The sequence below is a fragment of the Pithys albifrons genome, chromosome Z (assembly GCF_047495875.1).
Source record: "Pithys albifrons albifrons isolate INPA30051 chromosome Z, PitAlb_v1, whole genome shotgun sequence".
In the NCBI taxonomy this organism is placed as follows: Eukaryota; Metazoa; Chordata; class Aves; order Passeriformes; family Thamnophilidae; genus Pithys; species Pithys albifrons.
This window is the reverse complement of record NC_092497.1, coordinates 25,713,639-26,001,996: the sequence shown is the minus strand read 5'-3', so window position 1 is coordinate 26,001,996 and position 288,358 is coordinate 25,713,639. Positions and strand designations below refer to the sequence as shown.

General features: G+C 41.3%; 7 protein-coding genes and 1 non-coding gene across 12 annotated transcripts in view; 3 read left to right on the top strand and 5 right to left on the bottom strand.

Annotated features, from left to right (window-relative positions):
* CRHBP (corticotropin releasing hormone binding protein) overlaps positions 1-4,356 on the top strand; it is an 8,830-nt gene extending 4,474 nt beyond the window's left edge. Inside the window, exons 5-7 of the mRNA XM_071580609.1 lie at positions 677-825; positions 2,128-2,245; positions 3,627-4,356. Of these exons, the coding sequence (XP_071436710.1) occupies positions 677-825; positions 2,128-2,245; positions 3,627-3,784 (425 nt within the window). The 3' untranslated portion in view covers positions 3,785-4,356. The remainder of the gene's footprint in view (positions 1-676; positions 826-2,127; positions 2,246-3,626) is intronic.
* Positions 4,357-42,438: 38,082 nt separating this feature from the next.
* AGGF1 (angiogenic factor with G-patch and FHA domains 1) lies at positions 42,439-66,082 on the top strand. The gene is made up of 14 exons (XM_071579923.1): positions 42,439-42,809; positions 43,765-43,857; positions 44,277-44,482; positions 45,195-45,341; positions 46,259-46,447; positions 55,256-55,607; positions 57,179-57,290; positions 58,538-58,589; positions 60,569-60,670; positions 61,014-61,179; positions 61,423-61,505; positions 62,496-62,623; positions 64,046-64,145; positions 64,909-66,082. The coding sequence occupies exons 1-14, from the start codon at positions 42,629-42,631 to the stop codon at positions 65,107-65,109; spliced, it is 2,112 nt and encodes a 703-aa protein (XP_071436024.1). The 5' UTR covers positions 42,439-42,628; the 3' UTR covers positions 65,110-66,082.
* On the bottom strand, positions 65,911-68,367 carry LOC139685013 (uncharacterized). Its single transcript, XM_071581533.1, has 3 exons — positions 67,902-68,367; positions 67,596-67,695; positions 65,911-66,894 (listed from the first exon to the last, which is right to left on the bottom strand). Exons 1-3 carry the CDS (start codon positions 68,365-68,367, stop codon positions 66,843-66,845), a joined length of 618 nt encoding a protein of 205 aa, XP_071437634.1. The 3' UTR covers positions 65,911-66,842.
* On the bottom strand, positions 67,116-67,244 carry LOC139685143 (small nucleolar RNA SNORA47). Its single transcript, XR_011700050.1, has one exon. It is a non-coding gene; the product is annotated as a small nucleolar RNA SNORA47 (small nucleolar RNA).
* Positions 68,368-95,425: 27,058 nt separating the features above from the next.
* PDE8B (phosphodiesterase 8B) lies at positions 95,426-178,007 on the top strand. Of its 5 annotated transcripts, XM_071580969.1 has the most exons (23): positions 95,426-95,446; positions 101,527-101,775; positions 131,574-131,633; positions 140,280-140,470; positions 141,753-141,812; positions 143,737-143,794; positions 148,077-148,165; positions 151,640-151,718; positions 152,187-152,327; positions 153,348-153,436; positions 153,851-153,911; positions 160,223-160,274; positions 163,133-163,210; positions 164,085-164,161; positions 165,354-165,518; positions 166,203-166,248; positions 166,677-166,812; positions 168,037-168,235; positions 169,167-169,384; positions 170,327-170,462; positions 172,628-172,795; positions 174,341-174,470; positions 175,347-178,007. In XM_071580969.1, exons 1-23 carry the CDS (start codon positions 95,426-95,428, stop codon positions 175,460-175,462), a joined length of 2,619 nt encoding a protein of 872 aa, XP_071437070.1. In that variant the 3' UTR covers positions 175,463-178,007. The 5 variants fall into 5 exon arrangements, with proteins under 5 accessions (XP_071437070.1, XP_071437068.1, XP_071437069.1 ...); XM_071580967.1 differs by lacking the exon at positions 95,426-95,446 and having other exon boundaries at positions 101,355-101,775; XM_071580968.1 differs by lacking the exon at positions 95,426-95,446 and having other exon boundaries at positions 101,456-101,775; positions 131,577-131,633.
* A 1,950-nt stretch (positions 178,008-179,957) lies between these two features.
* Positions 179,958-206,511, bottom strand: WDR41 (WD repeat domain 41). The gene is made up of 13 exons (XM_071580973.1): positions 206,430-206,511; positions 201,720-201,835; positions 198,483-198,531; positions 196,545-196,676; positions 196,127-196,189; positions 195,549-195,660; positions 194,135-194,197; positions 191,944-192,054; positions 190,643-190,827; positions 187,719-187,840; positions 185,633-185,721; positions 182,150-182,283; positions 179,958-180,364 (listed from the first exon to the last, which is right to left on the bottom strand). The coding sequence occupies exons 1-13, from the start codon at positions 206,478-206,480 to the stop codon at positions 180,212-180,214; spliced, it is 1,380 nt and encodes a 459-aa protein (XP_071437074.1). The 5' UTR covers positions 206,481-206,511; the 3' UTR covers positions 179,958-180,211.
* Positions 206,512-260,567: 54,056 nt separating this feature from the next.
* OTP (orthopedia homeobox) lies at positions 260,568-266,237 on the bottom strand. The gene is made up of 3 exons (XM_071581293.1): positions 266,201-266,237; positions 264,844-265,253; positions 260,568-261,098 (listed from the first exon to the last, which is right to left on the bottom strand). Exons 1-3 carry the CDS (start codon positions 266,235-266,237, stop codon positions 260,568-260,570), a joined length of 978 nt encoding a protein of 325 aa, XP_071437394.1.
* Positions 266,238-284,502: 18,265 nt separating this feature from the next.
* TBCA (tubulin folding cofactor A) overlaps positions 284,503-288,358 on the bottom strand; it is a 26,187-nt gene continuing 22,331 nt past the window's right edge. The window contains exons 3-4 of the mRNA XM_071580907.1: positions 287,681-287,767; positions 284,503-285,636 (exon numbers count right to left, since the gene is read on the bottom strand). Coding sequence (XP_071437008.1) covers positions 285,556-285,636; positions 287,681-287,767 — 168 coding nt within the window. The 3' untranslated portion in view covers positions 284,503-285,555. The remainder of the gene's footprint in view (positions 285,637-287,680; positions 287,768-288,358) is intronic.

Sequence of the window (288,358 nt, the reverse complement as noted above, 5' to 3'; positions counted from 1 at the left end):
GCCCTGTCCTTAATCCAGTTTATTCAGACATGAGCCTACAAACTGGGTCCCCACTCTGGTGTGGCTTCAGGACCATGAATGTGACAATTGTGAAGTGGCTGATGTCCTTGACTGTCCTGCTGAAGCAGCTGCAGGCCCCCAGGGCTCTGTCAAGAATCCCTTGGGCTGCATATGTAGATGATAAGTTACCCCCTTACCAGAACTCTTCAGTTTGAACCTAAAATAAAATTATGCTTTCATTTCGACGAGATATTTTTCAGGGCAAGGAACTCCAGGTAGAGGAGCAGAATTGAAGTTAGGGGTTTGCAGTATTAGGCAACAAAATGTCAAAGCTAAGTAAAAGTCCTACATCCATGTTTAGCCTCCTTTAAACTGGTAAACTGTATGAACGCTTGACAGGATGAACCCCTGGTGTATGGAGTGCGGATGTGAGCTCTCCTTTTGATAGCTTCGCCCTCAAGTTCTGCCAGACTTCATGCTACACAGTAAACCATGGGGAGGGAATTTTTAATTAACAAATGCTATGCAAGAAAATGCCATATGCATATTTTTCAACATTTGGCTGTAATTCTCAGTAATTAAATAATACCTGCTTTTTTGGTAGTGTAAGTACATAATTTGGCCACGTGCAGTGATGACTGCACAAGTAACTCTTGTACCTTCTCCTGCATACCAGCTTGCAATGTCATCTCTCAGACCCCCTCAGGGAGGTTTACCATGGTCATTCCTCACCAGCACAGAAACTGCAGCTTCTCCATAATCTACCCAGTGGTGATAAAAATATCTGATCTTATCCTGGGACATTTAAATGGCCTCTTTTTAAAGGTGAGTTCTTTATTTCCTAATAACCTACTACCAGGTGTAGTCTTCCTGGGCACAGGAGAGGGAAGGGGTAAAGCAGGGATATCCTGTCACACTGCCTGCTAAGGCATATGTGTTCCAGACCACTTGCATGCACACTGAGGACTCTGGTTTCCCCCAGAGATGATAACTGGATCTGTCTTTGTCACTATTGTCTCAGTAATGTCTCAATGGCAATAATATCATGCAAAGTACCACTAATGCATGTAACTATTGCTTATCTAGCAAAGGGTAAGAATTTCATTATAAAGAAAAGAGTGTATCTGAATTTAAACTAATGAAAGCAGCAACCACCTTAAAGAGAGAAAGTAGACACAAATTAAATAGTAAGGTTTTAGCATGGAGAAAATACAAATGTGCTCAGAACTGCTTGTCTGCTCAGCATGCTGAGCATCCCCTGCCCCATCTGTTCTTATCTGGGGTTTGGCCACAGCACTTAGTTCTTGTGGAAGAACAGAAAGGAGAGGGCAAGAGCTGTTGTTGACACCTTGTGCCTGGGAGGTCTAAGAATGTGCCAATTCCAAAATATCCAAAAGAAAAGAGCAAGAAAGTTTGTTTTCTCCTATCAGTGAGTCTGGCAGCCTAGGTCATTCATGGGAATGAACAAACCAGATTCTGACATAAGTGAATTAGTTCACTTATTCAGGCATCAGCAGAAATAGAGCAACAGCAAAGGAAGGTAAAGAAATCAGGCACCTAAATAGCAGCATAAGGATAACAGTCCAAAGGTGCTCAAGGTGTCCATGCAACATGATTTTAATAAACAGTATTAATTTCAAGAAAAGAGTACTTGGGTGTTCAATATACATTAAGCCCCTGTTTTCATACAAACTCCCCTTTTGGTTAATTTCTATTTTAGTTAAACTTTGCCACAATAGTGCATTTTAGCAGCACTTATTGCTTAGGCATAAGTATAGCATAGTGGAACTGAAGTTCCTGTCTGCCAGCTGAGTGTAGGCACATGTGCAGCCCATACCTGCATTAATTTAGATACCTGAATTAGATTGCTTGTCTGCACTAAAAACAGTTGAGCTAAACTACTCATCAGTATTTTTGAGAGCCTATTTAGGTCTTTCTTTGGAATCTTTTAAGGAAATTATCTTACTAACATCAAATCAAAATAGTATTGCTCAGGATGAGAAACTGACTTCCCAGAGGTTTGAGCAAAGGGGATTTCTAAAACCCACTGTTGGCTGCAATGATATCTAGGGAACTGCTACATTTTAAAGACAAATGATAAATAACTTTTGACCTCTGCCTTTTTAGAAACCATCAGCAGGCTGTGCAGGAGTGGGAGATTTTGTAGAGCTTCTGGGAGGAGCTGGCTTAGACCCATCCAAGATGTTTCCACTAGCTGATCTCTGTCACTCCTTTCATGGGTCTGGTAAGAACTCCTTCCTCCAATTACCTCCACATGATAAAATAATTAACCAGAAAAAGACATACAGAGGCACCCCCCTCCCCACCCTCCACCTGGATAAACTGATGAACTCCTCTTCCAGCAGAACATGAGAGCTAAAGCTATTCAATCCATGGTTTGACTGTGTGTTACCATGACCACCTTGTCTCTGCAGCAATCATTATAAGGTTAAATTATACATATTTTTAAAATGCTTGCCTATGACAATTTTATTATTAGAACGATAGCAATTAAATGAGTCTGGAAATTCACAACAAATGAAGGCAGAGTGCTTACATTCTCATCTAAGGAGCTTTTCTTTTGCTTATTTAGTATTTGCAAAGACTCCTTTTCTGCTGCCATTCTCTGCTTTGAACCCTGGTGGGCTCTGAACCTGTTTCTCTTTAATGACAGGTTAGCGACTTCTTTCTCCCCATAAAAATAAAAATTCCCAGTTTCCCTAATATTCAATAGCAGACTACAAAACATGGCAGTCATGTGACAGACTACCTGTGGTATACACATGGTACTTCAGGAATATAAACAGGGGCACCAGTAAAGTGGCATTTCCACAGACTTGGAGAGCAGGAACATGCCTGGTACTTGGCTCCTGTGATCTTGCTTGCCTTTCATCACACCACAATTAACTGTCCAGGCACTATTCAAGGATTTAACTGGCAAGTGTTAGTGCTGAGCAAATGCTGAACACTAGGATGAGATTAAAATTTGTTTTCCTGATGGTGTGAAGGAAAAGAAATTCCACCTCAGTAGACCCTGCTCTCCCAATTGTACACCAAATTTTTCCCCAGTGAGGAAGCTGTCCCAAGTTTCCCAAGTGAAACAGGCCAAGCGCCACGCAAATGGCTCATCTGAATCAGTGGTTAAGGAATATATTTGATTTCCCTCAGAGTCCGTATGTTGGGTACTGTCATTTGAGTTTGTCTTGATGGGACACTCACATGCCTTTGTTACTGTGAGGAATGCCTTTATGCACAAACCCACTCATGCCTCTAACAGGAAATATTTCAATGCTGCTAATTTTGGTTATTTCTGGGATACAGTGCCTTCATCCTTACCTATCATTCATGGTATTTAACAGTAGCACATAAATGTGGAGTGGCATTTGCACGAATCACAGTTACAATGCTTGTTTAAATACCCAAGCATTATAAAGCAAAATGGACAAATAAAAAAATTAATCTGCAACATCATGACTGGCAGGTCATTATTACAAACAAATTTGTTGAATTTCCAAAATTGCATGTATTGGTGCTTTATAATTCCCAACTAATTTATCTCTTTTCCCTCTCTCTCTCCCATATAAGTGTATCTTTATATCGCCTTTATATCTCTCTTTCCCAATTAGCCCAAATGAAGATTGGTTGTGACAACACTGTGCTGCGAATGGTCTCCAGTGGCAAACACATCAACCGTGTGACATTTGAATACCATCAACTTGATCTGCAGGAAACAGAAATGAGAAAGGAGAACAGCATTGAGGAATTCTGCTTTCCTAGCATCTGAGAAACCAGGCCACACATTTTCACATAGCTAATGAAAATAAGGCTATGGGGAATTAAAATAATGTACTTTTTCCTTTAATCAGGTGGTATTATTGATTCTTTCTATAAGCATTTCTTTTTTTCATAAAAATCAGTCATTCCCATAAGCAAGCAGGAAAAAGAAACAAATATATTAATCTTTGTTATTACCATTATGTTCTTTCTGCAGCATTTAAGCTCACTTACCACATCCAAAATCAATGCTAAGAATAGAAGTGTATGTTTCCCATATAAATATTATTAGGAAGATAGGCTTAAACCCTAGTCTGAGGACATATCAAACCCACAATAAGTATAAACTTCATGCAGCAACTTCATCCTTTTGTATTGGTTATAAATAAAAAACATTAGATGGTGAAATACACTTCCAGTTTGGAAAGAGGAAGCTTAGCATTAGTGTGCGTAAAAACTACTGGTTTATTTATGAGTATAAATGTACTATTTATTTCTAATGGCGTGTTTTTAATAAAAAATTATAGCATGAGACTTCCTTACACAAATCTAAACAGAAATAAATACATTCAAAGAGTTGGCAAAGAATTATTATGTTGTATTTTTTCTGAAGAGATCTTTTAACATTCTTGTTAAACTTCCTAAGTCATGTGTAGTTTTCTGGAAATTAAAATTTTGAACACATGTTACTGTAAAAACCATAGACTATTACAGGCAGAAATTCAGTTTTCCAAGGTTGCTTACATGTCCATATGGAATAAGTTCCAGCAGTACACTTATTGGCACCTTGCTTTTTGTAGATTTTTTGGTCAGGTGTTCTGCTGACCCATGAAGGAAGTAATACACAAATATACGTTAAACTTCTCCAGGCCTTTGGTGAACCAGAAGAGGAATATTAGCCTGAAGACCTCTAGGAAGCACAAGCACAGCAGAGGACCAAAGTTGTGTCCTAACTCAGAGAGAGGCACAAGGACTGATTGGTGTTTTCTGGGAGTGATACCTGGCAGTAATGGGAGCAAACTGTTCCTCCTCTGGTGCTCAGTTAGTGTTCAAACTAATTAATCCAGCTGCATTCCTGAAATATCCTACTTTAATTGATGGCTTTCAATCTTACAGTCATTCTCCCCAAATCAAGTGTCTTGATTATTCAGCAGCTCTGAAGTTAATCTCCCTGAGTGAAGTGTGTGAAAATTACAGAATGCTTCAGACTCTCCATCTTTTGGGTTTTGGGAACCCAATTTTTGTGACTGACTCATGAATGCAGGGGTATGATTGGCAGACTGGTCAGATTCATGTGCACATACCCACACTGCAGGGCTGTTTTTATGAAAAAAAAAATGGGGATTGTGAGAATGTTTCACTTTGTTCCAAAGAAATCAGACAAAACTGCTGCTGGCTGCCCTGAGACAGGGAACAGCCATGACTCAGATCTTGAGTGGGGCGTGCTTGGCCACTGCATCCCAGCTCCCCTCTCCATGCAACTCACTGTGGGCTTTCTGGGCCCTGCTGGCAATGCTGGTGTGACCATCTAGTACTAGAGTCATTGAATCCTAGAATCCTAGAATTATAGAATGGCTTGAGTTGGAAGGGATGTTGAAAGTCATCTAGTTCCAAACTCCCTGCCAGGCATGGGGACAGTTTTCACTAAACCAGGTTTCTCAGAGCTCCACCAAGCCTGGCCTTGAACATTTCCAGGGATAGAGCATCCACAGCTCCTCTGGACAATTCTACTTCCAGTCTCTTACCACCCTTAGAGTAAAGAATTTTTTCCTGACATCTAATCTAAACCCAACCGTTTGAAGCCATTACCCCTTGTTCTATCACTACATGCTCTTGTAAAGTCTCTCTTCATCTTTCTTGTAGGCTCCCTTCAGGTACTGGAAGGCCACAATCTGGCCACTACAAAGCCCTTTCTTCTCCAGGCTGGACAAACCCAATTCTCTCAGCCTTTCCTCATAGGAGAGGTGCATCAGCCTTCTAATCATTTTAGCCTGCTTCCTCTGGACTTGCTCCAACAAGTTGATGTCTCCTGTGCTGAGGACTGGGGACCACAGGGATAGGGTGCAGCACTCCAGGCGGGGTCTCACCACATCAGATTATAGGGGCAGAATCCCTTCCCTCGCGCTGCTGGTCATACTGCTTTTGATTTGGTTTCTGGGCTGTGAGTGCACATTGCTGGATCATGTCCAGCCTCTCATCCACCAGCACCCCCAAGTCATTCTCGGCAGGGCTGCTCTTGATCTGTTCATCCCCCAGCCTGGACTGATACCAGGGCTACTCTGACCCAGGTGCAGCATCTTGCACTTGGTCTTGTTGAACCTCATGGGATTCCCATAGGCCCTCTCCTAGAGCTTGTCCAGGTCCCTCTAGATTGCATCCTGCTCTTCAGGTATTTCAACCACACCACTCAGCTTAGTGTCACCTGCCAATCTGCTGAGAGTGCACTCAAGCCCTTCATCTATGTCATTAATGAAGATAATAACACCATTCCCAGTACAGACCCCTGAGGGACACCACTCATTACTGATTTCCATCGAGACTCTGAGCTATTGCATACTCTGTGGATATGATCATCCAACCAATTCCTTATCCACCTAAGTCCACCCACCAAATGTGATTTAGAGAGAAGGGTATTGTGAGGGACTCTGTCAAAGCCTTTACAGAGGTTCAGGTAAAAGACATTTGTAACCATTGTCTTGTCCTCTGATGTAGTCACTCCATCATAGAAGGCCACTAAGTTAGTCAATCAGGGAGACAAAAATCAGGGCTCAATGAAATAGCTTTTTTCCTGAGAAAACTTGCAGTGAGAGAGCATCTCTGTCCACAAATATCTAACTCAGCTTATCCTTTCTGGTGCCTATCACTGTCAGGGAGGCCCTAACTGCAATCAACCCCACCAGCCTTTACTGTGCACCCTTCAGTGAACAGGGCAGGTTGCATCATTTGGGAACAAGACCATGTCAGACTGTTCCAATTCACAGGCCTACCTTTAAAATGGGGAGAGGTAGAGGGCTTTAAAATCTTACTCCTTTGTCACTAAGAAGTGCAGAGGCGTTTAAACATCAACAACAGATCTCGGGTCCAAGACCTCAGGACTAGGTCACCAGTGAAGACAAACTCCCAGTCTTTTGCTTCATGCAGTTTAATAGGTAGAATTTCCCACCTTTCAGCTTTATGTGGTACTTTTATTTTAAATAGTAACATGGTTTAAATACTCCAAAACACCAAGGCCTTATAAAAAAGACAATGCTCAGAGGGTTGAGATTTCACAATCCATAGTATACAGAAGTGGACTCTATTACTGAGAAACTTTACTATGATAGATGAAGAAAAATGAAAAACAACACTGCACAGGGCAGCACCATCTATTGTTTCATGCATAATACACAACTATAAAGTGGTTTTCTCAGACCTCGTTGTCACTTCACTCCTTTTAATCAACATAAATCTAGGCAGCGCCATCAGTGATATCACACCTCTCTGATGGCTGTCTTGGAGAAACTTGGCATTGGTCTGTGCTTTCAGTTCTATATCATACAGAAAAAAGTCACTTAAATCTGTGCACCTGTATTTATGGAGGCCCTCATCATTGGAGTTACAGAACTTTAGTCACAAGAAGTCAGCACTTACATGTCAAATGTAAATCCTCCAGGGTTTAGTATTGAAGATGTAAGGAAATAAGTATCCTCCTAAGTGGAGGAAAAAAAAATAAAAAGAGGAAAGCTAAGAAATATAAGCTCTGCAAAGAGAAAAATAAAAAAGTGACTGGAAGTTTGTAAAAGGGGAAAAAAACAGGATAAGAAATACATGGATAACATGAATATCTGTTGAGAGAAGAAAGAAGAGAATTTATCAATTAGCAAGGTTGTAGCCTGGGGGCTAACAGGAGTTCGAAAAATTCCTAAGAATTAAAATAAAATCAAGCCTTTAATAAATAAAAATAAAAATGTAATAAAGGTCTTTGAAGACACAGTGTTTAGAAACTTTGGCTTTGAAAGGAATTGTATGTCCAGGATTTAGACACCCTGACATCTGTCACTGTAGGCAAAGTCATCAAAACTCATAGTTTATATTAAAACCCACAAAATCATCAGGATAAGGTGTGAGTGACAAACTTGGTGTAGACTCTGACATCTGAGAATAAACAACTTTTCTTTGTCTCTTTTATTTGGCATAACTAGTGACTTTACCTTAGAGAAGTGGTATAAAAGGTGTCATGATACCACAACAGCACTACATGGCACAAAAGCACTGTGCTAGATTTAGAAAGAAAACCACAGAACTGATGGGTTAGCCAACATTCAAGTAACAACTCTTCAGCACCACAAAATCTAGAAGGGATCCTATGGTTAAAAATTATTTGCAGTGAAAGGGAGAAATCAACAGTTCTTGCTGCAAAAAACTCATGGAAGACAAAAGGATACAGGACATGAATCAACTCCTGCACTGCTGTACTACCATGACATCCAGGATGGCTGTACAGAACAAATAATACAGGTAGTTGCCAGGACAGAAGCTGGATTTCCCACTTAATTAAGATTTCACAATGAAAAGTCCTCAGCTTAAATGTTGATGGGGGGAGGGGGAGTTCCATCTATACCAGGTAAAATAAAATAAAATAAAATAAAATAAAATAAAATAATAAAAATAAAATAATATCTGCAGAGATTTATTAGAGACTGCTATCTAGGACTTTGCTGTTAAAATTTTTCAAAAGAGAAGATAGAAATACTCTGGAGGTAGTTGGGCAAAAAAAGTCTGGCTCATCTGTCACTACAGAAGTGACCCCAGACACCTGCAACAATCAGTCATCTGAAAAATGTTTGTCCAGAGTTTTCTCGCAATGGGAAGGAGAACATTGTTATAGGACCCATCAACACAGAGCATGTGCCAGGAGCCTTGTAAAATGGGACTTGGTACAGGGACAGACATAGACTTGTTCAAACTCTTTGGCATATTTTAGAGGCAAAAAAATGCTCAGAATTTAAGAGTCACTTTCAATAAATAAAGGTGCACTAGACATCTTTTATCAAAGTTGTTGGACCTGTGAGGCTGAATTAGAAGGAGTTGTTCACTCCCTTGAGGGCAGAGAGCCCTACGAAGAGACCTCCACAAAAGTAAGAAATAGGCAATCACTAATTGTGTGAAGTTTAACAAAGACAAGTGCTGGATTCTACATCTGGGACAGGGCAACCCTGGATGTATGTACAGACTGGGCAATGAGAGGCTGGAGAACAGCCTCACAGAAAGAGCCCTGGGGTCCTGCTCCATAGCAAGCTGAAAGTGAGACAGCAGTGCCCTGGCATCCAGGAGGGTCAAAGTGTCCCGGGGAGTGCCAGGCACAACATCACCAGCTGGTCAAGGGAGAGGATTGTCCCACTCTGCTCTGCACAGGGGTGGCCTCACCTTGGATAGTGTGTGGAGTTTTCAGCATAACAATGTAAGAAAGACATGAAACTATTAGACTGTCCAAAGCAGGGCCACAAGGATGATGAGGGGCCTTGAGGGGAAGCTGTATGAGGAGTGGCTGAGTTCACTGAGTTTGTTCAGCCTGGAGAAGAGGAGGCTGAGGGGAGACCTCATTGCAGTTACAACTTCCTCATGAGGGAAAGTGGAGGGACAGACACTGATCTCTTCACTCTGGTGACCAGTGACAGGATTTGAGTTAACAGCATGAAGCTGTGTCAGGGGAGGTTGAGGTTGGATATCAGGAAAAGGTTTTTCACCCAGATTTGGGCACTGAACAGGCTCCCCAGGGAAGTGGTCACAGCACCAAGCCTGACAGAGTTCAATAAGTGTTTGACTGTACTCTTAGGGACATGGTGTGACTCTTGGGGATGGTTCTCTGCAGGACCAGGACATAGGCTTTGATCCTTGTGGGTCCCTCCCAACTCAGAATATTCTATAATTCTTTGCTTCTCTCAATTTCTGTCTTTGGAGGTAAAAACTCAGCAGAATAGTTGTAACTTAGAATGGCAGGTGGTAGTAAGATCTTACAGTGATTTCTTGCTGTATGAAGTAACCACCTGTTCCCAAAATGAGATTATTTCTTTGTAAAGCAGTGACAGAAAAATCATAGATTTATTGGAAGTAATGTGCAACTCTTCATTATAATACACAATAATGTTTTGAAAAAGTTTCTCTGCCAATGCTATGTCTATTTTTATCCTTTTTTTATCTGTGAAATGACAATGAGAATAAGCACTCAGAACAAGACAAGTCTGGTATTTCTGAATGGCAGTACAAACAACTTATAAACCATCTCCTAAACATCTGCCCTGATAGCACTGAGCCTATGAAATCATGTTCTCCTTTCTTTGTGGTCAAGTTTTGATCATTATATAGAAAGGGGTTGCCTGGAAGCTGAATAGTAAGGAAACGAGATTTGCAGAACACGTTAGGTGCTTGATTGTATAACCTGCTTCCAACTTAATGTCTACTCCTGCTTATTTAAAGTACATCTTCAGTGCCATCACACTGCACTGGCTTCACATGCCAAGTAGATTTTATGCTACCTGCAGGAACTACGTTATTTTTTCTATATAGGGTAGGTACAAAAGGGACTGAACTCCACTGTTCAGCACCAGAATATATGCAGTACCAATTCTGTTGCAGAGACCAAACAAATTTTTAATGGCTGTAAGAAATTTGACTTGCCTTCATGAACATTTCTTGGGACCTCAAAGCTGTACTTACTCAGTTCTAAACACAGCTAAATTATACTTCAAGGAAGTGATTCATTATAGTCATTTTTATTCAGAGATTCATTACTTCTGCTATCTGAGTAACTTTCTTGTTGATAAATTGACACAGTTTTCACTTTTTTCCCCACTTTCCTTCTTATCTTTAAAGATCAGCAACAACTAATCATAGCAACTATGGATTTTGTACACACATCATTTCCTATTAAAGGAAATGCAGTGTATTACACGTGAGTCACTACAAAATGAAAAGTTTTCATTATCTCTTCTTTTGAATAGAATTGATATTCATGGTACCGTGCTGCTGCAAATTACCATCAAACCATCAATTACAGTGTTGACTAATAGTTGGGGTTTTTATAACTTTGCCCCTCAACAGGAAAGCAAGCAGAATTATAACCTAATTTTGTTTTTATCTATACACTGGTACTCAGTGTTCCTCATCAGGACTCACACAGCATTTTGTAGCCCCCAAGTATGTCCTTCAGGTCAAACACATGATGCTTGTTTCATAATGGGCACAGTGCTCACTGAGGTCCCACCACTGTGGCACCACTGTGCCCTGGCAGCCAGGAGGGCCAACCGTGTCTTGGGGGGCATCATACAAAGTATTGCCAGCTGGTTGAGGGAAGGGATTGTCCCCCTCTGCTCTGCGCTGGGGCAGTCTCACCTTCAATATTGTGTGCAGTTTTGAGCACTGGAATACAAGAAAGATATAAGGCTGTTAGAGAGTGTCCAAAGGAGGGACAATAGGATGGTGAAGGGCCTTGAGGTGAAGGCACACGAGAAGTGGCTGATTGCTGACAGGTCCCCCTTCCCCAAAGCTGGAAGAAAAACATCTGAATTTTAAGCTCACAGGCAGAGCACCACCCCAGCTTCTCTTCTGCCCTGTGGTCCCATTCCTGGCTCTGCCTTGATAGGGCTCCTGAATCCCCATGGAGGAGGATCACAGCATTACAGACTCCTCCTCCACACTGCTCCCAAGAGTCTGAGCAAACTGTTGTCAAGTGAGGATGGACTTGGTTCTTCTACATCAGATGTCCAGGTTGAGCCTTCTTCTGCCCAGGTATGCTTCCCACTGCTGGCGGGAAGGTGCCTAGGAAGGGCTCTTCTTTGTGGAGGAAAGCAGCAGAAGCTGCTCTGTCATTCAATCTGGCCATTAGGACCCAGTGGCCACTGCACACACCTTGGACACAGACACTGGCATGTGTTTAAATAAAACATTTATAAATCTCAGTTGCTAAAAAAAAATCTGAGGCAATAGTAGAGGGGATGACTGAGTACTTATCACAAAACAAAAGCAAAAATTACAGAATCATCATAATGGTAGATGGTAAAAACTCATAATAATTTGTCTGAAGAACAATTACTTTGTCTTCGCAAAACTCCTCTTTAATTAACTGACAGATACTGGCAAATACCTACAGTACAATAGAACTGGATGAACTCAGACACAAAAGCTAGGTGGTGATGACTCTTTCTGGTATCTTGTTCAGTTGTCAGAGCTGATCAGAGAGTCTCATTTGATACTACCTGGCTGCCCTAAGCCCAAAACTTCTTCTAGTGGTGCGAAGCCACATGAAGTGCCTGGTCCAGCAGCAGCTGGAGATGTGCAGCTCTCCAGTGTGCAGCTGCCACCTACTGCAAACCAAACCTGGCACCTCCTGATATCAGAAGTAGCTGCATATGGATTCTGTAGATCCCAAAAAGCCCTTCAATATGGAGCTGGGTACAGGGGATAGAATTTAAACGTAGACTATCTGGAAAGGTTTCAGAGGTTTTGAGTTAGGAGATCTGTATTTACAAGATACTCTTCAGATGAGTTTTGTTGGCCCAAGCAGATAGCACAACAAGTGGATTCTAAGCACTTTGTTTTAATTTCTGTGAAAATACTACATGACAAAATTAGCAACATCTCTCATCAGCTCTTGGTTTCAATTCCCCTAAAATTCAGATGCTGTAATAAACTAACTGATCACCTTTTGGAGGAAGTCCAAACACAGAGAAAAGTTTCTAATTTCTTTCAAAAATACTTTGATTTGGAAATCTGGCCTTTTTGCAAGGCAAATGAAAATGATAATATATACTTCTTACTCCGCCATAATTTAATTTCAGTTCAAGTAAACACTCCTTCAGTCCTGCTAGATATAACAATTAATTGGAAGCCAAAATGAAGTGTCCCAAATGGAGTGATAACCAAATGGGGTCTCTGACATTTAATCAGTCAAGCTCCAGCCTTACCTTTGGGAATGTGTAGGCAGTTTCTTATTGTATAAAAGATCCTTTATCTTCATGCTGCTGCAAGCTTCTGGCTTGAGCTGAAGCTTCTGGAAGAAGCCGCATTCCTGGCATTACTGGTGAAAAAACGACTCCTGTTAAAGTACATTGGGTTCCTTTAAGATGAGGAGATGACAAAAAATAGAAAAGACATACTTAGAGGCAGGAAGACTTGAATCCTCAAAATAAGAGGCAGAAAAGAAGTAAATCTGGAAAGCTTTACAAAGCCACCCCTGCATAATAAGGTCCATTCTTAATGCAGCTGACACTCACATTTATCATCTCATTACATCAAAATGTAGCTATCTTTGGAAGGAGATTGTTTTTGGCTGATCCATTTGTCACTACAGCAGTATCAGCCCTACCTGTCCAAATATATTTTTAATGTTACAAATAGATTCTTCACAAAACACGGAAATTGCTTTGTGTGTGTTATTATAATTTGGTTGGGATTGAACACAGATAATGGGGATTATGAAATAAGAAAGTTGCTCACTCTCAGCCCATCTGAGCTGTCAATCTCTAGAGGCAGTGGATGGTACAATTTTCCTGGGGAGCTGAGGATTCAGTGGAAATGCTCTTTAGATGATCTAATTTAAAATAAAGAATGAGCTAGACTGAATCCTGAGGAATTTATCCCAGCACTTGAAACCTGTTTTTATGCAAAGCCATCTTAACTGAGGAACAGGATCTACCAACCGGAGTGTTCCCATCTCTTGGTTGTTCTGCACAGTTGTTCTTACTGTCCTAGTAAGGAAAACTGGAGCAGGAGGAGAAAGGTCTGAGAAGTGTGTATTTGCATATTCTACATGGGACACATCAAAGTCAAGTAGACTTTGGAGCCTGAATTGCATCAAATGCAAAAGGAAACTCAATTGGAAAAGGCCAAGCTGATTCATCTTAACCCAGGTGTATGATTGTGTTACTACACAGATGCAGGACACCCCATCACTGAAAAGCCATCAGTTCTGCCAGTGACTTTAAAACAACTGTCACAAAAACTGAAGCACAACTTAACTCTGAATAATAGGATCACACAAATAGATCCCACATATGTTCATGTTTCTTGTAGAATTGATTAATTGCCGTGCATAATTAGTTATTGATTACTAGTGGGTTAACTACTAATTCCTATACAACTTACTATTACTACTAATTACTGCTATTTTTCATACTGGGATATGGTTTATTTGATGTTTTCTAATTTACAGAGGTATAGTATTGTATTCTGTAAGCTTGTAAATCTCAAAAACTGAGTAAAACTAAATGGGTTCAAATGACAGTTAGCTGTGTACTTACTGCTGTCCCCAGCTTCTTGGAAACATTCTGTCTGGAGAGAACCTCAGCAGATCATCTGGATGCCTGCTCCATAGTTGCCTCAAGTTGCTCAGGGCCTTAGCCAGTGAAGAGTGGAGACAGAAGGGCTACTCAGCACTAAATGGTCCATTCAATTGTTTCCTAAGTCTAAAACACCCTCTCCATCACAAGGGAATTGGAGGAGCAGTGATAAGGTAGGCACCCTGTCCAATACCACAGCTCCCACTAGACAGCTGCCATTCTGTCATCAGTGTAACATCAGAGTCTGAAAGCATGCGTGCAGCAATGATGCCCTTGGGAGAGGCATTTTGCCCACCTTCACTGCAAAGGGAGAGGCAGCCTGCCAGACGAGTTGGAGGAGGTTCTGCTGCAAACCTGATAACCATTTCAGTGGCATCTCAACACTGACTTTCTGATATAGGATGGGAACTGAATGCAAACAGCAATACCATTACACCAGGTGCTGAGCAGAGGTTGTGGGAAGGGGTAGTGACCCATCTGCAGTGACCACTGAAATAATGATGGGGCTGGGAAGGTGTGCTCTGAGCCAAGACCTTCTCAAGATCAGTCTCATTAAAAGATCTGCATAAATGGAGTCTCCTGCTGTGGCAGGCCACTCTTGTCAGTCAGCAGAAAACATGCCTGAGAGCTGCAGTTCAAGTATCCATGAAGGAGGCATCCAAAATGGACTGGTGCTAAAGACCTGTTTGTTTGGCTCTGCTGACCAGGGGACCCAGGACTTCCACTTGAGTTGCAATCATCCCAGTTTCTCCACGTGCTCTGCACATGATACTTGGTTAAGCGACGGAGATGTTTCAAATTCAGGCAGCAGCTGACAAGCTTGTTTCTGCACAGCCATAAAAGAGACAAAGATTTATTTGTAATGTTTACTGTACAAACAGTCACTTTCGTCATGTGAGGAAAAAAGATTCCAGATTGAGATTTTTTGAGTCAAACCCTATTGAAATCTTTGAAAAAGTGAGAGGAAGTTCTGCCCAATCTTGACTGGTATAGCATCTACAGGAATGGAGGGTTTTGGAATGGAATACAGTTTTTTGAGAAGAGAAACTTAAAGAAAGGGCACTACTCATATGTAGAACAAGAGAAATTGCCTAAATTCAAAACGATGTTCTATTTTTGCTGCTGTTCAGTAAATGTTATCTTGTGTGCTTCATGTTTACAAATAACTTCAGCTATTGTTAGATCTCAAGTAGCTTCCCTTCAATTCTCCTTCTTCAATGAAACAAATTTGAAAGTCTCTTTCAGCAGTTTGCTTTTAATTGGAAAGAACTCCCAAATGCAAGACTGAACAATATGGACACTGATATGCATTGATATTGATAGAGCATTATTTGTCAAGCCTGTGTTTAGAAGGGAACCTCTGACTGCAATCTGTAGCATGGTTTATTTTCACCCTTTTGCTCTTTCCCTGAGATCAGAAAAATCTCAGGAGCAGTGCAGTGTGAAGGTAGGAGAGGGCCAGGACTCTACCAGAGAGTGCACATACCCCAAACCACCTGAGGTGAGATGCTGGGAGCCTACACAAACACACCAGCAAATGAAGTCAGCAGATAAGTTGTGTTCATTTCATCATCATTCCCTCAGGATGACAGAGGGAGGAGGAAGGGCCTAAAGCTGTTTACTTTCCTTCCAAAAACAAAATAAGCCAGGAAAAAAAGAAGTTTTTTCTGCTCTGCTGAGATGTCAGAGCATGCTAGTGACTGAGGCTGGAGTCACACCGCTCATGTCCTCCTCTTCCCCTTCTGGCTTCTCCAGTATGACTGACCCTCTTCTGTGCCAGTGAGCTGGTGAACCTGTCCCATCAGTCCCCAAGCCACAGAGACAGTTCAGTTTTGCAAAGGACTCAGTGAGTCACTGCAAATCAGGGCCAGGCAGAAGTAGCTGAAGTTGCAAGAGGGTGGAAACAAAAAGTCCTTTTTGGCAGTGACAAGTTGCTGGAATAGTCTGGGCCCTTCCCAGTTTATTGGGAATAACAAGGAACAAAAGCTACTTAAGGATCTGATAGTGCTTTGGATCACATCTTTGCTTTCCAGGGAAAAACCCTGAGACAGAAGATTGTAAATGGAATATGTTCAGGGAGACAATTTCCGTTTGCAGCCTTCAGAGCACTCTGGGCCCCAGCTATCTGTTTTATTTTCTTTGTATTAATACCTAGGAAAAAGACTCAGAATCAATATCCATCTCATTCCCTATGTGGCCTTCTCAGGAAAACTGGGGAAACAAGAATCAGCTTGAACTTGCAAGCTGCAGATAATATAAGGCAAATGGCTCACCTCAGAAATGGCATAGTAAACTCTGTCCTGATGTTGTACACCTTTAACAAGAAGCATCTTTGCTGTTAAAGTTGTGTACCATTGGATTCCAGGTCCTACATACATGATTGAAAATATGTCTCTTTTTCTAGATAGTGCTGTTTCTTGGTTAATAGGACTCTTGAATAGGTTATCTGATCTTTTTAAAGAAATGCACATAATAATTGTTCTTTTGGGGTTTTTTGGAGCTTTTTTTTTTTGCAGGAGTGATATGGAGTATTTTTAACCCCAGTAACACATTGCTCAGTGATAATTCTCTTTACACAGATAGTTAAAAAGTCTGTTGGCCAGGTTTCTTTAGAAATTCAAGCAGTTCTCTCACTTGTCTTCTCCAAACTGTTCTGGAAACAAAGGATTCTCTGCTCATGAGGGCCTGCCTTGCCTGCAGTGACCACTGTCATGGGAGTAGGAATGCTCAACTCCTCACGTACACACTCAGCACCCAGTGAAAACTTCCTCTGTCTGACTCAGCTGCTATTATTCGCTCCTCTCTGTTAAGGGATTAGTTCCACCTTTGGTTTACCACAATGTTTTCCCACTGCTACTTACATAAACCAATTTTTATCCCACTGGTATTTGTGTTTTCAACATTGTCTGTTAAATAATGAAAAATAAATTGGTCTTTAATAAGGACCCTGACAAGGGTCCAAAATCTCCCACTCTTCTTCATTCCATGCTGACTTAAAAAAAGTCATCCCAGAAGTATAAAATGGGATCATCTTTTAGCTGTAACAGTTTTGGGGTTTTCAGTCTGTTTATTTTGGCTGATACTTGAATAAAGTCAAAGAAGACAGTCCTTTAAGATGTATGTAGGACATGGACTCCAATGGTACACAACATTAACAGCACAGATACTTCAGGTAGAAAATACAGAATCATTCTAAATCAAAGTCTTCCCCAAATAATGTAATTGCAAGATGGGAAGATCTATGGGCCAAAACTCCATCCTAAAATACAGCTATGTTTTGCTGGGGAAAACAGAGATAAGTAATTTCCCCTTTTTTAGCAATTCAGTTAAGTTCATGAAGCAGGAGGGTATGTGAATAGAATAGTATAGATTTGTTATCCTGGAAGATGACTCTTTGCTGCAAATGTAATCTAATAAGAGGGTGCCAGGGACCAAACAGGTCAGTTCTGGACCAGATCTCTTCAGTACAAGCCAGGGCACGTTTCAGGAAACAGTTTCTTCCAAGGCTCCATCCTCGCTGGTAGCATGGACTAGCCTGCATGGGACTAGCTTACTCTGCCAAAAATCAGGCTCCAGTGGGATCTGTACCTTCAGACATTCCTCAGACGTAAGGGACACAGAGCTGTAAAAACACGTTATGACTGCAGGTCAAACTAATATTTCCAGTAGTAAAACAGAAAGCAAACATGGCTGAAAGACCTCACCCAGCTGAGGTCAATAAGAAGTGCTACCTCTCTGATGTCCCACCCCTGCTGTTCCCTTTATACCAGCCTTGCTGAGAATGCTGCAAAAGCTGATGTGACATGCTGAGGCAAGTATGTAAAATATAGTGGGGGGTATCTGGTACGCTCTGGAGAAGTCAATCAGCCTCAAGATCTGGAGACCCAGGCAGCCTTGGGGCTCCCAAACTGGAGTGGCTTCACTGACCACACAAAACCTCTCAGAACTGGCCACTTGTGATCAGCAAGATGCTGTCAGGTCCTATAGAGACAGCTGTGTCCTCAACTGAGTGGGAGATCTGACTGCCCTCTCTCATCTCAGATCTTTTTTCTTTATCATGTTAGTTGGTTTTCTTCTTCTTCTAAGTATGCATTACTCTATATCTTTTGCCAATGAGCTGGGAGCCTGTGACCCAGAAACCTGTAAAATAGGTGACTTGTGAGAACACAGAAAGTCTAACAGGTTTAACTGTTTTGCACCTGAATTTTGCTTGCAATGAAGCTGAGAATAAGACACTTGTCACCAGAAATGGAGCTGGGGTTTCTGTCTTTGCTGTTGTTTCCTCTTATGCTCTCTGCATATGTGCCTTGTCTCAGACTTCACAGTTAAAAGGATACATCAGCTGCCCCTCTCACCTGTCCTCCAAAGACCGCTGCTTGCTAAATCTCTCAACAGATGAATAAGTATTTATGCTGATTGAATGAAACCAGTTCTTCATATTTCAGATGCTTTTTACTGCACTGACAGACTAGGCAATGGGAATGTGAAGTGTTTTGCGTGTTTCATAAGAAAGCTGTTCATTAGTAGTGATTGTTTTCAAATTACAAAGCTGGTAAAGGTCTCCACTCAACCCCTTACATCTTACTTAACTTTCAAAGGAGGAGATAATGTCAGACTCATTAATCTTACTGGAAGACTTGATTATGTCATGTCTGTTATGTGGGGAAGACCAGGACTGGGATACAAGAACAGAAAGAGCTGACAGCAGTACTAATGTTTTGAGTTCCTGACTGCAATTACTACTACTCCTTTATGATTAGACCTAGGACCAAAGTGGGTTTTTACCAGCTGTGAATGTGTTTTTACTCTAATGAACAAGAAATTCTCAGGCTAGTACCTAAACACTTTGTATTTCTTTTTCTGGCTGCTTGTGAGTCATGGAAATAACTGTTTATTTTCTTGATTGGCATGAATGAGCTCCGAGGCTGTACAAGGAGAAGGATAAACAATTAAGAACATTTTAAACTCATATTTACTTCTAAACTCAGTGGGTTTCTTAACAAATGTGTTTGAAAGGCACATTCATGACATTTTGATCTTTAAAAAAGCAACAAATACTTTTTGTGCTTGGTAGAGGGAGGGGGTTGGTATTCAGTGCATCTGAACTGTTACTTCAAATTGCTTAAAACATGTCATGTTCAATTAGCTCTAATTTTTTTTTCAATTTAAAATACTTTACTTTTAAATTGGCTGTTCATGATATTTCAGTGCCCCTTTACTGTAATAATTATTTGAGTCAGAGACAATGTTAAAAAGTCAGCACAATTCAGGTCTCAAAACATTTTCAATTAGATAGTAGTATAGCATCAGTATAGTTAAAAGTCCCATTTTAAAGACACTGAATCACTAGTCAAGTAACAGAAATCACCATTAAAATAGTTCTAAATCAGACAGAAAAGAAACAGAACTTGAATATGCCATATGCCTGTAAAAGGAAATGTTAGCCCTGACCTTGTCATTAGTGATGATAAAACAGCTGTTTTTCTCCTTTCTGACCAACATCTCATCTTCCTTGTCGCAAATCAAATTTTGTATGTATCAGGAAGCCATGGGTGATGGAGAGGAGCTAGCTTTTCTGTATCAGAAACATGCTTCCCCAGATGAGGCAACTTCGCAACCTGCTACCTTCTGCACATGAAACAGATCTTAATGTTATTTACACTTTAAGGCTAAATAAAATTGGTTTAATGAACAGTCGAGGCTTAAGAAATTAGGGGTGATATTTGGAGGCAGCTGCTGAGAGCTGAAAATCACTGCACTTAACAGTTTCTTCCCAGCCTCACGAGGTCCATAGGAGTTTTTTGCCTACTCCTGGCAAGCCAGGCAGGCCCCTGGCTCCAGTCCCATCACAATCAGCGTGGTCCTCTGAGTTAAGAGCCACTGCACCTGCTCCTCCTTTCTATTTGACTATGGATGTAAATCCAAATTCCTTCCTGGGGAACATGGGCATATGCAGGGACTTCCTGCAACTCTGGTCTCTGGTGACTGATCCAGCCACCTTTCTAAGCTCCTACCTGGCTGCATTATAGCAGCAGCAGCTGTTTGAAAAAAACATTTTGAAATCCATTTTTTCTGCTGAGGGAGGGCTTGGCTGAGTTTATCCCCTGTGATGGGATACTGGACATCTCATCTGGTTACTCCCCACCATGCAGATGCACAGACACAGGTTTTAATGGGATGACACTGTACAGCAGAACAGGAAAATGGAGCAGGATAAAAGCAACTATTTTCTTTTTTTCCCCCTCTAGCTATTGCCAGAAAATTCTGGACAGATTCAAACAGGAGGTTCACAATGTTATGGTAATATGTGGCTTCATGTAGAAAGTGGAAGAAATGCTTCATGCTGGCATTGCAGAAGAGGTGTCATTGAAAGTTAAGACTCAGCCAAAATGTCCTTCCAAAATTCAAATTAATCACTTAGCTGTAGGTATGACAAAGCCCTCAGATCCCAGATGATGTCTTTGCATTCTCTGAAGAATCAAGAACAGATGAGGACTGAATCAACATTCTGCAAATATAATATAGGCCCACTTCTCCGATATCCTCTCTTGAATGCACCCAAATGTTCATGAGTTCATAGTGTCTGAGTTTTTATATAACTGCCTCTTTTCTCAGGTGTTAAGACAAAAAAACTAAATCAGAACAGTATTAACTGCATTATCAGTCATCAAGCTATCCTTGAAATTTGTTATTCAGTTTTAGTTCCCTAAAGAGCCAAACACAAACAAATGTGTTCAGGCAGCACATATAGCAGTGAACCTTTCCCCAAGAGAAATCATGGGAAGATTTTGGTAAGTTGTGTGTAAGTCTCCCTTGAAAAGATCATTCAAAAGGAAAAATGCAAATTCCAAACAGTCATTATTCTCCTGGTGAACATTTCCTGAAGCTTTTTATTGTTAGGTAACTAAAGAAAAAAGAAACAAACGTCCTCAGTTCCATGAAAAAATCCAGAGGAAAGTCCTTAAAAATTGTGGGTTTGCCAAATAATTAGCTAAGGCTGTAACTTCACATAATTAAATGTATCACATCAGTTCTATAGCTAAAGACATAATTTACTTATCTTTTGCCTTGTGAAGCCTTTGGGTTTAACAACTTGTACCTTAAGAAGAAAGAGCATGTAAAAAGTATGAAACGTGATCAGTCAGAATCCAAAGGAAAAGGACTAGAGCTCACATCTGGAAGGTAGAGTTTTCCTCTAATTTCCCTTTTATGACCCTCACACCAACTTCTACCAAGAGCTACTGAATACATCTTTCATGTTTGCTCTTCTGTGCCAGAGTCCTTTCCATTCTACAGAACAAATTGGAAAACTGCTACAATAAGCTCATCAGCTTGTCTGGCAATAAAGCCTGGTTTTGACAGGTTTAGATAGAATCTTGCACAGAAACTTTCAACTTCCATATTAGAGAAGCTTTTAGAAAAATGTACTGTATTTCTTGGAATATAGATGTCACTTTAATATGAATGTCTCTAAAGAAATCTTTAATATTAATATCTCCAGTATAAACGTATTTTTTTCATAGTACCTGTTTTCCAATTCCTTGCACGTATTTTCTGCAGTGCTACCTCCTCTGCTGGCTAGGTGATAACTTTGTGATGGCATTGGTGAAGCAGATAACAGAGGGGAGGGGAAAATAAGTATCTACCATTTACAGGTTTAAAAAATGATTAGTTATGTTTCTCTTATCATATGTTTTATGTATGGGCTCCTTCTGGAAACAACTATCTTAGTCACCAGAATGAGATTTCAGCATGAATACTTTGTGATTTATATTTCTTTTTTAGCTCAATGCATGGAATAATGCAGATTGTTCTCACTTTGAATAGTTATTTAGTTATTTAATAGTTATTAAATTTTGCTTTATTATAAATATTTAGAATGATAGAATCATAGAATTATTTAGGTTGAAAAGAATCCTTAATATCATGAAATCTTAAGCACTGACAAGCCCACCACTATACCACATCCCAAGTGCCACATTTACATGTCTTTTAAATACTTCCAGGGTTGGTGACTACACTTCTCTGGGAATTTTCAATATTTCACAACCCTTTCCATGAAGAAACTTTTCTTAATATCCTGGTGCAACCTGAGGCCATTTCCTCTCATCTTAGTGCTTGTTACTTGGGAGAAGAAGCCAACCCCACCTTGCAACAACCTCCTTTTGTGCAGTTGCAGAAAGTGATAAGGCTTCCCCTGAGCCTCCTTTTCTCCAGGGTAAACAACCCTTTTAGGCTTCTATACTTAGAAGCTGGAATTAATGTAAGGATTTCTCTTACGACTAATTAGTCTCTGAGGTATTCATAAAATACTTAATTTATAGTTTTTTGATTTCTTACTAACAGAGACAAAATCCTCTTTTTTATCTTTGATTAGAGAAAAATGTCATCCTTTCGTTACTCTGTTATTGAATGCAATTCCTGCAGAAGAATAGTTTCAGCAATTGTTCCCTTTCTCTTGGATGGTGTTTCTACATTTCCAGACTTGAAGGGAATGATGACAAAAGCAATCTTTATTTGCTTAATAACAAACCTATCACACCTCTCCATACCGACCTGGACCATGGTGCAGCAAAGTTATGCAAAAATCACCAACACAGCTCAGCTCAGCCATGGTTGTCCAAAGTGGTTTTGTTGGACCTGTAGATAGATATTAAAGGTAGTTCAAGCATTTAAAGACATTTCCTCATAAGCACAGAGGAAAAAGGATTGCTTATTAAAAGTACTGTGCAAAAGAGTGGCAACAATAGCTCTGAATGTTTGTGGCCTGCAGAATGGTAATTGTTTCACAGAAGTTGTCTTGTTATCACTTTTTCTTCTTGTGATAACTCATTGAAGGTACATTTTGGTCTTGTCAAGACCATACTTGCATTCAGATACTGAAATACTGCATAGCCCATTTTGGTATCTGTCATGGCATGACAGAAAAGTTTTACCACATCACAGAGTATTAGGCATGTGACTGCTTTTTAAGGATTATTTTAAGAAAGGAAGACACCTACATCTGGAATCCTCTTTGTACAATATCCTAAAGTAACTTGCAATTAACGTATGGGGATTTAACTAGAATCATTATAAGCTACTGTGGTGGCCTACCTGTCACCCACAGCCTTGAATTCACTTGTGATGGGAAGAAAGACTTCCCTGCTGTTCTTTGATTTAAAAAGACAAAGCACAAATCATTTCCTTTGGTCTTCCTAAGAGAAGGCAGTTCCTAACGTGAGCAGGTGGGGTTGGCTTTAAGCCCAAAAAAGGCTGAATGGATGGATTTAGGGACAGAGTAATAAAATGACTAATCAAACCAGCAGTGCCTAACCCTCCCAACAGCCACATGCTGTGCTGACATTTTCAGGCAGGTCAGATCCAGATGGCCCAGTTACTCTGTGGCATTCAAATCAAACCTTACAATGTGGCCCTATTAGGCACAATCATTAATACCCATTTTTGCCAGTGCTAAAACACTTAAAGGAGACTACAGGTGACTCTGCAAGCTCCTGAGACAAGAACCAGTAATGAATGTATGACCTGCTGAGTAATGAGGCCATTTCTAGGTAGAGATTAATGTTTACTTGGTACCAATCTTATGGTTCACTTCACCTGAAAACCTTCTCAGAAAAATGCAAATGCTGCCTTACTGGGTTCCAAGGGGAAAGATCATATAAAGGAACATCCAAGCCTCTAAATTTTATTTTTTTTAATTTCAAGGGATTTCACTGAGAGACCTCTGGGAGGAAAGACTTTGTAGATGTCTACTTCATCAGGATTTTCCAGGATATCTATGAAACATTTCATTAGCAAAGTTACTAAAGTCCTATTCTCATGTATAGAAAAGAACGTGTAACTTGTGGGACAATACCATGACTCATTTTCATGGTGGATGAAAAGATGAGTTACAGGCACTGATAGCAACTGCATGGAGCACTGAACATTGAAGATTTGCATTTTCTTATAGCTAATATGGACTTAAAGTTGCCCTGCATTTTTGTCTTGAAAAAAACATCCCAAATCTGGAGCTGAAATCTTATATAACAAACTTTTCAGTGAAGTTAGTACGTACAGAACTGTTTCCATTGGTTTGTGTGGTCTTGTACAAACCGTGCAGTGACTGGTCATGCCCTACATGTGCAGAGCATGACTTTCATTAACAATTTATATAGTGGTTGCTAGCAAGCAGATTTATTAACAAAGCACATTGCTAGTACTGGTGGCTTCTGTTACTAGTTTTAGGAGTAGTTCAGCTGTGCTGCTGTGATACCTGCCCAAGTTAGATTACATTTCTGTGCTTGGACCAGATCTAAGTATATTACTGGTAGCAGCAAGACCTAGCTCTATCTTAAATCTGCCACTAAAGGATTCAAAATCCAGCTAACGGTAATTTTTTGGTTTTCCCTTAATGAAACCTGGGGTTAGAAACAGATTAAGGATAAAGCTGAGAGATCAGATACTTCTCGAGTCCAAACACACAACCGTGCTGTGCTCAAATCTTAGCAGTGATACTTCATAGCTACCAGTTCCTTCACATCACTCTAACAGTAAGGTCTTGAAGCTTTAAGGAGCAATATACTTCCCTCTGAAAGACAGAGCATCTCAGCAGCCCATTTGAGTACTCAAATACTCCCCTTTACAAATTTTATTAGAAATCACAGAAAAAAAATCTCATTCATCTCAAAATTTTACCACAATGTCTCAAGACAGCAGGTCTCAAGAAGAGAGAGTTACAAGAGTCTTGAAGAGTGCCCTCATATACCTTCAGTATTTGCATACAGATATGCAAGGAGAGGGAAGGAGTAGGCTTGCTTGTATAACTCCAGAAGCTGAGGACAAGCTGTAAGGGGCTGAAGTATGATACAGCACAGTTGCATCGACACTAATAAATGCAAGCACACCCAAGGAAAGTCCTGAGCACAGTTCCCCAGGACAGCACCCTTGCACATCACACTGACAATGTGGCCTGTGGCCCCGCTGCTCCTATGCAGGAGGGAAGGACCCTACCAGTCACCCTTGTTCTGGGGTGGTGGGCAAGTGGCAGAGGAGCTGGTGCCTCTTGGCTCTGGTCGTGGCAGAGGGGCACAGAACCACCACGGCCCTGTTTTTCACTTTCCCATTTAATTTCTGCATATGCAAGAGGCAGTCACAGAACTGTGCAGAGACTGAGGGCTGGGAACATGCAGGCTGTGGCCACTGCTGCAGCTGTGGCCTTTGTTTGCTCTGTCAGTTCTCCATTCCTGCTGTGAGAGGGACTGACCTTTCTTTCAGTTTTTATTCACCAAATCCAGGCCTGAGAGCTCAGATTCCTAGTTGCTGACAATGGCATTTGAAAGAACTAGCCCTTAATCCCCGGTGTCAGCTCTGAGCATTTCAGAGATCTCTTCCTTTAGTAAGAAGCACCTGTAGTCAGATCTGGCAGTCCGTCTCCCAGCTCCTTCACATAACCCTGCTGGGTATCAGAAAACAAGAAGAGAGAGGAAGAATCAAAGTGGTGAGGGGAAAACTTTACTACCCCAAGGCACAAAGTAGTCTGAAATGCTTGATTATAAGGATGAGTTTTTGCATTGTGAAATTTCCCAGTTTTCTCTGAAGAGCCATTAAACAAGGGTGCATGTGTTAAAGTCACAGACCTTTGCCACTGGCAGCCATCTCACCCCTCTGAGAGTTTTATTGGCTTGAGAATACATTTATTTCTCAATACACTATGGGTGTTGAAATAAGTTCCTAATTCTTGCCCTGTTTCACATTCAAATTTATCCAGGTTGGAGAAGAATTCTCGTATCTCTGTTCCTCCTGCCTATGCTGGTAAAATATAAATTATTTATTAAAATGTCAGTACAGGGCATATTTTTTCCTCTTATCTGAAAAGTTAGTTGTATGTTCCTCAGGGTAGAGGTGATCAGTTTATATTGGCAATGTAGTGAAAAATTCTCTCCTTAACTCTCTCATTATGCAGAGAAAAAATCCAGACGTTTGCCCCAGAATCATGATGCTGGGGCTAATTAATGACCAAGAAATCATTTGAACAGAGGCATGACAGTGAGAAGAATTACACTTTCATATTACAGCATTCCTGACATGAGTAGTTGGGTTCTGAGCATCATTATGGGCATGAACAGCAACTTTTGTAAGTGTTTCTGCTCCATCTGCTCCCTCCAACCCTAACTTGATTTTCTGCCCTCCACTTTCTTCTGCCTTTCATCATCACAGGCCTCATATTCATCCACTTAACTTTTCTACAAGAAACCAGCTCAAACAACCCTTTAGGCATCTCATCAAACTGTGACAAAATCCCATTCCACCCTTCTCCCCAAAAGACATCCCAGGCGTCATGGCCATGTCACTCCCCCTTATATCCCTTGCCATATTCTCACCTAACCTTTTAGGTGACACAGAAAACTTCACATCTGCAAACCCAGTAGTGACTCCCCCACATACTAAACCCAAATGATACTTCTCATTTGCGTATGCCACCCCATGATCAATCCCCAGCAAACTAGGAGGAGTCTTAGCCCTCACTGCCTCTGTCCTAATCTTATTTCTAATCCCTTTTCTACACAAATCAAAACAACGGGCAATAACCTTCTGACCCTTATCCCAACTCATATTCTGAATCTTAGTATCTAACCCCCTTATCCTCACATGAGTAGGCAGTCAGCCAGTGAAAAAGAGGGCTGCTGAATGACTTGGCAGCAGGGAACAGGAGAGAAAGAGGCAGCTTCATGTATAATTTTTGCTATTACTTCAAAGTAGTTTTGTCATCACTAATTCAGTGACGGATCAGGTATCAAACACCACAGTAACAGTTTCTGAACAACAGAGGTTTCTGTTGTTCTCACTTGAAGTCAGTCGCACACTCTTCAAAAACTGTGGGTGCAAACTAGCATTCTGGAATCAGAACAGGAAGGCCAAATAGTAAGGTTTGGTGTAGTTAATAACAAAAAGCAGCTGTAATGCGCTGCATCTGGTGGTGATCTACACAGAAATTTTGTGGTGACTTGTGTGTGTATATGCAGATGTAAATCTCAACAGAAATTTAAGTGAATAGTATAGTAGCAAAAAAGCAATATAGGTTATTCAATATCAAGATAATTCTAACAAAGGAATTTAGTGTATCTGTGTTGGAAAAAAGAGAAAACTGGCCATTACCACCAGGGGAACAACTTTGTCCAACATGTTCATTCTCACTCTGAGTTGGCACCTAAAGAGAAGGGCCTGGTTAACCCAAGGGTTTCAAAGCAGCTGGTTTGCAAGAAGAATGTTCATATGGACAGAAACCACTGTAATAGCTTCTGATGAAGACAAAAAACATTTGAATTGAGAGCTGCTTTGGAACCATGGTCTTGGTTGAATTTCGTCTGCTAACCTTCCCACTTTCAAAACACAGATGCATTCCTGCTGCACTTTGCTAACATACAGCAATAAAAGAACTTTCTTGGGGCTCTATGCATATTAAAGAAACACTGATTTTTTTGATTTATTGATGTTTGGGAAGTCAACCAAGCAGAATGGTGTGAAAAGAAAGACACTGCAATTTTTGCTACAATGGTGAGTGAACCCTCTGAAACACCTGCTATACCTCCTTTCTCTGGCTTTTCAGCAGCATTTTTAGAGTTGAGCTGAACTATAGGTATTGACACAAAGTATAAAGTGTCAATACCCTTCAAGAGTACAGCCTTCCTAGTCATATTGTATGTCCCCCTTGCAATTAATATCCTTCCTGATCTGTTTTAGCACATGATGGAATATATTGGAAGGATGATATGAATATTACTAATGAGGATTCTGTGGGGGAAATAAGGTATGTCCCTTTAACTACTGTGACTCCAGAAATTGCATTTTACATAACAAAACCTCTAAACACTCTTCAATTCATATGTGTAACATGAAAACACAAGTCAAATGAAGATACAAATTCCTACACTATATTCACAAATATATTTTTAAAGTTTATACTGTCTGTTTCAGACAGAAAACTGAAAATACTGCAGCCTGAATGTTCTCTTCCAGTACACATCAGCCACCAGAAGAAGAAACCATGGGAAAATCATAGGGGCATAATTGGGAACAGGATATCACATTGAACATTGCTTATCTGACACAACTTTTGTTCTGCTCCAAAGAGACGGAGGTTCTTCTGGATGTGAGGAATGAATCAGACTTGAGAGACTGCTGAGAATGAAAAAAGAGCTAAAACATCACAATCTTAAACGTTATTTTATCACAAGATAGAAAAGACAGTAATTTTTTCAGAAAAAAAAATTATATACTAAATAAAAATCAGATGTATTTCCTATGTCTGAGCCCAAAGAAATGTAAAATTTAAACATTTGACTTCATATCAGAACTGCTGATAGCCTGCACATTGAGTTGCATTTGGTTCTTATTTAATTTTCTAATAATTGATATTAAAACTTGAAAAATATTTTTGTTTTAACTAGATTAAATTCCATTTGGCTCTGATTCAGATAATAAAGCTACTGAAATCATTTAAACTCATCAGACTTCCAGTGGAATGTTGGGTAATTCATACGGCATACTTCTTAAAACAGGTCACACCTGATTTGCTCTTAATTAGTCTCAATGTAATGCATCACAATATGAAAAGTTACATGTATCTGTCCATGGCTATAAATGACTATAGCAGTTTTGTTATCACTGCTCCTGCTACTTTTTAACCTATAGAATTTCTCATGAAATATGAGTCAGGTGAACAAAGCTGCCAGTTTAATTAAGCTGGTGATGAGGTTGCTTCCTATTTTCCTTCACAAAACCATCTCTTTTGCTTTTTCTATTTTTTTCCCCCAACAATGACCCAGATAGAAACAGACTGCATTTGCAAGAAAAATTCCTTTAAAGAGAGCCTTTTAGCTGCCAGTAATCTGTTTACAATGTGTTGCAAATCCACACTTGTACATAATCCAATATTTTTTGTCCCTTTTGATTCTTTATTAAAACTAGAACTTAAAAATTATGCAACTTGTGCCATGGTCATGATGAAAAGATGTGGGAAGACTGTAACTTGCCACTGGAAAAAAAAAAGTTGAATAGCCTTTATAAAACATAGAAGCAAAGTTAGCTTTAAAGCCAAAGAGTTCAGGTTGATGCTGTCTTTGAGACCTGTCTCTGCTGGCAGGTGGATGGTGACTCACAGCAAAAGCTCTGTGTGAGCATGTGCTGTTTGAGATGAGCTGCTCAGGGGGTAATGATAAAATGCAGGCAATGCTATCTCTTGCACAGCCAGAAAGGGGCATCCATATTTAATCTTCTGCATCAATAACAAGTTCAGAGAAGAACATTCCAACTTTGGAGCAACTTGGGTGTCTGTGTTAAGGTGTCTGTTCACTTCAGAGCAATAAGGACACAGGTATCTCCTGGCAGCAGTGATTCATAAGGAGGGCAAAAGAATCTGACTATCTCTTAAAAGCAGGTGACTCACTCTCTTTAAGTTACCAACAGGCACATGCCTTGCTCTTTCACTGTGCTGGCAGCCCTTAGAACAGCCACGAGCCATTGTCAGTGTCTGCCTCCAGCGGCAGAAGAGAGGAAGAAAACTAGGTTAGCAGTCCCTTTTTCCTAGTTAGGCAATATTCTGTATTGTGTTTCAGGACATTAAAAAAAAACCAAAACACACACCCAATACTTAAATGCCATCTAGTGGTAAAAGCTACTTTTTTAACATTTCTGCTATTTACAGAGAAACACAAGTGGAAAAAGACCACTATGAGAAGTTGTGGTTAGAACTGTTAGGATTTTCTGAATTCACATTCTCACTTATTTAAAATCCCTGTGCTATCTCAAAAACAGTCAACATCAGCTGAAGCGGTCTACACTGCAAATTCCAACTAAAACTACTGACCTTTTGCTGGTACCTTGCAGCTTTTCACAAATGCTTCCTGGTCCTACTTGACAAAATCCCGGTGCCACAATGCCCTCAGTACCTACCAGAAGAGAGATCACTGATCAGTTGTTTTCTGTTTGGATACACAGAATTTTGGATTGCTTTTCTGCAGAAATACTCCTCATAGCTTCTGCTGAGACTCCTGGTCAACTCAAGACCAGAGCAAGGCTGAGCCAGTGATCTGCCCAAACTCTGAGGAACTGCAGGGAGTTCTCTGGCATGACGCAGACATTCTGCTCTCCTGTAATTTCAACTCTGCATTCCAGCAGAGGAGCCTTCCATTCATTCACAGGCAACTTGTCTCCTCCAAAGCAGTAGCATGGCAAAAGTTAGACAATGTGATCCCAGTGGATGTACTAAGGTCAAGAACTTGTTCTCTGAGAAGTGCCATTCTAGACAATGCTTCCACACTTAGAAAAGCTTAGGACAACACCCTAGAGCCTAGATCAAGTTCATCTATTTTTCAAGCAATGAACATCCACACAAAAAGGAAAGTGCTGACAAGGCAGAAAAAGCCAGTGTCTGGATTCCCTGCTGAAAAAAACCCCTGTGACTTGATCTACTGCAACTGCTTTTCTTTGTCATTTCACACCCCTGTAGCTGACTTCTCTTTGAAATACACAAGTAGGTTGTGGCATGTCCGGTGTGCTGGTTTAAAGGTGAACCAGCAGGGGAAATGAACTCACCACGAGACAGATTATAAGTCAGAGCTAAAATTTAATAATAATATTACAATAACAACACTGACACACAAGGGAAATTGCTTTCAACTCACAAAACCCCAGCAGTATAACCCAGTGTCCTGGGGCACAAACCCAAGGCTGTTTGTTTGCCCTTGTGCTGAGACCCCTGTGGTTCCCCCAAGTCCAGAGCAAAAGGAAAAGAAAAACCTGTTGGTGCAGGCGAGGGCTGTGGTCTGGGCGAGAGCGGTGATCTCCTCCTGTCAAGGTCCTGCTGCTGCTCTGGATCTGACGAGAAGTTCCCAAGGTCTTCTTACCCACCACTTATGTACCCTCAGGGAGCACCCAGTCCCTCCCCCTGGGCAGGGACTCACACAATGAGTGATTAACTCTGGGAGCCAGGGGGTGTTGAACTGTTGATGGCCCATTAGCAGCTCCGCCCCCCTCAGGCTGGGTGTGAAGGTGATAATGGCTCCCTGGGCAGCTGCTGCTAATGGCCCATTAACCTTGGGGAATGAATAGAGGTGGTAGAATACACAGCTTTGATCACCCCCACACAGGGTTAGCTGGTCCCTCCTGCTGAACTAGGACATTATCCACCCCTTATTCTACTCCATCTAGTCATTCCCAAATTAATCCCCTTTTTACCTATATATATATATATATATATATATATATATATATATATATATATATATACACAAATATACAATGAAACATTACAAACTCTTCTCGCTCAAAATCAGGTCCCCTTGTGGTACACAACGTGTTTCTCCATCTTTTTGCATTACCCACCAAGTGCAACCAGGTCCTTGAGCAAAAACAATCCCTCGGATGGGTTTGCCTTTGTTTGAGGTGGGACTAACCCAAACAGTCTTTCCTAACATACCTCTCATATGGACCACAGGGACTTTATCTCCATCTACAGTATTCAAGAGTTGTGATTGGGCAGAGCCAGCTCGATTGATGGAGGCCTGGGTGTTGACCAACCAGGTGGCCTTTGTCAAATGCAGCTCCCAGTGTTTGAAAGTTCCCCCACCCAACGCCTTCAAGGTTGTTTTCAGCAGTCCATTACATCGCTCAACCTTCCCGGCAGCTGGAGCATGGTAGGGGATATGATACACCCACTCAATGCCATGCTCTCTGGCCCAGGTGTCTATGAGGCTGTTCTTGAAGTGGGTGCCATTGTCAGACTCTATTCTCTCTGGGGTGCCGTGTCTCCACAGGACTTGTTTTTCAAGGCCCAGGATGGTATTCCGGGCAGTGGCGTGAGATACGGGGTATGTCTCCAGCCATCCAGTGGTTGCCTCTACCATGGTCAGCACGTAGTGCTTGCCTTGGCGTGTTTGGGGAAGTGTGATGTAGTCAACTTGCCAGGCTTCCCCATACCTGTATTTCGACCACCGTCCACCATACCATAGAGGCTTCACCCGCTTGGCCTGCTTGATGGCAGCACATGTGTCACAGTCATGGATAACCTGTGAGACACTGTCCATGGTTAGATCCACCCCTCGGTCACGAGCCCATCTGTATGTCGCATCTCTGCCCTGATGACCAGAGGCATCATGGGCCCATCGGGCTAGAAACAATTCACCTTTATGCTGCCAATCCAGATCTACCTGAGAGACTTTAATCCTGGCAGCTCAATCCACCTGCTCGTTGTTACGATGCTCCTCATTAGCCCGGCTCTTGGGTACATGAGCATCTACGTGACGGACCTTCACACTCAGCTTCTCTACCCGGGCAGCGATGTCCTGCCACATCTCAGCCACCCAGATGGGTTTCCCTTTGCGCTGCCAGCCAGCCTTTCTCCAACGCTCCAGCCATCCCCACAGAGCATTGGCCACCATCCACAAGTCAGTGTAAAGGTAGAGTCTTGGCCACTTCTCTCGTTCAGCAATATCCAAAGCCAGCTGAACAGCTTTCAGCTCTGCAACCTGACTTGATCCACCCTGTCCTTCAGTCGCTTCTGCGACTCGATGTGTAGGACTCCATACAGCTGCTTTCCATTTTCGGCTTGTCCCTACAATGCGGCAAGAGCCATCTGTGAAGAGAGCATATTGCTTCTCCTCTTCTGGTAGCTGGTTATATGGTGGGGCCTCCTCAGCTCGTGTCACCTGCTCCTCTTCTTCTTCAGAGGACAATCCGAAACTCTCACCTTCCTGCCAGTTGGTGATGATTTCCAAAATCCCAGGGCGATTAGGATTCCCTATCCGGGTTCGCTGCGTGATCAGAGCGATCCACTTACTCCATGTGGCATCAGTGGCGTGATGGGTAGAAGGAGCTTTTCCTTTGAACATCCAGCCCAACACGTAGTCGGGGTGCCAGGATGAGCTGTGCCTCAGTGCCAATCACTTCTGAGGCGGCTCGAACTCCTTCATAAGCTGACAGGATCTCTTTCTCAGTTGGGGTATAGCTGGCCTCAGATCCTTTGTATCCCCGACTCCAGAATCCCAGTGGTCGTCCTCGAGTCTCCCCAGGTACTTTCTGCCAGAGGCTCCAGGATGGGCCATTCTCCCCAGCTGCAGTGTAGAGCACATTCTTCACATCCTGTCCTGTCCTAACTGGCCCAAGGGCTACTGCATGGGTAATCTCCTGTTTAATCTGCTCAAAGGCTTGTTGTTGTTCAGGGCCCCACTGGAAATCATTTTTCTTCCGTGTCACAAGGTAGAGAGGGCTTACAATCTGACTATACTCAGGGATATGCATCCTCCAAAAGCCCACGGTTCCTAGGAAAGCCTGAGTTTCCTTCTTGCTGGTCGGTGGGGACATAGCTGCTATTTTGTTGATCACCTCTGTTGGAATCTGGCGACGCCGGTCTTGCCACTTCACTCCTAGGAACTGAATTTCCTGAGCAGGTCCCTTGACCTTACTTCGTTTAATGGCAAAACCAGCTCTTAGGAGAATCTGGATTATCTTCTTTCCTTTCTCAAAAACCTCCCCTGCTGTGTTCCCCCATACAATGATGTCATCGATGTACTGTAGATGTTCTGGAGCCTCACCCTTTTCCAATGCAGTCTGGATCAGTCCATGGCAAATGGTGGGACTGTGTTTCCACCCCTGGGGCAGTCGATTCCAGGTGTACTGCACCCCCTTCCGGTGAAAGCGAACTGCGGCCTGCACTCTGCTGCCAACGAAATGGAGAAAAAGGCATTGGCAATGTCGATGGTGGCATACCACTTGGCTGCCTTGGACTCCAGCTCATACTGAAGCTCCAGCATGTCCAGCACAGCGGCACTCAGGGGGGGTGTGACCTTATTGAGGCCACGGTAATCCACCGTCAGCCTCCACTCTCCATTGGACTTTCGTACTGGCCATATGGGGCTATTAAAGGGTGAGTGAGTCTTGCTGACCACCCCTTGGCTCTCCAGTTCACGAATCATCTTGTGTATGGGGGTCACAGAGTCTTGGTCGGTGCGGTATTGCCGACGGTGCACTGTGGCTGTGGCCAGCGGTACCAATTGTTCTTCAACTTTCAGCAGTCCCACAGCAGAAGAGTCCTCTGAGAGGCCAGGCAAGGTGCTCAGCTGTCTGATTTCCTCTGTCTCCACAGCAGCTATGCCAAAGGCCCAACGCAGTCCCTTTGGGTCTTTGAAATATCCATTCCTCAGGTAGTCTATGCCAAGGATACATGGGGCTTCTGGACCAGTCACAATGGGGTGTCTATGCCATTCCTTCCCAGTCAAGCTGACTTCAGCTTCCAGTACAGTCAGCTGTTGGGATCCCCCTGTTACCCCAGAAATAGAGATGGATTCTGCCCCGACGTATCCTGATGGCATCAACGTGCATTGTGCACCAGTGTCCACTAGAGCTTTGTATTTCTGTGGGTCTGATGTGCCAGGCCACTGAATCCACACAGTCCAATAAACCCGATTGTCCCTCTCCTCTACCTGGCTAGAGGCAGGGCCCCCCTAGTTCTGGTCATGGTACTCACTGCGCTCTCCCTGTGAATATGACCGGGAGGTTCCTTCAAGAGGATCGGGCACAACATCATCATTCCTATACTGTCTGGAGCCTTGCCCACGAGAGACCGGGGCAGCCTTCAACCTTGAAGAATTCCCTGTGTTAGTTGTGCCTCTTTGCAATTCACATACCGAGCTGCTAAGGAAGAGGTGGGTTTCCCATCCCACTTCCTCATATCTTCTCCATGCTCATGGAGGTAAAACCACAGATTGCCGCGTGGAGTGTACCCTTTCTCCTTAGCTGGAAGACGCCTGCTTCTGATGGCAGAGACTCTCGTTTGTTCTGGAGAGATATGGAAGAGTCCTTCCTTAATCTTCTCTTCCAGTTCAGCCAGTTTTGTTTCTACAGCTGAGACGTGGGCTCGTAATGGAGCAGTAACAGTGTCTTCATAAATCCTGAGTTTGCTGACCAGTGCGCCCACCTTGTCTTCTCCCTCTCTCCACTGCAATGTTGCAAGGTAGCGAGAATACATTTCTGGCCCAAGTCGTGCAAATTTTAACCACATCTGGGATGTGCACTGGACACTATCTGGACTTTTAGGGAATCTCTCATCCTCTGAAAAGATTATCTCCAGTACGGCTAATTCCCTTAAGCACCGGATACCTTGTTCCATTGTGTTCCACTGTCCTTGCTGTAAGTGAAGGTCCTCCTTACAAAGATATCTCTCCCTCACGCTTGACAACAGTCGCCGCCAGAGGCTGAGAGTTTCCTGTCTCTTTCCAATGCCCTGATCAATGACAACATCTCGAGAAAGGGATCCCAGCTGCCTTGCCTCACTCCCATCTAGAATTGTATCATTGGCTGCAGCATCCCAGATTCGAAGTAGCCAGGTCAAGATGGACTCATTTGCCTGTCGTGTGAACTCTCTCCAGAGCTCACGCAGCTCTCCCAGGGATAGGGACCGGGTGATTATTTCTGGCTCCATTTCTTCTGCTTGAGGTGAAGGTCCTGACTCTTCCTCGTCATGCACTATACAAACTGATTTGGTCTTTGATTTTCTTTTCTGGACAGGGGCAACTGCTACCGGTTTCTGTTGTCCTTCTGGCTCCTCCATGGTTTGTGTGGACATGGTGCTGGTTGATTTGTTTCCCTTTCTCTCTGGCTCAGCTGTGGTTTGTGTGAGCATGGTGCTGGTTGATTTATCTCTTCTCCTCTCTGACTCAGCCATGCTTTGTGTGAGCATGGTGCTGGTTGATTTATCTCTTCTCCTCTCTGACTCAGCCATGCTTTGGGTGAGCATGGTGCTGGTTGATTTATCTCTTCTCCTCTCTGACTCAGCCATGCTTTGGGTGAGCATGGTGCTGGTTGATTTATCTCTTCTCCTCTCTGACTCAGCCATGCTTTGGGTGAGCATGGTGCTGGTTGATTTATCTCTTCTCCTCTCTGACTCAGCCATGCTTTGGGTGAGCATGGTGCTGGTTGATTTATCTCTTCTCCTCTCTGACTCAGCCATGCTTTGGGTGAGCATGGTGTTGGTTGATTTATCTCTTCTCCTCTCTGACTCAGCCATGCTTTGGGTGAGCATGGTGCTGGTTGATTTATCTCTTCTCCTCTCTGACTCAGCCATGCTTTGGGTGGACATGGTGCTGGTTGATGTATCTCTCTTCCTCTCTGACTCAGCCATGGTTTGGGTGGACATGGTGCTGGTTGATGTATCTCTCTTCCTCTCTGACTCAGCCATGGTTTGGGTGGACATGGTGCTGATTGATGTATCTCTCTTCCTCTCTGGCTCAGTCATGGTCTGGGTGGACATGGTGCTGGTTGATGTATCTCTCTTCCCCGCTGGCTCAGCCGTGGTTTGGGTGGACATGGTCCCTGTGGATTTGCTCCTTTTCTCCTCCTCCTGATGATGCTGTACCACACCAAGCAGTGTGCGGTAGGCAGTGGCCAGGGCCCAGCAGGTTGCTGTGAGCTGCACATCTCTGGGACTACCAGAGCATCTTCCTTTCACATAGCTTAGCATTTTGGCAGGGTCCTGCAGTTGTTCTGGGGTGAATTTCCAGATCATTTGAGGAGAGAAGGTCTCCAAATACTGGCCCATATCTTCCCACTTCCCGTGCCACTCAACATCATCAGCTCCCAGGGCAGGCCTCCAGCAAGTCTCCTTAGAAGGCCCAGTTCTGACCCTAAACATGGTGTATACAATACAGAGGAGACAAAGCAACACTAACAGCACGAACAGTAAGATTATGCTGTCCCTGACATCAAAAGGAAGCTCAATATTTTCAATGATTGTTGTAGCAGAGGTGAAAAGGTGGAAGTAACCATCTCCGCCTGTTTTCCCCACAGTCTGGGTGCTATTTTTAATGAGACCCCAGAGGTAACAACCCAAACCAGGACAGGCACACCAGACTGAATATACATTCACAATGAAATTCATTGCTTCTGATGTTATGACAACATAAACATAGTATATTAATAAAACAATTTTGATCCTTCTACCTGGTATTAAAGAGAGCATCAAAATAGGCACATGGTTCCCCATGTGTCGAAATATGAACAGGCCCAGATACACCATCCACATGAATACATCAAGCAACATGGTAGTCAGGGAGTTTCTGTATCCAAATACACAAAATCAAATTGTAATTCTGACTTCTCTCTTGGGGCCCCACGTTGGGTGCCAAAAGATGTGCTGGTTTAAAGGTGAACCAGCAGGGGAAATGAACTCACCATGAGACAGATTATAAGTCAGAGCTAAAATTTAATAATAATATTACAATAACAACACTGACACACAAGGGAAATTGCTTTCAACTCACAAAACCCCAGCAGTATAACCCAGTGTCCTGGGGCACAAACCCAAGGCTGTTTGTTTGCCCTTGTGCTGAGACCCCTGTGGTTCCCCCAAGTCCAGAGCAAAAGGAAAAGAAAAACCTGTTGGTGCAGGCGAGGGCTGTGGTCTGGGCGAGAGCGGTGATCTCCTCCTGTCAAGGTCCTGCTGCTGCTCTGGATCTGACGAGAAGTTCCCAAGGTCTTCTTACCCACCACTTATGTACCCTCAGGGAGCACCCAGTCCCTCCCCCTGGGCAGGGACTCACACAATGAGTGATTAACTCTGGGAGCCAGGGGGTGTTGAACTGTTGATGGCCCATTAGCAGCTCCGCCCCCCTCAGGCTGGGTGTGAAGGTGATAATGGCTCCCTGGGCAGCTGCTGCTAATGGCCCATTAACCTTGGGGAATGAATAGAGGTGGTAGAATACACAGCTTTGATCACCCCCACACAGGGTTAGCTGGTCCCTCCTGCTGAACTAGGACATTCGGTAATGCTACAATTACTTAAAATAGGTTATTAGGGCACTGAACTTGGCATATGACATTGCCTGATGAAATGTGATATGCTGATAAAAGAATCATTAAGCTCCAGGAGAACTTTGAGGATTTCCCTGTGCAAATCCATAGCTCAAGGTATGCTATCGCCACCTGAACAACATTTTGGAGAAACTCCAAAACTCCATGTCATTGCTGGAAACAAGTATCTGTCAAGTCCATAATCACTACTTCCTAAGAAACTCCAAACCAGAAGAGAGCAGAGAGAGATCTACCTCAAAACCTGCAATGCAGTGGAACTAGCACCAGCAACACACTTGGAGCAACAGATGCACAACGATAGAGGATTATGAGCATCAAGCTTACCAATCACAAGGAACTTGAGATCATGTCATAGTCACAGCAGACAAAGGGCACAGGGTCACAGGTGTCACACATAAAGCTAATCTATAAATCTACAGGTCACACAAAACCCACACACACAAAGCCCCCCCTATTAATCTACAAGTTACTCCATTTAAAACTTAATTCCCCCCACAGTCATTTCTCATAGGTCCACAGCTGTGCTCAAGGGCTCCACCCCAGTTTCTAATTGGTTATCACAAGCTTTCCATATGCAGGTTTATTCTCATGAGAAATTATCAAAACATGTCCTGTTCCCACAGTCCGCTGCTTCTCTCAGCCTCTTCCTTATCTCTTGTTGTTTTAACTGTTCGACCTGCCATTTCAATCCCTACAAGATCACTGTGTAAGCTCACATTTACACACATGGAATCACACTTGCAGAAGCTTTTAATATCTCAGAGGTGGATGAAGCAATTTTAACAAGACCACGACTGGGATGGCAAAGATGGCTTTGAGCACTCCTCCACCTCTTTGCATTGCCTCTCAGAAGAAGCAGGAACCTGGAAAAGGTCACAGTGACAACCACATCCTCCACTGGGGCAGAGGAATGAGGGAACACAGGAAGAGCAACTCTGAAGACAGGCATACTGGGCCAGCATATATCCCTTCAACTCTTCGTTGTTCCTACATGGCATCACCCTGGGGAAAGAACAGACAGTAACAGAGCTCTGTGTCCTCACCCTTGCTACACCTACAGGTCCTCCCTGACAGCATTGGGTTCCTGAATTCTGCTTGTGCAGGCAGCATGCAGTGGCATTTTCTTTCATGCAAGTTTGGGCTTATGATACCTGTGTGGTGAGGATATCTCTCCTGGACATAATGCCCTTAGCCAGACAGTCTGTGTTTCAGCAGCCTTGCCTTCGTACAAGTCATTTCATCTTCCTTCCCTGATGCTCTGTCCTTTGGTGACAAATGCCCGTGTGACCAAAGTCCTACTGTCCTTATAGTACTGAAGGTGCAGGAGCTAGGCATCTGTTTTCTGTCTAGCTGGATGTCAGAGACTGAAACGGTTAATGATTTATGCATTCTAAGAGACTTTGCAGGCTTTTGACTTTTGCATTATACCCCTGATGGGCAGCTGGGCCCATCCCTTCCTCCAGTGATGAAGGTGTCTAGCCCTGAAGAGGCAAGAAGAGCCGTTGCCCTGCCCTATGGGGGTTCACAGCGTGGCTAGTGATCCTGCTGCATGGAAAACAACCCCCTGCCTCAGGGGAGGTGCAAAAGGCATGCTGAGGGTATAAAAATGGACTGGTAACTTTGGGAATTTGTGTTCTGTTCCCTGTCCCCGCCGCCTGCAGGACTGCTGAGATGCAATGCTGGATCACTAAGGCGGTGACTATGTAACCTTTTCATTCTCATCTTTTCTCATCTCTTCTTTTCCTTGCTGTCCTGGACTCTTCTCCTGTCTTTCTTCCCCCTATGCATCTTCCTCCCCCATCCCCCAAGGTTATTTTCTATGTCACACTATACGGAACTGTTAAATAAACAGATTATATAGTGTTGTTTCACTTTAATTCACTCCAAAGGGAATGATTAATAACAACCTAGGTTAGCCCCGTCCTCTTCCCAGGAGCGGTCGTGACACTGGACTGGGATACCACCTATACTTGCAAGTGTAACTACCCCATGCCACAGGATCAAGAAGGATATGGACAGTGTGGCTGCAACAGCAGCTTATCAGTCCACGTCAAGGGCCCACCAAGAACACAGTCAAGAAAGGGGCTTATTCAGAGGCACTGACAGATTGGTGGCAGAGATACACCTCACCTCCACTCTGTTCATTTTCATCTGCTGCAAATCTTTAGGAACATGCACTGTTCGAAGCGCTGGCATAATTTTCTATCCTTTTCACTGCTTAAGCTTTTAAATCTATTATTTTTACAGTTGAAAATTAAACTTGCTGATCAAAGGTCTGAGATAAGCCCAGTCTTTTAAAAAGCAGATAGTGCGCTTCCTGACCTTAATGCAATTTAATATAAGGCCATGGATGAAATCTCTGCTCTTTCAGAAAGTATCTTCCTCCATCTCCGGTCCTTGTTTACTTATATACATTAAGTGAAACCATCTTCACACAAACTAAAGCATTACCCAAAATGAAACACTTCTTGATACAGACGAATGCAATATATTTCAACTGATGAGACATACCTTTCCAATGATAAACTACAGAGGAGCAAAACTGAGATCTGAAACTATTAATTGGTTGGAGTATCTCTTATGACCTCCAATCCATGCTACAGCTTTACTCTATTTTACAAAATGCTTTACAGACAAACTGCATGTATTTTTTGTCCATTTCCTTTCAGTTAGAATATTAATAGATGTAGATTTGCCTCTTGCCTGCTCACGTAGGCCCTCCTCCAGCGTTCAGGCATTTGATTCTGGTGGTTTCCAGTCAGAACAGTACTCAATGAGCAGCCATGACTGCATGACCTGATTGCCTTTGGAGTAAACAGTAGCATTCCTGCTAAATTAACACTGCAACTTACTGTGATTTTCAAATTCACTTGTCTTTGGACTTACTATTTATTGGAAATGGGTCATTATTTCAGAGGCTACAAGTAAGAGAATAAAGACAGCACTACCCCAGCTTCTAATTCATAAAGTGTTGTACTATCAGTTCTCCGCAACAGCTACACACAAGGTTCAAGCTTGCATGTGCTGACTGAGATCTAATCCAAACTCTATTTGTATTTCCATGTTGCTACCAAGCTTTAGTAAGCAACAGCAAGAAGCCAAACTGAAAACATTTTGAAGTGCCTAGACAGATTGCAGTGACAAACATAATAATTAATTTGATGCTGAGACTAAAGTTTGGAAGGCAATAAGCTGATCCTTTGTAATCAGCAGCCAAAATTTAGGGCACAGAAGTACAACTTTGCATCTGCACTATGACACAGTGCACACTTTAAAGCCCTCATGCCTTTGGAGATTCTTTCAGCATAGCAAGCAACAGTAGTCAAGTAAAAATAATAAAAGCTGTATTTCATATATATATGTGAAATATATTAAAAATATACACATATATGAAGTATATGAAACATATACATCAGGCAATCTGGTGAAAACCTCTAAAGGTAGTGCATCATTCAGGACATACCTGCTAGCAAAAGCAGATATTAATGTATGCAATACATTCACTATTGTCAGATCTCAAAACTATTATGCTATGACCTACTATGATGTATTTCCCACTTCTGAAGCCAGGCACAAAACTGACAAAGCATATCCTAGTCACAGTTCTTTAACAACTGAAAAGCATTGTGGTCATCAGAGACAAAGCACACTTCAGAATGAGAAACCTGAGAGGTGAAGGTTTGAAAACTATCACACTGAGATGGGGCTGTGCAGAAAAACACAAAAAAATTCTGCAGCTTCCTCTAGAAATCCCAGCAACAGTGTGCAGGGCTGCAGTTCTTGGCACCGACAGTAGTCTTGAAGGCTGCTTAAATGTTTCCGACGTCAATACTCCCGGCAATTTCCAGCCAGGGTATAATGTGGTTTGCCACATCACAGACAGAATTGTCAAGCCTGCCCCTGCCCTACCCCCTTTCCCCACCCAAAAAAAAAGCACCAACCAAACCAAACCAAACCCTGAGGTACTTTTTACTTTTGTGTAAATTTACATGCTACAATTACTTTTCACTGTCATATGCTACAGGTGAAGCCTCGAGGCCCACCACCTGCAGCAAACTCTGGAGCGCTTCGGTCCCGAGATCGCGCCGAGCTCTCCACTCGCCTCTTCCTGGGGTCTCGGTCTCCCGTTCCTGTTCCCACTCCCGCTCCTCCCCCGTGGCAGCCCGGACGCCTATCCCGGGCCGCGGGGCCGCTCCCGCTCCCTCCTTGGCCCTCCAGCCCCGGACGCCCACCCCGGGCCGCGGGGCCGCTCTCGCTCCCGCTCCGTCCTCGGTCCTGCAGCCCCGGACGCCCACCCCGGGCCGTGGGGCCGCTCCCGCTTCCTCCTTGGCCCTCCAGTCCCGGACGCCCATCCCGGGCCGCGGGGCCGCTCCCGCTCCCGCTCCCGCTCCCTCCTCGGCCCTGCAGCCCCGGACGTCCATCCCGAGCCACGGGGCCGCTCCCGCCATGCCGCGCGCAAGCGCACTGCCCGCGCCGCGGGCCGCTTCCGGCGGCTGCGGTTGTGGTTCCGGGTTGCGCGCCCCCGCCCCGGGGCTGGTCCGGGGCACGCGCTCGGCGCGGGTGCGGGTTTGGCGCGCGCCCCCCGACCTTTCCTGGCCGCCATGGCCGGGGCCGGCGGGCAGCGCCGCCACAGCGCGGGCGCCGCGGGGCGGGTGCGGAGCGGCGGGCGCTGAGCAGCGGACGGGCGGGCGGTCATGGCCTCTCCACCGGGCGGCGACCGGCGGGCGGACCCGGGCGAGCAGGCGGTGGCGGCGCTGCAGGCGGAGCTGGGCGAGTGCCGGGCACAGCTGGAGCGGGCGCGCCGCCGGCTGCGCCGCACCCAACGCCTATACCGCCGTGCGCGAGAGGACAGCGAGGCCCTCCGGAGACAGGTAGGTCCCCCCTGCCCCGGGAACGGCGTCCCCCGCCCTGCCTCCCCTGCCCCTCGGGACCCTCTCCGCCTGCCCCTTCTCCCGGGCCCACCGGGCTCTCCCGGTATGCGGGCGGCCAGAGCCGCTGTGAGGTCCCGAGGACGGTGGGGAGAACGGTGGTGCCTTTTGTGCCCCGGAGTAAGTTTCATAGTCAGACAAACTACATTTAACAGAAGACAAGATGTTTATTAAAGAAGGTGTGAGGTAAAGAAATTATAGAAAAAATACCCCACGAATGCTTATGGCAAAGTAGACAAGTTTAGGAGGAGCTCATTGCAGCCTATAGCTTCCTTCTGAGGGGAAGCAAAGAGGTAGACGCCAGTCTCTTCACTCTGGAGACCAGTGACAGGACCCGAGGGAACAGCATGAAGTTGTGTCAGGGGAGGTGTAAGTTGGATATCAGAAAACGGTTCTTCACCCAGAGGGTGGCTGGGCACTGAACAGGCTCCCCAGGGAAGTGCTCACAGCACTAAGACTGACAGTTCAAGAAGCATTTGGATGAATTACTCTCAGACACATGGTGTGACTCCTGGCGATGGTCCTGTGCAGGGCCAAGAGTTTTTCTCGGTGATCCTTGTGAGTCCCTTCCAGCTCAGAATATTCTGTGAGTCTGTGATTTGCAAAGGCCACAGCACACCACCGCAGAACAGTGGCTATTGCTTGAAATCCAAGTTGACGGGATGGGCATTTTAGGAATAACCTTGGTTTAAGTTTCTCTGCTCCCTTCATGAGCAGAAATTAAGTTTTCCATTAAGCCAGCCATTCAAGTACAAAATCATCTCCTGCCAAGCAAAATCAGTTGAAATGCCATTGATGCTGTTATGTTTTGAATTATGGAATGCAAAATAGGCTAGCACTCTTTTCTGATGCTCTAAAACGCAGTATTAGGTTCTGTAACATGCTGTTTTTCTTTCAGGTAGAAGACCTCACTGAGGAAATCCATAATAAGAAGGAGAAAGATATGTCTAGTGTAGAAGTACAGACAGAGGACTATGCTGCGTGGTCACAAGCAGGTAGAGAGGCTGGTGACTGTTTAAACAGGGATCTGGAACAGCATCTTAATACATTTCTAGTCTGTATCCTCTGCTGAATTACACTCAGTAACCTGCATTATCTTTCAGACCATTTCCTATTTATTCAAGCCATTCATTCAGGATAAAATGTAACAGAATTCATGCCATAGTAATGTTAAAAGTAATCTTACGTGTTACAAACATGCATGTCTCACTGATTTTTGAGATACATTAAGACAGAATTTGTTCACTAGGAGTAGAATAAATTCAAAGCAGAGCCACCACCTAATATTTGATTTTCATTACACTACTTACTTGCATAAATTTCCAGTTTAAGATTTCGCATCCTTAAACTGCATTAGTAAAACATCATTTTGCTAGTTCATGCAGCTTCAACTTTTCTTTCTTCTCCCCTGCAGATTATTACTATTATGAAAATTATTACAATCACGCCGATACTCAAAATTATGCATCTGAACTACCAGCGCAGCACAATCATGGGACTGAAGGGAGTGAGCATAATTCCACAGAAGAATCGGAGACAGGTGTTCATATTCCTCTAGGAATGGATAGCAGTGAAGTTACTGAAGATAGAAAAGAGGAAAATTTCATCCAGAATTTACAGGTTTTTGAACTGTCTAGGGTTTTACAAGTTTTATAGTCAGTACTATTCAATCTGAAAGTTGTGCTTTTGGTCCTGATGTGTTTATATGAAATGATTTTCTGTGATGGTCTGATGCTGGTGATAGCAGACAAACATAGTTATTTTTGAAGTATGTTCCAAGTGTGGCATACTCGTAGATTTGGGGTTTGGGGTTTGGAGTTTTTTTTCAAAGGTACATGTCTCCTACATAGCCTGGAAGTAGGACCTTTATTTATGACCAGAGTATGTTCAATATGGCCATGCTGACTTTCTTAAATAGTACTTCTTATTTTTTCTGCTATTGACATAAGGAGTAAACATATAAAGAGAAGAAAGTTGTTGGCAAGGTTTATTTGTTTATTTTGTTGTGGATTGGTTTCATTCTCTGCTATCCAGCCTTCTCTTAGGTCACTAACTTAACTGAGTTAGTGCCTTAGCATCTAACAATGGAACAGAAAGCAGAAATCTGTTTTAGGAGTACACTGAAAGATACTCACTGTCTGTATTGGTGGCGTGACTGCTTCTGAATAAAGATTGGGGAAAACGAAAGACACAAGATGAAGTCTTGGCCCTGTTGAAGTCAGTAGGAGTTTATCAGTAAACTGCAGCCAAATTTTTGCCTTCTGACACAGTCCAAGTTCTCAGAGCACTTTCTTTCTGAAAGACTATTTAATTTCTTACTTTCTGGTATCAGGAGGCAGAAGATACTTCAGTTCCAGGGGGTTCTTTGGCAGAGAGCTTGAGAGCTGCTGCAGAGGCTGCTGTTTCACAAACCGGATTTATTTATGATGAAAACACAGGATTGTATTACGACCACAGCACTGGATTCTACTATAATTCAGTAAGGATCATTTCCAAAATCCTTGGCATTTTTTCTGTATTGCAAAAGTTTTATTAGTAAAATTGATATGAGCAAAGAACTAAGATCCAAAGTGATTTTATGTTTTGAAAAACAGGTTATTGAAGATGAATAGTACTAGCAGTTAGTTAATTAGGTTTTTAATTATTTTTGTCAAATTAAAGATAATCAAGCTAAGTTATAAATTTAGATTTTAATTCAGTTCTTTTTGATGTGTTCTAGATCTTTAAGTTACTTGGCATTAGAAAAATTTCATTATAAAGCTGATCTGTAACTCTTTGAAACTTAAAAGCTTGAGCTAAAAGATGACTTGTTTAGAAAAAGACAGATTGCTGAACTAAGTCAATGGCGTAGTTCCGGCTCCTCCACAGTAAAAAGCATGTTGACAGAAAATACACAAAATGCTTGTACTTTTACTTGCAGCAGTTCTTGAAGGTTTGATGCTGGGCTGGGAGGACTTTTATGAACTGATCTCAGCCCCCTACTCCTCATTTCCCTGCACCACTCATGGGGGAAGAAAGGTAGAGTAGTTGGGAATGAAGGGGTGTGTAGAAGTTGTGAAAAAAAGAGGAAGAGGCATTTGTTCTTTGGTCCTCATCTTCCTGCTCTGTTTTAACTGGCAGTAAATAATCTGTTTTCTCCATGCTAGATCTGGCTTACCTATGATAGTGATCTCTGTCTTGACTTGTGAGTTTTCATCTTACTTTCGCAGTGTTGTTGAGGAGGTGGATAGACAGAGTGGTTGGATGGGCGTCTGGTAGCCAGCCAAAATTAAGCCACCACAGTTCTTTAGTACATTTGATTACATTTTATTAAACTTCGAATGAGGTGCTTTATTAATGAGATGCTTCTTTGAACTTTGTATTTACTGAAGGGATTGTTCTTCATTTCTTATAAAGGAAAATCAACTGTATTATGACCCAACAACTGGAATTTATTACTACTGTGATGTGGAAAGTGGCCGATACCAGTTTCATTCACGAGTGGATCTGCAGTCTTACCAGACCTCTGGTACTAGACACACCAAGGATAAAAAAGGGAAAAAGAAGAGAAAAGAACCAGAGCGGACAGCTGCAGATGAATATAAGGTAACTTCAGAATGGACAGAGAGAAAATGCAAAACCTGTTGGGTTTTTTTCCATGATGTAATTTATATGTTGAGGGGCTTGGTTTTTTGCTGAGGATGTGTGTTTATTTTTGAACTATTAAAATATCTTTAAACTATGTACAGCAGGTTGCTAACATGTAGTGATTGTTCAAATAATTTCCCCTTGAGTGATTAACAATGAAACTTTTAACTTGGATCCCCTCACCTTTGCAGTATTATCTTACTGCAATGCAACTCTAAAGAAGTCTAAAACTGAATGTCAGTGAAGTTTGCTGATAAGCTCTGTGGACTGAATTTACGTAAAAAATTCAGTGTTAAACTTATTGTCTTCGTTTTAGTATTTTTGCTTGTGGTTTGTTCTTTTTTTGTTTGGTTGCGGTGTTTTTTCAGGTTCCTGTGACAAATCAAAAAAGTAAATCTTGAAAGTTCACTGACATACACAAGACTTTTTCTGTGACTGTATTCCAAAGCTCATTCCATTGGCATTTTACTGTATTTCTACCATCATTTGGGATTGAGGAAATGTCTTTGAATTTCTAATTTGTTGCGTATTACACTTTCGTATTGATACTTTGCTTGGTCAATACATTTTCATTGTCCTTAGTATGTGGATAAGATGTATATCTTAATAAATGCCCATTGTAATTAATTTTAAGTTATAAAAAGCATAACTCCTTTTCTGTTTTTCTGAGTGCTAACAAGGCATACAATATGTACAGTGACATCAGATCTCGGAAGCTGAGCAGGGTCAGGCCCGGTTAGTACTTGGATGGGAGACCTCCAGGTTCTAGTCCTGAGGACTTCACTGTCACCGTCCAAGCTCACTCGGCTGTGGCAGATGGACCTGAGGAGTTAAAGGGTGGGGCCAGTTCTGCGCACGCTGTGCCTCACCTAAAACATCCACTGTGCAGGCTGGAAGGGCACACCCATGTGGGGAGAGCCCTGCCCAAGTCTGCGTTCGTGAAGCCCAGCCATGATAATGGTGATAATGATGATACATATATAGTATATATATATATATGACATATATAGTGACTGCCTTGAAAACCATTTCTCAGTCTTAGACACCAAGAAGTTTCATTAGAACACAGGTATTAACCTCTAGAAGTATTTCCTTCATGAACACTTACTGATGTTGAGTCCTATTCTGCAAATTTGTTTTATTATTTAAGAAATAATTGAATATATTGATTTCTCTAGTTTGCAGTGCTCCTTGGTTTACATTCTTTAAAGCTATTCTTTTAATCATGGCATAGTTTCATTATGTAGGCCTCAGACAAGCAGATTGGTTGAAATCTGAAATAATTACATTATTGTACAGGTACTCTTATGTAAGAGTTACACAGTGTCAGTGCACAGTGAAAAAATTTAAATCAGGAGTGAGGTCTTCTGAAAGATTGGAAAATTGGAAACTAACATTAAGAACAAGTGTAGTCATGTTAAATGGATAATGTTCATTGACGGATTGCGCGTTTTATAATCAGTTTGGGGATAATACAGGAATTTCTACTCCTTGAGAAAACTTCACATGAACCATTCCATTCTGAAGCTTGAGCTGGACACTTAGCAACACTAAGTATAACAATCTATCTTTAGACTTAAGAGAAAGGGAATTAATGCCATGGAAGTGCATTTTTACCAGCATCCATGTTCTGGGCATGCTGTGTGCAAATGCTGAATTCTGCCCCTCTCAAAAGGCATTGTTAATACAGAACTTTAATTCATCATGTGCCAGTCAGGGATCATGAAAAGCGTGTAGAAATAAGTCTTCATTATAACTAATTAATAAGTCTCTTAAATTTAGTTCTGTGATGAACAGTTAGATATTGACTGTTACATATTGACAGGTGTATTTATAAGAGTTCTGAGGCATATATAGCTCTGACATAGCAAATAATGTTGATTACTTTTTGGGTTCCCGTCACAGGCTACTTCTGTGGTCTGATTATACTAGAAATAGTGGTTTGTCTTTAGCTTATTTTATATCAAATATTTTTATTTGGATGACCTTGTTAACAAATCTTTTGTGTGAGACTTTCACAGTGACAAGGTAGGAGGTAAACATCCGTTTTTGCTCATGTGTTTTATTGATCGTAAACCGAGTACTCTGCTTTATTTGTGAATTAATTTGTTTGACAAACAAGATAATAGGGAAAACATGTAAAATGTTCTGTAGTGCACAGATCTTTGCATCTGTGAACAGGAAATGACGGTTAATATCATAGGAGGAAACAAGGCCTATATTAAGTTTCTAAACAAAGAGAGAATACAAGGCGAAACATCAAACACTTGAAAAATAAAACAGTGCCTTTTTGTCAGTACACTTACTTGTACGTGCAGTGTTAGATTTCTTAAAAACAAAGTACCTTACTGTCATACTTTACATAGTTGAGTTAAAATACTTTATTCTTGTAGTGTGGTTGTTAATCACATAAGGAATTCATTATTATAATATTCTACATTACATTAGTATAAAAGATGAAAATTTGCTAGAATAAAAGACTGTATTTTTCTGCTATAAAACTGGAAAAATAGTTTATAAGCTGCACAGTCAAGTGCATAGATGCATGGTATTTTTCTTGCAATATAATTCTTGTCTGTTTTAGTCTGATATTGGCAAAGGCACTCATTAGTTTGTACTAAAACAAAACTAAAAATGTCTGGTTTTAAGTGGCACTTTGTAGCTGCAGCATTGTCAGAAATACTTTTCTCCACACTTGTGCCCAGCCCCTCCTCCCTTTTCTTTCCCTGAATATCATTTAAATTATTAAAGTTGTGACCATTCTTTTGAAGACTAATACTTAATAATTTCTTTTCCCAGTTGGTTATTAAATTGTACTGCTAGCATGAAAAATGCTTCCAAACTTTGCCTCGTTTCTTGACCAAAGTAGGTTTTACTGGACTTTCTTTTTCTACAGCTGGTACAGGTAGGAGAATGGTTTGGTTTAGTACCTGGTCTATGTAACACTAGTAGTGTTAAAAAAGCAATACCAGGTCTAGTTCTGGGAATATGTCATACACCCACTGAACTTTATTATTCTTGAATGAAGATGAGGTGACTTATAAGAATATGCATGTGAAGCAAGGGAAGACAGTGAGCAGTCGTTACAGATTCTCAAGTACATAAAACACTTCTTTCTTTTTCAGTTAAAGGTTTAAATGGTAACATCACAGGAGAGTTTTCTTAGTTGTGGCTTAGTTTCTAGCTATTATGAAGCATTCCATGTGCTTGGTTATCTTACATGTACTATCTACTTACGCATAGTAAGTTGGGATGCTTAGCACTACAGAAATGGCAAGGGAATTGTCCGCAAATATTGTAGCATCCTTGAAAAAAACATCAATTTTGAGAATGTAAAGGGTAAAACTAATCTGTTAAAAATATTATTGATTTTTTAAGAGCCTAAATTACCAAACAAGAAAATAGTCATAAGTATTTGCTAAGATGAATGTACTTCTAATTGGAAAAAAAAACAACAAAAAACCAAACCAGTGGATGGGAGTTTACATGTTTACGAGCACTTGGGGAAAGTTCCTAATTTCTACAAGAACTTTCTTTATAGAGATCCTTTCTTTTCTGTCACCACCAAACTTCTGTATTACAAATAGTTTTCTTTTAACTTGTGAAACGAAGTATGCTATCTGCTTGCTTGCTTGCTTTTAAGACAGAAATCTTTTTGCCAAGAAGAAATATATAGCCTCTGTGCCGCTATGTCAAAGGATTGGTGGAATACTTTGAAACTTTCATGCATATAGTTCCATTCTGCTACCTTTTTCTAGTAGAAGGCCAAAAAAACCTGGCGCAAGAAGCAGCATCTTTTCTTCTGTATGAGAAAAACCTGTGAATAAGTAAATTTGGAAAAGTTAAACAAAATAAAAAGTGCATAAATGGTAATGTGATCTCTGGCCCAGTATCTAGATCCAGTTCTTCCATACAAATTGGAGAATAGACTGCAGCACTGATTATGCAATTCTACTTGCTGCATTGTGACGTTAGATATACATAGCAAAATTTAGAGGCAGGGTCTTATACATGCCATTTTTTCCATAAATTGTTTTTAAATTTAAAAATGGTTTCTTTCTAAATTACCACCTAGTAAATTTTGTTTCAGTGTGGTGCTGAAAATTAACTTTTGCCATATTTTTTTTTATTATAGATGCATCCTAGCTATTTCTGTAGGAGGGACTAAACTTTTTTGGTAATATTTCCCATAAAACTCTTGAAGCAGTGGTTTTTACCTTTTTTATCACATGTAGTTTACTTTCTGCTGATATTCATCCCATCTTTAGGTACGTCAGTTGACAGAAACCATGGCTAATCTGAAGATTTCTTCTTTTGAATTGGCAGCTTCTGGTAAAGGTAGAGTTGAGACAACAAACACATTAGTCCATGGATGTTTACCTTTAACCTTGATATTTTTATTAAAGAAAAAATAATATCTAGAAATTGATGTTGAGATACCTTTTTTCCTAAAGAAATTAGTATTTTTTGAAACTATTTGATCAAAATCCATTTATCTGCAAAGTCACTTTGAAATAAATTTTAAATACTGTGTAAGTAAAACATCTGAAGAAAACTTTGATGTCATTCTAGAATATTTGTGAAGAGAAATATTTAGGCATCACTGTATAACTAAAAGCACCTGGACTAAAAAAACTACACATGCTTTAAGTAAGACAGATTTCTGTTTTCTGTATTTTAGAGCTGTATAAAATTGCTTCTATATGATGTAGGAAGAGCTTTACATGTTTTTTTTTCTGGCATTTAGTTAGATTTTTTGTGTTGAAAAATCTACCATTGTATAGGATGGAAGAAAGTAACTGAAGTACTACTGGAATGGTGGTAGCAAGTGAAAGCTTCATCACCTGTGTGAAAGAGCTACTTTTAACTGTTGGAAAATGTTTCTTTGGTTAAATACTGAACATCAGATTAATATTTCAAATTGAGAGAGTCAATGGTAAACATCTCCTATTCAGCCCAGAAGATGAGTGTTGAGTACCAATGAATCTGTTAAGTCAGCTACTGAACTTCTAGCAAACCAAGGAACAACAGACTACACATTTATGAGAAGTTGTATTTGTACATAGTTCTGTTTTGTATAAAACATTTTTTTTTAAATATCAACAGTTTAAACAGTACCATTCTTAGAATTGAGCTAATTATGCTCACAGTAATAAGTTCTAATTTGTAGGCATGCTGAAGAATTAAACAAATGTGGATGTTATTCAGGCATAATACAGAGAAATTGAACTTTCGAAAGACAAAATGTTTTCCTCTGTCACAGTAAAGCAAAAATATAGTTAGATGCTTAAAATATTTTGAGTTTTTCATTAAAAACACTTCAATGACATTGATAATATATATTCTTTAAGTAGGACAGTCTGCATTTCAAAAGGTCATTGTAATCAGTAGGTTGTGGCCTATTCTTCATAAAGCATAACCATCAATTTCACTTACATAAGCATGATTTGTTAATCTTGTAGGACCACTCCTTATGGGATATGCAAAAATCCTGATTTCACTCATACCTTTGTCTGACTTTGCCAGGGATGCAGAAATATGAACCAACTCAACTCTGTAGTTAAGATATAGTTTATTATTGATCAGACTGATCATACCCCTCAACTTGTCTCAAGCTTTGTGAGAAAAATCCAAGAGATCGTGTGTTAATTCCCATTAAATAAAAAGTTTTTGAAATTTGGACCACATAGTCAGTCCATGTCCAACATGTGACTACTGGTGTTAGTCTACTATTTAGATATATTAGGCAAAGCAACATGCAAAGTAATGCATGTTCCTGATATCATGGTGTAACAAACATGGCTATAACGAACATGCACTTGCATCCTTTGTGTCTTGTGTAAGGAGTTTGGGATGAAGAGTTAGAGTAATTGAGAAATTAAGTGCATTGCTAGAATTTATTGGGTTGTTCAGTGTTTACTGCCAGTTCCTGGTTTTTAGGCAGTGACTATATGGAGGCAGGGTATTAGGGGCGGTGTCCATAGTTTGCTTAATTACATGCTACATTGTGTTCTGTGGTGGTACTAAACTCTGTCATAGTTTGATCCCAGCCAGCTGCTCGCTCAGTCCACCTCCAACAGGACTGCAGAGAGAACTGGAAGGACAGATGTAAGAAAATTTGCGTGTTGAGATATAGCAAAATCTGTGCACGCAAGCAAAGGAAAATAAATCAATTCACTGCTTCTCTTGGGTAGGTGGATGTTCAGAATCCCCAGAAAAGCTGGGCTCCAGCGAGGGTAACAGTTACAGGGGAAGACAAAGGCTGTAATTCCCAAAATCCTCCCACTTCCTTCTTCCTCTGTCATTTATTGCTGAGCATGATGCCATATGGCATGGAATATCCCTGCAGACATTTGGAGTCAGCTATCCCAGCTGTGTCTCCTCCCAGCTCTTTGTGTACTTTCAGCCTTCTTACCGGTGGAGTGGTACAAGAAGCAGAAAAAGCCCTGGCTCTGTGAAAGCACTGCTCAGCAATAATCAAAACATCTCTATATTGTCAGTGCTGTTGCCTGTACAAATCCAAAACACAGTCCAACACTAGCTGCTGTGAAGAAAATTAGCTCTACCCTAGCCAAAAACTGTACATAGTCATACATAATGGAAAGGGATTTGTTCACCGCAACTAAAGACACTCTCAAGTGGTTTAAGATACATTCAATATAAGTTTATAAAATTCATCGAGGTGTGTATCTTAATACAGACCTGTGAAATCATGAAGTGCTCAAAATCCATGTTCTTTCAGAGTGCAATTTTAAAATCCTCAGTTTTGTACAAGGATTTCTAAATTTGAAGACTGCATTTTTATCAACACTTAACTATTTAGTTTATTTGCTTTCTTAGCAATTGGATGTAGCAGTTGTGGAAAAATACAGAAACTGCTGAGAATAGGCTTAATGGTCATATTGGCAAAATCATAGAATGAATGTATGTACAGAATCCTCAGTCTGTTTATAAGAGTATTTTTAGAAGTTACTGTTTTCAACACAGAACCAAGAGTCTTAGTAGTCAGGATCTGAAACTCCACATTTTTACTTTCCAATTTAAAATACCTGAAGTGATTCCAAAAATTAGTATCACTGGATTTACTATGGAGAAGGAGCTTAGTGGTTGGAGCACTGTACTTGGTCAGTGCATTGCAGTCATCTGTTGTTTTGCCTCAGTTTTGATTTGAGCAGACCATTCAGTTTCTCTGTTTTCAGAAAAGAATAGATTAGAATACTGTAAGATACTTCATTAGCTTACAGTATTACAGAAGAAATATATTTAGGATTGCCGAACACCTTGGTGTGTTTCGCATCAATCTAATATCCATACCAAACATAAGCACAGACAAAGATAAATACACTGAAAAATATAATTCTTAAAAGGAAAAAATAGATTTTCCAAAAATATTTCTAATGGAACTAGTGTGTTTCACATGTTTGAACTATGTAGTCTTACTTTTGGCAGAATTACTACATCTTTTATTTAAAATAGAAAACATCACACAGAGGCATTGCAATCCTCTTCCTTCCCATTACAGGACCTAGAGGATTCAGGGAAAGGGCTTGTGCATTATACAGAAATCCAAAACAAACAGGTAGTCTTTCACTTAAAGCATGAAATATTTTAAAAATTGCTGATTTTTCCTGAGAATCTGCTGTCTTACTGAACATGTTTCAAAAATACACTGTCCTATCACACAGTTCAGAAGAATTCTTGTGTTTGTCTTACATCTGTACCACTGATGCATTTTTACAGTTCTGAAAATGAAAGTGCGTTAACTTCCATGATGTTAGCATTCACATAATTTCAGTATCTTGAAATGAAAAATGCTCTAATATGGAAATGCATGGAAAAAAGTCAAGGATGTACTTTTCAGCTGCTATGTTGTAATATTTGGTACAATTCAGGGCAATTGAACACATTAATTCTGAACTCAAAACATCACATTTATCTTTGAAAGCCGTTTGTGTTAATTTTTTCTCTTTTTTCCCTTTTTTCTTTTTTTTCTTTTTTAAAATAGTTGTACTAGATTGAGAATTACATTTTCAAGGCACTGGCACTGACAAAATTAATATGAAACTTTTAGGTTAAAAAATGGTGGTTTTTTCTTTCTGCTGATGAACCTGTGATGATCCAATCTGTCTAATACTCAGTAGAGAAACAGAGATTTTTGGCAGAAGAAGGTGGAATTTCAGTAGAATTGTTCCACGTATGATAAATTAAGCTTATACTCTCTATCTGCTATCTTGCTTAATGGATTTGTTAAAGGTGCGGTTTTGGAAGGACAGGGCATTAGGCAAGCATAAATGGGTGTTCCAGATAATCTGGACCTTGCTAGGAAAAAAATGCAAAGACAAAAACAGGAGTAAGATACAATGAAAATTAATTAAAGAACTTGTAAGTAAGTTGCAAGAATTGAGTAGGAGAGAAACAGAAGTGAGTGTCATAAAAGGAAAATAAGAAAATATTCAACGTGGTGTTGCACAGGTTTGAAAGTGAGTACAAGATTCTTAAGTTTTGTGTGAGAAAGGAGGAACTAAAAAGTATAGTTTAGAAGAGGAGGGCAGTCACGCTTTTCCAAGTAGAAGATGATGTTATGTCTAATAGAACGTGAAAATATTTTTACTGCTGACTGCATGTGCAAAATTTTCTGGAAATTTAAACGATTCTTAATAATTGTAGAAAGAATTCTTCCTAGTGAAGAATTTACTTTCAGGCTGATATCATTCTTTATAAAAACTCAATTTGTAAAGACTGTAACAGTGTATAACTCCCCTCCAGGATTTGGACACAGAAGAGCAGAAATCATCTAATAGTCTGAACTGCTTTTCCACTACTGAGCAAGTAAGTTCCACTGAAGAAGATGAGTCTCCAAATATAAGAAAGAAGACTAAAATGGACACAAAGTCACGAAACAGTCTAACAGCCAAAGAATCCATTTCTACAGACAGTATAAATTCACATTCATGCAAAAGTACACCAGACACTGCAGTGTATACAGACGACAGTAGAACGGCGGACACAGAGAGTGAGCCAGAAGAAGGTGAAATTACAGATTCTGAGTGTGAAACCTACAGTGAGGAGGAATTAACAAGTGAAGAAACTGATGATTCAGAAGACTCAGAAAATGAAGGTGAATTATTGTGGATTATATATGGTATTACTGTATTTTTGAAGCCTGTTAAGAACAAGTGACAGTTTGGATAATATTAAAAAATACATAAAAGCATGTGACTTGAGATTCCTTCCATTAAAAGTGTTGTATGTTACCAGTATTTGTTTCCTTCTCTTCACTTGCACAGTAGTCAGACATAGGTAGTAGTGTTTTTATAAAAGCTCTTTCCAAATGCAACATCCTGTGCTTGTGTAGAAACCACACTGGTTGAATAAAATTTAGTTTGATTAGGACAGTGAAGGAAGAAAAGGAAGTCTGCTTCTAAAAGAGGTTGTAGAATAGAATTCACAATAATTCTGTATATTAACTCTCTTAAATTAATATATAGTATTTCTGATAGTGTTTGTGAACCATCATGTATAATTCAATGGAAGATGAGTTTACCGTGGTGGAAAGGAATGTGCAGTAGTCAGTACTAGCTGAAGTCCTATTTTGTGTGTATTCCAGTGGCAATGTATAAGAAATGGTTATAGAGAGGAAACCTGTATGCTGCTTTTTACCAAAGAAGTCTCCTAGGTTCTTAAAAACTCCTCAAGAGCAGAATGGTCTCTTGCCAACAAAAAAAAAAAAAATAAAGGTAACCTGTGAAAAGCTTAATACAACCAATCAGAACTATGTATATGCAAAGAAGATTCCAAATCCCAGAAAGAAATTGAACTTGAATGAAAACTGTATGCAGCCTGTGCCCTGCTCTCAATTAAATAGTTTGGGTTTTATGCTTTCGTTACTTTACTTATCTACTTGGATTCTATGTGATTAATGCCAGTCAAAATGTCCTTGCTACATTCAGGTTTTCAGATTAAATTTACTTCACTTGCTATCTACTTCTGCAGTAATGCTGGAGTAATAAAAACTGGAGACAGTTTCTCTTTCCCTAATACCTTTTAAGGTAGTGGTGTCCTCATCTTATTTTGTCTATTCCTAGATGAGATTATTGGAGACTGTTTCTGCAAATGTACATCCAGGTACAGAATTCATACAGATTATAATAACAGATAATGAGATAAAAAAGCACATGCATCTGTAGGCTCTATTACGTTTTCTTATCCTTGTTGATGCATAGTGCTAATAACAGTAAAAACTAGTAAAAATATATTTGATAAGAAATTGTCAAATGCAAAGTTCTATATGCATCAGGTCTCTGATGTGATGAACAAAAAGCTGTTGTCTTTTCTCAAAGTAAAATAGTATTTAATCTGTTATGGTTAATGATCCCTAAATTTAGAATATCCTAGTAAATTCTGTGAATGTATTTATATTTTATTCCTGTAACTAAAGAGTAGTGCATATGTAAACAACCAGAATTAGGAAAACATTTGTAATACTTCTGTGCAGTCAGAAAGCTTTTGAAACAGTAATGTCATCAAAGTTTTCTCTCGGATGTGATTATTCATTTCTTTTTACGAAGGTTGCATATTCAGCCAGGTAATGGCTAAATGTGTATCAGTTTTTTGAAAACTGTGGGCTATGGGGGTAAAACTGTAATTTTTTGGTAATAATGGTTGTGGTTTTTCTCTATATAATTTTAGATGAAGAAAAGATCTGGCCTCCTTGTATCAGAGTAATTGTAATAAGATCACCAGTTCTACAGACTGGATCACTTTATATTATCACAGCTGTGAAACCTGCTACAATTGGAAGGTAAAACCAGAGGAAATCTTTTAAATATGTCTAAACCTACCTTGTCTTGAAAGCTGTGGAAAGCACTTAGGATTGCTTCTCCCTGCTTTTCATGCTTGTCCTCCTAGCCTGCAGCAGTTGTGAGGTGCTCTTGAGTTAGGATAGTACACAGTAAGATATTCAAGTCAGGTCATGTAACAACATGCACAGTTATTGTAGCTCAGCAGTCCTCAACATTTGTAGTGATAACTCAGTCTTACATCTGAGCCCTAACAGCAGCATAGCTGCAAGTCAATCTTTCAAAACTCGTATTTTAGAAAGAAAGTAAACTTTGTTCTGGGCAACTAAAGTAGCATTTTCAGAAATGGAAGAACACCCTCCAGAAATTCAAGATCACAAGGAAGCACATTCTGGACTTCCTCACACATTCAGCTTTTAATAGGGTCTGTTCATTATTTTTAGATTAAAAGTTGAGTTTCATGCTAGATGGTTATGCATTCCTACAGTTCTAAACCTGGTTTGTCCGTTGTGGATGATGAATTTAATGATGACTTAAGGCTTTCCTGCATGCTTACTGAAAACTTCACCCCCGAAAAGCTGTTTCTATCTAATGCTGATAGATATGTTTTGATTTGCTAGTGGAGGTGGGCTTTTCTACTTACATTTATGTGAAGATCAGCAGAAGACAATTCTACTTGAAATTTGCTTACAGGTCCTTTGCTAGCTGCATTGCTTCTTCATCCCTTAAGTATAAATCTAATGCACAAATCCCTTCCTTCTACTGCAATGTTTTTTCACAAAAAAAGACCCAAACAAACCAAAAAACATGTACAGATTACTCTTTTTTTCCCCTTGAATTACCTGCCTAATGATACTGATAATTTAACTTCCGCAATGAAGACTGATGCCAAGATGCACTGAAGAGCCTGAAGGATGTGGAGTCCTAGAATGTTATTTACAGGCGTTGCATGAATATGAAAGTTCAGAAAGAAATGTCAGGTTTATAAATAAGAATTTAATGGTACTGGGTTTTTTTAATGGTACATTTATGCATTGTCTATTTTGCATAGTGTATACAAATGAAAGAAGGGACCTGAAACATATTCTTATATTGTGTATATAGCAACACAATGCTTTCTACCTGTAACAATTCCTAATAGCTTAGAAGAGAAATACAGTATTAAGGTTCAACTGAAATACCTTTTGTAAGCCACTTATTAGAGCTATTTCTACTTTGTTGGGATTTATATATCCACTTACTTTTACAGAGAAAAAGATGTTGGACATACACTTCAGATTCCCGAAGCTGGAGTCAGTAAGGTAACTCTTGTTTGCCTCCTAAAAGGGAGATCAGCAGACGTAAATGTATGAATGAAGCTTTAGGTTTTTCGGCTTTATTTTGGAAAATTGTGTTAATTTTTTTAAAGAACTTTCAGAATCAGATGGGTTTAGCCACATTTGAATTGAAAAGAACACAATACTTTACTGAGTGGGAACATAACACAAACAGTATGTTTTCAAAGTCTAGAAAAGCTAGGTATTTTTTTAAATTGGAGTTTTACTACTTTACAGTGTAATGAACAGTAAAAATGTTGCATTTTGAATCTTGAATTTCATAGTTATTGTACTTGAGGAAAGCTGTTAAGTACTAATGATATATAAAATACAGGTCAGCTAGTAAGAATCTTGTTAAAAGTAATGCAATCTTGCTGTTATGCTCAGAGCAAAAGAATTTATTTTCTTTTTCTTCAAGGCAACTCTATAAATGTGATGTACAGGGAGTTTGAAACATTAACAGCATTCCTTTCAATGGTAGATTGAATGGAAATTTTTTGTTCTGATTTAGAAATATTAAGGATAAATTCTGTGCTCTATTTTGCTAAATACTTTAATGTAGATCCTAAAGGCAGCAGACTTAATAAGTAGATTGACAAGGATGTGTCATCCAAACAAAAAGTTTGCTGAAAACATCTGTAAATGCAAGTATCTCATGAAACACGCTTTACTATGTTTCAGATGACAATTCTGATTAATCAGCCAGGTACTGTATTTCATACTGAGTCATTTCCAGAGTAAATATTTCCCCTTTACTAATGACTTTTTCAGGCATGTATTTGAAACTTAGTGATTAAAGAAGCCAAAAGCTTTTATTTTTCCGTAATGTTACCATTTTAGCACTTCACAGATACTGACAGTTTATGGAAGAAGTTATTTGACTTTTCAGATAGGAATTCAAAGGTAGAAAGATAAATTACATGTCTTCAGAAACAAAAAATCATATACCAGTTTGTTTACCTTGGTGTTTATAGTTTACAGCTGTGGACAACTTTGGCATTTGCTTTTATCAAGTGGAAAGCGAGATTTAAAAGAATGCTGAACCCTGCAGAATTAGCCTTATTATAAGTTTGGGTTAGTTCTATTCAATAAAACAGGTAGAAATTAAATTATCTATTGAATGAGCTAGTCAGTCTCCATCATAATAGGAGTATTCCTGTTGGAAGTACTGGCCAGTCTTCAAAATCTTTTTTTTTTTTTACTGAATGTAGCAACTGCTGTTGCTTAAAGGTAAGAATAGATTTGGCTTTGAGTTAATATTTTATTCTCAGATTGACTTTTGTGACTTTTTTATTCCACTACTGCTAAAGGGATCTTCAGTTGTCAAATTTGAAACAGTCACTTTTTTAGATTTACTGCTTTTACTGGAAGCCTTAATAGGCCAGAGAAGTCAGTACTTTGGTTTCTTCAGAAGCCTTTTTTGGAGATAGTGTATATGCTTGTGAGTTTGGCCAGGAGTTGTGTTTCTTCTGTTCTGTTTGGGCTTGGGAGCAATACCCATATAGAAGTGAATTATGTGAAAGTTACAAAAGCATGGCATTTAGGGAGGTATTTTAAGTATGAAAGACCAAGTAACCTAAAGCAGTAGAATGAGACCAGATTTTTTTTTGAGAGTGCTGTAACGTATCTTAAAAGCAATAAGCCTGTTATTTATACAGAGTTAAAAATCTTAGACTTCTTTAAGTAAAGCATACTTACCACATTGGAAGTATATAGTCTTCCTGTACTGAATTAATTTATGGTCAAAAAACTTAGATTATTAATAGTATACTTTAGCTCATTCCTTTGTGGCCCAATCAGTTAATTTCTCCTGGATGAAATCTTAAGGTGTGGAATACTTAGAGTACCAGAGCCCCTCGTTTTAGAGGTCTCAAAATATATTCTGAAATCTTACCTTAAAACAGATGTTAAATTGTGAAGTACTTGCTTAACGAGGACATTTAACCTACGCTTCTATTTATCAGTTTCATGCAGAAGTATATTTTGACCACGATTTGCAAAATTATGTTCTTGTGGATCAAGGCAGTCAAAATGGAACAATTGTTAATGGAAATCAGATTCTCCAGGTGAGTACCTATTGTTTTAATGTTCTGTATGCTGCAGAAAACTATCTTGTCATTTTAAATGTGCTGCAGCAAATCACTGACAATGCCTTTGTATGGCTTCTTTCATACATTAATGTGTACCTTGGTTCCCTCCTGGTTTTAGGCCCACTTGCAGTACTTAGGTTATACTAGGAAAAATCCACTATGTTTGCAGTTACTGGAGTGAAATACCTACTGTAGTTAAATACTTGCCTGCATTTGTGAGACCAAACTGAATGACTGAACTGTAAGCAGTATACATGAAATAGAGTTTGTGTCTTCCATGAGTAACTAACATGGCTGCCAAAACTTTCTTTTGTTGTAGCCTAAAACAAAATGTGATCCCTACATCTTGGAACATGGAGATGAAGTAAAGATTGGTGAAACTGTGCTTTCTTTTCATATACATCCTGGCAGTGATACTTGTGATGGATGTGAACCAGGACAAGTCAGAGCACATCTTCGCCTGGACAGGAAAAAGGAATCTTCTGGTTAGTCATGTTATTTCAGGACATGTTTATTATTATGGCTGTTTATAATATAAACATAGTAATTACTTCCATTTTCTTACAATTTTCTTGTCAGCTGGTAATAGTTATACATAATGATGCATTTTCTTCTTGGTATGTGTGTTTATATAATACAGTTAGAACAAAGATTCTCACACTTGTCTTATGTTTCAAAACATTGTTTCGTTAGTAATTAGAAATTCAGTCCTGTGTTCTTCCTTTTAGTTTGCCCAGCACTGAGCAAAGAAGAGAGAGAGTTAGTCAGAAGAAAAGCATTGAAACAAATACGGGTAAAATATGGTTTACAGGTGAGTTTACAGTAAAAGTTGATTAAGGTTTTATAGTCATCTGGTTTCTGGTTTATTTACTGCTTTGTGATTCCTATTTTAAGCCATAGACTTCAACTGAATAAGGGAAGTTTTCAAATGCACTCAATCTTGAGCCTGGTAGTTTAACTGAAACTTATCCTTTGTATCCTACATAATAATTCTTAACAAACCTGTACTGAGAGAGATGATGGTAAGAGGGCATGAAAGTTTTGTTAGAAGTGTAAGAAAAGATATTTCCAATGTGTATGAAATTCCTAATCCTTTTGAGGTTAAGATTTTGCAAGACATTTTTATTTCTGTAGAATAAGTTTTCACTGAATTGCAGTGCTGTCTTTTATTTGGAAAGGAAAGATAAAGAGCAACTGAAAAAAAAAAGGAGGAAGTAAATTTTTTCAAGTTTTTAAGCCCGTAGAAGAATACCAGCATGAACATACATGCAGTGTAGTATTTATGTATTCAAGTTACTTCTGTTTCAGAGATTATTTCAACTGTGGGCTTACATCCAGCATTTGTAGTAAGTATTCATGTAGAAAACAGAATACCATTGTTTTTTTCAGATTTTTCTGCTACCAAAATAATACTGATAGAGAATCTGTAGACATGCTTGTTCTGTCATCTATTCTGAAAAAGTAATTGCTGAGGAAGAGGCTAAGTATACAAAGACACTGCCATGGCCACATGCTTTTCTGCTTGATATGAAGAGATGATTCTTCACATCAATAGATGATTTTAGAGAATCTAGTTATTGAAATTGGTAATATTACATTATTATATGATGATGATAGTAATATGTCTTACAAGGTATGGCTGTAAGCTAAGAGAAGACTATAGTTTTTTGTTAATAAGATTTAGAATTAATGAAATAGGCTAAAGCTGCCTTGTTTTTGGAGGGAAGAAGTGCAGTTCTAAAAAATAAAGAATTTAAAGCCCACTTTCTTTGTCTTGCTGGAATTTAATCTGCCTGTAAAGAATACAGAGTATGAAGACAACAAAGCAGTGAAGAATCCAAAGTACAAGGACAGAGCAGGAAAACGCAGAGAGACTGTTGGAAGTGAAGGAACCTTCCAGAGAGAAGATAGTTCAGCTTCTGTTCATATGTAAGTTGGAGGGACAGTGGGAGGTATCACCCCATGTCCTTCTCTTGCAAATCTTTGAAAAGTGATGATAAAGTAATTTTCCATTTGTTACTAGCATATGGTTTTTTAGATTACAAACTACCTGTATGTAATGTGGTAGGAGAACTAGAAAATTGTAACTTATTCATACTTCCCATTTCACATGCTCTTTTTCTTAACTCGTCACTTTCATGCAGAATTCAGCTTGGCAGTAAGGATGCTTAGATCACTTCCTTACCAACTCAAAAAATCAAAGAACTGCCCACTTGCACTACAGACATCTTTAATAGTGTCCATTTTTCAAGTGGCTCAATTTTTTTTTCCTATTGACTCCCAGTAATAGTACATTTGCAGATTTTTCACCTGCAGTTTCTTTCACTATCAATATCCAGCCTGTCATAGGACGTGTATTTACATACTTCTTAAATGATACTTAATCTAATGTTCCTCTTTAATTACTAATTTGCTTCTGTAGTTGCAGTTGGGGTGGTTTTCTTAAGGAACATGAATTTGTAGGTGCTGGTAAATTAGTAAAAGGAAGTGTGAGACAATGAAATAGATGTGTTATGATGACTTGGCAGAGATTTGGCCTTTCCCCTAGTCCAGCCCATTCCCATCCACCCATGATGTAGCTTTTAACTCCTTGATAGCAAAAAATGCCTCAAAATAAGTAACTGCTAAGAAGCTTTTTATCTTTGTAGCAGCAAAGGTATTTATTGACAACGTTGGAGGCAAGCCAGTTCATACTGGGCAAAAACTTGCCTGACTTTTTTGTGAAAAATAAGCCATTTATATAGTCTTGAGTTCATAGTTACACCTTCTGATTTCCCTATTAGTGACTGTTGGATTTCTGCCTTTTCTTTGTTCGATGACATGAGCTGTCAAACTTGTAAAATACTAGCTTTAACTCTACAAAATCTTGGCTCTGGGCTCTATTTCAAATGTCCAAGTGTACCTAATTTATGACTTCTAATACATGGTACACTGGTTTCTAATAATTGCTAGACAGGTTGTACCAGACCAAAGCGGCTTCATCACTTCATGCTGCGTTTCATGATTTAAGCAGCCTTGCTATGCAAACAACATTTTGCAAGGCAGAATTAGAAATTTCACAAAACTAGAGGTATTGGTCTCTTTTCCCTTTCACTCCTAAAGCAAGGAAGTAGTTTAGAAGCAGTCTTAAGAAGGTTGACAGTGACCAGAGGCTTGGAATAGCATTGTTAACCAAAGATCCTCATGGAGAAACCTGTAAAAGGTAGCTCTTGATGGAAGTAGGAGCAGCATAATAATGGATTCCTGGTTTCCAGAGCAGCTATTTGCACACACCTTTCTGTTGTTCATTTTTTGAGAGCATACTCTTTATATTAACTCTTGCTTATCTGTTATCTTAAACTTTCTTCAAAGTGAAATCAGCAACAGCAACAAAGGACATAAAATGTTGGAGAAGATGGGATGGAAGAAGGGGGAAGGTCTGGGAAAGGATGGTGGTGGTATGAAGAATCCGGTAGGTCTTTCTTGTTGTCACCTGAAACAAAAGTAATGCATTTGCAGTGAAAAATACCTAATTGTATGCCACTATTCACTTAAAATATTTAAAAATCCTGGTTAGGAAGGAATCTCAGTCAGACTAATACCAAGTAATTTTTATCTTGACTAATGAGGTATTGAAATTCTTTCCATAGTGTTGTCCCTTCAGTATAATGTCTGTTAGGAAGCTAAGCAGAGGAACACAGACAGCTTCTAGCCATTGAATTAATAACATCGTATTTCAATAAAAAGTCTGGAGGAAGACTGAAGTCATTTCAGTGATGTGAATTCTAGATGAGCTTAGGGTGGAATTCTTCACTTTCTCTGAGCCTGGAAAAGCTATCTGAAGTCACTGTAGCCACCAAGTTGTGGGCCTCTGTGGCAGGATTGTTAGCCCTGTTTTCGTCCCAGAGACAGGTTGTCTTTTGGCAGTAGTGCTGCTCAGAGCCACACTATTCCCTGTGCTGTCAAACTTGCCAGCAACAGGGATCATATATTGCTCATTCAGGTGTGTTTCACAGTAATGAAGGTGGCAGATGACAGCACTCTAGATCATAGTTTTAGAGGTGGTGATTTGACACATGATTTCCGTTGTACTGTTTGTGTATGATACAGGTGTATTAGAACCTGAAAGAGAAGTGCTTGGGAGTGGGGGGTGGAATTTTGTATTAGAAAAATATGATTAGAAATATTTAGAATACCTAACTTGCAGTTACAATGATATTTGATGTATTTGACAGATCCAACTTGAGTTACATCAGAAGCATGCAGGTTTGGGTACTAGGAGACCAATCTCAATTGAAGATGTTCAACTTGTCCAGAGCAAGAATAAAAAGAACTGGGACAAAGCAAGAGAGAGGTTTGCTGAAAACTTCCAAGATCCTAAATCACAAGGGGATAAACCTAAGAATACACCTTGGGTTAGAGGGACTGTAGAGTAAAGTATCTAGTCCCTCAGCAAGGTAATTCCTGAGTGTAAATAGTAGAAAGAGAATTTATTTTTATTCCTTTTGCTTTTGCTAAAGCAGGAGTTTGGCTATATGTAAAATACAGTTGTGGAAAAACTTATTCAAGATTAACTCTGTTATGTTAATTGGTTTTCTGTAGTCTTCATGCTTTTATAAAAACACATTTTTAATAAGTGAATGGAGTTTAGAGGGATATTCAAATTTAAGTACTTGAAAGTGATTCTCATCACAATGGGAATCTTCGATCACATTTTTAAATTTCACAGAAAATTAGGCAAAACATCTGTTAAATTTAAATATGGTATGTTTTAACATTTGAACAAGTAGTTTGAAAGCAAGGAGAAACAAATGAAAAAAATCCCCCAGGTCTGTACTCTAGCAAAGCCTCATATTGCCATTTCTTCGTGATTGCCATGAAATGCTCAGCAAAGAGGTACACCACTCTTAAATGCATTACCTTAAGCTGAGGAAAAGGTGGGGGCAAAAGCTTGGTTTTAAATGATTCAAGAGTACTGTTCAAAAATACTGTACTCCATGAAATAAACAACCAGCATTAGTGAAAACAATGTTCAGAGATAGCTTGTTTGTAGCAAAATTTTCTTCTGTGAAGAACTTGTTTGACATTTGTTTAGTAAATCTGTATCATGCCTTTAAAAGAGGAGTTATAAGAACTGCTGTCTGTTTGTATTTAACATCTTTTTCTGATACATCCATTGCTGGCAATGGAGTTTATGCCAGAAAATAAAAACCAACACAACTGATCTTTGGTGGGGAAGGACTGCCAAACTGAAGATAAAAGACCAGTATTTATTGAATGTTCCTAAACACAATAAATCATTGTCAATTTAAACAATGTGCTTCTGAATACTCTCTTGTGCATATGTTGGATAGGAGTGCTCTTCCAACATGAGTAACATTAATCCCACTTTGGTCAAGTTATGGTTCTGATACTTGTCCACATAAAGGAAACTTGGTAGTCCCACCATCCTACTGGATCATGCCAGCAACTCTCAAGCACTATGGAGTAAACCCAGGACAAGTTACCAGCCATTTATCTTTAATCTAGACACAAAGAATATGAACCAAAAGGTCCAATGTGTTACTTAAATCATTAAAGCATCCAGGTTTACAACCTGAACTTTGGTTGTACAAAGCTGAAAACAGTTATCCATGCTCAATGCCTTCAGCAGTATTGTTTAATTAATATTAGGTCACTGTTTGCCTTTGTCAGCAGTTACTTTTCTACTACTTTAGTGACATGTATTGCAATAATATAGAAGTATTGCTCTACTATGTACTTCATGTTTTTAGAGGCTACCTTTTTCTAGCAGTGAAAAAATGTTGTTCTGTATGTTTTGTTCTGTAATTGTTAAGTTTTAGTTCACCATGTATCTAGAAAGGCACTCCACTAGTAGGAGGAAAAAAGACCTATGCTGAAAGGAAAGGTTTTGCCTTTTTTTTGCCTTTTTTTTTTATTTGACCTCTGTTAGTCTTCAGAGCAAATCAAACTATAAATCTTAATTTGAAGGAAGTAGGAACCACAACTTTTCCCAGTTATTCAAGTGTAACAGCTCTAAGAAAAGGGAATCATTGAGTTTGCATTTCAGTTTGCCCTCTGTGAGAGGCATGGTCTCATGCAGTCATGGACTGAATGCTTTCAGTACTGCAGGTTCCTCTTTGAGCAGTTCCATATAACGGGCTGAAACTTAGTCTTGGTTCAGAGCTGCTGTGACAAACCCCATTCTCTCTTGATGCTGCCTAGGAAAGCAGAAAAAGCAGTGTCATTAATACATGGATTGTTATCAAAACAACTGAAAATTTTACCAACCCTCATCAAGCAATTTTGTACCTTTATTAAGTAGGAACACATGTATTGAGCTAAATACGGCTTTTTATCCCTTACTTTAGTGAACTCTTAGAAAGTTTTTAATTATGAATGAGTGAGGTGAAAGCCACCAACATTGTATAAGCCTTATGTGCAAATGCAGTACAGCTTTCCCTCATGTCAGGAGGGGAACATGAGTTGCCATTGCACTATTATAATTTTGGAGGGCATAACCAGTAAGATACAGCATGAAGTTTAACTGTCTTACCTTCTCAGTCCTCCAACCATGCTGCTGTCTTTTCCAACTTGTGATACTTAAGAGTTGCTTTAGCAGTTTTCCTTAGGTAAATATTGCTAAGGAATATATATAATCTCAAAGTTCTTAAGGATAAAATTAATCATTTATATAAACAGACTGTTTTCTGTAGTCCTAACAGTGAATTTTGCCAACTTACCTAATATATTTCCGAAATTTAACTAAGAAGAGTAGGTACATTTTTATCTTGAGTGCTGAACAATCCAGCTGGCACATAACATGAGAGCGGTCACTGTTGTATGAAAGCCATTGGACGAAGCACGTAGGCCAGTGGGGGCGCTGAACTATGTACGTGTGCACTACTTTTACAAAACGTACCGTGGATGAAACTGGAGTTTCTGTTTGAGTTTCTGTTTCTTTGCTGCTGTTGTATGAAGGGCACCCGCCTGGGCCGTTCTGCCAGCTGGTAACAAATCCACTGCAGCAGGAAGAAAAGACAAAACCAGCATCCTGTTACGAACCTGTGGTACTGCGAGGTGCTTATCAACACACTTTCTTCTGTTATTCTAAGTGCTGTGACACTCAATACGGGATTTTATTCTCACCGAGTTTCAGCATTATAAACGGGTTTCATCTGCATCCTACTTTATTAATCCAGCAGTGCCTCTCTATTGACGAACATACCTGCGTGTCGGTTTCCGTAGCAGAGATCCTGGTACAGCCCTTCAGTATACCAGAGCATCATCCGCTCTCTGTTCGCCCCCAGTGTCTCGGTGTCACTGCAGCGCTGCTGCAAACAGGGCGCATGCTGCCCCTTCTGCAGCTCGGCGACCTCCCTAATACGACACTGACAGGCGAGTGTCGCGGCCGGGCACTCCCAGCACTCCCGGCATTCCTGGCACTCCCGGCGCCGGCGCCGCAGCCGCTCCCGCCGCGGCCCCGCGCTCGCCCCGCGCCGCCGCCATCTTGTGCCACCGCCCGGCGCGGGGGCGCTGCGGGAGGGGCTGCGGGGCCCGGCCCAGCCCTGCCCCGGGGGCTCCGGGAAGGCAGAGCCTCTCCCACCTGTGACCCGCGCGGCGCGGCGATGGGTGCACTGTGCACCGCAGGAGGAGTGGAAGGAGTAAGGGAATCCATCACAGGAGGACAACATGACCAGAGGCTATGCAGGCACAAAAGAAAACGAGAGCCATAGATACTAATTTAAAACATACACCTGCATCCATTTCTTTTTTTTTTTTCATTAAGGAGGGGCCGGTCCCGTGGTGTAATGGAGAGCACTACGGACTCCGAATCCCAAGGTTCTGAGTTCAAGTCTCAGTGGGGACCCTCCCCTGACAGTTCAATGCCTCCCTGCCATCCCATCCCGTCACATCTCGGATGCTCAGCAGGGTCAGCCCCGTTTAGTACTGGGTGCTGTGACAGTCCCGAGGACTTCCCTGTCACTGTCCAAGCTCGCTCGGCCGTGGCAGATGGACCTGAGGACTTAAACGGTGGGGCCAGTTCTGCACACGCTGTGCCTCACCTAAAACATCCACTGTGCAGGCTGGAAGGGCACACCCACGTGGGGAGAGCCCTGCCCAAATCTGCATTCGCGAAGTTTGGCCATGCATACAAACATTGAGGATCAGAAATGATCTAAGAATGAATGAGTGGAGTCCTGAGAAAGCCCTGCCAGTGCAGCAGTAACCTCAGAGTTACCTCATCCCACCAAGAACTGACTCCTACCCATGTTCTGGAAATGCCTTATAGCGCCCACTCCTCAGCGAACCCCTGCTCTCCCTTCCTCTTCCTTTTCTGTCCAAGGGCAATGATGGACTGGCAGTCTTCAGTCAAGCCTGGTTGCTGCTGTAGACGCTGTGCTTTGCCCAAGCCTCCCTCAGCTGCTGCACTTTGTGAGATAAGAAATCTGCACAGGTCATCAAGCTAGATTTTGTAGCACCTTGGGTCTTTCGTGCATTAACATCTGTTCATCTTCAGCATTTTCCCCATTCAGCCTTTCACTTTATTCATGCTGTTGTGTTTTCACAGGCTAAATTTTTTTCTTCTAGATCATCAGGGCTTTTTTTTCATTTACCTACTTTCTATCAATCAAAACACAAGGTGCTAATTAAGAAGAAATTATATGTATTTGAGTCACCACCATCACACTGCATACTGGGGTTTTTTCAGCCTTCTATCCTTTTTATTATACCACTACTAGGAAGGAATAGTTTAAAGTGACCCAGTGATGATGAGTAAGGCTTGTTGTGAATCAGTTATATTTCAGTTCCATAACTTCCCTGGCAAATCCTTAAGCTTTCTGCTTTATTTTTTAGCTACACAATGGAAGGAATACTGTCTGTTTTTCCTCCCTCTTTAGAGATACTCAAAAAGCAACCAGTTCTATGTGGCCCTGCTTGAGCAGGGAGTTGGATGACCTCCAGAGGTTCTTTACAACCTCAGCTGCTCTGCAACTTTGTTGTGAGAAAAATCTCAGGTCTTTAATTAATATTCAAAGACGAAATTAAATTAACAAAGCAAACATTTTATTAACTGCACATGTAGGGTGCCTCACCCAGCAATAATCAGAAAACACACCCAAGAGGACGTGGCTTGCTACATTTATACCCTCTTGACTCCACCCTGTACGTCCCCCTGGGTAGCCCAGCCTTTTTCTTTTGGTCTTCAGTTGCTGGGATTGGGTGTTGCCATCTCGGGTTCTTGACACACTATTGGTCTTCTTTTTATGATGAATTTCTTACTCCATAATCATTTCTGATTGGTCAGCTCCCTCACCCAGCTGGTCCCTATCACTGTCCAAAAGTTCCCTGGCGGCAGTCCCTGATTGATTCTGCCACCTTATGGCCTTTCCAATTCGCCTTGCCCACTTAACACCCCACAGGAAAAATCCCTAAAATCCTGTAACTTTAGTAGAAATTTATTACCTTGAATATTAATTAAGAAATGTTCCACAGTTAATGATACAATAACCAATTAGCAAAATTAACATCTTATTTCCCTTGCTTGTAACAAATCCCTCTCTCAAATTTTTTCCTACACTGTGATTACCACGGAAGGTGTCGTGAGGAACTGTCTGGCATTTGGATGTTACAGATGGAGGCCATAGACATATTAGGCAGGCAGAAAGTCTTTAACTCACAGTAACAAGAAAACCAACCAGAAGCCCAAGGAGATTGGGCAGTTTAAGACTTGCTAACAAGGAAAAATGTGCTGTCCTCTCTACCCCACACCTTGAGGCTGGGATTCATGACCCAACAGAGATTAAGTGTGAGAAGAATAGAAAGCACATAATGAGTCTGAATGAAAATACTGAACAGGAGCTTTGGAACCTTGGCATGGCACTGGTCTTGCAAGTCCAGCATTCCTCTGTGGATCATAACAAAGAAACAATAGGTTAAATGAAAAAGTGATACAATCAGTAAGTGGTACATCAATGGGCCATTTTTGCTTTTTGAAATGTCATGTGCTTTTTAAAGAGGTATTTTTTGTTGTGTAGTGTTGTGAAAACTCCTGATATTCCCAAACTCTTTCTCAGAGGCAGGTCTGCATGCAACTGTCTATTCATAGATGTTTGCTCAGTGTGATGTAGGTGCACTGATCCTCCACAAAGGCAGCAGCAGGAAAAACCTTACTGAGGCATATCTGAGGTATGTTTTCTGTATGGAGGTGTCTTGTGTTGAGCTGACAAAATGCCAACTGCCCAATACAGAGTGTCAGAGCTCCTTCCCCCTGACGAGAAAAGGGAAAAAAACCCCCCTGGAAACTCAAACTAAGTTTATACTTAAACTAATAATATGCATTTATACAGAAAAGAGAGAATTAAAACTGCAATATAACACACACTTACACAAGTTAGAAATAACAAAAAATAACTCCGCACTCCCCATTGAGCACAAATCCCACCATTCTAACTACAAATCACTCTGGAGAACTCAATTCCCTAGAGACAAATCCAAGAAGAGAGAAAGACTAAGAACAAACATTTTACTTCCCTAAGATAACATGGTGGTAAGCCAGTGCTGGGCCTGGGCCTCCCGTCCCTCCTGGGACAGCACGGTGTGTCCTTCAGGGACTAAGGCAAAGATGAAAAGAGGCAGAAGCTCTACCTCTCTTTTTATATCTCTTGATGCTTCTTGATGATGTCAGATGATATGAAATACCTCTTTGGCTGCTTAATCAGGTGATGCTTGTCCCCTCTAATCTATGTCACATCCTTTGGGCCTGCTGAATTTGGCCTAGCTAAGGCCTAGCTGAAACTAAAGCCAAAACTACCACAGGAGGTTTTTCTGAGAGATTTTATGATCTGTGTTGATCAAGAGGCTTGGGGGCTTTTGGTTGTGATTGCTGTGGGAGAGCAGAGGTTCTGGCCGGGTGGGTTATTTGACCATGAGCAGCTGTTAAGCTTTTAACCAAGGAAGCCAGTGTGACATGGACATGATAACCAGAGGGCACTAGAAATGGGCTTCCTGTGTTTGTCTAGGTTAAGCACAAGATAATTGGGTGGACAAGGCCCCCATCCAGCATTTTAGAGCTTTTTTAAACACTTGACTAGAAGGAGGAGTATGGTTACGATGTTCTTGGAAAGAATGATGGTGCTATCGTCAAAATTTTGGGTTTTTTGATCATGGGGCAAACTCCGTGTTGCCCAGTCTCGTCAAAGCAGATGGGCTCCATTTATCTAGGGAGGGCAAAAGAACTGTAGCCCATAAGTTGGCAAGGTTGGTTAGGAGGGCTTTAAACTAGGTTTGAAGGGGGAAGGGACGGCAACTGGGCTCTCCAGAGAAAAGCCTAAGGGCATAAGAGCCCGAGTTGAGAATGAAATCAGTGGCCGAGCTGAAGTGCATGTACACCAATGCACGCAGTATGGGAAACAAACAAGAGGAGCTGGAAGCCATAGTGCAGCAGGAAAACTATGACATAGTTGCTGTCACAGAAATGTGGTGGGATGACTCACATGACTGGGGTGCTGCTATGGAGGGCTACAAGCTCTTCAGAAAGGACAGGCAGGGAAGGAGAGGTGGAGGGGTGGCTTTATATGTTAGAGAGTCTCTTGACTCTGTTGAAGTTGAGGTCAGCAGTGACAAGGTTGAGTGCCTGTGGGCCAGAATCAGGGGCAAGGCCAACAAGGCTGACACCCTTGTGGGAGTCTGTTACAGACCGCCTAACCAGGATGATGAAGGGGATGAATTATTCTACAAGCAGCTGGCGGGTGTCTCAAAATCTCCAGCCCTTGTTCTTGTGGGTGACTTTAACCTGCCAGATATCTGCTGGGAGCTTCATACTGCAGAGAAGAGGCAGTCAAGGAGGTTCCTGGAGTGTATAGAGGACAGTTTCCTTCATCAACTGGTAAATGAGCCTACCAGGGGTAAGGGCCCCCTAGACCTACTGTTTACAAATAGAGAGGGGCTGGTAGATGATGTAGTGGTTGGAGGCCGCCTGGGGCATAGTGACCATGAAATAATAGAATTTTCAGTCCTCAGGGATGTAAGGAGAGCCACCATTAAAACCTCTACTTTGGACTTTCGGAGAGCACATTTTGGCCTATTCAAAAAACTGATTCAGAGCACACCCTGGGAAACAACCCTTAAAGGCAAGGGGGTTCAGGAGGATTGGACATGTATTAAGAAGGAAATTTTGAGTGCACAGCAACAGGCTATACCAGTGTGCCGAAAGGCCAGCCAGAGGGGAAGACGGCCAGCTTGGTTAAATAGGGAGATTCTGAAAGAAATCAGGGATAAAAAGAAAGTTTACAGACTATGGAAAAAAAGGCTGGCTACTTATGAAGAATTTACAGATAGAGCTAGGTCATGCAGGAAAAAAATTAGGGAAAGAAAAGTGGAATTTGAAGTAAATTTGGCTATTTCAGTTAGGGATAACAAAAAGTCCTTTTATAAATACATTAATAACAAAAGGAGGGGCAAGGAAAACCTCCATTCTCTGTTGGACTTGGAGGGAAATATAGTTAAAGAAGATGAGAAGAAGGCTGAGGTACTTAACACCTACTTTGCCTCAGTTTTCACCAGTGAGACAGGTGGCCCTCAAGACAACTGGCCTCTGGAGCTGGTAGACAGGGAGAGGGAGCTGAATAGCCCTCCTGTATTCCAGGAGGATATATTAGTGACTTACTGAGCCAGCTGGATCCTAACAAGTCTATGGGACCAGATGGGATCCACCCCAGGGTGATGAGGAAGCTGGCAGAAGAGCTTGCCAAACCTCTCTCCATCATCTTCCAACAGTCCTGGCTCTCTGGGGAGGTCCCAGATGATTGGAGGTTGGCCAATGTCACCCCAATCCACAAAAAGGGCTGCAAGCAGGACCCTGGCAACTACAGCCCTGTCAGCCTGACCTCCGTGCCTGGCAGGGTTATGGAACAGTTCATCCTGAGTGCAATCCCACAGCACCTTCAGGGTGGACAAGGGATTAGACCCAGCCAGCATGGGTTTAGGAGGGGCAGGTCCTGTCTGACCAACCTGATCTCTTTTTACGATCAGGTGACCCACCTGGTGGATGAGGGGAAGGCTGTGGATGTGGTCTATCTGGACTTCAGCAAGGCCTTTGACACTGTCTCCCATAATATACTCCTGGAAAGGCTGGTAGCCCATGGCTTGGACAAGTGTACCCTCTCCTGGATTAAGAGCTGGCTGGAGGGCCAGGTCCAGAGAGTGCTGGTGAATGGAGCTGCATCCAGCTGGTGGCCAGTCACCAGTGGTGTTCCCCAGGGGTCTGTGTTGGGTCCAGTCCTGTTTAACATCTTTATTGATGATTTAGATGAGGGGATTGAGTCCATCATCAGCAAATTTGCTGATGACACCAAGCTGGGAGGGAGTGTCGATCTACTGGAAGGCAGGAGGGCTCTGCAGAGGGATCTGGATAGACTTGAGAGATGGGCTGATTCCAATGGGATGAAGTTCAATAAGGCCAAGTGCCGGGTCCTGCACTTTGGCCACAACAACCCCCTGCAGCCCCACAGGCTGGGCACAGAGTGGCTGGAGAGCAGCCAGGCAGAAAGGGACCTTGGAGTACCAATTGACAGGAAGCTCAACATGAGCCAACAGTGTGCCCAGGTGGCCAAGAAGGCCAATGGGATCCTGTCCTGTATCAAAAATAGTGTGGCCAGCGGGACCAGGGAAGTGATCCTTCCCCTGTACTCTGCATTGGTGAGGCCACACCTTGAGTACTGTGTTCAGTTCTGGGCCCTTCAGTTCAGAAAGGATATTGAGGTGCTGGAGCAAGTCCAGAGAAAAGCAACAAGGCTGGTGAAGGGACTGGAGCACAAGTCCTATGGGGAGAGGCTGAGGGAGCTGGGGTTGTTTAGCCTGGAGAACAGGAGGCTCAGAGGTGACCTCGTCACTGTCTAGAACTACCTGAAGGGAAGTTCTAGTCAGGTGGGGGCTGGTCTCTTCTCCCAGGCACTCAGCAATAGGACAAGGGGGCATGGGCTCAAGCTCTGCCAGGGGCAATTTAAGTTGGATATCAGAAAAAAATTCTTTCCAGAGAGAGTAATCAGGCATTGGAATGAGCTGCCCAGAGAGGTGATGGATTCACCATCCCTAGAGATTTTTAAACTGAGATTGCACGTGGCGCTGAGTGCCATGATCTAGTAAATGGACTAGAGTTGGACCAAGGGTTGGACTCAATGATCTTGGAGGTCTTTTCCAACCCAATTGGTTCTATGAATGATTTTTCTTTTTATGCAGTAGCTCCTTTTTCATTATACCATATAAATGCTTCATTTGAGACTTGTGTCTTTTTACAGTAAAGACTCAGCTTGGAAATTGCTCACAGTACATGTGAGGAGGAGAGTCACTAGTTCCTTAAAACAGTTTTTCGTACTGCATGTCTTTAGTGTCAAATTTGAAAGGTATTTAAAGAAAGATATATTTTCTGATGAATTTGCATTATGTGGGGCTTTTTTACAAACTGAGATATTCTCTGTATGTTTTGACTTGATGGAGAAATACATGTGAAAGAAGACTGTGAGTTTCAGCTTTATCTGTTTTCCCGCATGTCTGTACATGTGGCACCCTGCAGAGACACTACTGGGATGATGGTTGAAATCTGTACCCTGCTTGTTCGAATGTCCATTTACTGAAGTTTGCCACAGCCGGAGTTGAGGGAAAACTGAATGTGGTTTTAAGCATGTAATCCTCTCATTTTGGAAGTGTGAACAAGCCACTACTTGTTCTTCCTCAGGCCTCCTGCAAAAACAAAGGTTAGCTGGTTCTTCCAAGGCTATTTATTTGAAGTTATTCAAGTGGTGGTGGAATATTGCAAGAATGTTTCAACAACTGTCTACAGTATGTGACATGATCCTCATCTCTTTCTTCACTGTCCTGTGACTTGTATTTTCTTTCCCCCAGACACTGCTGGCACCTGGCTATGGTAATATGCCAATTCCCAGTATCCCCCATTAAAACTAATGAACTGTTGAAGCCTAGATAAATCACTTTAGTCATTACAAATAAAGATTAAGAAGGATTAACTGAGTGTAAGGCTCATTTCTAAAATGTTGCAGTGGATTTATTATCAGGAGACCTTTAAGTTGAGATCTCAGTACACTTACAAGACCTCCTGTAACAGCTGGAAGGATTATTAATAGCTGCCACAACTGGTTTAGGTAGAGTGTGTTGTCTTGGGGGATTTTAACTAATGAGACTTCTCATTTGATTTACTATAGTTTTTGTTTTGCTTTGAAAGAAGTTTTTGTTACCAAGACATGAATACAGATAGTGTGCCTTAGTTTGACAGCTCAAAGGAGCAGCCTACAAATTCCAGAATGTAAGGATGGGAGTCTCAGCTGGGATGTCACTGTGACTTCAGTGAGTGCAGGCTAACCTCCATCAGCTGATGATCTGGCCCCTGACACTCAAAGGCCAGTGTTACTAAATGATGGCATGGCTGTTGGTACAGAAGTGTACACACATACACACATGCCCTAAATCTTCAAGCTGGAGGAGAAAACAAAATCTTTAAGTCAGACTTTGTCAGAACAAAGTAGTGGGTTGACACTGTCTAGTTATCAGGCACCCACCAAAGCTGCTCCATCCCTCTCCTTCACAAACAGACAGGGAAGAGAAAATATAACAAAAAGTCTGTGAGTTGAGATAAAGACTGGGAGAAGTTGCTTACCAAATACCACCATAGGTAAAAGAGACTGAACTTGAGGATATTAATTGAATTTATTATTAACAACATCAGAGCAGGATAATGAGAAGTAATATAAAATCTTGAAATCACCTTCCCCCCACCTCTCCCTTCCTCCCAGGTTCTATTTCCTCCCTCCCAGTGGTGCAGGGAGACAGGGAATGGGAGTTACAGTCTGTTCATCACATGTTCCTGCTGTTGCTCAGGGAGAAGAGTCCTTCGCCTACTCCAGCATGGGATCATTCTCACAGAAGGCAGCTCTCCACAAGCTTCTCCATTTTGAGTGCCTCCCACAGGCAACAGTTCTCCATGAACTACTCAAACATGGGACTCTTTCCACAGGGTGCAGACGTTCAGGCACATCCTGCTCCAGTATGAGCTTCCACAGAGTCATAGGTCCTGCCAGGAAACCTGCTCTAGAATGAGCTCCTCCCTGGGTCTTCAGGTCCTTGCCAGGAGCCTACTCCAACACGTTTCCCATGCATTCACAACCTCCTTTCAGGCATCCACCTGCTCTAGCATGAGCCTTTGCTTGGGCTGAGGAGTATTACATTGCAGGAAATGAATCATCGGACAAGGAAGACCTGAGCTAAGATGCTGCCAGTGCCCATTGATTGACTGCTTCTCCTGCTCAAAGTATCCATCCTGAGAGAATAAAGCCTACAATTCTGAGGAGCGGATGATGGCCCAGAAACATAAGAACTGTTCAAGATGAGGAATAGATGGGTATGGGATATGAGTTTGACATAATATGGTATGAAATAAGGGGTGGAGATTGTGGTAGTTAGGCACAGACCAGGCTTTTTTTTTTTTTTTTTAATAGTGGCCCTAACAGGCTGTCAGCTGACTTTGGACATGAGTTGTTGCAGCTCTGATGTCAGAAAAGTAAGAGTCAGCACACTTCTGGGATCTTTGGAAAAAATGGCATTTTATTGAAATGGCTGCTCCCTTATATAGGATAAGGCAAGAACTTGCTGGAAAAAGGGGTGGAACTTGGGTGGAAATAGGGCAGAACATGCACAACAGAGAGTTGGATTAACCATATAGGGAAAACTACTGCAATGCAGCTAAAACCAGTCATAGGGCAAGGTTCAGGGCCATGAGGAGCAGGGTTATTTTCCAGAAATCAACTGAGGGAACAACATGAAACTCATCAAACCTTATGCAAACTTGGGATTAGAACAGTAAAACAGTCCATAACAATAAAACAGTTCATTCATTTTCAGCTGTTTGCTTTCTCATCTTCAAGGGTCCATGGTCTGATGTCATCTTACCATTCCTCATATTTCTGCACTCCTACAGTTTGTCAGCTGGCTTGGGAACACACGTTGTCAGCTTACCTTTAAATAACCAAAGAACTGTTTCATTCCATATGACATAAACCCAAATGTAAAAGGAATGGGGAGTAAATGTTTGGTCTTTTATCATGGCTGTTCTCCTGGGGACATACCGTGACTCTGTTCTGGAGTGTTGGGTCTCATTGCTGTCTCACCGCTGTGAGCTTTCCCTCTGCTTGGGTGTCTCTCGGGAAGTGGGCTCTTGGGGTAGCCACTTATGGGTTTGGAGTTGTGAAATTTATTACTTAGTGGGGAGTGAAGAATTGTTATCTTTTACTTTTGTGCTGATGTGTATGTTGCTTTTTGGTTTTAATTTCTTCTTTTCTGTGCGAATATATAAACTATCTTGCTTTAAAATTGCATTCAGTTTGTGATTTGGGGTTTGTTTTTTTTTCCTTCCCTCTCTGAGATATGGGGGCTGCATCACCTGGATGAAATCACAACAATTTTGTTGTAGATCTGTGCCTCCCCCTGCTCCTCCATGGGCTGGAGGGGCACAGCTACCTCACCGTGGTCTTCATGGGCAGCAGGGGACCCTCATCTCCGGTGCCTGGAGCACATTCTCCCATCCTTCTCTGCTGACCTTGATGTCTGCATAGTTGTTCCTCTCACATATTTTCACTCCTCTTTTCTTTGTTTGCAATTACTTCTGCACCATAGATTTTTTTGTTTTTAAATATGTGATCACGGAGGCATTGGTATTGTTCTTGACTGGCTCAGCCTTGGCCAGTGGTGGTCTATCCCGGCCCCACCTGCTATTGTCTCTGTCAGATACAGGGGAAGCTTCTGGCAGCTTCTTATAAAGCCACCCTGCAGCCCCCCTGCTGCCAAAACCTGACCATGCAAACTCAATACAGTGTTGGTACAGAAGTCTACAGACATATACACATGCCCTAACTTCAAGCTGGAGGAGAAATTAAAATGGTTATGTCAGACTTTACAGGAACCCAAACTGAGAAACGTGTTCCTCTTTCACAGCACCATCCTCCTGCCAAACTGTAAGTAAGGCACAGCAGCAATTAGCCAATGAAGATCTTTCTATTGTCATTGATTTAGAAGCCTCACCATATTTGCTCACCTCAACTAAGCAGTTACCTGCTGTTTATATTCAGCTGTTCATATTTGGGTGACAGCTGCACTTATACTTGGCATAATCATAGCGCCAGCCAAATTGCACCAATGTTACAGGTGTCAGGATACTTGCTTATTTTCAAAACACTGCATATTTCAGATTGTACACCTTTCATTTGAATAATTACATGTTTTATATTGTTTTGCACATTGTTAAAAACAGTCTGGAGCCTTTAAATCCCTAACTCTTGTCATCAGCTGCAGTGCCATGATTTTTTCTGCTGGTTTCAGCTGGAATGACTCAATCATCTGACAGTTAGCAAAGATTTTATAAGGTATATTTTGGAATCCACTAGGCTCATTTAGAATAAAAAATCCTTTTCTTCAAAATGAAGACAGAAGTCTTCACTTTAGGCTTTCACAGAATTACTTTTAACCAGCTACTTGCCACTTGTAAGTTTCTGCTGATTTTATAAGATTAGGATGTTATTTCATTGATGCTTGTATCTGTTTGGGGGATTGAGGGCTTATTTATAATGATACCTCTGTGAATGTAATGTAGTTACTTGGAATTTATGCTAGTATTAATAAGAAGATAAATAGGTCTCTAGCTCTAGATTCTCAGAATGGGAGACAGTAACCAAGACCAAACATGACCAAGCACACTGCTACATCACATACATCAACGTGAAGAGTATGTTATAAACATTACAGTAAGGCCCTTGAGTGTTCCAGAAATGCAGGAACTATAGTTTCCAGTTGTTGAATGCTTAACTGCATGATGCTAACAGTGTTGTTTCAATGAAGTTTTTTTCCTTCATGATTTAATGCATAAATATATTCTCATGCCCTCTTTACTTCTAGAGTCCCTAGCTTTTCCCTCCCTTCACAGGAGGGAGTGTACTCAGCTAGCAAGCAACTGGATCAGATTTTTTGTCTTCACTTTCCCTTTCCCCACTCAATCCCTATTCACATCTTCCAGACTGCACCAAAACTTGCATGCTGTTCCTTGGACCAACCCTTTTCATCACTGAGATTCCCTTGCTATGTGCACTGCACCAGCCTTGCTACAGCAATGCAGTTACAACTAGTGCATGAATATGAGGCTGAAAAAGCTGCAGCAAGTGGTGACCACAGTTGAATAAATGACTCTTTTATTATTTCAAAAAAAAAGCACATCAGCTACCTACTATTTTCAAGTCAGACAATCATAGGTTCATAGAATGGTTTAGGTTGGAAGAAATGTTAAAGATCACCTAGTTCCAGTGCCTCTACCACTAGACAAGTTTGCTCAAAGCCCTATTGAACCTGGGCTTGAATAATTCCAGGGAGGGGGCAGCCGCAGCTTTCCTGGGCAATCTGTGCCAGTGCCTCACCACTCTCACAGTAAAGAATTTTTCTGATATCTAATCTAAACTACCCTCTTTCAGTTTAAAGCCATTCCTCCTTGTCCTGTCACTACACTCCTTGATGAAGAAACCTTCCCACCTTTCCTGGAGACTCCCCCTTAAGCACTGGAAAGTCTCCTCACAGCCTTCTCTTTTCCAGGCTGAACAACCCCAAATCTCTCATCCTTTCCACAGGAGAGTGCTGCAGCCCTCTGGTCATCTCTGTGGCCCTCCTCTGGATCTGCTTCACTCAACATGATCATGTCTTTTTTGTGCTGGGGGCTCCTCCAGTATGTAACCAGCCCACAGAGCTTGGTGTCATCAGCAAACTTGCTGATGGTGCACCTGATCCTACTGTCCATGCCCCTGACAAAGATGTTAATTAAAGCTGGTCCTAATATTGACCCCTGAGAGGCACCACTCATCACTCCTCTCCACCAGGAAACTGAGCCATTGACTAGAACTCTTTGAGTGGGACCATTCAGTCAATTCCTTATCCACTGGAGGGTCCACCTCCATTTTAAACCAAATCCAGATTCCTCCATTTTAAACCCAAGGATATGCATGGAAGTATCAAATGCTTTGTACAAGCCCAATTAAATGATGTTCCCTTATCCACCAATGCTGTAACCCCATCAGAGGAGGCCACTAAGTATTCCAGGTATAATATGCCCTTGGTGAAGCTATGTTGACCATCCTGTTGGTTATTCACATATCTAAAATCAATGAACAAGCTTTAGTGCTTTCATGTACAAAACCAGTCTTTAAACTCTGATCAATAATACATGCTACATTCTTTCCAGAAGATATGAAAATCCAAGATCTTAATTTCTTAAAGTTTGCATAAGGATTTGAGCACACCTGGCAGTATTTTGACCAAATTCCAGCACCGACAACTACAATTCCTGTTGGATAAATTTCCCCTATACTGAATTTTCTCTGTAGTTTTTCTTGTTTCTTCATGTTAAAAGTGATCATGCAGCAGTTACACACTGGCATACAATTGCCTCGTTCCTGTAGGGCACCAGCACTATCACCAGGAGTGCAAACGGTGGAGACCACTTTATTTCCAGCAGGGCCACATCAGTGGGGAATATGATCCAAGTAATGGCATGGAGGAGCACACCCACACAGTATCTCCCACCTGCAGAAAAGATTTCTGCACTGGCCTGACATGGGCTATTATGGGGACCTGAGGCAGAGGAAGACTGAAGGTGTGCAGGGAGTCTGTTACTATTGATCTGGTGGCTTCAACACCTTTGTAATTGAAGTCACAGCTGAAAATTCAGTTGCCTGTCTGGCTGATGGTCAGAAGGACCAAGAGACCTTGGGTTTCCTCATGTTGGAGGAGTGATTTACTCATCTCTGCCCTCTTGTTTTTGCAGAATGGAAGCCCTTGGTCTGCATGTAGGAAGAGTGCTAGAAATTCTGCAGAGACTGATTTCACCAAGTGAATGGCAGTGGTTTTCCTGATTACTTATAGCTTCATCTGAACAGCCTGATCATTCATTTGGCCTTCAGAAACCTCTTTTTCTGTGCATCCCCACCAGCCAACTTGTACTATGCCAGAAGTTGGAAGTAGTCTGGAGGACCATAGCAAGGATTGGAAAGGATTGGAAAGGATTGGAAAATATGGTTGGGATGTCAAGCTAAATCATTTGGTTGAGTTGTCATTAAAAAAAAAAGAAGAGTGCATGGGCAGATTTTCCAGGCATGGTGTTGAAGAGCATGGTAAACTGTTATCTGTCACATCTATGAGGGAAGAAACAAGTACAAATGAGCCTAATGTGCAGCATAAGATGACTGGATTTGGAAAACTTTTCCCCTCCATGGGTCAGTGTCATGAAATCTCCAGCCAGAGTGCATATTTGTAACAACTAGTGGGGCAGCTGTCCCCAGTGAGTTTTTGTATTGTACAAGGTCCTGCGTCATAGAAGGCCGCCAAGGCAGATGTCCATGAGCTTCTTCCAGCCCTGTTCTAACTGCTGTTGTGTGCTGTAGGGAGCATGTACAGGACCAGCCTAGCAACCTCAACACTTAGCTAGGAATCAGCTTGTCAGTCAGGTCAGGTTGGTGTCAGATCAGTTTGCCTCTTGGAGTGCTCTCTGCCTTCAACTCTGTTTTAGAACACTTGTGTTTGGGTGTGCATTTTTTACCATACACCTGCCACAGTTTAAAATAAAACTAAGATGTCTATCTGGACTAGGAAGGGGGCCTTGTCCCAAAACCCACCATGACCTTTGAAATTAAGAGACTTTAATCAGAAAATGTATAGAAAAAGAATAGTTCATTACTACAAATACATATATATGTATATAACCAAAAATATAATAGAACAAACAGCAACAGTGTAATCAAAACTTCAAACAAATCAAGTCCTATCTCTGCCCCTTTGGTGCAGTTGTATTTACAGACAGTGGTAGGCGATGCTGCGCCTTGGGGGGCAGCGGCCACGAAAGTCACTCACGGGCTCTGGCAAGGCAAAGACGGAGGGTAGGGAGAGGCGCTGGTTCCGAAAACTCACTTGGGAATGGTGGCCACAGGGACAGGATGAAACCTTTCCCGTGGGCAGTGCGAAGACCCTCTCCTATCGTCCTTTATCTGAAAAAAGCGTTGTGGGGGGCGAGGGAAAAGGGGGAACAACTCCTCTGCAGATAGTGTTGGCCCCTCAAGGAGTCTTCAGTGAATCCAGGAAGCATCAACTTCCCTCTCTGGAGAACGGCACAGGGTGCACAGAGTTGGGGGGCCAAGCCAGGGGCGCTCCCTCCAAGTGCTTCCACCAGTGCAGCAACTGGTGGCTGGCACACCAAGCAGCCAGAGGAGAGAAGTGTGGCAAAAAACCAAATAGAACCTCTGTCCCTCCACCCCATCTCCCCCAGTCTTCTCCCCATCCATTAAGCTGGAATGCAAAGCTATCTGCCATCCCTTTGTTAGCTGGTTCTGGGAGTAGGCATTGGGGGGCTGGGCTTCAGCTCCCAAACCTCTGTGTTGGTAAGGGAGAGAAAAAATTCCATTAATGATTTTGAAACTATAACACCTCATCCCGTTAGTGGTACATCTCTCAGACTCAGCTGTTACAGACAAGACATTTGCAAAAGCAACAGAAACCTTTACTTTTCCGAGCTTACTTTTGTGAATACTTTTTCAAAATTAAATGAATTCATATGATGCCACTGATCTCCATACTGTGCAACCTTTGTATCTTGATGAAATTGGACTCCTTGTTTTGCATTTCACTTCAGTGTGTTCTGTAAGACTAAGTAGAACTTACTAGAAAATTGATTTTTTCTAAATTATTTTTCTAATTTATGTCTCTTGTTCATATTTTCCATTTCTTCTCTGATTTTGTGTATTTCTGTGTCTTGGTCTTAGGTTTTCCTGCTGAGAAGTCCTGAATGCTGTGCAGCATATGTTTTTCTTGTATAAACACAGCTAGAACAGTGAAAAAAGAAAGAAAAAAGAAAAATACTATCTTCTTATTAATCAGGAGAGAACGTGTCCCCAGCAGCCTCTGTTCAATCTGAACCTGACATGGAGGTTGATATAGCAACTTGCAGTACTGATTTAAGTGTCACATCTGTTGCTGAGAAATAAAAACCTAGTAAGTGAGCATCTCTACATGAAATGTTAACCCTTTTGTAAAGATCTGTTTATACATCTGAATCTCAAAGGCATCTTTAGTGTGTAGATGTAGATTTAGATGTAAATCAGCATAGACCCAACTATGCAGTTTTACAGCAGCTATTGTGTTTTGCACTAAACATTGTTCATACTGGCAATCTTACCTATGACTATGTAGAACTATAATCCATAGATCTGTGAATTGGTACAAGTGGATATGGCTAAGTAATCCTCAGCCCAGGAGCATGAGTTTCTTTTAAGCAGGCCTCATTCTCCAGATCCACATTGTTCAGTTTTGATGATTTATCCTCCCAACATCATTCAGTGTGAACAAATTGAACAAATGTATCTTCTGATAAAATTGCCAGGACTCGTTACTGATGTCCTCCGAGGGCCTAATAATGCTTCTTCAGGCTGCTTACAGAAAATGCAGAAGAAGTGAATTACAAGCAGGGAATTTGCACCTATGGTAGCCTGATGTCTGTTTCATCTATGAGGCATGAGAGGAGGTTCTGTCTTCACGAAATTGAGGTGGGTTAGATAAGAGTACTGTCAGCCTAGATGCCCACAATGGGCTGAATGGCATATTTCAGCCCAAGTCTGCGTATGATTCTCTGACCCAAACCTAATGAAAATGAGTGTAAATTAAGGGAGGACTGACTTTTGCTGGCTTTTGCACTGAATCAACTACATCAGGTTTCAAAACAACTTTGAAAGAAGACCAACTCTGCATGCAGGAAAATCTTCAATTTGTTTGTGTGATGTACAGACCAGAGAGAACAAAGGGCATCACTGTTCTCCTACCAGCTCTGATGCACACATGTCTTTCTTCACTTGTTATTCTCTTCTGAACTCATGAGGTCATCTCAGTTTGACTGTTCATTTGTGACTGCAATAATAGTTTTTTAGAAGATGCCACATGTGGTGAAAATACGTGTCTTAATAGCATGGTGAAAGACAGGCTGGCCACCTTGTCAGGGTGGAAAGTAGATGCTGCAAGCTCTGTTTTACTTTACTGGGGCTGATTTCAGTCTCATATCTATTTGCTATCATAATGTGACATCAGATTTTCAAAACACATGGAGGAAGGATTTGCATTGACAGCTGCACACAGATGAGTGCCCCTTCTGATTCCCCTCCCCCAGCTCATTAATATGCATGCCTTCCCTTATTAGTGTTCATTATTATGTGAACAGCTGGTAACTGTTCTGTTTTTCTTCTCATCAAAAAGAGGGCTTCACAGCCATGAGGAAAATTAGTATTAGGTACAAGCAATTTTTAATACTGACTCCAGGTCCATTAATTTTTTCATTATCCTTATCATCATCATCATGGCAAGGGTGGGCAGGTAGGCTGGTAACCTGATTCTCATCCCACTGGGAGGAATATAAAAGAAGAGGAAGTCTTTCAAAGTCAACAGACTTACACCTATGCCAGCTGGGGTAACTGCAAATGAGGGTCTGACTCTCATTACATTTTTCATGGTTGCCTTTAAAATATGAGTAGTTTCTCTTCCAAATCCATTTTAACTGTAATTAACTGTAATGAAGATTTTTTTTTCTACTTGTATTCCTCAAATACGTGCTCCCCCAAAGACTTTAAATTACTCCTCTGACTGCATATCTTATGATCAAGGTAGAAATTATTTCTGTCACGTAGGTAAGAAGATGAAAAAGTAAAAGATAATTGGTAACTGAACATATTTGCTGGGGTTCTGACTTTGATTTTTTTTTCTTCAGTAGATGGCTGGTTAAGATGCAATATGCATTTTTAGTGGAGCATCATGATTGTATTCAGGACTTTGAGCAAGGACTGGTCAAAAGATGTGAACTGTCTGAAGTAATCTGGAATTTAGGTCTCCACCTTCCAGGCTGAAGACCATTTTGGAGTGCTATTTTGTCCTGAATTTTTTAATTATTTAGAAGAGTTGTTATCGTCCATGCTTCTCATCCAGCACATATTTTCCATTTACTGTTCTCAATCCATAAGCCTGAGAACATACTTATTTTCCATAGGAACCAACAACAATGTACTCATGAACAATTCTTTTTCCTGGTGTGGGAAGCTCAGTTAGGTAAGCTTCAGTAGAGATAAGAGAATATAAGAGCTGAACTTTTGTCTGGCAGCAACAGTTCAACTCTTCCTAACTACAAATGCCTTTACTTTGGTGAAGTCTTCAGGAGTACTGTCCGGTGGAGATTTCCATATGAATAAGAGGTCATGTGCTGCCTGGGATGAATTTTATTTTTTTTTAAGTAGGAAGAATTAAAAATTGTGTCTATATTCTTAGACATATACGCTTCTTGTATGTTGAACACAACTGATACAAAAAATTGTGGAAAAGAACAAACATGAAGCATATTCTGTGCATATGTAAAATTAAGATTATATGTTTCCTGAAAACTATGGAACTATAAAGCTGTGATGTATGATCACTACCGATTAGACCAGCCCCAGCTCTTCCTACAGGTTGAACACAAGTGTAAAATAGTGAATAGCCTTATCTTCCAATCAAAAAAATCGGTATGTATCTGCAATTAAGTTAAACTATACCTTGATGCCACAGGTATAGGAAATCAGTTCAGAATTTACTTCTCTTCCCTCCATATCTTTCTTCATATCATTCTACTGTCCTAGTATTTTTCATTTGATTCTAATCTCCCGTTCTGAAGAAAAGTAATTTAAAACAAATTGGTAACATGGGTTCAAATTAACAGAAGTTTTTAACCAGTCAGATGACATGAAAATTAAGGAAATACTGGGAACACAGTGCCAAAAGATAAATAAAGAAATTGCGTTTGAGTCTTGATTTATTTCCCTGTCTTCTGAATGAAAACATGCATACAGTGATTAATTGTCTGAACAAAGTCGACGAGGCACTACCGTTTTCTGCTTAGTTTTCCCCCTTAGGATCACATTTTCTTCTCTGGAGCTGTTTATTCTCAGCCACTAGAGGGTGCTCAGATAGCAGTATTACTGGGAATTTATAAATCATCGTTTCAGGAATTTTTGGCTTCTACGCAGCTAGCCGTGACTTTAATTCTCATGTTCCTACTTGTTGTGGCTGGTTTGTCTGTTTGCTTGTTTGTTTTTCCCCTGTCTCTTTATTTAGAGCTTCTGCAAGGTGAGAGGTTCTTGCTGAACGAGTTAGCACTTCATCATCTTCATGTGATTTTAGTGACATTCGTCAGCACAACACAAATAGTCTCACTGCGTCGCTCCTCACGTCATGGCCAAACTTGACTTACTACTCCACAAACGTGGATCCAGCATTAAACAACAGCTCTCAGGGAATTAAAATAGATATAGTAAAATCCAGGAATCCAGGACCATTTCAGGGTAAGAACACCCATAGTACTTGGTTGATGCCCTCCTCTGTCACCTGCCAAACATAAGCATATTTGCCTTCTCCAAACGTACCAACTTCCATTTCCCATGCAAGGAGACATTCTATGTCCTACTAATATTCACTTTGTCTCCCACACTGAAATGCCTAAGCAAATACACAGAATTTGCATAAGCCTCATGCATGGTGAGTGTTGCCACTCTTCCTGTAAGTACATTTCGCTGTGCTATGTAATGTCACCAGTCTGTGTCAAAAACCTCGAACAGGTCAGAGCCTTTGTGGTGACTTTATGAACTTTGTGTGTGGACTCTTTTATACTCTCCAGGGACAAAGAGGAAATTTTACATAAACAGGAGAGCTGAACAGCTAGCAACCAGCCTCACAGATGAACTAAGCATTACCAGTAATTGAGTAATCTGTGGAATACCATATACCTACACAACACAACTCAAACAGCATTACAATTTTTTTTCATTTCTACTTCAGTCTACAAGATAGGTTGAGAAAGTGTAAAGAACAGTTATTTAATTAAAAGTATGTTTGGCAGATTATAGCTGAAAAAATAAGCTCACCTTTTAGGGGTTTCCTGGAATGAATGGGAAGAAAAGAGAAGACCCAATGGACAAGAGGGAAAACATGTATTACTATATGCCATTGGCAATTTTAAGAGATGGGTGAGGAAAAAGAGATAAAGTCTCTGTAAACAAAGAGTTCAGGAAAAGTGCTTGACTGCCATGTGAATATAGAACTGAGTGCCTTTGGTGTGTACAGCTCTGCAGGTATGTTTTGGATGAAATGGCTCCAGAGTGAGCCAAGTTTTTACTTACTTGGGTTAAGAATGTAATTTTCCAGGGACAAAAATGAGGAGTTTTCTTAGAATTTCAATGAAGTCACTCTCTTTGATGACAGACTGTACCTCTGATTCTTTTCTCCATTGCCCTGTGCAGAACTGAGTATTGCCAATTTCTTCAGGGATGTTTTATTGACCTTCTGCTGAAGCAAATGTATCTGCATAGTGGTGGTTGTAGAAAGTACTAGCTGATGCTAAACTACTCCTTGTATAAAGGAGGATGACAAAATAATCCATCTACCGTCAGTATTTCCTATCACCCTTATACCAGAGCCATGTGAATTAAATAGCAGCAGTAGCTATTGATGATGACCATCCTGCAGTGGACAGGAGTATCATATGTATGCAGTTAGATTAGCTTCATTTTGGTCATCCCTCTACTCTTGGTCATGAGACAGGATGAACATGTGATGGTGATCACAGATAGGAGAAGGCAGAACTGCTTTGGGATAATTTTTCTCCCTTGGTTTTATTTGATCATTCCTCCTTTCCAAATGATCTTTTCTGTATTTAGAATCATACTTGTGATTGTGCTTAGTCAACTGAGCAATCGTGATTGCCCTGTGAGTGAAAGGTCACTGTCACTATTTACTCTTCCAGCAGTATGGGGGACTTAAATAAATGGAATATAATCAGCCTTTAAAAAAACTCTTTAATGGAATAGGGAGAAGGCATAAAGCAGAAACCTGATTAAAGGGGTCACCACTTAATTACAGGAAAATTAGTTAGTGAAAGCAAAGTCTATAATCTCGGAGGTGGGAGAAGGATGGTGAAAAAACACAGTAGTCTGAAAAACTGTTACTGCTCAGGAAAAGGTTATTTGGAATAGAAAGCCAAGGTATGTCCCTGTTGACAGGTGGAACAATAGGCATAAACTGTAGGAGAGAAAATGCTCAAGGAGAGAAGAGGAAAAAGGTGCAGGGAGAAGTAATGGGATGAATTTGGAAGTTTGAAGAGAAACTGAGGCAGAACAGTCTCTGCAAAAGCACATTTTAATGAAAATTAATAGGTATTGTCATAAGTCCATGGCAGCATGATTTTTTTTTTCTGGAATTTGTTTCTTTCTTTAGCTGAAGTTGTGGTATTTGTTATTATCTGAAATTACCTACTATGGAAAAATAATCATTCTCATACAATGCACTGAGAAACCCATTATGTCATTTTAAAGGTCAGATTTGAAAATGGATTTGAACTTGGTTTATTGATGTGAGCCTGAAAATATAGTACATGGCGATTTCTGTCCGCAAATAAAGAGTATTTTATCTACCTGAGTTGGAGGTGAAAATGACCTGGATCAGCAAACAAGTTGCAAATAGTTGTATATTGTTGCAAATGCTCTTGCACCCTAGATTTTTGTAGAAGGTGTTGTCCAGAAATAGGTAGAACTGCCCTCTGACCTGTGATTTCGTGGGCTCATTCTGGTACCAGAAGGAGTTGAGAAAGAGTGGCTGCTTTCATACCCTTTGTCCTTGCATCAGAAGTTGATACTCAGCTGAGTAATGCCATTGCTTTGTCTGTGACTCTTGCAAGGAGTGCTTTGCTTTTCAAGACCTCACTGTCTGTATTTTCCAACCTTGGGGGCCTGTGATCAAATCAGTCAGTCTGTGTCTCCTAGAGGGGGGGGAGTACATTCAGCTGCTGTAAGCACAGCAGCTGATAGAGCCCAGGTTTCTCAGCCATCTTCCCAAGAAGGAAGCAGATACATAGCCCCTACTACACAGACATGCTATGCATTTACAGCAACCCAACACCATTGCAAGGGAGGTAGCAAGATACGCAGGAGCTGGATAGCACCACCCCCGCAATTCATCCATACCTCTGCAGAGTCTACAGGTTGGATGAGCTGCAATCTGCAACCAGACTGGGAGTCCTTGGCTTGAAAGATAATCATGTTGCCACTTTGTGAGTAAAACTGTTGGTATGCAGCAAGCAGTTGAATGGCTCATGTTCCCCAGTTTTATCAGTTTTCAGGCTGTTTACAGAACAGAGGCACCAAGGTACTGTGTATGCGTTTACTGTGCCTCTTTATTGCTGCCCTTCCAGCATTATGCCTTGAACCTACTACAACCTTTCATACCCTCATTTACCATATGCAAATGACTTCTCTTCCCTTTGTGCAGGTATAATTTTAACACACATACTACCACATCTGGAAAGGGAGACTAAGCTGTAGTGAAGACTCTTGGATGCTTTTTGGAGGGCAACAGCAGCTTCATTCCTTGTGGAAATAAGCAGTTTGCAGCTGTTGTACTAAAGATAGGACTGTGCAGCTCAGAAAAAAATGTATAGTTCTGCCACCAGATCCTTCAAAAACTGGTATGTTTTATTATGCTCCTTGTGATTTCTTGAAATGTTGCTGCTTTTCAATTCCTCTGCTTTGGAAATTGTTTTTCTCCAAGCATGACATAACTACAGATAACTTTATACCATTGAGACAAGTTTATATAAAGGATATACAATTTTAATGTGACATGAAGTAGAATGGTTCAATGACTTTGTTTTCTGCCAACTGCTGGACCTAGAAAATCTTCCCTCTGTTTCTAAATTTAATTCACTTTAGCCATTCCTAGAATAACTCTTTCTTGTATTTAGACTAATTCATTCATATGTATAATAGAAAGCAAAATGCCAATAAGAGGGTCAAAATTCCTAAACTGAGTCTGCAGATAGCCATGACTTGCACATCTGAATACTACTTTTTTGTGCAAATGCAATGGGTTAGACACTCTAACATGCAAGGGAAAGGATTCTTCTGCTGCATCTGTCTCATTAGTTGTTTAGAAATGATTGTGTAAATTCATTGCATTATTGCAAAGAGATGAAAAAATCAGATTATTTCCGTACAATGGGCTGGGTAGTTGTTTCTTAGAGTAATAACACTGGAGAGATTTTAAATGCACCTGTTAAAATATTTGTATTGTAGCAGGTGCAGAAGCATTCCTTTGTAAACATCGTATTAACACATTTTGCACAGGCATATTGTCTTTTGTCCCAGAACTAATGAGTTTTAAAACTGTCAATGACTCAAGTGAAGTTTGTGTTCATCATAGTTACCTTGGCATAAGCCCTGTGCCTGTCGATCCATGCATGAGTGTCACACAAGCACAGTCTGTGATGTAATCATCATCTTTGACAAAGGATTGCTTACAACACGGTCCTGCTGTGGAGTGTTCTAAAATAGTGGAATTCATGTTTGTGTGTTTGAAGTGTTATCCTGAGAGATTACAGGCACAGAACGATTCATGCCTCTTTCTTTTTTTTTTTTTTTGTGCCCTAGCCAACTAACAGGAAGGATTCTGCCAAGTATTTGTAGCTCTTGAAAGCCACGCTTGTGTCTTTTCAGGATGGAAGGTATCTTCAGTAAGTACACAACCTGCCAAAATGAGAAGAAGAATTTCCCTACAATAACTAAGATTAGTACTCCTATTTTATAGCAAAATTTATGTCAGTGAATACTCAACAGCAAATTCCCAAAGTTATTTGTTACTGTTTGTTTGTGACAGAGAGTAAAAAGGGTGGAGAACTTTGCCTGAGCTAGAGAAAATTTTTATTTTACACTAATTTTAATATGAGCTTGCTCTGCAATACCTTATTTTTTTGAAGAACAGAGCAGTGCAAGTCAGGAATTACTGGGTTTCTTTGAACTGTTTCCAAATTAGGGAATGTCTCCTTCCTCTGATTCTATTAGTGGTATGGTTTATTACAGAATCAGAAGTGGACCATATAGTCCACGAAAGCCTTGGGCTGGGTAATGATAGAGCAAAACATTGCCTTGATGTGAGCCTCACTCACAAAGGGACCTGTCCTTAGGTATTGTAAATACATTCGAGAGAGAGTAAATCTCGCCTGAAATACATAGTAAAGTGTATATTAACTATTCTAGACAAAAATAGCCTAGAATGCTCAATTCTGCTAGACTCGCTCCTTGATTTGGGTGTTTCAGTATTTGTAGCTTTTCTTCACAGTGTTGTGTAGTGTTTTCTTCTGATTTGCAGTAAGTCTAGAGAGAAGTGATAGCCCTTGTGAGTATGTGATGTTTGTGGCTTTCTGGCTTGTAGTTTACAAATTTTGTTGTGCTGTTTTTATGCTATTTTCATATTTAATTACTTTATTTTTTCTTCGTAAGAACAAAAAATAGTCCCATCAGATCATCAGTTCTGGACACATTAACAATAAATGGATTGTCTGTCAACCAACAAACCACTCCAAGGCAAGAAAAGAAGCTACTGTACATATCAACTGATGCAATTTATAACGTCAGCTGCTATGTACTTAAAATATTATGGCATTGACTGCATACAAAGATTACACTGTAAAAGATTAACTAGGGTAAATTAAATAATTGATACACTCTGAAGCCTACAGATAACAAGAGGATTAATGAAGGCTCCTGCTGCCTTTTACTCATGCTAGCAATCTCATCAAAGTCAAATGCTATTGGCACTATCTGAAGTCTGCTGGACACTCTTTGAACTGAGACCCCCTCACTCTTAAGTGTGGCCATTCCACCCCATCCCCTTGTTTCTGCAGGCCAGGCTCAAGAATTGAGACTGGAAGTGATTCAACAATTTTGTGTGCTTCTTTTTTTTGTTTGTTTGGTTTTGGTCAAAAAGTCTATGGAGATGTGTGGCATTGTGGGATTGAATCAGCCCTTCATTTCCTCTGAAAGATTTTGAGACAGCACTAAGCAGGGCAAAGCTTAGTATCCAAGCACCTGAAATGCAGCATAAAGTCAGCTTTATCTTTTATATAAAATGGCAGTAAATTGTTCAGGAATGAAAATCTATTACCATAGTTACTACTCTTTGTTAACATTGTTAGTATTACTATTATAGAATGGTACTTCCTCTCTGAAAAATGGTTCTTCCTTAGCCAGTGCCACAAGCAATACTTTTTTGAGTACATATCACATGACAAATCTCTATCATGCAGTGTCCTGTTCATCCAGCTGTGCTCCACCAGAGACGATTTGTTGATCTATTTGGCTCAGCTTCAACATGAATCTTTCATGACTTTTTTCAGTTTGTCCTTGTGATGATATGAAAACTTGAGGAGAGATTTAATCCAAGCGAGCATATAAGGACTGAATTAAAAAAATAACAGAGAAATGGAAGGAAAGGACCTTGTGGAAACTAGAGAAAGTCTGTCCTGTCTTGCTGTATCCAAAACTTGGTGCTGTGGGCACTTTGGAGCCCCTGTGTCCAGATGAGCACCCTTCCCTGATTGTGACGCTATGTCAGGATAAGACCTGTGGGGGTGACATTGTGTGCGTCTGGATCTCTTAAGGTCTGAGGTGATTAATGAATGCATTCTTAAGGACCAGAGAGCCACCTGTAGAATGTGGATGCCTTGTAACCAGTAGAATCTTTCCATGTATGTTAGGTGAACTACTGACCAATAGTGTGCTAGCATGTTATATACAGGAGTAGATAAGAGTGAAGCTGTTACTAAAGTCCTTTGTCTTTGGTGAGATTTCTGATCACACTGCAGCCTGAGTTGTCTCTGCCTCCTCTGACTACCACAAAGCTAATCTACATTACCCCAACAAAGGGTGACCCCAATAAAGACCCTTCTTCCCTCTGTTGCAAAGGCAGCATGGCTGCACAGAATGGCAGGAGTAACTAATAAGTACCTAATTTGTCTGCCTGGGGAAAGCAGGGTCCCAGGACAGACTGTGATGCTTGCTTCTCTGACAATTATTTGAAAGTTGATTTTGAGGTTTCCAGATGGCTGGTTGACACCTGGCGCAATGTGCAGAGGTGGTGAAGAAGAAAGGTTATACCTCCTCTGAGACCGTATCAGGGCTGCAGTCCTACATATCCAAGAACATGGCTGTGTGCAGCTGGGACTGTAGCAAACCTCCCATCCACCTCATCTGTGGAGGACCAGGACCTTTGAGAGAAGGTCAAGGATGTGAGCTCCCTGACGATAGCAGATGTACAGCCACAAAATGGAGGGTTGTTCTGACCTGCTTTTGATGACATTTCAATATGTGCACTGTTTAGGGTCTCTGGGGAGCTCAAGGATTGTACTTGCTGACTGTGTGTCTTCTCGTAGAAGAAGGGCAGCTCTTCACCATCCCTAGCCTCAATCTGACATAACTTGCTGACCCACACTGGTTCTACTTCTCCTCTCTAGAACTAATTTTCTGCACAGGTTCAGTGCATTGGGTTGGTATTGTGTTGTGGTCAGTGGGTTTTTTTGTAGGTTTGGCTGCACAGTTGCTATGATTTGATCATGCTTGTCCCATAGCTCCCAGTCATCTTTAATGTTGCTCTGCTTTTGTGACAATCACATTGTCTCCACTGCCTTATGTGCAAGCCTTTGACTTTTTTTGAGTAGGAATTGGTTTTTACGGTGTTGTCTGAATATCTTGTGGAATTCCCTCACTGAGGCTTTGTATATCACTACAGAGCATTGACAATATTAATAAAGTCAGCAGAAATAGCAATACACCAAATGGAGGGACAGCCATTAATTGTTTTTAAGGCTTAAAGGAAAGAGTACCAAAGTGGGAGAGTCAATACCAAAGATGTCATTCCCAAGATAATGTTTTCCACCTACTTGGTACTTGCTGTAAACTAAAACATCTCAAAGATGAAAATAAGCTGTTCAAAGTATGTTTCTGGTCCCACCTCTGGTACTGAGATTTGCTCCAGGTCATGGTCATGGCTGCTCTCTCTCAGTTCCAGGCAGTTTGTCTCCTCTCTCCTCTCCTGTGAGGCTGGATTTTACCAGAGGATCCTGAAAAGTTACCAGCTCTCAGAGTGGATTTATAACTCTTTCCCAAAGGCTGTGTAACTGTTAGCATACAGAACTATGCCAGGCCCAGAACACTTGGTTCGTGTACTTTCACTAAGCGCTTTCGCTCGTTACTAAATGTTCCCGATCAGGACCAACAATGATCTGTACAGGGCACCGGCAAGGAGGTACACCGGGTCCAGGATAACCCCAGGAAGCCCCTTTTGTGCTCCTTCACCACTGGAGCCTCGGAGGCGAAACTCGTCTTCTTGGGGCGCTTCCGGCACAGCAGGGCCGGGCACGGGACGGCGCGGGAGCTCAACGGGGCGGGCGGGGGAGGCGGTGGCGCGGGAGCTCCAGAGGGCGGGCGGGGGAGGCGGTGGCGCGGAAGCTCCGCGAAGCGGGCGGGGGAGGCGGTGGTGCGGGAGCTCCACGGGGCGGGTGGGGAAGGCGGTGGTGCGGGAGCTCCGCGGGGCAGGCGGTGGCGCGGGAGCTCCGGAGCGCGGGCGGGCCCCGGGGAAGGCGGTGGTGTGGGAGCTCCGGGGAGGGCGGGGGAGGCGGTGGTGCGGGAGCTCCGGGGAGCGTGCGGGGGAGGCGGTGGCGCGGGAGCTCGCGGGGCGGGCGGGCCCCGGGGGAGGCGGTGATGGCGTCTGGCCCGCTCACCTGGGCACCCACGCCAGAGCTCCGGCTCCACTCCCTCTTCTCGGACAATGAACGGGACGGGCAGGAAGGTAAGGGGAAGCCAGGCGGGTAAGGGGGCGGCGAGGAGATGTCAGGGTCTGACTTCTGCTCCGGGGCGCCCGAAGCTGGGACATGGCGGCGTCGAGTGCTAACATGCCCCGGGCGGCGCGACGAGGCTGGAGGCGATGTGTCTGACCGCCTGTGCCGCCGGGTCGCCTGCCTGGCCCCGCTCAGCAGGTTTCGGTTCGGTTCGGTTCGGCTCGGCTACAGCTGTGCGCGGCAGTTCCCGGAGGCTCAGAGCCAAAGAGGGACAACCTCTTCGTTGAAGCGTTGACCGCCTGAGAGGCATTTGCTGTGTAGATATTCAAATATTCCCGGAGAAGAGTAATTCAAGGAAGAAAAGTTGTGTTGTTACTGTAATAACGAGTGAAGGGCAAGCTTCTTGTGAGGAAACGACCACTGAAGTGCTGCTGGGTGGATTGTTCAGCGCTGGCAGGAGAGCTGCAGTTGCTTTTCTTGAGAGCTGTAAAGTACTTGATTCCATCGAACCCCAAGGCAAACCAAAGGGTTTGCTGGTGAGCAGCAGCCTCAGCATTTTAAATGTGTTTTCTATTGTCCTAGAAAATTTGCTGGTAACTAGAAATATCTGGCCAATGTCCTGCCAGAAGTTAAGCTCCTTGAGAGTAATAATGCCAACACCTATTGCAACTGCTGGTGGCTGAAGACTGTTGTTGCTATGCATTTCTGTATATTACTCTTCTCTTCAAATCAGACATAGTAAAGGTTTGCTGTGTCTCTCAATCTAACACTGATACTAAAAACTATACCAGCTTGGCCCATTCTAAGGAAAATGACTGCAGGTGTCCAATCCCCTGGAGGGAAACTGCATTCTGGGACAGCTCATGACCTGGAGCAAAAGTCCAGGACTGCATCTTCTTCTGCCCATAGAGAGGGAGAAACAGCTGTGGACAGAGGAGGGAACCAATGGTCTTCCTTGCTTACACATAGAGGGAGGAAGGAGGATTTAGAGAGTGAAGGCAGGCCCCCTGCCCCTCTGGCCTGTCAGCACAATTTGTGCCTCCTGGCATTTACAGTGGCAAGGGCTGCCAATGGAAAGGGAACTAGACTGAGTTTCCTCTTCAGCTTTGCTCCTTTGAAACAGTCTTCTCCGTGACTCAGTTTCCCCACTTGAAAAATAGTGTATTTTATGAACTTCTAGGGGAAACTGATATAACTGGCATTGTCCAAGCCAGTCAAAATTTTACTGTTAAAAGAAGGCCAAAGTCAAGTTCTATGTGAGGTTAACAAGCAATCCCAGCAAACTCATTCTTCCAAACAGTACATATTTGACAGTATCTTGTTGTAGGATGTTGCTAATGCAGACTGTTATTTGTAGCATCCACAGACACAGTATAACTAACCCATGGTAAATGAAAACACAGTTTTGCTGCAACAAGGGATTTTTCAAGGTTATGAAGTAACAGCAGTTTGGGGCAAAAATTGAAAAGAAAAATAGGATGGTTTTGGTTGAGTTGGAGAAAGGTCATTGCTTTCAGTGATGTTGCTCATTATTTCATTCTTGAGAGAGTCATTGGATTTGTGGACTGAAAAACACATTTTGCTCTTTCTCAGGCAAAAGAAATAACATTCACCTCCTTTTTGTTTTCCAAGTGCCATCATTTATTATATTGTTGATGAGGAAAAGCATGAGGTTAACATTTGATAATATATATTATCAAGTACTGTAGAGATGAGGGGTTTTTAACAAAACAGAGGTATACAGGGAAGAGTTTTATTCTAGCTGTTATTATTGTCATTATTTTTCTCATATCTAGTTTAAGGTGAAAACACTGGACGTAGTCTGGATAATTTAAATAATTTTTAGGTATTTACATTGTTTTAATCTGGATATGCAGCATCTTAGTGTTTATGGTAGTTAAGAAATCTGTTGGACCAATATCAAAGGACTGAGAAGGTATTGAGCCTCCTAAGAGCCTGCTTTTTGGGGGGGTTGGTTTGGTGGGGTTTTTCAGACATTTGTTTTTTGTTTGTTTTGGTTTGTTGGTTTGGTTTTTGGGGGGAGGTTGGTTTTGTTTGTTTGTTTAGGGTTTTTTTATAGGCTTATTTATACATTCTTAAAATGGTTTTACAGTAAATGAACCATGAATAGAGGTAATTGTCCTTATTAGCTGGTTGTTGAGTACCAGATTTTCATGTCTCTGTAAAATGTGACCTCTGAAGTAGCACATTCTTACTGCAATGGACTGGGATTTAGAGATGTTACTTCCAGTAATGCCAGCATAAACTTAGCAATCTACTTGTACCATAAAGTCTTAATATTGAGATCAGAGTGAAGCCTATGACTGACTTTGAAAGGGATATAAAGTTTGAAGGAGTATATTTTTCTCATTTTGGAGGGATTTGCAGGTGTAAACACTATACAGAAGGTATATCCACTGTGTTCTACCGGGAGGAAAAAAAAAACAAAACCAAAAACCAGACAAGGTGCTTCACAGTTCCACTGCCAGCTTCCATAATCACTTCAATGCTTAAATTCATGATGCTGAAATTAGTCATGTGTAGGAAATTGGTTTCCTGTGAGCATAAAATTTGTTAGGATTTCTAAAGTTGCAGTTTAAGTCAGTGAACACTCTTTAACAGCAGAAAAACTGATACATGTGAGTATTTTCCAGTGGTTGGATGCACTGACTTTGTTCTAGGGCCATACTAAACATGCATTTCTGAAGCCAGAGTCTGCTCCAGTACATCAGCTGTTCTTCCTCTAAGTTACTGGTTGAATTAGCACATGCTGCTCACAGTAAAGCCTTCTGTTTTAGTGGGCATCCATCAGGACATACTGCAGCAAGGTTACTGAGGGAGTATGGCTTCAGTGTGCTGAAAGCGGTGGTGCAAGTGTTCCTGCATATGTTTTAAATATTCCCTCCTTCTCCTTGTTCAATAAATCCATGGTTGCCTTCTCAGACAAGGTGCAGGAGGAGTACTGATGTTAGGAAAGAGTCCTTTAACTTTGCATTTCTTCAGTTCCTACTTAAGCGACAGACAGTCATCCTTATCCTCTGCACTCAGCTCCATTCGTTTCCACTCACACTAATTAATCATTACTTGCTTGTTCTGTTTCTCTAAGTTCCTTCTGAGCTGCATGTTTATGGAGAGAGGCTGAAAGAGTTTGGACTGCTCAGCCTGGAGAAGAGAAGACTCAGGGCAGATGTTGTCAATGTGTAAGTGGAGTGAGGGTGCAAAGAGGACAGTCAGGCTCTTTTTTAGTGCTGCTGAGTGACAAGTCCAGAGGCAATGGACATGGAACAAACCAGAACATGGAAAGTTTTCTCTGAACATCATGAGGGAACTGTGAGGTGACTGAGCACTAGAACAGTTAGTCCAGATGGGTGGTCTTCATCCTTGGAGACAATAAAAACATCCAAATATGCCCATCCTTAGCAATGAGATTGAGGTGGCGCTTCTTGTGTGGTAGGTGTTGAGCCAGATGACCTTTCTAAACTCAGCCATCCTATGATTCTGTGATTCCTATGTCAGACAAAGCTATTACTCTCCCCACTTTTCTGTTGCTTTTCAGCAGTTCACATGGTTCCCCATCCTGCAGCCTTCACTCCTCTCACACAGTGTGGCACTTTGCACAGGCAGGCTCCTCTGATTTAGAAATGCCCATTACCTAACATTAACAGGATAGGAAGAGCTACTTGAGGGCCACATTTATCAAAACTTCTCCAGAGCTATGACTTCTTATTCTTACAATTTATTTTCTGACATCAACTCAAATGTTATACCTAAGCAAGGGAAATCCATATGAGAATTGGCAGATACTTGGAATGCTGTCTGAAATCAATAGCAATGTTGTCACAGAATTCAGTAGAAACAGGGCAGAAACTGGAATACTAGGATGTTAAGGAGACCTGGATATTGACTGACTGATGAAGTAACTAATCTGATAACTGTCATCAGTTCAGGAAAATGGACTGTGAATACCTACTAACACATTTTAGTGTGTGACAACATTTTCAGCAAGCTCGGTTGGCAAAGTCAAAGTATGTTTGATGTTCACATCCTTTATTAAAATTCTAAATGCTGTTAATACCAGGGGTAAGTAATTTACCCATGAACAAAGTCTCAAACTAAATAGTCAAAAACTCTTATATACATTTGAGGAACATCATTTACACAGTATATGGGTTTTAAGTAGCATTCCCAAGCTCCTGGCTCTATTCCAAATCTCGGGTGTGGTCTAGGGCAGGTAACTCAAATTCCTGAGTTTAATTTCTCAACCAATAAGAGAAAATAAGAGAGACTTGAAAATATTGCAAGGAATACATGTAACTGCCTGCTCTTTTGTTATTAAATGAGCTTTTAGGACACTCATCTGCAACTGAGTGCATTATCCTCTGGGAGACTGTGAGATGTCATTCAGAACTGCAGCCTGAGCAGCAAGAAAGGCTGCGTGGTTGGATGATGAAGTACAGTCTGGTTCATTTTACTTACGCTGAGCCTGTCTTCAATGTAGTCCTCAAAGACACATCAGGCAAACGTGCAAACATATGCAGGATTGAACCACAGCTTGATTTGTGAACATTGTTAGCTAGTGGGGAAAACAATTACCTAAAGAAATTTGATTACCAGGACCAACATAGGCTCTCTGTGGTAACTGGAAAACTGAAAATACTTTGTCAAACAGGTTGGTGATCTCAGTCTAGTTTCTTGATGTCTGAGTGCCTGCCTATATTACCATAATTGCACCAACTCATGAACTGGATCAGCAGAGACAGAGGCTAAAGGCTTAAAGTCTTTCTAAACTGAGGGATTTTAGCTGTGGAACCATCACTTCTAAATAAACTGATAGGTAACCCATGAAAGCGCTTCAGGAGCATTAGGACCCAAAATAACACAATCATACTGCTTTGTCATTCAACATTACAAACCTTGCACTAACCATGCTTCACATTTCTAGTATTTTTACATCACTCACTAAAAATTAGGTGGAGGAACAGTGACCAAACACCAGGTAACACTCCAAGAGGAAGAAAACATACACAAGTGTTTATTGGTAACTGGGTGTCAGTTAAATGCTTTCTTCGCAGACAGCATACTGCTGGGATGACATTACCAAATCCTGAAGGACTTATTATGTGCCATTGAAAACAGAGATTTAAACTAAAATCTTCCAAAGACTTCAAATCCACATATTTTAGCTTTACACCTCCTACATAGTTTCACTGAGTTCAATGAAACTATTCACTGTGGAAAGCTAAGAAGGTGTGTAAATCTCTGCAGCATTAAACATTTTGCTTCATTATCTCCCCGGGGACTGAAAACAGGGCTGTTGACACCTATCAGACATCTGGGGTAAAATGGCAACTTGTGTCATTGAATATTGACCTAATTGAAAAACAGCATTAAGGACTGTGAACAATTTTGGCCTTTTTTCCTAACTTGCAGTCGGTGCTCCCTGGTTCCAAACTGCTCCCTGCAGTATCCTCAACCAACTGACATTTGCTCACATATGACTAAGGCACATTTGGACTCTCAAAATAACTATTTTGAACTTTTTATTATTATTATTATTTTCCAAGTATGTGGCATAGCTGGTGGGGCAGAGCATGTGTGTGTGTGAAATGTTGTACACACGGAAGGCCTGAAAACAGACCCTCTGCCTGAGTCTCGAAGGGGCTGCACCAGCGCTAGTGATGCTTCTCCTTCTCCTCCTCCTTCTCCTCGTCCTCCTCCCCTTCCTCCTGCTCCTCGGCTGGGTGCAGACCCGGTGGCCGCAGGCGCTTCGTAAGACGCTGCCTCGGAGAGGAAAGGGCTTAGCGGGTCTGGGGTCCCTGGAGGCGGAGCGGGGGGGACGGGCGGGGTGCCGGAGAGGTGCCGCAGGGGCGGGAGAGTCGGAGCAGCGCCGGCGGCAGTGGGTGGCGCCGGTGCCGCCGGCGCAGGGTGCGCGGCGCATGGGCGGCGGCCCCGCAGCCCCGGCGGGCGGCAGGTGCGAGCGGAGCGGGCCGGCGGTGTAGTGGGGCGGGGTGGGTGGGGAAGGGAAGGGATGGGCTGCGCCCCCAGCATCCACGTCTCCCATAGCGGTGTTATTTACTGCCGGGACTCGGAGGAGTCTAACTCCCCCCACCAGACCACCACCATCTCGCAGGGCACCGCCACCCTGCACGGCCTCTTCGTCAAGACAGACGCGGCCGACTCCATCCCCTCCGTCCTCGCTTACCAGAGCCGGCAACCACCGCCCTCCGCCGGTCCCTGCAGCAAGGAGCTCAGGGAGTCCGGCGGCGCCTCAGCCCGGTCCAGGACACCCCACTGCTGCAGCGTCGAGTCGGAGACCCAGACCAGCAGCTCAAGCGTCAAGGTAAGCGGTGGCCGCGCTGGAGGGGTCTCGGGTGGGGCCGGTGCGGGTCCCTGACGGCCGCGGCAGAGGGAGGATAGTGCGCGGAGCCAGCGCCTCCCCCGCCGGAGCATGCTCGGCGGCCGGGATGCAGTTGCCAGGAGCGGTGCCCAAATGCCCACTGACTCACCGCAGCTGTGGCGGCCGGGCCGGGCCGGGCTGGCACTGCTGCGGGGGGGCCCCCTCGCCTGGAGCTCTTCTGTTGGGGAGTAGCGGCCACCGAACCCCTCGGGCTCCCTCCGCCTCTCTCCGCCCTTCAGAGCTTTGGCATGGTGCGGCTCCGGGGCACCCGATGCTGGGATCGGTCCTCGACACCAACGAGCGGGGAAAGAGCTTGCTGCGAGCTGTGGTAGCGGGGAGTGGGCACCTCTGGGAGAGGCGAAATCTGCCTCGCATAATTCTCAACTGCAATAAGCCCGTATGTGCTGTTGGGTTTACTTCATCCCTTTTTTCTTCCCCGCGTGTCTGGCTGAAATGAGCTGTTGCTGCTAGGTGTAGATGCTGGGCTGAGAACCGAACCACCGTGCTCTACACACGTATGCAAGTGCACCTGTTTGGTGTAGGGCTGTGGGGATGCTCCCGGAGGGACGACAGAGGCTGTGTCTGTAGGGTATCTGGAAGGCTTGGGTCCGCCTCTCAGTGCCTAACGCAGGCACTGCTGCGACCTGCTTGTCAACGTCTTCACTTTAAGTTCAGCACTTAAAAAGAGATGATTGCACTGGATTTTCTCTTTTCTTTTCTTTTTCTTTTCTTTTTCTTTTTCTTTTTCTTTTTCTTTTTCTTTTTCTTTTTCTTTTTCTTTTTCTTTTCTTTTTCTTTTCTTTTTCTTTTCTTTTTTCTTTTCTTTTCCTTTTCTTTTCTTTTCTTTTTTCTTTTCTTTTCTTTTTTCTTTTTTTTTTCTTTTCTTCTTTTCTTTTTTTTTATTTTTTGGTATGATCAGAGTAGGTTTTTTAGTAACTTCCCTGAAAGGTTTCTAGGAATTAAATTTTGCTTTGTTGCCCTCTTCCAAAGCTTATGATTAAAGAACATGGTGTCATGATCCCAGCTGCGCCATAGCTTACTTAGCTGTTATAAAGCAGGGTATCATGTCACAAATTAATTCCATGGGCTTTACTGGATCCTAGTATTTTGGTAGAAAATAATGAGAAAAATAAAAAGTATGGGATATTCCTCTATAATTTAAAAAATCCAGAAATCATCTTTAGGAAAACATACGTGAGAGAGATCACAGAAAAAAACGCCAAACAAACACGCTCACAAATCCATTATCAGTTTGTTTGTGCAAATGTTGAGAAACTTGGAGAATTGTCTGCAGTCACATTGGCTGGTTTACTCATTCAGAAGAGCCTGCATCATCAGTGATAGGGAGTAAGTTCAAGCACAACTGCAATAAAACAATTGTTATATTTCTTGGATTTGGGGATTTTTACTCTTTTCTATATTTCAAAGTGAAATACTCAAGACAAAATAAAATTTTTTTTTTAATGTAAGGGGAGCAGAATAAAAATACTTTCACAATTGTTTAAGTTGGGAATTGAAGAAAAAAATTTTTAAGGTAATTCCATTCTTAATAGTTTTTTATGATTTGCTATGTCATGCTCTTATAAGCAAATATATTTGTCAACTTTTCAATTATGAAAACTGAAAATATTTCAGATGTTTTTGATCTTTGTCATTGACACCGTAATGTTATTGATTCAACAAGGCCACGTACTGGGTCCTGCCCTTGGATCACAACTCCAGGCACTGCTACAGGCTGGGGCAAAGTGTCCAGAATTTTGCCACAGGACAAAGAACTGGAGATGGGGAGTGGGGGTAGCAGGAGAGTGCCAGTTGACAGTATCTGAACGTCAGCAGCAGTGTGCCCAGGTGGCCAAGAAAGTCAGTGACATTCTGGCCTGTATCAGCAGCAGCGTGGCAAGCAGGACCAGGGCAGTGATTGTCCCTCTATATTTGGCATTGGTGAGGACATACCTCGAATCCAGCTCTGTCCAGCTCTGGGCTCCTCTGTTGGAGAAAGACATTGAGGTACTGGAGTGTGTCCAGAGAAGGGCAACAAATCTGAGGAAAAGTCTGGAACACAAGTCCTATGAGGGAAGCCTGAGGAACCTGGGGGTATATAGCCTGGAGAAAAGGAAGCTCAGTGGGGACCTTATCGCTCACTGTCTCTTCGTGAAAGGAGATTGTAGCCAGGTGGGCGTTGGTCTCTTCTCCCAGGCAATGAGTAACAGGGTGAGAGGAAATGGCTTCAAGCTGCACCAGGTGTGGTTCAGGTTGGACATCAGGAAAAATTTCTTCACAAAAAGTGTCAAGCATTGGAAAAGGCTGTGCAGGGAGGTGGTGGAGTCATCACCCCTGGTGGTGTTCACGTAATGAGTGGATGTGGCACTTTAGTACCATGGTGTAGTTGACATGATGGTGATTGGTCAAAGGTTGGACTCAATGATTATGGATATCTTTTCCAACCTAAAGGATTCCGTAATTATTTTTGATAGTGTCAGTTCTTTTTACAAATCATGGGTTTGTTAGTATTTTGTTGATGGTTTTTGTGTTTTTTTTTAAGTTATTAAAAATTGTTTCAATTATATAGTAGAAATACTTCCATTGTTATAGGAACAAAGATCTCTAAAAATTTTTATACAATTTTTTAAATTGAGTTAGAGCCTCTCTTCTGCCAATCCTGGCACGATTTCATACAGGTTAATAGTAAATTTAAGTATTTGTCTCACTCAAGCAAGGTTGACCTATTACAGAAATAGCACAAAGATATAATAGTACATGATACTTTATGGGCTATAAGAAATGGAAAAGTGTGGAATTATATTTCTTCAGTAGTACATAATAGCAATATTTATTCCCATGGAAATTCAAAAATATGTATTTTGGTACAGAAAGAGTTTCTAGCAATACCACATGGTTTTAACTGCTGTAGTGCTTAGTTGCATTTATTAGCTGCATTTGATATTCCATACCATATGGTATCATGCTTCAGCATGTAAAGTGGGGGGAAGAAGGAGGAAGGGAAGAATGTTTGAAGTGATGGCTTTTGTCCTCCCACATCACCATTATGTGTGATGGGGCCCTTCTCTCCTGTAGATGACTGAACACCTGGCTGCCCATGGGAAGAAGTGAATTAATTCCTGTTTTGCTTTGCTCGCGTGTGTGTCTTTTGCTTTACCTGTTAAAGTGTCTATATATCAATTCAAACCACCACAATTCAAGAACTCTATTCACAGGACAAAACAAATATAGTGGCCAAATGGCTGTTAACACTTATGTATTGATATAATGTTCAAGTTTTGTAGTTGGTTAACCCACTTAAACCATATTGTGTTCCAAAGTGATCTTCAGTTGTTTACACAGTCAAGTACTGCATTATTTACATTTGACCCTGTCAAATTGAAACAGGCATTAAAGAAATCAATCAGTAATAATTTCAACCGTATTCAACTTAATTGAAGAGAAACAAGCAAAAAAATCCACAAACAAAATAAAAACCCCAAACAAACAGAACCCCCCTGCACACACAAAATGATCCCATGTCACTTGGAATATATGGCTTATCTGAACCTTACTTTTAAAGTCTATCTGATCTATATTCATATGGGGTAAAGTCAGTATTACAAAGACTTTTTTTCTTGTTTTCTTCTCCTTTCTTCATGAAAAATTCTGAACTCTTCAGAGCCTTGAGATGTGTTGGTCCCATCCTTCTCACAATGATTATGAGTAACCATTCAGCAGTTCTGGTGTGTGTGTTTGTGGGTCTTTAAGGTTTGGTAACTAATATCTACAAGTTGCCTGACAAAGATCTCAAGTGGACTTGCTAAGTATTAGAAGAGGCATCAGCACCCTGATTTGGAAAAGGACCCAAAGTTTCTGGTGCCCAGCCATATGCTGTGTTACTAAGGTACTTGGGCAGAAGCACTGAATTATAAAACAGACATTCCTTGCCCGTGTTCCATCATTAATAAGACCAAACAGTATTAAAAGATATTAATACATCAAACCCTACACTAGCTTTAAATAAAGATACAAGGCATTTAGCTTACATCACTGAAGCATTGAGCATGAAAATATGGTGAATGTATAAAGGCTGATTGAACCTTTGCTTAACTATTGCTGATTCTGAAGTGCAACAGAACCAGTTGTTTAGCAAGAAGTAAGCAGTGGACACTTCCTTGGGGATTCAAAAAGGTAAAAAAGTTTACCCTATTTATGTTTACAGATATGTCTTTTAATTAGTGCCAAATCTTAAGCAGAAGTGTGTGAATAGATCTGCTTTTCTTGAATGTCTTGAGACTACAGCATCAGCCAAACTCAAAAGACTGACAGCAGACAGGTTTCAAAACTCTTGTTGCTTGCATGTAAGCTAGATGGAAGAAATCTCATAACCATTTGCAGTGTTCTATTCATTACTTTATTGTATTTTCCTTCTTGAAATTACAAGAACAGCAGGGTCATTGTTTGATTCTTCTTATGCTGTGTTCTTTGTGGAAGAGAAAAACCTGATTGTGAATCTCTCTTGGTCGGTGACAAGAGGAGCAGGTTTTGTCAGTTTTCAGACTTTTCTATAGGAAAATAATTGTTAGAAGCAAAGCTCAGAAATGGGAAATATACATGGGACAGTATCTCTTACTAGCATTGTTCTGTGTTAAGTTCCAAGTGGAAGTACTGGGGTGAGTGTATCCTCCTCAAAATGTCAAGAACCTATATTTTAATTTTTTTTTCCTGAATCTGGGAGTACATGTAAATTAATGCAGCTGCCAAATACAAAGTGGTGAGCATTAAGAACTCCAGTTACTAAGAGAGTCTCATCGGGTCCATGGGTCGTGATGTCATAAGGACATATGCATCTGTAAGTATTGCCTTGATTTCAAATACAGTTCTTCTCTTCAAAGCAGGATCATGTTTAAGGAAGATCACTGTACTTCCTCTTTTGTTTGAAGTGTACTACTGTTTGACTGTTTGCTAGTAAGTTCTGTAGCTTGTAAAACATACCACACAAGACATCTCTGCTTAGTTCAAGAGATTCTGCAGGCCAAAAAGTGTTGAAGTATGTTACAGTGTGGAGCCTTGTTAATTTAGTCTAGCTGTTCTCTAAGAAGTGCTAGTCTGAATAACTCTTACCATAAAGCAAATTGCTAGTATAGAAGTACTTTTCTATGGCTAAGCCCAGACGTCTTAAATGAATATACTCAAAGGACTTCGACAAAGATTTGCTGCTCTTTATCTGACCTTTCCATTCCTCCTTCAAATGATGCAGGTAAACTTCAACAAGCTCTGTAGTTATGCTTTTAGGCAGAGCTAGACAGAAGTGTTACAGAACAGATAAAACCCTTTCTTCAGAAAATATGAAAGCACTTGGCAAATAGAAGCTTGATGGATTAAAACTACTTCACATTGAGTCACACAGCATTCTGGACTTTCCAAGCTGTTCTGGATGATGCATATTTATATTGTTAAATATAAAATGTGCACATATATATAGGGAAAATGTTGAAAGCTTGTAAGCAGACAATAAGCCTCAACCATTTCATTACTGGAAGTCAACAGTGTCCCAGGGCCCCTCCAAGTCCCCCAGTAAAAAGTTATTTTGAAACATTTGCTTTCAGTGCCCAAAATGCCAAGTGGTTTTAAGTAAACTGACCATTATTAGCATCTGTTTTTCAGTTTTTTGTGTTTGCTATGCACAAAATGAGACTGAGGTTTTACCTTCTGATGAGCTTGATGTGGATCTTTTGGCAGTTTCTAATACTCTATAATTGTGCTGGATGCAGAGGAAAGGGATTTAAAAGAAAACCACACAGCTGAAAGACATAATGCAAGCTGAGAAGTTGTGCCATATACCCTGGGCAATAGTGCATGCTCTTGGCATGCAGAATAGGTTTGAATGCCTGCAGCTGAGAATGTTTAATGATCATTAGGGTGTGAGACAGAAACTGTGCACATAGTTTCCCATTCTTGTCCTTCAGATAAGAAATTCTCTAGTCTTCTATCATATTTTAAGTAGTGGTTTTAAGCAACAGAGTAATTGAGCAGGTCGTATCTGCATAATCTGCAGGAAGACTGAAAGATGGAAGGTTACCAAACACCTCCTGCAGAAATTTCCTTTCAGCTGTTTGAGTTTCCCCTCTGTACTCTGGACATCTATCACATTGACAGGATAAGCTTGCCCTTCTTGCTGTAATAAGCTTTTAAATACCTGACTATTAAAAATGTTTCCTTTTTCTGTGGGGGTCCTTCACATTCTTCAGGAGTTTGTTATTTTGGACAGGTTGCTATACTTCTTTTACATCCATAAATTCCTAGATCAGGTAGTTGTACCAGGCTGGATCCTACAGCATAGGCACTCCTGAAGTAAGGAGTAATGCAAGTCTGTGTTTTCAATAATTTTGCAATAATTTGGCAGTGCTCTGTGAAATAGTCTTCAATTTGCTAGGAAATCTCAGTGTGCTTTACTACCAATGTAGATCATTCTCTGCCTGTATTTCCTCTCCTCATGTTTTTCATTCCTCTTGATGTTTTTGAAAGATTGAACTGTGTCTCAACTCTAACTCAAGTCTGTGGACAAGGTTTTTCAGTGTAGCTCAAAGGGTATGTAAAATTTATAGAATTGTCTGTAGTGTACATGTAACTTTTCTGTAATTACCTTCAGCAAAGACTGTAGCTGTGTGGCTCCTAGAAAACAGCAAGTGAGATATTTTTTGGTGTAGCAGAGTTTAACTATCTGAAGTGAGTCTAGTCATGGTAACCAAACCCAGGATTATGGCTTCAGAAAATCAATAATCACATTTACCACTGTAAAGATGAAAGAGCATTGTGAAAGGCAGCCTGTGTGTTTGAAGTGGTTGAGGGCATGAGCTTACAGTAACAACTGCTACCTAATGATCTCTTGTGTGGTTCTGTCTCCCTTTGGCCCACTAAGTTAGCCGTCTGGCAGGGCAGTAACACAACACAACTCTTGCTTCTTCTCTGGGGCAACTTCACAGGCCATAATGTACAATGAGCTCATTCTACAGCAACTTCCACAACTCCCCGCAAAAACTGATGCTTTTGACTTGTGAAGCTTGAGTCACCTTTCCTTCTATGCAAGAAAAAGTGCTGTTGAAAGATATATTATTAATTCTGAGTAAGGTGACATGCTCTACAGTTTTTTGGAGACAGTGTCTAGTGCAGGTAGTGTTCTTCAGTTGAGAGGACCTTTAGTCCATTTGCTCATGAACTTTCTTTTTCCCTTTCAGGTCAGCCATTTGTGTCAACCACAACTTCAACCTTCAGCATCCAATTATTTATAAAAGTCTTTCTCACCCATGTTGTCAGCTATAAAAGAACAAGATGTATTAGAGACATGCTGTTCCTTTGGATTAACTCTGACTCTGTGAATAGAGAGATACTCTGGAGAACAGTAAAAAAAAAGAAAAATCCCTGTATATCTCTATACACTGATTTGTCTATCCAGTGACAGATATTTCATACGTTGACTATAGAAAGGGTAGACTGTAGATTTATTCTCAGAAACCCCTCAGCTAAATTGTGCTACTTTAGAATCAGTCTCAATATTGAACTCTTAATAATGTGAATTACTCGCTTTGAAAATGCAGAACTAATTCTGATGCAGACTTACGATTCATTGACCTCTTGCCCTGGATTCATACTGCTTCTGAAGAGGCTGCTTTCTTTCTAACAGAATGGGAAAACTGGACCAGCATCTGGGCCAGATCATTGCAAAGATCTGGGCCACCTGGACTCCAGGACATGGAATTCACAGAGAATGCAGACAAGTGTGAGCATGTGTGCAGATATTATAAAACTGTGTTTAAATAAGAATTCCAAAGAAACAGCAGTTACCTGAGAACCTCTACATTAGTAGGGTCAGCAATGGCCACCACTGAAATGGGCAGAATACAGTAGTGAAGCAATGTAGCTATTAGAAATCAAGGTATTCAACATCTGTTTGTAAGGCTAGGACAAACTGCTCACAACCAGTTTTCATATAGAGCTGTAACCTGATAGATTTAATTAAAATTTGTTTGTTTATATTTGGAGGGGTGAGGTCTGATTTCTATCTCATTATATGCATGTTTTAATCAAGTAGTGATATACTTACCAATGGCATATCTTTCAGTGCTTCTAAAAATCAGTTTACTTGAATGTGGAATTGGTTTTGAGGTCTCTAATGTTAGCTTTGGAGCTGCTTCCAGCTGTCAATTTTCCCATTGCTGTTAAGTCATCCATTTTGCCAAAGGGACCTTGAGAGGGGTTTTCCTCTTCCTCTGCTGCAGTTTTAGAAGGCTGTCTGAAGGCACTATGAACTTGAGTGTTGTCAATGGTCATTGCTCTCCTGAAGTTATGTGTAATAATAATTGTGTCCATCATGAAATTAAATTTATCCAGCCATTGTGCTAGACAGAAAGCCAAGAAATCTCTTTTACAAAAGGAGAGGGAAAATGAGACTTTCACTTTTTGTGTGTTCTTTTCCAAAATTAATTAGATTTCTTTTCAGACCCCAGGGTAGGTGGTAATGTGATTGCTAGTGTTTTCTGGAGATGAGACAGTCAAGCTCAAGTCTCTGTTTTGAAAGAGTCTAAAGAGGTTCTCCCATGTGAGTACCCTGCACTGTTGGCTATTGTGGGTTTCTCTTCCTCTTGTGTCTGAGACCGCTTCCCTGAAATCTGTGCATTCCACAGAGTCGTGTCTGATGAATCAATACTTCCTCCTTGTTGCAAAGACAAGTGTTTCTTAAACAGCTGTTTAATTACATTGTGAAATAACACAAGCTTTCAGGAAAATGTGGTTATATTCCATTTCAGAACAAAGCTATTCTCATGTGTTAAATGGTTAGGGCTGTGTTGATGTTCCAAGTAGCATGGTGAGTTGTGGAAGAAGTGAGTAACTGCCTTGTTGAACACCTTGCCATGGCGTCATTTCAGGCTGCTTCATTTTGCCTCAGATTCCAAAGTGAGAGAGGCCAGGATAGCAAGACATCTGAAAAATTGAGAATCCTTGTGCTCTCATGGACATGTTGCAGTGGGCTGCAGCTGCTGGACAGCCCTCTGTCCCCACCGAGCTTTGGATGGCAGCGGCAGTGTGTTGGTGGAAACCTGGAAAATTTTTGGCTACCTTTGTTCCAAAGATTTGTGCAGACATAAAAAAGGTCAGCTATGTACTATGATGGTGCGGTGAATGGTTAGAGAAGAGATGAATGGAGTGAAGATCTGAGATGGGCTAAACAGAGAGACATCATTGTTCAAATAGGAAAGAAGTGATCAACACAGCCTGAGCTGGGCTGGTTGTGGAAGAGTCATCTATTATGGGCTGGAGGAGGTCAGAGAGTTGTGCCAAAGGGAGTGAGGATGAAGGGGCAAGTGGGTAGAGAGGTATTTTTTTGGGGAAAAAAAGGTTTATTTTGGTGGAACAGGATGCCTTTGACACTTGTAAGTCTTGAGGAGTTGTGACATCTGAATCTAGTGATTTCTGTCCAGATCTTATAATATCTGCACGACAAAAATGTATCTTACCTCTCAGTGCCGAGTGCTAAACATCAGATTCACAGATGCAATAGGAAATGCCTAGATGGTGTTTTGTGTACAAAGTTGTAGTAATGTATCCTCTTCTGCCTAAAGTAATTTAATAATCTCTGCTTTTCTCTGTTTTATTAACGACCCTATAACAATAGCAGAGGACTACGTCTGTCTTGCAATAAAACAGAAGATTCACATGGTGTATTAACTCTGTGGGTCTGGTGCATGGGAATGAATTTAATCTTAATGGTAGATTTTTATTTCAAATGTGGTTTTGTATAAATATTGCCACTTTATTTGATGTAACTGTTTCTTAGATACATTCTGGCATTTTTCTCATTTCAGTGTGACAGAGCTTTTACTCTTCTGTCCTTTAGGTAGGCTTGGACTGAGCAACATTACTTTTTTTTTATCACACCACTAGTGGGCTAATAAAAGTTGTTTATAGATATTACTTAAGACTCACACTCAAGAGCTCTGCAAGTCTTAAAAATAATATATTTAAAATTTCATCATTTTAAATTAGAATCAGTGTAAATTGTTGGTGTTAGAGATATCAGGCTTTTTCTTTCAGACTTATGGAAGTGAAATATAAAATTATTAATAAGAGAAGAATTAGTGGAACTGATCAGTCCCACTGAACCAGAAAGGGTGTCTGTTTACAGATACACATGAACTAGAACAGCTGATGCACATACAGATCTCTTTTGGCACTTTGGCGTTTTAGTGGCTTAGCGGCTATCCATACAGTTCAAAGAGTTCAGTAATAAACTGTCTTCAAAGAGGGAAATCTTTTTCTTGGGTTCCACGAGATTTATACAAGAGGCTATTTTTAGATCAAGAATTTTTTTGCCCCCTTATAGCTATAGGACATCTGTGGCCTTGCCTTAGGTTTGAAAATTCTACTGTGCTAAAAGTGGAAAGTCCATCCTTTCATGTTTGCTTTATTTTTATTTTTTGTTTGATTACAAGTATCTGCAAATCTGCAGATCATTTAAAACTGAAAAGGGCTCTGTATTTCTGTAGCTCACATGTAGAATCTTGGCAGAGAACACTCTTTTCCTGCATAGTTGATGCAGAGGGTTGCCTGTCAAAAGATGGCCCTTAATCACCATTCTCTCGGCTTATTCTCTGATGTCAATACATAATGCAGTTCACCTATCCACATGGATGTTTACAAATTTGTGTATTAGGATACGTATATGGATTTTGGTCTATAGCATGTTAGATGGCAAATGAGTAAAGAATGTCTTCAACACACCCTTTGTTTTATTTGGGAACATGCATAGTATAGCTGCACAAGATCCACTGGAATAAAACAAATGAAAATGGAGGCAGCTTGCTCGCAGTTGCAAGGTGTTTCTCTTTGCGTTGCTGATGTTGTAAAATGGATACTAGATATATATGGTCATTTTTGAGTTTGGGCTGGAGAGCTACTCCTACAAGATACTACAGGCAGATTTAGGAATATCTCAGTGGGAAAGAGCAACCATAAACTTTTTTTGCACTTCAGAAATTTTTAGGAGAGAGATCAGGTTAACCCTGATTGTGTGCACACATTTTAAGAATATTTAGCAGAGCTAACTTTCTAACCAAACAGAACTAACCTCACAGATCATGAAGGAGATGAATGTGATTACTTTTTAATGTGTTTACCAATTAGTACTCTGGAATTTTTATGTATTACTTCTTGTCATTGAAGGAAGAGGAGCATTTTCTTTCAAAATCTCATTCTAAACTTAGAATAAAAATACTCAAAACTTGGTTTAATTTTGTATTTCCAGCTGCAGTGGAGAAATGTGGAATTCATACATGTAGTCCAGTAGTCTAAATTCAGAAGTCACCATTCCATATGTAAGATGCAATCTGGCTTCCGGAAAGAATCCACTGACATCAGTGAGGTGCAGATCTGCCCTTTTTCAGATAGGCAATTGGGAAAAGGCTTTTCAAATTCTTTGAGGTCTTCCCCACATCTTATTTTTAATTTAACAAAAATAAGTGGTTGGGCCCTGATACAACCCTGTTCTGGTTAAGGGGCTATCAAGGACCAAAAAACCTGGCATTATATCTCCCACACAGCCTATAGTTATTTTAGCTTTAGTTGGGCTGGGCAGTGCTGCTCCTCTGAATGGCTTGTTCCTAACTCTGCCTGGTAAGTGTTCAACATTTCTTGATGTGTGAAGGAGGTAGTAGCAGGGCATAGGTGCATCATACAAGATTTGCATCACTTGGAGATGTCAGCAGTGCTTCTTGCCACCATTCCATTTGGTTGCTCTGCCACTCTCTTACAGGATGTTTATTTTTCACCTGTTCTTTCAGCACAGGATCACTGAGGAAGTGATCACATAGGAAGAGGATAGTTTGCCTTCTTTGAACAATGGCAGGTCATTTTGTATGTTTGTACATACACCTGCAGTGTGCTTATCTGCAGGTTGGGTGAGCCATCTGCTGCCATTTCTCCTCCAGTTTTGGTTGGTTTTATCTGCCTGCCCCTTTGACCAGTTGCAGAGGTGTTGCCGCTGCTGAGAACAGAAGCAAAGCAAGATACATTTAAATGTGTGAACTTCTTGGTTCTTTTTCATTACAGTTCACATCCCGTGTCTACCAGCTGCCAAGTGTCTTCAATCATTTGTTCTCATTCTGAAGGAGAGCTATTCTCTATCTATTCCAAGTATTATCTAAACTGATTAGTATCTGACCATGTAGGCATCTCCTTTTCTGCTATCAGTATACATGCCATGAACAGGAAAAAATCATGGCACAAACGTATGACACAGAATAGTACCTTCATGCTGCCTATCACAGGATTAAGTGTGACTCAGGAAAGAGCCTTCTGTGCATCCTCTCTAACCTCCTTCCAAACTTTTGCTGCTTACCTGTTCAAAAATTCACTTGGCAACTGACTTACATGCCAATGGGACATTAGCGAGAATTGGAATTCATGTTTATTTGAAAATTTCAGTTCAGCAAGAGAAATATATGAAGGACAAGATTCTGGGAAAATATTTCAAGTAAATCAGAATTTACTACAGTCTATCTGAAATTCTGTTTATATTTTGATAAAAATGTTCACCTGATTTAGTACTTCTTCAGAGGACTTTATTTTTAATAAATGAATATTTTGTGGTGGATGATCCAGCTAGAAAATTTCTCACTGTCTGGCACTGCTAGCTTCACTTGATGCTGCAGTGCAGAGGTCCACGTTACCATAGAGATATCCACAGTGGTTTTAAACCAACTTTAGCTTACTAAAATTTGAGTGCTAATGATTCACTGCAACCTCAGCTGTAGAACACACACTCTAACACTTGATATACACTTCAGCAGCTGCCTGTGCTGACTACATCTAACCATAGCCCAATGATGTTCCCTTGTGAGGTTGGAAGCAAAGGACTGAGATCTTCCTGAGATCTTGGTGAGATACAGCCATTCTTCTAATAATGGACCTGACCAGACGCATAAAAACCTCAGTTGTGGTGCTGCTATAAAAGAGAAGTGACCTTGAACAACTAGGTCAGATCTATTAAGGCCCAGTGGCTCCCCAAATGAGATTGCAGTGCTTGCTGCTGCTCTTGCTCCTTACTTGGTAACTGACATGGGGTTTTTTACTTTTTGCTATGATGTGGTTTACATCTTGGGTACAGGTTCAGGGATCAGCGTTCAGGATGAAAATTAAAATGAGTGATTATTTATTACCTCACCATCAACCTTAATATCATTTGTGTTTTCACAGTTTTGGCTTCACTGTGTGTGTTTAATGCTTGCAGAAGTGTTCAGTGAGCACATACAGCAATCAAAATTCATTCCATTTTGAAGGAAAAGATGAAGTGGAACACGAAGATGAAGAATTTGGGAATCAGTCTTTGAATTCTGATTCGATTAGCTTCTGACCCTGAATCAATCAAAGCAGCTAAGCAAGGTGGATGAGTAGGCTGGTAATAGTTCTGTTATCATTATATTTCTTTATGATCATAGAGAACCCAGTCATATGAGGAAGCATATGAAAGAAGTGCTTACCTGATATTGCTGTCAGGAACAGAAGGGTAAAGTGAATGACAATCAGTTGTGTGTGTTCTGCTGTAAATACGAATTCATGAAGACCTCTGTACTATTTTGTGCTGTACACATTTCAGCAATAAGTAATAATCTCAGGAAGAAATGTCTGCAGTTTACTTGCCAAGAGGAACATAGAAAATCATTAAACCAAGCCTTCTTAAATAAGATAGGCATTCTTGCAGCTGGTTCATTTTTTCAGAATCAGTCTTTACAGTAGAGCTCACTTGTAAATCCTTTCCAAGTAGAGCGTATTTATTTTATTTGTACAGTCACAGTGTCTGCACTAGTCTTCCAGGGACAATAAAATAATTTATAATGGGTACCAGTAAAATTACTGTGTTCATAGCAAAATCTAGTTACTTTGAACCTGTATTAATTTTCACTGCAATTTTTAGTAACAGTCTTATGCAACAAAGAGAACTCGATTAAAGTAATTGACATGCTTGAGAAATGGAGGAATAGTTTTTATTTGCTGTGAACATAGGTAAGATTTCTTCATTTTCTTAATGTGACAACATGATCAACAACTACAAAATCATTAGGTTTTATTACTTGGAGGTAAACTTTTTTAATGATCTAGTACAGGAAAAGTTTGAAATTTTGTGTCCCAAGTTCTGAAATGACCCAATGCCTTTAATAGTGTGGCTTTTGCCCCACCCTGAGATAACTGGCTGCATAGAGACTTTCTGCTTTGTGATGAGGATTCCTGCACCGTCACAGAGGTTGTATTGGTGTTGCAGAGTGGGAGCTAACTCCAAGCTGATGCTTCCTTGGCTGGAATGATAGTTCCAAATCCAGAGATGAAGATCTCACCCTGGAGGAAAATCGAAACTGTGCCTAGATTTGCTTTTAGTTATCCTTTGTAGACTTCTGGATATATATTTCTTAGCTTATTCATGGTATTCTGAGGCACTTATTTTAGTGTGGTAAAAGTGATCAATAATTTAAAAACATCTCTGCATGCATCATGATTGCAATTAAAATACCAGATTAGGGAATGACTTTTCTTGATTTTTACTTTTAATGGGAAAGGATATGTCTTGGAGTTGTTTCAGTTAAGTGAAATATATAAAAAAGTCAGTTGATTCAAATGGATTTCATTGGAACTTTTACAGGAAAATCTGTGTCTGTAAATATATGTACCTCTCTACTGAAAGCTGCAAGAGGAATTTAAACACAAGAAAATTCTAAAACATGAAATCCTAAGCATAACCCAGCACTTAGACTTCTATGGGGAAATGATATTTTTTCAGCATTTCATATGTATTCAGGACTCAATTTTTAAAAATTGATGCTGAAATGGATCAACAGTGCATGCTTCTCTAAGCTCCCTGTAGTTTTCATTACTAGCAAAATGACTTCCCACCTTCTTTCTCATCTTGCAGCTAACTTTTTTGGTGTGTCCTTTCCTGAGGTCTCTTTCAAATCAAATTATCTTAATTTGGATCTGAGAAGCAGCAGTCTCAGTTTCTACAGGGAAAAAAATGACTGGACAAGATGCACATGAGTGGTGTCCACTTGTCTTTTAGAGCACACAAGGTAAATTCCCATTTCAGAACAGATATCTCTGCATGGGAAGTCCATCATGCTGACTGTAAAATTGTCTTGAAGTCTGTCAGAGCTGTTGTCTCTGACCTACTGCAGATTTACATCTACTGCAGTGGTGTGTCACAGCTACCTGTATTTTAGAATACAGAAGTCAAATTCCCATTTCAGAACAGATCTCTGCAAGGTAAGTCCACCCTTCTTGGTGTAAAATTGCCTTCAAGACTAGCAGAGCTGTTGTCTCAAACCTACTGCAGAATCAGGAATATGTTAATTCACACTAACTTTGAAAATATGACTTTATCTACCTTGAGGACTTGAAAATGGCTTTGCTTGATTTTTTAATAAAGATTTTCTGTGTAATCTGTACCAGCTATAGGGCAGTTTCTGTGAAAACATGGCTGCAAATTACAGAATGTGTCAGACTGTGCTGTGTTTCACAGCTGTATATAAAAAAAGGAGGCAATGTTCCATGGACCACATAACATGAGTTCACAGCAACTCTGCAGCAATAAGTAAAAGAGGGATTTTGGGGTGAATATTAAGTAAAAAAATAAATTCTATATATTTTGGAAATCTCGGTGGGGTATGGATGTAGGAGGTTTTACACTTGCTTATTCTAGTCTGGTACATCTTATCCTGAGTTGACGATTTTCAGAGACATGATGTTAGTTTGGTGGCTTAATCTGTTGTTCTGTGTTTGCAATCCTGGCCTTCACTGAAGCCTGACTTAGCAAAATGTTTAAGCACACAAGTAGAACCATCCAGCTTGACTGGAAAAACCAGAGCACCAGTTTGACTTTACATTTCCACAGGGTCATTGCACTCAGAAGAAGTCTAGAAAAGCCTTAGGGTGGTTATAACCTGTGTCTGGCAGCTAAATATAGAGCAATTGGTTAGTTCCATGTCACTACAAAGGTCTAAAAAGGAAAAGTAGTATTTCTCCAAGAAAAGTGGCATATGTGAAAATTCATTGTTTTATTAATATGTGGATTTGAAGACTTGAGGTCTAAATTCTGTAAGGAGGAGTAATAATATATTTGTAATGCTATAACTGAAACAATCAGCAATGCTCTTTTGTTACTCCGTGTGAGGATCCAGAGATCTGCATTACCATTGTCATCACAGGGTTTCTGCAGGTGGGACCAGTGACCTAGTCAGACTGTTGTATGTGTGCCCAGAAATGAACTATTTATGTTCATCAGCTGTAACAATTACAGACACTTTATTACAGATGAGGAGGCCTTCCAGCCCAACGTCTCTTACTTACTTTCAGTAAAGCATTTTAACTTTAACAGTAACTTGCTATGTGAAGTAAAATTAAATTTCTGTACTGTGCAATTGTAGGAAGCCAATTTCTGCATCTCTTTTGGTTTCATCACAGCCTTGAAAAAGTAACTTCAGGTTTTCTCTGACTTTACTGATGGGAGTTCTAAGCTGTCATCTCTACCTTCTCTGTTGTGTTCAGATAAGAAACTTCTAGTGGATAACAACATATATAACTAATAGTGTGGCTCTTTGTGTTGTTTGAATTTCAGCTCATTTCTAGGACTCCTGCAGTCAAGGCTCTCCACTACCCCACCTACCTTGCAGTTGGGTTTTTTCCCTACAGTATTTTTAGTACTGTTTCCAGTGGCATTCCAACAAATCCCCTCCAGCAGTCCTGAACAGGACTGGGAAATTTCCTTTCTCTAGAAAATAACTTGTATTATTTTATATGTTCATATATTTTATATGTTTGTATATATATATTCAATGTAGTTTTTATCTGTGCTCATATTAGGGTGACCCCGTACATTTTGTAAAATACGGCTTTGCAGCTTCTGTTCTTTATAACTCAATGTCTTTGTTCTTCCATACAGACTTTCATCATGAGGGTCTTGAATGCCCAGATAACTTTCCTTGCTGTGCTGGCAGCTCATTTCCCCCAGTTTATGCCAATCAAATAGTTCGTAATTGCTGTGAAAACTGAATGTGACTCAACAGGAAATTTACAGAAGTTCCTTTTTCCTGTGTTGTCATACACGCTTGTGAATAAGTACAAGATTAACAGGAAATGCTACATATTTCCCTTCAGAGTCTATCCAAAGACAGTTGGAAAATAAAGATATATATGAGAGATACATAACAGAAAACTTCAGGAATATGTTTTTCTCTTGTAATCCCCTGGACTCCAGTGTAAAAGTGTGAATAATTTATGCATAAGCAGTTATTCATTGGAGTTGTACAATGATAGTGTCTAATCCACTAAAATGAAGATAAGTCTTATAAAATCTCTGTTGGTGAAAATGTTTATCTGTGAATTGAAACTAAAATATTTTATGGCTTTAGGAGATAGTATTTCTCAATAAAGCTAGTTGGAAAATGTCAGCTTTTAACTGTACATGTGATCTCTTGTAGAGGAGATGAATACTTTTCTATGGATTGTGACATGTTCCTGTTGCTTTATAAGGGCTTAATTCTGTGAAATGCTGAGCATTTGGGCCATTCTACCTTTAGCTGTATGAGAAGCCCATTTTGCCTTCAGCGATATTGGGCATAAAATAAAATTAAATGATTGTTGAGCTGAACTCAGCTTTTTCAATATTAGGTGCATTGAAAATAGGTAACGGTATCTGTTTTGCGGGGAGAGAAAGTTTGCCAGTCAACACTGCACTCAGGAGCCAGAACTTCTGCTTTTAAGTGTGGATGTTGATACTGTGCATGTGCAGGAGCTGTGGAAGAAGGTTGGTTGCCAAGACATTTTTGAGAGGGTTGAACGTCACCATCTGTGGATAATATAACAGTGCATTTTTTTTATCTTCTCAGTAATGTGTTGGTAATAAGTTGCATGCTAACCCTAATAATGGACAGTCCTAATGGTGGACTAAAATGACCATACTGTTTTAAAATAGATGTCAGTACATAAAGACTGGGGCAGCAGTAAGAGCTCTCTGTAGAACAGTGTCGTGAGTCTTAGAATGCAGGGTCTGAAAGGTGACAGTTTGGTGGCACTTCTCTTTTTTAAGACTGGAACAAAATGTCCAAAAGAAGTCTTTCCCAGAAAGCTTCTAATTTCATACACATACGCTGTGTAAATAGTGATGAGTAATACCAAAATCATTATTTCTTATTGCATAAGTAATAATTTTCTCTAGTGCAGCATTAACAGGTGAAGGGCTATGCTATGCCTTCCATGCTTTCATAGAGCTTATTTGGATTGTAACTATATACAAAAGTTAAACACTGAAATTAGACACTGATCCTACCAGCATTTTCATGAATAGAGTAACAGCAGTGAAATTATCACAACTGCATTAAAGTTTGTAAGACTGAATAATTAAATTTCTAGATTTTTCAGGACTTTTCTTACTTCTGTGAGGTATGAATTCTTCAGGTACATCTAACACCTTCTACTCCATTCCTCTGGATCAGAGTTTCCCTTCCTCTGACTACTTCATGTATGTCACTTATACCTACCTTCTACTCTTCCTCACTTTTCATCTGTATTTGAGTAGAGCTTGTAGGATCAGTCAGCCTGTGTGCCCTACTATGTGACATACAAAAGTGAGAGGTGATCTTTGTCTCTGGGAATTATAAACTAAAATAGGTGATAAAAGCTTTGTGAACACCTTTATCTTGAAGGACAAAATACAGAGAGTGAACATTCTGAGTTTGGGTAATATCTGTGAGGCTTAGTTAGATGACTTATCGGTGAGCAAGGCACTGCACATCCCAGGTGATATCTGGGTGTCAGCTTTGGAGTGTTTGAGATGTGCCTGCTGCCGTCTGGATTAGCTGCAGTGGCTTTGTCAAAACTAGAGTAGAAACTTAAACTGAAATAAATGTCAGCATGAATTATTCATTAGAACCTCAGAGCTGTTTATTTTTATGAGAATTTGGATTTGATTTTTGTTGTCTTCACAATTTTTGGTGTGAAACATGCAGAGGCTTTCATGCTGATAATTTGTAGTTGCACAATAACAGATAGTAGAGCATCACTTGTGATACTCGAGATGGTAGCGTCTACTCTGGGAATAATTGTATTTGTGAGTTTCTAACTAAAGGACCAACAGCAAAATAGTTAATTTTGACATATATTTAAATGCTATTTTTGGGTTTCACAGTCAGTGTTAGGTGGTAATGGGAAAAGTGCCCATATGTATCTGTTATTCTGAAAACTTGGGAAGATTTAATTTTTGGTTTATTGGTATTTGTACTCTGTATTTTCAATTGGGAGTTGTTGGGTTCTGTATTTTTGGTTTTGTATGTTTGTTTGGTTTAGTATAGTTTCTAGATGTAATTTTAAGACGTATCTTGTGGATGCTAATGTGTTAATTAAAAGGCAAAACTATTTTTTTCAGCTGCGTGTTCCCAAACTCAAACAGTCAGAACAGAAGTGCTGTAAAAAAATCCTGACTGTGAAGGAGCAGTGAAGAGGCAACGTTATATCTTCAAAGGACATATACGTTTTCTTTTGTTACAATACTCTGTTCTTTACTGGAGCTTATTTTGGTATTTTTGTGAAATATAGATGAAAGTTCAATGCTGATGTTTTTTTTCTAAGTGATAGACAATTCATAAAAATTCAATAAACAGCTCACTCTCATCAGACCATATTCGTTCTGCTTTTTGTTTGGGGTTATTTTTTCCCTTTATGTTCCATCAAGAGGAATATAGTGTTTTATAGAAATTTTAGGCTAAGACAGTATGCAGATGCATTCCTGTAGCTGGCAAAAAATATAGGAGAAGACCCCTTAGAGCATGAAAAAATTCCTTCCAGCTATGTCCACCTGAGAGAAGAAATAAGAGGAGATGATGCTAAGCCAAAGTTCTGTTGGTGATGTACATCATGCATCTCTGAAGAAGCAGCCTGCTACCCACTCCAGCCTGAGGTTGATACTGATAGCTAGTGGTATGTACAGTGAATAGTGCTGGAGAAATGTTAGATAAAAAACACAGCACATACCTTGTGTCAAAAAGGTTTTTTTGCTTTCAATTCTTGGAGTACAGTGCATAATACCTATATGTGCACTTGCACGCCAGTATTTCAGGTGCTGCTTCTGGCTGCTCTCAGACTGTTAAGGTGCATAACTTTGGTGATTTTGTTCACTTTCAGTAAAATCCTGTATAGTTAAACAGTGGAAGCCAAGACAACTACATTTTTCTCCTTCACTAAGCAACTAGGTAGATTGTCTACTACTGTAACAGTATCATTAAATCAATTGAGAACACAATTTCTTGTCTGTCTTGGTGTAGGCATGTCATTCTCCCGTTTAGTACTTTTTCTAAAATCATGTGCCTCTTCCCCTCCCGTCCCTCCAGTTGGAGGCACCAAAAGCAAAGATCATGGATTGAGATAAGAACAATTTACTGGAAACAGCAATGAGATAAGAAAATGAACAGCAACAATATTAATAAAAAAAGATATAAAAAAAACAGTGGAAAACCCCTGACAATAAACAATACTGGACAGCTCCATCTGCCATGTTTTCTTGCCCAGAAGAGACCCCTTCTCCAGGGAATAGAGAAAGAGTCCCTGCCCCCCACCCCCATCAGTGAATTGAGGTAGTATAGAGTAAACAACTGGGCCCTGGCCATGCCTCTTCCCAGCTACTGCAAAAAATGAACCCTGTCCTGGCCAAAACCAGGTCATTGTAAAAATCTCTCTGAACTAAAACAGTTTTTCAACAAGGAGCAACCAAAGTCAGCAGTAAATTGATGAAGAGAAAGAAGACAGACTGCCCTTTCCTAGTAGAAATAGATGTGTGGAAAACTCCTGAATTTTCACATATTAAAATACTTAGCTTCTTCCTTTGTTAATTTTCATGAGGAATTTCAAATGTGGTAATTGTCTTCTAGCAAGCTCTTGCTGACATCACAGAGCCCTGGAGGTATGCCTCCCACAACCCACCACAGAAGTAAACCTTAAGATTTATTTTGGCAAAGTCAAGGGAACTGAAGTCTCTAGAGGAAATGCCGAGCTGGCAGAAGCTCAGGTGTGTGCTGACAACTTCCAGATGTTTTTCTTAGTCAGTGTTTGGAAGGCAAAATTAATTCTAGGTTTTTAAATTATTGTTTGATTGCAGACTAACGGTATGCTTTGTAAGTTATTAGTATTTACCTAGACCAAGAGGTGATGGAAGATCATGATTATTTAGTTAACATCTTGTGGCAAATTTATGCTCTAGCAGTTTCCATTCATATATCTATGATCATATTACCTGAAATTTCCAGCATTGAAACTCTCTTCGTATTTTTTTGTTATCAATTAAAATAGCCATGCCCAAGGACTAATCTACTGTATTTAACCATAGGTCTGTCAGCCTGTTAATCTAGTCTTGGGCAAGGGCAAGGAGCCTTACACAACAGACAGAGAAGAGGGCAGATGGAGAGGGTTTGTTCCCTGGGCTTCTTTTAACCTGTTAACTGAGAGGCTTGTGAATTGAGGTTATGTTCCTACTAGTGCGTTTTGCAGTAATAGAGGATGTTTGAATCTTTGTGCCTATCCTCACATTGGTTACTTTTTGACTAGCTCAACATACAAAGATAGAAATAAGATCAAATTTTAAATCTTTCAATATCAATAAGTTTGGATTTTGCTCTCTCCTAAACACCAGTGCATGTATTTCTGATAGTTCAGGCTTAGTTGCTGTGTATTTTGCTAAGGTTGGTGTAAGGAGATTTGATTGGATTCCCCAGTAATGTGTGTGACTCATGCCCCTGCAAAGTCAAGAATGGACAGTAATTACAAGTGCACTTACAGAAAGAGTCCTCACTGTGCCAAGACCCACAGGTCTTGGGCAGATTCTGTTTACTTTGATAGATGTTTGGTGCAGTTTGTTTTCCCCTTATATCTTCACACTGCAAGGACATTAATATGACTTATCTGCCATGCATAAATAGTGGAGTGAAATGTGTGTACTAACAAAATAAATGATCTTTCACAGAAAATTCTTTTGACAAAGCTAGCATTCAAAATAAACCTGATTTCATTGTTGACTGCATTCTGTAGTTTATTTTCTTTCAACACATCTAAGAACACAGGCATTTATCCTGTAAATGTATTTTAATTCGTTTCTTATCTGTTCACATTGGGATGTGACTGTCTGAGCAGCAGCCATGATGAAAAGGGGTAGACAAAGCTGTAGCTGACCTGATCAAGTCTTGTGATAGGACCACTCGGAGGGACTAGATGACCTTCAGGGGTCCTGTTAAACCAAAAGGTTTGTGATTTTTTTTCATTGGTGTTTCACTGAGCATCTCAAGCCATTAGACAGGGTCTTCTTTTTCAGGTTCTGAATACCTGGGGAAGGGGAGGAAGTATCCTACTGTTGTAGATTTTGAGGCACTGTACATGATCAGTGAAGAAGGGTATGATCTTAATTTACATGTCCTGCTGTTTCGTGAGCAGGAAAGCATAAGCTGAAATGAGCTATAAGCACCAAGCTTAGGTGTATAAGGGACGTGGATTGAGGAGGTTTGAGCCTTTTGTACATCTGAAAGGTCTCAAAGTAGCTGCTGCGGAGAGCAGAATTGAGGGCTGCCCAACAGTGGTAGTTTGTATGCCAACTGTGCCACCATAATGGCAGAACTATTGTCTTTTCTACCTGACTGTTCTGTTGTCCTGTTATGATAAAGTAATCACAAGGAAGCTGCTACCAAACTGTGAAGAGAATGTAAAAAGTCCTAAAAGAGTGTTCTTTCCTAGGTTATAATTTTTATATCAGATACACATTATTTTGTTAGAGCTCATAGGATTATTTTACAATTATCAACTTGCTTTTTTCAAGAGGTCAACTAAAATCTCTAGCAACTTGCCACAGGTTGTTCCCCTTAGGATGATCATTTAATTGTGACTTGCCTGTGCTAGCTGCCCTTTGTTCCCTTTCCTCTTCCCCATGTATTTCAGAGGTTTGCCTGCATCCCACTGGTTTGCTTTTCTTCCCTTACCGTTGATTTTAAATTGAAATAGGAAGATTTATAAGCACTACTGCCTGTAGTTGCTTAAAACTGGATGAATTATGTTGAAGGGGGAGAAAAGGAGTAAGAAATAGAAAAGAAACAGATCTGTAGTTTTGAATACTTACTTTTCTAATTTCTTACTTGAAACACAATTCAGGAAACCATGAAAAGAGGAATGAGAATGAAGGAAGAAAGACAGAAATCTTAACATCTGTTCCTGAAGCTGATTCTGATCGGACAGATCTTTTCAGCTTTGTGCAGAAGCAGTTGTAGGAGCTGACTCTGAGAACCAAACATAAAAACACTCAATATGTTATCAACTGTGTAATTCACAGAAATTAAACTTCGAACACTTGGTCCTTACTTTGAAGTTTTTATGGGGACTTCTGCACATCTCCAGAACTGCTGCCAATCTTAGCTCTACTAAGATATGAAATCTTGACACATGGGTCACACTGACAAATAAATAGGTGGAGTTCACAGCCAGAGATGTCTCTATGGCAGGTTCCCTGAAGGCCCTAGTTAGGATGGTATTCTCAGAGTGTAGTGGAAATGCAGGGGTGACAGTGGGCTCGTACATCTAGAATACAATAGCCTATGCCTAGCTATGCTGCATTTCAAATGCACCCAGATGGCTGGTAGGGAGAAGGAGGTGGGAAAGAAAGTTCAGGCTTCTTTTCAGACACAGGTCCCCACAAGAAAAGGAGTTCAAGGGTCATGGCTGAGAGTATGCAAGAGGAGCCTGATTTCATCACCCCGAGGTGAAAATAGTCATGGCTCTACTTACACTTGACTTTGTTCCTCTCCCTTGTAAATTTTCAATTCTCTTGTGTTGCAGTGACATAGCTTTAACTGGAGGCATCAAGATGGTCTCGTTGCAACAAGGTTTGCCTTTGAGTAGTGAAAGGACCAGATGCAGGTTTGTGAGTGCTATCCTTTAGCTACATGCATGTACAAACACAAAGTGCAGTAGAGCCTGCCAAACCTACTTGTCTTTGTGGATTTGGGGTCCAGTTTATTGCCTGTGTATGTAGTGTTTTTATGCTGCATGCCTCAGTGTGCGTTGTGACACATGTTGTGAACAGGCTATCTCTTCAAAATGCATATGCATATATTTTAGCCGGTTCTTATGTATCTGATGGGTCAGGCTTCTGTTACAGGTGATTGCAGAGGTTGTAGTGTCTGAGTCAACAGGCACTAAATGGTGTGCTTGTTTGATCATTATTTTCAGAAAATAAAATAGCGTGACCTTGCGTAAACCTCAGAGTTGAGCTGTCCTGCTATGTGATGCTCTTTGGACTCCTTGGAAAGGTGGCAGCTGGCTGGTGTGATGGCAGCAGCGTGTGGAGCAGAGTTGGCAGCCCTCTAGTGGGAGCCAAGAAAACGAAGGACAGGCACAGCTGGGGAAGCAGATGCAAAAGTTAACTGGAAACTACAGCAAGGAGAATTTGACAGAAGGTAAAAAAAGAGAGAATCAACAGATTTTGGCAACAGAGATGCCAGAGAGCAGTGCTTTGGCGCTTTCCGAAAGCGAGTAGCTGTACTGGTGGGTGGAGAGGATAAACAGATGCAGCCATTCAAATGAATGAGGCAGGCAAAGGTGGTGTCTGAAAAAAACAGAGGTCAGGCCAAAAGCCGTATAGCTCAGGACTAATTCCAGCAGTATGAGCGTGTAGTGATTCATGCTACTGTCTCCCAGCCTTTGGCAACTTATCATTTAATGGCTTTTGGACCTAGAGGTGAACAGAGCTCATCAGTTTTCTCCTGTAAAACTGTCCAGTCTTTAATACACACAAATTTCTAAAGAGATCAGATGATATTCTCTGTAACAGTTGAAGCTGGAAAAGAAATATGAGAAAACTCCAAAGAGAAAGAGTAGCCAAGTGTTAAACTATACAAAAATACCAGTGGATTAGAGTTGAAAGTATTAGAAGTGATAAAAAAGTAAAAGAGGGGAAAGATTGAGAAGCAGTTCTGCTAAGGAAGACAAGACAAAGAAAAGAAGGGGAAGAACAGAGAGGTGTAACTTTGCTGAACAGTGGAAGAGTAGCTGGGCATCCTGGTCTGTGTGCTGTAGCAGTCAGAGGAGCAGGACACCAGTTCCAGCACAGGAGTGCTGGGGAACACCTCTGTGTCCTGTGTCTCACTAGGGATTTCAGGCAAGGCTAAGGCCAGTGTAGAGGTCACACGTGGTAGTAATTCTTTTCAGGACTGTAGTTTTGCCAGACAGAAAAAAAAAAAAAAAAAGGGGTGTTGAGGTTGAAAATAGGGCCACAATCAAATATGGAAATGGTAATAGTCAAACGACAGGATGAGGTGTCAGCTCTCACCAGCAGTGTGGGTTGGGTAAACTGGAGAGAAGTGCAAATGAGCCCTAGTAAAGAAAGGGAGATGTAGCCAGAGGAACACAGGACTGTGGTGAAAGCTAGGTCAAAAAGTGAACCCCACTTGCTAATCCAAAGGGACAGAGGTCTGAAAATATAATACAAAGGTGAAGGAAGGGGTGCACCGGTCTGAGAGTGACTCAAGAGAAAAAAGATACAGAGGGCAAGAGAAAAGAGCCTTCAGGTCAAAAGGGTGTCCAAAGAGACCTTGGCATCTGTGTGATGCTTCTCGACTGGCACATCCATCCTGAGCCTTTTCAGGAGCCTGAACTCACCAACACCTTTGCTTCTCCACTTGGTTGGTTCTAGCTACAGTTGTTGCTCTGGAGAACCACAGCATTATGCAACATTTTGCTGTGGTAATTAGTCAACACTAATTACAATGGTGTGTTGGTAATTACTGATTCCTAAACTGCAGGGGCTGTAAGTCTGCAGATTTTTGTACTGATAATGTAGAAATGTGGAAATGTAATGAAGTTGATGCCGAAAGGGTTTTTGTTCTGATTTTTACATTTTGTAGATTTTAGGAACACAGTAGTTGTAGATTTTTAGAGGGTTAATATGTCTAACAGTTTAAGTTTAATGCCTTTCTATCACTACCCCTGTCCCAGAACAGGGAGCTCAAATTCCTTTAGTTAATTAATCTTGTTTAGACTCCTTTCCAAGGTAAAGAGCTGAAGGATATCAGAAGGCCTACAGAATGAAACATAAACATAGGTCAGAGTGACCCAAAAGCCAAAACTGGATGAGCTCCAAGAGACCTTTGTGTGCCTGAGGAAGAAGAGCTGATGAAGACAGAGGGTCCTGACGACCCCAGACCCAATTCCCGGGGGCTGGACCAGGGGTGGGACTGGGGCTGGACTGAGAAATGTGTAAAGCAATGATTGGAGGGATCTTATTATAAAAGCCATGGAAACAAGAACTGGGACACATGCATGTCATCCTGTATTCCTGTGGGCTGTAAGCCCTGTGTTATTAAAGGACCTTTACTTTTTATCTTACCCTACACTAACGTGGCTCGAAGTCCTGTTTTTGGGGGGAAGGGTCATTCACAGCATCAAAGTAGTAAGTGCATTTTGCTTAATAACACTGCTATGATAGTAAGGTAACTGATGATCACTGAGTTACACATAAGTATGAGTTAAGAAAGTGCCATTGACTTTGTGTAATTATTTGATTAGTAGCTGATTCCTGTGGAGATTTCTTCGGCTATTATAATGATGCTGGAAATCATATTGAGCAGTTTAAAATGTTAAAACAAAATTTTTTTCACTGTTCTAAAGTTTTTATTATTTCCAAGTGGTTAGTTTAATTTTAAATTTCTTTGCTTCCAACACCATGTCTGTTCCTCTGCTTATTGAAATGAGGGATCTTCTCACTGACCTCTTTTGAATCAGGTTTGTCTCTGCATATTTTACCAGAAAAGCCTGTTGTGAGCTACTACGCTAATTGATTTAGGTTGCAGATCTATTAACAGTCCTTCCTGGCAGTCAGTCAAATAATGAAAGCTTTATTTAAATTGGAAATCATAAACAATGTGATACTCACTTAAGTGGGGAAATGAACAGAGGTATGGTCTTGGTATCACTAATAATATGCGAATGCCACATGGTCAGATTCTTCTGGGAGTTCAGAAGATGTGGAATTTGTTCCTTCAGGTCAGTGAGAGATCTGTAGGACATTTGCGAAGACCAGGCACATGTCATTATTCTTGCTGCCTCCTGTAGCTGAGTTTTGAAAGTGTCAGTCACATACCCACAGTTATTCCGGCTTATAAATCCAAGGGTCTGATTCAGCTTGTAAAACAAGACTCAGAACAGGAAGGAGGATTTCAGACATACTTTTTGCCATATGTGATGAGAAGGTTTATTTATCCTTCCCATACACACATTCATTTCCAGTCTTAATTTGACAGTTCCATCTGTTTCCATGCATTGTATAAGTAATGAAGTTAGGCATTTTAGAGACTTAAAGGCTATACATGGCAATATTTCATAACTAACAGCACCTATTCTGCCATCCTATGTGGTTCTGACCCTATCATGTCTGCACAGAGCAGGACAGGGACAAGTTCACCTATATCAGTGTTCTCAGATTTTCTAATTTTCATCAAATTTTGCTGCTGTTAACAAAGACAGGAACATCCTCAAGCTGGAAGGAAGGGAGGAAGAGAGAGAAGGACCTTCATTTTTATGTTACTCTATTCTAGTATTTCTTCTTCATGAGACTGTCACGGAAGCAGCAGGGAGAAAAACTTTGAGTTAAAGTTGAGTGAATTATTTTGTTGTTGTTGTTTTAAAATAAACAGGATAAGAAGAGTGGCTAATCTATAATGTAATCTCTGTAAAGGATTTGATAGACTTGCCTACATCATTCTATGTCTTTGAGACAGATACTCCATTTTTGGGGTGACTAAGGCCAGATGTCTTGTGAAGTGGTAGAAAGTGAAAGCATTCATTTACAATGTCAGTTTCCTAGTGTTTCCCTAGCATTGATAAATGGATAATAAAATAAATATCTGTGTCCTAACATACATGGATGCGTCTGTGTTCTTCTCTGGTTGAAAAGTCCCAGGCTCTTGGTCCACACATTCTGTGACAGTCTGAGGTGTGCATTGTCAAAAAAAGAAGCTTTTGCTCTGACACTGACCCAGGTCTGTTGTGTAGTCCTACAGATTTGCCTAAATAATATTTTTTTAATCAAAGTAAATGATGCTAGAAAATCTATTGAAGAGTTTCCTATATGGTACCATTGGAATGTGAATGTGCTGTTTTTATTTTTTGGTTGTTGGGTTAGAGGGGTTAGGAGCTTTCAGGGAACTCTTTCTGTAACCTCACTCTAAACTCATGTTTGATGATGGATGCTAACTTGCGTTTCTGTTCAGATAGGCTTACTGGCACTAAGCTACAGCAGGAGCTCAAGTGGGAAGTGAATGTTTTCTGTGAGAGGGGTTAATACACATATTGGGGGTAGTTTTTACTTTGGAAAACAGTGGCAGGCTTTGTAGTTTAATCTTTTGGAGTACTGCCCATTGCCACCTTCTGACGTATGCTGTTGGTCTGAGAAGAATCGATGCTCAGTGGTGCATGGAAGTCCAACGTGTCATTTGTAGCTATACATCATACCACTGTCTCACATGCAGGCAAGGCTGTTAATACTTAACACAGGATTGTATTCTCTAAATACTGGTAATTTCATCAATTTTGAATGTTTATACATATTCCTTTGACAAATACAATTGTGTTTAAAAGGCTCAAACTAACGAGCATCACAGAGCAAAATGCCACAGAAATAAGGCTCCAGCATTCTTGTGCAACAGGGAATGGCTCTGGGAATCTGTCTACAATTAGGGTTTTGGTCAAATTACATATCTTGCAGGGTGAATGCTTTAACTCGCCTACTGCAGGCACCCAGAGTAATTGCTAACCAGGAAGGTAAGAATCTGTCCTTTTGGAGATCAGTAACTTGCAATTCATTCTCCACATGCATGAGGGGAACAACGTCTTAAAGGTTCAAAGACTCTTTTCCTTAAGTATGTGCATCTGTGGGAGGATATATGTATTGTTCGGTTGCTTAACAACCTTCTGTAGCTAATGATCTGAAGTGAAACAAATCAGTAGTGTACAGGAGAAGTGTATTGAAATGTATCAAGACACAAAAAGTATTAAGGTAGTCCAACTCCTAGGAAATAGAACAAACAAAGCAGGCACAACCTACATCTACTGGCTTTCTTGCCAGTTTAAATTCTGATATGCTCTCATGCCTTCTGAAAATGTCATGCCTCACATGGTAGTGATGTTTTTACCTGAAAACTAAAGGCTATGGTTCTTGGAAACAACTTTAAATCTGCAAACCAAACAAGTTCTGAAAAGTAACTTTTTTCCTAATTAAACCCATTAAAACTTTATTGTGTAGCATATGCCACAAGATCTTTAATGTAAGTTCTGTATTACATTCAAATGAAGGGGGTAATTTTTGACTAGAAATAAATGTCTTCCTGTAGTCTTAAGTAACATACAAATCCTTCTATGTAACAAATCCTTCTATTGGGGAGAGAGGTGAAAGGAAGTGGTGTTTCCTTGTTTAAAAACCTATGATTTCTAACTTAGAAGAAAATAAAGCAAAATTAGGAGTTTGGTAAATATGATGATTTATGATACGCTTCAAAGCAACTAAATTAAGGCTGCTAGTCATATGCCAGCCTGCCTTTGGGCATCTTTCACAGTTCTGTTTGATCTTTCCTTCTTGCATGTAAAATGCCAACTAGTTAAGAACAAGACTGAAAAAAGATATCTGCATTTCTCTTTGTTAGCAGGCTTCAACCACAGAACTACAAGTTGGACCCATGAGACTGACACAATACCCAATTCAGGTAAGGTGATTTTTCAGCTTCTTGATGCAACCAATTCAGTGTTAATAGTTATAGTTAAGTATCATGTTTTCATTCCACTTATGCAAGAACTGTGAGATGGGTAATGGGTGTTTTGCTCTATCTGATTGCTTGAGAAGAGATCTACAAGTAAATTAACTTGGTAAACAAGATACTTAGATTTCCATTAGCATCCCATCATACCTTTCATATGTAAGACTGTGTGTGTGTATATGTGCATTAACAGGGGAAAGAACTTCCTTTATGATATCAAAAACTGTTCCATTCTAATATACCAAAGGAGAGAGCTTCATGGAGTTTAGATACACGTCCATTTTTTCTGGGTTTTGCACAACAGAACAGAGAACTGTAAACCTGTGCTTCTACAGATCACCAATACAAGAAATCACATCACCTTCAACAAAATAGGTTGAACTTCAGCTTAAGGAGCAACAGCTCTCTCCCATGCTTGTTTCTTTTTCTGTAGGTTTTACTCTCGTGACAGTAAAAAGACTCCTAGTTGTCTTGGGGTTTTTTTTAGCTTATTGTGGGTGTTGGAATTCTCGGTTATGGGTAATTAAATATTGTTAGCCTTTAATGTTGCTCTTGTGATACATAATTCATTTGTATTACCTTTGAGGTTACTTAATGCTGTAAAATATAGACATTTACTTATCAGTCACCTTCTCTGTGAAAAACCTATGTGTGGAAAAAATGCGTTCTCGGGGAAACTGAATCATGTTTATATGCATTTTAAAGCTCTACATTTTTATGTCTTCATTAAGCATCTTAATTATGACTCAATCTGATGAAACTATTGATACTGTAATAAGACTGTGGAGCTGTGACTTCAGCAATAGAACTGTCTTTGGTTTTGCAAGGAATTTCAGTGTAGAATTATGGAACTCTTCACAGAAGAACTTTCTTTTCTTCATTATCATTTTCGGAAAAATGCTCAAACAGATCTTTAGCAACTTCAAATACTCTCAGTGCTTTTGTCAGGATATTGGTTTGTAGAAATTGGAAGTATCATCATATCAGCGTTAGCAGTTACAAGTGAAAAGTTTTCATGTAAGAAGGGAAAGTGGGGTTTGTTTCATGTGAAAACTGACACTTGTCTTGGTATCTTGCCAGTGGAAATGTTATTTTGTCCCTACATTACACAAGCGAGAATCTTAGTAAAAATCTGTCTAACAGCAGAAAGATTCTTTAATTAAAATTATTAACTGAAGAATTTTCCACAAAAACGTTGCCATTAGGTCACTTATTTACAGTAAAGGTAATAATACTTTATGTAAACCCACCTCCATTGTTTGTGGAACAAGACATATTGCTTCAGATAATTTGGCAAATATTGCACACATCCACACATTTTAGAATTGTGTGCCAATCTTTTATTCCATCTTACAATTACGTGTTTCTCTTTGCAGTGCAAACAGCTACTGAATATTGTATTTTAAATGTCTATTTGTCGGTGATTCATAATGTTTACAATTATCTGAGAAGTAGGTTCAGTTTGTTAAAACAATTGCCACCAGGGATTTTCTTAGCAGTTTTATTTTATTTTGGTATGTTTTGTACTGTTACAGAGCACCTGCGCCAACCTTGAAATGGATCACATTTTTTGCCTGAGAGGTGGCCTTACTTGTGACTGTGATCTGCCATAAACCATTTAATAGATTCCTTGCTGGACTTTATGACCATATATGTTCGAAGAAAAACCTGCTTTGGTTTGTACTGGATCATGACCCAGGTGCTGCTGGCCTTAAGAGGCCAGGGAAAGAATTCAAAACAAACCAACCATCTCCAACCCTCCAAACATCCCACATGCAGCTTGAACATCTACCCCGATTTTGTACTAAGACTTGCAAATAGGAATGGTTGGATTCCGAGATCTTAGAAGTGACCATGGTAAAAGTACATGTAAATGTGCTTTCTCCAGAGGACAGAGGAGATAGGTAATTTTTATTAACATTTAGTGCCTATAAAAAAGGTGTATCCTAATGCAGAAGTGTTTACCAGGATTGATAAATATTTGGATGTGTCCCTATGCAAATGCTACATTTTCTCACCTTTTTGGACATTCATTTGTCATAATCTCTTCCACAGTATTAACATCAAACTGCATTTCTGTTCTGATGATTGTGATATTCCCTGATGAGCTGCAAATAAAACATGTTGGTGCACAGCATTTTACTGTTCTCTCAGGCCACGTTTCAGTGTAGAAGAGCCCCTCCATAATTTAATTTAGGGATACTATGTCTTTTCCACCTTAAAAATCTGTTGCTGTGATATGATGATGTGAAAATAATTAAGTAACTTCTGAAGTTGCTGTAATTTTCTGATTCCTTCTGGTACCCTATGTATCCTCAGCTGGTGTCCTTTGTTTTATTTCAAGCTATTTAGAGCAAGTTTCTGTCCATTTTCTATATTTATATCATCATCATTGCTAGGCTTCGTGAACAAAGATTTGGGAAGGGCACTGCCCACGCTTGCTGCAAGCGTGCTGGTGGCTAGGAAGGCCGATACGGGATAGGCAGATCTGGTCACAAAAGGCACAGCGGAACGTCTCTTTCGGTGATATTGGTGCAGAACGGTTCTTTCTGCGTTGTCTTTTCTCCTCAAGACTGACTCTCCGTGCATACTCAAAAGAAGCAGCAGCATCACGAATGGTGTGTCTCCATGAATCCCGATTGGAGGCCAGAGTGAACCATTGGTGGCAGTCAATATGGCCAAGGCTGAGGTGTTGTTTCAGGGAGTCCTTGTATCTCTTCTTCAGGGCTCCTCTCTTGTGGCAGCCAGTGGCAAGTTCACTATAGAGCACAATCTTCAGGAGGCGGTGATCCTCCATCCTGGAGACGTACCCTGCCCAGCGTAGCTGCGTTCTCATCAGCATGGCCTCAATACTGCTGACCCCTGCCTGTTCAAGAACAGACACATTGGTCATGTAATCAGACCAGTGGATGTTTAGGATTGAACGGAGGCAGCGCTGATGGAAGCGTTCGAGAAGCCGCAGGTGGTGGCGGTAGATGAACCAGGATTCAGACCCATATAAAAGAGTAGACAGTACAATGGCTCTGTAGACACTGATCTTTGTACTTTTCTTCAGGTGTTTATTGGACCAGACTCTTTTATGGAGTTTTCCGAAGGCTTTGTATGCCTTTGCTAGTCTGTTGTCTATCTCTTTGTCAATCTTACCGTCTGAGGAAATGATACTTCCCAGATAGGTGAACTGCTGGACTGACTTAAGCTCTGAATTGCTTATGGTGATGTGAGGATGATGGAAGACTTCCTGAGGTGCAGGTTGGTAGAGAACTTCTGTCTTCTTCAAGCTGACTTCAGCCCAAAAAGCTCAGCAGCCTCTGCAAAGCAAGATGTTAGGCATTGCAGAGCTGCTTCTGTGTGAGCAATGAGGGCAGCATCGTCAGCAAAAAGCAGCTCATGGACAAGGTGATTCAGGGTCTTGGTGTGGGCCTTCAGTCGCCTTAGGTTGAATAGGCTTCCATCGGTACGATAGCAGATGTAGATGCCATTTTCTTCATCGAGGTCTGCCGTGGCTCTTTGGAGCATCATGCTGAAGAAGATTGTCAATAGAGTTGGTGCAAAATGCAACCTTGTTTCACCCCGTTGGTTATTGGAATGGGCTCAGAGAGTGCATCACCATATCTGACTTGTCCACGCTAATCCTCATGTAGGAGGATGATCATTTTGAGGAACTTGGGGGGACATCCTAAACGTTCCAGGATCTGCCACATGCCTTTTCTGCTCACAGTGTCGAAAGCTTTGGTGAGGTCAGTGAAGGTTACATAGAGACCTTTGTTCTGTTCCCTACACTTCTCTTGCAGTTGTCTGAGAACAAACACCATGTCTGTGGTGCTCCTATTGGCTCTGAAACCACACTGGCTTTCAGGAAGAAGTTCTTCTGCAATCGTGGGTACTAATCTGTTCAGAAATATTCTTGCAAGGATTTTACCAGCAATGGAGAGCAAAGTAATACCTTGGTAATTTGAGCAGTCTGATTTTTCTCCTTTCTTCTTGTACAGGGTGATAATGACTGCGTCACGGAGATCTGATGGTAGTTCCCCTTGTTCCCAGCAATGCACAACAAGCTCGTGGAATTTGGCATGGAGTGCTTGACCTCCGTGCTTCCAGATTTCAGGTGGAATTCCATCAACCCCAGCTGCCTTGCCAGTTTTCACCTGTTGTATGGCCCTAAGTGTCTCTCCCGTAGTAGGGGCTGCATGCAATTCATTTTTCACCAGTTGTTGTGTAATGTGCTGAATTGCTGAGCCTTGGACTACACGGTTGGCACTGAAGAGAGTCTGAAAGTGCTCAGACCATCGGTTCAGGATGGAGGTTTTATCTGTTGAAGCATTTGACCATATGCACTGAGTAGTGGGCTTTGAACCTGGTGTGTGGGTCCGTACACTGCTTTCAGGGCCTCATAGAATCCCCTTTGGTCACCCAAATCTGTGCATAGTTGTGTCTTTTCTGCTAGGCTGAGCCACCATTTGTTCTGGATGTCTCGAAGTTTCTGTTGGAGCTTGCTGCATGCAAGACAAAAGGCGGCTTTTCTTACATGACAAGATGGCTGAGCAAGGTGTGCTTGGTGAGCAGTTCTCTTCTTCTTCAACAATTCCTGAATCTCTTGATTGTTTTCATCAAACCAGTCTTTGTTTTTCCTGGAGGAGAACCCTAGGGACTCTTCAGAGGACTGCAGGATGCAATTTTTAATATTTTGCCAAAGCGCTTCAGGAGAGGGATCTATGGGATTATCTTTAAGTCTAGTTTGAAAGTTTACCTGAAAGCTGTCTCTCACTGTGGCTGTTTGAAGATTGCTGACTTGGAGCCTCCTCCTTGGAATGCCGCCTCTCTTAGGTTTGGGCTTGAAGTGGAGGTTAAGTTTGTAGCGCACAAGGCGGTGGTCTGTTTGACATTCTGCACTCGGCATCACTCGAGTATGACGGACATCACTGACATTTCTCTGTTGTACTAAGATATAGTCAATGAGGTGCCAGTGCTTGAATCGAGGATGCATCCAGGTTGTCTTCAGGCTGTCTTTCTGTTGAAAGACAGTGTTGGTGATGGTGAGCTGCCGTTCTGCACAAAACTCTAGCAGGAGGCGTCCGTTGTCGTTGCAGTTTCCAACACCATACTTGCACAGGACTCCTTTCCAGGCTTCAGAATTCTTACCTACTCTGGCACTGAAGTCACCAAGGATTATGATCTTATCATCTACAGGAACCTTTTGGGTGAGGCGGCGCAAGTCGGTGTAGAATTTGTCTTTTTCTGCTGGGTCAGCTTGGAGAGTTGAGGCATATACGCTAAAAAGAACAACATGTTGCTTGTTGTATAGAGGGAGGCGTAAGGACATAATGTGATCAGAGTTACCTGTCGGCAGATTTTCAAGTTTAGAGGCAATGGAGTTTTTAATCAGGAAGCCAACTCCTGAAAGGTGTCTTTCAGTTTTGGGTTTGCCTGACCAGTAGAGTGTGTAGCCAGCACCATATTCTTTAAGGCTGCCTTCCTCATGAAGACGAACTTCACTGAAAGCAGCAATGTCAATGTTGAGCCGTGACAGTTCATGGGCAATTAGAGCAGAACAACGCTCAGGACGTCCACTATCCCCAGTATCAAGCATGGTTCTGATGTTCCAACATGTGAGTGTTAGTTTGAGCACACCTTTGCAGGCAGGTGTATGCCTTTGAAATCTCTTTGTTCTTGTTTGACCGCATGGAAGATGCCGGTTGGCTGTGGTTATCCAAACGGATGTGGAAATGAGCTTTGTTTAGGCCACCTTTTCCAGACCCCTCTCCATGTGGAGCAAGCAGTGCTGTCCTTAGAAAAGGCTGCTTGGTCGTTCAGGATGCAACCCAATAAGACTGTCATCTCCGGGGTCAAGTCTCTAATGACCCATATCCTGAACCGCCTGCATGCAGGGTTGGGTCTGCGGCTTCCAGCTGCTTCCTATCACCTGCTCTTTTGACCCTCCCCTGTCGCTACAGGGCTTTGCAATGTGGGTGAACCCTTCGAGCCTGTGCAATGGATTTTTTTAGGTGAGGCACAGCGTGCACAGAACTGGCCCCATCCTTTACTCCTAAGGTTCATCTGCCACGGCACAGCGAGCTTCGGCAGTGACAGCGAATACCTCAGGACATAGGTTTGGTTAGAGTATCCTTCTCTTAGATGGATGGCCTTACAGGGCTAAGTGAGCTCCATCTGCCCGGGTTTGGGTTTGGAGATGTCCTTCTTCTCGAATGGTTGCCAGAGGGCTAGCGAGCCCATCCCGCCCATGGACACACTTTGTCTGACCCTTCAGCTGAGACCTGTCTGGCATGGGAGACCCTACCAGCAGCACAAACCACTGCCAGCATAGCTTGTAACCTCATGAGGGCACGCAAGCTTCTCCACCGCGACAAGGGGGTGTCCCCGGAGAAGTATATTTATATGATAAACTGGAAACAGGATGTGCAATAGTTGTGTGAAGCAAATACATAGAAAGAGGGTAAAAAATGTATCACCAAAATTGCAAAGGTCTCCACAGAGAAAGTTCATGGTGCTTCTAAACTGGAGCAGCACTGATTTTTACAGCAACATTGGCAAATTATACAGCAAAACGTAACTACATATGGGGGTTTTGCCAAGGAACACAGATCAAATTCAAGCATTTCCTTGATTTTGTTGTTTATAAGGGTTGTTATATTTTTATCTTGACTTCGAGAGAGTACCTTACAATATGCTTCTGGTTACATTATACTTTGGTAATTTATAGTAAGCTTCATACAATTGTTAATGAACAAGCATAGTAGTAGCACTTTAAAGCAACTTTTAAAATTCATATTCTCAGACGGATTTGCACACTGATGATTAGCTACCACTGAGAGATTGGGTGGTTTAATTAAGTTGCATTACTTTACAGCTGGTAAACGATGCATTTTGCAATCCTTTATATCCAAACTGGGAGAACTGAGAGGAGAAGATATCCAAAAATGCACGCACTCCCACCCTCAATTTTGCTGAACCATATTATTTCAAAGTAGGAACAAAATAAAATTAATGGCAGTTGGAACCAAACAAAAGGTACTCTGAAGCATCTGAGTAAGGACACAAAGTCTGCAGCTCGACCTCATCACTGCTTTCCAACACTTTGATGACTGGGGAAAAAACCAGGGATGAATGACAACAGTTTCCTTGGATATTTGTGTCACTAAACCAAATCTGCTTATGGTTAGCTGCAATCAAAACTCTTTCTAATAAATGGAAATTTCTTAAGTAATTTCTTAATATTTTTGCAAATTCTGAGCATATAGTTTTCTTCCACTCTTTAATGAAACTTCGAGTGGTTATCCTGTCACAGTAACATTGATTGGTTTGATTTTTTTATTATTTAGAATTCGACAATCCAAATGGCTCAGGGTAAGAGCAAAGCTGTGGTCATCTTTTCTAACTTCTAGACTGATGGTATTGAAATTCATGTGCTGACACCACAGCTGCATAAAGCAGTGCAGACAAAAGTTTATTGACTTTTCTTACAGGGATTTAGAGGAAAAATTTTGCATGTTTTTCACAGACAAGTTGTTTGAGGAAAGTCAGGGGATGACTTATTTATGAAATGAACACGATTTTGCTTTATATATGATTACTTTTTGTCTGCTGCCTTTCTGTGCAATTTGAATAGCTGTAGATAAACCTTTGACTTTTTGAGGTCTTCTTTTCCATACTTGCACTAAATTAGCCCTTTTCTTCATCTGACACACAGGGTAGCATGGTTCATTATCAGTTGCTATGGTAAATATATGCAAATTATAATGGGGAATGTCTGTGTGACTTGTGTTCTGATAATTGTATGCTGATAATATATGTATGATAGGGCAAGGATGAATAATTTATTCTCTCCTAAAAACTCTTTCACATAAGAAGCACAGAAATATGGCTGCTTTCAGCCTCTCTTCTCTGTGTCAGTTAGCAAACAGGCCTGCTACAGCATCTCTTTGGTTTTCAGAATGGCTCCTCTGTACACATCCTACCCATTTTCGTATGAGCAGTTCCCTAAATGTTTAGCTGAAACTGTCAGAACTGTCCAGGGACAATTTAGGGACAATTTGAGACAATGTATTGGGTAAAAAATGGTTATGTTTGAATATTTTTCCCCCTATCCAATCTTGTCCATACCCACTTGGCTGTTGTTCTAAGTTTTGAAATAATATTGGTTATTAATAAAACTGTGTTATGTTTAGTGTTTGCCCCTGTCTTCAGGGAAACGTGAGATTAGTTTCATTTCAGACAGTTCATTACAATCAAAAGTGTGTGTAGCAGGGATGGCCTGGTGGGAGTAGCACTGAGCTTTGAACATTCTGGGTGGCTGCAAATGAATTGGAACAGAAGGCAGGAAAGAAGCATCATCTGGCAAGCTGATTTTGTCCTAAAAATCAAACCTACACATTTAACTATTGATTAGCTATCGGTGACCACTCTATCCATTCAGAAAGTTGTACTACTGCCTCAGCTGCTTTACAACCTGCAGTACAAGCTACCCACTTTCAAAGCAGACTCAGTCTTTCATAGAGCAGGAGTGTTTGTTAAGATTTGCACCATGCAGAGACTGCTTTGTGTGTTTAATGTGGTGCCACTGTTTTGCATACTTTGCAGGTTTTGCTGGTCTTTGCAAAAGAGGACAACCAAAGCAATGGCTTCTGGTGGGCTTGTGACAGAGCTGGATACAGGTGCAACATTGCCTGGACTCCAGAGTCAGCGCTTGAATGTTTTCTTGATAAGCACCAGGAAATAATTGTTATAGATCACAGGAACTCCAGATATTTTGATGCAGAAGACATCTGCAGGTAACCTAAAGGACCTTATGCTTCTCTTGAGCTTCAGAATATATGGTACAAAAGCAAACCTCTTGATTTTAAAACAAAACAGAAGAAAATTAAAAAACAATAAACAAAAAATGAACACCCAAAACTATAAAAAAATGGAAGTTTGGGGACTGAGGCCAGGAGGTGGTTTGCATATATGTAGGAGAATAAAAATACGAGAACTACACTTTTGGCAAAGCTGAATTGTAGAATTGTCTCTAGGTTATGAGCTTGTATCAGACCATAAGCCAGAGCTGTGAAGTTATTCCCCACTGCCTATGTCTGCTTCTTCCCTGGCTTACTGCTGCAGCAAAGTCTGAAGCTGAAGACTTCAAAGGCACGTGTTTGTTTGTCCCTAGGTCAGACCCTGCCAGTTCTTTGCAAAAGTTTGCATCACTCTTCTGGTCCATGTGATTCTATCGAAGTAGCATTAAGATTGCAAGTGCTTAGTATTGGGATTCGTTGCTAAAATACACTGAAGCATACATTGTGCATCATACTATGCTTGTAGTCTACCATGACCTGAAATCTGCAGTGTTTATGACAAGGTGCCTTTTAATACTCAGATACTTGTGGTGATGCAAGTGTTTCTAAAAGACCTACAAATAAATATAAAGACTGTTTATTCCAGACAGTGTGATATGAATGAAAAAACTTATCTTTCACCAGGAAAAAGTGAATGGAGTGTTCTCTTGATAGTTGGTTATATTTTTTCAGTTTCCCAATGTTACACAAGATGGTAATTTTTTTTAATTCAGCATTTAATAAATGATTGTATAACATGATTTTCTATACCTATTTTCTTACTTGCAAGCCTCAAAAGCACATCCTACCCTCTAAGGAAAATTTTACGATGTCTAGTAGGACAATGATAAATATGAGAAGTATTAGAGATTCTTGTTTAAGCTGGGTAATGGGTATTGAAAATGTGTTGTTTTTCTTAACTCGTGCATTTAGAGCAGTCTGCCCCAAATAAGTTGAGTATATGGGGCAAACATTTCTAAGAATGGGTTTGAAAACCTGCTGTTTGTGCTCTGTGTTTTTGGAGCTCTTGCCTTCTTCATTGCATAGAGCAAAATGAGGAATCAGTGGCAAAATGAAAATAGTTTGTCCAAGTGGGGATGTGTAGGTTTGGTAGTGTGATACCCTAATTTCTAGCCTCAGTGGTGTCTTTCACCTGGCTTTTATTTATACTTTCAGTGAAGGTACTCAGAGTAACATTGAGAAAGCACTGAGTGTAACTGAGAAATTTTTGTTTGTTCAGGTCTATTCGTGCTGCAGAGTCATCAGAACATACTGTAATACTTGCTGTAGTTCCATGCACGTAAGTACTACTGGTTTGTGAAAGATTATTATTTTACTTTAAAAGAATGTTATGCAAAATAGTTATCTAATAACAGAAAGTATCTTACAAGCAAGGCTTACAGAATAATTTGAGTATTTTTCACATAAAATGGGTTAGTTATATTTTATGTTTGATTTGAGCGTTTGATAACTTTCCTTTAATGCAGACTGGTATTGCCCTTATCACCTTCAGAATAGTTTCTATACTAAGAAAAATAGAAAGATATGTGTTAGTTTCTAAAAGAAAAAAAAACACTTCACCAAACCAAAACTATAAAGCTGTATATTACTTTCTAAAGGAAACAACTAGGTCAAATAACACACTGTGGTTTTAAGGGAACCGGGTAATGAAGCAAAATTCCATCGTGGTAATGCTAAACTCACCAGTGTTGTCCTGAAATCCTTACTTAGTAATTCATACCCCACATGTTCCGGAAGAATTCTTACTGACTTAAATATATCTTTATCAAACACCTTCAAATACCCAGTTAGAGCTCTACACACTACTGAATCCATTGTTATTTTATGAATTTCCTAGCTCCATTAAAATAATAGGAAATAGAATGGCAATGGAACTATTCCTGCCAAGATTTGAAAATAGACTAAATTTGCTGCTGAGCAAGATTTTACAAATTGCTTCACCTTCTTAAAAACACTTTTTAAAGATTATTTCTCATAGGATATCACAGGATGTCTTTTATCCTCTTTGTCATCTCCAGTCTGTGAAGAGACACAGGACTTCTGTAGAGAATCTGTCAGGTTTGCGGTAGGAATAACCATCAGACTGTAATAATAGCTGCAAATACCTATAGAAGAAAACTGTAGCATCAATTTCCACAGTAGTATGATTTTATGTATGTATTTTATGCAAAACTGTTCTTACTGCATTCATTATGTTTAGATAACTATGCCAAATTTATACCAATTCTTAAATGTTGTGTGACCATACAATATACCAGTCATGTTTCATATTTGTATTGATGATCTGGATGAGGGAATCACATGCAGCCTCAGTTAGTTTGCAGATGGCACCAACTTGGGTGGGAGTGTTTATCTGCTGCAGGGAAGGAAGGCCCTGCAGGCTGGATTGATGGGGTGAGGCCAGTGGTAGGAGGTTCAGCAAAGCCAAGTGCTGGGTCCTGCCCTTCAGTCACAGCAAGCCCAGGCAGTGCTACAGGCTGAGGAAAGAGTGGCTGGAAAACTGCCTGGCAGAAAAAGATACCCCCTTGGGTGCTGGTCAACAATGACTGAACATGAGCCAGCCTGGTGCCCAGGTGGCCAAGAAAGCCACTGGCATCCTGGCTTGTGTCAGAAATAGTGTGCCCAGCAGAACCAGGGTACTGTTCATTCCCTTGTATTTGTCATTGGTGAGGTTACACCTCAAATCCTGTGTCTGGTTTTGGACCCCTCACTACAAGAAAGATTTTGAGATGCTTGAATTCGTCAAGAGAAGGGCAGAGCTGGGGAAGGTGCTGAGTACAAGTCCTATGAGAAGTGGCTGAAGGAGTGGGACTTTTTAGCCTGGAGAAAAGGAGACTGGGGGAAGACCTTATTGTTTCCTATAACTGCCTGAAAGGAAGTTGTAGTGGGATGAGTCTGGGTCTTTCCTCCCAAGAAGCAAGGCATCTGACAAAAGGAAATGCCCTCAAGTTGTGCCAAGGGAAGTTTAGGTTGGATATTAGGAAAAATTTCTTCACTGAAAGTGTTGCAAAGCATTGGACCAGGCTGCCCAGCGTAGAGTGGTGAAATCACCAACCCTGGAGGTATTTAGAAGACATGTAGATGTGGCACTTGGGATGTGGTTTGGTGGTGGGCTTGGCAGTGCTGCATTATAGGTTGGATTCTGATCTTAATGGTCTTTTCTAGCCTGACTGATTCTATGCTTCTGTGATTTTGTTTTGTAGATCTGCTGACCAAGAAGAGACTTCAGTTCTTCCCCTTCTTCATGCAGGCTTTGATAGGGTATGTGTAACTTGCCCATGCAATATAGAAACCATATTGTAACTTCATAAATTACAGACACTTTTACTTGCTCAAACTGAAAAACATACATCCTCTTCTGTCAAAAATTTATTGTTAAGAAACCAGTGGTGGCTGATTTGGTACTTTTTTTTCTTTTCAACAGTGTACTCCAGAAGTGCATGAAATAAGAGACTCCGATCTAGCTAATCCTTTCAGAATAGCAAGAGTACTGAGGTTAACTCCTTATGGTCTGACTGGGAGGTAGATGGGCTTTATTTATGATTGCACTTAAAAACAGTGATGACAGACTCTGATTAATATGTACTGCATATTGTAGCATGCTGACTAGTCACCCTGACCTCTCTGCATGTCTCAGACTACTGGGATTCCTCTTCCAAAGGACTACAAACCTGGTGAAGAAGAATTTAATTTTTTTTTTTGAGGTCTTCTGTGTTGGTTTGGCCAAGTTCTTCTCATGACAGAGCTAGAGGGTCTCCTGTACAGGCAGCAGAAGTGAAGATAACTGTTTAAGCTGTTTCTCAAAACAAATTTGTTGGGGGAGAACAGAAAGGCAGGAGTTCTCAGCTCTGAAAATCTAGGTTGCTTGCCCTCTTGCAGCATTTATGTGAATGGCTTTGGATGGACATAAATGTTATGTTACTGTAATATAAATCAGCCGTATTATTTAAGTTAGCCATTCATAAGGAGGGTTATGTGCTTAAGCAATAGAAGCACATCAGTGGACACTGTAGTTAGAAAGAACTAACTATATATATTGCCTTGAATATATATATTTAGGACAGTGAATCATAGTAAGAAAAATGAGGAAAGGAATGGAATTAACCCAGGTAGAATCTCATGCTTATATGCTTATACTGTTTCCAGTATCTGAGCTAACTCACATTCAGCCCAAGTTTATTTATGTAGCAGAACATGCACCAGAATTATCTTTTTCAGATCATCTCCAAGAAAAAGAGGTACTAGATCTTGCCTCTTCTGTGAGGGTATTGTGGAGGCAAATGATTTGAAGGCCAAAGCATTTCTAAAGCATGTAGATGCTCTGAAATTTGGAAAAGCTGTGTCTAAGAGAAAAGCTCAAGAATGCCAGTGCTTTCTTAGTGTAATTTCTTTCTCTCTTTCTCCCTTTCTCTATCAGGAAAAAAAAGAAAAGAAAAAAAAAGAAAAAAGACTTTAATATTTTTCAAAGAAAACTTTATTACTTCTCAGATCTAGTGTTTCATTTAAAAATGATGCAGGGCAATATGTTTTGTGAGCTAGATTATAACTGTAAGTGTAGTACTGAGTAAAGCCAGAGGAGACACTGCAGCTCTGAGACACCTTTCAGTGGCACATTATCTGCCTAGGAAAATAAAATCTTTTTGCACCTGACAGCTGTTCTAATCATTCCCTCTTGCTGTCCCAAATTTATCAGAGAGCATGAATAATATAATAATTCCCTATTGGAATTATTTAAAGACTTTAAAACACACCTGATGTCAAAGATTCTGGTTTTGCAGTGGTATGGACATAGGAATTATTTCTGCTTTGATGGGGATCAGTAGGGACAAAGTCTATTAACACACAAAACCACCCCACACGAAGATTTAAAAATACCTTCTTCAAATAGAGGTTGGTGTTTGCATGGAATCTCTTCCTCAGGAGCAAAAATGAAATTTATTTTTGGAAAATCATCTTGTTTACCTGTTTCTGTTTTTTCTGCTACCTTCTCAAGAAAGTCTATTTTATTATATCTTCTGATTTCCCCTCTATATCATTAAGAGCTTTTGTGATTGCATATTAATGCTAGTATTAATCCAGTACATAAACTACAATGATTTTTGTTCCTCTCAACCTCATAAATTTAATAGTGATGGCCGACTTAGAATGGACTAATTCGAATAATTGATTTGGCCTCCTGAATGATTTTTAGCTATGATTTAAATCAGCAAACAGGGGATCTTAATGTTCACAGTTATTGAATTACCATTTTGTCTTGTATTTTGAACCTCTTTTCCTAAACAAATGTTCATTCTTGTTGACCAGATACTATTAAAACTTTCCAGATTGGAATAAAAGAAGTCTTTGATATTGAACCCAGCATTTATTGCTAGTCAAGAAGAATAATGCATTCCTACTAGCTGATGATTCTAGTCAATGGAATCCAACTATAATTAAAAAATAATTTAAGGGTATAAGTTAAATCAAAATATACTGTATAAATAAAAAACCTTTTTAAAAGAAAGTGCTGTTGTCTGCTTTCTAATACTTAAGAGTTAATTTATCTTCCTCTTCTTGTGTTTCTTTAGATGCAGATTAGAGAAATTAAATGTTTCCTGCTATTTTCAAGTCCCAATTGATTTCTCAGCTTTAAGTCAGCCAGCAAATGAATGGCATCAGCATTATAAACTTAAATAAAGTGATTCTGTACATCTGTAGAAGACTACAACAGTTAAGAGCAGGTTTAGCACTTCAATAAGCTGCAGTTCTTTGTTGTTAGCCAATGATTTGTGCCAAGAGTTTTGTCAGTAAACAGCAGTGGTTAAATCTTGCCAGTAAACTGCACTACTTTAAAATGCAGTTTATAAAGAGATTCAGTATATTCTAGTAAGTCTAGTTTATAAAAGAAGATTGATATATTTTATACTATTGATAGATTTGCTGTAATATTGTCTTTAAATTTAGCACTAACATATTTCAATATTTAAAAGAGCATCCTAGAACTGAAAATCTAAATTTACAGTGCAGTAGAAGAGAAGTTCATTTCCAGGCTGTTTGTTGTGCAAAAGCACAACACTATTTGCACCTTTGCTTCTGCCAACTTGATACTGTGCTTTGTGTTTCCCCATGCATTCATTTAGTCTGTGAAGTGAGAGTTACAGAAATACTTTCAGATCTTTACATTAAGTAGTGAAACAGATCCATGCCAAGAGTTATTTTTAATTTTACGTTTTTTATGTTTTGCTCACAACTTGGAATTAAGCCCAATTAAGTCCCACAGTCTTTATACAGAAGATTTCTTAAAAGCTATTCTTTGTTCCTCGGAGGTTTGCATGCTACTTGGCTCTGCCTGTGGCTGTGCTTTGAGAACTAGTGACAACACGGGGTATTTCCTGTAATAAATAAAGTCAGTGTGTGTGATTGATCAACAAACTTTAACTAAAGTCAGAGAATCTATTTCTTCTGTAGCAACATAAGATTTCTGATTTCAGCAGGACCAAGCACAAGACCTTTCAGACTACTACCTGTGCCTGACAAAGAGAGGACATTCTCTCCTGTCTGGAGTAAAAGTTTGTTCACTGTTGTCAGCATATTCCTTACATTACATGCTTTTCTGCACTTCTGAATTCACAGTGACAGCTCAGTGAGATTACTTGTGAAGAAAAGTTACTTCACTTTCTGAGCTTGAGCTGTAATATTTGCTTGGAAACAAATGCCAAATATAATTTTTTTCTCTCTTTTTTTAACATGAATGTTTTATGTCTCTAAGGTTTTCCATTTCCATTCTGAATTGAGGATAGATGTTCAAAATGAAACACCAAGGCAATACTGGTTTTGCATAAGACTCTGTTTGGGGTTTTTTAGATTATCTGTTTCTAACTGGGTTGCTAAGACCAAATAGGAAAATCCACACTTGAAATTGTAGCATATTTTTATACCTGTTTTGTACTTAGATAGCCATGTTGTCTTAAAAACTAGGAATGAACTCACTTCTGAGGAGCAGATGAGTGTTCAGCACAAAAGATACAATGAAATCTTCTTATTTCTGCAGAATCACAGGATGGTTGATGTTGGAAGGGACCTGTGGAGGTCATCCTGCCTAACCTCCCTGCTAAAGTAGAGCCAGCTAAAGCAGGTTGCCCAGGAGTATGCCACACCTCCCTGGGCAACCTGTGCCAGTAAAAAACAAAACAAAACAAAACAAAACAAACAAAACCAAAAACCAAAGTATTGCCTGATGTTCACAGGAATGTTCTGTGCTTCTGTTTGTGCCCATTGCCTCTGATCCTGTCACTGGGCAGCATTGGAAAAGGACTGTCTCTGTCTTCTTGCAATCTGTCTTCGTATATTTATGTACCTCAGTGAGTTCCCCACTTCAGCCTTCTCTTCTCCAGGCTGAACTGTCCCAGCTCTCCCAGCCTTTCCTCATAGGAGAGGTGCTTTTGTGGCCCTTTACTGGCTTCATGAGGCTCTCTCTGCAAGGTTACAATTTTAGATGCAGAAAGAGAAATTACAGTTTAAAACCATTCCAGCCTATTTCATGCACTCTTAATTTGTCTTCCAGCAATTCATGGAGAACAGCAGCATAACTGCTTGTTACAATGAACTGGTTCAAATAGAACATGGGGAAGTGCGATCTCAGTTCAAATTACGGTATGTAGAAGTGTAAGAAACTACAAACATCAACCTCTTGGTCTAAATAATTGTATCAGGTTGCTTCCTGCTTCTTCCCAGCTATGCATGTGTGCTTTGCATCTATATGTTTAGTAATACACTATAATTTTATATTTTCTCCTTCTCTCATTTTGTAAGGGACAAACTTAAGTGCCTTTGTAACTGGTATCCTGAGAAAGACTGGTCTGAAAACTGCAAGTTTTAAATGACAGTAGAACTTCACAAAGTCATTCTTGATCCCATGTATCTGAGATTTCATATCTGATAGCTTGAGCTGAATGCAATCTTGATTGAGCTTCGAATTCTTACTTTTTTGCTTGGGCAAGACTTGTCAGGCCAAGTTTTTTATCCTAATGGGAAATTAAATTATTTTCATTCCCTTATCAATTCTTCTTTAATGTGACTAATTTTATATTTATTGTAGGTGCATGCATGTAGGTATTTTGGCAATGCAACTATATGAAAGAAAAAGCCCTTGAAGTTGAGTGTAATGCAGAGAACAGATCACTCTCTGTGTGTCTTCAATTCCATCACCAGAAAATACTATCCCTTTTCCAGATTTCAGTGTCTCTGCTTAAGAAGTAGATTTTCTTTGCAAACTGATCCCTAAGAGACTTCACATTTTAAGTGGTTTTGTGTTCATGCATGCAGAATGCTATTACAATAAAATTTTCATGAAAAAAAATGTAATTTGGGCTTACACAATTTTAATAGTTGTTTTCCAAAACTCGGCAGGAAAATAAAGCAGATATGACATTTTAAAAGTTAAATTTTAGAAGTTAATTATTAGTTGTGGTGGCCCCGATTTGGTTCATTGTTAGTTGTAAATGCAAGGTTAAATAACTGTCTTCTGAATGAAGTCAGCAAAGATCAGAAACATCCATTTTATATGGAAAGATTAAGCTGTCATTCATATGCACAGCACTTGTATTCTATGTTTCAAGAACATGATCAAATATGTTTTGTGCATCTCTACGTAAAGTAGCATCAATTATGAGTGCAAATAATTAGAACTCCAACACAGGAGCATGATTCATATTGGCAATCATATTTTTTTGAAAGTTCATTTATAGCCATCAAAAAAAAATCTTGACGTTCATTAAAATTGGAAGGAAAAAATGTCAGTTCCCAATTGCATTTCATTTACTGACAGTTTTTTCATCTGTATTGTTTATGGAAACAGCAATAGTTCTGCTCTTTTGAATGGAGTTACATAAACTGTAAGCCTACTTAATTTTAATTTATGTAAATAATAAAATTAAATAAAATTCATCCCATGTTATCATGTCTTTTTTATATTGATAATGTTTATTATATATAGTTCTGTGTATCCACGTCACCTCTTAACATAACTGTTTTGGGAACCTCTGGCAGCAGTGCTAAATATTACAAAAAGAGAAGGGTGCTGTGTTTGGGTTTGCTACTGCCACTATCAGATGCAGTTCCAGAATAATTAAGTGAGGAGTTTAATAGATACAGGTCCAAGATAGCTAGGCAGCTAAACCTTGTCATCTAACAAGCACAAGTAACTCTTACAAGCAACTTTTGTACTAAAAGCAGGAGGTATAAGGTAATCTTTTTAAATATAAACTTTCTGAAAAGCTGTATTTGTAACCTGGAGTAGTTGATGTCTGCCCACTAACTCTGCCTTATTTGTCAGGTGCCATTGAAAGTTAAGTAGAACCAGTAACACTATTCACTTACAATTTTTTTTCATTGGTGTGGTTTAATTAAGTGGGTAAAAAAAGTGTTGTACTGTACATCTGTCCCACTGCATTTGTCTGTAGGTCTTCTGTACAGCTTTGTAAAAGTGAAAGGGAAGAGAATGAAGAAAGCTAGTTGATGGGATTAACCCAGGATATTTCAGGGGCTCAGACACAAGGGAAACAAGAGCAGAAGCAGCCCAAGAAAGCAGTGTATAAGGTCATGTTTGTAGTCAGAACTGTCCCTCTATTCCTAGCAGGGGCTCTACTTCTCCACATAGGTGATTCTGGTTTGAAACTTGATTGGATAACTGTGTGCTAATTAAAGAGGGTATGGGCTTGTTATTTTGCTGGTTTACTTGCCAGATGAAATGAAAAATACAAGCCTTGAATAATGCAAACATATCCGTGTGTTCTCTTACAGAAAGTTTACATTTGTAAGGGCATTTATTAGCAGCTGGTGTACCGGACAGGCACCTGTCACTGAGATACCTTAGTTACTTCACACAGCATAAAATCACACTTGGGAACCAGCTTGGACTGCTAGGAAATCTCTTGTAAAATTACATTGGGAGCTCCTTTAATTTTATGAGCTGAAATACTTCTGTTGCCTTCTGGATACAAGACTTTTCTCCTCTAAATCTTCATTCAAGTGGCTTCATGTCTGTGTTTCTGTTATATCTCTTTATGTATCCTATTTGGTTTTGAGTTTACTTCCATGATAAGCAGAAGTAGCAATGTCCTGTATTTCTTAATTTCCTAGTCATTGGTACTGATTCAAACCCTACTATGCAGCCTTGGAGCAAGATGTTCCTTTTAGGTAATAACTGGATACAAGAATGTTTATGTGGTTTTGCTCCCTGTAGTGAGAGGCATATAGGAGATAGTTAGTTTGTCCAATTCAAAGATGAAGTACTGACATCTATCAAAGCAAGTATGTCTGGGTTGTTTCTTTTAGTATGCACTCTCCCTGCCCATAACAAGGGGATTGGAACTAAAAGATCTTTAAGGTCCCTTCCAACCCAAACCATCCTATGATTCCATGAGATACACCATTTTTTCCCTAGCATTGGGAGCTTATATAAATGTGAATGCTATTCTGTGTAAATCATTATAAGCAATTTAAATTTTGTAGCAAGAAATAAGACTTTTGTTTTCAGGTATTAGTTCGAGGACCGCCCTGAAAAAATGGGGAAGACCATTTTGGCCCTTAAAAATCAGGATGTATGAAAGTAAAGTCACTGCATTATTATTTGGGAGAAGGAAATTTTTTGTTGGACCAGAACTTTGAGATGGCTTAGATTGTTTCCTCTATGTTGTATTACACCTTCTTTGATAGTGCCAATCTATTTGCTTGTTGAAAATTTTGTATATATCTGCAGTGATGAATTTTGTATTCCCAATCTTTATTGATCACAAAACTTTCTGATGTAACAGTAATGTTTTGTTTTTCCTGCTGATTCTTAGTTCCTGCTGTCCAGACATGTGTGTAGATAAAAATATACTATTAAGATGCTACAGTGCCTATGAGCACTTTTATAATGTGATCTGCAGTAAAAGCACGTTAACAACAGGGATGTGTGAGGCTGGATGTTCTGAGAAAAGTCATAATGAAGATAGTGATATGGTTTAGTCAAAACAACTGCTACTTTGTGATTCATCTACCAATAAGTATAATTTCATAATGTATTTATTGTGAACAAAATATTCTAGCAATAAAACTAATGTGCTAATCATTTGCTAATTTCAGGGCTTGTAATGCAGTGTTTACAGCATTAGACCATTGTCAGGAAGCTGTAGAAATAACCAACGAAGATCATGTCATTCAGGTAAGGGGGAAAATGTTAACTATTTTATAGAATTTGAAAATAAGAACCCCAGAGAGATCTTTACACAGTAGTTCCTGTTCTATTTCAGTATTTTAGTTTTGTTGCCCATTAGAAAACCTTGTGCAATTAAATGCCCAGTTTTGGATGATGCACACTGATGCCTGCTGAATAAGACTTTTCCTTCAGTAACTGTATTTAGATGATAATTTTCAGTAATGTTGTTTGTGGTGACACCTGCATTAGTTCTCTTTCTCCACCTTTTGATAGGAGCTTACATATAGCTTTCTGTGTCTTGAATAAAATGTTTCACCATTGCATAGTATTTTCATATGAGAGACACTGAATTGTAGGGATGTGTGGTTATGGGTTTAGCCATATACATTTTCACACTTTGATAGTTATATGTGAGTAATTATTCTTTAAGAATGTTCCTTTTGGTACTGTCCTAAGGTACTTTTGTCTTGGCAGTATGTTAACCCAGCCTTTGAACGGATGATGGGATACCGCAAGGGAGAGCTTATTGGCAAGGAACTTACTGAATTACCTAGAAGTGATAAAAACTGTGCAGAACTTTTAGACAATATAAACACATTTATTAAAAAAGGAAAAGTAAGTAATTAAAACCAACTCATTGCTATAGATTCTGCTTTATTTTTATTTATGTATTCTGCTTTATTTCTTGTTGCTCTAGGTTTAAGAACACAAGGCATGTTCTTTATGAGTCCACATATAAACAGAATTCTGCTCCTCAGATGTCTAAAGAGCACAACAACCTGTATCACAGCCAAGCACCAAAATGTATTCACACCCAGTGGGGCTTGTTTTTCTAACTACAGTTAGAATTCTATCTGCAGGGCACTGTCAATTCCTGTTGTTGCAATGATGGGCCTGGCAATACATTCCCGTAATGCATGCAAGAGTCTCTTATCCCATCTGCCATGGGTTGCAGAAGTACCCCTCACCTTTCCCTGTCTCACGTTTTGTTTCAAGAACTTTGGGGAGTTCTTGAACCTCTGAGTCACTTCCAGCAATGATCTGAGCTTTGTGAGTCACTGTCTGGAGCTGTTTGCTGTTCACCTTGATTCATTAGCAGTACCTGCAGGCCACTCCTGCAGTGCTCCTCCTCATTTATATGAGCTGCCCAACAGCTTGCAACTGACTGCTCAAAGGTATCTTCCACCCATTTTGCAGCTTTGAGGTTCGTTGAAGGACATCTTTAGGTCAAGGACTTCTGAAATTTTACATATTACTTGACAACTTCAAAGCTGAATCGTGCTCAGTACACAGTTTGTTTCTGCCAGTCCTAAGGAAGATATTCGCTGGATGTGTAGCAGCCACTGCTGCTTATGGTCATACCTAGCAAGAATGATTGTAACTCCTCTGAGTAGACAATTCCTGAAGTTCTGTGTAAAAATTATATACTTTCACATAAGAGAAACATACTCTGCCCTTATGTTAGCAAATGCTGCTTAAAAGTGCTGTTCTCTATTAATATATTTTATACTATTTAAAAAAGACAGCAATTAAATAAAATGTAATAATTTACTATGTAAGGACTATGCAATAATAAATGAAGATTTGATTGCAAGCTCTATATTCTTAGATGCTCTGTTGTATGTGTTTCCCTAGGAATGGCAAGGTGTTTACTATGCAAGAAGAAAATCAGGAGACAGTATCCAGCAGCATGTGAAGATAACACCTGTGATAGGTCAAGGAGGGTAACTAACTTGTCCAGAACATAATTGCTTTCTGGTTTTCTGGGCCTTCTCTCTGTTTTCTCTATCTTTAAATTTGGCATGAAGCTCCATGTATACAACAGCTGGGAAGTCCCCTGGTTGGTGTCTGTGCTTGTACGTGCTCCCACCTTTGCAGTTTAGAATGGGCATGTTGCCAAATTCAGCTCCCAGATCTACAGGAGAATTCCTGTAGTAGCAAAGGGATCAGGTGTCCTGGAACAAAAAAGTCACTGTAGTGCTGAAGGAGTGCTTGTCACCCAATTATCTCGCTGGTGTTGGGTTTAGTATCTGGTTTCCTGAAGGCATGGAGACCTCTGCTTTAGAAAATAACAGTGTATCACTTCACTTCTCTCTTTACTCTTTCATATGATAACAAGTGATTATTTCTGTTGCTAGGAAAATAAGACACTTTGTGTCCCTCAAAAGGCTGCATTGTACCAATGAAAACAACAATCAGGTATTGTATTTTTTTCATGTGATAATTTTCATAGCTTTTAGTAGAATCATATTTTTTGGCTTATCAGTTTTTCTAAGCAGATGTGATCTGTATTCTCGATGAGATTCTCACTGATTGTTGGCATAAACAAGAAAACTTCAGCATTTGCATGGGCTATTCTCCTTTTGTAGGACTGCTGAGCAGAAGAAGAATGGCTTTAATTTTCTGGAACATGGATATGACGGTTGAGTCCATGATACTGTGGAGCAACACAGACCATACATAATTCAAAGGAGGTTCAGGGCCTTTATTCTAGAGCTGCTATTGACAGTCAGATCTGGTCTACTTAGGCCTAATAATGACCTATGCTCAGCAATCACAAGGTTTGCAAATGTGTCATTCTTAAATAAAGTGTAGACTTCATGCAGGACCTGAGAGTTCACACACTCATCAGAACAGGTGTTCTAGAGGGGTGTCATTCAAGCCATAACCCAAGTAAAAAAGCAGTTGCAGCGGACTTGAACCTCTGCAGTCCAGACACATCCACACCAGCTGGTCCTGCAGCAAAGCTGGTGGTCTGGGGAGCTGTTTTCTATCATCCGCTCTTGGTTTCCACCCACTGATAGTATCTGAGGCAAATGATCATATCACATGTTTTGCCCCAAAATTATTCTAGTATGTGCCCTGTAAAGAAGTCTGGAATTCTATGAGCAAAGGAGTGAAATTTGTCTTTAGCCTGTGGTCTGTAAGGGTGAGATACAAAGGGGAAAGCATACGAAGTACCTATCAACATTTAAGACTGAGGCTATGCTTGGGAAACATCATACATTGCCATGTTTAGGGGAGGGGTTATGTATCTTATTTAGACTTCTATGTGCTTTTATCCATGATGTGGGTACAGACACTCAGGCAGAAAAAGTATTTAGAAAGTCATTGCTATAACTAGTTGCCACTTCTTCAGTAGAACAATACTGAATATTAACACATCACTGGAAAACCATTACTGCTGGAAGAATTTCATAAGTGATGTTCTGTAAAATTTGTTGAAACCATCCTCCTTGCACAAGTTTTTGTGAAAGCAGGTAGTAGTCAAGGAAGAAATCTGCATAGCTTTTAGAACTCTTCAGGTCAATCACGGAAAAATAACACTCAAAAACCTGACCTCATCTTTGAACTAAACCATGGATTTCAGTGTTGGCAGCAAAGTATCATTTACAGTGACAGGATTTTTTTAAATATGCAAGCTAGAGTGCAACAGTTTTGTAATAAAAACAGAGATAAAATTACATGTATTATTTTTAATTCATTGTTTAAGCCTCATCATAGTTTTATTTATAGCTGCTTTAAGGTTGATTTGAAAGTGAGATGCAATCTAATGTTTTGCATTTTTTCTATAAAAAACCACAGCCAAAAGACTGGTACAAGGAAGGGTAGATATGGTAATACATTGCTATTGGAAGATAATGAGTATAACACAATTACAAACCTGCACCCATCTGTGAAAAACAGCAGTAGAAAAAAAGATCTTTTCTGTTTTATTTTGTCCCATTCATTGGTCTGCCTAAGCCAGTAAGAATGGTAGAATCATAGAGTGATTTGGCTTGAAAGGGACCTTAAAGATCACTTACTTCCAACCCCCCTGCTATGGGCAGGGACACCTTCCACTAGACCAAGCTGGTCAAAGCCCCATCCAACCTGACCTTGAACACTTTCAGGGATGGAGCATCCACAACTTCCCTGGGCAACCTGTTCCAGTGTATCACCACCCTCACAGTAATGAACTTCTTCCTGATACCTAATCTAAACCCGTTGTCTTTCCATTTGAAGCCATTGCCCTGTGTCCTATCACTACACACTCCTGTAAAAGTCCCTCTCCAATTCTCTTGTAGGCCCCTTTAAGTACTGAAAGGTGCTATAAGGCCTCCTTAGAGTCTTTTTCAGGCTGAACAACCCCAAATCTCTCATCCTTTCCACACAGGAGAGGTGCTGCAGTTGTCTAGTCATATCTGTGTCTCTCCTCTGGATCTACTCCAACAGCTTGGTATCATCAGCCAACTTGCTGATGGTGCACCTGATCCCACTGTCCATGCCCCTGACAAAGATGTTAATTAAAACTGGTCCTAATACTGACCCCTGAGAGGCACCACTCATCACTCCTCTCTACCAGGAAACTGAGCCATTGACTAGGACTTTTTGAGTGGGACCATTCAGTCAATTCCTTATCCACTGAGTGGTCCACCAGTCAGATCCTGGTCTCTCCATTTTAGAGTCAAGGATATGTGGGAAAGTATCAAAAGCTTTGCACAAACCCAGGTGGATGAATGACATTCCCTTATCCATTAATGCTGTAACCCCATTAGAGGAGGCCACCAGATTTGTCAGTCATGATTTGCTCTTAGTGAAGCTTTGCTGGCTGCCACCAATCACCTGTGTGCTTTAGCAATCACCAGTCTCTGTGACCACCAAGCCTTGGAGCAGATTCTCCTGGAAACTATGCTAAAGCCCAATGACCTGGCCAGCACAGAGATGAGACTGACTGGTCTGTAGTTCCCTGGTCTTCCTTTTTTTTTTAACTTTTAGAAATGAGAGTTAAGTTTCCCCATTTCCAGTCACTGGGAACTTTATTGGACTGCCATGATTTCTCAAATATGATGGATAATGGCTTAGCGACTTCCTCTGCTAGCTACCTCAGGACCTGTAGATGCCCATTAGGTCTCGTGCACTTGTGCACCTTCAGGTTCCTTAAATGTTCTTAAACATGTTCTTCTACAGTGTGTGGTTCTTCATTCTTCCAGTCCCTGCTTTAGGTCCTGTGACTCAGATAGTCTGGCTGGAGCACTTGCCAGTGAAGGCAAAAATGTCATTGAGTACCTCAGCTCCTTCAAATACTGGGTAATCAGGTGTCCTGTTTCCTTCCAGAGGGCCCACATTTCCCCTAGTCCTTGTTTTATTCACCAATATACCTATAACAGCTTTTTCTATTACTCTTGATGTCTCTGTCCAGATTTAATTCTGTCAGGGATCTAGCTTTTCTCACTTGTCCCCTGGTTGCTCAGACTTTCTCTATTCCTCCCAGGCTACCTGTCCTTGCTTTCACCTTCTGTAGGCTCCCCTCTTTGAGTTTGTCCATGAGTACTTCGTTCATCCATACAGACCTCCTGGTGCTTCTGTCCAACTTTTGTTGTGACACAACACTCCTAAGCTTAGAAGAAGTGATCTTTGAATATTAACCAACTTTCTTGAGCCCCTCTTCTTTCCAGGGCTTTATCCCGTGGTAGTCTACCAAGCAGATCCCTGAAGAGGCTGAAACCTGCTCTCTAGGGCAGTGAGCTTGCTGTATGCCCTTCTTACTGCCCTGAGGATCTTGAACTTCTCCCTTTCATGGTTGCTGCTGCCCAGGCTGCCCTTGAACCTCACATGCCCCATCAACCCCTCTGTGTTGGTGAGAACTAAGAAACAAATTTTTGTTAAGGACTTGTATCCAAGGCAAGATTCATATTCTCTGTATTGACACTGATGGAAAACACCACCCATTCATGTCTTTTTAGTATTGTTTCATGAGCAGTTAGTAGTAAATTGAGCATGAATATTATGAGCTGTAGTCTGGGGAGCTTTACATATTTGATGATCCCATGGAATATGGCCTTTGTAATGTTCTCCACAGAGGTCTGCCACAAAAGTTAAAGAGAACAGCCTAACAGAAAGCATCGTGTGTGGAGATGTAAGGTTAAAAAACAGGAGCATCCAACAGAGCATGTAATTATTCTGTTTCATTTCTGTGGTGGAAATATCTCCTGCCTGTAGGAGATAGGGGACACTGCAGTTTTCCTAAAATTCATGCCTGAACACTTGTAGTATTAGAATGTTCCTTTCCCCTAAAAAAATTAGGTTCCTTTTCAAGCCACAGATAAATCTTTATAGAAGGATAAAAGGATATCAAACAAACAATTGATTTGGTTACAGAGCAGTAAAAGCTGTCATGATTCAAATTTTGATGCAAATGTATAACATTCCATGGCATCATTATAATTTTAAATGGTTTGATTTCAGCATTCAGACAATGTATCTGACTTAGAAACATCCCTACATTATTACAGTTTCACCTTAAAAAAATGTAAATTAGTTATCTGCCATAACCGACAGCCTCTGTAAGGGTATCACAGTATGATTAGAGATCCCTGTCCAGGAAACTTCATGTATTTCTATGCCAGATTTATCACATACAAAAATTTAGCATGTGAGATTTATGCATGGAAAAAAAATTATGTAAGAGAGTATTAGGCATTCTTACAGTGAAGATTTATGAATGAGGATTGACTTTCATGTGACTATTTCCATGGCCTGAAGCCTAGGTAATTATTAAAGCTGCTGTTGTCAATTTGAGACCTGGCAGGATAGAGGCCAGTATTTGCACATTCATAAATTTACAACAGAGGTGTTGTTTCTCCTCTTAAGAACATATTGACCCAAGATTAACTGTGTGACTGCCCTCATAACTTACCTTACATGGCTCTTTCAGGACATGCCTGCAGAAGGGGAAGAGAAATATTCAGAACAGAAATGCGGTTTATTTTTTTAGTAGAGCACTTGGAGGACTGTGCCAATGCTTCTGCCAGTTTTGCAATAGACAGAGGCACATATCCATTGGCTCTGAGAGAAGCTCCAAGTTGAGACCAGAATGAGTAGTTCAGATGCCTTGTGTCACTGTACCTTATCTGATTAGATTCCTTAATCTTACTCTCTTTGGACAAGGTCATTTCTTCGGGAGTTTCTGCAGGGTTACAAGAAAGGTGTTTAAATTGGTGGGGGTTTTGAGTTTGGGGATTTGGTGGTTTGTTTTTTTTTTTTTTGGAGGAAGAGTCACTTCTTACACTCCCTGGAACAAAATTTACATGGAACATGAGCACAGGATTTCCCTGTCCTTTTTTTGTTCATTAAAGAAAGCCATGCCTGAATTTTGTGGGCTTTTTCATTTCCATTTTCTTCTCTTTCCCTTTCACCCTTTTTACCTGCTGCCCCCACTGCAAAAAGGAAAAAAAGATAGGTGTGCAAGAATGACAGAAAAGAGAATTCATGTCATTCCTTTCCTTTCTTTTATGAATAATACCCATGAGGACCTTGCAGCATCCACTGTCACAGACTGACACGGATGCTAAAAGCACACAGGTTCAACCTTGTCAGACTTTTAACTCATTAGTTGCAACCATGGATTTCCTGCTTCCACACAATCTAGTGCACTGGTGTAGGCAGGTGATGAATCTGGTCAGAGGAGCCAGTCACCACATGACAGTAATGGACTCCTCAATAAGATGTGTACTGAATAATATGTAATTACAGTGTCAAGCACTGATGATGATTCATCTGATTTAAGAGAGTACGTGTATCTTCTTCATTGACTGCAGTAAAAAAATGTATGCATTATTTTTAGTCCTTCCCAGTGTCTCTGTTAGCTATAATTAAATACATCATGTACTGATTTTAGAGGCAACACTTGAGGAATTGACATTTCCACTCCATTTTCTTATTAACAGCAAAATACTTTCTTGTAACCACGTAACAAAGGAAAGGGGTGAAGTGGTTAGCAGGTATTAAATTGGTATGAATTGGACAGTGCTTTTGTTTCTGAGCATAATGGAAAAGCAGAAGAGCTTTCAGTCTGTGCTATTGTAGTCCAAGCAGTATGTACAAATTTTAAGACAATGAAAATATCCTATGTAATTCTAAGAAAGCTTGAAATAGCTGTTGTTGGAGCTACCCAAGAGGTTACAGAAGCACAAAGAATTAAGATTTTGTGTTTAACATTTTTATTCATGAGAATGAATAAAAATTAATTGAAAATAAAATTCTGATGAATGACACCTACCTCTACCCCTCCTTTGCTGGAGAGTTGTTTTTATAATTGAGTTTTTTGAAGTCCAGTTAATAGTGACCCATGAAAGGATGCGTGCAAAATTAGCTTGAATAGTTCTAAGAAAATGTTTTTTAAAATGCAAAAATTAAGAGTTTGGATTTTTTTATTTTTGCATTTTATTCTTTCAGGTTCATATGCAATTTGCACTTAAAACACTAAAGTGAACGTCAGTTCTCTTGCAAACACAAGGCATTAAACAGGAACTTAGTACAAAAAAGCGCTATTGTACCTGTGATTTTCTGCATGACATATCTGTTTATTTTCATATTATTTCTCTACATCTAATTGCACCTAAAGAGTCTTTGCTAAACACTTTTTTTTAATAAGTGAATGGAAAATTCTAGATAAGTGTTGAATGTAGCCTGTTTAAAGTCTTCTTGTATTCTTTTTCTTTACATATATATTTTACTCTGATCTTCAGCTCCACAAGAGTTACCATGAGGAGAAGTACACAGGAGACAATTCTCAGTCAGGTTAGAAAACTATCATTTACCTCTCTATACCACTGTGCTGCAAGTCGTGGCAGGGTTCTTTGGTGTATGACTTGTCCCTTCCCTCCGTCTGGTCAGTAGTCAGAGCTGATGGCCAGTGATGGATGCCGGCTCCCACTATGTTGCACTATGAATTGGATTTCTAATCATCACTAAGAATTCAGTCTCCTGTGTAGAGCTCTTTCTGTGCTTTTGAAGTTAAGATGCATTGCTCTTCATTGTATTAAAACACCATGTCTGATCCTGATGTACCTTGGCACCCCTTTGTGTTTGAAAAATGCAATGTGCTGATCTGCACCAGCACACCTGCCCTAGTGTTTCCAAGTGTGGGACTTGTCAGCAGGCCATAGGTTTGGCCCCACACAGAGCTGACAGTTGTCTGAAGTGCTGAGGCCTGAACTAGTCAGTTCCAATCAGCATCAAGTTGTTGCAGGACACCTTGCCATGTATCTTGGGACTCCTGTGTCACAGACAGCACATTCCAGCCCTCATTGACTTCTGCAGATAGCTTTTGACTAAAAGTGTGGAGCCTAAGGTGATAATCCCTTCCTCCAGTGCTTTGTAGTGTTTGGAATAATGCTTTTCCCTGAAGAAGGAAGTACCAAAGGCCAATTTTAAGCTTGTGATTCTAGTAATCTCAGCCAGACACAGCACTGATGTCTTACTACAAATGAACAGGTTCTTGTGCCCAATTACCTCCTGACACCTGAGGCCCTTCCTGCCATGAAAGATGGAGAACATTACTGTGCAATCTCAGGCAGCTTCTGATTTTCACATGGGAGGAGGATATAACATACTAAGAGCATGGGACATCACTACTTGACATCCACTGCTTTTTCACGTAGCCTAGGAACACAGACACATCAGAGAGCTTTGTGATGCCAAATAGCAGTGGGCAGGGGGAAGAAGAGACCATATACAACTGTCTGCACTCATTCCCAGTGCTGATCCACACTATATTAAACTGCTTACTCCTGTGTCCTTGTAATAAAAGCAGATTTTCTTCTCACTGTTTTCCTGCAAACAGGAAGGTGAGAAAGCCCATGAATTAAGCTGAAGGACACTTGTTACTAGTTAACACATTTTTACTAGCTTACAAATGTTTTAGATTTGCTAATTTCTGTGATAGATTTACACAAGAAGGGGAAGTCCCTCACATGGTGCCATGTTGATGACTATGGTGCAGTGGAAGTGGGCAAACTTACAATGATGTAGGTTATCCTTCCCTCCAGTCCATGGCTGTGCTCCAAGAATAAATTTCCAGAGCATATCCATGGACATATACCAGTATGTGAAGACGGTAGAAAAGTAATTCATATGTATTGTGCTGTTTGCAATGGTGTGATTTCTAACAAATCTGGATGACAAGATACTCTGCCTGCCAGGTGAAAAAAAATTTTTTATTTAGGCTTTTAAATATTTAAAGATGAAACTGTAGTACAGGAGAGTAGCTTTTAGGCACCTGTGTCTCTCTGGGTGGCACTAGCAAAGTTCCTGACTTGCTAGTTGATATTTAACACAGGAGTTGTCTCGTCAGCTATAGCCACTCACAGCTGTGTTTATGTGTAAATGCTTGCTCCCACTCAAGTGCCTTATGATAAACTAATCCAAATGTTAACATAGGAATGGGGTTTGTAAGAGGAGTACTATGGAATAAAAAAAAATACTTGACATGCATTCGTTACACCCTGCTCTTAGGTGTCAACATTGGAAAAGGCTTTCAGTTTCTTCAATTTGGACTACAACAAAATAGGAAGATCCAAGCTGTCTTACAAATCTGTAGCAGAAAAAGATAATTAAGACAGAAACTGTGTTTCAAGTAATTTTTAAGATCGATAAACTTTTAATTCTGTAGAAATATGTATTAATATACTTCATATATCCTGTCTTGTGACATGGTCTTTATGTTAAGAATATCAATGTTACGGTATTTCTGATTCTTCAGATGGTTTTATCTGCTTTTGAAAGCTTAGTGGGGTCTCTGATCCTTGAGTGACATTACAGACACTCTGGGAGTAGGTACTGTAAACACTCTTGCAAAGAGGTGAACAGATGCATGGTTGCTGTTTTTAAACAGAAGGGAGAGTAAAAGACTGTAATGTTTTGGAGGAAAGTGAAATTCTACCCTACATTTTTCCCTTTCCCCTCCTGCCCCACCCCACCATTTCATCCAGCTTTTGAATTTGGCTGGATGTAACAATTTTTTTTTTTGCTTTAGCAAACAGCAGTTTTAAGAATAACAGTTTTTTGCATGGTTAATTTTCACAACAATCAAATTGATTGCTTATAATCATTCTCAGTATGCCAAATTTTTCTTAAACACAGGATACAAGAAATTATTGCAAATAAAAGCAAAAGTTGTCTGAGTCTGAATTATGCTTGGGCTGGAAGAGTGAAGACTGAGACAAGACTTTTCTGACTTGGCTACAGTTTTAGGCTGTTAAACTCAGGCTTGTTCAGTGGTTGGTGGAGAGCAAAAGGGACTTGCAGGGGCCTGAGACACTTCACCTGAAGCAAGATCTCCAATAACTACCTTAGACAACTACAGCCTGCAAGACTGCTGCTCTTAGGGACCTATAGTTAGGTGAAGCAAGTCCCCCATTTCATAAGGCATATTCATAACAGGCATCTTGAGTTCCCATTTCCAAGTGACTTCAGACAAGTTGCTTTAAGTTGATGCAGACACAAAGTTCTTTGTTGTGATATGCAGATTACAATATTTCCTCTGCTTACATGGTATTGTTAAGATCATTTAATTAAATTTTTGTAATTTTACATGGAAGAGACTTTGTAGATATTTCACTTGAAATATTTTTAAAGTTTTTGTTTTGTATTTACAGAATCCAGTTTCTATAAATGCAAGAACAGAAGGAAAGACTCAGTTGATGTTAAGTCAATAACATCTCAAAGCAGTGATGGTAAGAAAGTAAAGAATTATTAAATATATTTTTAATATATATATTATCTATATTACATATAGATACATAATATACTTCACTGAGGTAACAAAACTGCAGAAGAGGAATCAGATTCACATCTGATTAGAGATACTACTCCAGTTTTTTATAACTGGTATAGAATTTCTTTGTTCTGATTTGCAAAACAGTGCCCCAGCATGAGTACCAGCATCACTCTATGATGCTTGGCAGTGCTTTCATATAGAGACTGTGCCAAGGGGTGGGTGCAGCCTGCTAAGAGTGTGTGGTTAAGCATTAGTGCCACCCCTCTTAGAAAGCTTCAGCTTGTGCTCCTAAACCAGTACTTTTATTAGTGTTGAACATGACAGGATTTACTGCTGCTGGTTCTGTGAAAGCAGTACTTCTAGTTCTGATCCTGTTTGTTACTGGCTGCTGGGGCTGGGATGGTTGTGGCAGAGATTTCTTCCTGCCTCTCTGTGTAGTGAGGGAAGCACAGCTTATAGGGAGCAGGAATGGGTTTCATTAGACCAGTTTTATCACCAAGATGAGGGACATACACACACTAACAGGAGCCACATCTGGCAGAGACCTACTGCAGCCAAATAGTGACTGGCAGGTACTGGGCCTGAAGTGCAGTAAGTACAGCTTAATTCCAAAGTGAAGGCTGGATGGAAAATCTGACGGCAAACGTGATGGGTGGCTGACAGGCAGGTAGACAATAGAACAAGAAATGAAACAGTAAAGTAAGTTCTTGCAAGAGGAGAGATACAGGAGCAGTGGGAGATAAGGCTGGATTCTGTTGTACTGTTCCCCAACCTTCTGCTCTTTAAATGCAGTCATCTGATTTACACTCTGTGGCTCTCTTGAACGGCAGCTCCAAGTTTACAGACCCGACGGTACTCTTCAATGGCAAGGATTCACTCAATGACAATAGAAGCTCCTATCACAAAGGTGAGTCCTGAGCACTGACTTTTCCACAAACTCAGAGTCTGGAGTTGCTCTCATAGGGAATTACGTACTTGGTGGACAGACAACCAGAGGCTTCCTGCACTTTGTACTTAACAGAATAATATAAATAACTTTTTTTTAATACTTACTACTTTCTATATCTTATCATCATATTCCAAATCCTAATCATAAGGAAGAACATTAAAAAGGGAAAAAAGTGTCCTTGCTAGATGTACTGTTTCTGGCAGGGATGCTTTTATTGGGCTGTGTATGTGTAGGTGGGTGCGCTTCCAGTTTCACCTTTGCTCAGTTAATAAGTTAGTAACCAGAGGAGGGAGCACCTACAGCATGTTCTGCCTCCCTCCCCTTTCCTGCAGTCTTCTTCACTATCTGTGTTATACAAACTCTGCTGTTGAAAAACAGTTGCAACCACTTGAAACACAGACCAGGGTGCCCGGTATCTTCACCCTCAAACCATTTTTCTCTCTCTTCCCATCTTTTCTTGCTGTCATCAAGCTCTTAATTCCCAGCACCAGTGACTGCAAGAGCTTTTGCTTATCCTCAGTCACACCCACAGAGGTCTGTAGTGCCCCTGCAGCAGCCTCTCATAGCAGGAAAAGACAGCACTGGGGCTTTGTCCCTCAGTCCCAGCAGAGTGAGGAGCAGTCCCTACTGCTGCTGTGTCATTGCTGCATTCCCAGATTGTGGTTGAGGCACAAGGTGGATTGCAAAGAGCCACGATGTTCTTCCACAGCCCAGCTCCTTCTGCTCTCTGCCCTTCATTTTTACATGGCGAAAACTAGGGCTTAACATCCAATGTCAGGATATGTGAGTCTCCCCCAGGAATTTATTTGCTTGGGTTTTCTTCTAGGGATTGAATGATTGCTTCACAGCAGAACTGGATATGCTGAAGGACAGGGACTTCGCTAGTTTTGGTGCACCCACCTGCAACTATTTCAGATACATCACGCCATTCTGCTTTTGTTTTCCAGGAGTCTGTCAGTTAAAAATAGTAGATCAATACCTGGACAACTGAGCACAAATTTACATTTTCCAAATTGTACTTCAAGGGTTGGGGGGAATTACACTGCATTTCCTAAATGAGAATTAGCATAATCAAGTCAAGAATAAAGAGTTTGTAATAAGAAAAAAGTGGCACTCATTTTCTCTGCCTGCCTCCTTTATCTGTTTTCAGGTTATTAACATAATTAATGCTGCCCAGGAAAACAGCCCCATCACAGTAGCAGAGGCCTTGGACAGAGTTCTGGAAATCCTGCGGACAACGGAGCTCTACTCCCCTCAGCTCGGCACCAAAGATGAAGATCCTCATACGAGTGATCTTGTTGGAGGTCTGATGACTGTGAGTACAATTAGTAAAGATGAAATTACTGCTAGTAGTATCCCACACCACAGTTCAGTGCTCTGCTATGCTCAAATTTCCCAAGCAATGGGAAGGGGACTCATAATTCATCACCATTTCGCTTCAGGATTTTGGCCTCTTTACCAGCAGTAGACATGAAGATGTAGTAAGTTATGGCCACATCTCAGTCCGCTGGGTGCATTCATCCTCACATGTAAGTGAACACTTACATGTAAGCTAGTCCAGCGTATGAGTGAGGTTGCTTTCATCAGGTTATGACTTTAGTGCTGTACCAGCAGCAAGAGACCGTCTATATGTTGTCATAGATTTACTAATTTTTTTAAATGTACACTGAGCAAATTCCTGCCAAAATAATATAAAGAAAATGAAAAATAAATTATAGTGGCTAATTTGAGTGATGAAATCCTGCAGGTGCCAATGAAAGGGTCTAGGAGGTCAATACACTTCACAGATAATAACACCCTTTCTGGAGATCTCATACCAGTCTTCCTTGGATTCTTCATGTTTGTTTTGAAAGACCTTAAAACAAGGATGGTGCTTACAGAGTAAGAGCAGTGCTTTTAGTACCCACAAATACTAGCTCAGTTGTATGTAGTGTTTGTACAACTAGTGATGCATGGCCACTCTGCCTAAAACTTACAGTAAACTTCGGGTTTTTTTCAGGATGGCTTGAGAAGACTGTCAGGAAATGAGTATGTGTTTTCTAAGAGTAAGTCACCATTTTAAACTTCCTTTGCATGTGTGACTTCTTTTGTAGATGCTACTAACAGAGCTTCAGGCTAATTTGCAGTGGGATACATGTCTTGGGAAATGGGTGGCTAAATGACTGCACACCAAGTGCTAGTCTCCATTGACCTCCAGGTCAAACAGGCTCAAATAATAAAATAATGCATTTCAAAATGCTAGCCAAAAAACTGAATTGTCAAGGAAATATTTACTGATCTTTTGGGCTTATGTTTAAATAGTATGTAATAAATCTTTTATATTATAGCAGTTTACAGACTTTTTCATGTAAGGGAAAAGAGTCGGGATTTTTTGAAAAAGAGTTGTTTCCCAAATGGAATTCTGCAGGGCGGTTGCAGTAGTGTAGGGGGAATAATCCAGAAATGTGCTAATTCCCAAAGTCTATTTCAACAGATCCAAACATGAGCCACAGTCACCTTCCAGTGCCAAACACCATCAGTGATGTTCCACCCTGTATTGCACAGCTCCTAGATAACGAGGAAAGCTGGGACTTCAATATTTTTGAGTTGGAGGCTGTTACAAATAAAAGGTACTGGACTCCTTTCCCTGGGTGCCCACAGAAAGGCTCTTGAGAAGCTGTAGCACAAAGTGCTTTGTTCTGGAAAAACTGAAGCAAGACACAGCAAAACTGTGAGAGCTGTTTTGCTTGACTCCTATCTGCTCTGTCCAGGTGACACTGTTTGGCATAGTCTGATGTTGCTACATGCTGTGTATCCTGCAGATGCCCTTTTCCTGCTCATGTGCAAATGGTCATGCTGGAAAAAGGCAGCCTCTCTCCTCCCTCACCTAAATCCCTGTGTGATTCAGGAAGGTCTGAGGCAACAGTAGCTTTTGACTACAGGGATAAAAAAATGGGATGGAGGATAAACCAGTGATATGATCAAGAGACTGAGATTTTTAAGCTTATAATAAAAACAGACATCACTAGTTTTGAGGTCATGGAGACAGCAAAAATAAGCACATCATACACAGAGAAAAGTGGTTTTCTTCCCAAGACAAAGAATCAAAGAGACTACCCAGTCTTTTGTACTGCCTTTGCAGAAAATGGTCAGTTCAGCAATTTGCATTTGTCGTTTTAATCTGCAGACGCTGGGTTTTGACTATGGCTTTCTCTGCTCAGAGGCTCTGTAGATCATCTTGCAGGAGTGAGAAATATGGCTGATGAACTCTCTCACAGGCAACGCAGTGTAAATTACAATCCAGAGTGCATCTGGATTTAAGAACCAAAAAGATTAAAGGTTTTATACCTACTGTTTCATACATGGGCTGGGCTGCCCAGCACTAGAACAGACACACACATACACACACAGCAGTTTATGTTTGACATTTGACCTTCTCTTAGTCTCAGGGCTTCTTAGCCTTTGGGATGTGCCCATTTAATGCTCAAAGACTGCTTCTTCTCCTTAAGAAAAAAATAAATGTATGTTTGTTTGATTGACAGACACTAAACTCACAAAAGTCCTGGGCTTGTAAAATCTTTTTTCTGAAGCCACAGGAATTGTTGAAACTCTAATGGAACTGCACCATTTCTACAAACATATTAAAGCAATGTCTGAAAGGATGCTAGATGGTAGATGCAATAATTTGTAATTTTGGCCAGGTTTTTGAGAGGCTATAGATGCACAATTTAAAAATGTTTAACATTCCCTACCCCTTTTTAAGGTCTTGTTGGTTTCTTCATAGAATATATTGCTTTTAGAACATGACAAGTTCCTATTTTACAGCAGTGCCTTTTTCTTCTATTGTCTTCCAGGCCATTAGTGTATTTGGGCTTAAAAGTTTTTGCACGGTTTGGGGTCTCCGAGTTTTTAAACTGCTCAGAAGTAACGCTGCGGGCGTGGCTGCAGGTCATTGAAGCCAACTACCACTCCTCCAACTCCTACCACAATTCCACACATGCGGCAGATGTCCTGCATGCCACCGCCTTCTTTCTCGGGAAGGAGAGAGTTAAGGTAGAATCATCACCTTAGGAGTCCTCTGGGCTAGGATTTCAGTGTGTTTACCATTTTATGTGTGTCATCCAAAAGTCAGATGTTTAAATAATGGTCCTGGCTTCATAAACTCTTTCTGCCCATGAAGTCTGCCTGTGATGTCAGCAGGCTCACACAGTTTCTCTAAAGTCTGTTTATAAAAATTTACATTTTTAAGTAGCTATAATGTGGGGGTAGGGAGGAAACCTGTCTCTTTTCTGTCTCATGGTAACTGGTAGTTAGTAACAGTTCTTAATAAAGTTTTGCAAAAGTTTTGTAGAGGGAGGTGTGAACTACTCTCCCTGCTACCCAGTGATAGGATGCATGGGAATGGCTCAAAGGTGTTGCAGGGGAGGTTCAGACTGGACATTAGGGCATTTCTTTGTTGAGTTGGTCACACACGAGAACAGTCTTCATAGAGGGATGGTCAATGCTCTGAGCCTGTCAGTGTTTAAGGGGCATTTGGACAATAACATGCTTTAACTTTTGGTCAGCCCCGAAGTGGTCAGGCAGTTGGGATAATGATTGCTGTTAGGTCACATTTCCAACTGAAATAGTCTATCCTACCCTATTCTAAGACATACAAGGTGTGCAGGAACCGAGTCAGTACAGATGCATTCAGGCAAGCACACAAAGAAGGAAACTCCAGATGTTCTATTCATTAGAGAATTTTATGCAAAGACATTGCTTAGGTGATAGCATATTAAAAAGCTTCATTACAGTATTTGAGTAAGGGTGGTAGTGGGAATTTTGCAGTAGTTAATCTGTGGGCACCGTGAGTGGAAAGTGATTGCAAGGAGGTTAAGATACCTACGCTGAGGCTTACATCTACGTAATTGTGGGTACCTGGAAACGATTAGAAAATATTTACTGCAATTTTGTGCCACATCATAATTTTTCTCTCTTTCTGTAGGGAAGCCTGGACCATTTAGATGAGGTAGCTGCATTAATAGCTGCCACCATCCATGATGTAGACCACCCTGGACGGACCAACTCTTTCCTCTGCAATGCAGGCAGTGAATTAGCTGTCCTTTACAATGATACAGCTGTATTAGAGAGTCATCACACAGCACTGGCATTTCAGCTTACAACTAAAGACAGCAAATGCAACATTTTCAAGAATATTGATAGGTGTGTCTGCTGGAAAAGGGCAAGTGTGCCAGTGTGGATTTCTTGTTTGGCAGTTTCAGTTTGGGGCAGATTGAAAACCTACCTTCTAAACAAGAATATATAGTGTAAATACAAGTAACATATAACATCTTCCAGAATCCTACGTAGACATGATTTTAAAAAAGGTTTTCATTCTCCTCTCACCACCCCACATCTTCCAATTGATAGTTTCTGGGAGTTTATAGAGATGTTTAATGATATTTCATGGATTACCTTAATATGGTTGACAGCCTCAAGACTGCATCTTGGCTCCACGGCCTTTTGGTTGCAGGATACTGGAAACAGGGTTTTTGTGTTGTTTTTCCACCCCAGCAGCTAGATGCTGCATGCTGTGTCTACACAAGGTGCTATGCTTCCAAGCAATACCGCATTCACATAGGGCAGAACAGGTGGTGGCAAAGGGATGTGAACCTCTGGGAGACCTGGAGGCTCCCTGTGGCGTGCCCATAGCCTGCGAGCTGCCACTGCATGAGCCTAGCTTTTGCAGGGACAAGGTGAGAAAGAAAGAGATCTGAAAGGGAAAGGGCCAGACCGCAAAGAGGTAATTAATTTATCCACCTCCCATAACAAGTATTGTTTTTGAAGAACCTGCGCTTTGAGTTCCAAGCTAGCATAGAGTGCCTTTTCTTAGAGAAGTTATCTTAGTGTTGCAGCATTATGAAAATGAGTTGTCAATTTTTATTGACCTCAGGGGATTGATTTTCATTAGGTAAAAATAACAGAGCTGGAGGAACTCAGAGAGGCATTATCTAGTCCATTCCTAGACTGTTCCTAACTCTGAAGGTCCCAGCTCATGTGGGTGAGCCCTTGAGCAGTGTTTTGCAGAACTGTCTGGATGGGGATGAAGAAAGGACAGAGCTCTATCTGGCAGACCTGTGAACAGGAACTCTTTTTCCTTCCTAGAAATCGCTACCGGACATTGCGCCAGGCCATTATTGATATGGTTTTGGCAACAGAGATGACGAAGCACTTTGAGCATGTGAACAAATTTGTGAACAGTATCAACAAGCCTCTGGCATCTGAGGAGACCAGCCCACATGTAAGTGCTTGGGGGACTTTACACCCTCAGGCATTTCAGTGAGGTTCTTCCAAGAGAACTTTTAAGTATCATTTTCATTCACCTTGTATTAATTTACATTGTGGTAAGGCCCAAATGACACAATTACATTTGAGACCTCACACATCCGAGTATGAAAAAATACTTTTACTTGTTTTCTATGTCTGGCTCTGCCCTGAACTTAAACACTTAATTCATAAGCCTTGTCCTCAAAGCCATCTTGTATTCAGAAAATATGTAGGTGGGTGTTGTTTCACATGGGAAATTCTGGGCATGGTGTCAGGTTGGCACTTATGCCTATGGTGCTGTATCCAAATAATGGGATTTGCCTGAATCTAAGTTTGTAACTGAGGAACCTGCCTTGATGGTTTTATGTCTGTGGAATCTGGAGCTTTCAGGTCCTGAGGAATAACTTCCTGAGACCTCTCCACTCCTGATTGTACGAGGACATGTCAACACCCTAATGCTCCCTAACCAGGCAGGGTACATTTCATAAGCTGCCTCTGAGCTTTCCATCCCCCTCCTACCTTCTCTTGTTACCTTTCAAGGCAGAGCATTAAGGACCTGACAGGCTCCTCCAGGACAGTGTTACCTGAGGAACGACTACCTTAACTCACCTTAGTGAAAACAGTGCTTTGTTGGAAACAGAGAAAAAAAAAAAGACAAAACTGAAGGTCAACAATACTAAATACATAGAAGGAGCTTCTGTTAGTAACCTGTAACTGGACTTTTTGCACTGTAGGCTGTCATGGATGCAGAAATCCCTCAGGACTGGTGGGGTTTTTATAACTTTAGAGACGGCATTATGCCAGTTGAACTGAACTGCTTCTAGGAACTGGTGAGCTCCACTCTCCCAATATTTTGAGCTGGAAATCACAAATGCTGCTATACTTATCTCACAATAAATGTGGAGCAGTGAACCACTTGTACTAGAGATCAGTTGTTTTCCCCCAATATTAGGTTGTTCTGTTCTTTACTGTTAACTATAGCTCTTCCTATTTTTGATCTTGAACAGCAGTTAAGGTGCAGAGTTAATTTTGTAGCTCTTTGCTGGGCGACCCATGCTGAAAAAGAATTATCTGCTAAACATAAAGTTAGGGGATTAATGCCTGAACTGGCAAAAGTCACTGCAAAGTATCTCCCCATAAACTATGACATGAATTTTGGTTGTGGTGGTAAAAAGTACTCAAGTTCAGTTTTTGACTCAAGAGTTGAATTTAGCAGTGAAGGGAGGTCATAATCACAAAATATTTTGAGAATAGCCTTAATGCCATGATGAGCTGAGGTGTAGGCTTTTTAGTACTCCATAAGAAACATAATATACCTGTGCCTTTCTAAACTGTTCGAGACTCAGAATATGATGCCACAGCAGACTTGTAACAGCTACCTTGTTATCTCCACCTGCTCCCCAGGGCAGTCAGTAAGCACTTCAGTATTCTACTGTCTAGCAAGTAGAGACTTTCTACAGTCAGTGTGCTGCTTCTGTGTTTTCCTACTCTTAATCTCATATGTTATCTAAGACTTCACCTTTGCTTATAACTAAAGCCAGAGATTAATCCAGGCTGAGGGTTCAAAGTCTGGCACAAAGAAGGCAGTTTTATGTCTAAACATGCTGGAACTGAATGTGAGAGATCTGCTTTTGTGCATGTAAGAGTCAGTTGTGCAAGTCAGTCAACCCCTGTGCCTGCCTCAGTTTTCTCACTTAAAAATGAAAAATCCCTAAGTGAAGCAGTCCCCTACCATCACCACCCCCAAATTTAAATATACAGCATTGAGGATCATTTATGAGCTTGCAGTTGGTGGATGCATCCCCTATCACGGTCCAAGGGGACAAGGCTGGGATGCAGAGAAGGTGACATCCAATGTGATCTGATAAAGAGCCTGTGGCTCTTTATTTTACAAACTTAGCTATTAGTTCTGAGAATCTTCATAACTGTAGCATGTATTGGGGTTACAATTAGTTACTTAGCAAGGCTGCAGTTCTCAGACATTACTTTCTTCTCCAAACTCCTGGTGATCTGAATGAAATTAGAAGGTGGCAGACTGGGTGCCTGCTTACTTAAGTGCAGTAGAGCTGATAATGACGCCCTCACTCCTGCCAAGAGGCAATGCAGCCCCTCATCCCTGTAATCAACTCTCCTTTACAGAGCGAAGGCAGTGGCACTGAATGTACAGCCAATATAAAGAATTTCCCAGACAACCCGACGCTGATCAAGCGCATGATGATTAAATGTGCAGATGTAGCAAACCCATGTCGCCCCCTAGAGCTATGTATTGAATGGGCGGGGAGGATTTCAGAAGAGTACTTCACACAGGTACGTCTATTTTGATGATTCGACATTATGTAAGAAAATGCACATCATCTGGTCTGCTGGTCCATACAGGGCCTGCCTGGTGTCACCACAGAGTCCACACATACTGTTTTTTCTTCCCAGCTGGAACTGGCCCCTCAATTTCATGCAGAAGAATTTACTCCAGGCAGTTAGCTAGTTTGCTTACCATGAAGCTCACTGGGCAATTGTACAGAATGGTGGAAGGGAGGTTTTACATTTTCAAGTTTCTTCATCTGGCTAAAAAAAAATTATTAGCCCTACTCAATTTAATTGGCTGAAAATCAAGACCGTCACCATTCTAGATTCTAGTCCAAATACTTTTCCTGAAGAGAGCATGAATCCATGCCTGATGCAGCCCCTCAGGTGAAGCATTGGGATGGCTCTTTCTCTTCTAAGGTAGGATCTAAACTATTCTCATTGTAGGCAGACAAGCAGTGCAGGCATGTGGCCCATGTAAATACTTATGACATGGGATCTCTCCAGACAGAACTGAAAGCTCAACTTTCTTTCTTCACATTTGTTTTTTTCTAACATAAATGCACCAGCTTCCTGAAAGTGAAATACTCTTTTATTTCTTTATTTGAACAACTGATAAAATCTTACCTTTTGTTTGCCACTAATGATGCAAAAATCAGCAGTTATGAGTGGAGAAACAGAAAGGTGGGCATACCTATCATGCAAGTTCAGATCATACATGCGATAGCTATTACTGAAAGAAAATTGTAGCTAGTACCTGTGACATGTCTGACTTTCATTTTAATCAGTGAATAAATTCTGTAATGTCCTAAGTAAGATCAAGGATCACTTAGGCTATATAAGCTATATCTCCCTAGCAGTCAAGTTATTAAATTGCCCAGCTTAGTCACTAGCCTACTTGCCTAAATGTGAGGTGTTGAGTCTGCTAATTTGGGGGACTGCTCTATTCCTAATTCCAGCACTAGGTGCTGTCTGTACTGCTTAAAATGGGACTTGGGACTTTTTTTTTTGTAATTCAGTTCGAAGAAACCGTTGAGGTGATACTGAGTGCAACAAAACCAGCCCTGTTCCAGTTGTACACACAGAGTTAAAAGGGCATACCTTCACCTCTGTTCATCTTATAACTTGACACCGGCAGAGAAACTAGCCTCAGCAACAGCCTCTTCTTCCTTACAACACAAATGGTTTGCAACAGTCACTAGAGATATGGGAAAACGGACAGACCAAACCCATCCTCTGACAACGCACTCTGCAACCCCATTTTCCATTTTTTAGCTGGTGTACCCTCATCACCAGATTAGAGCATTCTGTCTTGCTGAAGCTAAATGCAATCACAGAACTACAGTAATAAGAGTACTTGTGAAAGGGAAGACACGTTGATTTCAGTCCCTGTTCCAGATGAAATAATGCACATGAAATTGAGGCAGTTCACCTCAGAGGTTCTAAGGTTTGTCTAAAATCTACTGCAATTCATCTAATCCCCTGACCTTTGCTACTCCATTGTGAAAGTCAGCAAAGCTTTAGTGGCTAACTAAAGTTTTGTCTTCTTAGACTGATGAAGAGAAGAGACAGGGTTTGCCTGTTGTAATGCCAGTATTTGACAGAAACACCTGCAGCATCCCCAAGTCTCAGATTTCCTTCATAGATTATTTTATAACAGATATGTTTGATGCATGGGATGGTAAGTATTTCTGCTTATTTTATTCCTTGTTCTGAAGCAAAGATTCCTGCAGGACTAAAATGACTAATCATAGAATCAACTAGGTTGGAAATCTGAGATCAGAAGAGTCCAACCTCTGACCTAACAGTACCCTGCCTACTAGACAGTGGCACTAAGTGCCACATCCACTCTCTTCTTAAATACCACCAGGGATGGTGACTTGACAACCTCCCTGGGCAGCCTATTCCAATGCCCTGTCACTCTTTCTGTAAAGAACTTCTAATGTCTAACCTAAACATCCCTGGCGCAGCTTAGGACTGTGCCCTCTTGCTCTACTGCTGGTTGCCTGTAAGAAGAGACTAACCTCCACCTGACTACAACTTCCTTTCAGGTACTTGTAGAGAGCGATAAAGTCTCCCCTGAGCCTCCTCTTGTCCAGGCTCAAACTGGTCTTGAGTTCACTTTTCTCAGGGCCAGTACCTGTATATACAGTACAGCACAGGATATTGTGCAGTGATAACTGCTGAAGCCCATTTCACTGCACAACACACACTTTATAATGTTGAGCACACACCAGGCAATTTATGTAAAGGAATAGTAATGGCTTAAAAATAAGCTTTTTTATCTACATCTTTTTTCCTTTAGCAATGTATTTCTTCTGAGCAGCAGAAACTAAGACCACTTTGGTTGCATGTTAGCATAATTTAATAAAATCATCACGCTTTAAGAAATTTATTTTCTTCAGCAACACACTAAAAAAAAATCTTTCCGCTTTTAAGTATTAATTTAAGGAGCTGAGGGAACAAAAGAGAGTAGAATGACAATTTCAGATGAGGTTGGGTTGTTCTTCTGCCCACTCTATATGCACAGTAACAACTGTTTCTCCTGTTCTTTCAGCATTTGCACATCTGCCTGTTTTGATGCAACACTTGGCCAATAACTACAAACACTGGAAAACACTGGATGATTTAAAGTGCAAGAGTCTCAGGCTTCCATCGGAAAACAACAACTGACACTAAATGAAACAAAAAGACCTCTTCCTCTATCAGTTTCACTGTGAATCACTTACAGACTCTTGGCTACAAAGGGGATGATACTGCCTTTCCAGTGAAATTAAGAGTACGTGACAAGAACGAAATATTTTACTCATCATTTTTAAGCTTTTCTGAATTCTACAGAAAAATGTTTTTCAAAGAGTCTTTATAATCCACAGATGACTAAGTGCTCTTTTGAAGTATTTTGTGGCAGAAAAGGTACTTCTGAAACTAATTTCTAGTACTGAATTATGTACTTGTTGAATCTTGTAGTTGATACAACTGCATTCACTAACACTTCACACAACTATTTCTCAGTAGTCACTAGCAGAGTAAGAATAGCCTGCCAAATAAGCATAAAAACTTCCCACTTATCTAGCATATTTTTTTTCCAATTCTATCAAAGTTCTTCAGCTCTCTGAACAAACTTCTAAAGAGAGCATGCACAGTAGAACAGTAAACCTCAATAAACTGGATACAGTAAAAAAATCCTCCAAACCTGGCACCTTTTAAAACAACTTTCTTATTACCAACTGTTCTTTCTTATCCATATAAAATCTTGGTAGGAGTCAATGTTCCCCCAAATGGTAATATAATGAAGGAAAATAAGCATTTTCCATACAGCTGGTGCCATCCACATGATTCTCTGCCATCTGACAGATATTATCATGCATTCATCACAATTTACACAAAAACTATTGTGGCATTTGATCACCATCGTTTTTTTTATAAAGTGGAGTTTGTACACATGGTTATCACTTTTATTAAACTGATCTAAATTTTATGATATGTTCATATATTGTGCTACTTACTTCTAGGATGAACCGGTCGCTTTTTAAGACAAGTTTCCAGGTTATAATTTATAACAGCATTACAATTTGTAGTGCTTTATCCTTCTAGTAAACTGCTGGTTTGTTTTGTGATGTAAAAAGTACTTCAAAATATGTAAATAAGTTAGAAATTGAACATAGTTTTTCATTACTTTTAAAATATGAAGTTTATGCTACGGCTTTCAAAGCACAAATGCATATTTTTGTACATCTCATTTTAATCACATGCAGAACATGAGTTCAAATTTTAGACTCTTCTCAGATTATTCAGTTAATAAATACTACCAGAACTGCTGATTTTTAATACTGTGCACTTCAGGCTGCAAGCAAGACTTTCAAAGCTGTGGCTGAAGTTGAAGAAGCAGTCCATCTCCCCTATACTGTATCAAGAATCAGACTGGGTAAAGGAAAAAAAAAACAAAAAGGCAAACAGCATTTAGATTGCTGTGGAAGAATAGTGACAATACTGTTACTGCAGGTAGCTTACACAATGTGCCAACCTTTTTTGTATGTTTTGTACCAAGTTCTCAAACAAAAGGAAACATTAATAAAGTGTATGTGCAGAGAAATGTATATAAGCTATATTTTTGTTAGAATTGTAACAGATCCTTTTGTCACAGCTAAGGCAGGTTGCTATGTATTAAAATGCTGCGTTGTGTACATTTCGAGAATTGTGTTTCTGGTGAAGCATGTTTATTCATTCTTTCCTATTATCTATGGCAACATAATGTTCTAGTTGAGCAGGAGGGACCAGCTGACACTGTGTGGGGGTGATCACAGCTGTGTATTCTACCCCCTCTATTCATTCCCATTAGCAGCAGCTGCCCAGGGAGTCATTATCACCTTCACACTCAGCCTGAGGGGGCGGAGCTGCTAATGGGCCATCAACAGTTCAACACCCCCTGGCTCCCAGAGTTAATCACCCATTGTGTGAGTCCCCGCCCAGGGGGAGGGACTGGGTGCTCCCTGAGGGTACATAAGTGGTGGGTAAGAAGACTTTGGTAACTTCTTGTTGGATCCAGGGGAGCAGCAGGACCTCGACAGGAGGAGATCACCGCTCTCGCCCAGACCACAGCCCTCGCCTGCACCAACAGGTTTTTCATTTCCTTTTGCTTTGGACTTGGGGGAGCCACAGGGGTCTCAGCACAGGGGCAAACAAACCCCCTTGGGTTTGTGCCCCAGGACACTGGGTTATACTGCTGGGGTTTTGTGAGTTGAAAGCAATTTCCCTTTTTGTGCCAGTGTTTTTATTGTAATATTATTATTAAGTTTTATGTCTGACTTATAATCTCTCTCATGGTGAGTTCATTTCCCCTGCTGGTTCGCCTTTAAACCAGCACACATACTTCAATGGATTTTTATTCAGACAAGTTGAACCTCTGTTTTCTAATACTGTAAACTATTTGTTTTTACCATTCCTTTTTTCAGAACTAGTGCTCTCAGTGGTTGTACCTAAACTATTCTGGTAACGGAATGCTCACTGCATCGTCCATTAGAGAAAAGAATTTCCCAAAATTCAAAGCCTTATCCTAATTTGTTAAATACAGCAAAATGCTGTAAGACCACATTTCAATTCATCATTTTTGTCACACTTCCCTCAAAAGGAAAAAAATGTGAACAGTGGAAGGAATCTAAAAAATAAAGTTCAACTTGTGAACAAAAACTGAAACCAAGGTGTTAATGTGGAATCCATGTATTTGTTTCTTCCCACAGCCAGACTAAGCTAAAAAAGAGCAATCTGGGTGGAAATAGGTCCTCTTTAGGAGCAAAATAAATCAGCACAGATCAGTTGTCATGTGCTAGTTGTGTCAGATCTCCTAGACTAGTGCAGTGGCTAACAGATGTTTGTTTGATGCTATTGTCAGTGTACAGAACTATAAAACATCCACCTCAGCGCTCTAAAAATAGTAAGGGTGGGTCTGATAATACTTGATTTTACTGAGTGAACATACTGCAAAGTGGAAAAAATTTAAAAGAACACAAGTAAAAATTCTCATCTGGTCACTATAATTCTGATCACTACACCTCCCAAGAGCAAGTGACAAACTCTCATTTAACAGAGGAGTAGGACAGCATATTCTTACTATGTTCACTGTTAAGGTGGAAGTTCATTTGTAAAACAAAGAACTCAATTTAATACTTTGAACTCAACCATCTTTAAAGGAAGAGACCCTTGGGAGATCTTTTGCAAATGGAGTGTATCTGAGAACAATGGCACTTGATAGATACAAATATTTGTACATTGCATGCAGGACTATTTAAGGATGAATTACATCCCAGTAAAATGCACAGTGAGTTTTGTGACTAGAACCATTCAGCTGAATAGGTCTGCTTCTATACCAGTACTCCCTTAAAAGCAGTCACATAAAAAGGAAATAGCATTCTCACAGTGTAAGACATAATAAAAACATGAGCTCTCTTCTCTCTAGCTACAACTGATGATAGCAGTATTCTCTCAAAAAAACCCTAGGTTTTATAAACGTCCACTGTAAAGGTTTAGTAACAATGTGTAAACACACACTTTATATACAACTAAAGAGTTCTCAACAAGCTAAACAAGCTAAAAGAAGCCGAAGAGAAACTTTATGTCCTCAGCTTGTCCCAAGGAAGCCAAAATTGGAGCACTTGCTGAGGAAGACAAGCTGAAATGATGAAGACTTAAAATGCCTTTCACTCTCCGATTTATTATCATAAAGCCAGAATCATGTTATCCTCAGGTGTAATTCAAATGCCTTTCCTAGGCTGGTTGACAGAAGAGCCAATCTGAGCAAAGAACACGCAGCTCAAGTTTTAGCCTGATTTAACCTTCTTGAATTGAAAGGAGAGGGTAGTTTAACAATTTCTCCATCTGTTTCATATTTTTGAAATATTTTATTTTGAACTCTGTACTCAAAATAAAACTACCTATACAAGTTGACTAAGATAGGGAAAAAGCACAGCTCAAAGTCTTACTGTTTCTCTTCCCTGCCTTGCAGAGAATGTTACAGACTCAAGAGGCAAAGGTTGGCTTCTGGGTAGTAGGAAGAAGGCAAGTGCCCACAGCTGCTGTAGGAAGGAAGCCTAAAAGGCTCCTTGGTTTCTTCTGGGAAGCTAGGAGCTTCCTCCTTTTGCTTCTCCTCTTGCCGTGATCTGTTTAACCCTTCAATGTAATTGCACTTAGTGCAACCACTGTATCTTAAATCTAGAATTACAGCGTTGTAGTCTCCTGTAATGAAACCAGTTCTCACGGATTCAAAGGGAAGAGATGGCACTCAAAAGCTGCACATGATTTAAACCATTAAAGTACTGGATCTTCTAAGTAGACTTGAGGACAGCAGCATCCTCTTCTGTATGGTTTGCAATGACTAAGTTCCCAAACTCCCCCTTTGCCTAGCTCTTCTCTGTTCAAATGGTAACTTACCACTCATTATCTCATTCTCATTCACACTTTCTTTGTATCAGTTCTGGGTTTAAATTTGCTTTTTTTTTTTTCTGTTTTTGCTTTTATCTTTCTGTCACTGTGTTTTGGAGTTTATGCCGCAGATTTTTTGTCAAGTCTCTTTTCTGCACAGAGAACCATGAATGCCCCCAATTGCTTTAGTTTTGATCCGTGTGAGGATTTTCACAAATCTTGACATCCACCCATTATCATTTTAAACACTGGGAACATTAGAAAGTATTTAATGAGTCACCATTATCTTCAGTCTTTCAATAGAACACCATTTCTGCTGACAAAATAAGCTAACATGCAGAATTCTCCTTTGAGAAGAGTAATAGCAACTAATAAAATTTCCAATATAATACATGACATCAAGTGTAAGCGTTACTGGTAGTCATATTCCCAGCAGCTCACACATTCCTTTACATTCACATTTAACACATATCCTGTTTATATATATGTAGCCTGCATTCAAGCAAGTTAAAGTTTGAGCTGCAAATCACCATTTTGTGCCAATTTTTGAAACAGTGTTAAACTGCGGAGGCTAGACTCTCGGTCACCATCCTTCCACAAAATAATGAGGTGGTCAGCAGAGCACGTAGCCAATCCCAGTTCACCAAAGTACAGGAACATCTGCAAGGAAACAATTATTAATACCAAGATGCTTGCACGAGCTCGTCAGCTTGCTTAACTACTTAGTGTACAGCTGGATTAAACAAATACACATATCTGAAATGGCTTTGCTTATAGATAGTTCTGCAAAATTACACTCTGTATGTTTGAGATGTCATAAAATCGCTACATAAAACAACTCCTTAAACAGCACTTCATACTGAAAGATCTCCATCTTAAAAAAGCAGCAAAGCCTTATGGATAGGGAAGCTTAAGGACAGAATCTTGAAGAAACTTGTTCTAAGTCAGCAACAGAAGAGTGAATGACTCGCCTGAACTCTCATCTGGTTTCTTAGAACAGAAGGCATTGTTCTGTTCAGTGGGTACACTGTCCCCTTCTCTACAACAAAACAGGCTACTAGCACCAGGCCTGGAGGGTCAAAGAGCAAACAACTGTAACAGACATCAGCACATATCTGGACACACAGAGAAGTCAAGCAAGAAATGCAACACAGGAAGAGGTACAACAGCAGGGGAAGGATTTTGCAAGACCAATGGAGCTGACAAGTCATGAGGTCATTCCTGGCTTCCAAGACCTTCACAAGGCTGCCTAAAATTAACCACTAATGGGAGTTCAACACAATAGCCAATGAGCTGGCAACATCACTATGACATGCTCTCAGTGCCCTGACTCTTCATTTCCTTGAAGGAATCTGCCCAGGGAGAGCCTTCAGGCCAAGGCCCATCTGCTCTGGAAATGGCCACTTACTAGTTATGGGGTTTCAGTAATAGTCGGCCAAACCCTCATCTTGGCCACCACATTTCATCACTACTCAACATTTTCTTCCTCAAAAGCCACAATCTGCCTAGAGTTTTTTAAAAAACACGTTATTTTCCATAGATAGAATGCTGCAGGAAATCATATTCACCATCATCTCCATTACTCCTTCACTCTGCAGCATACCAGCCAAGACCCAACATGCTTCTCACCTTCTGTGCTGTGTCTCTTGCTGAATTACACACTATATCCTTTTTCTTAGATAGCAACTTTCCAAGTTGATAGTAAGACCCTTTTCAACAGTTTCTTAAAAGAAAGATGACAGAAAGGTCCACCTTAGCTATTACAGAAAAATATTCATGTTTTGGCAGCAGCAATTCTGAAATCCAGTCTGTCTCAAGAATACTTGTGAGCAAGCTACTTCAGAACAAACCACTCCTCTCTATCTGTCCTTCCCAATGCTCCTGCCAAGAATGGCTATAGAAGTCCGCTGTAAGAAAGCGATTTGTTACTCCAACAGATTGTAACACCGAAAGGCGTGGAAGGAAAATGGCATTTAAAATGAAAACTGTATTAGGCAGACAGAACCATGGACTGGTACCTGATCTAAATTAGAAGACCTCCTTAGCGCTCACAGCACAGAGGGCTAAGAAATTATTGAATGCGTTTTGCTTTGTACGAGTCCTTGTTTAGATTGTGAACTTAAGATGAAATCTGGGTCGTGCACATGGTTCCTAGCAGTACTGTCTGCAGTCTATAAAAGAAACCAAATACACTACCAGATTATCTGTAGCATATACGTATATATGTGCACATACAGTCCTCAGGCATGAGTTTTCATTACAATATTAAGTCAGTATGTATTATTGTTTTCATACTGCACTAAAAATACCACACAATCAATGTGCTCCCAGCCAACAGACTCAGGCACTCAGAAGTTACAGCTTTACAGCTGTATAAGAAATGCTGTTGAATTTACATTACTTACTAACATTCTTTTCATCTTGTTCTTAATAAAGCTGACCTACCTGAACAGCTGATGAATGACCAATCAAATCACCAACCAGCTCCAAGGAATACATAGGTGTATTCTCCTGCATCTTCTTAGCAGCCTGGTTTGCCTGCTTGTTTGCTCTTCCGAAGCCCCACATGTTGAAAAACCCTAGAGGGGAGAAAAGTCACTTGTTTTGGTAAAAATCACAAATTTATTTCCTCTAACTGAAGGGCCACGTAAAATATAAAAGCAGGACAGCTTGCATGGCGAAATGACAGAAGCATTTTACTCTACAGCATTTTTATATCGGGATTATTCACCTTGAGGAAGGAAGGAAGCACAGCTACTTGTCCTCATTAGATGTAATTTAGTAAATGTGCTGAATTACACACCTGGATGAGACAATATACAAATCTAAAGAAGAAATACAAAGACTTCTTTAATGAACTAACTGAACAGCAAAGGTAAGGTGCAGGACAGCAATGTTTACCTTTGCTTTATCCTCTTATACTGTGACTTGTGCAAAGAGGAGAAAAATGAGATGCCAGCCTCTCCGTGTGTCCCGCACTACAGCATTAAAGTGTTGTCGCACTGGCTTCTTCCTTCAAATTTAAAACTATCAGCCAAACTAGATTGTAAAGACAGTACTCCATATGTTCCATTTAGATAGAACAAAAATACACAGCAACAGCCACCAGGGCAACTGTGCAATAGTTCTGACACAAGAAAGAAAGTTGGGTTCTGTTCACAGTGCAGTTCAGACTTTATTATCAAACCTTCCCTCGGTCCCATCAGCACACAAAAACAGAAGCGTGCTAAAGCATGGCCCTGGTGCAAGGGAGGTAACCGGTGAAATGAACAACTTCTCATGGGATTCCTACAAGAAAAATAGAGGAAATAAACAGCAATATCTCATTACTGTTTCTTTCAAACACCTGGATTCATAGAAGTTAAAAATTTCCCATATGAAGCCAAATACCACTTGTCACTGTCTAGATAAGCTGTCACCAGCATTACTGAAGACAGAACATTCCTGAAAAAGTGTTTCTAAATCAACCCAGGCAGCAAAAATATGTTTGCAGAAGTTACCAACAAGAGATGAACAGCCAGATAGACAAGATGTATCAGGAAAATCGAATTAAAAATTTCTACAAGAGAGCAACAGTCTATTGCTTTTCTCAGTCCTTAATACTAATTGTCCAGAGCACCTATCCAAGGCCACAACTGCCAGTGTGCAGGGAAGGTGCTGGCCTGGTCAAAGAATACCAAGTAATACACAGGAACTCCTCTCATTGCTCAAGCATAAGCAGGAAATACACGAGAGGCGGAAAAATCAAGCCACTTGGAATGAATCTAGAGAGGCTCTCAGAGTAAGTAGAAATGAGACAAGGAAGGCCATATGGCATTAAATCTGGTCAAGGGTGTCAGAAGGCTATAAGAAAGGCTTCTTCAAACACATCAATAACAAAAGGAAATTTAAGAATAACGTTGACCCTACTAAATGGAGAGGGAACCCAGCTAACAGAGCATGCAGAGTTACTGAGCTTTGCTTCAGTCTTCACTGACAAGACCAGCCCTCAGGAATCTCTGACCTAGGAGACCAGGGCAGAGGAATGTTGGAATGAAGACTTTCTTTGGTCAAGGAGGATTGGGTTAGAGACCACCTAGGCAAACTTGACATCCACAAGTCCATGAGTCTGACAGAATACATCCACCAGTGCTGAAAGAGTTCACAGACACCATAGCAAGGCTGTTCATAATCATCTTTGAAAGATTGTGGAGATCAAGACAGGTGCCTGAGGACTGGAAGAAAGCAATTGTCACCACAGTCTTCAAAGGGACAAGAAGGAAGACCCAGAGAACTAATGGCCAGTCAGTCTCACCTCAGTTCCTGAAAAGGTGATTGAGCACCTAATTCTGGAGGCCATCTCTATCCACATGGAGGACAAGGAGGAGATCGGAAGTAGCCAGCATGGATTCATGGGAATGTTTCTGTCTTCACACTAATGACTCAGCTGTGATAACCCTCCCCTGCTGAGGTATCAGCACCTTTACCCTTGGATGAAGGGACAGACAGATGCCTCCTCAGCAAGTTCACTGATGGCACAAAGCTGGGAGGAGTGTTTGATACCCCAGAGGGCTGTGCAGCCCTTCAGACGGACCTCAGTAGGTTGGAGAAATGGGCAGAGAACTCCCTGAAATTCAACCAGGGCAAGTGGCCTGGGGAAGAATAACCCCCTGCACCAGCACAGGCTGGAGGCTGGAAAGCAGCTCTGTGGAAAAGGACCTGAGGGGTCCTTGGTGGACAACAAGCTGTCCATGAGCCAGAAGTGAGGCCTTTTGGCCAGGAAGGCCAGGGGGATCCTGGGATATATTAGGAAGAGCATGGCCAGCAGCTCAAGAGAGCTGAGCCAGCCCCTCTACTTAGCCCTGGTGAGTCCACATCTGGAGTGCTGTGTCCAGTTCTGGGCTCCTCAGGACAGGAGAGACATGGAGAGATCCTGGAGAAGTCCCAGCTACAAAGATGATAAAGAGAACTGGAGCACCTGGATAGGCTGAGGGAACTTGGCCTATTCAGCCTCAAGAAGAGATGTCTGAGAGGAAACCTCATCAGTGTCTGTAAGAATCTGAAGGGAGGGTGCCATGAGGATGGAGCCAGGCTCATGAGGCCAGGCAATAGGACAAGAGGCAACAGGCAGAAACTGATGCACAGGAAGTTCCACCTGAATATGAAGGACAACTTCTTTACTGCATAAGTGACCATGTGCTAGAACAGGCTGCCCAGAGAGAAGTGGAGAGTTGTGGAGTCTCCCTCAATTCAAGTACCATCTGGACACAATCCTGCGTCATGTGCTCTAGGATGACCGTGCTTTAGCAGGAAGGTTGGACAGACGATCCACTGTGGTTCTTTCCAAGTTGACCCATTCTGAAATCCTGTGAATGCCTGTACTTGAAGAAAATGCTACCTCTAACACTAGAAACCAGCCCTGAGAACTGCAATGCCCAGAGACAGTATGCAAGTCAGGCTGGATAAACGCTTAAAACGCGCCCCAATATCATTCCAAGTTCAAAGAGATGTGGAAAACACTTTTTTATGCCAGGTACTCATCTACAAGCTACTCCAGCTTTCCTCCCAAGGTTCTGCAACTATTTAATCTTCCATGGTAGAGTTTTCAGCAGTATTTGATGCAAGGATCAAGGTTCATCAGGAGAGGTCCTAGTTTTTATTAAACCAGCTGATAAAACTGTAAACTTTAAATAAAATTTATGACACAGAACTGCTTTACCTGGACTTTTTAATGTCCCATATCACATCTTGGAGGGCTTGTATACCCATGGCCTTCTTCAGTTTCCCTCCCATACCTGTTATCATTTGGTTAAATACAAGACATTACCTCTTCTAAGAAAGCCTGAAAGCCTTTCAAATCCTATATGGTGAATATTGGGTTTCCTCTTATGTTTTCAAATACTCTTTTCACCCCCAAATATTCTTTTCAAATATTGGTTTCATCCAAACCTGTTGGAACTGGTTCAGCTGGCAGCTGCTGCTTTTCTCTGAGTTCCCAAACGCGCACACTGCCATCTTCTGAGCACGAGATCAGCTGTCTGCAAAAACAGTTGATAAGCAACACTAGCGTGGATACTTAACTGTGAAAATTACCTTGCGATGCTTCTATAACAGAGACAGCAAGTTGCCTCAAAGTGCATCTATAGCAGAACAAACTACAACAGATTTGTAGAGTAAGTAGGAAAAAAAAAAACATTTTCAACCCCATTTTAAAAGCACACCATTCTGTGAAACAAAACATACTGAGTTTAGACTCTGCAAACAAAGTTCTACTAAATGGTTTCCATAAGCTTACTTTCATTAAACAAAAAGCTTATTTTTTTCTTATGGAAAATTAAGTGAAGAAAATGTACCTAGTTTTATTACACACTTAGAACAGCACACACATTTACAAGATCAAGGCCCTAAGTTTCATCTTCTGACACTATCATCATCATCATGGCTAGGCTTCGTGAACAAAGATTTGAGAAGGGCACTACCCACGCTTGCTGCAAGCGTGCTGGTGGCTAAAGAGGCCGACACGGGATAGGCAGGTCCGGTCACAGAAGGCACAGCGGAACGTCTCCCCAGGTGACATTGGCAAGGAATGGTTCTTTCTGCGTTGTCTTTTCTCCTCAAGACTGACTCTCTGCGCATTCTCAAAGGAAGCAGCAGCGTCATGAATGGTGTGTCTCCATGAATCCCGATTGGAGGCCAGAGTGGACCATTGGTGGCAGTCAATATGGCCAAGGCTGAGGTGTTGTTTCAGGGAGTCCTTGTATCTCCTTGTATCTTCGGGGCTCCTCTCTTGCGGCAGCCGGTGGCGAGTTCACCGTAGAGCACAATCTTCGGAAGGCGGTGATCCTCCTTCCTGGAGACGTACCCTGCCCAGCGCAGCTGCGTTCTCATCAGCATGGCCTCGATACTGCTGACCCCTGCCTGTTCAAGAACAGACACATTGGTCATGTAATCAGACCAGTGGATGTTTAGGATTGAACGGAGGCAGCGCTGATGGAAGCGTTCGAGAAGCCGCAGGTGGTGGCGGTAGATGACTCAGGATTCAGACCCATATAAAAGAGTAGACAGTACAATGGCGCTGTAGACACTAATCTTTGTACTTTTCTTCAGGTGTTTATTGGACCAGACTCTTTTATGGAGTTTTCTGAAGGCTCTGTATGCCTTTGCTAGTCTGTTGTCTATCTCTTTGTCAATCTTACCGTCTGAGGAAATGATACTTCCCAGATAGGTGAACTGCTGGACTGACTTAAGCTCTGAATTGCCTATGGTGATGTGAGGATGATGGAAGACTTCCTGAGGTGCAGGTTGGTAGAGAACTTCCGTCTTCTTCAGGCTGACTTCCAGCCCAAAAAGCTCAGCAGCCTCTGCAAAGCAGGATGTTAAGCGCTGCAGAGCTGCTTCTGTGTGAGCAACGAGGGCGGCATCATCAGCAAAAAGCAGCTCACGGACAAGGTGATTCAGGGTCTTGGTGACATACTTTTGCTCCACTGAACAAGAGTATAAAGGGATCTAACTCTACTATTGGAATGAGAATATATATATATATGTATACACGCACACATACACACACACATAGATATATGCAGCAAATTGTCCAAGTTGGCTGTCAAAATAAGTTCCAGCTAGAAATTCAGCACTAATGAAGAAAGACCAAAGTTACTACTTTTTGTGAAAACATTTCAATTGTTCAACATATTTAGTGAAAAATATTTACTGAGTATGTCATATGCCTTTGCTTTAGAGAGGTAAAATCCCACTAAGCTGTATTTTCACAATGTAGACAAAAGCTTTATCAAGTCTGATTTTGAAAATAGCTGAGATAGTTTCAGCCTGTGTTCCAGTCATACTGGAATATAGTTTTTTCCTGTTGAATTACAATGATGAATTTGCAAAAACGAGAACAAGCTCTACCTAATAAAAGAAGATCACACTGCAGCTAAGTCACTGCCCTAGAAATCAGGTGTAGCTTTGCAGTCTGTCTAGTCACCCAAGTTTTGCTTTTCTTCATGGCATTAACAAAATGTACTATGACTTGTACCTGTTTGGAAGCTTCTCAATGTGAAGCACAGAGGAATCATGAGCAGTTCTCTGGCAGGCAATCACACGCTTCATTTGAAGATTATATACGTATATGCCTTTCCCAATAGCAGCAAACACACACTGGAAAGAAAATTCAATGGAACAACTTGCAGAAACAGATACTGAAAAATCATCCTGCATGTAATAGATTTCCAGCAATACTGGGATGTCATCTAGCCCGCATTATCTAGCTTGTTCTGGTCCTCATGCTACTGCCTTATCACAAACATACAAAATAAGTTACAAAAAAAATAAGGAATTTTTTTGAGCAAATCTAAGATGTTCTCCTATACCCTAAGCAGTTATTTAATATCTGTATTTTTAACCTGTACTTTATAGCCTAAGCATAAACCAAGGATACCAACAAATCATAGAAACATAGAATCAACACACTTCTACAGTTAAACCTTTACGTTCTTACACTAAAACAAAGCTCTATGTTTTGACAAACTCTTGCTTTACCAAGAAAACCTGAGAAAACAGGAAGCTGTTCTGCACTTTTGCCTTTTTTGAAATTTAACTGGAACTGGACAAAGAGGCCTTGCTTAAGCATTTTGGCTCCACCAAGTACAGAAAAGGAACTCTCTCAAAGGAAAGTATTACACAATATTGCATTTGCATTCAATGCTCTTATTCAGAAGAGGGCAGTCATTCCACCTCATAACCATCATGACCCTAAGAAGCCAGAAACAGCTTACACATCTTTGGACCTGGACCCTCTTGTGACTTGCGATGATCTTGGAGAGGACAAATCTACAATCGTGTGTACGTACACATGATTAATATTCAGTACCAGAGGAATGAAAAATGCTTCCAGTCAGTACATATTAGAGGTTTTGAACATAACTTGTTTAGGTGATGGTATGCTGAAAGATTTCCCTGAATGGCCTGCTTCCACTTACACAACCCAAACATTAATGTCTCATTCGCAGTTCACACTATAGATCTGTTAATATTTCGTATAACTTGTAGCCCAGTGTTTTTGACTAAGTCTCTCTATTTATATTCAATGACTTTTGACAGTGCAAAACTTTTAGGCAGGTTTTTCTTCAAGTTCGTTTTTTTTCTTATGCATATTTGTAGTGGGAGCACTGAAACTCAATAGATTTCTGATAGCACCACTACCACATCAAGAAAAAGAAGCCCATTTTTCTAGTTCTGTGTTCAAACTCAGTGGCCTTCCAATCACTCTTCAACCTTGAGTCACACAGTCTTAGAGCTTTGCAAAAAATGCTTTTCATAGAGCACTCTTCTTTTTTCACAAGCCCTGGCAAAATCCTGGTCATCTCAAATCCCAAGAAAATAAAGATGAGGAAGCATAAATTGTACATCTATCTTAAAATGCAAGCTAAACACATCACACACATTGTTTCCTAATACTGCCAAACCTTTACCATCCCATTTCTTTCTGAATGTTTTGCCTACAGGTTTAGTGCCAAACTAGACAAGTGCATCTTTCTCCAACTACCTAACTACCAGGTCTGGAAAACAGAGAAAACACCTATTTTGCATAATTTTTTTAATATGAACAACAGTGTTCTGCTTTTAGACTGCAGGTAACAAAGCAATAAATTATACAAACACATTTCCACTTTTTAAGTAGGATCTTTACAATACAGACAACTCTCCCTTAAAAGTATCTTCTATTTCAGGATGTAACACTGGAACCACCTTTACTTCCTAGCATTCAAAAATCTCATAATGAATAAAATCCACAGTAATTTGTTTAGTTCGGTTCCATGAATGAGAGAAAGCCTTCAACAGGCTCAGGTTCCACATTCAATGTTTTAGCAAATTCTGACCTTATCAAAATTCTTTCCCCCCCACTTAAAACACATCTTGTGTAGCTTTCAAGCAGGAAATCAAAGTATTTTGAAGCTAAATTACAGAACCTATCTTAAAAAAAAATTTGGTTTTGGCCTATTGTAGAAATAAGCACTGATAACAGAAACACTGAAAATCCTACCTTTAGATACAACCAAAGCTTTTTTCCCCCACACACCCCACAATGTTTCTCTTTCCAAGGTTTTAGGAATGGTCTGTTCAGAAACAGGCAAATGCATCAGCTGACTACTTGGCCTTAGCCTATATTCAGGCTTTTTCATGGTTTTTATTTTGTTATAGCTCCTATCTCTGAATCCATTTCCAGTAATCCTTTTCTTAGTAATTCCCTAGTAATTGACTTACATGCCCCAAAACAAAATGCCACTGTATCCCAACTATAAGACATCTTTTATGTTGCCACTAACAGTTGGTAACATTTCACAAAACTACATAATAACCTGAGAATTTTGAGTGTTTGCTGAACAATAATTGGGTTCTGACAGCGTATTCTGATCAAGAACTTATGTCCAAAGCATTATTACAGTAGACTGGATCTTAGACACATATTTGAGAATGCAATTGAGTACAGCACATCTGAACAGAAGGAGCAATATTGATTTACTATTAAACATAGACATAGGCCTCTTCTTAAATTCACTTTATAGTACCCTCAGATACAACTGTTCAAAGAGGTGCATTACTCTGAATACTGCATTTCCAGAAGCATGGAATATGAAAGATGTATGCCATCAAGACACACACCTCCTATTTATCTTTTCCCCAGTGGTACTGTAAACAGCTAATAAATCTCTGTCAGTCAAAAAAAAAAAAGCTGTTTTTGAAAGTCCATTATGTTAGTTCCAAATACCATCAACATATTATAACCTTCAGGTAGCTCAATAGCCAATATTTTATATAAGAACTGTTGACTGTAATAGCTGTGCACATTTAAAAGAAGCCTCTCATATTAAAACAAGGAAACTGAAAACACAAAACACTTGGTCTTCTGTGGTAAGGTCATCCCAGCTTACTTGAAGAAGTTTATTTAAAGCTTTTTACCTCCTCATCAGATGTTAAGTGTTGAACTGAAGTTTCATTTGGGCTTTGGGATAACTTTATTTCTGGCTGTACACCTGGATGGGCAGAGGAGTCCCAGAAGCTGCACTCACATGCCTGCTTTGTCCAATCAAGTGCATCCCAAACTATGAGCTCACCTATGTGAGAACCTGTCGCAAAAGTCAAGTCTGAAGGGAGAAAAATAAAGCACACATAGAAATCCCATGACATTAAAAAAACACATTTCACACAAAGTTACAACCCTAGAAAGGTAAGAGTATCCGTTTTCATGTAAAGCTATGTAGAATGTGTAGTACATAACTGACCAGACAAAAACCTCTCTCTCTGAGTAAATACTCATTTAACAAAGGCAAGGAACTCCACCACAAATACGTACAAGTATTTAACTCCATTTCTACATATAAAGCCCTTCTATTCCTTGGACTCAGATGCAACAAAGTATGTCTATGCCATAAACAGAAATACAAATCACAAATTAAATGGATGAGTTAATGCCAAGAGTGAAGTAGCTGCTCATGAATTTGTTTTTCACACATGGAAAGAAGTACTACAACAATATTTAATGCAGGTAGCAAATTGTCTCTTTAAGCCAAACACTGCTTGCCCTTCACAATCCAAAAGGAGAAAGCAATGGCAACAGTTAAGCCCAGGAACAAGTACCATAGAATCCAAGTTTTCTTTTCTCCAGCTTCTCATTACCTCTGTAACAAAGCCCCTTTGTGCCAGCCAGGCCAACACAGATGCACTCAAGGATAAATATGCACTCTCTATTACACCAGTAGTAACTTCTCCCAGACTCTAAGGGAGCTTCATAAAAAAAAAAGACAGGGAAGAACAGAGCAGAAGAAGCTGATAGTTGTAGTACAGTAGAGAGACTTTCAGGTAATAGCTCAGTATTGCCCTAATGAGCAGGCCCACATCTGCATACTCAGAACCTTCAGTTACCCTGGGACAACTGCGAGGATATCCCATTTTATCAAACAGAAGGAACAAGGAAAAATGTAGCATTTTTAACTTTCCCAACAGAAAGAAGACCCAGAGTTCCATTCCATCAATGACATTGTCTCTCCTGTACCTTGAAACTTGCCTGGTTTCATTCCATTGTTAATCCATAAAAAAGCTGTTATATTTTGACATGTCACAACCTTTGTAGCTACACAAGAAGACAAATCCACTAATCATGAAGTTTTACTCAAGTTAAAATTTTGGTCCCAATAAAAACTCCATAGGTGAAATATCCCACTGATAACTAACAAAATTAGTAGCATTATAAAATGACTTACCATTGACACTGACTAATGACAAAATGTTATCCTGATGGTCAACAAGGCGCTTTACTTCAAGGACATTCCAACCTTCAGACCCATTGTTAGAAGCACTCAAACTAAAAATTACTTCAAAGAAAGAGAAATTGTCTAAATAGGTTCTTTCATTTGGAATAAGATGGAACCATACTTAAATAAAACACATCATTTTCAGAAAGCCAAAAAACTAAAACATATTATATGTAAGACAGTACAAGAAGCAGTTATGGTCCCTTAAGACATCAAAAAACAGGAATAAATTATCCCAGTGTTATCATCAAACCCTCTAACTACAGCAACTATAGGATAAAACATTTCAGCCTAGTAACTCTGAAATTCAGAGAATCAGTCAACATCAGAAGCTGTAGAAAGCATAAGTGAAAAATATTAGATATCTTTATGGATATGTGAATTAAAAGTGAAACAGGTTTCTTGATCACTCATATGACTGAAAAATTAATATTCAAAAGGATGCAATGTTCTCTAGTAGGCAGTCAAGGTCAACAGGAACTGAGACTTTATTTTAACCAGTCTTGGAATTTCTTTTCTATCTCAAGGATATGCAAAAGAAGTGTAGGAAGTTCAGTCAAGTTTATTTTGTACACTAATGTCGAAACATAAGAGGACTGTTTTTAATTTATTCCTGATCCTTTGCTCAGAGCATCAGGTCGTTAATTTTTCAACCATGTATTTAATCATCTTGAGCACATCTCTCATTTTGCTGATATAATGCCCTACTTTTTCTCCTGCGTTTTATTCCCTGTTTTGAAATTTCAGTAATTTGAAACAGCACTTACTGAAAAGACTCTTCAACAGATAGCCAAGGACTTCCAGTTTGCATACACAGATAATTGTCTCCAACTAAGCAACAGAAATCATCACACTGTCTCATTATAGCTTTGGACAGTATGAGATTGGCACTGTCTTGTATTTCCGATCCTGGGATAAGGAGGGTCTAGAGAAGCCTAGTATCTGGCAGCTCAGATATGCAGTTCCAGACCTTCTCCAGTAGGACAAATGTCAATTGCGCTAATCAGATGTGGACAGGTGGCACTAACACAGAGAGAGATGGTGGAGGAGCTCACCAAGCCACTCTCTGTCATTTTCATCATTCCTGGTTAACCAGGTAGGTCCCCATCATCTGGAGGTTGGCCAATGTGATGTCCCCCTATAAGACAGGTCAGAAGGAGTATCCAGGAAACTACAGACCTGTCAGCCTGATCTCAGTGCCAGGGAAGTGACAGAACAAGTAATCTTGAGTGTGATCACACAGCACATACAAGACAACCAGGGAATCAGGCCCAGCCAGTGCTGGTTTAAAAAAGAGAGGTCCTACTTGATTAACATGAGCCAGCCATGTTTGCCCAGGTAGCAAAGAAGGCCAATGGCATCCTGGCCTGTATGAGCAATAGTGTGGCCAGCAGGACCAGGGCAGTGATTTTCCCTCTGCATTTAAAACTGGTGAGGCTGCACCTCAAATCCAGCTCTGTCCCTCACTTCAAGGATACCAAGGTGCTGGAGCACAGTTGGAGAAGGGCAACAGAGCTGGGGAAGGGTCTGGAGCACAAGTCTTAGGAGCAGGGAGCTGAGATTGTTTAGCTGGAGAAAAGCAGACTCAGGTAGACCTTACCACTCGCTACAACTACTGGAGAGGACGTTGTGGCAAAGCCGGGACTGGCCTCTTCTCCTGGGTAACAAGTGACAAGGACAAAAGGAAGTAGCCTCAAGCTGCACCAGGGCAGGTTCAGGTTGGACATCAGAAAGAATTCCTTCACTGCAAGGGTGGTCAGGCATTGGAATGGGCTGCCAGGTACATGGTGGAGTCACCATCACTAGAGATGTTCAAGAAATGACTTGACATGGCACTTAGTGCAATATTTTAATTTGCATGGTGGTGTGCAGTCAAAGGTTAGACTTGATGATCTTGGAGGGCTTTTCCAACCTTAATGATTCTAAGACTCTAAATATAGAAAAGTTTTGTCTACAAATTCCTGAATGAGATTAGTATTGTCTCCTCTTTGTCAAGTAAGGGAAAAAGAAGGTTGCTGATCACACCCTAACGCCATTTACTTTTCCTATAAAATTTCAACAGTGTGCTCTTTACACATATGTCTCATAAGCAGCTGTTTTAGAGGAACATAAACACTTATCAGAAATGCAACATACTCACTTAGCTCTTTGCCAACAGCTGCTGCAACACAATTTTTGGGCAATTCGAGTAAAGCACTGATACCTTTGAAAAAAAAAAGGAAATAAAGGAGAAAAGGATAACCATTTGCCACAAGAAAACACAGTAAACTGTTACTTCCTTACTAATAACATTCTTAAAAATGTTCTTTCCACTTAAAAGTTATTACTAAAATAAAAGCATATTGCCTGAAGTGAAAGTTAAATGGCATCAGAAAGGGAAGGATTCTCAAATGGGGGCAAAGCCAGGAGTTTTGCTCCTAAATCCAGTAGAATTCTGAACATCAACCTTGTGGTGAAGCAGAGAGTAAATTATCTTTCTATTTTAAAGACCGTTAAGACATTTATGTCCTAATGCTGGGCAATATTAAGGACCCTGTGCAAATTATTAAGACCCTGAACATACGCAGTGCCAAAGTTATTAGATACTGTACATACCTCAGTATGCACAATTATAAAACACCCTGCAGAGCCAGCTGAGGAAGAGTAATGCCTAAGATAAAATGTCCAGTTTGCTGTCAGTCTGTCTTCATACTGTACAGAACTTCCCTAGTCTGTACCGCTGTACCATTTACAAAAAATTCTCCAAGGAATAAGCAATCTCTTTCCCCACAAAGGACACATGAGATTAGGGTAGAAGACAAGGCCCACACTGCACATTCCATTGACTCCTTCTACCAAAATTTGAACAGCACTTCATGCAAAGCATCACAGCACAAATTCCAGCTGCTATTTGGAATAATATTTCTTACTGAACCAAAAGACGTATTAAAATCCTCTAGGCTTTGCCTACCACTACTGTATTCTATGATAAAAATAAGGATATTAGTTCCACCTCTGAAGGTGATTCACGACTTTGTAGGCATCTTGGTAAAGCACAGCAATAACATCCAACAATTTTCTTCCCATTGACATATAATAATATATTAATATAAATACATGATTGGCATTGGTATCTGATTACATTTATTATATCCCTTTCAAAACCTGCATTTTCTACATAAAAAGTACTGACTCTTAATAATAAAAAGTAAACTTCACTCTACTACTACACAGCTTCACTTAGAAATAATAAAACTCCCACTCAATCACACAGAAAGCCAGTCAAAGGATCTGGTACATGTTACAGTAAACACATAAACCAGTACCCAAGTCTAGCTCTGAAAGTACAAGCTAATGTACAGTTACTGAGATGTGACATATTCTAAAGTTCATACAGCATAGGAGATTAAAAGCAGTCTTAATTTTGAAATTATTAAGTCTGATGATCATTTAAAAAAACAGAGAGTTGCTCTAACACATAATGTTACCATTAGAATTAACAGGAATTTTGCATTATTATACAGATCTATTTTACTTGCACTTAAACAGCTATAATGAGCCATTTACATTTTTACCTGCATCAGTAAGATGACTGGTCTTACACAAGAGATCTAATTTTCGGTTCCAAACACACAGATCACTCCCTCCAGACAACCATACATCCAGTCTTTGAAGAACTGTCAAGCACTGCAGAACAAAAATCAGATATATGTGTCCTGCAAAAGTTCTTCAGGGAATTTCCCAGTGAAATACAAGTACTATGAAGTACAGGATCAAGGTGTCACTTCCTCAAGAAACACAGTTTTAATTACATACTACATGTTACATTTTTCATCAACAATGCAAACACTTTTTTTCATTGATTTTTTTCCAACAATCAAGAACTACTTTAAATACAGGTTGCCTTTTGTAACACAGTAACAAAACCAAGCCATAAAATGACCTTTCTTCTACATCCTTTCAAAGAGAAAACTGAGGTGTTAAGAATTCCAAAACCAAACTGAGATCTGCGTCCACTTCTCAGCCACTAATTATGTCTCTTTTCTTAAACCAAACATTGCTGCTCATTTTAACACACCTGCCCACACCACTCATGAGCCACACATAAAAATTACTGCATACAACAGACGTTCATAGGGTTTCCTCAGCATACCTTTACAGTAGAATGGAAACATGACACTTTCTGAATCTGTCTGCCACTAGTGCAGTCCCAAACCTGTCTTTATTCATTAAGGAAACTGAAAGATTTGTATGGATTACAAATATAAATGCTGTGTTTGTCACTAAACAAGAGATTAGGGAAGGGGTAAGCAGGGACTCAGTCTTCTAAACCCTGCCTGTCCTCAATGACATATTAACAAAGGTCTGCTACAGATTCATTTTTTGTAGCAAGGTTTGCATCTACTTGTGAGCAATAACTAGTAAAACCTCTGGGTAATCCAAATACACCCAGTGGGTATTACTCGCCATTAAGTTTTGAGACAGGCTGCAGCCTGTCTCAGTGCTACCTTTAAAAGAAGAAGCCACAAAAAGCCCACTGAAATTTGAATTCTCTCTAGATCGAAGGATACAATAACTGTTCTATCAGCTGATGCTGTTATAATCAAATGGACTTTTTCTTCAGAAACATCTGACGAGGAAAATGGTGCAATAGCTGTAATTTTGTGCGTGTGTCCATGAAGTTCAAAAAGTTTTTCTCCAGTCTGAAAAACAAAAACAAGGAAAACTAAGTGTAAAACATGGAAAATGATTACTGTAGCATAAAACATACGTACCAAATGACTTTGGAAAGCAAGAATTCTTAGGAGTCTAAAACCTCCCTTTCTAAAGTAATTTATGGATTCGCTTCTTACTATCTTCAATGCTGTTTGAGATTAAATAAGAAACTAGGTGTAAGCTTAAAGGAGTAGTACATAATGCAAATTTCTCAGAGTAGAAAACCCTCTAAAAGACCTTAAGAACAAAATTTGGTATTAAACTCATTTAATTTTAATGCAAATATTGGCCACTCATCCTTCTTAATAAATACTAGAGTAATTCAGATTTGTTGGCAAACCCTCTATTGAAAAAGTAATTTTTTTAATTATTAGAAAAAACTTGATCTGTATTTATGGCAAACACCATATTGCCAATTTCTTGACAGCTTTATTTAGTACATACACCATCTATAGATTCAAGCAGGCGCTTAAGACAACTGGAGCTCTTTCTGCTGTGTTCAGTTAGAAGACAAAACTCCACAAACAAACAGGGAGAGCACACTGGCACTTTAATCATGCAACTAAAATACAGGGTAATTTTAACTGCAAACTTCTATACAGTTCAGGGTTAATGTTTTATACTAAAACTACCAAAGATTTGCTTTAACAAACACAATAAAAGTCCTACAGAAGTAGAAAATGGAACTCAGTTCATAAGCTGAACATCTAAATGAGTTTCACATTCACAAACCACTCATAACACTGTGTATATATATTCACATACATGGGTTTTACTATTCAAAACTCCTTTACTTTTCCAAATTATAGAATTAAAAAATTACAAAAGGCCTTCAGCAACAGCAAAGCACTGAAACTGCTCAAAAGAGAGAAGTTTCAAATCTCCCCTTCTGTATTTTCAAATTACACCATCATAAATGGCACATAAATTTTTCAAAATATTTGTAAAAAAATTCTGAGGTTTTTTCCTTCTTCAGTTTGAATGTTTGACAAATTTCAGATAGCACAGCACTATCAGACTTCTTATAGAACAAGGTGACTTGTACACTAGACCTCCTGAAGACAGGTCTGATGCTCATCCCTTCTCCACTATTTTGTCAATGATACGGAGATACAGAGCAGAAGACCAGCACAGCAAGTGCCACACTAACAGAGCACCATTTCTATGGTATAACTAATGTCTCTCCAAGATTTTCAAAAGTTCTAAGATTTTTATCACAGCAAGCAATTAAGGCACCGTTCCTGCACTGCATGAAATGTTTAACTTCTACTGACTTTGGTATCTTTCCAACACAGTTTTGTGCTAGCACTCCATTTAGCCTAATCAGCCTAATTACTAGAGATAATACTAGTAGAGTCACTGAAATGTACTTAAAACATAAGTATATATAAAAATCCTGGTAAGTCTGGGATCTTACTATGTGTTTGTTGAGTTACTCATCAACATTTTGGTGTTTACAGCAAATACAGAACAAACTTTAAAAGAGTAAATAAAGCCATACATTCATACACACATACATTCTGCTTTTTACATCATCATTTCATCTAAAAAGTCCATTAAATCACTATGTCTTCTCAAAACATTCTAACTTTCAAAACTAATCCTTTTCTCGGGTTCATACAATTTTTACTTTTCTAACTCTCCTAAACTAAACTCTTAAATAAAACAGACTCCCTCCACTTGTATATTTCCAAACAGCTCTGCAGCAGCTCTTTTTTATTCTTATTTTTCATTGCTAGACATCTGCACAACTTCACAGCACACAGGCTACCAAAAAAAAACAAACACTTAACCTGAGCATTCCACAGAAATACAATTCCATCATCTCCAGCAGATGCAAACCTGAAGAAAAAGAAACAAACAAAAAACCACAACAAAGTGAAAACGTCAATATATAATGGAAATGCAGTAAATAGGTATGGAATTAAAAATATTTACAAGATATATCAGACTCTGGCTTTAAAAAATAAATATTTATTTGTAAATCTCAATTACAGTTCCTAAACTGAAGTTAGTGCATTTGAATAGGTGTTTATCAACATATTCTTAATATAAGAACAAGACACAAGAATTCCAATACATACTGTTATAAAAAGAACTTCACATTAAAGAAGCAATTCTCTTGCTTAAAAATATGAGATCTTACACACCAAGTAACAGTGAACTCTAAAACCAAATACTTCTAGTCAATCAGTCAACTGACTGCTAGACACCTAACAAGTTACAAACCACCCATCTGAGTTCAGCCCAGGAGTGCAGTAGTCCAATATTTATCATTGTATTTCAAACTGTGGCTTAGAAGAACTTTCAAGGGCAGCACATTTAAGGTGCTATATTTGACTTCAGATAAAAATCCAGAGGGAAGGTATACCATCAGATTAGCATGTTAATCTCACATTAACGAAGTCTGACTTTAATTCAGTCTTTTTCTCTAGGTTAGAGTGAGTATCTAACCATGTGCTCCTCAAGGGACTCCTCATTCTTTTCCAGACAAGATCACCATCATCTGTAATCTTGTCTCTTTCCTGAAGGAGCAAGGAATGGTCAAATGTGCAACAAAAAAACCCCTATTCTTAAAATGTGTTATGAACTCCATTTCATTCAATATGTCAGATGCTAGAGTATTACATGTAATTTTATCTTGGTCCATTTTTTGGAAGACTCTTCCTCAGGCTTAGCCTTCTTTAGTGATCTTCCAATCAATATGACCCTTACTTCATGTTCAAAAAGTACAAGAGCAAAGAAGGCAAAAAAAAGCCAACGAGCTTTCTGTTACATTCATACAGGATTTATTTAGTATCTTCAAAAACCAATCTGAGAAAATTTTCCACTCACTGGTTTTAGCTGAGCCACTGAGAAAACAAGAAAATCCTTCTGCAAAATTCTCACTAAGATGATATTATCTAAAGACCTGAAGCGTGAAATTTGGCTTACAATAGTTGACAAAAAGCACACAATGGAATAGCTGCAGAAACTAAATAAAAACATTTCAGAAGCTGAGTAACAATACGAATTTTACTGAAAATAATCAAGTGAAAAATATTATCAGGTGTTTAACAATCCAGAAAATATAATATTCTTGATAAATAAAAACTCAGAACTACTGTCCAGTGACGTAACTCTATTAAAATCTTCAAACTCTCAGAATATTAACCAGCTATATAACTTACTCCTTATCCATATGCTGTTTTATAGCTTGTCTTAAATACAGCCACCGAGGCTTTAGCTTTACAATGATTATCATTAGTTTAGCTTCAGTAATTTAGCTGCCACCAAATAACGAAGTACAAAATGGCAAACAATTCCTTTGTATCAGACAGCAATCTAAGAACACTCTGGTATTGCTACAAAAATCAATTACATCTATTCAGTATGTGTTTTGAGAAAACATACTATGATAAATGGTTATTTCAATAACTTATCTGAGAAAAAAAGGACTGAAAAAACCCACAATATTTTCCATTTTTATATTAATTTCTGGTAGACTACTACAATACAGAAAAATAAATGTTATGGTAATGCATGCAACTTTTCTGATATACATATTTATGACATTCAGAATAAAAACTGACAGGCTAAAAATACTCCATGGAGTCTGCTGTGAAATTCATATACATACATTACAAATCTTATTAGAAAACAGGATTCTGAGGGCATTCCTGAATAGGATTTTGTGGGCATCCAGACCACCTGCATGATCTCTTCTAATCAAAATGCATGAGAAAGGCAAGAACCTTCCTTCACAAAACACCTGCTGTACACTGCAAGGATTAAAACAAGCTCTCACCCATATTAACTTTGTGTAGTATATTGACAAATATATTAGAAATTTCCTTCCAAGCCTAATCCGTATGAGATATAAATTACTACAGCTCCTTAGCAGAGTTACTCTTGTCTGTTACTTTTATTCTTAATCTCAGAATGTTTTCTATTTAATTCTCCACATCAGCCAAGAGTTGCCATATTTTATTATTAACTAAAGAACTCACAGCCTTACTTTTAAGGCAGATAATTATTTCTTCTCTTGTAAGTTTAAACTAAGGAACATGCAAGGCTAACTGAGAGAAAACCAGAACAGAAACTGGGTTATACTGTACAACTATCATAATTCATTCTCTCAGTAACACTTCCCAAGTGCAAAGGTAAATATAATGACTTCATCTCTGTTTCTCAACCAGCTTTCCAGATTTCAGATAACTCTGTCTTCAGAAGAGAACAGATAAAACTGCCAGACAATACAAAAAAAATGCACATAGCTGAAAACTGAATGAGAGAAACAAAGGAACTGTCAGGTTTCAAAGAGGTACAGCAAGTTGAACAAGATCAGACTGGAAGAGAAATGAAATGCAGAGATTAGTCATGTGGGGAATTTTGCTAAGCAGTCATTCTGAATAGAGCGGTGAAAATTTCAGAATCTGAAAACTTAAAAAAAATTGCATTAACGAAAGCTCAAGTGAATTAAGCACTACAGCTTTAGAAGACAGTGCAACAAATGATTGGAAAGCAAGGAACAGCAGCGTTCAATACTGTTGAAGGTGTCATATCCAATTGCTACAGTGTATCTGCAGGAGTCTATTACATTCTTTCATAGAACCCAACGGTGGAATAACAGCTATCCTCAATTCAGAAACATAAAACACATGCATCCTCTCAGAGCAGACGCAGACACTACTGCATGTTGTCCTGTGAGAAAGAGTCCATATCCATGTACAACAGGGAACACTCAAACAGGAACAGACTGAAAAAGAACAGCTGAATTAGCTAAAGGCCAAACAAATGACTTTGTACCCAGAAACTTAACTCCATCACCATTATCTTCTCATTAAAGTAAAGCAAGAGAAGCCAAAAGACACAGGACCATACCAGGAAAAGGGAGTGTTCATCCCTTGCCTTTTTCAACTCCAGTTTTTCCTGCCCACCCCTCCACCCCCAAAAACAAAAGGAGAGCATTACAATTATTACATTTCCGCAAACATTCTCTAAAATATTGCCAAGGACACTGTAAAACAACTTGAAATGGTATTTCCTACCTGCAATCATCTATTTGCACTAGAAATCGCACGATATCTTGATGACCTTTCAACACAAGCAGCTCCGTGTAAGGATTCTGTATTTGTTCTTCACCAATTGTCTGTACAGAGGATTTCTAAAATTCATAAAAAAGTAATTAAATTTATTTTGTACTGATATAATTATTTTCATCAGGTCTTTGTAATGTCTAACAATCTACATTTAGACAAATGTGTGAAGTTTCTGAAATACTATTTTGCCTTAATGAAAATCATTACAAAATATAGTTTCTTATTATTTCAAGTAAGTAACAACTTTATATAACATGTATTTTCAATTATAATACAGCATTTTCTGTTTAACAAAACATTTTGTACTTCTTTAATTGCTGATACAGCAAGATGAAAACGCAATTTAGTTGTGAGCTGTCATGTGGAGCCAGTTTCATGACTCAATTCACCACACACTCACTTTTTTTCATTAAATTACACATCTCATAAGAGGTCTGGGAACTTATCTTTCACCTGCTGTTCAATTTTAAAATCCTATATAAAGACAACATATTTAAAACAAGTAAGAACAAATGCTGTTCTGTTACATATTGTATAAATCATCTATTGCTGCTCTATTCACACAATACCAAAACAAACCGCTTTAAAAAGTGTAAAGAATTATTAATCATTTTACAAAACAGCATTTGCAATGACCCCCAACTAGACTATTAATTAAAAAGACAATCAGTCACTTGGCCCAAGCCGATCATCAGGCAGGGTCAATAAAATACTGCACAAAACTGCAGGTTCAAGGCATAACAGTTCAGCTAATCTCAATCATCAGTTTCAAGACAAGCTTTTTGTAATTAAGGTGTTACAGATTCTAGAACAACTTGCTATCACACATTATTTTTTGACAAAAAACATTCTAAACACGTTAGTAGCAAATCAGTGACAGCACTGTCCTCCTCCTAGATTTATTCTGCCTGACAGTCAACATCATCTTAGTTCCAAGACTGTACCTTCTTTGAGCAGTTCAAGAGAACCAACAGCACAGAACAGTAATCACACAACACTCTATAACATACAGCATGACAGGAAATACCACATGAAAGACAAACATTTGTCCCCAGAAATCGGAACATTTTCTTGCAGGATTAATAAATTATTTCTATCAATTCAACATTTGTACTAGGATACTATTCTTCAGAAGCTAAAAATTACAAAGTTAATAAACAGTAAAACTTGTGATTAGTTTAAAAATTAAGAGTTCTTCATTTTTAAATTAAGTTCTTGTTATTTTATCTTGGTTTTGTGCTATCTGATGCCTTTCATGAAGCAATTGTTCCTCATTTTATGCAATCACGTGTGAATTGCAGTTTCCATTTAAAATAATGCAAGTAGAATCCGCAGGGCTATCAAGAAAAGCTTGACCAACACAAAAATTTGAAATTCAGCTGTCAAAAGCTAATCAAAACATGCCTTTAAAAAAGTAAGAATTATAAATACCCCACATAAATCTCAGCACATGAGCAATACAGCACTCAGGAAACTTATATTTACAAAACAACTGTAACATCACTCTGAAAAACTCAGAATTCTTATCCTTATATCACTAACATTCCAATTCCATAGCCTGTTTTTGCTTCCTATTCAGTACAAGAGAGTGACACTTATTTTGAACAACATATCAAATCTTAATTCTAACAATGCCTGTGAATATTGAAAAGGGCTTACAAGGTACTACAGATAAGAACAAAAGAGCATTTTTTCCTCCAGAACTGTCATACAACAAGCTCTCTTCAGATTTTCCTAAGTGTGGGGTTACATGAGCATTCTTTCTCTGAAGAAATCTATTTTCTTGTACAAACTACTAATTGAACTCTCTTGTAGCAACACCAAGTTGTTACAAAAGAGAGATGGATGCTGATGCTAATAGAATCCATTCCCAGCTTGGATGTTTTTATGCAGGACCTGTAAGCATCACTTCAGTAATCAGTGAAATAAACCCCAAAATTTGCATCTCAGCTTCATAACTCCCTATAAACCCCCGTGATGCACAGCATTTAAAAGTGGGATTTTTAAAAGCAATTCACCAAAAATATGGAATACGAGTATACACATACACACTGATTTATGGATCACAGAGCACGACAAATTAGCTACTATGGGCCATGATGCTTCTGCACTTACAATTCAAAGGAATCAACCCACAGCCAGACTGTAAACCCAAGTGCCCTTATTGACACTCGTGGGGCGAGCACAAAGTCTGCGCCTCACAAAATGCAACTCCACAGAAGTAAAATTCCGGCCAGCTTTTACAGTGAATTTCGCTAAGGACACTCCATCCATTCCGTGGTTAACTGCTATTTATCAGTGATTACACAACCTTGTAATCTACACAAACATCTTGCAAATTACCTCCGACATGCATTTTTAGGGCTAAGACAAATGATTAGAAGACTACCTATCTTTTGGTTATATATTTCTTTTCTAACTAGTTTTTACCGATTTAAGACTTTAGGATAGATAGGTCTTTCATTTGTTACACCTGTAGGACTGGTCTTCTTCAAGGTTTTCTTTATCTAAAGCTCTGCACTGTTAAGTAAATTTGAGTTTTATGGTTTTAGTGCTGTTTGTTCAGAAACTCTTGTCTCCTGCTTACCTTTGATAGAAGACAGACAGAAAACATTTGTCTTTTCACAGGATTAAAGACAGTTACTTATAAAAAACCTCCTAAATCGCTCTAAACAAGTTACAATACAGCAAGCCTCGCTTCATTTAGATGCTCCCACCACCAGAGCCACCCTGCCTCAGATGAACACCATGGCCATTAACTGAAGAGATTCAGGAGCTTGAGTCTAAACGACTTTCAATTCCACAGGAAAAAGAAGAAACCAGTAAGGAGACATTTACATTTCATGAACTCAGGACAGCTTTGCCAGAGGTTTTCTCTATTTACCTAGTGTAATGTCACGCTAACATATCTGTCTGAAGTCACAGCAAATGAAACAAACACCGTTAAGTCCACAGCCCACACACTGCTATGGGCTTTCTTACCTATTTAAGAATTATTAGTTATGAAGATGATTAGATGGAACTACACAAAGCAGTGGGGGGCATAATTTAGGGACTAACCCTTAGCAATATTTGTTACTCAGTTTTTCCACAGAGAAGCAAAATTAATGCTGTCATTCCACAAACCAGGAGTAACAATGCAAACAAAAGTCCCGTGGATCAGGTTTAACCAACCTATGAATGTCAGAATGGAAGAACTGGGCCACATCATGCTCATGCTTTATTAAATCACAATATAACTAAACCATAGCCAAAATTCAAATTTTGGAGAGGGACACATACCAATGCAATTCTGTAGCACATCTTAAAAAACGCAGCATATTTCCCATCCTCCTTTTAAAAACAATTGCACACGAACCTGCTAAATATGACGGTAATAGAACCAGTATTTTGACTGACGACAAAAGTCAGAGGCATTCCCACACAGCCTCATTCCAAACTGGCACAGACCTAAACTTCCACCAAAGTACTGGCATTTGAAGTCATCCAAGATATTGGTGTGACTTGCTCATGAATAGCAGCTGGAAAATAATTACTTCCTCATACTTGCCTACATTACAAAAGTACTAAGTGTGTGGAGTGCAGTAGTATCATTAATTAACTCAGAGACATGAAAATCCCAACAATCTCTTCCTCAAATCCAGTAGAACTCTTAATCTGAGTAGCAGGAAGGATGTCAGGGTACAGTGCACTGTGTAACAAACTATTTCATGGATGAGAAACTAAGAAGAAATGTTAGAAGATAAAAACGAACTACAACGTTCAAATAACAAGTTACTGCAAATAACAAGTTACTGCCTATAATTTACATTAGCAGCCTCACTGCGGGCAGGACTTGCGTTTAGTCCTCGCAAACTACACAACTCCTGCCAAGCAGGTGGGATGGAGCCAGGACGCTCCCAGACAACTCGCGGGCGAGCTCAGCTTGACCGTTCTGCTCTTCACAGAATCAACCAGTTTGGAAGAAACGTCTGAGATCAAGCCCAACCCACGACCAAACAGCACCGTGTTAATTAGACCATGGCACTAAAATACCACGTCCAGTTTTTCCTTAAACACGTCCGGGAATGGTGACTTCACCACCTCACTGGGCAGCCCGTTCCAATGTCTAATCACCCATGCTGTGAAGAAATTCTTATTGATGTCCAACCTGAGCCTTCCCTGGAGCAGTTTGAGGTCATTTCCCCATGTCCTGTCGCTTGGAGCATGGGAGAAGAGACCGAGCCCCACCTGGCCACAACCTCCTTCCAGGTAGTTGTAAAGAAAGACGAGGTCTCCCCTGACCTTCCTTTTTTCCAGGCTAAACACCCCCAGCTCCCTCAGCCACTCCTCATGGGACCTGTGCTCCAGACCCTGCATCAGCTCCAGTGCCCTTCTCTGGACCCGCTCCAGCACCTCAATGATCCTCCTAAGCCGAGGGGCCCAAGGCTAGGCACACTGCTCGGGATTCCCTTCAGCGCCTTCCCCCTCCCCGCTCTGTCCTCCCAGAAGCCGAAACTCGTCCTATCAGCCCGAAGGCGCCGCAGGCCGAGAGCGGGCCCGGCGGACGGCGCAGACCCACCCCGCGGGCAAGGCCGCGGCCCGGCGCCTCCCGCGCTGCCGGCGCTGCCCGCCCGAGTTGCCCGGGGGTTGGCAGGGCTCGGCGGCGCTCGGGCTCACCTCGGGCAGGCCCTGCGGGTCGCGGCCGCCCCCGATCAACCACCGCAACATCGCGCCGGACGGAGCGACCCCGCCACGTACCACGCACAGCCCGCGCTATCGAGCGCCGAGAGGGTGGGGCCGCGCGCGGCAGGAGCAGTCGATGGCCGAGCGGGCGTTCCGTGAGGGGCGGTGCGGGGGGTTGAGGCCCGGACAGGCGGGAAATAAAACATTTTCTGGCGTCTTACCCACGCTGCCTCCCGGTTGCGGAGGAAATTTATGCTATTGCCATTGAGCATATTACAACTCTGGGGGGCGGTCCCGTGCTGTAATGGAGAGCACTCCGGACTCCGAATCCCAAGGTCCTGAGTTCGAGTCTCAGTGGGGACCGTCTGCTGGCAGTTAAAGCCTCTCTGCCATCCCATCCCGTCAGATCTCGGATGCTGAGCAGGGTCAGTCCCAGTTAGTACCGGGTGCTGTGACAGTCCCGAGGACTTCACTGTCACCGTCCAAGCTCGCTCGGCCGTGGCAGATGGACCTGAGGAGTTAAACGGTGGGGCCAGTTCTGCACATGCTGTGCCTCACATAAAACATCCACTGTGCAGGCTGGAAGGGCACAGCCACGTGGGGAGAGCCCTGCCCAAATCTGCGTTCGCAAAGTCTGGCCATACATACATACATATTACAATTCTGTTATTACCATTTTATTGTGACCAATTTCATCTCTTCCTGTGCAGTGGAAGGACGGCCAAGGCACTCTGTAACCAGCAGGACTCCCCAGGTTGTGGCTGCTTCCATTCCCCCTCGCTGAACCTCCCTGAGTGAGGGCTGCTATGCTCCTGCCAGGATGGAGTAACATGTAGCAGCAAACACTTGATCCGCTGTCCTGCTGCTCCTCCGCGGCCCCTCACAGACCCACAGGAATGAGGTTGGAAAGGAACGTGGGGGGCACCTGGTGACACCCCCCTGCTCAGGCAGGGGCATCCCTGAGCACATGGACAGGATTGCGTCCAGATGGTTCTTGAGTATCTCCAGTGAGGGAAACTCTACACCCTCTTTGGACAACCTGTTCAGTGCTTGGTCACCTGCTCAGTAAAGTTCTTCCTCATGTTCAGGTGTGTGGAGTGATGAGCTGATAAGGCCTGATGGGTTGAGGGAGATGCCTCAGGCCCCTCTGGGGGGTGCTCCCCACAGAAGCAAAATGATAAGATTAACAAAGGATGGAGTGTTAAGACATAGCACGGCCTTCTTTTACGATATCTTCAAGGGCACACCCCACCTCAGGGCATCTGCATCACCCCCCCCCCAACAGATTGACTATCAGTCACACAAACACCTGGAGAAGAAAAAAAAGATATAAAGTGCAGTTTAACGGCAACTTGGGGAGAAAAACTTTCCACCTCTGTGAGGGCAAGCTGAGAGCTACCCTGTCTCCCCCATTCCATCAATATTGCAGGGGTAAGCCACAAAATTCTTCCTTTATTTTTCTCATACCTTATTAGTTGTGATTTGCTGTAGCTCACTGGGTGTATGCGTGTTAATGGGAAGCAGCTGTATTTTTACTGTTGCTTTTCTTTTGTGTTATTGAGTGTGTTTACTGGTGGTGTTGAACTGTTGTGTTTCTGTTTAGTAATCTTCTGTTAGTTAAGTTTGCTATGGGAGTGATATACTGCTGGGGTGGCCCTTGAAATGTGTGTTGTGCCAATGTCTTTGGGGGGGTATTTTGTGCAATTCTGCAGCTAAATGTTATCACTGACTAAGTAATTGTCACATATTTGTATTAATATATGTTATTTCGGGAGCTATCGTGAGAAAGGTTCTTTTCTCTTGTTGCTATTAAGTGTGGCCCTCATAGGGTAGTCAGTTACTCCAAGGGCACTTACTGTTAATAATTTTCCTCCCTGGCTGAAGAGTGGCTTCATATCAGAGGTCAGAATCCCTTCCAACCTGTGTGCTGTCAGTTAAAAGACAGACAGTGTTGGGTACATAAGGATCTGATTGTCTGGAAGCACAGCTAATAACTTTTAATTAATACAGTTAAGACTAGAAATCTTTGTATTTCTGTCTCCCTCCTCCCTTTCACGTGACAAGGTGTAACTTCTGTGCCTCAGTTTCTGCCCCAATTCTGTGAATTCTTTGTTGCTTCACAGCAAATTGAAGTTGATGATACCATAAACCACTTTAAGGCAGATGTTTACCTGCTCTAGCATCCTTCTATTTCAGTTTGATCATGCTGATCCCCAGATCAGAGGTGATGTTCCTGCACACTAAGGGCAAAGTCAATGGGATTACTTTGTGCATGCAAATACACCTACTAGGGTTTCCATGCTAATATTTTGCCACCACCTATCTCTTTTCAGCAGACTCCTTAAATAATTTGTTATCTTCTTCAAACTGGCAAATGTTGCCTTATTTTGTTGCATTTCCTTTATTAAAAGGAAGGGCTGTACAGCATAACACTACTTACAGTTGACCTGTAATCCTAAATTCAGTAGTCATAGTGGTGCCTCCAAACACAAAAAAGACAGGGAAGAGCACTTACTACACCTGATGCAGGGACAGGGAGTGTTGCCTACTGAGGTTAGCAACATGAGTAGGGATGTTACTCTTTAATGGCATGAGGAAAATACACTGCTTGACTTCACCCCCATTATTTTAACTGATTCTGCTGTATCACAATCCACACATATTGAAGAAACAGGATAGGAAAAATGCAGAGTGGTGCTGGGCCAAACAGCATCTTTGTGGGTAAATACTGAACTATGACGTTCATGGCAGCATCAGAGGCTCTAGGTCTTGCACTGCCCTTGTAAAGACCATACTGGAATGTGTTTTTCAAGACAGGAACTGGAAATGCACCAGGTTCCTGTAGGGTCAACATGGAGAGTTGCATGGTTTTCATAATGTATAGGCAAGTTTTTGGTAGCGGGGGGCTACAGCGGTGACTTCTATGAGAAGCTGCCAGAAGCATCCCCTGTGTCTGATGGAGACAGTGCCAGCTGGCTGCAAGACAGATCATCAATGGCCAAGGCTGAGCCAGCGCGTCAGCAACAGTGGTAGCACCTCTGGGATAACGTCTTCAAGAAGAATGGGGGGAAAACCTGTGCAACAGCAACAGCAGCCCAAGAGAGTGAGAATACATGAGAGAAAGAGCTCTGCAGACACAAAGGCCAGTGAAGGTGGGGCAGGGGGTTCTCCAGAGAACCAGAAGTTCCAGCGAAGCAGAGATCCACCTGCAGCCCATGGAGAACCTCACACCAGAGCAGGTGGATGCATCCAAAGGGGTCTGTGATCCCATGGAAAGCCCACACTGGCGCAGGCTCCTGGCAGGACTTGTGGCCCCATAGAGAGAGGAGCCCAAGCTGGAGCAGATTTGGTGGTGGGACTTGTGACCCCGTGGGGGACCCACACTGGAGCAGCCTGTTCCTGAAGGACTGCACCAAGTGGGAGGGAGACACACTGGAGCAGTTCATGAAGAATTGCAGCACATGGGAAGGACCCACACTGAAGAAGTTCATGAAGTACTGTCTCCTGTGGGAGGAGTCCCATGCTGGAGCAGGGGAATAGTGTGAGAAGTCCTTCTTGTGATGACAAAGTGGCAGGGACAATATGAGATGAACTGACCACAAACCTGCTTCCCCACCATCCTGTGCAGCCAAGAGGAGGTGGTAGAGAATTGGTGAGTAAAGTCAAGCCCAGAAAGAAGAAAAATGTAGAGAGAAGGTGTTAAGTTTTTTTCCACTTATATTTCATTCTCTTACTTACTCTAATTTTATTGACAATAAGTTAAACTAAATTTTCCCCAAGTCAAGTCTGTTTTCCACATGATGGTAATCAGTGAGTGATGTTTCTCTGTCCTTATCTTGACCCACAAGACTTTTGTCATGTTTTGGCTCCCCTGTCCAGCTGGGAAGGGGAGTGATAGAGCAGTTTGGTGGGCATCTGGCTGGCTTCCAACCAGGATCAACCTACCACAGATGGACTTCAGGAGAGTGCATTTTGTCGTGTTAATTAGAAGTGACTTCAGAATTCTGCTTCTGAGCATCCTTTAATTCCTTTTTTAAATTAAGAACACAGTCTGCTTCCAGCATTTTTTTGTTAATTTTCCATTTCTCTACCTCTGTAGGTTGTATAAATTTTTGTATACTTCTTTTCTTAATCTTTCTTGTACTCTTAAAAAAGCAGTTGCTGTTATTTCAAACATCTAATATGCTGTGCACTTCTTAGAAGCAGAAACAACTTCTCTGTTTCCCAGTCTAGTAATGCTGTATTTGTCATGATGTCTGGGTGAAGAGTGCTATCAACCGTAACATTCCAGTTGCTAGACCAAAATGCAGTGTCTTCTGCAACATAATTGGTTGTTGCTGTCAACCATTGCAAAGGATTGTGCTAAGGCTCTTAAACTATATGGAAATGATGAGCCAGTTTGAGAACAGTACTCGCTTCAGGAATTTTGCATCGTGTGTTATGATTATACATCCCCATTTTTCCCCAAGTGAGGCGTTGCTTTTCCCAGGCCTTTGTAGCTGAAAGGAATATTTTCCCTTCCCACCTTCTAGGATGATGGCCTCCCTTTTGACTTGCTCCAATAAGATCCTGGCCTCTGCTGCAGTAGTTAGGCCCAGAAACTGACTGGGTTATCTCTTGCTCTTAGTAACATTTCCAATATGTCACATTAACTGTATACATCTTATAAATTGCTGAAGCCTATTACAGTTTCCTCAACTTAGTTCAAATTTTTCTAAATGTTTTATTCATTGAATAGAGTCATAAGGAATAAGTGAACAAGTTGCAATCACTCTTATTGTAAGAATTACTCAGAGAGATTTTTACAAAAGAGGTAGTACAAAACATTATTTTAAAGGTGAGTGCTCTAAATCAGGCTGTATACCTTTGAAATACAGTTGTGATTCAGTTTCAAAATCCATGACTAATCCAGACAGTATTTTCCTTTATGTTTAATAAGTATGTCAGCTGAAAAGTGCCTGCAAGGATTTCACACTCTTCCAACAGGCCAAGACACTTTACATATTAAAGAAACAGAGTTAGAAGCAGAGTAGTCCTGCCAACAGATGAGATTTCAATTGACACCATACATTATAACCCTCCACAAGTAGTGTATGTGTCTTAAAAATTCATACAGCGGTTTCTTATATCTAATGGTGGTGAAATCCACCCTGTGAGGAAATGGCTAACTTTAAATTCACCAGGCAGGTGAGTGATACAGAAGCTCAGATATCCTTTATTTCTGCAGAGAAGTTATCTCTTTCATTCCATGGACCCTCATAGAGGTATGATATGGTCCTGGGTCATGTGGGATAGCACAGGTTAAGTGTCACTCATATCTTTCTTGTGTTTGAGTTCACTTAATGACCAAAAGTGACTGAAAGCACTGAGAAAAAAATGAACTCCTGAGCTCTTGCCACTTCAGGAGTGATGTAGGTCTCCAATGTGCCCCTAGGAAACCCAGGGGGATTCCTTCCAGAATCTGATGCACTTCGTTATATCACCACCTATTTCACATCTAACCATCAGGAGAGGGGTAGGAGATCATCCAGCAACCACCTGAGTACATTTATTTCCCCTTCCTGGCTTGAGTCCTGATTGCACTAGAGCTGGGATATTAGCTTGATTAGCTTGAACCAAAAATCTAGGAACTTGTGACGGAATGGAAGTTCAGTCATGGGTTGTAATTACCTCAACTGAATGAATTGTAAGAGGATCTCTGCAGCTTTATCTGACAGCAGAAGTGTTTGCCCCCGAAGAAAGGATCAGCTGCTTCAATCAAGAAATGCTAGAGTTGCCCATGGGCCAAAGAAGTGTATAGGTTCGGGTTCATAGATACAATTAACTAATTGTGCATTTACTAGATTTTGGGGGCTATAAGAAAACGCTACCCGTCAATGGCTTCAGCTGTCATTGAAGACACATTAGGAATTCACATGTTGCCCAACTATATGGGGTCACCTTTGCATGCTCTCTTCTTTCTCTGTTGATGAAGTGATTCATGATGTGAGCAAATAACACTGCCCCTAGAGAGAGATATCCTTCATGGTCCACCATGCTACAAGGACAAGGACAACTAAGTTCCCAGATCTTTGGAGCAGCTCACTAGATGGAAGGATCCAACAGTAGGTACCTGAGTGCTTCAGGATCTCATGGCTGTGATGCAGCTCATTATACTAGGTGAGATGGAGCCAAGCAGTGCACTGCTCCCATCCACCCCCTCACAGAGAATTTCAGCAGGCTGGGGAGAAGTGGAGAGTGGTATTGCACTGCTCCTGAACCAGGGAAAACTAAACGGTGACTTGATGAAAATCTCAAGGAAATCTCTCTTCCCTTGGCTTTAGATTTAAACATCTAAGTGTGCAAAATGAGTATTAATTTTTCCTGTCTGGTCAGATTCAGAAGAGTTCACCAAAAGTGCAGATGAATACTAGTAGTGAGGAGAGGATATCCACATGTTTTTAAGGGCCAACATTTGTATTTAACTGTAATTTCTGGGAAATATTTGTATCAATTCTTGCCTCTGTCATACTGGATTCACAACCCCTAAATTAAAGTTGAGAAAAGCCTTACCTTTAATACTAATTTAATAGATTAGAGATATTGTTGGTATATTTCCATTTTTAATGCTTTGATTTGCTGCATTTTGCAGTTTATTTGTTTCTGAACAACAAATTTTATGCTTCCACAAACTATGGCTTTCTCTCCCTGATGTGATCTAGTGTATTCTATGATATTTTGTGAATAAATATGCTCATTTGTGTTTCTTGTGTTTGGTTTACATTTATCTGAAAAATAGAATATCTTACACAGGGCCATAATACTGTCTTTCTCTCTGCAAAGCAAATATGTTTCTTCAGTGCGCATTTCTTGTACTATGTTCTTGCTGAGGGACAAAGGAAGCAGGTGCCATAACATGGAATAACAACTTCATAAACTTCTGAAAGTCTGGCTGTCCTTTTTAAGACAATGGAATGAACAGGGATTTTTTAATCTGACAGTATGAATCACAAGCTGCTGTGTTCTAAAGTAGAGTGTGATGGCAATATAAGCCCCCAGATGGCATTCTAACCTTGTTTTTATAAATCATTTGTTTTCATAAGGAATGGATCTGATTCTTTTGTTTAAAAAGAAATTTTCTTCACCCTCATGGTAGTTTTGAACAAAGAAATTAAAGCCATAAGCTGATTTTTTTTGAAGTTTCTATTTTGTGTGTATTTTGGTAATCCACTCAGTAGTAGCCTCAAACCCAGCTTGAAATCTGACATGTTTGATGCAATCATGTAAATTATCAGATATTAAAGTCCATAAGATGATGATGTCCTGCAACAGCTATTCCATTTGAATTTTGAAAATAACAATTCCAGTAAAATACCTTCCAACACATTCAAAGAAAAGTGTAAATCTAATTATGACCTTATAACACATGGATATTAACTGACACTGGGTTACAATGAAATCCAGGCAGAATTCAGTATTATGACTTCATGAAACCAAAGTGATTCTGGTGGGATTTCTATTCCCTTCCAGGAGTAACAGGTAGAACCTTTACAAAGAGCGCAACTTGTACCTCCTAACTTAGGCACCCTGTTTAGTTAGTGAAGGTGCTAATGGTTCATCTCCCTCATTCACCACAGAGACTGATTGAGACTTCCCCAGGTAACTCCTCATCTGTTGATGCATTCATTTCCCCATCAGGTTCATAGTTCAAAGGCTGAGGTCTTTTAGTGTTTTGTCCCTTTCAGTTGTCTCATGCTGAGACACTACTTTGCTAGTGAACATCACTGTTCTTCCTTCCACATTGTCTTGTACATGTCAGAGGAATGCCCACAAAAAAAACCTGACATCCATCCCTCAAATCATTTCTTCCAACTCTTCATTGCAACAAAAGCCAACTTCCTTAGAAAACACAGGGCTGATGTGCTGTGAGTTGTCTTATAGCACTGACCAAAACTGTCACCTAGTCATGTACACCATGGACTGCTCCACCTGCAACTCTTTGCAACCTCTGCTTATATTTGGATTATGACATCTTTGAAAGGCAAACTGTTTCAGTTTGTATTTGTACAGCACTCAGACAAACGGGATCTTTGTCCCTCTTTAGGATTCCAGTGGGATACAGCAGCACAAATACACAATAATCATATTTAATAAAGCAAATGAAGCTAATTTAAATTATTGCTTAAAATACATTGGTATGTAATAGGTCATAAATAAAACCTGACCTACACACTGCCCTGGATATCTTTCAGAGTGTACTTTAGGAGGAGTTACTAAGTCAGAGTATCATCAATCACAATTTCTAAAGCAACGAAACCCAAATTGCTGCAGCAGTGTTAGACTCTGGGTAACCAGAAGGCACAGAGGGAATGTTTGAAGTTCAAACTTTCATCTGTCTTTGTTGTGTTTCAGCCCTAAAGCTCTCAGTGGTCCTTCCAAAAAGCCATTTCATCATATTGTAATGGACCAAGCTGTAGTTTATACTAGTCACTTGCAGGTGGTATCTCTGGATATCTTTGGACTGGACAGTTGAAGGATTTCTTGAATTTGAACAGACTTTGAAAGAAAGCCATGTATTTTTCCTTACAAAGACTTAAGAATAACCCCTTTTAGACTGTCATGTGCTGTGCATTCTGTTTAGATGTTTTGCTATTTGTCAAGCACTTTTCATCCTGAGTTTTCCAGTGACATTTAAGTATGGATAGTGTAAGTGCTCCAATTAGCTTTAACCATTTTAACAGCCTCTCTTAACCCTTCACAGTATATGCAAAAAATGCCACAGGGTATTCTCTTCTTCCATATTTCAGAAATGCTTGAGAGAATTCTTTGTCCTTAAAAAAAAATTCTCTTATGAGGTAAAGTATAGTCTGACAGCTGACCATAATAAGGTTTCACACATGAAAGAAAAAGGTCCAAAATAGAAAAAGCCTCACTGACTGTCCTGGGCACAGGGACTGGAACTAGTTTATCACTATGTATGTGTGGTAGTTTTGGCTTTAGTCAGTATAGGTCCCATTTAGGCCTCACTTTTTAGCAGGCCTCAAAGGATGTGACACAGATTAGAGGGGACAGACATCACCTGACTTAAGCAGATAAAGAGGTATTTCATATCATCTGGCATCATCAAAAAGTGTCAAGGGGTATAATAACAGAGGGAGGAGGAGTTTCTGTCTCTTTTGGTCCCTGCTCCTGACCTGGGAGGAATCCTGCTGCCCTGACTCCTGAGATTAGGCCATTCCGCACTGTGGTTTGCCTAGGGAGGTGAACATTTTCCTGTTAATTTCTCTCTCTCTTGCTGGGAGGTTTCTCGGGAAGAGTTTTTGGGAGGTTTTCTTGGATTTGAGTGGTTTGGAATCTGAGTTATTAGCTAGGTGACTCGGTGGAGGTGTTGTTTCCTTTCAATATGTGTCATATCATATTCTGCTCTAAGTTTTCTTCTTTTCTGTGTAAATATAAAAACCTCACCATTTTCAAAACTTCATTTCTGGGGTTTTTTTCCTTACTCCTCTTCTCCAGGATTGGACCCTCTGACTCTCTGTACGAGGCAGTTGGCATTTTGCCAGGTCAAACCATAACAGTGTGTATAACCAAAATTGTGTATTCTACACCCTCTATTTCATTTCTGATAAACTGTTAATAATTGACCATTTGCAGCAGCTGCCTAGGGCACACCTGACTCTTCAGGCTATAAGCTGGCTGTTAAAGAACCTTGTCAGACAGAGGAGTGTTTCTGTCTTCACATCAGTCACTCAGCTGTGCTAAATCCCCTCTGAGGAGGCATTAGCACCTTCACATCCAGCCTGAGGGGTCATGTCTGCTGATGGACCATTAGGGACAGGGTGAAACAACTTAGACCTTCAAAGATTCCAAAAATATCCAATGACTCACAAAGCTAAATCACCCATTGTGAAACTCCCCACCCTGGTGGAAGTACTGGCCATTCCCTCCTGAACCTGAGCATATATACTCTTTGGGTTTTGGGGACTTCTGGTACCACTCGTGGCATCCAGAGGAGGACCAGAACCTCAACAGGACTGCAACCGCCACACTCGACATGACTGCGACCATCATCCTCACCAACAGGTTTTCCTTTCCTTTTATTTTGCTTCCAGGGAGACCACAAAGGTCTCAGCACAGGGGCTAATGAACACTGTTCTGTTCGTGCCCCAGGGTGCTGGTTTATACTTGTGTATTTTATGGGTTAAACCAATTTTTCTCTGTATCATAGTATTTATTGTAGACTTTTTAGTAAATTGTAACTCTGACATGTAATCTCTCTTGAGCTGTGTTCCTTTCTCCTGCTGGTTTACCTTTAAACCAGCATACTGTCTTATCTATAGGGAATACTCTGGTGGCTACAGCAGAAGCCTTCAATACCTACAGTACATTAAGTCATCTCAATGAGAGGACAGGTCACCTCTGGGACCTTGCCAAACTGAAGTTGTTGAATGTCCTCTGCTGTTATTTGTTTAATTCCCTTAGGGTGGCACTCAATTCCTGGCCTTATGAATACATTGGCAGTGTGATGCAACTGTGCAACTAATCTCTGCAGCTACAATGGTGACATACTTCTAGTACGGATACAGATTTATAAAGACCAACATACCATATGCTCAGCAAGACCTGACACACCATGTCAAATGCAAGTCTGGTTTTCCATTCAGAAAACAGTAATTCACACCCATGCGTGAGCATGGAGCAGTCACCTTAACCTCAAGGTTTCATCACACTGTCTGACACCAGAAATTCAGCTCAACCAAACACAAGGGAAAAGGGGACAACAGCACTCATTTGTGTATCATGGAGACACTAGAAGGAAGCTGGGTATTTGGAAAGGTTTTTAATCAAAAGCAAGTTTTTAGTTGGAGAAGCCCTTAAGGGGCTGTGCAATAGCACACAGGCAGCCTCAGAAAGGGCCTGTAGGAACAGAGGTGGTGGTTACCCTCAGAAATCTCTTCCTGTGCTCTTGTTAGGTTGCACCAGGCTGGCATAATAGCACTAGGTACCTAGTTCAGCCATACAATTATTTAGGAATAAAAGAAGCATAACTGGATTTCATTCCCTTTCCATTATGCAAAAGAAATCATCCTGTTCAGATTAACAGAATAAAGCCAAATCCTTGAGTATATTACATTATTTTATTCATTTATTCTAGTTAAGTTACCAGGAGTTAGACAACTAGGTATCAGAAGGAGTAAAGGGTCAGTCATAAAAGACAATATATGGTCTGACTGCAAAGTCCAGTATCCAGTTAAAAAATATGCTGGAGCACAGCTTACATGAGCACCATATATTGAGGTTTTTTCTTTCACATTTCAGTCCATACAGATTGAAATAAAATGTCATTCAACTTTACATAATAAGTTCAAACAAAAATTGTAATTGATGAGCCATAATGATTTAGAAGATTAACTAGGGAACAGTTCCTTTCTACACATACCATGGTTAAAAAATATCACTATGTTAATTCATGCTATGTCATTAAATAAAATTATTTTTTAATTCTGACTCTTTTCTCAGTATGAAACTACTGAAATGCCACAAAAAGACAGTGGTATTAGGCCATATCCTTTGCTATCTTTTCACATAAATTCTCACTTTAAGTAATGTGTTAGGTTAAGTCAGGAGAGGGCACCATTTTCTTTGGGCTTGATCTCTTAAATCCTTGCCCAATGTACAACTGGAAGCTCAGAAGAGTTGTTCTTGAGGCTAGTTTTGTGGCAGAAGAGTCTGGATGGTGTAGCATAGCGTGTCTGACTGCCAGTTAACCAGCTGTGTCATCTGTCCTGTCACTGTGAGGCTTTCCTTGCCTCCTTCCAATGAAACTTGCTGTGATTGTTTTCCAGAGCAAGAAAAAGCAAATGCTGCATCTGCACTGCAACAAAAAGTCGAGTGAGACTGCAATCATCCACTTAGTGTGGAAGTGATTCTCAAAAGTCTGTTCTCTTACAGTTTTTGTGGCAAAAGGGCACAAAAACTGTTGAGTGACCATCCCAGTCATACTGGGACCCTTGGTCTAAAGAACAAAGCTGGTATAAAAGCAATATGGATTTCAGGAGAATCAGTTTCCCTGACTAAACAGGGAGCCTCAAATTTACAGTCCTCCTCCTCTCTCATCTTTCTCTTACAACAGGACAGGCTGTGTTGACACCAACGCTGGGCCAGGTTATTTCTTACTTTTCAATACTGTATTCTTCAGTAGTGCACTGGTCTCCCCTCTGTCCTGGCTTGGACACAATTTCATAGGCTTTCAGTCCTTTCTAAACATTTCCTCTTCTTTTCTACCAGACATTCTTCAAACAAATCTCTTTTCAGAAATAAAGTTTAAGCCAAAAAAAAAGCTACTTACTGTGTTCGGTAACTCACATCTTCCATGCGACACTTACCAGAAGACTTCACCCAACCAACCATTCCTATAGCAAGCCTCCACACAAGCTGCAGCATGTCCTCAAATAAAGGCAGGTGTTCTCCATGTAGGGATTTCATGTGACAAAATCGAGCACATACGTTTTCAGGCAACTCCAGGACTTAATTCAGCTCACTGTTTAAAAATATTTTGGACCTTTTTTTGGCTGTAACATCCTACCACAAGGTATTTTTTTTCTGTTTAACCTTTTCATTCATAGTCAGTTCCGAAAAGTGAAAAACTAAGTACTCCTATGTATCTTTCTGTACTTTGAAACTATTCATTTTCCTTCTTTCCTAGATATACTCTTGCTCTCCACCTCAGCATCTGACCTCTTTCATTCCTGACCTCTTTACTGTACTAATGCTGTGAGTTTGCACACCTGTTTATACCTTCTCTTTTATTCACCAGCTTGTGGGAGGATGAGTTCAGTGACATAGTCTCACCTTGTCTCACTACTCATCTTCAATTAAATAAGGAATCAGAGGAAGGTGTCTGCCAGAGACCATGTGTAATTTTGTGAGAGGACTGTAGCTAAGGGAACCTTCATAAGTAAAAACTGAAATTTCTGAGATAACTGAACTGTAGGCTTTGGGGAGAGATGGTTTTAGCATTTTGCCATGCAGCATGCAGCCAAAGAGACAAAAAGCCTTGTTACTGCTTTTCATAGGCAGGAGCTGCTTCTTTACAAGGAGCCACCAGAGAGGCAGCCTCAACCTGACCAAAAAATTAGGCAACAAAAGAGACATTGCTGGTCTGGGACTGCACACAGCTCCTGGCTCATGTGAGGGAATGGGGAAGCACCAGGCCCATTGCTTCGCTCCTGCCTTTGAGGACCTTCAAAACTGATGGAGAAGGAGTGGTGCTCCTGGATAGATCAAAATGATGTGGTGCTGTGGCCAAGCAGCTTTGGCCATGTTCAGCACCCTGGAAGCAGCTCTTCCACTAACCAGGCAGCTTGCTGCACTGCCATTCAGGCTTTCTCCATCATCAGCTTTTAAAATCAGACTTGCTTGTCAAACAATTTTATTCATGGTCATTTCTGCAAATGCTTCTTTGTGAATATGGGCTTGGAGCCACCACCTCTTTTTTCTTGTGGTTGTTCTTATGCCCACATGGAACCTTAGCTGGATCAATTCTGGATCCAAGTGAGAATTCAAGAGAAACAAAGGAAAAGGATGAGGTTGGTAAAGGAGAAGTTACTGTCCAAGCATTCTCTCACCATTCAAGCAGTGTCACATACACCCTGACTCTCGCTGTTAGGACCTGAGTTGTTTCACAACACAGCTCCAGGGAGCCAGTGTGTGCCCCTTTCAATTTCTTGCACACACCTAGATGTGCTTCCTCCTCCTTAAGGGTCGACCCCGGATCTCCCTCTTCAGAGTCTCTTCAGAGTCTTGGGTTTATAAAACAGTCTCAAGCACCAGATTTATAACAATAAATAGTTTAACAGAGTCATCTGGCAGCAGGTCACCTTGAGCTGGGTGCCTCTAAAGAGGGATCCAGTACAAATAAATTCCTAGGCAATTAGACCCTCATGATTTATGCACCTGCTCCTCATGCACTTTGAATGTGCTTTTTAGTCCAATCGTGATTTTTGGTCTGGGGTCTTCTAACACCTTAATGGATTCTGTCTCTGTCTGCACTCAGCCAGGCTGTTAACTGCTCTTATCTTGTTGAGTTGCAGCTTCTGCTGTTGGCTGATTGTCCTCTGGCTTGTGCTTCTTATGCACTAGACCACTCAGAGATGACAGAAATTATAGAAGCCCTAGACTAGAATAAAAATCACTTAGCAACAACTAAAACATCAGTGTTTTATTAATATTCTTCCCAAACTATACCATCTACTAAGAAAAATTAACTCTGTTCCAGCATATCTGGGTGAAAGTTCATAGCTTGCAGCTCAAGGCTTAAGCAAATCCAGCTGCTCATGCAGAGCAAGTAAAGCCAAAAAACCAGAATACTAAATCATGCTGTATTATAACTCTGACTCATTCTATTTAAAATTTACTTATTTAATCTAAACAAAAAATATTTCTCAAAAAAGAAGAAATTTTTCTTTTTTTCTTCATACACTCACCAAAGAGCAGACAGGGTCCCTCACCTGCACTTCCTAGATATTCATCTGGAATTCCATGCATATCCACCTGTATATTCATCTGATTATCCGTCTTAGCATTATCTGAAGTTTACAGTGTGGCTTTTATTTTAGTGGGGCTAGAACTTCACTCAAATTCTTCACAGAATCAAGGAAAACTGTGTATTAGTTTTTGGGGACGGACTTTTGCTTTTTTTATGCAAGGTATTGAACTCCTAAGGGTCAGTGTGTGTTGTAGAGAAGACTGGTTCCTAGGCATGATCCTGGTCCACACCAAGACACTCAGCCCAGCCTTCGGGCCACACTCATGTGTTGCTGTTGTTGATACCAACACTGCCACCACCTGCACTCCGGTCTCCATGGCAGCCCATGGGTGAGATGTGGATACCTTTATGCTTTCTCAGGTCTGGATTAGGGGCAGCCTTTGTGATTAAAACAGCTATGAAGCAAAAGAAGTTACAGGATTTGTGATTTAAGGTCTGTGATGTGTCATACTCTTTGATACTGACTCAGACTGCTGCTGCTGTCTCCCCATAGCTGTAGACAATGGGAAGTTTTCCCTGGACTCAGGCAGCCAAGAGGTACCAAGAGCTGAGTAAATACAAAAGGACGAATACATAAAGCTTGTAGACAGACATTCCCACCTTTGCAAGGCACCTCAGCTCCTCTTGTCATCTCCCAAGTTAGACAAAGAGCCTGTCAAAGCCAAACAGACTGGTACATTCAGCAAAGCCCCCTCTGACCCACTCTCTCCTCCCAAGAGGATTCATCTCCCCTCAGCTTTTATCATTAGTACTCTGTTGGCAGACAGGGGGTCACTTCTAATTTGTGAATGCCCTTGGACCACAAGCTGGGATTTTTAATTTGTTTACCTTGCATATTAAACAGTACTTTCAAAGGTACTGTCAATAAATCCTCAATGAATTTGGATCTTCATTCCAGACCTTGTTATTACTTTAACTTTTTTGATTTGATTAGATGAGATTAAAAAAAATTCCTTGAGGGCAGTCTCAGTCGCCAAACACAGTGCCATCACTGAAATCTCCAGAGGGCTGAGGACAAACCTTTCAGGCTTTGTGACACAAGGGAGGAGCACAGCTTTGCAAAGCAGAAGTAAAACAAAGAGGCTACTTCAGATCCAGAAGTGGGGCCTAGATTTAAAGGGTTGTGACAGTGAAAAGTGACTCCTGGTAGAAGCTCATGCACACCTTCTGCCCACTGGGAGGAATGGAGGGCTCTGTGTACCCTCAGGAGTACCTAGACTGTATTATCAATCCCCTAAGTGCCACACACGAGGAATCAACAGGGAAATCACAACTAGTTCATTGGCTTAGCCTTCCCTTATGTCATGGAGCCCTTGTGGCTCCATAACACAAAGTACAGCACTCAACAAAGCTGTTCCTCCAACGGGTTTACGTCTTCATGAACTCTTGTTTGTATGCTTGTCCCTCTTATTTCTTCTCCGGGAAAAAGGAGGACCATTTATTTACTTCTCAGGTTTTCAACTCACAAAGTAGTTTTACTAAGCTTATAGGACAAAGAGGGAAATATTTGCATGTGTTTGAACATCAGGGCATGACATCAGTAGTGCTCACACTTTCTCCCCCTCTCTGGCTGAAAGGTAGCATCACAGGGCTATTGAACTGTGGCACAAGGATCACATACAGAGCTACTGGAACTCAGTAGTTTCATGAGGTTTGTACTAACCTTGCTCCCACTTTTAGCTCCTTGAAAGTTAGCTCACACATATAGACCAGGTCTGAGTTTCAGGACATCTAAAAAGTCAGAGCAAAGCTTAGCTACTAAGTCATCTGTGTTCAAGTTTCCATGGAAATTCTGTCAAAGCCATCAAACATTTATTAACATGTAAGCAAATGGTCATTTTAAAGAGGCATAGTCAAAACTGTCCAGGATTTGCTCCTTTTTAATCTAAAATGAATTCAAAATTGTAGCTTGTTTCTCAAAGGTGTTGAAATTAGTGCAAATATGTAAGGACCCAAGAGATCCCCAATCAGCACAGGCAAGATAAAGATAGATTGAGTTCCTGGTCCTTCTGCTCTGGTATATCTCAGTAAATTTCTCTGGCTGTTTCACAGGAAGCTGCAACAGGGAAAGGGGGAAAAAATAAAAAAGAAAAGAAAAGAAAAAAAGAAAAGAAAAGAAAAGAAAAGAAAAGAAAAGAAAAGAAAAGAAAAGAAAAGAAAAGAAAAGAAAAGAAAAGAAAAGAAAAGAAAAGAAAAGAAAAGAAAAGAAGAGAAGAAAAAAAGAAAGAAAAGCAAACCAGACAAACCAGAATCTACCTTGGATCTAATTATGACTTGACTTTCTCTGGTGCAGGCGGTGAGCTGCCTTTCAAATAAATATGTGCAGAGCTTATCTTACATCCTGAAACATCAAGGACATTCTGTATCACAGCATGGGGGAAAAAAAGAGTATTGTCAAACTAAACACAAACTTGAGCAAACGTTGCCAGCTGAGGGATACCTACAATCTCAAAGGACCATTTACATTTTCAAGGAAGGATAAGACTTGTAGTGGCTGCTCTCACACAGGGGGCAATGGGCTGTGTGGGTACCTCCTGGGCTGCCCCTCTGCTTGATCATGAGCAACTCTTGCAGTGGTCACAGCTTCCTCTTCTACCTACCCTTGCCTGTGATGCTTGCATATTCCAGACAGGGCTGCTCCACTATGGATAAGAGTTGTTTACCTCAAGCAGACTGTCCAGCGTAGGTAGCAACAGAGTGAATAGAAAAATAAAGTGAAAAACAAGGAAGAGAGACATGGGCAGGCAACCTTGGCCTGAGATCACAAAGGGCCACCTTTGCAGAATATCTCAGCATTTTTCTTTCTAGCTGGATCTTCTCTCCAACACTCCTCACCAGTATTTTCTTTCCTTTTTTCAGTGCCATGAGTCTGGGCACAGGACTCATGTCCTGCTGACAGCCTTTCTACACATGCTCTTCCATGATGTGTGACACCACTGCCCCATGAAAAGTCAACCAGTGTGAATGACCCTCTACGTCTTACACAGCAGCACAAGCAATGCTGTGGGGCCACTGCGAGCTGGGGTGTGGAGCCACAATGACAATGGAAGCAGCATCACAAGGGCCTTGCATAGGACACTCCCACAAAGTGGTGCACTGGAGTGAAGAGACTGTGGTCACATCAGGAGGGTCAGCCAGCTTGATTGAGCACCTTGAAAAGGACAGTTAGAGGCCAGAAGAGCCCCTTAGACAATGAATTATCTAAATCAAGCACTAAGATGTAGCACTGATTGAAAAGCTTGTTCAAATTGTTTTCACTGTGATTCATAAACTCTTCATGTAAATTCATGTGTTAGAATGAGCAAAAAATTAGAAAGCTGGAATAAGATTGCTTTCATTTAAGTAAGAGACATGGTTGTGAATATTAGGCCTTTACACTGTTAGCAATAACCCATCAGATGTTAACAAAATCTGATATGCAATAGTTTTACATATCCCCTTGTGGGAGAAAGATCAACTTGCAAACCGCTTTATAAATCAGCCACACTGTTAGAGTTAGGCTACTGTATCTAAATGGCTTTTAGATATGCTTCCTGTTTTCAGCTACCATATTTACAAATGAAAGCTTTTTCAAACCACGTCTTTTAATATAATTTGCATATTTAGTAATACATTGATTAACATTAAACACAGATTATTGCAATTTATTTCAGAAACAGATGGGATGCATTAAGTGAAAAGCCAGAGCGTTTAAACAGAGCACACTCCCAGGCGGAATCCTGATGATTGATGAATACAAAAACTTTTTTAACTATCAAGAAAAAGAAAAAGAGGAAAGGACACTTCATGCTGGCTCCTTTTTGAGCACTTCCCTCACTTGAGAGTACAAAAAACTGCTATTAAGGGGAATTCAAATAAAATAATGCCATTCAGATATGTGGATGGCTTTACGGAAAGGTCTGGCACAAGATAAAAAGGATTTTGAACCTGGGTCTCAGCTGCAAGGAGGCAAAACGTGCCCCAGGAGCTGGGGCTACTCCCCACCTCGGGCTCGTCCTCGGTGCCGGTAGGTGGCAGCCGCACATTTCCCACGCGCGTTTCGGCGTTTTGTTCCGCGGCCGCGGGAAACGTCTCGGACTAGGGGAAAGTTCTGTCGGGGTTCCCTCTCTTTGCAATGGCCTCACAGCACCTGGCTGTCAAACGCCTTGCCTTCAGCTGGCGCCAGATAGTAGGAACACCCTACAATGTATTGTGGCTCTCTTGTGCATGATTTTTACGCTATTCATGTTTACAGATATTCCCCTCAAAGAGAAACCTTCATTTCCCCAAACCCAGTTGGCAAGTCTTTTATCTTTATTTAGGAAAGTACATTGACATAGTCAAGAAAGGAATAGACAGTGTCATGAAAGGTAGGTCCATCGGTTGTTTTTAACCTTGACAGTTCAATATGTGGCTGAGCCATGGAAGCATGGTGTGGCAGGGATTCCTTCTGTATGTGCCCTGCTTCTTACACGGTTTTAAAAAAAAATGTATCCACTGCTGGGCACTGATTAACCTATAACCTGACCCAGTGCATTGGTTTGTATCTTATTTAAATTAGTTTTCTGTATAATTAATGATGCAGCCAATTAGTCTGACAGAGCCTGGAATACCATAGCTAAAACAATCTTTGACTATTCAATAGAACTCTTCAAGTGGATTACATAAATGTCATTTCTATACTACCCATTCAGAGTCTTTCCTTTTGTTTTACATTTCTAACAGGAATGGTCCTTTCCAAAGCTGGCGGTGGAGGACTCTAAAGGGAAGCAGTTTTACCTTCCCTCTTCTGGTACTTTTTTTTCCAAGGGGGCCTTGTTTTCCTCTCATGTAGTTGCAGATGAGCTTTTCACTTTAGAATAGCAAAGGAAGGGAGATCATCCTGTCCTTCCACATGCCCTGTAAGTCACACACACACACAAAGACACACAGGTAGCCTATTTGTATTTTTTTCCTTCTAGCTGCAAAACATAAGTTACTGTAGAGCTGGGGAAATAAAGACTCCATCCATCAGAACACATACTTCATTCTGAGGGAATAGGCAATGCTCCCCTCAAGCCAGGCCTGAGAAAAGAGACCTGGAAAAGGGAAGGTAATCTTATCTGGAGTTCACCTGGGGAGTCTGCTTCAACATTTGTTCAAAGAGAATGGGCAAAATCAGTGTACTGATGCTGAGATTTAACACACAAATACACAAATCTCCCCAAGCTCTCTGCAAACTCAGGGGAAATTAGCAGAAGGCCAGGGCACCCCAAACAGACAACAGTGTGCTCAGGTCCACTGTGGGGCAACTCACCACCCCAGTGGTCAGGTGTCCACAGCACAAGAAGGCTCCAGACTCCAGGAGTTCGGCCACTAGTGGCCACAGGAAATATTTCTTTTTATCCTCCGCTACTGTTCCTCCTTTTCTATCCTACTGATTCTGAGTACTCCTCTAGAGGGAAATGGTTTTCAACATCACTTTCTGTGGAAGAAAGACGGAATGCTGTGTATGACACAGGCTACTTCTGCACAGCCCCCAGTGGGAAGACCAGCCTGTCCAGGTCTGTACCAGTGTGGGCATTCATATGTTGCACTGCCAGACCTGCAGACTGGCTGAGAGAAGGCACATGGCTTGGCCAGTTCATATCCTGCTGTTCAATCTCTTTTCATCTCCTTTCAACTCAGACAGTAGACAATACATTGACTGCCTTACTTAAACCTCTTAATCTCCAATCCCACTGTTTGCTGCTTATTTATCTTCGTGCTACTATTACAACATGCAACTTGGACATTGCTTTAGGTTACAGTTTTTGAAAAGACGCTGTTCACAACTGGATCTTCCCTTAAATCTCTTTCAGATTATTTGACTGCTTAAGGTCACTTCAGTAAGTTTCTTAGCATTCAGTTGAGAAAATTGTCCTGAACAGAGAGCATTTATTTAAGGGGGGAAATAATACAGATAACTGATTCATGAGCTTTTTAAAACATACAAGCTCTCTCAGCTCTGGGAAAGAAATTCTTTGTTAACATTTTGAGTTGCTGTGGCACAGAGCCAATGTTTCAATTACACTACAAAAAGCACCCAAAATTTACCAACACCTCTTTTCTATGCCTTCAAACTTTTATTAAATACTCAAAAGTATTTAAAAGGTCAGTTACCCAGTTTTTCTGCTATCAGGAGATTACTCTAACATGATATGTTTGTCTCCTATTCTGAGTAGAGAAAATCCCCCTGTATCCAGTGTGTTTTGTTTGGATTGAGATGGCATGCAGCTGATGGCTGTGACCTTCATGGTGGCTTAGATCCCTGGCTGGCACTGATTTTTGATTTAGTGCCGATCTGCTGCGCTTGTCACAGGCTGCAAGGTGCTTTCCATGCAATAATGGAACAGCTCAAGGGCAGAGGGGCCCTGTAAATGTCTATCTTTCACCAACACTGTGCTAAATAGAGAGCTGAGTTTTCTACATGTGAATGACAGAACCTGAGATTATATACAGGAGTGAACAGGATGTTCTTTCACCTGGGCTGATGTTCAGCAGTAAATAATTGTCACCATAAAATGAGAAGTTTTTATTATTCCAAGTGGTAATGAATGCAAGTGTACAGTGTTAAACAGGATACTTAATATGGCCTATATATCCACATCTGATGACAGGAACTAGCTGTATACAGACCATGTGCCCCACAAGCAGTTATTTCTTTAGAATCCTGGAGCATTTGCATCAAAGTTCAGTTTGACTCTGTCAAATGACTCTGCATTAATAAGTCATTAATAAATCCTGTTCCTTAATGACATATTCCGCTGAAAATGAATTCACCCTGAGCTCTCCCTCTCAGGAAACCAGCACACTGGATTGCAAATGGCAAAGGATTCCAGGTTAACTCTTTGCTTATTCACAAAAGTTAGGAGTGGATGAAGGGCAAAGCCAATGCTATCTACATAGGAAAAACTCCTACTAGGCTTGATGAAAGTTTTTTTGACTTTGAGTGCAGAGAGAGGCCATTAGATTTGCCTCAACAGTGTAGGAAGTGAGGCAATGCATTTAAGTGTCATATTTATCTTATACTTCATTTCTACAAAACAGATCTTAACAGGATAAACATATTTCTTGCACTCAGGACTTCCTATGGAGCTCCTTTGTAATTTTCATATATTAGATACAAGCCAGAATATTCAGATAACATAAACACATGGAATAATAAATACATGCTATCTTAAGTATAATTAACCAAATCAGCTTCTGCAAAGAAATCCTGAGTGAAATCAAAATGAAGAAGAGCTCTGCATGGGCTTGAAGTGGAATGAGGAATTCTGCTACAAGCCAGAATTGTCTCTCTCTCAGCTGATCATCTCTCTCCTTATTATTGGACAATTATCTAGTTTTTAACTGCTTAACTGCCTTTTAAAGTTGTTGGTTTAATCAGTGAAGTTGCCATCACTAATTTCTAAGGTGGGAAATGAAAGGAAAGAGGCTGCTGCCTTCTTGTTCTGCCCTTTGACAGTTAAGTGCATTCTCAAGGCTACTCAAAACTCCATTTTGCTGCCTGTTGCCTTATGGAGAACCAAGGGGTAATTTTGCACTTTGGCCGTGGAGTGATGCTTACGACCAACTTTGCTGACTTCAGTCAGTGTCCTGGGTGAAGCTACATTAAACCCCTTTTCCAGCCAAAGAGACACAAACATGTCATAGCAAAAAATAATTATTCAAGTCCTTTTTCAACCTCATTTTCCTGCAAAAAACAAACAGACAAACAAAATTATGAAATTGAATTAAGGTATTATGAATATATGAGTTATCAAATCAATCAATGAATTTTTGTGGGGAAGGTAAAGGGAGTAACATCCACGATAGCATTTTGTAATACAGGACTTTGGTGTAATTTTTGCAGAGCCCTTTTGTTTCCAACAATAATGAGTACTTTGTGAGTTTTGTCTATAGGGAAAGATCTGCTGAAGAGGACCCATAGTCCTCTCATTTGGCCCATGAATTTATTTTCACTGTCAGTGTTTCTGACAGTCAGAGGCCAAGCAGGATCGGGCTACAGGCTATGGAGCCTCAGTTTCCTCATCTGTGCCAGGGAAGTGCTTTTCCTAAGGGTTCTGTTGAGCTCATTAATTGCCATTATCAGACTACAATAAGAGTCTTACCTGGACAAGAGAGTGAGAGAGCTATCAGTCTCGCCTGGGGCTGAGTTCTCTACTGGGCTTCAGCCTGAGGCTTGGCTCAGAGGAAGGTGATTTGGAGGGATGAGGGTGGCACAGTACAATTTCAGTCTGTGGAGAACTGGGCTTTCCCTGCAGCACCTGCTGCTGCGTGCAGTTCATTTGAGCATTGTGGTGGTTTGGAAGACCTTGAAGAGAGACACCTGGAGCTGTCAAATCATACACTGCCCAAAGCCACCAGACTGGCACCCTGCCTACATCCAGATTGCAGCTGGACATGCAGCTCCCTCCATCACCTGAAAGGGAGCCAGTGTCTGGCAGCCCCATACCACTGATTCTTCCTCTGCTTGAACTTAGACACCACAAGAAGTTCAACAGCTCATAGTCTTTTCAGCCATAAGTAGAGGGCTGAGTGTTTTTAGGATGCAGTTAAATCCCAGCAAAGCATACTGTGTTGTGCCAGAGCCTGGAGCCACTTCCAGCATGCTTCAGTCTGAATACACAAGGGCCACCTCCCCTGCCCTTGCACCTTGCCATGAGGATGTCTCCATGGTCCCAAGGCCCCCAGATGCCTGCACTTCAGGCCAAGTCTGTTTAAATGGTGCTGGGAGAAGGCTGTTCCTAGTGGTAGAACAGAGATCTTGCAAATAGCTACTGTGAGAAAGGCTTGGACATCAGTAGTCAAGGCCTAGTATGGAATACCACAGCAACTGACCAGCTGGTGGAAGACTGCAGGCAGGCATGTTTATTGATGGTCATATTTAAAAGACAATATACCTTTTGCTTTGCTGAGCACATGATGCTTTTACAAGATTAGCATGCCTGGATACTCATATATTCCACAGCGTGGAACTAAGTTAGGAGGGACACAGAAAATGTCTCAGTTCACCTCTTAATTTCTTCTTATGATGTAAGAAGAAAACAGATCTAGGGAGTAAATATTATTTGCCCCTGCCACAATAAAACTGTAATTGGAAATTCAAGACCTGTATGGACAGCACATGAGAGCATGGAATTACCTAACACATATATGAAACTATTTGACAACACTTCATCATCACATTAACTCTTGTCTGTAAAGATAGTAAGGTCAGTGAGACCTTGGTTCATCTGTTGCTTAAGTGCCAGTTGTTCCAGGCAGAGCTGCTGTGGGACAAGACTGTTGAAACATTCCTACCTCCCAAATTTAGCAATCAGTGGAGAATATGTCAGATATGTGTCAAAGCCTTTACTAGTCCTACCTATCCCCTACTGCAATTTAGGTTTTTTAATGCAGCATATTTCCAAGTGTTTCTCTGAACATACTTGCTTTTTGAGGTGAGAAAGTAGGGCATTAGCTAAAAATTTGCTTTGCAAAACTTACTGAAAGTGTTCAGCATGTTCTTTCTTGGTCAACTGAACAGTGATATGTGCAGTATATACTACATGTGAACCATAAATCACTATGGCTGATCCACTCTGCAGAACTGTTGATAGAAGGACAATGCAGTCATCACATCCTATGAAAGACCTTTTTTTTCTTCTTAATCTTTTTGCCATTGGGTTTTAGGTTTTAAACGGAGGCTTACATACATGAGAACAAATTCTGAGAGAGTGTCTGGGCCCACAGCCTGATCTGGCTTTTTGTGTGCATAAGGCTTAACAGTCAGTCACTGAAATGGATGGAGAGTCCCAAAGAGAAGGATATTAAAACCTAATTTTCAGGTCTGATTTTAGAAAAACCTGCTTCAGTGTTATGTGGTACAGAGATATCCCATTAGCTCTTACCAGATCTCTGCCTTTGGAGGGTTCTTTCACTGTGCTAATGGCACTTTGACATTTTGTGGATTAGTCTTTCAGGTTCCATAATCAATTTAACATTAACATTCATGTAAACTATTAATGAAATAATATTAAAAAAGAAAAATGTTCCTACAATATTGCAACATTTTAATGCCTCATTAAAATCATTAGTAATGCTAATATTAAAGAACTTACTTCATCTTTCAGTGAACCCCAAAATAAATCATAATCAAATGTTTGCTAACATCCAGCCAGAGAAATAATTTATATATTGCTGGCATATAGGCATCACATATGCTAAAGATGACACTGTAAGGTCACATTATTAAGCATTTGCACTAGTTCTGGCTTTGAAAACTCATTGTACACAGTATGATTTTTTAATTATCATTAAACATACTGAATATTGTTTGTGGGTTTTATTTATGAGAAAAAATATATAGTCTGCCTCTCAGGCAGGCAGTGCTTTCATGGAATTCAAGTTGCAAACAATGACATGCTTCACTGACCTCAATGACTTACAAAAGCCATTTATATTCAGTACTCTCATTTACACTATCTTTAAAAATGAGTAAGAGACATATATTAATAGCAAGAAACTGGGAGAATCATTGCATCACTACCCATCTCCAGATTTATTGCAACACTTCATTCTCCAAGAGTTGAACTGGCATGGGAATGTAAATATCATAGATGATATTTAAATAAATTTTTTACTATGTGTGTAAGGGGGCTCAGTGGTCCTCCCTTTGTTGACCAACTTTTGCACATCATCCTGAAAAGCTGTAGCCACAGGAATATCCTTTACTCTGTGTATTGAATTCCAGAGCAGAGTCATGATTTGAGGCACACCAGGGCTTTAGCTGTGTAACAGGCTCTTCCTTAGCAGTAGGCTGGGAGGAAAGCTGGCTTCAGGTGGGTTCAATACTGCTTCACACCAGCACACTTGGGCAATGGCCCAGAGGAGCAACAAGGCAGGTGCTAGTGCTCAGCTGGAAAGCTTTCCCAAATGGGGACATCATTTAAACCAATGTGGACATCCACTTACACCAACTAGCTACCGACTCCCAGATCAGCAGTCCTGTGATATAAAGTGGTAAACAGGCTGGTAATTGACCACCCAAATCACGTCGAGGAATCAGAGAGAGAAACCCTGCAGCCCTTCCATGAGAGCCCCACACTGACAACCAGTTCAGCAGTGCAGGTGCCAGGATCCAGCCTCCCAGCCTGTCTCAGGACAAGGCCCATGGACATAAGCTGCCTCTTGCCTCAGCATCGATCCCTCCAGCAGGGGCTGGGCAGGCTGGATTGCTCTGGTGGTGAGCGCATCTTTCCCTACCATGAGCCAAGGTTGTTGTGTTAGGCTGAGGAGAAGCTGAGTCCTGCCACACTCAAACAAGGAGTTAGCTTGGATGCTCTTTCCACTAAGCCACAGCATTCAGTCCATCTCTCATTCTGGAGCAAAACATACACTATTTTAAGAAGTCACCTCCTCACTGTTGGGTTTTGTTGGTGTCTGTGGCAGATATCTGGGGCCAGATCCAATGGATTAAAGAGGAGGTTTGGTCTTAACTGCCAAAATGAGATACCAGAATTTCATGGACAGTATCCCCATCCACTCACCGAACAACACCCTCCTTTACAGCAAAGGCAGCTTGTATGTCCTCCCATTATTTTCAGCATTGCCTGGCCCAAGCCCTCATTGCCAAACAGATTTTGCTCTGAAAACCTCCTTGAGCAAGCTCAGCAAATAAATCCATTGACATAGCCTTCTGAATCTAAAATCAGAGGGCTTATTCTGGCATGGTTTATGTTTTCTGTTTTAATTTGTCATTTGGTTTAGATGAAAGGTTAATTACATTTTCTCTTAATATATTTAATATATTGTATAACAAGCAAGCTCTAGAAATGATAAAGTCATTTGTTAAAAAACTCAGCTACATCATCTTTAGCCATTCATGTTCCCTTCAGAGAGAAAATTAATTGTTCCAATCTAGTAAGCTACAAAAGAAGTACAGCCGACAAAGGGTGAAATATGAACATCAATGGTAAGTTTCAAATTTACCCTATTTATTTTGAATGTAAGATCTCATGACCCACTAAAATTCAGTTCACAGTGTTTTATGAAAAATAATGGCTGAAATTGAATGTCTTAATTTACATTTAATGCAATTAAGAATGGTTTAAATTATGACTGATGAACAGCACACACAGATGTCAGTCAGTTTCATCAGAATAAATTGAAGTCAGTGTCAATGAATGCTCCACTGATAAATCCCACTTTATATAAAATTAATAAAAATAAGGAAATATAATCCTTAGCTAATTGCAAAATGTTCTGGAATTCCCCTGAATTTTGGAGGTGGGGGAGTGTAAGTAGAGAAAGCCACAAAGCAGCATGATTTATTTTCAAAGGTGTCCTGTGTGAAATTGTGTAATGGTCCAAAAGTTTACTACAAAGGGTGTTTCTGTTCAAAAATATCTTGCTTTACTGAAATGAGTCATGGCAGGGTGAAGATGTTGCCTGTTACATGTGGCTGTTGTTCTGCTTACAGTTTCCTGGGAGATGTGCTGTGCTTCCACACAGGGTGCAGAACCTGAATTGTCATTTTCCTACCTTTGCAACTTAGTGCACCTTACTGGGGACCTGACATAACTTTGTCAAACTTGGTACCAGCAAGAATTAGCCTAGAGTTTTCAATCTCATGCAATAGACACAGTGCAAATATCATTTAGTATTCTCACATGTAAACAGCATCAGTCCCTACACACAGGCATCATCTTTCTGCTCTCTCTTTGCAGAGTCTGATACAGCAGCATCATGGCTCATTGTGGGTCCCCTTAAATACTTTCACAGTATGGAAGATAACTTTAGTAAAATTTAAAAAATTCAGACTAATTTATAGAATGATTTTGAGATAAAGTAATCACAAAACATTTGCTAAATGTTTTTCATGCTAACACAAGGGCAGATTTCATTCTGTATTCTGCATAGAGGAGATAATGTTGCTTTCTATACAAGTATTAAATATATAAGCCATTTTTCAGTCTGCCTTCTGGGAGCAAACATCAAAGATAGGGAATGATGTAAGCACCTGGCTTACAAAGTAGTTATTAAGTGGTCCTGCAGTCCTAATGCAGGAGAAAAGGAGAGATTTAACAAATATTGAAGTCAGGGGGCTTTTGTTTCTGTAAGGACCACACAGGCTGATTTTAACAAATCTAAATTGTATGGGTAAACAAAAGTTCTTTCTATAGAAGACCAGGATAATGCAGGAAAATGTTGAGCTTTCTCATCACAAATGCCTACAGATATTCATGGTGATTCCAACTCTGGAGGACAGGGTTATCTGACAAACATGAGCTGTTCCCCGTGATATCAAAGTTATTTATAAACACTTTTGTGGGTAGAGGTTGTGCATTACTGACCATTTGTTTGTGTATACATAAAGACAAACACCTCTGAGATAGTCCCATTTTCAGATCAAACCATTTTTAGCCAAGATGCAGTATTTCTTCTGTGTAAGGGAAAAATCATATTCTTTTAAGACCAAGGCACCACATCTTCTAACATGTGGGGAAAGACAATTTATGATGGCAATGTAACTGAACCTCCCAATAACATTTTGCAGTTAGAAATATTTTTTTTTCATGGGGCAATTTTAGAGCAGGTGGCAACAGCCCAAGGTTACTTTAGCACTTGAATGTATATGTGGTATATATTTTGCATAGGTCAGAAATTACTTTTGAGCTCTTTTAGGAAATGCTTATTCCCCCTTGTAGGTCTAGTCTATGATATCAGATTAATCAGGATGCCTTAATTGTGTATTCTCCCTGGGTGCGGGTGTTCACTGTCTGTATGTTAAAGAGTTGAGTGTCCTATCTGTCCTTATACAATATGGCCACTGGGCCAATCTCTACCCCAGGTAGGTCAACTGAAAAACATATTAACCTAAGGGAGCTAGAATAATTTATGCAGCTCCTTTCTGGTGCCCAAAAGCAAAGGGACACAAGTACAGGCCACTGTAGCATCCTGCAACCCTGCTCACACTTTCTGCTCATGTGAAATGTTTGCCTGCCATGCCAACCTCAGATTGTTGGGCTTTCACTTCCATAGCCCTGTGCAAAACCAGCCACTGACTCGAAAGCCTTGGGAAGCACCTGCACCAAGAGATGCTGAGCACTGCCTCTCACTGTTCAAGCCCATGGGGGGCCGTGTGTGCTTTAGTGAAGGCTCTCACTTCACACATGGACTCTAAGGTTGCAAACATAGATCATTTAATTCTTTCCAGAGACTACAAAGGCACCAGTCTAAGCATTTACCTAGGCCCAGATTCTCAAAATGGAGATGCCCAAGACTGCAATTCAAAAAAATGAGGTATGTTCAAAACTGCATGCAGTATTAGTATGATGTGTCTTTGCTATGCCCTTATTATCTTGTAGATATAGAGTGCAATTTATGCTAATAAATTGACTCCCAAATTTACCCTTGCTGATAGTTACTTTTTTAGAAAGTACAAATGGCAAATTGTTAGCAAAGAACCAGGAAAAAAATGGAAACAGAAGGCAGGGGAGCAATCCCTAGTTACCCAGCCCAGCCTGCAGTGCACAGGAAATGCCTTATATTTTATTCTCTTTATATTTTCTAATGCTTTTCCAATTTAGTTTTAAATGCATAGGGCTTCATGTGATGGAGCTTCTCTGCTTCCCAAGAGAAATGGCTCCAGAGCTGTATTATATATTTTGCTGTCAGGAAGCTTTTCCTGATTCCTAACCTAAAATTTTTGTTTGTTAACTTCATCCAATTACTCCTACCTATACCTCTTTTGTCAGCCTAAATAACTTTCCCACCCTCATTTGATAGCTGTACCCTTCAAACAGCATGCCGTCCTGTCCTCCCCTTGTGCAGTCAAGCTACACATATTTTGGATTTTTAACCCTTTTTTCAGTCATTGTTTCCATTCCCTTATTCACATTTGTTGTTCTTCTCCACACAGTTTGCTCTTTTGTTCAGACCAAAAAGCAAATGATGTTCTGTGTGTGTGTTTCTCTCGAAAATAAATGCTGTGCTTTTGCTTACTTGCCTCCTGTGTCCACAGATTTGCATGCTAAACATATTGAAGGGAGCACAAATGAAGAAAGCAGGATTTGCATAGGCATATAGACTACATTGGAGTGACACAGAATGCTGTTAAAACTGGTTTAAGGGGGTTTTCTATGTACATTTTTTTCCCATTTCACTTTAAGAGATCATCACTCAATGTTATTTCTTAAACTGAAGAATCTAAGGCAAATGCTTTGACTTGATTTTAAAGACATTGAGTTTTTTCTGCTGGTATAAATAGTATGGACACAGTAAAAGTACTTGAGAGCGCCTAATGAACCATTTCTTACACCCCATTACCTTTAGTCTGATATGACTGAGAGTACGGGCACTAATTATCCTCTTTTTCACAGGCACCGACATAGATCTACAGTAGGTCTTAAAACACAATATTCCATACAACTCTTAGCAGTTCCTCATATAATACATTTCTGTATTTTTTTCTAATTGAAATTTAAATTAGAGGCATGCCACTTTCCATCTACCTGCCACTTATATATGTTTTATGAACAATTCTTTAAGATTATTTCCTAGTAAAAAAAAGTGCAGGTAGCACACAGCCAGTCACAGGGCATGTCTTAAAAATTAAAGGATTTTTCTTGGAAAGGAGTGAGGCACCCATACTGCTCTAATGATGGAGAAGCTCTGCACAGTGAAGACACAGGAAGGCTGCTAGCTGAGGGAATCAAGGGAGTGTGAGATGAGCACAAGATAAGAGCTCATTTCCCCAGGGTCCCTCAGTGAATGGAAAATTGCTTTTACTAGTTTAGCTCTCCTCTTCTGTACAAGGAAAGAGCAAGGAGCAAGGCTGATCTAGGGGGACAGGAAATTACTCTGCACTGCTTTGCATTTTGCAGATAGCCTTGCCAAGGCGATGCAGCTGCATCAGGAGAGGCACGTGCCCTGTCATTGATAGTGGCCATGCTTTTGCAAATTATTTGTTCTCCTGTTGGACTTCCCAGGCTCAGGTCATGTGAAGAAGCTTGCCAGCAGGCTTCAAATTCTAGCCTAGCTGATCACCTGGAATGTGAAGCGTAAGGCACCAACACCTCACTGGAGTGCTGATTTGCACGACTGTGACTGAGCTTGAACCTTTATCTCATGTCAGATGGAAGATGAAGTTTGCTGCTGGTTAACGAGGAAACACTTGGAAACATATGAGCTGCATATTGGGATGCAGATGGTTCTATAAGACAGTACATACATTTATAAAGGAGACATGTAAGGTCATTGGGAACCATCTGCTTTAAATATTTAAATGTCCTTACACTAAACGTATGAGTAGGTTTGCCCTGGACTTGTAATATTAGCCATCTACCAATTTTTTATAATAATGGTGAAACAAAAGAAAAATGGGAAGGTGGGAGACAAGGCACAGCAACCAATTTACAACATCTGGGCCCTACATAGCCAGCTCAGCAGCAATGCAACCTGCCCAAGAGCAGTTTGTACTCTTTACAGTGGCTCACCTTCAGACAGAGCATATCTTTTGGGGGCGCCCTAGAGTCCTGGACGGACCTGGGAGGAGAGAAGGCACAAGGCAATCTAACTATCAGGCAATCTGCATCATCCTTCTCCTCCTTGGACAGGATGTTTCCATAGCAGATAGTTTTGTCCAAATTGCAGGATTTCCAAAGCTCTTTTCCTTGCACTAGTCCATAGCCTGACTGAGCACTGGGTTTCCAGAAAACTCCTGCCACTGCTGACTGTGCACTCATTTCCCCAAGTAGACAGATTCCCACTTTCTTTTGGTTACCCCCAGTAACAAACTTAAATAAACCTGCTGTTTCCCACTCTCTGCACTGCACTCTTCTCATAGCAGGCAATCCTGCAGGCAATCATACAAGCACTGAGAGAAAACCACTGCCCTTCACTGGTGTGAGCCCAACCTGTGAAGACCCACAGTTTTTCTGAACACAAATATAGTGTTAAAATACTTTGGTCCTTCTTTTCTTTTCTGAAATATTTTCCACCAAAAAGAGCACCCCAGCAGGAGGGATTGGAGCTGGAGAGCTTCTGGGAATGCAGTGATGTCCCAGCCCTGACTCAGCTGCACCTCCAGAGCCCATAGCACTGCATTGTGCTCCAGAGCCTCCCAAGGAGGAGTAGTTCAAAAAGATCCACATAGTTCCCTATTGCAGCTCTTGTACTCAACATGGGAAGGCAGAGACCATCACTTTCTTTCAATTTCTGGATTTCTCATCTAGGTTTATCTAAGACATGTGCCTTGGGCTTCCTGGACCAGTATTCCATGATGTCAGCTAACACCATTGAAGAGCCATGCTGGGATAGGCTGGACAAGGTAACCACATCAGGCAGAGTGGCTGCTCATGCCTGGGCCATTAGCAAACTAGTTTTTTCATGTATTTTGTGTCTTTTTGTTTTGTCCATACTCTGAGGAACAGAATTAAAATAACAGTTATCAAATTTTTAAATTAACCTCTGGATTCATACCCTTTGCTCATAGTATACATATGCAATATGCACCATACATACATACATATAGAATCATAGAATCATAGAATCAATTGGGTTGGAAAAGACCTCCAAGATCATCGAATCCAACCCTTGGTCCAACTCTAGTCCATTTACTAGATCATGGCACCCAGCACCACATCCAATCTGTGTTTAAAAATCTCTAGGGATGGTGAATCCACCACCTCTCCGGGCAGCCCATTCCAATGCCTGATTACTCTCTCTGGAAAGAATTTTTTTTCTGATATCCAACTTAAATTTCCCCTGGCAGAGCTTAAGCCCGTGCCCCCTTGTCCTATTGCTGAGTGCCTGGGAGAAGAGACCAGCCCCCACCTGGCTAGAACTTCCCTTCAGGTAGTTATAGATAGTGATAAGGTCACCTCTGAGCCTCCTCTTCTCCAGGCTAAACAACCCCAGCTCCCTCAGCCTCTCCCCATAGGACTTGTGCTCCAGTCCCTTCACCAGCCTTGTTGCTCGTCTCTGGACTCGCTCCAGCACCTCAATATCCTTTCTGAACTGAGGGGCGCACAACTGAACACAGTACTCAAGGTGTGGCCTCACCAATGCAGAGTACAGGGGAAGGATCACTTCCCTGGTCCTGCTGGTCACGCTATTTTTGATACAGGACAGGATCCCATTGGCCTTCTTGGCCACCTGGGCACACTGTTGGTTCATGTCAATTAGTACTCCAAGGTCTCTTTCTGCCTGGCTGCTCTCCAGCCACTCTGTGCCCAGCCTGTAGCGCTGCAGGGGGTTGTTGTGGCCAAAGTGTAGGACCCGGCACTTGGCCTTGTTGAACTTCATCCCATTGGAATCAGCCCATCTCTCAAGTCTATCCAGATCCCTCTGCAGAGCCCTCCTGCCTTCCAGCAGGTCGACACTCCCTCCCAACTTGGTGTCATCAGCAAGTTTGTTGATGATAGACTCAATCCCCTCATCTAAATCATCAATAAAGATGTTAAACAGGACTGGACCCAACACAGACCCCTGGGGAACACCACTGGTGACTGGCCGCCAGCTGGATGCAGCTCCATTCACCAGCACTCTCTGGGCCCGACCCTCCAGCCAGCTCTTAATCCAGGAGAGGGTACACTTGTCCAGGCCATGGGCTACCAGCTTTTTCAGGAGTATATTATGGGAGACAGTATCAAAGGCCTTGCTGAAGTCCAGATAGACACATCCACAGCCTTCCCCTCATCCACCACGTGGGTCACCTGATCGTAGAAAGAGATCAGGTTGGTCAGACAGGACCTGCCCCTCCTAAACCCATGCTGGCTGGGTCTAATCCCTTGTCCACCCTGAAGGTGCTGTGGGATTGCACTCAGGATGAACTGCTCCATAACCCTGCCAGGCACGGAGGTCAGGCTGACAGGCCTGTAGTTGCCAGGGTCCTGCTTGCAGCCCTTTTTGTGAATTGGGGTGACATTGGCCAACCTCCAATCATCTGGGACCTCCCCAGAGAGCCAGGACTGTTGGAAGATGATGGAGAGCGGTTTGGCAAGCTCTTCTGCCAGCTCCATCCTGGGATGGATCCCATCTGGTCCCATAGACTTGTTAGGATCCAGCTGGCTCAGTAAGTCGGTCACTATTTCCTCCTGGAATACAGGAGGGCTATTCAGCTCCCTCTCCCTTTCTACCAGCTCCAGAGGCCAGTTGTCTTGAGGGCCACCTGTCTTACTGGTGAAAACTGAGGCAAAGTAGGTGTTAAGTACCTCAGCCTTCTCCTCATCTTCCTTAACTATATTTCCCTCCAAGTCCAACAGAGAATGGAGGTTTTCCTTGCCCCTCCTTTTATTATTAATGTATTTATAAAAAGACTTTTTGTTATCCCTAACTGAAATAGCCAAATTTACTTAAAATTCCACTTTTCTTTCCCTAATTTTTTTCCTGCATGACCTAGCTCTACCTGTAAATTCTTTGTAAGTAGCCAGCCCTTTTTTCCATAGTCTGTAAACTTTCTTTTTATCCCTGATTTCTTGCAGAATCTCCCTATTTAACCAAGCTGGCCGTCTTCCCCTCCGGCTGGCCTTTCGGCACACTGGGACAGCCTGTTGCTGTGCATTCAAAATCTCCCTCTTAAAACATGTCCATCCCTTCTGGATCCCCTTGCCTTTAAGGGTTGTTTCCCAGGGTAGGCTCTGAATCAGTTCTTTGAATAGGCCAAAATCTGCTCTCCGGAAGTCCAAGGTAGAGGTTTTAATGGTGGCTCTCCCTGAGGATTGAAAATTCTATTATTTCATGGTCACTATGCCCCAGGCGGCCTCCAACCACTACATCATCTACCAGCCCCTCTCTGTTTGTAAACAGTAGGTCTAGCGGGGCCTTACCCCTGGTAGGCTCATTTACCAGTTGATGAAGGAAATTGTCCTCTGTACACTCCAGGAACCTCCTTGACTGCCTCTTCTCTGCAGTATGAAGCTCCCAGCAGATATCTGGCAGGTTAAAGTCATCCATAAGAACAAGGGCTGGAGATTTTGAGACATCTGCCAGGTGCTTGTAGAATAATTCATCCCCTTCATCATCCTGGTTGGGCGGTCTGTAACAGACTCCCACAAGGGTGTCAGCCTTGTTGGCCTTGCCCCTGATTCTGGCCCACAGGCACTCAACCTTGTCACTGCTGACCTCAACTTCAACAGAGTCAAGAGACTCTCTAACATATAAAGCCACCCCTCCACCTCTCCTTCCCTGCCTGTCCTTTCTGAAGAGCTTGTAGTACCCCATAGCAGCACTCCAGTCATGTGAGTCATCCCACCACGTTTCTGTGACAGCAACTATGTCATAGTTTTCCTGCTGCACTATGGCTTCCAGCTCCTCTTGTTTGTTTCCCATACTGCGTGCATTGGTGTACATGCACTTCAGCTGGGCCATTGATTTCATTCTCAACTCGGGCTCTATGCCCTTAGGCCTATCTCTGGAGAGCCCAGTTGCCGTCCCTTCCCCCTTCAAACCTAGTTTAAAGCCCTCCTAACCAACCGTGTCAACTTATGGGCTACAGTTCTTTTGCCCTCCCTAGATAAATGAAGCCCATCTGCTTTGACGAGACTGGGCAACACGGAGTTTGCTCCATGATCAAAAAACCCAAAATTTTGACGATAGCACCATCCCCTAAGCCACCTATTGGTAAGCTGGGCTTTCCTAAACCTCTCCTCATTCATCCCAGCTAGCACAGGAACTGAGGCAATTACTACCTGTGCTCCTGTCCCATGAAGAGATTGGGTCAGTGCCTTGAAATCTTTTTTAATTACCCTGGTACTCCTTTTATTAATGTCATCACTTCCAACCTGGACAACCAACAGTGGGTAATAGTCTGAGGGTTGGATAAACTTAGGAAGTCTTTTGGTAATATCCCTCACCCTGGCCCCAGGAAGGCAGCAAACTTCCCTGTGGGACAGGTCTGGCCGACATATAGGGCCCTCAGTTCCCCTCAGAAGGGAGTCACCGATTACTACAGCCCTTCTCTTTTTCCTCTTACCTGTAGTCGTAACCTGTCCAGTAGGCTGGGGGTAACCAGAAGATCTTGTAGATAGATCCTCCTCCTGACTGTCCTCCAACAGACTGTCCGAGTCCAGGGCCATATACCTGTTTTTTAAGGGCACCCTGGCAGGTGAAAGGGGTCGAGAGGGGGTGTTTTTGCCTCTACGACCAGGCACCTGTTTCCATTCATCCCCATCCCTATGGTTTGTTCCATCTGCCTGATGGCAGGAGGGGCTGGGCTTCACCACCTCCTGCTGGGCTTCCTTAGGAGTGGAAAGGGTGTGACTCCACCAGTCAATTTCCCTTTCACTCTCCCTTATGTTTCTAAGCCTATCCACCTCTTCCTTTAGCTCTGCCACCAGACACAGCAAATCGTTCACCTGCTCACATCGTATGCAGGTGCTTCTCACACTGTCCTCTGGTAGTAGGTCCAGACTCAAACAGTTTATGCAGCCGGAGGCCTGAGTGGCTGCATCCTTTTTAGTGGGTTCTGTCTGCATTGACACCCCTCTACTGGTAACAGGAGCAACAGCTTTCATTTTTTTGGGAGGCATGACTGCCTTAAGCTGTGGGGAAAGGTAGAAAGAGACAAAGAAAGAAACAAACAGAGGAGGAAAAAAAAAAAAAAGAAAAGGCTGCAGAAATACCTAGGCTTCTGCCCTGCCTGTTCGAACTGCCGTGCAAACTGCCGTGCCACGCCCTCACTGATGTGCCACACCCCTGTTTGCCCGCTCCTGTTCCCTGCGCTCCAGGTCGCTTGCGCTCCCTAGAGATGTTTTTAAAGCCTTCTCACTCTTCTGCTAACGAGCAAGCACCGCCTCCAAGTCCCCTCTGAGTCACCTGCTGATAGCTCAAGGAGCAGCAAACAAAGCCTGCCAGGGAATGAGCCAAGCAGCTCCGTTCCCTCCCTTTAAAGCCTTCTCACTCTCCTGCTAACAAGCAAGCCCCGCCTCCAACTCCCCTGTGAGTCACCTGCTGATAGCTCAAGGAGCAGCAAACAAAGCCTGCCAGGGAACATATATAAATATATGTATGTATTATTTCTGGGGTCACATTTTCCCTGAGGTCTGTCACTGCACTATAGTTTTCCTCTTCAGTCTCTCTATCAAACATATGCAGGTATGGGGATTAATGAATTCACCAGGACAGAGTGATTACTTTTGATGGTTAAAATCTGTTACAAAAAAGAGTTGCTCTCCTTTAGAAAGGAGTGAGGAATAAAACCGTGACCAAGTGGATGTTTTCTAATCTGAATCTTTATCTCTCAGATACTCTTGGACTGTAGAAACAGCTCTATCTGCAATTATCAAAGCCTAGGAGCAGACCAGGATAACCTCCTTCCCCATCATGAATCCTTCTATTGTACTTTTGAAAATGATGGTTGTTTTTGCTATTGCATTTAACTGATGTTATGATTTAGAGCCTTGTCTTACATCTACTGAGGAGAAAAGACAAACTCTACCACCTTTGGGAGCCCCCACTCACTTCCAAGTTCTCTTTGAAATTGTTTGGTTTAGTATTTGTTTTTTGGGGTTTTTTTTCCCCAGGAGACATTAGTCTGTGTTATTACAGATTCAGTAAATCTATCTTCTTATCTTCATTTCAGTATTTCCATCCTATTTAAAGATTCCTTTACAAGTATTACTTGCACCATCTTGACAACAGCTTTAAATTGAGAGCAACAATGCAACTTCTTAGTCAAATTTGTGCATCTATTTATTCTTGGATAATATTCATAACAAGCCCTAAATGGCTACCAACTGAAAGAGTGAAGAATCTGGAAAGAAGAGGAGAGAAGCAACCAAAAAAAAACAAAAAAAAGAGAGAGAGATAGAAGAAGGAAAATTAAAAGTGTGGCAAATAATTGCACTGCTTTGCTCACACAATTAAAAAGCACATCAGAGGAAAATGGTTAAATTAGCTTACTGAGTGCTTACAGGAGTTTTAAAGCTCTACAGTCAGCTCAATTAAAAAGATACCCTAACAGCACACTGATTTCTAAAGCAGGGGACATTCTCCAACAGCTTGAGATGGTCTCTGTGACACCAGCAGCCATCACTACTGCTGCTGCTGCCGTCACCACCTCCTCTTCCTTTCCTTATCCTTCAGAATGTTATAGACTACTCATGATGATTTCAGACTGTCAGGGCTCAAACACAGCTGTTCGTTTTCTGGAAACCAAACAGCCCAGCCTTCCACTTTCTATGGCAACAACACTGACCCCTTAGCAATCTGACCTGCTGAGGAAACCCTGCTGCTAATTAAATGTTAATTGTCTTAATGCAGTCTGCATTATGTGGAAAAATGCAAGCTATTTTAATCTGTATTTTAAAGAAAATATCTGAGGCTTAAAATGCTGGACAGAAGCACCTTACAAAATGTCAGATATATATTGCTCTTGCACATTTGGTGTTAGAAGAGATTCCTATGAGTTTAATAGAGGTTCTGTTCTATTATTTTTCAGACTCTCAGGTAGCAACTGTTTCAGACAATTTAATTTTATTTCTGTGAAAATCCCAATTTCAACCTTAATAGCCAATTTTGAATTATATTAAGATGCATAGATTTTTTTTTAATTACATCAATTATTTATTTTTATTTTAAGATACATCAGAAGATGGGCTTTTCTAATTTCAGCAGACATAGTGTGTGATTTGATTGAAGGATCTTGATTGCTATATAGACATGAACTCCTTTGTGGTGCCCCCTCTGTTATAGGCAGACGGTCGTATAATGACCCTCAGAGGGGCCACACCACAGATAGATCCCTTCCGGCACCCTCTAGGAAATAGAATTGTCTGCTTCTCCAGTCCAAGTGTTTCTCTATAGCAACATATCTCCCTCCTGCAACCTACAGCTTAAAGCAGTTTTTCTGCCACCTTGGCCCAGGCCTTGAAGCAGCTTCCTAGCCCCAAGGCTGGGGTGATGGGGAAGGGAGGAACAAGAAAGCACAAAGTCCTTTTTGATGTTGTCCTAGTTCAGCAAGATGGGACCAGTTTATCACTGTGTGGGAGTGACCAAAGCTGTATATTCTAAACCCTCTAGGTCATTTCCCATGAACTGTTAACAATGGACCATTTGCAGCAGCTGCCCAAGGCACACCTGACCCCTCAGGCTGAAAGTTGGATGTTAAAGAAGCCTGTGAGATAGGAGCTGTGATAACTCCCTTCCAGGAAGTCATTAGCACCTCCACACCCAGCCTGAGGTGTCATGTCTGCTCATGGGCCATCAACGATACCAAAATACCCCATGGCTCACAGAGTTATATCATCCATTGTGGAACACCCACCCTGAGAGAGGGACTGGGCGGTCCCTCTTGAATTAGAGGGTATACAGTCTTGGCATTTGGGGACTTCTGGGACTACTCGTCAGATCCAAAGGATGACCAGAGCCTTGACAGGACTGTGACCACCACTCTTGATCAGACTGCAGCTATTGTCTGCACCAACAGGTTTTTCTTTCCCTTCTTTTTACTTTGGACTCAGGGGAACCATGTGAGTCTCAGCACAGGGGCTAACAAACACCATTCTGTTTTTACCTCAGGGGACTGGGTTATACTTCTGGGTTTTGTCGGTTAAAACCAATTTCCTCTTGCATTTATTGTAAGATTTTTATTAAATTGTAACTCTGACTTTTAATCTCTTTTGTGTTGGGTTCATTTCTCCTGCTGGTTTACCTTTAAACCAGCACAGGTGTAACAATAACTTCTCCATAGCATCTTGTACTGGCCAAAATTAAGTTTAATGGCTGTTAGAGTCTCAGCTGTATTAACCAGCCTTCAGAATTGAGAGATGGGTGATGTATGCCTCAAACCCCTGCACTGTCCTCACTTGCAGGGCACATATGACTGCTAGGGACTCCACAGGAGGCTGCTGAGACCTACAAAGAGCCATGGGTACAGGGGTGGGAGGATTTCCTGGCTGGGGCTGGCTGGATGTGTCACACTGCTTTTCCTTCAAACTAAGTTTATTATTCTATTTTACCTTAGACCACTGAAAATGCTGTGATGGTCTGTGCAAGGCATTGCAAGTGAGACAACAGAAATGACCAAAGGAAAAAAAAAAAGAAGATAAAAATTGGCTTGTTCCTATTAACTTTTGGCTGACTCAAGAAGTAATGTGAATGAAATAAGTTACCCTTGTTTACCCTTGCTTGCGTAAAATCACTGATCATGTACCTACGTTGCCCAAACTGTCTTTCAGGAAGAATAAACCTTGCAGAGAGGTAAAACTTGATAGCACCAACCACAAATGTGTCATTCTCTCTTCTTCTCTGTATTAACATATCTGCAACTCACAAAGGCAAGCAATCAAAGTTGAGTAACAGTAATGGTCATCTTCTTTGCTGGTGCAAAAAGGTGTAACGCACTGAAGCTGATGAAGTTCCAGTGGTTTATACTGGCAGCAAATGCCAATTGAAATAAGCTGCACTCATCCTGCAGTGGTCTCATGGGGCTGTGGGAACACTCTGTCTGAGATTTGATGAAGAATCATTTATAGTCTCAGAATTTAACTCCCTAGAAAGGAAGCAACCAGAAGGAATAAGCCAGTGGAGGTGAGTGCTATTGGGGAAACAGCAGCACTGCCAGCACAGACCAGGAGCCCAGCTAAACCCAGTCAACATCCATCTCAGAGACCTGGGCCTCTCTCAACTACATTTGGACTTGATCCCCAATGTCTACAAAACTTGGGGAGTGTCTCAGTGTTTTTAGACTGTTATGTACATTATTTTTCTCTTCTTAAAGCTGCCCATGTAGAGAAAAACACAGGAATTTGGTGACAGTTACCAGCATGATTTGTTTTTATTGCCTTTCTGTTCAAGACCCTTGTTTCCCCTTGTACCATGTCAAATTGCCCCCAAAACCATATTATACAGCAGAGAAATGTTGTTCACACTTCACTGGATATTGATTTACTTTACTTATTGGCACAAAATCAGCCTGAGATAAACATTTTTTCCCCCATTTCCACTATTGTAAGCGATATAGTTCACTGCAAGATAGGCAAACCCCAATGTGCTGGGTCACAATTTGACATGGCTTTCTAATCAATGTGTGAAAAATTACCTAATGAATAATGGGTTGCACATTTCCACAAACAAATTAACCAGGGTGAGACTGAAACTAATGATTATATTTATCTAATGTAATTTCACATCTGTTACTAGAGCTAGTAATTTTTTTTGTCTTCTTTCCATGGCATCCTTAGAATTGCAGCCTCGCTTTTGAGAGAGAGACATTTCACATCCGTTCAAACAGATAATGTTCAGATTTATTATATACATACTTTTAAAGCTACAGCATATTTGGGAAGTTTGTTGTTATTTTACAGCACTTTGTAGTGATTGAACTGCCTTTTTCATTGTGTTGTGGTTGTCACGCTGAAGCCAGGGTCCTCTGACAACACCTCCCATACAAAGAACAACAAAAGTGCTCTTTTTCACAAAATACAGATGCTTGAGATACACCCTGATAATTTTCACCAGAGTTAGGTGAACATTATGTGCAAATGAAAAAGCATGACAATGGGAAGGAATCTCACAGGCTTGTTCTTTACCTCCTTCTTAAGATAGGTTTGCATCTTCCTGGTTGTAAAACAAATGCTCCTGGAATCCAACCACCAACTCCACATAGGTTCAGAAAGCAGCCAGGACATAATGCAGCAGTATCTACTAAGAATGGGGAAAGCAATTCACTCTGTGGCATTTGCTTTCTGACAGGGTGTTTTTATTCTCCAGGCACATTAAAATTTTTTGCTTGGGCTGACTAAAGTTGCTTGGAAACCCTCCTTGGCCTGCAAAACATAGAGGCATTTACTTGTCAGCCCCTCTCCCAGAAGAAGTGTTCCAAAGGATTCATAAGACAGGCCACCAGAGAGGTACAAAAAGGATAGTGATGAGGTTTCCTCCCCCTAAAACTAACTCACCTCAATCCTCATTGGGAATATAGAGCCCCCCTTGCAGTAAACAACTACCTTCCCGCTGCTAGAGGCTGTAACTGCTCCGTCTCATCCAGCAGCTTGCAGTTGTCTTTAAAGATGCTGCAAGAAAACCCAAAGTCTCCAAATGATGTCACTGTATCAATGGATGAAAAAGCTCCTAAATCAGGAACGCGGGTCTTCTGCTTCGAGTGGCACAGTGGCCGTCGGCTAGCAGCTTCTTTAGGCCGCCTCTTGAAGCCTGGGATGGCTCCCTCCGCACCCAGCCCGGCGCAGCCTCCCCAAGGAAGGACCACACTTGAGGCCAGGTGGCAACAGAAGAAGCAAACTTTATTGGGGTGCCTGGCTTATAAAGGGTTTGGGGGATGGTTCCAAAAAATGGAAGGAGAAAGGGGAAGGGTCAAACATCCTATTGGTCAAAACATGAACAAGGGGGAGGTACAGAGAAAGGACCAATAGGGAATAAGGAGCCATAAAAAGAGAACTAGTGCAATGCACCAAACTGGGGCCAATCAGGGTAGGATTGGCGGGAAAAACCTAAGGGGGTTCTGGGAAGAAGAACTTGGACAGGGATTCCTATAGGGAAACATTATGGGTAGACCTGATGACCAGCACCATTAACGGGGAGAAATCAATGTATGAAAAGCTCAAGCCCACAGCCTCAGGCTCTCCGATTTCTGCATCTTCGTCAACCCATCGCTTGTAGTACTTCTACCACTTGATAAAGTCCTGGTCTATCCTGACATCACTGCTTGAGTCAACATTATTAAGCAATTTCACAACCTGTCTCTGTCATGGTGGCAGCTTTCATAAGGATTTATTATCCAGAAAGAGAAGAAGAGAGGAGGCTGAAAGTGCATGAAGGTTTGAAAGTCATTGTACCGAGAGTTTAATTATTGTATTTTTCACTGAAGTTGAAAGTATTGAGGAAAATCTAGCCAATTTCATATTACCTCATTTGATTAAAAAAGTCGTATGATTGTTCAGAATGTGTAATTGCCATTCAGCACAACTGAGCTGAAAGAAGCTTTTTGACTTCACAACCCCAATACCTTGGGATATTTTGTAGCCTCATCAAATTAGCCAAATAAAACTTTGAAAATAAAACCAGAATTATCATGAACACATTCCAGTAATTGATTTGACTGACAATTATGAGGAATTCAATGCTTATTTCTGTTTGATTTTGTGTGAAAGTGCTACCTTTTTCTTACCACCATTAGTAAAAGTCCTCTATACAGCCATGTCATGTATGGGACAATATGGAACTTCACAGGTGGATTTTCAAACCACTTTTACAAATAAATAAAATAAATTTTATTTGTAATTTTTTTATAAATGAAGCTTGGTACTATATCATGTTTATTACACTGAGCAAGACATGCGACATCGTACCATTTTGTGTCTTACAAGCCCACAGTACTGCTTTGCATTTGGCTTCTTTATTGAGAAGAAATACTCTGAATGTGTACTACTACAGATACATAATTCATTTAAACTGCAGATAGCCCTCATTCCCTTCTGTGCTGGTTCCAGAAATAAATTACCTTGTTCTACTCAGAAGTTTGTGGGACAGCTGAGGAACATTCTGTCTGGGTCAGTCTGAAACTGTTTGGGTTACAAAGCAGGCCTCTGGATCACTTGACTTGAAGACTCCTTGTTCCACCAGTTGCAGCAGTGATTGTCTGTGTATTACCAGCACATTATCTAATGAAAAGCAGGTTGCACATTTCTACAAACAAGGTAACCAGAGAAGTAGACAGCCTGGCAGTGGTTGAGCTGCATCCTTCAGTAGGAGCATCTTCTGCCGTAGCTTGTTAATCCTGAACTATGCAGTTAAGGACTCTGCTGTAACACCTGAAAAGGAGTGTTTCTGACCTCTGTGGTGTAAATGAACTGGTCCAATACCCAGTACATCCATTGCAGCTGGAGTCAGCTCATGGAGATTGAAACACAGCACTGTCACAGGGGGAGGCAGGGAGGTATGTAGATGCCAGGTGTGTCCCTCTGCACCAAGGCAGCTGAGCAGCTTGACAGTCACTGCCTGGTTCACAGGTAACTTTGGTGTTAGTTCTGGGGCATGCAGGATGGCAGTTCAAAACAGCATGAAAATAGAGTGCGACATACTGGAGACTAACTCTTGAGTCCACCGTGCCACAAACACCCTGCCACAAACACTTGATTACCTAAGTGTACTGTTCCTCCCAAAGATCCATCTCTTCCCTACCCTGAGCATGATCACTATAGCATGTCCTGGTCTGCCACCATCTGCAGAAGCCACACAATGGGAGGGCTTTGACAAGGCACTGCAAACCCAGGGCATCATTTTGTTCCTGAGGACCACATTGACAAGGACTTTGAGCAGCCCCAGGTAGAGTTTCTTGGGAACTGAGCTTCAATAAACATTTGAGGGCTGATGATAACAAGCACCCCATTCAACATACTCAGTTATTTTACTTCTCCTTTACGCGTCATATTTGCTTCAGTTAATGCCACTTAGCCTAAGTCAGGCTCACTCAGTCCTGGAGACTTAACTCAATGCAAGCAATTCCTCTTTAAATAATAATTCACTGATTGCTGCACAGGCATTTGTTGCTGGAGGAAGTAGTGAACTTTGTTGACTGAAAGACACAAGGAATGTTGATGGAAACATAGTGCAGAGCTGTCCAGAGGGACTCAGTGCATTTATAGTGAAAGCACATTTGGCAAAATAAACCGAGCATCTGCTTTTCTAGCACAGGCAGTCCGAGTTTCTCAGACTGAGTCCAGGAGGTCACACTGGAGAGGCACTGCATGATTGCAGTCTCCGTGCCTTTTCATGATAACCAGGCTGCACCATTTGTGTTTCTCATTTTCCCTTTGGTAGAAATTCTCACTGAGGGTTTTGACAATTTTCAAATATTGTCATGGAGAGTGTGACAACATGAAATGAGAGTAGAGCACAATGATGCAGTAAATAGTTACATTATTAGAAAGGCAGTTGCTGGCATTGAAGCAGGGTTGTTGGCCCAAAAAAATAGATTAGGAAGGAGAAAATAATAAAAAAATCTGTGAGGTATCAGAAGCAGTGGGTACATAATAACATTCACATGCGAGCAAGGTTCTTCTGTGAATCAGCTCACATGCTAATATGACCAGTAAATAAATCATAGTAAGATTCTGAAATTTATGTTATTACTTACCAAATACAACTCCAGGCCAGTGAATCATGTCAGGGATTGCATTTTGGGCTCCATGCCCTGACACTGGAACCCAGTAGGCAAGACAAAGTCCTGCGGCAGTGCTTGAGTCACAACCAGCTGTCTACAGACAACCTAAATTTAACACAAACCTAGTGCTTTGTATTTCCTGTTGGCTTATTCTTATCACTCTTTAGAGTCCTCAGAAATAAGCCCTGAGTAAACACAGGGACACTGGTGAAATGTAGGACATTTGAACATGCTATGGTACCTAAATTGAAGCCAGCAAGGCTGTTGTAGCCTGGTCTCCTACTTAGGCAATTGAGAAGAATGGGGACTCCTCACCCTGCTGTGAATGCTGTTGTCCATCTCTTATGTCTCTACCCCTTCTCCGGGGACACCCCCTTGTCACGGGGGAGAAGCTTGCGTGCCCTCATGAGGTTGAGAGCTATGCTGGAGGTGGTTTGTGCCGCCGGTAGGGTCTCCCATGCCAGACAGGTCTCAGCTGAAGGGTCAGATAAAGTGTGTCCACGGGCAGGATGGGCTCGCTAGCCATCTGGCAACCATCCTAGGAGAAGGACAACTCCAACCCCAAACCCGGGCAGATGGAGCTCGCTTAGCCCTGTAAGGCCATCCATCTAAGAGAAGGATACTCTAACCAAACCTACGTCCTGAGGTATTCACTGTCACTGTCCAAGCTCACTAGGCCGTGGCAGATGAACCTTAGGAGTAAAGGATGGGGCCAGTTCTGCGCATGCTGTGCCTCACCTAAAAAATCCATTGTGCAGGCTCGAAGGGTTAACCCACATTGCAAAGCCCTGTAGCGACAGGTGAGGGTCGAAAACAGCAGGTGATAGGAAGCAGCTGGAAGCTGCAGACCCAACCCTGCATGCAGGCAGTTCAGGATATGGGTCATTAGAGACTTGACCCCGGAGATGACCGGACCTGCCTATCCCATATCGGCCTTTTTAGCCACCAGCACGCTTGCAGCAAGCGTGGGTAGTGCCCTTCTCAAATCTTCGTTCGCGAAGCCTAGCCATGATGATGATGATGATGTCTCTACCCAACCAACTATAAACTGCAGTTTGAATTCAGCCCTTTACAAGAATAAACCTTAAGAATATCTGAGGAATTTCTACATGCTTCCCGAGTCCAATGACCCATGTAACATCTTGAGAGTCTGACAGTCAGAGAGTCTGTGCACCAATTCCAGCATAAGGCTTGAAGAGTTTCAGCAACCACTACCTTAAAAATCAGCCCCATCAACATTGATGCAGGCACCCAAATGAACTGTGAATATGTGCAAAGGCAAACTCCCCTTTAGCACATGCAGGAGTGCTGCTATAATTCTGGATAAAGCCATGGTAAATGAGAGCCCCTTGTTCTCTTGGATAATGCTGTGAAGCAGAACAGTCAAAGAGCAATATGTCAGCTGTCTGTGCTTAAATGCAGCACCTTGTTAAGTCTCTACTATATGCTGCATTGTGGATATTCCTCCACAGAAATGCAAATGGGGAGAAAATTTCATGTATTGCTTTCTTACGCATGGCAGGGCAGACTCAGAAGTAAACAGAGACATCCCATGCAGGTACTCCCAGGCAATGTTAGTCTCTCAAAGGCAGTGGAAGTAATACTTTGGCCCCCCACACAGCTATCTAGCCAGAATGGTTCAGCTGGAGTGCAAAGTGGGGCTTCTACTGCCTTTGCCAGTCAAGCTGCTTCCCTAGAAGGCTCTAGAGAATGTACTCAGAAAAACATGGCATCCTTGGGGTTTTCTGCTGCTGTGCAGACTCTAATACAAAGCAGGACTGATTAAAACTGCCCTGAGTAAGTAGAAGGAGGAAGACTTCTGCCACTAAACAATTTGCTGATGAGTCAAGGGTCAGGTGTTTTGGATTTTTTCTGCCAGTTGGAAAATGAGAAGACCTAGATGTAACCTAGATATATCAAAGTCATTTCATAGAGGTTCACCAGTCAAGCAGCACCCATGAGGACAGCTGTAGGTAAGGACAAAAGGCATAGCCAGGAATGGCGCTCCATATCCTTTTTCACCTAGTGTGATTCTCACAAAAGTATGTGATGTGTGAAAATACTAGAGACATCAGTGAAAGCAGGAGCAGGCCTGTAGATAATCTTTCATGCAGAAGGTCCTAAACTGCTTTACTCATAGACTCATTCTGAAGCTGGAGGTAAGATATAAGGACCAAGGTGACATTTAAAGATGGGATGGAAATTTGTGGCTTGGTAGAAAGAGCACCTCTGAAATGACTGGACAATTGCAATGTCAAAAGTGGTCAGAATCAGAGTAATGCAGTTAATGGGAAGCAAAAATTCGTGTATTGATATGGATGATGGACAGCACAAGTTGAGAGAACATTATTTGATAAAAATGTGGAGTTTGATAAGAAGCTAGTGAAAGTACCAAGAGCATTAAACTGATGGAATTTGGCAGCCTACTTTGGAGAGAAAACTTAGGTACCAAAAGATTTAGATGCCTTTTAAAAAATACCTGCAGCACTGGATGCTTTCATTTAGTAGGCAATGGTGTAACCAGGTGCTGTCAGAGTTATAACATAAAGAAGGATGTGTATGGAAGGCATCAACAAGCAAGAGGCTGGCTTTGTGTTTTGGGTATAATTGATTGACTCTAGCATCTATGAATGAAATCTATAGATTTACATCCTAGTGGAGAGGCTAAGAGAGGAAGTGATAATGAATTAATGACTGTTTGGAGCAATGTAGATGGAAAAAGAATCATCTCCATCAGAAATGAGAAAGGTCTGATTTAAGTGGGGATACAAAGAATGTGATGAGTGGGTCAGAGGCAGACACGAAGAAAGGCCATAGTAATCAGATAATAATACAAGGTACTGCATCCTTCAGAAAGCATCTTCACTGTAGCTGTCTCTAACCAGAAAGGGTCCCTCATTGTCCAGCAGGATTCTCCACACTGGTAGGGATCTGTCCATCCACAGTTTGGGCAAATATGAGCTTAAAATTGCGGAGGAGTGAAAGCAGAAAGGGCAGAGTGACAGCAGTATAAAATATAGTGGAATTATCTTCAAGTATTTCTTACAGTAATTAAAATTTCAAGAATTAAACGAGTCATTTATTTGCTACAAAGACCTGAGGATAAGAACACAAGCTGACAATTAATACCATTGTGGGTGTTAATTACTGCTTAAAATAGACACAAAGATTAAAGCCACAAACTGTACCAAGTGTAATTCTTTATTTAGTAATTTAATATTCCTCCCTTTTCATTTCAATGCATTTTTATATGTCTGACCTTCCGTAGATTTCTCATTTTGTTCTCCAGTTGAAAAAGCAAAGCTGGCTAATTTCTGGTGACATTTTGTAGCCGTGTAGCAGCTGAAATACCTTTTTACACTTGGTTTTGTTTATAAATCTGAATTCAGTGAATATTTTCCTAGCCACACAAGGCTGTGTGCAGGGTGACATTGCTAAAATGAGAGCCTGTTCTTTCCCAGGGATTCCCTGAGTGGACTGCATCTTGGTCTTTAGGGCCCAGGGGACACTGAAGTGAACCATATAATGACTGTAGTCATGGCAAACAGCTAGACCCCTTTATTCCCTCTTCCAGTGTCCTCTATTCTCCCACAGTATCATTGACTCATAAAAACCCTGACTATGGCACAACCAAATCTTGCAAATTCAATGACATGGGGAGTCTTTACGTTGCAGTCAAATCAAGTTTTGCCTGGACTTTTGTATAAGGTAGGAAGCTCAAAATCACTGCCTACCAGTACATAGGATTTTCATTATAAAATAATGTTTATGTCTTGAAACAGGGACCTGTGCTTCCTCTTAATTATTAGACACCACAAGCAGAAGAGGTTGCTCATAGCCATTATGAAATGCTCTTTAAAAAGTTAGCAAAAAAATAAACCTTAAAGCTGGTAAAGGAGTCACACGGAATCACAGCTGCCACTTAAATTATATTAAAGAGCAATAAATTGAAAACAGTAAAAAAGAAATGTGTCCTTACAGGGTGCATTGTCAGCTTATGAAATTCACTGTAGCAGGAGGTCGGTGAAGGAAAGTCCATAGTTTTTTTTTTTCTCAAAGTACTTTTTGGATCACTACCATGATGCTTCCAGTGCTGAAAGAAAAGGCTAATCAAACTTCATACTCCAAGGCACAAACTGTCTATAGGGGTCAGGAGAGAACATCACCCTCACAGACAGTGTATTAAGCATATTCTGCATTTTCCCTCTCAACCTTCAAAGGAGGATAAGGATCTTTGCAGAATGGTTATGTAATCTCCAAAGGTAGATTCTGCATAAAAGCCTCTGGATTCCTTCCTCCTGGGGAGGGATTTTCCTCTGTCAGATTTCAAAGTTCCTAAAAGCATAATTTTGGCTCTGAAAAATGTACTTAAGCACTAGCATTGATGAATGATGCAATGTAAAGGTGAAACAGCACCCCTGAGCATCAAAGACAGCCACAGGAGAAGCTGAAGCAGGCACAAGTTATTGGAAAATAAGAGAGGTCATCTCCCACCCAAACCATTATACAACATCCAGATGGAAGACAAAGATGGTCTCATCTGTGCATAAGACCTGCCTGTGAGGAGCATGAGAAGGGAGACACGCTCCTGCCATTTTTATTTTGAGGAGTAGAAGTAAAGCTCACAGAGGGTCTTACATGACTATTAATGCAGCCCCTCAAACACTACTTAAATGAAAGGATGCCAGTTAACCAAAGAACATCCCCTACCGCATGTCAGGCAAGACCATCCCTTCAGCTCCTGCTGCTATTCTTGCTGTGATGAGTTGAAAAATTAAAAGTGTCCTGTAGATAACTCTTCTCCTCCACTACTACCCCTAATACCACCATCTTTATTTTTCTTTTCCAGTTGCATCACTGCATGCATGATGATTGGTCCGTGATGCTTAAAATGAGCCTGTGGGTCCTATGTCTGCTTCTCTGAGTTAAGCCATGGCTGTCAGCTGTCTGATAAATTTTGGATACATCACATACATTCATAAAGTCAAACTGTCTCTCAGGTCCTGGCTCTTATCTTATCCATGGCTGGATGAACTGATGTGGCATGAGCTATGGTTGGACATTTGAATGTAGTTCATGTGTGATCTTCTTACTTCTCTCAGAAAAGAATCTTCAGAGTGTGAGAAAGTTGAGTGGCCAAACAATTCTGAGCATTGATCTTGCAAATCTTCACACATGCATCTGCTGAACTCACTGCCAGGTCAGCATGGGCTGTAAATGCTGCAGGATTGGGGCCTTTGCTTATTTGTCTCTTTCATCCAAGCTGTAACTCTATGATGGCTATCAAACAGTTGAGACAGATTTGTGACATTACCGATTGCTAATTTCCAAGGATTACTCTCCCTTTCCCTTCTCCGGCATTTGAATTTTTCCTATGTTTATAGCACACATGAGGAAAAAACTGAAATTCCTTTGTTCTGCCTTTCGTCTCTATGCTGAAAGGCCATGCTTCCCAGACCAACCACTCTGGCAAGAGGTAGTCTTCTCCAAGTCAGAGTTTGCTTTAAAATAAAAGGGATCTCAATTTCAGCATTGGAAATTAATGTTACCTCTCATGTTAATAATTTAGAAAATACATGCCAAATCACTGGTGTGTTCTCAGTTCTGTCTCAACACAGCTGCAAACTATATTAGGTGTTAGGGTGAATGGATACATTTCAGATGAGATATTTGTACTGACTTATTAGAGTAGTCTGTATTACAAAATTACTAATAAACATTGCTTCTAGCTCAATTTAGCCTGAACTCAGTGAACTTACCCAGTGATGAGAAATCAAAAACTCCAAAATACCCGATGAATGAATCTAACTAATCAAGAAGCCCTGCAGGAAGTAGATGCCAGGATTAATGAGGCAGTGGTTTCACCATGCCATGCTGTTATTTCTTCACATAAATGCCCTCAGATGAGAATACCTTTGTCATGAAAAGGAGAAAAGAAAGGTTACATACTTTCAACTAACAGGTTAACTGCCATACCTCCATTACTGCAAGATACATTCTCATGTGCAGAGATTTTTATTCTGAAAAATGAAAATGTAAAGACCACAACACAAATTAAACCACATTTCCTTTCTAAGAGCAGGCATCATTACTGCTAGTACAATAGTATAATTCATTCTGCAGTGTTAACTGATCCCTTGCCTTGCACAAACTTTTCTTCTCATATTCATAATTGCTCAGTGATTGCAATCTTCAGCAGTGGGTAAGAGCAGACTCTGCCTTCCATGGGCACTTAAGCAAAGGAAGGGAGGAGAGAGAGTGTGTCAAAACATTTCATCAAGACAGCAAATGAAAGGTTCTGTGACATTATCTTTATGTATATTCCTTAGATATTAAGGATGATGTTATGTTTAGAGAGGAGTAGAATTACACAAATATGTGCCAGTGTGGAAATGAATCCATACATAAGAACATAAATTTCAGTCTCCTTGCACACTGGGTGGAACTGCTTAAGGGGAAAATGCACCTTAGCATAAGCAAGTAAGCCCAGCTTGTAACAGCCCCAGTGCCTAGTGTTAGGTGCTTAGTCAGTAATCAGCTAATTGTTATTCAGAATAATTGTTCCCTCTAAATTTATATGGAACTCACTCATTTATTTTGATCATTTTACATGAATGAAGCAAAGATGTTCATGTTGTTAGATAGAACTGCTTGGTGCTCTTTAATTTTTATCTTTTAACATTAGCGTGAGTGAGATTTTAGGATAAAATAATTTACACACAACCTGTAACATACGTGATTGAAACCTGTGGTCCCCTTCCTTTCATCCACGTTTTATGTTGCAAAGCTTCAGCAGGTGCTAAGGGTACATAGAATTTCAAAAATCTCCAGGACTCAGAACACAAAGAACTATTGCTATGGAAACAAATAGAATTTGTATCAAAGTTGGGTAGGATCAAAAAGCTTTTCTCATAAGCAGGACTACAGTTGCATTAGAATATGGAGGAAATGATGGATGTTTTAGGGGCGAACATTAAACCAAAGGACCTTCCAAAGAGCTGCAATGTTCAGTGTCAAGAGCTGGATCTTACAGATTGTGTCTCAATCCCCTGGCCCCAGGCAGAGAAAGCGTTTTCCTCCACCATTAAGAAGCACATATTTTTTAAAGATCTTCCATACCACACTTTACAACATTCCTATATCATAAAGCTGTCTTGCTTTAAGTAATATAAAGCAGCTGTAAAAATTACATGCTTGTAAACAATCTTCTATACATTTGGAAGAAGTAGAGTGTAATTTGCACTCTTCTGCATGTAAGTGGAGACCTATTTGTCCTTCTGGCAGACCACAGCATAGACACTGCTGTGGAACTGGGTCCCAAGGGACATCCCAGTGGGTCTGCCACTCCCCTTGGCCCATTCAGGGTCACCCATGGGATAGAGAAGCTGGAGAAACTCTGACCAGCCCTGTTCCACAGGCACCCTGTTTGCCAACGTCTTTGATGGCTCATCTAAACTGCTTACAAACTTCAAACTCAGAGTTAAACCTGAGTGCAGAGGGACAGCTGCTCTGCCCAAGGTTGGACTGGGGCATAAAGAGAATGCTGCAAAGGGACATAGGACATGGTGAATTCTTATCCCACCTGCTACCATGGTGTGGATTGTGGTATGGGAACCCATCTTGCCTAGCCTGGACTATCTCAGGTTGAGCATCCTGGGTTGTTTCAGCACCTGCGGCTGCTGGCTTCTGCAGAAAGGTGCAGGGCTGCTTCCTCGGGTGACCCCCAGAGGACTCACTCATGGTCTGGATCACCAATAATTTATTCTGCTTTTATTTCTCTTTTAAATTAAATGTGCATACGTAATATGCACTTTGGAGCAGGCAAGGACCCTTCTGCGGATGCCTATGGAGCTGGGCACTCTCAGGTGTGTAATTAAGACGTGTGTAATTGATGTATAAGGAGAACAGATCTCAGTGCATTGCATAAAAGGCAAGGGCAAGGGGGGAAGAAGAAAAAAAGAAACCCAAACCTGGCTGTACGATGCTTGCCAATAACCTGCTTTTCTTTTTCCCACCATGTCAAAGTTTTCCTGGGAGCAAACCGAGAGTTTTCTCTTCCGTGGGGTCTTCTCAGCCAGCAGCCGTGCTTTCACTTAACATGCAGTAAAAACGAACCCTCCTCCGCTGCTCTCCTGCCCCACCTCCCGCTGCCCCGCTCCCCCGGCACCCATCGACCCTGCCCTGCCTCACCACGGTACTTCTTGTTACTCTGAGTTTAAAGGCCATCACACAGAAAGATTAACAAAAGTTTATTAATCATGAAGTATTAAAATTGTGACAAGTGAAAGGCATCAATGCAAAGATAAGCAAGCAAACTATCCCCAAACTTGTGACAAAGGACTCAGTGAATACCACAGAAGGAAGTCCTGTCTTTTTTTTTTTTGCCTGCAGTTGAAGACACCTCTCATATCTCACACGCCACATCAAAATCTATAATTCTTCATATCACATACTGAAAATGATTTTATTTATTCATTCACATTAACTTGATATAAACGTGTCCGGAAAAGTCAAGTAATATGTTTTATATTAGCTCAAACATTTATTAAGTAACCCAAAATTCAATAAATAAGCACAGACAATAAGTTAAAACATATCACGAATCGACCAGTATGTAACAAGAATGCTTTATCTACACAAAACATCCTATTTCACATCGTTTGTTCATTCCTCCAGCGGCCCTGCCCTGCGGCGGGGTGACCGGCACATGCAGGCGGGCGGGCCGCGGGGCCGAGCCGGGCCGGGCCGAGCCGGGCCAGGCAGGGCAGGGGGCGCGGGGGCGCCTCCACCGGCGCTGCGGAGGGACAATAGCAGCAGGAACGTAAATAAATGCGTAAATAAAGGTAGGGAGGGTCGGCAACTCAACTGTCACGAAATCAAAGATCCGAAAAAGGGAAGCGCTCTTGCGCGCTTATTTTTACCCCCGTTTATCCCCTTTGTGTTTTACAAAAAGAAGCTTTTTTTTCCTTTTTCGTTTTCCCCATCTCATTCGCTCTCCCTCATCAATGCTTAATCAAAATGGATTTGATTCTCTCTGGGGTCTCTGTGCCGTTTCGCGAACCCACCCGGCCCACCCCCGACGGCGCTCTCGCAGCGGAGAGGGCCGGCGGCAGATCGCCACACCTAAAAAAGGCCATAAAAATTATGAAAACAGAACCAAAAATGCATCTCTTTGCAAAGCCAAAGCCGGGCGGGCGGCTGGCGAGAGACCGGGGTCTTGGCGGCGGAGGGAGGCAGGGCCGGGCTCGTGGCGGCCGCGAATGGTGCCCCCGCGGGGCACAGGGGTGCGCGGTAATGCGCGGGGGCGGAGGGCGTGTAGGGAGGATTGGCGGGGGGGGGGGATGTTTCTTGGCCCACAAACCAGTCTGTTGGCGTCTGATTTCAGATCCTGAGTCGACTCCCTGCTAAGTCGGGTGGGAGAAGGCGGGGGCGCGGGGCGAGGCGGGGGCGCGGGGCGAGGCGGCGGCGGCGGCGGCGGCGCGGGGCGAGGCGCCAGCCTTTAGGTGAAACTCATGGAGACTGTGTGCTCTAGTGCTTTGCGGCGGAGGGAGGCGATGCTGGTTCCCCGCCACACGTCGCTGCTGTCCGGGGAGCTGCAGAGCTGGGGCGAACCCGTCACGTTGCTGGGGCCGGGCAGGGAGGCGGGCACCATTCCGGGGAAGGCGGGCTGGTAGAGGTGGGACTGCAGCCCGGCGCCGTTGGAGCCCGCCAGGCTGTTGGAGAGCCCCATAGAGTTGGGTGGCGGCCCGGCCGCCAGGCTGCACTGGGACAAGGATTGCGCCATGGCTTGCTGCCGTCCCAGCGCCGGCGGCAGCGGCAGCTGCGACACGCCAGGCATGGCGGCGGCGGCCCAGCGCGTGTCGTTGGCGTGGAAGGAGCACAGGCTGTCGCCCATGGCGGCGGCGGCGGCGGCGGCCGCCGAGGGGAACTGCGGCAGCCCCGGCGTGGGCAGCAGCGTGCCCGGGGCGCGGAACACGTTCGTGGTCTTCTTGCGCTTCTTCCACTTGGCCCGACGGTTCTGGAACCAGACCTGCGGGCGGCGGGCAGCGACACGCTCCGTTAGCCACTACCACCCCCCGGGGCCCCTCCGAGCCTCGCCCCCGCCGTCACTGCCGCGCCTCACACCGCAGCCCCACGCGTGTCCCCGTCACGGCTTAACGAGACCGCTGGAACTTTATACGAAACCCATCGAAGGAAATGCGTCCCGGCACTGAGCCGCCCGAGGCCTTCCTCCCTCGGCGGGAGACTCCAGAAGAGAAGCTTGGCCTCCCTCCGAAAAAGAATAATTAACACCCTCCCCGCAAAAACAACAACCACAAAAATATCAAAGCAGCCCACGTCTCTGGCCCTTGCGTGGACGCGCTCCCAAGCTGCCGTGATGCCAGCCCCTCGGCCAGCACCGCCGGGATCCCGAGGCAGCAAACCCCCGGGCCAAACCGCCCGCATTTGGGTTTGAAAAAACAAAATATAAGAAAACTAAACTCAAAACAACAAAAGAGGAGGTAGTTCAGGTGAGCAGATGCCCGTGGTGGCACTGTGGCTGGTGCGTCTCATCACAGCCGAAAGCAATCGAGGCAGTCGTGAGCCTGGAGAAACCACGTCCACCTTAAAACCAAGGGAGCACAGTGCCCCGACCTGCCGGATTCCACGGTCTCAGGCTTCATACCCGGACTGAGAAAGACGGATGCCCCTTAGCGGTAATGAACAGCCGTGAGGGAGCTAAATATCGTATGAATAATCGAAAAATCGCGTTCAATTATGTTTTAGGGTTAATAGTTAAATTGTGGCTACAAAATCTTTTTATGTTTCATGGTTTGCTGGTGGTGTAAAGAATCTCCATCAGGTCTGATCGCCTAAGCTCATAGCTACGCTGCATATGCTTTTAAAATGTGGATGTTTCCAGTTAAAAACTGGTGCATGACAGATTAAAATGCAGGGAAAACCTGGGGGAGATTTTGAAAATGCACACATGACAACTCCAGAAATATATTAACCACGAGCGTTTGGCAACTTTGGACTCCTTTTAAAATGCAACTAGCCTCTGAAAATTATTAATACAACAATGAGAATCTAATGGAGGTTGGAATCTAAAAATCTTCCTTGATGATGTCTGCTGTTACAGTAATATAGACATACTGTAAATGTATTTTAAAATATATAGCCCATTTAATTCCCCAGCTATAAATGGGTGAGAGAGAGAGAAAGCGAGAGAAGGGAAGACAATATCATTTTCATTTTTTTGTTTCTCTTGCTCTATTTTTTTTTTTAGGAGCAGAAGCTTTATGAAGATCTCATCGGAATCCAGCAGATGATTAATGTGAAGATTTGGTAGGAAATCTGGAGAGCTGTATTAAAGCTCAGATCTCAGGTTCATTTCGATCAGCCAGCCGTGAACTCTGGGCCGAATTCATTACACTTTAATAGTGCTGGGAGAGGAAGAAAATGCAATTTCTCATTCCATTAGAAAACTAGAAAATACTCTCAGCTTGTCCCCTATTAAGATGTGGCAGGTGACGGGACCATTGTGGGGGACACGGTCAATGGAATTACAGCACATTATTTTTGTTCATATAAAATATTGAAAGGCAAGCCTGACTGTGCAGAAGTTATTTCACTGATTTGGTTTTTATGTAAATAAAATATTGAAAGTTAATTAATCCGTGCTAGAGACTAATGATTATGCTTATTATATTGCATTTGATCGCGTAATTTGCATGATTCTCGCATTGCTGCTTAATAAGCCATTCCAGGTTATAAATAATTCTGAAATTGGTTTCTAATAATGGCATGCTATAAAAAGAATGGTTTTATTACAGCAGTCTGAAAAGCAGAGCAATGTCAGATGTGGAATTGGACTCCTGTTTAAGCATCAGGCGCTTTAATAATTATTTAAATGTATCATATACATTAAATACAGATCTAAAATGAGGAAAGTGGTGATTTATCCTAGCATCTAAAACCCTTAAAAATATATACAGTGGCTATAAATTAAGTATTTGGAGCATCCCTTAATCAACGTGGAGCCCACGTACTGGAAGGAATGTGTAGGCAATCTGTTAACTATAAAGAAAACTGTAAAGTACTCGTATAAGAACATAAACCAATTACTATTTAATTTAAATTTGGTCAAGGAGCAGTGATACATTGGACTGTGAAGTAAATACATTAATTTTTTTGCTTTAGATTACATAATGTTAATCATTTTGAAGTGTTAATTAAGAAGGTTATGTTGATCTGATTACTTTTTAAACTACAGAACATTATTGTAAAAAATATTCAAATTGCCACTCTATTAAACTGTTTTTATCAGCCGTCTTGAGCTATTAGCATTGGTTTAAGATTATGCCAAGGCCATTAAAACACTTTGTCTTTCTTCCTACGAATTTCTTTGATGTGCTGTTAGAAAATAACTGTTTCCATTTTATATTTTACTTCATTTACCACACTCCTAATGTTGAAATTGGTATCATTAACCTTTGGGAAACCCAATAAAGTTTAATAGACCTCGTTTTCTTTTTTTCATAGAGTCAGTTGTCCAATTATATTTTATTTGTGAATCTAATTTCTTTCTTAATTTAAACTAATTATAGTTCTGTGTAGGTTGAGTCAAATTGTTTTACTTTTTAAAAGCAGACGTGCTTTTTCTGTCACTTTCAGGAATGGAATCTGTTTCCGTTCATTAAAACGTTCATTTAGGGATTTCTCTTGAGGAGTCTTTACTTAGCTGAGGATCCTAGGCTTGCTAAGAGAGATTTTGAACTGTGACTGCGGTAAAGTGCAGCGGCAGTCCTGTTGTGCTGTACTTAGCTGGGATGCGCATCCCACAAGTGCTCCTATTGTGCAGGCTTTCTCTCCTCAGAAGGGACTAGACTAGGAAGTCATTAAAATAATCTTGTACACACAAAAGCCACATCTGAGCAGTGTAGTGTTTTGATTCCTCTCTCTTTTTTCCAAATTTTATTTACATTGATTTGCCTAAATAGTTGCCTTCGGTCCTGTGTGCAAATATATATATCTATGTGTCTATATACCTTTGTATACATACTTTAGAAAACAAAAGTACACCCTAGATGCTGAAGTTACTTGCTACCCCCGCCGTTCCCAGGCATTATAAAAGCCAGTTCGGGGAAACTTCGAGTCCGGATTATAACTACCTTTTACCGAAGTGACTATTCATAAGCCAGTGTGCCTTTCCGTGCCCTCCACTCCAACCCTCACGGCGGGGAGCACTGGCAGACGCCCCTACCCGGCGATGCCGAGGGAGTGCCGCCGACAGCACCCTGGACAGCGGCCCCTCCGGCAGCCTCCTGGATGAACAGCGGCCTGGCGGCCGCTGCCGAACTCCACTTGGTGGAACGGCAGTCATTCCCGGGGAGTTTCGGCTCAACTCTTAGCGCCGGGCTATTGCGAGGGTTGAGACTCGTTCCGGTAGGGTTGTGCCTCCCCAGACGTTTTTCTGCCAAGGGTCGGGCCGTGGAGCTCAGCCGGCGCCCACTGGGGACCACCACGCTGCAGGTGGGTAGAGTAGAGGACAAGGGGACACCCTAAGGTGACCGATTTGCGGAACGGGGAGGCCAGGGATGTCTGTTTTGAAGGCTTACTGACCAAATTGTTGCTTTCAGGGCTGGATTACTTCCCCCGCTGTCGGGCTAAGGTTTGGGGCACCCGCCCCGCCCCCACCCCATTGTGCCTGGCCTTGCCGCCGGTCGGCCGTGCCGCCGTCGGTGCGACCGGGGAAGGGCCGGCGGGCACTGCACGCGGGCGGTTTTTCATACCTGCACCCGGGACTCAGTGAGACCGATGCGCAGGGCCAGCTCCTCTCGCATGAAGATGTCCGGATAGTGGGTCTTGGCGAAGCTCCTCTCCAGCTCGTTGAGCTGCGCCGGTGTGAAGCGGGTGCGATGTCGCTTCTGCTTCTGCTGCCCCTGCTGCTGCCCGGCCTGGCTGGGATTCTGGCCTCCCTGCTGGCCTTGCTGCTTGTCGGGATCTTTGGCGCTGACGGCTAGGGAGCTGGGGTTGGATCCCACCGTGGTGATGTCCTCCCCCGGCAGCAGGGTGGTCCCTTCCACCGTGTCCGAGTTGGGAGCCATGTCTCCCGGGTGTCCCCCCGGATCCGAGCCCCCTACGCCCAGCCGACACTTCACCGCCTCCCGATGTCCCAGCAGCTCAGCCGCATCTTTCATCCCTGCGGAAGCAAAGGAGCGGCAGTCACTCCCCTGCAGCCGGTCATGGATCCATCAAAGCCGCTTTCCAGCGCAGTGAGCTAGTGAGAGACAACCAGCCACCGCCACCGCCTCCGCCCGGCCGTTCCCCGGCCGCCCACCAGACCCGCAACCCTGCTCAGCTCCGTGACGCACAGAGACTCCGGCCCGGCGCAACGCGGGCGGAGGAGGGAAAACTTTACACCGAGCAGCCCCTCTTCCTGCTGAAATAACCAGCTCCCTGTCCGGCCTCCTCTTTCGCGATCAAGGGAAGGGAAGGAGGGGAGGGCAAGTTTTCCCGATTTCAACTTGGGTTTTCCAGCGGAGCTGGTAAGAGAAAGAGATGGAGAGAAAAACATAAGGGTCGAAGCGCCCTGCTGCCGGGAGCATTACCTCCCGGACAGATGTACGGAGACCTCGGTCAGTCTACCCAATCTTTCCTCTCTCCTCCCTCCGTTCCGCTAAACAAACTCACGAATAACCATAAATTGATAGATGCTGATAATTCTTAAAAAAAAAAAAAAACGAAAAGAAAAGAAAAGAAGAAGGGAGAAAAGAGAACAGGCGAGCACGAAAAGGCCACCCGGAACTCCGTAAACACCATCGAGCTCATCTGTCCTAAAATAATAATAATCATCATCATACTAATAATGTGTAGGTATGTATATAAAAACAGAGGAGAGAAAAATTAAATGACCCACAACTCGCTGTAGATCTACATACTCCGTAGGTCTCACTCGCTTTTCTTTTTTATGTTAAATCAAATTAAACTTTAATACAGTACAATTACTTTTAAAGGAATTAGCCCATTTAGATCGCATTAAGGTAAAATAAGGAACAAATTGTCAATTTCCTGCCCCGGCTTCCTCCCCGCTCGCCGCCGCCGCCGGTGCAGCCGCCGTGGGGCGGGGGGGTGCCGGGGGAAACTCACCGAGACGGGCGTCCAGGAGGTCGGCGTGAGACAGCATCGCGCACCGCTCCAGGGCGAAGGCTGTTCCCCCCCAAATTTTAGCGGCCTTAAGTTATTTAAAATAGATATAAGATATGAGATAGATATATATATAGATCGTCTAAATGAAAGAAAATTCGGTGTGTGGTTAAAAAGGGGGTCTCTTGCATTATAATGTCCTTTAGAGAGACGGGGAGGTGCTTAACACTTCAATGAACCCGTGAGCAGCTCGGCGCGGGGACCAATCAGGAGGGCAGCCTGCAAATGTCAGCGCCCGGAGCGCCCCGCTCCGCCCGCCCGCCGCCCGCCCGCTGCCGCCGCCCCGGCCTCCCGCCGGCCCGGCCCGCCCGGCCCGGCCCGGCCCGCCCTGGCCCGCACCGAGCCCGCACTCCCTTACCCTGCTCCGCTCACCTTGGCCGCCCGCCTTCTCTCTCTCTGCTTCTATTTCAAATGCACATTTGCTACACTTCCCTCGCTCCGAGTTGCCCCTGATTTATTGGGTTTGATTGTGTTTAATACCTCCTCGGAGCGCACCCTGGCACCCGACCCGATCAGGCCCCCGGGGGTCTCGCAAGTCCCGAGGCAACCAGGGGCTGTGATGGGGGGAGACGGTCGGTGGGGAGTCGGGCAACGCTGGCCCCGCTTGCCGGCGGCCTCGAGGAACTGAAGGCCGGGGCGGCAGGGGAGACCGCGGCCCGGCTCTCACTCACCCGAGCCCCGACGGCTGCGAGGCGTCGAGGAAAGAGTAACTTGCGCGAGTTCCCACACAGGCTCCCCTGGTCCCCGCGGCTCCCCGCCACCCCGCCCAGGTCCCGCTCAGTGCCGAAGCAGAACTCAACGAGGGGAAAGGGAGCCAAGCACCGTGAGTCCCGGCCGCCCGGGGAGCAATGCCTCCCTGTCCGGGATTTAAACACTCGTAAGCCTTATTTTTTGGGTAAAGTTTACAAGTTCGGCTCGCCTACAAACTCAATTTAGAGCAGTAAATAAAGTTAAATGCTTTTTATTTTCCTCTTGAATATGTTAAACTACTTGAACAATTTAAAGTGCTTTGCAGAAGTGAAGCGAACCATTTCTAATGTTCTGATTTTTCAAAGCCAGCCAACAACAAAGTTTAGATTAGTAATATATTTCTAACCAGAGTAATTTTCAAGATCATTAGGCATTTATGTAATTAGTGCCAAATCTATAAGCTTTTATTACGATTATTAGAGTAAAATCAGTATAAATTTGTACTAATTTACTACTGTTTAGACTTGGCTGTCAAGCCAAGAGGTTCTTATTGTAAATGATAACTGAGGAAATTAAGTGCAAAATTCTGTACCATTTCTGATCCGCTCCTAAACAATCCGTTTCAATTGTATTTGTAGCATAACATAATGCCCTTTTAAAGTTATTTGACTTGCATTTTTATTTGCAAAACAAGAAAAATACCCTCTACCCGGCCACAATGAAAACTGATATTTACTACTTTCAACTTGATTAACATTGATTTTTAATTCAAAAGTGATGCAATTAAGATTATTCATTTAGTGCAAATAAAGCTTCCACCAAAAAGGGAGCCCAGTGAAGTCTGTGTTAAATAATACGGCGCCAACGGCTTTTTTTTTTCCGCCATCCAATTGACTTACACAAAACATTGTAAATACTGCATGCGAACAGATGCAAGAGTGGTTTTGTTTGCAGCTCAGATGTGCAGGGGTTTCGGCAGCGACTGAACAAGGAGACAAAGGAACCGGCTGACCGATCTCTAGGGCAGTTTTGCTGCCTTTTTTTTTCCTCCTCTCTGCCCAGTCTACATTGATTCAATTCCGCTTTCGAGTCGTCGGGCTGTTGCAAAGAACCTGGGTGTCGGGAACGGCCGCTAAGAGCAGGGAGAGAGACCCAGAACCGGGCCACAGTTTAGCCGGAGACAGAGAGAGAAAGAAAGAGATGGAGGTGGGGTGGGAGTTTCGGTAATTTTGTTTCATTTTGTTTCGGTTTGTTCCCGGCTGGATGGGGGACTGCTGAGACGACACATTTGCTGCCCTTTTTTCCTTTGAAAATTATTGTCTGTGTGCAGCTCCAGGGCAGGAGGGGAAGACCCGGCGGTGAAAATTGCCATGAGGCGCCCCCCGGGCTGCCGGGCGTCGGGACCCGCGGAGCGGAGCCGGCGGAGTCGCTGGCGGGGACGCGGGTCGGCAGCGCGGGGGCTGCGCGGAGCATTTCGCGGCTGCGGGGGGGCTCGGGGGGGGGGCTCGGGGTGCCTGGGGTCCACTTCAGCTGTATTTACTGGCACAAACGTGCGGGCGATGGAAATGCCTGCTGCTGGCTTCTGCTGAGCGCGCCGCGGGCAGGGTGGCACGGCGTGCGTGTGCATCTATTCCGTGTTGTTGTACGTTTCAGGTCGATAAATAAATGTGTAATAGTTAATGTGCAGACACATCAGAGTAATAACAATGGGATGAAATCAAAGGATTATCAATCTCTGTTAGTAACTGCTGAATAACAATGTTGCAGTGTGATTGATAGCGCGCTTCATTTTATGACTTTTCTATTGCTCTTGATTTTTATAGCAGTATAAACAAACTAAATCATTTCTTCCAAGACTTCAGAGCTCAATCGTCTTAAGGGAAGGGGAGAAATAAGAGACGGAAATCTGTGAGAGAGAAAAGAGTGGGCAACACTGACATTTAAGTGTGTCAGAAAGAAAATGACAATGGGGCATATGTAAAATACCCTAATCACATTCCGCTTTCCCTCACTTCTATTTTGTCAAGTGTCCGAATTCACCTGGGCAGCGTCGGAGATGTATTTACATGGATTTTATTCCTCGTCGTCTTTCCATGTTCCCAGTGTAGCCAGAAAACTGCCAGTCAAGTCCATTCCTTGTTACAATTTACGGTATTCCCCACATGATCATAGGAACTGAAGTTCCTAACAAGGAAAGGCTTTAACAGAATGGCCAAAAATCTTCAGAGTGACACGAGTGTCTTCAGAAATCACTTCAGAGCAAAGTAAAAGGATTTTCTATGACGGATCCAGTGATTTTTCCTCAATAAATAGGTTTTAGATTGTTACACACACGTAGAACTGGAACAAAGGGCAGTACCAGAAAATATATTGGTTGCTCCTAATAAAATTTATTTAGACAGTTTACTTCTCATAAAAAATAGAGATTGAATTTCGTACAGGAGCGCCTGCCAAGAGGCTAGGCACTGGGAGATCATCTCCCCCCGCACTTTCTTTTGCTTTCCTTTCCCTTTCCACCCCAACCCTTCCTTTCCCTGCCCTGCCCGGCGGCGCCCGGCGGGCCCGATGCCGGGGTCCCGGTCGGGGCCGGCTCTGCCCTTCCCTCCGCGGCTCCCCCGCCCATGCCAGTCGATCCGTCCGAGCGAGGGCCGCGGGAGCGGGGCGTGTTGCGTTTGGGAGCAATATAACCCTAATTCTCCAGCGCTGTGACCCTGGGAAGAAAGGGTAGAGAACTTTCCAACCCTCAGAGCTCCCCCTCTCCCATTTCCGCTAAACTCAAGCCCTGATTGAATGAGGCTGTAATATAAAAAAGTGTATTTAACCAATTCTGCTCTGATTTAGGAACAAAACCTTCTTTTATCAGAATAATTATATTTGGAGCGAGGAACACAGTAAAATAAGGTTAAATGCAAAAGTCAGCAGGGTGGCTTGGCATAAATGGCTGATAAGATTTGTAATTTGATATTTTATTTATGTATTTCTTGAGCATCTATCCAGTTAAGGCGGCTACTGTATGCAGAGCATCGTAATTGCTTTTTACACGTAGCAACACTCACAGCGTTTGCCAAATGTAACTTTTGGTTGCCTGCCTTGTTCGTGCGGCTTTTGGGGTATTATTTTTTTTCTTTTTATTTCCAGACAGTTGTGCTGAAATATCGGGTATTATTATTCACATTCCCGCTGTTCAGTGCTGCATTGTAACATTGTTCGCTTTAATGAGAAGCGCCTCCCTCAATAATTAACGACCTCACATTTCCCTATTTTCTTGTCTGATGAAAAGAATCAATTTTAATTCATTGTAAATTACAGCTATGCTTTTGAGTGTTATTTGCTTACTTTTCCACATCGACATACCCTAAACAGAAATGACAAATCAAACTATATCCTTTCGTTAGGCGTAATTTGGAGTTAAGAAATGGAAAAACATAAACACGTGTTTTCATTTCAATCAACCCACTCCAAAACATGACTTCTTGGGAAACGAAGGACAAGGCTGCCAGCATCTACAGATCCCGATTTATTCATTCTAGTCAGAGCCAAACGTGACGATCATCGCCGCTTTGCAACATTAGGCTATATGCAGCATTTGTCGCTGCGATATATATACTTCTTTGAAAACAACTTTATGAAGTTTAAAGACATCCGAGGCAAGAACGCTAGCAGCTGATCAGAAACACAGACGTCAGGTGTCCCGAAAACAGTCTCCCTAGGGTCAGTGGAGAGAGCTCCTGTCTCCTGACACCTCTTCTCAAACACTGTCAAGAACAGCATTTTCCCATTTGCTTATTTATCTAAATATCTGCATTCGGATACTGCAGAGCCAAAGGCAGCGCTTCCGACTGTCTCCTCGCGGACAGGCTGTAGGCAATCTTTCAACAGTGAAGCGGTTGCTTTAGATTGAAAGGATGGCTTCTATCAATTAATTTTCATCAGAGCAATGACAACCAGTCTTTTATGGGGAAAAAGCTATTTTAATACGAAGGTATGCCTGACATCCCTGCCCTCTCTCACCTGACCAGATACAAACTCTTTATACACAAGACTCACCTCCTTCTCTCCACCTAGTTTCGTATGCATGCATGCATTACGCATGTATAGGCTTCTGACAGAGTATTAAGTTAATAAACTTAAAAATGCGGAGCCCAAGCATAATGCACTGGGCTGTAGCTTATTCAGTCGACAGGAATTATCGGGGCTGCCGCGAAAGGAGAAGGAAACACCGGTATAAATAATTTTTCAGATACATCTCTGTTTAGGCAAACAGCACACTTTCGGGAAGACTCTTCCTACTGAGCCTTGAGGAATTCATTTGACACACACCTGTGTTTTTAAAATCCGAAATCTCCCCATCCGCCAGGTCTACCAATGAAAAAATTTACATCAGAAACAAACGTGGATGGAGTATTTAACTTTCTCCCCTTTTAAGGCCGTAGTTTTAATCTCTTCAATTACATAGTTGGTATATAGTAATAAGGAACATACATATTTTGTTTGTATGTGTTAAGTTGGCTGCTTTTCTGATTTCTATTTACTCAAGATAAATAATCATATATCAGTTATTCAGTTAGGTGACAAGTCTAGTAATTGGAATAAAAAGAAAACATCTCATCCTTATCTCTTCCTCTAACTAGATATAGCGCTAATAAGACTGCATCAATCTTATCTGGCAAATAAATAAAATAGACAAACAAACAAATTCGCCTCCAACAAGTTAATGTGGTGTATCTGAGTGGAAAGTAGATATTTTCACGCATTCTGGAGATGAGGAGTGACTTTTAATAAAATCACAAGAAAAACAAATGTAATTCTGTAAGCAATTTCAGAGCTCAGCCATCTCTCTCGCGCGCCGTTATTTAGCATTCTCCAGCCGTCCTCACCTTTTCTTTTAAAACCCCTTTAGTTCCAGAAATATGACTGTCACTCAATCTGGGACCTTTCGATCCAGCTTGCTTTATTATTTGGGGGGCAATCCTATAGGTAATAAGGCTTATTTTACAAGGATGATTTTTGTTGACTTTTTTCTTTCCCTCCCTCTCCCTTTCCCTTCCCCACTTGCCCGAGCGCGGCTAATTCGGGGCGTCTATATTCACTCAATTAGAGAAATCTAAAGAGAAAATCGATCTTCCATCTGCAGAAATGCCAGCTTAACAAATTAGATTCTTGTTTCGTGCAGGTGATTTGGTGACAGTCGGGGAATTAGAAGTAATAAGTTGTTGTGTTTGAGACCACCTCCTCGGCCCCGGCGCTCGGCGCTGCCCCCGGCCGGGCCGCGCCAGGGGAGCGCCGCGGCCGCGCCTCCTGCGCCGGGCGGGCGGGCGGCCGAGCCGCCGCCACCGCATCTCCCGCTGTAATTAGTGCTGCTGCCCTCCATGTGGGCTCGATTAAACCGTGATTTAGCCGAAAGAAATATAATTATGGCTGCAAATAAAATAATCAGCATTGAAGAGCGATTTCCTTAATGAGATGGAGCGGTTGCACGTCACGGAGTAAAGGGGTCTCATTAGGAGGTGGTAATGAGGCTTGGGCGAATATTACGAGTTACACAAAATATCTACACTGCTGAGAACGCCCAGCACTGGGCCTGGACTTGGGTTCCCGCTCCCAGCCGGGCCGAGAGACCCCCGGCCGCCGCCCCCGGCCCTGCGCTCCGGTTATGTGCCATCCCCAGCCCGGCCCCGGCCCTGGCCCTGTCCAGCCCCCAGCCCGCCGGAGGACGGGCGGCCGCGGCCACTGCGCGCTCCCCGCCCACGGGCAGCGTCTGAAGATGTGCTTTTCGGGTACGGCTAATTTAAAGGGCCGGCAGCGCGGCCATTTTAACGAACGGAGCAGCAGCGAGCGGCAGTAGCGGCTCCCCCGCGCTGCCCCCGGCACGGTCGCGGCCTCGCACGGCGCGCCCACCGGGCATCGCAGGCTACGGCCAGGAGGGCAGCACGGCGCGAAAGCCGCGGGCCCCGAGCCGACGTGCCTCCGCGGGCGGCAGCGCAGGGGGAAAGGCGCAGTGGGAGAAGGCGAACTAGTCCCGACACGGCCACTGAAGGAAGTTCCCCGGGGCTCCCCGCCCCGCACCCGCGAAGCCAACACGGGGCCGCGGCCGCCACCTGCCGCGCATGCGCCGTGCGGGGCCCGCGGGCAGGAGGTGGCGGTGGCGACGGGATAGCGGCTCGAGGCGTGGGAGCCCGGAGGGGCGAGAGCCCGCAGGGGTGGGAGAGCTGGGGCCTAGCCCGGGGCCGCAGAGGCGGGAGCCCGGAGGGGCGGGAGCCTGTAGGGGCGAGAGCCCGCAGGGGTGGGAGAGCTGGGGCCTAGCCCGGGGCCGCAGAGGTGGGAGCCCGGAGGGGTGGGAGCACAGGGGCCGGGGCCCGGCGAGGGGCCGGAGGGGACAGCCCCAGGTCCAGGCCCAGTGGAGGGCGTTGCACTGCCCTCGCCGGGAATAACCGGGACCGCACGCTGCTCCCGCGGAAATTATGTGCTAGCTCAGCTACATGGCGGGAGGGAAACTTTTTTCTGCTTTCCCTTCCTTTGGCTTTGTGTTTGGTTTTAATAGCGTAGAATGGGGCACGTCTTGGTGTTTTGTCGTCTAATCAAGAAAAATGGCTTGCATATGAAATAAATAAAATAAAGGCCAAGGTATTTGTCATTCTTTGCTTATGCGCTTAGTAACTTAAATAGGGGATGGAATCTACATTTTGTTTTCATTATGGTGAAAAACATTTCACTTTTCAGCCCGATGCCTGCAATAGATATAAAGGTCAAGTTTCTTGATTAGGATAAAAGTCTGTGTGACATTAGCAAAAAATAGGGCAGGCTGTGCTTGTCAGCAGGGGAGAGGAGAGCCATGGGAGTGCTGTCGGCCCTGGACTGTAGACTTGTTCTGCTCTTCTACCTCATTTTTGTTTGGTTTGTATTTCTTTGGTGTTTTTTTTTTCTGACTACCTGTGTGTTTTCAGTGTATCAGTGTATGTAGAGCAATTAGTCTTAAGGCATTTATTACATATGTATGAATACATACATAATACACATCCCAAACAGTGTGACATTTGTCTCCCATTTTGGTACTTTGTAAAACAAATGGAGATGTGCCAGGGACAGGCAGACTCTAGTTCAGGATATGGTATTGGCAGTATTTGCATTTATGACTATAAAACCACATTAGTCATAGAGAGAGAGCTTTCTTGAAGTTTGGCTTTTTTTTTCTTCTAGGAAAAAATATTTTTGGGTTTTCTATGTTTGGTTCTGTTGGAAGAATTGAAGATCATGCTTTGGAAAAAAGATAAAGATTAACGGGAGATTCTGCTATTGGTTGGAAAAAGGTAGATGTTTTCTCAGCAAATATCCGAGTTGTTTGTTTGGATTTCGTTTTCAAACTTTCTGCTGTTTGCTTAATCTGTGTTCTTTTCTCTGAATTGATATAAACTCTTTTGCCTGCAGGTCTCTCTCCTCCTGGCCAGTGGTTGATAGTTTTGTTATGGCTTACAATGTTTGAAATTGGATATGCAAAAAGAAGCATCTGTGTCTCTTAAAGTTGTCTTGAATGTGGGACAGTGTTGTGGTTTGACCTCGGCAAAATGCCAACTGTTCACCACAGCAGTGCAGCCTCCCCCACCTGGCTCCAAACTTAAAACAGTAAAGCTTATGTGTTTACACAGAAAAGGGGAAATTAAAAGCTAAATGCAGTATAACACGCATAAAAGTAAAAGATAAGAACAACTTTCCGCTGCCTGCTGAAACGGCAGGTTCCGCCACTCCGGCCGCCCCAATAAGGCCAACCTCCCAAGATATACCTGGATAAAGAAACAAAGAAGCCAACAATAAAATGTTTACTTCCCCGAGATATAGTAGTGGTGAGGTGGCAGTGAGGCCTAGCTACTCCCAGAATATCTACAGCATGTCCTCTCAGAATGGCAGCCATGAAGAGAAGAGACAGAAATACCTCCTACACTCATTTTTATACCCCAGTTTGCATCATATGGTATGAAATATATCTTTGGTTGTTTAAATCAGGTGACAACCTGTCCCTCCTAATCTACATAGCACCTACCAAGACCTACTAAAACTAAGGCCTAAAACTACTACAGTTTTCTCATGTTTCAGCTGTAGCGAGGAATTGTACAAACCAAAACATAAGTCTTGTGGATTTCCCCACATTGAAACCTAGCTCTGTCCCTTCTCAGCTGAAAGCACATGTTATTGTTAGTAGATGTTTACTGTAAGCAGAGTGCCATGAGGTAAGCTGAGACTCAGCACCCAGAACTTTATATCCTCTTGTGAGAAATTTCTCCTTTTCTTAGAAGATGGCAATAACCTATGAAACAAAGGAGGTATATCAGAAAGGAAGGGTTTATTTTTAGCGTGGGCTGGATGCCTTAAACAGCAGGGGGTCTGGAAGCACACCCTGCATCCAAACCTTTTTGTAGTCTTACAGAGCCCTGCCTGTTTTCATCAGATAATGCATATTCTTCATCGGCTTGCCGGTCTTGCTGGAAAAGGTGCCTTCTCGGAGGGGAGGAGGTGTCATCTTCTTAATTGGCTGTGTTGAATTCTTCAAACGGGGTGGAGAGTCTTCTTTGTCCACAGAGCCTGCCACGTGGCAAAAGAGGCCTTTTTCTCCTAGATTTTGTTTCAGGTAGTTTGTAGTTTCCCTTCTGGCATCTGTAACAGTCTCTGATGCCAGGTCCAGACAGAACCTGGCACCTTACATTCTTCATGGTATGCCTATAAGTTCCCTATAAAATCAAAACAAAAACAATATAAAAAGAAAAAGAGAGCCCTGATTTGGTAAAGAATAAAAATGTCGTGTATTGGCTCAACTAATTTTGCTTGCAATAAGACTGTGCTGGTTTATTTCTCACACCCTGGTGCTGGGGAAGCTACAGCACAGAAAACTGGGGGTTTTTTTATGCTCTAGTTGAGAAGAAGGTAGCAAACTTTGTAATGGTCAAAACATACTTTATATGTTGGGAGAAATAGTGTGTTTGGGGAACTGCAGTACTATACAGAAAAAGTATTTTATTTAGCTGTACAGTAGTGATCAGGGATGAAATTATCAGAGCCCTGAAACCTCCTTTGCCTCCCTCATTGAGAGAGGAGGCCGTTGTGCTCATGGTCTTATGGTTGCAGCTGGTCTCACTGCAGGTGCCTCATCCCTTAGTGGCAAGCACTGCGGGAATTATACTTACCTGATTAGTAGAGACTTCCCATGAGCAGGGTGGAGCAGTAACATGTCACAAACCTGGTAAGTGCTGACTAGGTTCATCTTCACAAAGTCTGCTACAGGTGAATCACTTTCAGCTTAGAATAATAGTTATTACTTGGATGGGTAAACTTGTATGTCATGTCAAAAAAGAGTTTAGCATTGTAGTCACAGAAAATGTACATCATCATGGTAATAGTGGTATCTTGTAAGACTGGGCTGAAAAGAGGCCTTTTAGGTCAGTGAGTCCAGCAACTCTGACATAATTACTGCCCTTTTCATACTCAGATGGGCAATGTGAGAGTGGTTTTCAAGTTGAAGTATTTGGGGAGTTTTGTAGCATTGAAGGCAAGGGTAACAAAGATGGTGTTATTCATTTTCACCCTTTAAGGGTGAGAAACTAGAGAGAAAGTCATATGTTGGTGTGTCCAAACTGAGAAGGGAGAGAGAACCCAGTATAGGACTTGGTTGCTGATAATCAGCAAATCAAATCTGTGTGTGCAACGCTGGCCTCTCTGAATGTTAATAAAGTCCTGTTTCCTTCTTAGGCCACATCATTTACAGCTAATGAAGCAGTGAGGGGTCGTGAGAGAGAAAGCCCAGCACAGGGAATGGTGACATGCTGGGGGAGGAAACCTCCTTGCAAATGGCCTTTGTTAGTTCGGATGGCTCCCAGCTGTCTTCTGTCCTGTCTTCAGGGTATGCCTGCATTCTGCTCTGCAGGGAGAAAATTAGAGAGGCAGAGATAAAACAGCCTGATACAGTCAGGATGAGTGTGTTCCTTTTTGAACTTGGTGTTTGAAAACAGTAGTGGGCTCCTTCGACTTCTTATTGAGATTCCTAGTGGAAATAAGAGCTCAAAAGAGGCTGGTTTCTATGTAAGCAGTGGCAAAACTTCTCTTACCTCTTGTAGCTCAACAAGAAGCTGAAAGGGCGAATGTTTTGCCATGTGACATCTTTCTAATGTCTTTATCCTGCGTTGCAAAGCATGTTGTCCATTGTGATCATCTTGCCATATTTGTTTTCAGCACAGTGTATGTGCTGGACAGCTGTTGTGTTTTGGAAGGCAGGCTGTGATTCTCTCTTTGGCTTGAGGTATGCATTTGGATTCATCTTCAGCCTGTAGTCCAAGTCTTGGGCACACTAAATATCTGGCAATAGGCTTTTCAGCTCTTACTCCTTGTGGTAGTTTTGGCCTTAGTTTTAGCTAGGCTAGATTAAGGCCTTAATTTTAGTAGGCCCAGATAGTGTTATGTAGATGAGAAGGGACAAGCATCACCTGACTTCTCATCTGACATCAAAGCAAGTATAAAAACAGATGTAGGAGGTGCTTGGGGTAGTTCTCCTTCATGATCAGCTGCTTAGTGGACATGCTATCACGGTGCTGGGAGCCTTAGGCCTTGCCACCACTTCACTGCTGTTTGATTTGAGAAGTAAACCTCTTTTATTGTTGATTTTTTTCTCCTCTCTTGCCAGGTATCTCTTGGGAGGTGTATTCTGGGGTGTTTTGTAGCTGGAGTAGTGCAGTCTGCTTTATTAGGTGGGTGACTCAGTCTGGAGTTGTTGCTTCTTTTCACATTTGTATATATATGTTATATTGTATTCTGTTTTTAATTTACCCTCTTCTGAGTAAATATGAAAAAACCTTGCCATTGCAAGTTTCAGTTCCAGGGTTTTTTCCCTCTCTTCAAGGTTGAGAGGGGGAACCTCTTTGCCACTACATTCCTTTTCATCCTGCTCTCTCCTCTCCATCTGGGCTCTTGATCAGATTTACCACCATTGACAACCTAAGTTCTAGTGCAGAATAATTTAAAAAACAGGTAAAGATTGCAATTATCTTTTATGTGTTAATCTTGCAATGTGTGTGATTTTTCCATTAGGGAGTAGTTGCTTCTGCTTGGTTAACAATATTAACTATCTGTAATACAATATACTGCATATTCCTGGGATGATTAACTTCTAGGTTTAAAACTCAAGAAGTTCTGAAGCTTGTGTGCTTGAGTGTAAACTTAAGATGAAGTATTTTTTGCTGCTTTAGTTCAGTGTAGTTCACTTATGTAAGAGGACAGAAATACTAAATTGAAATAATCCTGACATCACCACTGGGAGAATAAACTTGAAACATTTAGGTTTAGGGTTTATTTTGTGCAAAAATGTAGTAAAGTTTGGAGGGACTAATTGATTTGCTGAATAAAACCAAAATGAAATCACGGTGTTCTTGCTAACCTGTTCCCAGTAGTGGTTTGCTTCTCTGCCTGGTAAACTAAGACAAAATACAGCTTATCTATCTGGCTCATCAAGCATCTGGCCAGTATGGGTTTTCCTTTTGCCTGCGAAGCTGTGGAGTATTCTCTATATTTTCCTGTTTGAATTTCATGATGGAGATGTAAATTTGAAAGTGGATTGTCTATTTCCGAAGGAACTCCATCTGAAGAGTAGAATATCTCTCTGGCGCTAAGCCAGCTATGAAGTGCTCTTAATTCCAGGCTGCTGATAACATTGCAGTTTTGTGAGTAAGGTTTGATATCTGGATGTCTAAATAGAGAGTATAGGTCTCCAATTTTTCATTAAAAATTTACACATGCTTTTCTGAAAGGTGCTGTGTTTGGTGCAGAAGGGACTGGAATACTCTGTTTATCACAGAATATTCAATCTTGGCAAAACTGTTGACCCTTCTTACCTTTCATCCTCATTTCTGTGATGTGTCTTGACATTGCTCTGGCAGTACTCCTTTTAATGGTAAGTTTAATGAAAGAAAAGTAGTGTCCGTGTCAGTTCTAGGCTCCTTTGAAGGGACTAATATTGAGGACGTGGGTCTGCCCTCTTCCCCCTAGCACAGGGAAGACCTAATGTGATGGCCTTTTAGATGCTGTCTCTGTAAAAGCTCAGTAATGCTCAGGAATGGACAGGGTTCACCAGCTCACTTTGTGTAGGCTGCTGAAGAGTGTATAGGTAATATTGATAATTACCAATTCAAAATTGGCTTGACCAAATCTACGGTCTGTTAGCTTTGGTGTGAAAATTGCTTCACGGTCATCAATCCAAAAAGCCTTTTTTTCCCCCACGGGGTCCATCTAATGTGCTGGGGGATACATGTGGAACTTCAGATGTCTTCAAAGTGGATTCTCATCAGTCCACATTAGCCAGAAATTGCCAGTTGACTCAGTATTTCTTGAATTGGTGGGTAGTGCTCTAAAAATAGCAAAGGCAAACAAATTGAGACTTTATCTCTGGATCTTTTAAAAACAAATTGTTTAAAGAATTCAGTATAGGTAGCTGGACATTTTGTGATATCACTGTTTAAAACTTTAGTTTCAGTTATACCTTCTTAATTTAAAAGTTAAGTTTACAGCTGTTTCAATTGCTTAATGAAGAATAACAGTTTGGTTTGTTGGGTTTTTTTCCACACTGTTAAAAAGGCAGCTTCCTCCCTTGTACTGGTTAGAGTTCTTACTGCAATCTTATTTGCAGGAGACAAATTGTATTTGATTTTTTCATGGAGGTGGGGTTCACCAGTAGGCACTGGCCATGATAAAGCCTTTGAGGGAGGAAGTTCCTTAACTCACTGATTTCCCTGGCAGAGCTTCCTAGTGCTCATCAAGAATTACTGGTATAGTTGTTTTCCCTCAAGTATTGGCTCCTGGCTTTTGTGGCTCAACATGTCACCCAGCTCAAGAGTGTGAGAATATGCTCCCTGCTGCCACCAGAAAGATGCAATGGTTTTTCCTGCATTTGAAGAGATTGCAGGAGTGTGAGGGTGTATCTTCACCCTGAGGAAAGCTGCATTCCTGGTCTGTGTGTTTCCCCGGGCTTCGTGCTGGTGGCAGGATGACTGCGGGAAAGACCCCTTGGTCAAGTCTGGTATCAGGAGCTGTTCTGGCTTCTTACAAATCCTGTGGTGTGCTGGGTGAGGCATTCAGACCTCCGTTTTCCAGGTTCACCATTGTTCAGTTTGATGCCTCCATGACATAGTGGTAAATACTGTGTAAATGACCCAAGAAAACAAAATGTAACACATTAGTCCTTTTATGGAGGCAATAATTTTTATACAAAAACATGAAGTTTATTTGCTATGTTGAAAATGGAGGACAACTTATAACATTGACAGATCTGATCAACTGGCTTTGAAAGATACTCTCTTAATTTACAAATGGAGTATTTTTTACTTATTTTTAACCTGCTCCTCTTGAAATGTGTAAAGCCATAAAAGAGCAGAAAGCCAAGTCACTAAAAGCATCCAAAGGAATTTATTTTCATAAACTAATCTACCCACTCACATTTATCTGTGTAAACTAATTACTTTTTTAATTAGATAGCCTTTTTGATTGCTTATGGAGAGTTCTGGTGAAATTTACCACTAATTATGCAGGGGCAGGAGGAGGCCTCTGGATTGTTAGGAAATATGAGAAAATTTTATTTCCTTTTGTTGAAATAGAGAGCAAGTAGTAATTGATACATAAATAATGTTCTTATTTTTTTCAATTTCAACCTATTCAGCCTCTGTTAACCTTATTAATTGAGGCTTTTTCTGGGGGTTATTGAGTTTTTTTGCATCTAATGTGACATCTACTTCAGAACAATAAGGAAACAAAACTTTTGTAAAGTTGAAGTTTTTCTTTTTTCTGTTAAAAGTAATGTTTATGTTGAGTGGTTTGAGATTTTGGACATTGGTGATACTTGCCCTGAAATGCTGGATCTGGGATGTGCTAGTAAATAATCTGTGAAGTTCAAGAGCTGATTTTTGCACCGTGGTTGAAAATTTGTATTTAGAAAAATGGGGGGAAGGTGGCAGTTTTAGAACCCTTTTGCCACCTCCTCTGAAGTCCTAAGCTCATCATTTGGAATTATCATCTCTGTTACATGTAATAACAGAGCACAGCAAAGATCACACATGGAAGAGGGAGAACCTAGAAGCGGCTGTTTTCTATTCATGGTGTCCTTATAAAGAGTGGGTACTCTTGAGAGATCAGATGGGAGAAAGGTTGTTAAGACAGGCCACAAATGACATGTTTTCTTCTCTTTTCCCCCAAGTTTGTAGTCCTGCTCTGAGTCTGTATGAAGGGTGAGACTTTCAAAAAGCTTTGCTACTTCCCTCATAGTTGCTTCCAGCAGGCCCTGCAGTTCACTTCTTGCCTTGCAAGTTCCATCCTGATTTCAGCTTCAGTTCAAACTTCTGGCCTCTTATCTTTGCCCTGAACAAATTGCTTGTGCACAAAGTGAACACCAAATAAGATAACAAGTGGGAATTTAAGGTATTTTTGACATTGCATTAGTGGTTAGTATTCAGAAATTTGAATAGTAAATGGAAAGCCAGACAAAATTACTTCATCTGGATTGTCATCTAGTCCTTACATTAAGGAGGACCATTTTCAACTTCTTTGAATCCTTGTAATGTGCAGTCAAGATCTGAAAGGTCTGGCATGACTGAAATCCTTTCCTTTGAGAGGGCTCTGGAGGACACCTCTGCACTGTAATCAGAGTAGTTCACTTCAGCTGTGTCACAGATCTTTAATATTTTTGTCTGAGGGGATAAGAGCTGCTGAGATAAGGACATTGTCCACCTCATGATGCTTTTACCGAACGTGTGAGGCAGAATCAGCTGTCAGTGTATCATGTGTGACTAAGCTGCCTGGTCAAGAGAAGACCTCTAGGAAGGCATCTCTGACAGACTCCCTGGGAAGTCTGTTCTAGAGCTTCGTCTTAGTTGTTTCCTAATGGGGGAACCCTTCCAAACTTTTTCTCCGTCATTGTAACTGAAGCTCATTGCATCTTACTCTTTCTGCCAAGCAAAAGTTTATTACTTTCCCCCAAAGCCTTGTATATGCTTGAAGAAGAATTATTGCCACCCTCAGTATTTTTCGAGGCTAAAATGTCTGTATTAGTTCCTTGTTTTGCAGAGCCAGTTTTTGGTCTTTTTAGTTTTCCCTGTTTTCCCGTGAATCTTTCTTATTTGCTCATTCCTTATTTGTTCATTCCTTTAGCTGTAGCTTCAGGCTGTGATAATGCTTCTAGATGAAGCCTTTCTAATAGGAAGGGGAGTGTTAGGGTTGTTGTTATGTCTAGTGAGGTAAGCTAATGCATGGAACTCACAAAAATTCTTATATTTCAGAAATGTTGTCTACCTTTTCCCGTATTTGTGGAGTAAAAAATTGCTGCTACCATGGATAATTTTGCTTTTTTTCTTTATTTAAGTATGTCCTTGCTGAATGCAGTTTTTATAAACTTTCTCCAGTCTGTCAGAAACCTTTTCATTCTCCTTGAAGATATTGCACACCCTGTATCAACTATTAAATACACACACTTTCACTTCTTTTGTCATACAGGTCAGTTGGACAGAACTGCATTTTGGGGTGATCAGACCATTCAATTGTAGTAGTAAATTCTTGGTAATTGCACAGTCTTAAGAGGCTGTGCAGCTACTTATTGTACTAATGTGACAATTCTGAAGGCCTCAGTCTATTAGGAATAAGTACTGCCCAGTTATTTGGCACTTCCCTTGATCTGAACCTCTTGGCTTGCTTGAGTTAGACCAAGGACTTAAATTCTATTCCCCCACACCCCCGAGTGTTAGAATGTAGATTTGACTGAGCTCAGTTGAAAGGTTTCATCAGAGATGTAGCCTGTGGGTTGCAGAAACAGAGCAGCTCTGTGTAGCTTATCCTTTATGTGGATTTAACCCAAAACATCTATGTACAGTTAGCTCTTTCCTTCTCTTAAAGGATGCTGGAGTCTGAAAACATTCTGCTGTCCTCTTAGACACTTCCAGAGGCATCCAGACAATTCCAGGTGTGAACATACCTTGATTTTCATCAGTTTTCCTTCCTACAGAACTAAAGTAAGCAATTTTCTGCAGAAAGGACTTCACCCAACCAGCCTATGAGGTTTATAGTGAAGACCCTTTATTACACACAGCACACAGTTTATATAGGGTTAAAGCTACATCTCATTTGCTTAAAAGAGTCTCACACCACCATGCTACAACCCTTAATTGGTTATAATCCATACCTCACAAGTCCATTGTTTATATTATTTTATCCTGGCTGTTTTCATGCACCTGCAGAGTCCTGTGAGAACCTACTGTGTGAATCCTTGGAGAGTAACCTCCTCCCTACCAGTCAGCAGCAGCTGAGCTCCTTGCTGCTTCTAGCTGATAGCTAAATCTCACAGGGTTTGGGCAGGCTGGCTTCAGTCTTACAGGATTTTATATAGATCTGAATTGCTCACTTGTGATTTTTCTGTTGCTACACAGAACATGCTTGTCTTTTGGAGAATTTAGTGATAGGGAAGATGCAAGCTTGAGAAACCACTCTGCCCTGGAAACTACTGCACCAAGAAACTTTTCCCAGGAGTTTATGTGGTAGCTATGCAGTACCACGTGCCTTTAACTGTAACTGCCAACTGAAGCTGTATTACAATGCTACTTTCCTTCAACCACTATAGGTTACAGGGATAGGATCCCGTCAGATCTCGGAAGCTAAGCAGGGTCAGCCCCACATTAGTACTTGGATGGGAGACCTCCTGGAAAATGCCGGGTGCTGTAGGTTCTAGTCCTGTCACTGTCCAAGCTCACTCGGCCGTGGCAGATGAACCTCAGGACTGAAATGGTGGGGCCAGTTCTGCGCACGCTGAGCCTCACCTAAAAATCCACTGTGCAGGCTGGAAGGGCACACCCACGTGGGGACAGCCCTTCCCAAATCTTCGTTCGCGAAGCTGAGCCACACACACATAGGTTACACCTCTGTTTACCTTTCATACTGACCTGCATTTCTTGTGGTACTCAGCAACTGCACATCATCATTCTGTGGGCTTGTTTACCAGAAGTGTGTATTCTTTCTTCTGAAGAACAGTAGTTATTTTACATTGTTTTACCCGGCAGGCTCAACATCTCCCTACGTCTCCTCTTCAGCTCGGCATTTATTCACCACACTCCACTCAATGGCTGCAAGCAAAGAGTTAATACCAGGCTGACTGCAGTTTGTCAGCTAAGAAACGTGATCTGCTCTGTACACTCCAGCCACCTCTCCCACTGAAGGTCCACAGAAGAAACTGGCTGAAATGAATGTGCAGAGACATGTTTTCCTCAATTCATTTGTGCTGCGAACTGGGGCATGCCTAGGACACAGTGCTGGTACCAAGGTATGTTGTGTGTTCTCTTGTAAACAATAGTGTCACAGAAGATTGCACCTCTTAGCCCTGCCAGGTACTGCTCAAGAGACACTTCAAAAGTCGATCATTCTGCAGTCAATCAGACATCTTTTGGTGTTGATCATCTGTCAAAGCAGCACTTCAGAGTGACGGGGAAGCAGACTTACTACTCCCTTACTTAAGATACACAAATAGAGGTACTGAAACAGCAGTTTACTCCAACTCAGGCAAATTAACAAAAAATTTTATTGAGTATTCAATATAGCACCACACAAAAGATACACTGTGCTTTGTGTTGGCTTTAAGGAACACATCAGAGCACTTTCAAACTACAAAAACTAATGTAAAAAGCTTTCTTGTTTATCACTTACAGTTTGCTGTAGAGAAGCTACTCTGAAAAACCCCACAACATTTGTACACAATGTTTTAATGCTTTTCCAGGCAGACAAAATGTTATTCTCTCACCCATTAGCTCTTTCATGTACTGGGGCATGAGCTTGGATCAAAATCTCACTTAGGACATCGTGCTTTCAGGAAAAACATTCAGTTTGAAATTCTTACTAGCAGGTGGAACAGACAACATACTAGTCACCTGCTAAATTCTGTTTCTTGAAAAGTAACAGAATTTTTGATCAGTGGTAATTGTGTGGATTGGGCTCTATGAGTCAATCCAAGTCAAACTGAGAGAGATTTGGAATCAGCTTTTAATTTTATCTTGGGCTCAAAGATAAACAAAAGGTGTACATTACTTGATAAAATTACAGAAAAATTGCATCATAGAAAAAAGATGGGTAAACTGTGAAAGGTCATGTAGTCCATCTTCTCTTTCAGTAGAGATTGTTATGCTATAATGGCTTGAAATTATTTCAAATATAAGGTGCTTGTAAAGCCTGTATCAGGGGGACAGAACTAGATGGAACCCTTCCAACCTAAACCATTCTATGATGCTGTTTCATTGTGAAGTATCTGCTGGTCCCTCACATAATCAGACTTTATTTCTTAGCCTGAATTGTTAATATTAGCTATTCCACTTAAATTAAATGGGCTTTATTTTTCCTTTTTGTAATTGAGGTGAACTGGAAACATACCTATTGGACTGAACATGGAACACAGAAATGTTTCAGAACATCCTTTATTTGATGCATCCTGCAGTTAAAGAAAGGCCAGTTTGCATAAAGGGAACCTTAGCAAGTCAACAGTAGTGGTAGAACATAGTAAAATGAAAGTGTGGAATGGATCTCGTGCTAATGCATATAAAGAGAGTACTGGAAAACTACTAGGCTTCCAGCTTCACTGACTCCAGTATGGAACGTGCCTCTTTATACTCTTCAGCTTCTTCCAATTCTTTTTCATTTTCCTGGAATCAAAAACAACATTTTTGAGTACTTTGAAAATAACTGTTATGTGATTAAATTTGAGAAGGTAACTACGGAAAAAAAATGGTAACAACAGTTGCGAAGGCTGAGATACTCAACCACGTTTTTGTCTCACTGGCAGCCTTTCTTCCCACACCTCTCAAGTGGATAGGGACTGGGGGAGCAAAGTCTCTCCCACAGTAAGTAAAGATCAGGTTCATGACCACCCAACAAGATGCCTCCCAGAGTCCTGAGATAACTGATGTAGTTGCCAAGCGTCTCTCCATGATAATTATAACTATGCGACTCCATGGCAGTCAGGTACCGTCCCTGAAGTCTGGAAAAAGGGAAATACCTATCTAGACTTCATGGTACTGCACAACCTCCTTCTCTCTAAATTGGAGAGATGGATGTGAATCTCAGGAGGTTTAACAAGGCCAAGTGCAAGATGCTGCGCTTGGGTCGGGGCAGCCTTCAGTATCAATACAGGTTCAGAATGAAGGAATTGAGAGCAGCCCTACAGAGAAGGACTTGGGGGTGCTGGTGGATGGAAGGCTGGACATGACCCAGCAATGTCCACTCACAGCCCAGAAAACCATTTATCCTGGGCTGCATCAAAAGCAGTGTGGCCAGCAGGGTGAGGGAGAGGATTCTGTCCCTGTTCTCTGTTCTCCTGAGGTCCACCTGGAATGCTGCATCCAGCTCTGGGGTCCGCATCACAGGAAGGACACAGACCCGTTGGGAGAGGGTCCAGAGGAGGGCTACCAAGACGATCAGAGGGCTACCAAGATGATCAGAGGGCTGGAGCACCTCTCCTATGAGGAAAGGCTCAGAGAGTTGGAGCTGTTCAGCCTGGAGATGAGGCTCTGGGGAGATCTTAACAGCACCTTCCAGTACTTAAGGGGGAGCTTACAAGAAAGATGGGGACAGACTTTTTAGAAGGGCCTGTTGCAATAGGAAAAAGGGTGATGGGTTTAAGCTAAAAGAGGGCAGATTCAGACTAGATGTAAGCAAGAAGTTTTTTACAGTGAGGGTAGTGAAACACTAACAGGTTGCCCAGAGAGGTGGTAGGTGCTTCATCCCTATAAATATTCAGGATGGGGCGCTGAGCAACCTGATCTAGTTGAAAATGTCCCTGATTATTGCAAGAGGGTTGGACTAGATGACCTTTAAGGGTCTCTTCCAACCCAAACTATTCTATGAAATGAGGGATACGCAGTTTTTGAAAAACACAAGTTTTATGTGACTCAAAGCACAGGTAAATTCTTTCATCCTACTTAAGGTCAAGGATAAGGGCTGTTATATGCAAGTAGATTTGATGTGTGCATACCTTTATTTTATTGTGTTAAATATTTAAAACCAAGGAACCAATAAATATAAACCTCAGATCAAGAGTACTCAGGAAAAAGCTTAAGTAGACTGACAATTGAAAAAACACACTATGATACAGTAGATTTTAATAAAAGCACTGAAAGTGAGCTAAGCAAGAAAGCAACACTTGAAGACTTCCAAGGTCTTCACAACAGTAGCAACTGCCGCCACTCCTGAAGTTTGCAGGGCACACTGTACATCGATAGCACCATTTCTGCGTGCCACTGAAATCTAGGCTGGCTAAGTGCGAAGTAACTAGTTGAATGACAGTGAACCCTAAATCCTGCCAGGTACTGAATATTTATTTTGGAAAACAGTAGAGGCAAGAGACCTGAAAATAAGGTACCATGAGTTTTCCATTAAAAAAGTATTTACATTTTAGCCATCAGTTTACCTGGGGCTTAATTTAGGGTATATATTTTTAGCCTCACATTCCCTCAAAGACTGTTTCCACTATTCAAACACACAGAGTTTTGACAGACTGAATACCAAGTCTGCAAAGACATTTATCTGAAGTGAAATACTGGTATGTTACAGGATTCTAATCTTGGAACCTATAAAAAGTAAATCTTCAGTTTTAATTTGCTGCAGTTGCACTGCAGACAACCATGTTTATCCAAGTTCACCTCGGAACAGCAGCACCTCTTAATCAGTGGGGTGTGGTACTGTACTCACTAGTAGCTGAGTAAGCTCTGCATGTGCAACTTCTAGTCTGCGCTGACAGTCCGGAATCATCATTCGTGACTCTTGTAAGATCTCAATCTGTGAAAATTAGAAGCCAGTGAAATAAGAATGTATTCCAGATAGAAACATTATTTTTTAAGGTAAGTTTTTATTCTGAAAAATCAACAGTCCAGTCATTATCTAGGAACTTCAAAGCAGTTGCACCCATTTTCTGAATAGGCTTTTTTATCAAAAGACACTCACTTAGCATAATTGTTTAGAACTCTGTTCATGTACAGGACATTTCCATTTACTCCATGCTTCATTAAATACGAAGTGCAAGAGAGTATTTAGAGTAACTTTTTCCGTAGCAAAAAAGTACTGCCTGGTAAGGTTTACATACAGCATTTGTTAAAAAGTCTATTTAAAACAAACTTTCTCCTGCTGTCATCAAGCAGCTTCATCCAAAATGGGATCAGCTGGTTATATAAATATCTCCTGCATCTTTTGGGTAATAAAGAAAAAGAGTGTTCAGATAATACCCCATAGAGATAATTACTGCATGAAAAAAGTTATTGAGTTATTGATCACATTGTGTGCAGACTGCAGGAGGCTGTGAGTGAAAGACAAAGGTAAAGAAAAATGAAAAGCAAAGACCAGCAGGCTCATATTTTTGATGCTTATCATGCA

What these genes read in the sequence shown, in the direction of transcription:
- AGGF1 (XM_071579923.1), top strand. Translation starts at nt 42,629, where the DNA reads ATGGCCTCTCCACCGGGCGGCGACCGGCGGGCGGACCCGGGCGAGCAG. An exon ending in ATTTCATCCAGAATTTACAG is followed by an intron (nt 44,483 to 45,194) that starts GTTTTTGAACTG and finishes TTCTGGTATCAG; the next exon opens with GAGGCAGAAGATACTTCAGT. An exon ending in CCGAAGCTGGAGTCAGTAAG is followed by an intron (nt 58,590 to 60,568) that starts GTAACTCTTGTT and finishes TCTATTTATCAG; the next exon opens with TTTCATGCAGAAGTATATTT.
- LOC139685013 (XM_071581533.1), bottom strand. Translation starts at nt 68,367, where the DNA reads ATGTTGTCCTCCTGTGATGGATTCCCTTACTCCTTCCACTCCTCCTGC. An exon ending in CTACGGAAACCGACACGCAG is followed by an intron (nt 67,696 to 67,901) that starts GTATGTTCGTCA and finishes TTCCTGCTGCAG; the next exon opens with TGGATTTGTTACCAGCTGGC. An exon ending in AAACTCCAGTTTCATCCACG is followed by an intron (nt 66,895 to 67,595) that starts GTACGTTTTGTA and finishes CTGCTTTCCTAG; the next exon opens with GCAGCATCAAGAGAGAATGG.
- PDE8B (XM_071580967.1), top strand. Translation starts at nt 101,464, where the DNA reads ATGGGCTGCGCCCCCAGCATCCACGTCTCCCATAGCGGTGTTATTTAC. An exon ending in TAGAAGCTCCTATCACAAAG is followed by an intron (nt 164,162 to 165,353) that starts GTGAGTCCTGAG and finishes ATCTGTTTTCAG; the next exon opens with GTTATTAACATAATTAATGC. An exon ending in CTGAGGAGACCAGCCCACAT is followed by an intron (nt 170,463 to 172,627) that starts GTAAGTGCTTGG and finishes TCTCCTTTACAG; the next exon opens with AGCGAAGGCAGTGGCACTGA.
- WDR41 (XM_071580973.1), bottom strand. Translation starts at nt 206,480, where the DNA reads ATGTTGCGGTGGTTGATCGGGGGCGGCCGCGACCCGCAGGGCCTGCCC. An exon ending in TATTTCTGTGGAATGCTCAG is followed by an intron (nt 196,677 to 198,482) that starts GTTAAGTGTTTG and finishes TTTGTTTTTCAG; the next exon opens with ACTGGAGAAAAACTTTTTGA. An exon ending in AGCTGTTGGCAAAGAGCTAA is followed by an intron (nt 192,055 to 194,134) that starts GTGAGTATGTTG and finishes CTTTCTTTGAAG; the next exon opens with TAATTTTTAGTTTGAGTGCT.
- OTP (XM_071581293.1), bottom strand. Translation starts at nt 266,237, where the DNA reads ATGCTGTCTCACGCCGACCTCCTGGACGCCCGTCTCG. An exon ending in CCTCCTGGACGCCCGTCTCG is followed by an intron (nt 265,254 to 266,200) that starts GTGAGTTTCCCC and finishes TTGCTTCCGCAG; the next exon opens with GGATGAAAGATGCGGCTGAG. An exon ending in TCACTGAGTCCCGGGTGCAG is followed by an intron (nt 261,099 to 264,843) that starts GTATGAAAAACC and finishes CGCCGCCCGCAG; the next exon opens with GTCTGGTTCCAGAACCGTCG.